The sequence below is a fragment of the Puma concolor genome, chromosome A2 (assembly GCF_028749965.1).
Source record: "Puma concolor isolate L17-30 chromosome A2, mPumCon1.1.hap2, whole genome shotgun sequence".
NCBI classification, from domain to species: Eukaryota; Metazoa; Chordata; class Mammalia; order Carnivora; family Felidae; genus Puma; species Puma concolor.
The window spans coordinates 164,443,615-164,674,410 of NC_141668.1; the positions used below are offsets into that span (position 1 = coordinate 164,443,615).

General features: G+C 51.4%; 7 protein-coding genes and 3 long non-coding RNA genes across 19 annotated transcripts; 5 read left to right on the plus strand and 5 right to left on the minus strand.

Moving 5' to 3' along the window:
• Positions 1-15,016: 15,016 nt before the first annotated feature.
• On the minus strand, positions 15,017-28,710 carry LOC147583781 (complement C3-like). The gene is made up of 22 exons (XM_086682859.1): positions 28,640-28,710; positions 28,382-28,496; positions 28,071-28,137; positions 27,414-27,484; positions 27,223-27,317; positions 27,057-27,143; positions 26,174-26,276; positions 25,950-26,073; positions 25,568-25,683; positions 24,466-24,600; positions 24,028-24,237; positions 23,568-23,729; positions 23,280-23,318; positions 22,194-22,254; positions 19,716-19,751; positions 19,324-19,425; positions 18,928-18,978; positions 18,684-18,823; positions 18,344-18,442; positions 16,561-16,768; positions 15,519-15,594; positions 15,017-15,092 (listed from the first exon to the last, which is right to left on the minus strand). The coding sequence occupies exons 1-22, from the start codon at positions 28,708-28,710 to the stop codon at positions 15,017-15,019; spliced, it is 2,244 nt and encodes a 747-aa protein (XP_086538985.1).
• A 3,180-nt stretch (positions 28,711-31,890) lies between these two features.
• On the plus strand, positions 31,891-44,484 carry LOC147583782 (uncharacterized). The gene is made up of 3 exons (XR_015248538.1): positions 31,891-32,176; positions 39,306-39,863; positions 43,937-44,484. It is a non-coding gene; the product is annotated as an uncharacterized LOC147583782 (long non-coding RNA).
• Positions 41,837-47,464, minus strand: RDH8 (retinol dehydrogenase 8). Of its 3 annotated transcripts, none has more exons than XM_086699153.1 (6): positions 47,338-47,464; positions 44,684-44,845; positions 43,874-44,053; positions 42,785-42,878; positions 42,309-42,492; positions 41,837-42,132 (listed from the first exon to the last, which is right to left on the minus strand). In XM_086699153.1, exons 1-6 carry the CDS (start codon positions 47,438-47,440, stop codon positions 41,965-41,967), a joined length of 891 nt encoding a protein of 296 aa, XP_086555279.1. In that variant the 5' UTR covers positions 47,441-47,464; the 3' UTR covers positions 41,837-41,964. The 3 variants fall into 3 exon arrangements, with proteins under 3 accessions (XP_086555279.1, XP_025772387.2, XP_086555280.1); XM_025916602.2 differs by having other exon boundaries at positions 41,837-42,180; XM_086699154.1 differs by lacking the exon at positions 43,874-44,053 and having other exon boundaries at positions 41,837-42,180.
• A 1,704-nt stretch (positions 47,465-49,168) lies between these two features.
• On the plus strand, positions 49,169-84,807 carry COL5A3 (collagen type V alpha 3 chain). 3 transcript variants are annotated; one of them, XM_086699156.1, is made up of 67 exons: positions 49,169-49,397; positions 53,243-53,401; positions 53,496-53,685; positions 53,761-53,917; positions 54,510-54,614; positions 54,934-55,089; positions 56,894-57,007; positions 57,124-57,270; positions 58,319-58,366; positions 58,440-58,481; positions 58,797-58,859; positions 59,231-59,305; positions 59,402-59,485; positions 59,658-59,714; positions 59,806-59,859; positions 60,052-60,105; positions 60,674-60,727; positions 60,809-60,862; positions 61,048-61,101; positions 61,446-61,490; positions 61,598-61,651; positions 61,834-61,878; positions 62,039-62,092; positions 62,244-62,288; positions 63,223-63,276; positions 63,371-63,415; positions 63,560-63,613; positions 65,094-65,138; positions 65,255-65,308; positions 65,451-65,558; positions 65,998-66,051; positions 68,982-69,035; positions 69,493-69,537; positions 69,791-69,844; positions 69,956-70,000; positions 70,359-70,412; positions 70,514-70,567; positions 70,658-70,711; positions 70,851-70,958; positions 71,123-71,212; positions 71,473-71,526; positions 72,338-72,445; positions 72,562-72,669; positions 72,766-72,819; positions 73,266-73,319; positions 73,962-74,069; positions 74,144-74,197; positions 74,401-74,454; positions 74,568-74,621; positions 74,782-74,835; positions 75,387-75,494; positions 76,096-76,149; positions 76,312-76,365; positions 76,662-76,715; positions 76,852-76,905; positions 77,080-77,187; positions 77,334-77,387; positions 77,855-77,908; positions 78,105-78,212; positions 78,522-78,575; positions 78,656-78,691; positions 79,128-79,181; positions 79,765-79,981; positions 80,070-80,182; positions 81,723-81,791; positions 83,523-83,762; positions 83,844-84,807. In XM_086699156.1, the coding sequence occupies exons 1-67, from the start codon at positions 49,310-49,312 to the stop codon at positions 83,988-83,990; spliced, it is 5,250 nt and encodes a 1,749-aa protein (XP_086555282.1). In that variant the 5' UTR covers positions 49,169-49,309; the 3' UTR covers positions 83,991-84,807. The 3 variants fall into 3 exon arrangements, with proteins under 3 accessions (XP_086555282.1, XP_086555281.1, XP_086555284.1); XM_086699155.1 differs by having other exon boundaries at positions 49,170-49,397; positions 53,240-53,401; XM_086699158.1 differs by lacking the exons at positions 49,169-49,397; positions 53,496-53,685 and having other exon boundaries at positions 53,267-53,401.
• A 14,239-nt stretch (positions 84,808-99,046) lies between these two features.
• OLFM2 (olfactomedin 2) lies at positions 99,047-159,085 on the plus strand. 2 transcript variants are annotated; one of them, XM_086699160.1, is made up of 6 exons: positions 99,047-99,200; positions 154,219-154,368; positions 155,691-155,837; positions 156,299-156,518; positions 156,851-156,957; positions 157,935-159,085. In XM_086699160.1, the coding sequence occupies exons 1-6, from the start codon at positions 99,123-99,125 to the stop codon at positions 158,610-158,612; spliced, it is 1,380 nt and encodes a 459-aa protein (XP_086555286.1). In that variant the 5' UTR covers positions 99,047-99,122; the 3' UTR covers positions 158,613-159,085. The 2 variants fall into 2 exon arrangements, with proteins under 2 accessions (XP_086555286.1, XP_086555285.1); XM_086699159.1 differs by lacking the exon at positions 99,047-99,200 and adding an exon at positions 115,279-115,428.
• A 3,591-nt stretch (positions 159,086-162,676) lies between these two features.
• On the minus strand, positions 162,677-175,870 carry PIN1 (peptidylprolyl cis/trans isomerase, NIMA-interacting 1). The gene is made up of 4 exons (XM_025916119.2): positions 175,727-175,870; positions 173,474-173,686; positions 164,191-164,301; positions 162,677-163,299 (listed from the first exon to the last, which is right to left on the minus strand). Exons 1-4 carry the CDS (start codon positions 175,782-175,784, stop codon positions 163,190-163,192), a joined length of 492 nt encoding a protein of 163 aa, XP_025771904.1. The 5' UTR covers positions 175,785-175,870; the 3' UTR covers positions 162,677-163,189.
• Positions 175,871-182,714: 6,844 nt separating this feature from the next.
• On the minus strand, positions 182,715-184,282 carry UBL5 (ubiquitin like 5). Of its 3 annotated transcripts, none has more exons than XM_025916102.2 (5): positions 184,223-184,282; positions 183,880-183,946; positions 183,622-183,705; positions 183,425-183,462; positions 182,715-182,882 (listed from the first exon to the last, which is right to left on the minus strand). In XM_025916102.2, exons 2-5 carry the CDS (start codon positions 183,933-183,935, stop codon positions 182,839-182,841), a joined length of 222 nt encoding a protein of 73 aa, XP_025771887.1. In that variant the 5' UTR covers positions 183,936-183,946; positions 184,223-184,282; the 3' UTR covers positions 182,715-182,838. The 3 variants fall into 3 exon arrangements, with proteins under 3 accessions (XP_025771887.1, XP_025771889.1, XP_025771890.1); XM_025916104.2 differs by having other exon boundaries at positions 184,211-184,282; XM_025916105.2 differs by having other exon boundaries at positions 184,203-184,273.
• Positions 184,283-187,215: 2,933 nt separating this feature from the next.
• Positions 187,216-194,952, plus strand: FBXL12 (F-box and leucine rich repeat protein 12). Of its 2 annotated transcripts, XM_025916482.2 has the most exons (3): positions 187,231-190,705; positions 190,824-190,896; positions 193,530-194,952. In XM_025916482.2, exons 1-3 carry the CDS (start codon positions 190,620-190,622, stop codon positions 194,349-194,351), a joined length of 981 nt encoding a protein of 326 aa, XP_025772267.1. In that variant the 5' UTR covers positions 187,231-190,619; the 3' UTR covers positions 194,352-194,952. The 2 variants fall into 2 exon arrangements, with proteins under 2 accessions (XP_086555287.1, XP_025772267.1); XM_086699161.1 differs by lacking the exon at positions 190,824-190,896 and having other exon boundaries at positions 187,216-190,705.
• Positions 194,953-204,604: 9,652 nt separating this feature from the next.
• Positions 204,605-227,660, plus strand: LOC147583783 (uncharacterized). The gene is made up of 3 exons (XR_015248541.1): positions 204,605-204,797; positions 224,538-224,688; positions 225,739-227,660. It is a non-coding gene; the product is annotated as an uncharacterized LOC147583783 (long non-coding RNA).
• Positions 214,141-217,825, minus strand: LOC147583784 (uncharacterized). 2 transcript variants are annotated; one of them, XR_015248539.1, is made up of 3 exons: positions 216,345-217,825; positions 215,598-216,211; positions 214,141-215,454 (listed from the first exon to the last, which is right to left on the minus strand). It is a non-coding gene; the product is annotated as an uncharacterized LOC147583784 (long non-coding RNA). The 2 variants fall into 2 exon arrangements; XR_015248540.1 differs by having other exon boundaries at positions 215,598-215,661; positions 216,064-217,825.
• Positions 227,661-230,796: the final 3,136 nt, after the last annotated feature.

Here is a 230,796-nt window from a genome sequence, read left to right on the forward strand (position 1 = left end):
GACCCCTGAGAGTCATGCCCTTTGTAGTCCTTGTCCTCGCTGAATTGTGTTGGCTCGTGTGATGAATAGAATGTTGTGGAAATGATGCTGTACAGTTTCCGAGGCTGGATCTTTAAAGGCACTGTGGCTTCCTCCTTGCCTTGGCTTTCTCTCTGATCACTCACTCTGGGGAAAGCCAGCTGCCATATCATGAGGACGCTCAAGCAACCTTGTGAAGAGGTCCACACGGCCGGGGATTGAGTCCTTCCATCAAGAGCCACCAGCAGCTTGCCAGCTACGTGAGGGAGCTACCTTGGAGGTGGCTCCTCCAGCTTCAGCCGAACTTGCAGATGACAACAGCCCCACCTGACATTTTAATTGGAATCTTGTGAGAGACCCCTAAGCCCAAATCGTGCAGCTCACTGGCTCCCTGTGGATTCCCAACCCACCAAAACTGTGAATGATAATACTTACCATTTAAGCCTCTAAGCTTTGGGGTAATCTGTTTCATAGCAATAGATAACTAAGGGACTCATTCAGGGGTAGGCACTTTTTTCCCCCCTAGAGGACAAGATAATAAATATTTTAGGCTGTTCAGGTCACATACAATCTCTGTTATACATTCTTCGTCTTCTTTAGCTCTTTGAAAATGTAAAAAAAAAAAAATTCTTAGCTTGAGGGCTGTACAGAAACAAGCCATGAACTGAACTTCCTCCTTGCTGGCTTCCTTCCTTCTTCCTTCCTTTACCTTCTCCCTCCCCCCTCCTCCCTTTCTTCTCTCTCACTCTTTCGTGTATTCAGTCATTAATTCAGCAAAATGAGCACCTACTATGTGCCGGGCCTTGTGCGAGCTGCTGCAGTTATATTTGTGATTAGGACAGACATCCTTTCTGCTCTCCTGGGACTCCCAGACCAGTAGGGGAGACAGACGACAAAGCTGTAAGTTAAGAACCCAGTGCTAGAGGGACTGCAAGGCATCCAGAATGGCTTGATCTTGGTGTGTCAATGCCCCTCCCCTGCCCCTCCCCTGCCCCTCCCCTGCATTATGCCTTGTAGCATCTACCCCGAAGGAACCGAGCAGGTTGGGGGGAGAGATAAAGGTCCAATTTCAGCTAGCCAGGGTGGCTGGGGCAGGCCTCTCTGAGTGGAGATTAGAAGGATGAAGAGAAAGAAGTCATGGGAAAGGTGTTTGGGCAGAAGGAACAGCTTATGCAAAAGCCCAGAGGCAAGGAAGAGCTAGGAGTTTTGGGGAACCATGGGGGGAGCCAGTGTGGCTGGGGTGAGTGGGGTGTAGAGTGGGGGGCCAGGGGGTCAGGGAGGTGATGGGGCCACAATGCAGCGCCTTGAGGGCTTTGGTGTCTGAGTGATAGGAGCTTGGGAGGGCTTTGAGCAGAAGTTGTTTGACCTGCTTTTCTCTCTAACCTGTGGATTCTAGCAACTCCACTCTCTCCCATGGCCTCTGGTCTTCCTCACTGAAAGGCCAGTGAACATTTGTTGAATGTTAACTATACACTGGCACTCACAATTACTCTCTGGGAAGTAATTAAAGATGAGGAAACCCGGGGTGCCTGGGTGGCTCAGTCGGTTGAATGTCCGACTCTTGATTTTGGCTCAGGTCATGCCTCAGTCGTGAGATCGAGCCTCATGCTGAGCATGGAGCCTGCTTGGGATTTTCTCTCTCCCTCTCTCTCCCTCTGCCCCTTCCCTGCACGCATGCTCTCTCTCTCTTAAAATAAATAAACATTAAAAAAAAAAAAAGATGAGGAAACCAAAGCAAAGAGAGGTGAGTAATCATGCTAAGGTCACACAGTCAGGAAGAAGTGGAAGCAGAATTTGAACTCAGGCAGTTGCTACCATGCTCTCTTGTGGCCCCACAGCTCCAGCCTCCTCCCCAGATTTCCTGCCATCAACTCAGTTTTCACCCATCAACCAGCTGGGCTGCTCAGTTCCTCTCCTGCTCAAATATCTTCCGTGACTCCCTACTACCCTTGATAATGACCAAGCCCTCTAGCCTGGTATTTCAAACCTTTTATGAAGTCAGCTCACCCAGCAGCCCCCCAGGCCCGCCTTTCTGGTTCTCCTTCTCATCTCAGTCCCTCATCGACACACCAAGACCAAGGCATTCTGGATGCCTTGCAGTCCCTCTAGCACTCTTGGGGGTTCCTGGAGCCACGTGGGTTGCTGCCTTGGCTTGGCAGAGCTTTCAGTCCCATCCCAGGCCACATTGATAAAACTTATTCGCTTTCCCCTGCCCCTTGTCTTAGCTCCCCAGTTGCCTGGGGCTCCCCATCTAACCTTCAGTCAGGACCAGGTACAGCATGGGCACCGAATTCATCCATCAACTCATGCATTCATTAGATAATCATTTCGTGAGCACCTACTCTGTTCCAGCACTTGCTGTAGGAACTGAGAATATCGCAGTGAACAAGACAGACATGACCCCTGGTTTTAAGGAGCTGACACTGTAAGGCAGGAGAAATGCCTATTTAACAATCAAACCAATAACTGTTACATGCGATATATTTATAGGTGTTGTTGAGAGAACGAAACAGGGTAAGCGAAGAGAGAGTGACAGAAGGGGGTCTATTTTAGATATGTCATTAAAGCAAGTATCTTTGAGGAAGTGACTTTTTAAAAGAGTTTATTTGTTTATTTTGAGAGAGAGAGAGAGAGAGAGAGGGAGAGAGAACATGTGCGTGAGAGTGGGAGAGAGGCAGAGAAAGAGGGAGAGGGGGAGAGAATCCCAAGCAGGCTCTGCACTGTCAGCGTGGAGCCTGAAGCGGGGCTCGGACTCACGAACCATGAGATCATGACCCGAGCTGAAATCAAGTCAGAAGCTTAACCGCCTGAGCCACTCAGGTGCCCCAGAAGTGACATTTAAACAGAGTCCAAATAAGGGAAGGGTTCAGTCAATGCAGATATCTGGAGGAAGGGTGTAGTTGGTGGAGGAAACAGTGAGTGCAAAGGCCCTGAGGTGGGAATCAATGTGGGTGTTGGAAGGACACAAAGGAGGCCAGTGTGATTGAAATGGAGTAGGAGGGAGAGGGAAGAGGCGGGTCCACGCGATCGTAGGGCAGGTTGTGCGGGGCCTCCGATGAATGTTGAGCAGGGATAAACGTATGGGGTTTGGGTGTGATACTCCATGCTCTTTATTTGGGGTTAAGCCCAGTGGCCTGGGCCTGCTTGGAACAACCACCTGAGGGCAGCAGGCACCTCAGAGTCTTAGGACTCACGGCCATGTGTGCTCATATATTCTGAAAATCCTTCCAGCTGGTCCAGCAATTCCTTCTTGCCCACATCCCCTTCTGCTGGCCAATGCATGAGGAATGTCTCCTTGCCCAGGACACAGATGTAACTGTGGGTGAGAGATGGCAAGGAGGGTGAGGAGAGCCTGGTGCCCTGGGGGCGTGGAGCCCTCCCTGCCTTGCTCCTCTGTCCTGATTGGCAGCCTCCCACAGCCACAGGTTGTATGTCCACTCCAGCGGGCCCTCTTGGGTCCCCCAGCCTCCACATGGCTGGGGATCAGAAAAGGCGCCCCTTCCTCTGAGTCCTTATGGCCCCCTATTGGAAAGCCGAATCTATGTCTACATCTGCAACATCTCCTTGTGAATGGTGTTCCCCGGCATTGTTCAGTGCACAGTCTGCACCTCCCTTCAGGGCAGCCTCGAAACCCAGGACTCCTGCTGTTGGGCGACAGGTGCTAATAGGAGGTGTCGACACCAGGGACTGGGCCAGGATGGGGAAAGGGGACCATGCCTGAGTCCTGGGACAGCAGGAGTCCCCCACGTACTGAGATTGGACTCTCCACAGGTCTGATGTGTGGCTCATGATGTATGTCTCCCGTTCTTGCAGCCCCAGGGAGTCATGGCAGGTGGCGTGAGAGACGAATTTCCTCCTGGCGAGGGCCAGGGCAGAGTCTGTACCTGGAGGAGAGAAAACCCGGGGTGAGAATGTACACAGGCCTGGCTCCTTCCCCCACTGGGACCCTCGGGGTAGAACCTCACCCTCCCTCTTCTGCCCCGTCCGACATACAACACTCTTGATGATGGCTTGGGCTTTCACGTTGTAGTAGATGCAGGGATTGGAGGTGGAGGCCTTCACAGACTCCAGCTTGACCTTGTACACTGGGAAAGCGAGGGCAGGAGGGTGTCCCGTTGGCATCTGGCTCGCAGGTGGACCTCCTCCTGTCCCCCCGCCACTTCCCACACTCACGAAGTCCATGCCTGCCTCACAGGCTGCCGCCTGGAGCTCCTCCTGTCTCAGTAGGGCGCTGTCCTTCCTCAGAGATGGGCACCGTTCTGGAAGGTCAGTGGCTCGGGCTGCGCCGAGGGAGGGGGCTTCCCCCCCCCCGCCCCGGTCTGTAGGGTGCTCTCTGTCTTCCTCCAGCTCTCCTTCTGGTCTCTTTCTCCCATCTGAGTCTCTTTATGTCTCGCTCCATTTTTGGCTGTGCCTGAGCGTATGTGACAGTCTCTGTCTCTGGGTCTCCTTTTCTCTGTCTTCCTATCTCACCATCTCTCTCGGTCTAAACTCAGCCCTAAGAGACAGCCAGGAGGTGATGCAGGGCTCCTGGGTCCCTAGCCTGGCAGCTCTGGCCTCGGCGTCTCCAGGACCTCACCCTCCGCACATCCGCACACATCTTAGTGACGGATCTTGCGCATGGAAGAGTGCTCTGTGGGCAGGTTGAAGCGAGAGCCGCACCTCCGAGCTGAAAGAGGGACGAACTGCTGTGGGGTTGGCTTGGGCTCGCCTTCCTGGGGGCCGGGTCACCGCCTGGCTCCGCCCCCTAGGCCCCGCCCCTCTCCCCACCTGGCCCTGCCCAGTCATTCTCTCCTCAGGCCCCTCCCCCTTGAAGACTCCTCCCTTCTCGCCCTGCGGGCCTTGCCCGGTCACTTCTCCGTCCCATCCCCTTCCAGACTCCCCACAACTCTGACTACCCAGGAAGGCCACGCCCCTTATCACCACATCCCTCTCGGTCCCTTTTAGCAACCTTCTTGCTGCCCCAGTGCCCAGCCCCCTCTGGGCCACGCCTCAAACCCCCGTCCTGGCCCCGCCCCTCATCCTTTCCTCCTGGCCCTGTTCTTCTCAGTCCTCTTGGGGGATACCTGTGCACCCCCAGATCCCTGCTTACAAGGCTGGTAGTAGTCGTATACGGTGACCTGGGCGGCCTGCAGGAACCGGGGAAGGGAATCCTGTCTGAGCCACTGACCACGGGGCACTGACCACAGGGCCTTGGCCATAACCACTGACGACGTGACCTTGCGGCCTGAGGAGCTGACCTCAGACTGCATGGCTCTCTGGCAACACTACCCAAGGTGCTGACCGTGGATACTCTGCCCACCGGGTGGCCCACGGGCCCCTGGAGGAGGACACCCAGGCTTCCTCACCTTCTCCAGGTAGAGGACAACGGTGCTGTCGCTGTAGCTCGTCTTGGTCTCACACTGGAAGGCGTACATCTCCACGTTGCTTGTCAGCTGGGGCACAGGGTGAGGCCTGCAGGTTGGCAGAGACACCCCCCCTCCAACCCTCTTCCCGCTGCCCGGAGGTCCCCAGCTCTAGGAGCTCTAGTCAGTGTGAAGTAACTCTCAGAGCTCCCAGCCCTTGTCCCATCAATGCCAGTGTCAGGGAAACGGAGGCCCCATCAGGGCAAGGCCTTGCCTAAGGTCATGCAGGGAGACAATCAGAAGTGACCATGGCTACTGACCACGGGGCACTAACCTTGGGGCCTTGACCCCCGTGCCCACATGGGGACTGTGGGATGTTGCTAGGGCATTCCCACCCTGCTCAGCAGCGGGCAGGTGGGACCTCCGTTACCTGTTCGAGGTCATTCTGGTTGGGGTAGAAGCCAGTGAACAGGGAGACCTCCATGATGCTCATGGTGGCCTCTTGATTTCCCTGGAACCTGGGGATTTCACAGCCCCAGTCTTTCTTCACTCTCCTCCTTCTTCTCCCCCCATGCTCCCCCTGCCATCATCTCAGGCCTGGATGAATGCAGTCAGTAGCCTCCTCCTGGGTCTCCCCGCTACTCCTCTGTCCCCAGCAGCATACAGTTTAGCGAACAGGAGTCTCGTGTGTTGCCTCCTTGCTTAACAATTTTAGCAGGCGCTTTGTCTCATCCATCCACTTCACCCCCTCTCACCCCAGCCTTCATGTGATTGCTCTTAAGCATCTCTCTCCTGCCCCTGGACCTTGGCATATGCTGTTCTCTCAGCCTGGAGTCCTCATTCCTCTCTCTCTCTCTCTGCCCTGAAACATCCTTCTTCCATCTTTGCAATTTCCACTGATCCCGCCCTCCCTCTGGGAAGCCTTCTCCAACTCATGCACCTTGTCGTTCTCTAATTTGCCCTCCTGTGCCTCTGTAGACCTCTCCTTGGCCATATTTAATCACAGCTGTCATTCTAAATTGATTCTGGATGATTATATGGTGATTGTCTGTCTCCCCTGATAGGCTGTGAGCTCCATCAGGCAGAGAGGGGCTGCCTTGCTCACGGCTGTGCCCTCAGTTCCTAGAACAGAGCTCAACCCATGTTTTTATCTGGGGAAGATCTGGGTGAGGGCATTTGAGGGAAAGGGCAGGACTGGGGTGAGGGCTGGGGTGTCTGGAGAAGATGGGGATGGGGAGGCGGCAGGCTTGGAACCAGTTCTGGGCATTCGGGATGTGGAGCATGTTCACGGTGGCAGAGTCCAGCATCCCGGGACAGGGAAGGCTGGGGGACAGGACTGGGCAGCAGTATGGTAGACAAGCATGGGAGGGGAGGGGAGGGCAGGATGGGAGGCAGGCTGAGGGGGCATGCACGGAAAAGCAAGCCTGGCTGGTTCCCACCCTCCATTCAGTATGCAGGAAGAGCTGGCAAGGGGTGTGGATGCTGGGAAACGAGGCCTTCCTCCTGCCCAGCCCAAGATCCTGGGGCCCTGACCTTGTCTCTGCCCACAGCTGGAAGGTCTCTTCCCCTTTTTTATTATCTGCAGAGAGAAGGTGGGAGTTTAGAGGCTGGGTAACACAGCTTCCTGGGTTCAAATCCTGACTCTGCTGTGTGACTTTGGGCAAGGTGCTTTAGCTCTCTGTGCTTTAGTCACCTAAACTGTAAATGAGGAGCATAATATTCCCAGCCCAGCCAGCCTGTAAGGATTTAATGAGTTAATAGGAGCAAAGGTCTTAACATAGTGCTTTGTCACTTCTTGGTAACTGTCAGTTACTATTATTCTCATCACTACTCCTATTGCTACCACCACTATTATTATTATTGTTATTGTTATTTTATTTTTATTAAAAAGTGTGGCCCAAACCAAATCCTTGGTCACCTTAGTACCTGAAAGTCCTGGGGCTGGGGAGGCTCATTCCCCTCATCCCCACATTGAGTTCCCACTGGCGGAGTCCTGTCTCTTCCTTCTTGGTACCCCACCCAGACTAGGAACTCTAGAATCCCATTTCTGGTCATCTCCACACCCCCTACCCCGGTTTAGCCCCCATCGTCTCCCACAGGACCGGTGCAGTCGCTTCCTCCCCTGTCCCCCAGTTTCTCCCATTGTCTTCTACAGTCTGTGCCAGAGGGAGCCTGTGCAAACCTTCTCTCAGAACACTCCATGGCTCCCACTTCACTCAGCAAAAGCCAGTGATCTCACTATGGCCCGCAAGTCCTGGCATCATCTGCCCCCATAACCTCTCCAGCTCTTTTTACTAAAACCCTACTCTTTGCTCCTCTGTGGGCACAATGGCCTCTTCAAACCAGGTGAGCTCATTCTTGCCTCCAGACCTTTGCACCTGCCATTCCACCTACTTGGAATGCTATTCCCTCAGATCCTTCATGGCTCATTCTCTCCCTTCTTTCGTGTCTGAGCTCAAATGCCACCTCCTCAGAGAGCTTCCCCTGGACCTTCTCCAAGTGTGTATCATCTTTTCCTGCTTTATTTGGTATGGTACTATCATCACCTTCTACATATTTATTTTTATAGTGTAGATTGTTATAAATAAATAGCAGGAATATAATATACTTATTGTTGTATTACTGTTTGTCTCTCCCTACTAGAATGTGGGACCCAGGAGAAGATCACACCTGTGTTCCCAGGGTCCAGAAACATGGCATGGGACAGTAAATTCTCAACAAATATTTGTTGAATAGTTGAATAAGGCAATAAATGTGCTTACTGAATGATAGCTAAAATAAAGTGATGAAAAAGAAGGGCTGGGAGTCCCTGGGTCTAGGCTCACCTTCCAGGGCACTATGGAGAGTCACATTCAGGTGGTACAGGGCGCAGGTGCCCTCCTAGGACTCTGGGGACCTGTAGTACATGGTCAGGATCTGCCGGGGCAGGAAAGGTGTCAGAGACCTTTCCCAACCACTCCCTTCCTCCTCACTCCAGTCCTCGCCTGCCCAGGTTCTGCCCCTGTGGATAATTCGCTTCAAAGTCTGCCCCCTTCCCATAATTCCTGGGTGCAGTGACCAGAACACTCTTTAGATTCTAGACCACCTCAGTGTAATAGGACTTTCTTCAGTAATGGAAATAGTCCCTACCTGCACTGTTCATGTGGTAAACACTAGCCACATGTAGTTATTGAGCACTTGAAATGTGGCTAGTGCAACTGAGGAACTGAATGTTTAATTTTACTTAATTTAAATTTCACTGAGGCTCATGGGGGAGTGTGACATGCCCAAAGTCACACAATGAAGTCAGAGATTCAACCGTGACTCCATTGCCAGAAACATGAAAACGGGCTGCCTCAAATGTAGTGAACAAGACATCTGTCCTTCTGGGCCACAGGGCATGGAGCCAGAAGATATAATGGAGCCCCTAGATGTTGGGGAAAGGGTAGAATTATCCTCCAGGCATTGGAAGGCATGCTGGAGGGAGAATCTTCCTTTGGAGAGCAAAGAGACACCCTTCAGGGACTCAGCATGGGAGGGCAGATAGGTCCAAAGATCTCTGGCTTCTATCTCTCCTGACTCTTGAATTATAACAAGTGAAGACCTTTCGGAGTCTCTCCTTCCCTAACTAGTGAATGGAGTCCATATTTTTACCAACTTTCTATGGGCAGGCTTTGGGGTGTCCTTAACTTGGTTCCTAGCAAATAGTAGTGCCCTAAGTTGTAGTTAAAATTATTGCTAATTTTGATCTTGTCTTGCAGTCTAGATTGCCTCTGTTTCTACCAGTGGCGGGGTGGAGGGGGGTGCGGGGCTGGGATCCAGTTAAGGATCTCAGGGTGGGACCCCAGACCTACTGAGGTTGTGCCTCTCCCACTGCCACTGGCTTTGATCTCTAGGTCATCCTGGGCAGAGAACTGAAAGGAAGTGAGGAGAATTTGAACATGGAGGAAGCATCAAACCATGGCCCAAATGCAGTGGGGTTGGGGAAGAAAGCATGCATGGGCACTGAGGCCTCAGTAACTTCCCTATCTTGGGGCCTAGTGACTCACTGCTCACCTGTCTCCATGTAGATGGTTTTTCTTTTCCTTTTTTTTTAAACATTTATTCATTAAAAAAATTTTTTAAATGTTTATTTATTTTTGAAAGAGACAGAGACAGAGCATGAGAGGCAGAGAGGCAGAGAGAGAAGGAGGCCCAGAGCCCGAAGCAGGCTCCAGGCTCTGAGCTGTCAGCACAGAGCCTGATGCGGGGCTCGAATTCACAGACCGTGAGATCATGACCTGAGCCGAAGTCGGACGCCCAACCGACTGAGCCACCCAGGTGCCCCTTAACATTTATTCATTTTTGAGAGACAGAGAGAGACAGAGCATGAGTGAAGGAGGGGCAGAGGTAAGGAGACACAGAATCTGAAGCAGGCTCCAGGCTCTGAGCTGTCACCACAGAGCCTGATGCGGGGCTCAAACTCATGGACTGAGAGATCATGACCTGAGCAAAAGTCGGACACTTAACTGACTGAGACACCCAGGCGCCCCTACTTTTCCTTTTTGGAAGAGTATTTGTGGCGGCTACACTGTCACTAGATCAACTACAACTGCCAACTCGGGCTGTGTCCTAATGTATGTCTGTTCAATCTGTCCACTTTGCAGTGTCTCCAGAGTTCCTTGTGCATGGAACCACCACAAGACTTTTCTCCCTGGCATCTTTGCATCTACTCTTGTTTCCATCATACATTATTCCTTCAGTATAGACATTGGTTGTGAGATAACCTTGGAGAGGGAGACTGGCAGGGACATGACTCTTGGCCTCATCCCCAATGCAGACTTCATGTCTGCCCCTCAGTGCCCTACCTTTGCTGACCGCTGCTGGTAGGCATTGTTCTGATCCATGATCCACTCCAAGTTCAAGGCTCTCTTGGGGACGCTTATGTGGACGCGGAGATCCTGGACATCCTCGAAAGCGACAGCTTTGCGGAAGCCGGTGAGGTCCTCAAGGGCCACCACAGTGGTTTGGTGTTGGGATGGGGCTGAGGATCAGCACCACTGACAGCGCCCAGGGCAACACCCAGTGTGGCAAATCAGCACCACGGGCAGCTCCTTCCGGTGGGCCAACCTCGGCAGGACCTCGGCTAGCGCCCCTCCTCAGTCCCCTCTTTCCGGGACCCGGGTCACCTGGGTGGACTTGAAGCCTCCGCCTAGCTCCCGCTTCTCCAGTAGCCACTGGACAATGGCGTGCGTCTCACTGTAGCGACCTAACTCCAGTTTCTGCATCAGGCAGTGGCCTCAGTGGTGTACAGGGAGTTCTCATCCAGGTGGTCCACTGGCCAGTGGGTTTTATCTGGGAGGTGGATGGCCACTTTGTCTCCCAGAACCGGGTCCATCTACCTAAACCTGTCCTCTCCTTGTGTCATCTGGCCCAAGTGTTCTCATCTGCTATTTTATTGAGCACTTACTTTATGTGAAACTCTTTGAGGAGGCATATGGACATTTTATTTTCAGAACACTCTAGGAGACAGGGACGCTATTTAGAGATGTGGAAATTAAGGTTAAGAGAAGCTCTTCCAGGTTCCACCAGTCCCACTGCAAGCAAGTTTTTCTAACTCCATTCCTCTTGACTCGAGTAATGGAGAGGATGGGATAAGGGCCCTTGGAGATGAGATAGGTACGGCCATGGAATGCACAGTTAACCACATGTTATGACCTTTCTATCCTTGACCACGTCCAGCATTTTCCCAGTTCAGCGTATTTGCACATGCCATTCTCTTAGCTTGGAACGTCCTTGGCCTTTCACACAGGCCCTTTTCACAGAGCCAGTTCCCAGTTCTCCAATCCATACCCCTCTCCTCTCATCATCTCTCCCGCCCATCCTGCATGTTATCATCTCAGTGCTTGTATCAATTTGTAGTTCTTTATTGATCTGTTTGTCTTTGTTTTCTTTTCCTCAGGGAAGGTGGGATCTTTGAGAGCAAGGACCATATTAATCTTGTTCACCTTGGTTTCTTGGCGTCTGAGCTCAAGGGGTGGCACACCATAGATGCTCAGTAAACGCTAAGGGATTCATCACACATTGCTGGATTTTAAATCACACAATCTCCCTCCCCCTGCCCCCCATGACTGTGGGTAACACACAGTTGATTAAGAAGTGGCTCACACTCACTACGGCTGGCAAAGCTGTCCAGGCGATCATTGGCTCGGGGGCTCTCAGTGAGGGCCAGAGCATAGGAGACTATGGCTACTGCAAAGTTGTCTGAATTTGGGGAAGCCGTTTCTCCAGGAAGCTACGGGCTTGCTCCATGCTGGCGGTCAAATTCTGGAAGGTCAGAGAGAAGAAACTAGATGGGAGAGATTGGAGGAGAGGGGTCTAGGAGTTAGAAGAGAGGGATGCACTGAGAGGGACATCAGGATGGGGAGCTTCTTGTGGGCAGAGGGTATAGAGGATTCTGCAGAGCCTGACCTCCTCTTTGGGTCTCACCTGTATCTTTCGGCTGCACAGTTCCTTTCCCTCATCTAGGGCAATCGGGACAAGAGCTGTGAGAGATATGTCTGCTTCAGAGCTTCGGTAGCCACCCTGTGGACGCAGGATCACACCCATGATCCCCAGTGTCTTGGAGAGACTTTCCCCAACCTCTCCCGCATGACCTTGACAAACTCCCAGGTGCTCGGCTCTGGGCTGGAGGATGCCGGAAGCAGGATGGGGAGAGAGGAGGAGGAGGAACCACCCAGAAATCTGCCTGTGTGGGGGTCTGCATCATGAACCAAAGCCAACAGCCACGGAAGGTGATGCGCTAAACTCTGCACTATCTCAGAGCACTCTTTCAGCAGCTCCGTTTTCCTGATAAGGAAAGCGACAGTCAGAGAGGTGGTCTCCCCATTGGTGGTAAATGACTGACTTAAGGTGTGAGTTCCTCTTTAGTCTGCTGGCTCTACCTTCAGCGTCTGTGCTGGGTTGGATAGTGTCCCTCCCTCCCCTGAAAAAAACTCATGTCCACTCAGAGCCTCAGAATATGATCTTACTTGGAAATGGGGTCTTTGCAGATGTAATTGGTTAAGCTAAGAAGACGTCATACTTATCAGAGTGGGCCCTATCCAGGGATTAGTGTACTTACAAGAAGGCCACATGAAGACACACAAAAAGAAGGATGGACAGAGGTGGGAGGGTTGCAGCTACCGGTCAAGGAATGCTAAGGACTGCCAGAAGCCATCAAGCCAGAAGAGACAAGGAAGCGTTCTCCCCTAGAGCCGTCAGAAAGAGCATGGCCCTGCTGATGCCTTGATCTGGGACTTCTGGTCTTCAGAACTGTGACAAAATAAATACATTTCTGTTGTTTGGAGCCATCCAGTTTGTGGTACTTTTTACAGGAGTCCCAGGGAATTAATTCCCACCCCACAGTGGCCAAAGAAGCCTGTGAACTCTTGAATCAGATTGTGTCCCTCCTCAGTTTGGAACCTTCCATGGCTCCCATCTCACTTGGAGGAAAAGCTCAAGTCCTCCCTGCAGCCCAAAAGGCCCTGTGCAATCTGTCCCGTCCCCTCCCTCACCTTCTCCTCCTTCTCTCCTGTTGCTCATTCTGTCCCAGCCACAGGGGACTCCTCACTATTCCTCAAACATATTGGGCACTTCCAGTCTCAGGGCCTTTGCACCTGCTGTTCCCTCTGCTTGGAACACTGTTTTCCTAATTGTCCACATGACTTGCTCCCTCACCTCCTCACCTCCTCAGGTCCATACAAATATCATTTTTTCATGAAGCCTTCCAAAATTACCGCCCCACCACCTTGGTTCCCCTTCCCCCGCATCTTTCCCCATATCACTTTTTTTTTTAATTTTTTTCAACGTTTATTTATTTTTGGGACAGAGAGAGACAGAGCATGAACGGGGGAGGGGCAGAGAGAGAGGGAGACACAGAATCGGAAACAGGCTCCAGGTTCTGAGCCATCAGCCCAGAGCCCGACGCGGGGCTCGAACTCACGGACCGCGAGATCGTGAACTGGCTGAAGTCGGACGCTTAACCGACTGCGCCACCCAGGCGCCCCCTTCCCCATATCACTTTTAACAGTCATGTCGTTTAGGTGTCTATCATGCTTATCGCCACACCATGAGAGCAGAGGTTTTTGTCTATTTTGTTTGCCCCAGGTCCTTGGTGTTTAAAGCAGTGCCCAGCACACTGCAGGTGCCTGAGAAATGTTTGCTGGTGGAAAGAAACTCTGATCTGTGAGCCTGTGAAACCTGTGTAACCCATCTCTGTACCACCTTCCTGTACAGCATCTGGCTCCTGCTCACACAGGCCTCCACACTCCCTAACTCCCCGTTTCATCTGGGGACGCAATCTGTCTTTGCTGAGTTCCTGCATTCACCCAGAGTTTTGTTCAGCAAACATTTGCCAACTGTGATAAACCAGATCTGCTCACCTCCCTGGAAGGGCTCACAGAGCAGGGAAAGCAAACCCTGAACAGACTATTTCAAATCCTAAGGCCCCCCAAGACCCTGTGGGTTTCAGGGCCTGGCATCTCTCCTCCTTCTCAGGCCTCAGGACAAGCTATCCCCTTCCCCAACTTTGGGTTCTGTTCCCTTCCTTTTCCTCAAACGTGCCAGAGCCTCAGGGCCTTTGCACATGCTGCTCCTTTTGCCTGGCGTTCTCTTTGCCATTCTTCTCCCACCAACTGTGTTCCTTCATCAGCTTGCTGCTTGGTTGTCACTTCCTTTTGTAGGTTTCCCTGACCAGAAATGGCCCCTTTCCTGGTATTTCTTTCCCATGGAACTTAGCACAATTGTGATTTAAACAATCACCGGTTATAATTATTTGGTGAATTTCTGTCTTCCTCCCACACCCCAGCTTGTGAGTACTACAAGGAAGAGGCTGTAAATGTCTTGTTTACTGCCACATCTCCCTGTGTCTAGTACAAAGCATGGTTGGAACACAGCAGCTGCTGGGTAAATATCTGTTGAGTGAGAGAATGATAACCCTACTGTCATAGGTACAATAATAGAGACAGGCACAGGGCTGGTATTCAAGGAAGACTCCTGGAGGAGGTGGGTCTGAGCTAAGTCTAAAGAGAAAACAGAATTTGGCCAGGCAAAGAAAAGAAAGGGGATGGAGTGTGGCTATTCCATGCAGAGAGGGTCTCATAAGCAAAGGGATCTGTGATCAGGGAGTAGTGAGGGGCAAGGCTTGGGAGGAGATACAGAAGAGAGGATATAATAGAGAGATGTTGGCATAGACACTTGGGAGCCATGGAAGGTGTTTGAGCAGGGACGAGACATCCCAGGCTGTTTGAAAGCTACTTCTGGAGGCTGACGTGGAGGTACACCTGGTAGGGATGGGTGTGTTGGCTGGGGAGCTGCGAAGGCCCAAGCCCAGAGCGATGACAGCCAAGAAGTGGAGCCTACTGCAAGTGGGGGTGAGAGAGAGATGGCGTCCCAGACATGCCCAGCCTCTTGGACATTGTAACAGAGCGCAGGGTGGTCCAGAGCAGAGGGACGTGATGCTGGGTGCCGGGCCCTGGCTTTTTCCTGTTCTCGTTTTACCCATAAACAGGTCGGGGACCTGAGATTTGCCTATCAGTGCACAGAGCCCTGGGTTTTATTGGAGCAGCCCAGGCAGGGGGGCAGTGGGCACCACGATTACAGGGCCCTTCCCCAAGAAGTGCCTATCTTCCGCCTGCCTCTGGGTGATGATCCAGTTGTCAGTGGCACAGAGAGACACGGGTTGTCATGGTGGAGTAGACCAGGGCAAAGACCCGGAACATGTAGCTCGTGAGCCTGTCGGGGGGGGGGGGGGCGGGTGATGACTGGGAATCACAGCCAAGGGGATTCTAGGACAGGGGCCTCTACACCAGGGGGAGTCTGCACAATGGACCCCACTGCTCCAGCCTGACCCTTCCTTCGCTGCTCCCCAGGTCTGCAGCACGGGCACTAACAACCTTTCTCTCTGACATTCAGACACCAGCTCTCTGTTCAACAATAACCTTCAAGTAACACTCAGGCACTGTCGCCCCCAAAGTGACCCCTACACCGTAGACTCCCAGATAACCTTCAGGGAATACCCAAGTAGCAATAGCTCTGGCCCGAAGGCTGCCTGCCCCAAGACCTGTGGTAGGGGTGCTCCTGGGGTCATCAAGCCGCAGGCTGGTCCCCAACCTTCATTCAGGACGGTGCCGGCAGGACTCCCCACCTCCTCGTCCTTACCAGGTGCCTCCCGGGTTTCCCTTGCTGGTGTGGTAGATGCCGTCTGCACTCCGGTGGGTCAGCATCCGGGTGTAACCTGGAGAAACAGGTGGTGGAGAACTTTCGGGGAGATTTGGCATTTGGGTGTGGCTATGAAGGGGGGCAGTTGTCAGGCATAATCTGGGGGGGGCAAGGTATGGGTGTGACTTGGGGGTGCATCACGTCTAGATGTAACCATACAAGGGGACTTGTCTAGGTGTATCAGGAGGTGGCCGCAGGGCCCAGGTGCGACCGTGGGAGCCAGTGTGCTGTGTTATCTGGGAGGAGCCTGGGAAATCGCCCCATCGGGGTACTCTGGGGAAGGGTGTGACTGGGAATTGTCAGAGGGATTGTGGAAGGTGAAACCCAGGAAAAGGGGTACCCTGGGGGCCACTACCTGGGGGTTTCCTCGGGGGCTGTTTCTTGGCTATAAACTGGGGGTATCACCGTGTCTTTGTAGCTTAGGGGAGTCTACCCCTGGGTGTCATCTTGGAAGGGCACCTCTCGGATGCATTGTGAACACTGCTACTTGAGTATTACCTGAAGGTTGCTTGGGGGCTTATGGTTTGGGTGTGACTTTGGGGGTGACAGCGTCTGCGTGTTACCTGAGGGTTATTGTTGAGAGCACCTGGATGGAGAGTTGGTGTCTGAGCGTAACTGGGAAGAGGGGTCAGTGCCCAAACTAACGTGAGGGTCTCTGTCTGGGTATAAGCAGGCACATGAATCTCTGGCTGTTGCCTGGGAAGTTTGGCTATAACCTGGGAAGGTGTAACGGGGAGACCACCGCCTGGGATTATTCTGGAGTTTTCTGCTTGGCGTTCCCTAGGGGTGCAACCCAAGGCATGGCATTGATTGGGTGTAACCTAGGACAGCGACTGGGTATAATCTGGGAGCTGAGTCAGAGCGTGAATGTTCTTGTCTGGGAGAGTCCCATGGGGGCCGCCCCTAGCCCTGGGGGTGCCCCCAGTCACCCTTCCAGAGAGTCCCACTCTCAGTGCGGTCCCAGGAGGGAACCCAGTCTCACCGCTGATGATGTTCTCTATCACCTTGTCCCTGAGTTCCACTCCAACCTTGCCCCACTGGCCGGCGGCATCCAAAAAGCGGGTCAGGATGATCACAGGTGCCAAGGAGCTCAGCGTCTGCTCAGGGCAACCAGTCGGGACCCTCAGCAGCCTCCGCGTTCTTTTAGGTGTCAGGGTGCCCAGGATTGTCTCACCAAGGATGTCACCTGTCTGGCGGGCAGAGTCATCTCAGGAATGACCTAAGCCGACATGGCTCCCTGATGACCCCACACGGACATCCCATCCTTTCCCTGTGCCTGGGCAGGCTGGGGCGGACCCAGCTCCCTGGTCTCCCACCCCCTCACCTAGGAGTCACCTCTGTCCTAAGCACCTTGGACACTGACAAACATTTCTGCCTCTGTATTGGGCACCTTGTTCAAAAAGTCCTGTCTTTCAGCCCCTCCCTCCATCCTGGTGTGGCCCCAGGATCCCACATGCCCCCACCCACAAACCAGAAGGATGCTATGGGATATTTGCTGTATCTGCCCTCCTGCCTGTGAGACACAATGACGAAGCAAGTTAAAAACAACAGCAATGATAGTAATAATGACAATCACAATGACAGTAGGAAGAGGCATTGGTTAGCTATAAAGAGCACAGACTCTGTATCCCAAATACCTGGGTTCAAATCCCAACCCTTCTGTGTCCTAGCCGTGTGGCGTTGGGCAAATTACTTAACTTCTCTGTGCCTCGGTTTTCTCATACATAAAAGGTGCCTACCTCATATGGTTGTTCTAACAGCTCAATGAGTTGCTAATTTTTTTTGTTTATTTTTGAGAGACAGAGCGTGAGCGGAGAAGGGGCATAGAGAGGGAGACACAGAATCTGAAGGAGGCTCCAGGCTCTGAGCTGTCAGCACAAACTCCGACGCGGGGCTTGAGCCCATGAACGGTGAGATCATGACCTGAGCTGAAGCCGGACGCTTAACTGACTGAGCCACCCAGTTGTGAAATCTAAATATAAATAATTTTTTTATGTGAAATATAAATAATTTTCCCAGCTCTCTGATTCTTCCTGGGAGTGATGATTATTCCCATCGTGCAAATGAGGACACGAAGGCTCAGAAAAGTTGAGTAAGTTGTCCAAGGTCACACGGCAGAGACAAAGCTTGAGCCCAAGTCTGACAACAAAGTCCCAAAGTGGGGGCTGGGTGACTGAACTTTCAAATTCATTCCCTTGCACCTCACTCGCATTGAAGAGGCCTGGTTGCTTTTTAAAATAACATTTGTTGGGGCGCCTGGGTGGCTTGGTCGGTTAAGCGTCCAACTTCGGCTCAGGTCATGATCTCATGGTCCGTGAGTTTGAGCCCCGCGTCGGGCTCTGTGCTGACAGCTCAGAGCCTGGATCCTGTTTCAAATTCTGTGTCTCCCTCCCTCTCTGCTCCTCCCCTGTTCATGCTCTGTCTCTCTCTGTCTCAAAAATAAACGTTAAAAAAATTTTTTTTAAAATAACATTTGTTTTAATGTTTATTTGTTTTTGAGAGAGAGAGAGAGACACAGAGCGTGAGCGGGGGAGGGTCAGAGAGAGAGGGAGACACAGAATCCGGAGAAGGCTCCAGGCTCTGAGCTGTCAGCACAGAGCCCGACGCGGGGCTCGAACCCACAAGCTGTGAGATCGTGACCTGAACCAAAGTCGGGCGCTCAACCGACTGAGCCACCCAGGCGTCTGTCTGTCCTGTGATCATAGCCTGGGCCCAGGGGAAGCCTCACTGTCTGCACTAATAACAGGAGTGGGGGCACCCATTACCTTGACCAGGAGTGTCTTCTTCACGTGGTCCTCGACCCCATAGCCCACAACCCTGGCCTCCACGTCCACTTTGCCAGTCTCAAGCCTGACACTGATGTGCTGTGTGGCCTCAGGAAAGCCCCTTAACCTCTTTGTGCCTCAATTTGCTCCCATCGAAACGAAAAGCAATGCTAGCAGCCGTTTGCTGGGGTGATTGTGCATTTTCTATGAGAGAAATACCTCAGAAGCTTTTCAAAAGGACAACCACCTCGCTGGCCCCTTTGAATGATGGACACACTCCAGCCCCTTTATAAAATACACTGACAGACGGTCTGTGGGCAGGGGAGGGCTCAGGCTTCACCTTGACCTGGCGGCTGCTGAAACTGTACAGCACGGCTTGGATCTGGACCTGCTCATCCCTGACCACGGAGGAGGGCAACTTGAGATCCACAAAGAGTGATTTCATAACTGTCAGCTCAGAGGGATCTGAGACGCAGAGACCTACAGCCAAGGGAGTACGTTGGCATTAAGCAGAGGCCAGCTGTCCCAGGGCTGAGCAGGGCCACCGTTCTCCCAACTCCTCGGCGCTGGGCTTGTGGGGTCACCTTGTCCAGCCTTGAGGCTGACAGCCACAAACTGCCACGTGGTGATGGAATCTGGCACAGTCACAAGGGTGCTGTTGTAGGAGAGGCTTCTGAAAGTGGCAGGGGTGGGGGGTGGACATCAGTGAGTTCGTGCTGCCTAGACAGAGCCTCTGCATTGGGAGGGTCACTGTCCAGGGGCCAGTGGGTCACCCCATTGGAGGCCACCATCACTAGAAGGCCATCTTTTGGGAGGAACCGTCGGATTTGTATCGTCATACAGGGAGGTGCCTGTCATGGGACTATACTGAGAGCTCAGTGTCACCACTGGGGACACTGGCTCTGACTGACACCCACTGATGCATGGAAGGACCAGGAACCAGATGCTGGCGTGGAGGCTGTGGTCCTACCCTGACTTACTTTTTGGCAGTGTAAACTTCTTCCAGAGCCAACTCTCAGGGAACAAGGTCCGGACAGGCTGGTCCTCCATGAAGATGTCACCAAAGTCCTCGTCTTCATCAGCTGTGGGGGGTAGATGTGGGGCAGCATCTCTCCCACGTGTCTGTCCCATGGCCCGCCAGACTCCTCAGTGGGGTCCTCCCACCCCATTCCCACATGGCCCATATCATCCCTTGACCTATCCCATGGCACTTCGTGCCCCTCAAGCAAACCCCAGCCCCCTGCCTCCGGCCATGACCTCCTCACATGTCCCCCAAAGCAGCTGTTCCTCCGGGGCCTCCCAAGTCAGGGTCTCAGGCAGGTCCTCTCCTCATATGCCAGCCCCGCCGGGGTCTCCAGGAGCCCCGCCTCACGGCACTTTCGTGCCAGCTCCATCTTGAACCTGTTCCCTGTGGGCCAGAGTTAGGGGGACAGAGGAAGGGTTGAGCGGGACCGGAGGAAGCTGGAACCCATCTGCCTCGATGCCATGCACAGCCTGCCTTGATTTAGCCATAACTCTGGCAGGTGCTGGTTCTAGCACTTTGCCTGTATTGTCCCTCTGAAGCCTCACATTGAACCCATGCGGTGGGTTCTGATGAGGGAGCTAAGCAACAGAGAGGTTAACTCACTGGCCCAAGGTCACACAGCTCCCAGGTGGCAGAGCTGGGACTAAAATCCATGTTTCTGTTGCTTCTGCTTCTCCTTCTTCCCCGCCCCCTCTCTTCCTTCTTCTTGACAGGGGTTGGTAATGCCGTGTTTATGTATTAGAGACACCAGTTAAAATTTCTGATTTTCATCTTGTATTTTTTAAACATGATGGGGCACCTGGGTGGCTCAGTGGGTTGAGTGCCTGACTTCGGCTCAGGTCATGATCCCATGGTTGGTGGATTCGAGCCCCGTGTCGGACTCTGTGCTGACAGCTCGGAGCCTGGAGCCTGCTTCGGATTCTGGGTCGCCCTCTCTCTCTGCCCCTCCCCGCTCATGCTCTGTCTCTCTCAAAAATAAATAAACATTAAAAAATAAAACAAATAAAATAAAAATGAAAGCCTAAAACTTGTTGTAAAGCATGATGTCAAGTTGAATGCTTCTAAGTTAGCAAAATGAAGAAATGCGCTTAAAGATGAAAATATAGCGGGGCGCCTGGATGGCGCAGTCGGTTAAGCGTCCGACTTCAACCAGGTCACGATCTCGCGATCCGCGAGTTCGAGCCCCACATCAGGCTCTGGGCTGATGGCTGATGGCTCAGAGCCTGGAGCCTGTTTCTGATTCTGTGTCTCCCTCTCTCTCTCTGCCCCTCCCCCGTTCATGCTCTGTCTCTGTCCCAAAAATAAATAAACGTTGAAAAAAAAAATAAAAAAAAAAAGATGAAAATATAGCAATTCGAAAATCTTGTTGTCTACCGTATGCAATGATTATACTCACACAATATAACTTATCATTGCCGTGAATAACACAACACTTTATATCATAAACTTTTCGAAGGAGGTGAGCATGATTTTTTTAAAAAGTAGGTTCCACAACTAATGTGGAGCTTGAACTCACGACCCCGGGATCAAGAGTAGCGTGTTCTACCGACTGAGCCAGTGAGGCGCCCCTAGCATGATTTTTTTTTAAATATCAAATTAGAGTTAAGGTTTTACTTCAATTTTTATTAGGCTTCTATTACCTTCTCTTTATTTTGAACCACAAAGTCATAGGCGCCTGGGTGGTTCAGTTGGTTGAACGTCTGGCTTCGGCTCAGGGCATGAACTCGTGATTTGTGAGTTCAAGCCCCGTATCAGGCTTGTTGCCATCAGCCAGTTGGTGCAGAACCTGCTTCAGATCCTCTGTCCCCCTCTCTCTCTGCCCCTCTCCTGCTTGTGCTTGCTCTCTCTCTCTCAAAAAATAAATAAAACACTTAAAAAAATAATAAAAGAACCACAAAGTCATCAGCATTGCTCGAAGAGACTGAAAAATCTAATATTCATATAATCCATGCTTCCAACACCACTCGGTGCTGACTCCCATCTTCCTTGAACTGCAGGCTCAGAACTCTTTGTCTGGTCAACACCTTGGCCTTGGGGATGGCAAGGCTTGCTAGCTATTATCCACTGGCACTCAGCACCCATCTCTTCTTTTGCCCTCTTTTAATAAATTTTTAAATGTTTATTTCTTATTGACAGAGACAGTGCACGAGTAGGGGAGGGGCAGAGAGAGACACACAGAATCTGAAGCAGGCTCCAGGCTCTGAGCCGTCAGCACAGAGCCCGATGCGGGGCCTGAACCCATGAACCGTGAGATCGTGACCTGAGCTGCAGTTGGATGCTCAACCGATGGAGCCACTCAGGCGCCCCTGCCTATGTTCCCTCTTGTATCATAGGGATATTCTAGACATCTAGAAGCTACATTTCCCAGACTCTCTTGCTGCTAGGATTCTGGATGGGATTAGATTCTGCCACTGAGATGCTCTTGTGTAAGATTTGGAAGGTGGGAGAAGTGGAGACTGTCTTCCCTACAACAATGGTAGTTGATGGGTGAGCCCCGGTCTATGTGTGTTTCTGTTATTGGCACAATTCTGTACTTCATTATCTACCCACCAGCATCGTCAGAGATATCACCAGTCGTTTCCTGAGATTTCATGCATTGCAAGAACTGCAGTGAGGTGATGTTGAGTCCCAGCAATCAGCTTTTCACCTCCACTTCTGTAGTCCGTCTAATTGTTTTGAGAGCACCAAACTCCCATCATTAAATCCTTCCCTCTCTACTTGAAGTACCTAGAGTGGTTTTTGTTTCCTGGTACCTAGAGTGGTTTTTGTTTTCTGAATACAGTAGGTTAGGGAGCCAGGAGGGGCATGTCCAGCTTTAGCTCTGACCTGCATTCCTCTTGGTCCCCAGCCTCTTCAGGGAGCAGCGATGGAATGTGGCAGTGGGGCTCTGAGGGCAGTGCCAGTCCAGGGGTCAGAGAGAAGAATGAGGGAGCCATTGTCAAGATCATTATAAACGCCCTTGATATTTATTGGATGCTTACTGAATTCTCAGTGCTTTCTATGCATGATTTCACTGAATCCCATAGTTGCCTCATGTTCAAGATTCACCACATAAAAGCTGTGCAGTCTTCAGCAAGTCACTTAACCTCTCTAAGCATGAATTTCTCCAGCTATGTAAAATGGTATAATCATAGTTCTATCCATGAGATTATGCATATAAAAGTACTTAACACAGTGTCCAGCTTGTAGTAGACAGAAACTATTATTGAGATCACCATTTATAGCTGAAAGGACACTCCTAGTTGTCCCTGGTATCCACTCCCCCCCCCCAACTGTGGCAACGAAACCTCCCTCTGTTGCATATCACTCAGAATGAAGACTACGTTTCCCAGCCTCCCTTGCAACTAGGTGGGGCTACATGACTGAGTTCTGGCAAATGAGATATGAGAAAATATCTCCCCCTCCCACGTCCCTTCATACTCTTGCCTGGCATGAGGTCCTAATGAGGTACCACCTTGGAATGTAGCAAGGCAACAAACTAGAAGGAGCTTGAGTCCCAGAATGACCTCAGAACTGTTACTGAGTGAGAAATAAACTTCTACCTTGTTTAAGCTACTGTTGGTTTGTTATTTCTATTATTATCCCCATTTTATGGATGGAGAAATTAAGCCTCCAAGAGGAAATATAACTGGCTCACAGTAAGTGGGAGAGTCCTAGATTTTAGCCTGTCTGACAGCAAATCCCATGTTCTCAACACTAGACAGCACTGCCCACCCCTTCCCCACCACTGCCCTTCCCAAACCTGAGCTTGACAGCAAATCCCATGTTCTCAACACTAGACAGCACTGCCCACCCCTTCCCCACCACTGCCCTTCCCAAACCTGAGCTTGCCAAGGTGTCTATCCCCCTGCTCATCCTCAGGTCCAATCCAGCATCGTTGAACACAGCAAGTCTGTCTTTCCCACTTCTTACTGTACAGCCAATGTCATGTTCCTCCACCACATCCCAGACCTGGGGGTTAAGAGAGGAACAGGAATTTCAGGGAAGGAACAATGGTGCACTGTAATTGCTAGCTCAAATAATAATTCTCACACCATCTCACATTTGTCGAGCTCTTATTACCTTCCAATCTCTATGCTGTGCACTAGCTCCTTGAATACTTGCAACCATCAATGCATCCCATTTTGCAGATGTAGAAGCTGAGGCCCCAGTTAGAGCCTCCAGGCAACCTCTTTGCCCAAAGCCCACACATTCTCTCACCTTCTTCTGTGTGGGCTTGTGTTTGCTGTTCAAGACATAGACAGCCTTGTCCACGGCCACCAGCCTCACTGTGGCCTCAGCACCACCTATCACCTTCACTTCCACCTGGCGGTTGGGCTCCAAAGGCTGGAAGGGTCCTTCATTCTTCAAACCAACCTTCAGCTGAGCCAGGAAAAAGACAGATGTCAGGAAAAGGGGCTCATATGCTACCAAGGGGCTTTCCCAAGTCAATTTTCAAGTTTATGCTCCTTATGGCTCTGATGGAACATCCAGGAACTTCACCAGGCCAATCCCAACTCCACACATTTACTTGCATAGGCTACATGCCCAAGGTTGAGCTTTTAAGGGCACATGCCCTCTTCCTCTCCCCTGCCCCCCCGACTGGGAGCCCTTCAGCTTGGACAGACTCTCTGTCTATGCTTTATGATGGTGATGTACAGCTTTAAGGAATTTGGCTCACCGTCCCCATGCATCTGTCATTCATGTCGATCCATATGGAGTCAGCCACCAGTTCAGGGTCCTGACCTTTTGCCCTGGGCAGTAAATAGAAGGCCAGGATGCAGAAGGAGGTCAGCGTCTCTGAAGTCACATCAATAATGGCTGATGTGTAGACACTCCCATGCCTTTTTAACTGATGTTTGGCATACACAATCTGACCCTTACTCAGGACCTTGGAGACAAGGGAGGCCAAGAATGAGAAAGGTAAGGTCAACCTTTTCTTGAGGCTGTCCCAGCTCACAAGGGAGACCCGCATTCCCTTTGCTTCAGCCCCTTAGTCTGAGGCCACCCCAGATGGTTCCCACCTTCATACCACTGTTCACAGTTCCTCCAAACCAGCTGGCCAGGGATGTTCCAAGGAAGGAATTTCTTGGCCTAGGTTTTAGTCCAAGACACTCACCAGGATGGTGACGTGAGTGATCTGGTTCTTGGTTGCAGGATTCTGATGTCTCGTGTTAAGGCTCAACTGGATGCTGCTGCCAACTTCTGTGCCCAACATCTTTACCTCAATGTACAGGAAGTTCCTGGACCCATCCTGAGTCAAGTAAGGCCATGCCATCACCCTGGCTGAAGTCTGCTCTTCTGGCTGGAGAGGCTCATGGGTTTCTAGCTGGGAAGTGTGATGGGCAAGTAAATTCCCAGCCCTTCTAGCTCACACAGCCCCACCATCCCTGCCCCATTAGGTCGCTACCAAGATAGGGAGCTGCTCCAGATCTACATCTGTGTTGATGGTCAAAGTGGCCACTCCACTGGCTGAGGTGTATACACTTTATGGTTTTGGCATTGGACAAGGACTCTAGAGGCTGGGGACCCATCAGGATTTGAGACAAAGACCTGAGGTGGAATCTGGGGCGAGATGAAGGACAGACCTGGGGGTGGCCTGGCACAAGAGGTGGAGTACTGGGAATCTGATCTGGACAGGACTGCCTTGTATAGCTGTACAGGTTGTGCACTGAACAACACCAGGGGCACCATTCATATTAGAGTCTTTGAGAAAGGCACCCCCTCAAGTCTTGCAGTGTGCAACCATATGTGGTGGCCCTGGGTGTTGGTGTGCTGGTAGGGTGGAGGTGGAGGGAATTAGAATGGAGAGATGTGGAGGGCTTGGGGAAAATTTTAGTAGGATTGACATCAAAGGATGTCTTTAGTTTTCCTAATGTCCATCAGACATCTTAAATTTACCCAAAAGGAATGCATGTAAAAACAGCATGCTTGCTGTGCAAATGTAGCCTTGGAATACTCCCTTGAGCATTACCTTCTAGGCTGACTGTGGCCACTAAACCCCTCACAGAGAAACTATGGAGCCATCACAGTGCTTTGGGGGGACCTAGGCTGAGACTTGAGAGAGCCTTGGGGTTGGTCTGAGAGCATGATGGATTCAGTTCTCAAACAGATAGATTGTGGATAGCAGGTGAGTCCAATGTGGGTTTGTGTCTCCTGAGAGGGGTCTGTTAGGGAAAAGGGGCCCTGAGTCCCTGGATGGAGTGAAGTCAGACTCTGACCCTAAAGCGGAAGGGCATCCCCGGCTTGAAATACTGGGGGGTCCTGGTGAACTTGATGTTGTATGGGCTCCGGATAATCTTCACCCCGGAGGTCTCAGCCTGGACCATCTCACCCCCTGGAGAGACAGGGTGACTGTGAGGTCTATGGATGAGGGTCAGTTTCTTGGGAGTGGCAGGGCTGCTGGTACGGGAGGCCCATCTTTGTGAGGACAGGGAAAGACGATAGCACAATCTCAGCTCCTCCCAGTCTTTCTAGCATTTTTGCATTTCTCTGATGAGGAAACTGAGGCTGGGAGGTAGCCCATTGTCACATGGGTGGAATGTCTAGGTTGGGTAAGGACAGGGTCCAGACCTCAGCCAGTGGCTTGGGGGAGGGTGGCACCGGTGGAGAACACGGTGACATTGACAAAGATTGAGTCCCCAATGAAGTCCTCTTCTGGGCCTTGGAATGTGGACATCAGCGTGTCCTTCTGAAGGGAGACGTGGCCCAGGCCTTCTGAGATTTGCTCTCAGAACCAGGGAGAGAAGAGGAAATGGTTTCTTGGGGGGAATAGAGGAGAGTTGATGGAGGGGGAAGCTGGTGGGGAGAGGTCAAGACTCAGTTACCTCCACTCTCTGCAGGGAACTCTGGATGGGCATCCGGCGGGAATCCAGCTTCACCCCGAAGATGGCCAGAGCATGTCCATCCACTGGCTTGTTGAATATGTACCTGGGGGGTGGAGGGTCATCCCACTGGCTCTGAAGCACCCACACAACCTCATGTGGTTGCAGAGACGGCGGTAAATCTTTGGGAGGGGCAGAGGTGGCCCCTGCACACTTGGATGGTTTCATTGCCAATCTGCAAACCCCGTGAGGTGACAAATGTGCCTGTGCCATCTCGTGGACCTTCAGAGAGGGTGCGGACCACGAGAAATGGTGCAACTCCATTAGGTAGGCAAGGTGGCCTGTACAACCCCAGAGACCTGAAGGGATGGTCTCTACTACCTACAGGTGGCAGATGTGGTCTGGACAACCTGATGGAACAACGTAGTTGGCCAAGAATATCTCACGGGTAGCAAAGAGTACCTTTACCATCCTTAAGTGCTACAGAAGTGGCCTGCTTCTCTACCCATTCAGTTTCTCGACATTCCTGGTCCTCTGGCCAGGGTGGGGATAAGGGGACTCACCGGGCCTGGATGTCCACACCCAGAGCCTCATTGTTGAGTTAGAAGAAAATCTTATTTGGCATCAGCTGGACCTCAAATGATGGGAGCACTGGGTGGAGTACAAGCAGTGGATGCCCTCAGTATTTTGCTGTCTCCCCTGTCCCCGCCCTGTCCACTCTCTCCTCAGTGGCTCTGGCAATCCCCAAGGACTGGAACACATGTCCTGTTCACCAGCATACAGCTTAGGCCCTGGTGCACAGCAGGTGCACCACGAGCCTTCCTTTCTATTTCCAATCCTGCTCCCTGCATGTCCCTCCCTGCCCTGCCCATCACATCGTACTCACCCTACGTCATCCCTGACGTCAACGGCCGCCTTGAACTTCTGCTTGGCTGCACTTTGGTAACTGGCTTCGATGCTCCAGGTCCCAAGACTGAGGCACAGAGAATGAGGAGAGATGGAGACTGAGAAGGAGAGCCTCCATCCACAGGGCTTCCAGCAGGGCACCTGACAATCTCTGGGAGGTGAGATTGCGAAGAAAAGAGCTCGCGAAGAAACCTTCCTTGGCCAGCAGATTCTGGCTGATCACGGTGATCCCCTCTGGGTTCTGTGGGGAGAGGGGGTGGGTGGTTCATGCCCCAGGCCTTTAGCACATGATAGGACCTCAGTGTCTGGGATCCACCTTCCTATCAGGAGAGGCCACCTTGATGTCCAGAGTGAATGTCCCGGTCACAGGATTCTTCTTGTGGTTCACAGCAAACACCCAGTATTGAACTGGAGGAAGAGGGAAAACTCTGAGTGTTGGATAGAATCTGGAAAGGGAGGTAGCCATCAGATCTTTTGCAGTAGGGGGACTTTGGATAGAGGGAGACCTCGAGAGGTGGGACATCTCAGGCATTGCTGGGGAGACTGGGAATGAGAGTCAGCATCTGCCCTAGGCCGAGTGCCCGGGGGCTGTACCCAAGTGCTCAGGGGTGTAGATAGTCTTGTCCGTCTGGGCGAATGTAGCCAGCGTGGGGAGCCCCCAGCACTATCTCCTCCATGAATGAAGAGTTCGAGATGGGTGCCCAGCTTGCCCGGATGATGATGGACTGCTGCCCTGCTTGTGGGGGGTACACCAGGCTCTCGGATATCTGGGGAGAGATGCCCACGCTCCTCAGGCTCTGCTGACGTCTCTATCCCTGGGAGCAAAGCCCTGGGCCAGATCTTGGAAAAACAATCGAATGGGGGCCCTCTGGCTCTGCCGTTGCCCCTGTACAAGGACATCTGGCAAAGGACTTCCAGCCAAGAGAAGGATGCAATCCAGTCCATGTTCAGCTCCTCAAGCCACCAGCAGAGGGCGCCTCCCATTAATTCCCACAGAGGCACCACCAGAGCTCATCGCTGCCCTTCTTGGAGCCCAGACTCAGGGGACTTTGGATTTCTACCTGGACAGGACATAAGAGGCGCAGTAAGTCTATCTAAACCCCGCATCTATTCTCCAGTGTCCCTCGTGTGGAGTCCCTCTAGAGCCTGCCCCTCTCCATCCTTGCTTCTGATCCAGAGCTCCCTTTGTGGCCACCCATGCTGGCTTATCACCTACCATCACGGATGCCTGTTTCATAGAGTGGTTTTCCGGTGAGAGAATGAGCTGGCTCTTAGCCACCACTGTCTCCTTCATGGGGCCCATACGGTGAGGTTCACCTCGAGGGTCCCGGTGAGGGGCTGCGTGGAGTCCGAGTGAGCCTGTACGTGGATGTTCTCAGGGCTGCCCACCCGCAGGACTCGGGGGGTCACCAAGATGTACCTGTCAGTAGACACACGCAGGGACATGGGGGGGGGGACCCGAGTGGGGGCGGCAGCAGCAGAGAGGCAGGGTCTCATGCAGGGAATCATGCAGACAACAGATATGCAGGCAACAGCTGAGTGCCCTCAGTTTCCCAGACTCACAGTGGCTCAGCGTGGGCAAGAGGGGTCCCCAAGAGGAGTAGAAGCAACCCCATGGGCCAGGACAAGTCCATGGCGGCGGGGGCGGGGAGGGGGAGGCTGATGTGTGCAGTGACAGGCCACAGACACCTGTCCTCTTGTCCATCCAGCTCTGGTCTGTTTGCCTTGGCCTGGCCTGGCTGAGTTAACATCTAAACAGACGTGGGGAGGGGACCCTCATAAATCCAATGGGGGAAGAAGAGGTTGCTCCCCCCTCCTCAGCCACCCTCCACGGAGGCCGGGGACAGCTGCACTAAGACGTATTCCAGGGTCGCCTGGGTGGCTGAGTCGGTTAAGCATCCGACTTCAGCTCAGATCATGATCTCGAGGTTCTTGGGTTCGAGCCCCGCAGCGGGCTCTGTGCTGACAGCTCAGAGCCTGGAGCCTGCTTCGGATTCTGTGTCTCCCTCCCTCTCTGCCCCTCCCCCACTTGCACTTTGTCTCTCTCTCTCTCTCTGTCTCTCTCTCTCAAAAATAAATAAACATTAAGAAAAAAAAAGTATTCCAGCTCCCCACTTGGGGGCCTGAGTGGTGGTGGTGGGGGGAGGGGTTGTCCTTTCCATGACCCATGAGATCTTATCCTGAAGCCTTCCCCTCTACCAGCAAGGAGCCCAGGCCATGTGCATTGGGAGGCTGGACTCAGAGCTTGGTTAGGATTGACTGGTAGGGGCAGGAAGAAACAAGATAGTCCTTGCCTCTGCCCTTATGTAATTGGTGAGTTGCTGGGGTAGCTGCTCTAACCGGGGCTGTACAGGCTTTATGTATTCATTTCTTGGGTCACAGGCGTGAGCAGCCACGGCAGTGAGCCATCTGGCCCCAGGACCCACTATAAGGGAACCGTCTCAAAAATGCACGGGTCAAATCCTCTCGCTGGGCTTCAGATCTTTCTGCACAATTACACTTGGTAAATTGTGACCATTGTCCATTGTTCTTAAATCATGCCAAGCTCTCTGGGCTCCTTTTTCCAGAAGGCAAATTATACATCTTGAACCAGGGACACAAACACATCATGCTTGAGGCATCCCTGGAAGAAGGCTTTCTCTATCCCGAAATAATTTTCACTGCCTGTTTAATATGCCCTTTAAAGATGTTGGAGCCACTTTGTGGTCCTGCCTCTGAGAAGCAGAGGGGGCTGCAGACAAGTTTGTCTGGTTCTTCGTTTCTCAGTGAAGCCATTGCTGCCAGCTTGCAGAGCCTGGGAAAGCCCAGAGCTTCCAAAAAAATGACAATATGCACTTATGGAACAAAGATTGGATAGGTAGTTACTACGAGCCCAGCCCCCCCCTTAGCATGCTGAGGACACAGAAGTGACCACAAGACAAAGTCCCTGCCCCTGTGGAGTGGACATTTCCTGAGGACTTGCTAAGGGCCCATGATGCATTTCTTCCTTAAACTTCACAGCCTCTTGTTAATTAGGTTCAACCCTCGCCTGCTTTCCAGACTCTACCTTTGCAGAGAGCTGGAAAACCAGACGTGTCAGAAACAAAGGGGGAAGGTAGAATCGAATCATTTATTCCTTGGGCATTTATTGAGCACCTGCTGTGTGCCAGGTGCTGTTCTACATGCTTTGTGTACACCGACAGAAGTCTCACATTTATGCTGAAGTGAGAATTACCACCCATTGTACGGATGAGGAAGCTGAGGCCCGGTGAAGGTAAGCAACTTGCCTCGTGGCAGGCGGGTGAGCCGTGAGGCTCTGGGGAATACTCTTGAGACCATGGTAAACAATCTGTTATGAACCCAAGAATCAACAGAATCAAATAAAGGCCTGGGTCAGGGGAGCAGGTGAGACCCAATTTGGAAGGTTCTAGAACACTGGTGTCCATTCGGGGTGGCGTATTCCACTGCTGTTCCCTGCTCTCCGGGAATCTCCGCTGGTTCTGTTCAGCCGTCCCTCAGCTGGGTGTGAGCTCTCCCCCTCACATCTTTGTGACCACCCCAGGTGTCCACATCCCCCCTCTGTCCCAGGGGCTCCTAGGTGTCCAGAGCAAGGGGTCGTCCAAAGGTGAAGGATGGCAGGGGCACTGTTCTCAGTCCCTCCCACCTTTCTGTCCAGTCTGGGCTCCCTGTTACTCTGCCAGTATCTCTGTCTCCCGAGGGAACTCTTTTTTTTTTTTTTAATTTATTTTGAGAGAGAGCATGAGCAGGGGAGCAGGGGAGGGGCAGAGAGAGAGGCGGGGAGAGAGAATCCCAAGTAGGCTCCGCACCGCCAGCACAGAACCTGATGCAGGGGCTCGAACCCATGAACCAGGAGATCATGACCTGAGCTGAAACCAAGAGTCAGATGTTCAACTGACTGAGTCACCCAGGAGTGGGAATCCTTGTTAGGTAAACACATCTGAGGCTTTTGAAGCCTGCTCAGGCCCGCACCTCCCTTGAGTTTCGGTTTTGACTTGGGGAAGGGCCCAGCACCGCCCTCGGGTATGAGGGAGCAACAGAGGAGGCGGGGAAACACTTTGAAAACAAACGGTACGGCGGGGGGCGGGGCGGGGGGGGGTGTCTGTGACACAGCTCAGTCATCCAGTGAATGACGGATGATCAGATTGATGGAGGAGTTGAACAAATGGATGGAGGCAAAAGTGGGTGCTGGGTGAATGAGCGACAGGAGCTCGCGTCTCATGAAGAATGAGCATTTGCTCAACAACTAATAAAATAAATGAAATAAATCTGAGCACCACTTGCATGGCTGGCTTTGTTGTCGGAGCGTGGGGGGGGGGGGACACAGCAGGGAACAGGACGGAAACCCCTTCCCCTGGGGTGTGGGTGTTTACTGTGGCTGCCATCACCTGGACTGTCCCTTTGGGTCCTCTCGGCAATCTCAGGACCCACTGACCCATTTTGCAGATGCAAAAACCTAGGCACCAGAAGGTGAAGCGTCCTGCCCGAAACTGTGCAGCTAGGAAGCTGGGGCACAGGGAGGTTAAGTGAGTCGCCTTAGGTCACACAGCAAGTTCAGCGAACCTGTGTGAGAGGGAGCCGGAGAAGGGTAGGGGGTCTGCAGGCGACCCGCCGTGGGCTCCACCCGCGTCCGCTACGGCAGTTAAAGGTCGAGTCCAACTTTCGGCCACGAGAGGGCGCCAGCGAGCCTCCGGCCAGCCCAGGAGCGCTCGGCCCCCTCCCGCAGGAATGCGGGTGGTGGAGGGAGGGGACGTTGGCCGCGCGCCCAGAGCAGCTGCTGCTGCCGCTCGGATTCCGCCCGCCTTCCCCTCCCTGGGACCCGGGGTTTGCAGCAAGGAGGCCGGGGCGGGAGGGACGGCGTTGCAGGGATGTGTGGCCTCTGTTTTCGCTCCCTCCTCCTCCAGGCTTCCAGCCCACAGCTTCCCGGGAAAGGCCGGGCCGGATCCAGGAGGCAAGAAATAATACAAATACCAGCATTTCAGCGAACGGCTTCATTTGTGAAACACTTCAGTCCTGGCACTTAGCAGGGGCTCTCTCGCCAGCAGCCCTTCCATTTCACAGATGAGGAAACCGATGCTCAGAAAGGTGGCGTTTCCTGCTCAGGTAGGAGGTGTCAGGAGCGTCTCGGTCCAGATGAGGCCGCCAGGACGCGTTCTGCTTGGTCACCTTGTGTGTCAACCCAGGCTCCTCGGTCACTTCTTGGTCCCTGAGGCTTCGGGAACTGGCTTTGCCTCCTGATCCCTAAGGACACGCCCCAGATGCCTCTGGTTCCCGGTCCAAGGAGGCCTGCTAGCAGTGACAAATTTCAGGGGAAGCTTGTTCCTTGCTGTGGGGGAGGAAGAAGAATTCAGCAGTCGCATTTGGGGTTGATTACTGGGTCTGAAAGCACCGGGATAGGCGCCCTAACAGAAGTGAAAGCCTGATCAGGGAAAACTGCCCCCAAATAAGCAGCTAGGAGGGCCCAGAGAAACCTCCTAACCCACCCAGGCTGGGGAATCAAAGAAGGCATCCTGGAGGAAGCGGTATTTAGGCTGAGACCCGAAAGTCTGAAAGTCTCAGGACAGTAAGAGGAATCTGGTGAAGGGTTAGGGGTGGGAGACAGAAGTAGGTTTTGTTTCAGGGGGAGGGAACAGCCCATGTGAAGACGTGGAAGAGACGTGGGGCATTTGGGGAGTTGTAAGAAAAGGGTCTTGAAATACTTAATAGGCCACAGGGAGTCTCATTTTTAAAATTTGTTTGATTTAAAAAAATTTTTAGTTTATTTATTTATTTTGAGCAAGAGAGCGCGAGGGCAAACGGGGGAGGGGCGGAGAGAGAGGATCCCAAGCCGGTTCTGCACTGTCAGCACAGAACCTGTCGCTGGACTTGAACTCACGAACAGCGAGATCATGACTTGAACCGAAATCAAGAGTCGGATGCTTAACCCCGACTGAGCCACCCAGGTGTCCCAGACACGGATTCATTTTGATGCCTTAATTTACCCACCCATTCTTTCAGGTGTCAGATATTTGGGTATCTATCATGTGCCACATACTCTAGTAGGGGTTGGGGGTGTGGTCGAGGAGAGGACAGTCTCCTCCCCAGGGAGGTGACATTCTAGTGGGGGGAGACAGGCAGGAAACATAACTTTCGTGTATGTCAGGTATTGACAAATAAAGCAGGTTCAGGGGATAGGGCGATAGGGTACGATCTTATGGCCTCTCTGAGAAGGTGACATCTGAGCACCTTCATGAACCGAAGGAGGGAGCCATGTGGCTATCTGGGAAAAGCGTTCTAGGCGGATGGAACAGCAAATACAAAGGCCCTGAGGTAGGAATGTGCATGGAGCATTTAAGGAATAGTAAGGAAGGGCACCTGGGTGGCTCAGTCGGTCAAGCGGCCGGCTTCAGCTCAGGTCATGATCTTAAGGTTCATTAGTTCGAGCCCCACATCGGGTTCTGTGCTGACAGCTCGGAGCCTGGAGCCTGCTTTGGATTCTGTGTCTGCCTCTCTCTCTCTGCCCCTTCCCTGCTCCTTCTCTGTCTCTGAAAGAAAATAAATAAATGTTAAAAAAAATTAAAAAAAAAAAAAAAGAAATAGTAAGGAGGTGTTTCCAGAATGAAGCGGGTGAAAGGGAGAGAGTAGAAGATAATTTGGGATTAATATTTAAGGGTCAGAACATGTAGGAGGCCTCATAGCTGTGGATTTTGAATCTAAGTAAGAGGGGGAACCATTGGAGAATTTTGAAAAGAAAAGCAATATTATCTTTCTGTTTTAACAGAATTAGTCTGGGCAGGTCCTTTCTTCCTCTGACCTGAAACCCAAAGGTGATTTTCACTTGGTTCAAAGCAATAAGAAGGGCAAATTATTCCATGACATAAAAATAAGGCCACATTATGTCACAGAAAAGTTGAAAAAATGGGGGAAGAGTGCACTTCATATTACAGGCACCCTAATCTCCATAATATGTAAAGAATTTCTAAGAATTAATAATAAAAATATAAACAATCCAGGGGCGCCTGGGTGGCTCAGTCAGTTAAGCGTCCGATTCTTGGTTTTGGCTCAGGTCAGGATCTCACAGTTGGTGGGTTCAAACCCCACATAGGACTCTGTGCTGGCAGTGCGGGACCTGCTGCAGATTCCCTCTCTCTCCCTCTCTTTCTGCCCCCCCCAAAAAAATATAGATAAGCAGTCCAATAGAAAAACTTGAGCAAGGGGCACCTGGGTGGCTCAGTCGGTTGAGCGTCTGACTCCGGCTCAGGTCATGCTTAGGTCATGATCTCGCGGTTTGTGAGTTCGAGCCCCACGTCAGGCTAGTGCTGCCATCTCAGAGCCTGGAGACTGCTTTGGACTCTGTGTCTCCCTCTCTCTCTCTCTCTCTGTCCTTTCCCCCACTCGCACTCTCTCTCTGTCTCTCAAAAATAAATAAAAGCGTTAAAAAGTCAGAAAACCTTGAGCAAAACGTGTGATCGGGATGTTCACAAAAAATGAAGTACAAACGGTTCTTTGACATGTGAAAGGACAGCCTTACTCACAATAAGGGAAATGCAAGTTAATATCAGAGAAATGTGCACTGGGTGTTGTATGGTAACCAATTTGACAATAGATTTCATATTTAAAAAATAATAATAAGGGGCGCCTGGGTGGCTCAGTCGGTTGGGCAGCCGACTTCGGCTCAGGTCATGATCTCACCGTCTGTGAGTTTGAGCCCCGTGTCGGGCTCTGTGCTGACAGCTCAGAGCCTGGAGCCTCTTTCAGATTCTGTGTCTCCCTCTCTCTGACCCTCCCCCATTCATGCTGTGTCTCTCTCTGTCTCAAAAATAAATAAACATTAAAAAAAATTTTTTTTAAATAATAATAAAAAAATAAAACAGTATGGTTAAAAAAAAAAAGAGAAATGTGAAGTACTGATTTTTACCCATCAGGTTGGCCAAAGTTTAGAAGACTAATCACGCACAGTGCAGTGAGGCTATGAGGAAGTGACCATGTTAACATATGGACATCAGTCCTTCCCAATAGAGATGAATTTGATAATGTTCTTAGAAATGACAAATGCATAGTTTCTTTGGCCAAGTAATCCCAAGACAGAGACGCTTGCACACATGTGAAATGATGTATGCACACAAGGTCATCCGTTGCAGCCGTTTACATAATAGGAGAGGATTGGAGGGAGCCCAAAGATTCATCAGTACAGGACCAGTTGCATAAATTATTGTCCATCTACACAATGCAATATTTTGCAGCTGTGCAAAGGAATGAGAATGTCTGCTAGGGCTGATCGGGAAACACTTCCAGGATGTAGTATTCAAGGAAAGATCTCATAGTATGCTGCTTTTTGTGAAAAAGATCACATATATATATATATATATATATATATATATATATTCAGTTTTTCCAGTATATTTATTTTTTTTAATGTGGTAACATCTGCACAACGTAAAACTCATCATCTTAGCCATTTTTGACGTACAGTGGAATGCTATCAAGCACATTCACATGGCCGTGCGACCATCCCCACCATCCGTCTCTAGAACGTTCCGCCTTCTCAAACTGAAACTCTGTCCCCACGAAACACTGACTTCCCATTCCCCCTCCCCCAGCCTCTGTTAACCTCTGTTTTACTTTTTTGTCTATGGATTTGCATCAGTGGAATCGTACAATGTGTTTATCCTTTTGTGTCTGGCTTATATCTCTCCACTTAATGTCTTCAAGGTTCACCCATGGTGTAGCAGGTGCCAGAATTTTCCTCCTTTTTAAGGTGGAATAACATTCCTTTGCGTGTATATACCACAGTTTGCTTATCAGTTTTTTTCTTGTATAATCAGAAAGAAAATCTGGATATCACGTTCTGTCGGTCTCTCTCTCGAAAACAAATAAACATTAAAAAAATTTTTTTTAAATGGGGCACCTGGGTGGCTCAGTTGGTTGGGCGTCCGACTTCAGCTCAGGTCATGATCTCACAGTCCATGAGTCAGAGCCCCATGTCTGGCTCTGTGCTGACACCTGGGAACCTGGAGCCTGCTTCGGATTCTGTGTCTCCTTCTCTCTCTCCACCCTCCCCCATTCGTGCTCTGTCTGTCTGTCTCTCTCTCAAAAATAAATAAACATTAAAAAATTAAAAAAAGAAAGAAAGAAAATCTGGATAGATAACTCGAGGTGGGAGGTGTCAGGACTTGGGCAGTTGAGGAAAGGAGGGCAGGAGAATTTTTTAAAATATTTATTTATTTGTGAGAGAGAGAACATGAGCAGGGGAGGGGCAGAGGTGGGGGGGAAGAGGATCTGAAGCAGGCTCTGTGCTGACAGCAGAGAGCCCGATGCAGGGCTCAAATCCATAAGCTGTGAGATCATGACCTGTGCCGAAATTGGACGCCCAACTGACTGAGCCACCCAGGCGCCCCTAGGAGAATTGTTTTTTAAAGTATTCTTTCAGGTGTGCCTGGCTGACTCAGTCAGTAGAGCATGTGACTCTCAATCTCAGGCTTGTGAGTTCAAGCCCCACGTTGGGCATTGAGCCTACTTAAAAAAAATTAAATATATATATATATATATATATGCACATATATATTGATTTTTTAAAGCACTGAGCATTTTAGCTAGTCAAAAGCTGATTTTAAACATCCTCTGGGGGGGGGGTGCTTGGGTGGCTCAGTTGGTTGAGCATCCGACTTCAGCTCAGGTCATGATCTCGCGGTTCGTGAGTTCAAGCCCCGCCCCGGGCTCTGTGCTGACAGCTCGGAGCCTGGAACCTGCTTCGGATTCTGTGTCTCCCTCTCTCTGCCCCTCACCCGCTCATACTCTGTCTCTCTCTCTCTCAACGGTGAATAAACGTTAAAAAAAATAATTTAAAGATCCGCGGGGCGCCTGGGTGGCGCAGTCGGTTAAGCGTCCGACTTCAGCCAGGTCACGATCTCGCGGTCCGGGAGTTCGAGCCCCGCGTCAGGCCCTGGGCTGATGGCTCAGAGCCTGGAGCCTGTTTCCGATTCTGTGTCTCCCTCTCTCTCTGCCCCTCCCCCGTTCATGCTCTGTCTCTCTCTGTCTCAAAAATAAATAAACGTTAAAAAAAAAAAATCCTCTGGGCTGTTGCGTGGAGAATGGATTGTAGGGGGAGTGAGTGCAGAAGCGGGGAGGGGGCTGGTGCAATGCTCCAGGTGAGAAATGATGGTGGTTGGACTAGGGTGGGGGCCCAGAAGGTGTTGCAAAACGGTTGGTTGGATATATTTGAATATATTTTACAGGTCAAGTGAGCAAGATCTGATTAGCTGTGAGGTATGATGACTCCGAGAGTTTTGGCGTGAGCAATCAGAACAGACTTCCCTCTGCTAAGATGGGGAGAGAGGACAGAGGGGCAGGTGTGAGTGCAGAAATCGAGAACCAAGGGTTAGTGCGTCAACACCTTCTGAACGTCGGCCTATTTCTGTTGTAAGCAATAGCATCCAGCTAAAATGTAGTAACAGTCCCTGCCCCAAAACACACACTCTGCTTTTGCTTTTGTGTTGCCATCTGGATTGGTGGTGATTCTTCTTTATACGCAACAGAAACTGGCTCAGGGTGATTTAAGCTGCAAAGGAATTTACCCGGTTGGATGCTGGGGGCTAATGAAATCACCAGCCTTCGAAGATGGACGGGGACAAAGTGGGGGTGCAGGGCAGGAGCTTAAATCCTCCTCCTGAATCCAACCTGAAACTCTGGCTTTCCATGACACTTCCGTCAATGCCCCTGTCTCTTCTGCCACCTCCCTTTCCTGATCCCTCCTTCTTTGGGGGGGGGGGTGGGTTCTCAACTCTAAATCCTGTACATCTGTTGAGTGGAATCGGGGTCACATGCTCACTTCCGTAGCCACTGGGGAATCTGAGAAGAAGGTCTGGTATGTTCTCACACCAGGAGTCTATGAATCTGGGGTTCGGAATACTGTATACCCCACCTGTAAATAACTATCGAGTTTGGCTTCACGCACGGTGACTTTGATGGCTTTTCCTTGTTGGCAAGAAGATAAATTTGTCTTTTATTTTTTTTTTAATTTTTTTTCAACATTTATTTATTTTTTGGGACAGAGAGAGACAGAGCATGAACGGGGGAGGGGCAGAGAGAGAGGGAGACACAGAATCGGAAACAGGCTCCAGGCTCTGAGCCATCAGCCCAGAGCCCTATGCGGGGCTCGAACTCACGGACCGCGAGATCGTGACCTGGCTGAAGTCGGACGCTTAACCGACTGCACCACCCAGGCGCCCCTAAATTTGTCTTTTAAAATAATTTATTTGGGGCGCCTGGGTGGCTCAGTCGGTTAAGCGGCTGACTTCGGCTCAGGTCATGATCTCGCGGTCTGTGAGTTCGAGCCCCGCGTCGGGCTCTGTGCTGACGGCTCAGAGCCTGGAGCCTGTTTCGGATTCTGTGTCTCCCTCTCTCTGACCCTCCCCCGTTCATGCTCTGTCTCATAAATAAACGTTAAAGAAAAACTTAAAAATAAATAAATAAAAAAAATAATTTATTTACGGGAGTTTTTGGTTTTTTTTTTTTTAAACAAGAGAATATTGGACATAGAATTCGGGACAGTGGAGACTCGTGGGGTAAGGCAGGCAGCAAATATCAATAATGTTCTAATGGTGGAGTCTGATGGTGGGCTCGTGCGTATGTGTTTTGCTCCCCTGGTCTTTTGCACACATGCATGATGTCAGTCAGAGTCCCGGATGGAAAGAGATAGTACACTCAAAGCGGGTAATTTGGGGCTCCATGGAGACAGGGACAATTGCAAAAGTAGAGACAGAAGGCGGGTAGTGCAGTGCCATTCTGCCGGCCTCTGGGGGGTCCTATCACCATCTTTAGCTGAAAGGGGCAAAGGGGGAAGTGGCTCTTAGACACTGGAGCTGGGGCCATCTGGCACCATCTGCCATAAGGCAGTGGCCCCCATGGAGGGAGCTCTTGGGGGGGGGGGGAGACAAATACTCTGGCCTTTCTCCTCCCAGCCTCTCATCCCCCGCTGATGCCTCCTATCGGCAGAGCCCCACGCAACCGAAAACTAGATGTGGAGGAAACCGGCTGATGTAAGCCTTGGGTGAACCTCTTGAGGCAGCCCAAAGACCTTTTTACACACGTGTGCCCCTTATATTCTTTTTAAAAATGTGTTTAAATTTTAAATTGAGATGTAATTCATATACCGTGAAATCTGCCATTTTAAAGCGTGAGATTCAGTGGTTTGGGTCAAGTCACAAGGCTGTGCCACGGGCGTCATGATCTGATGTCATACATTCTTTTGAAGGTATTTCCAACACGCTTGAGAAATCCAATGTCGGGGAGGGGAGAGGAGGGGCCCATTTGAGAAAAAAATAGTAAGCAGCTCCATTATCTCTGACTCAAAGACATGTGTGGAGGGCCCTGGACTCAGTTTCCCTTTTCCTAGAAGATGTTACTAGAGGCCCCTGGAGGTCAGCGTAGACTGAGTTGGAGAGACCCAGGCTTGATTCCTGCCCCTCCCTCCGCTCTGGACAACCTCGGTTTCCTCACTTATGAACTGGGCAGCTTCTGAGTGCCTCTGTCTACTAAGGCTGCAAAGAGCAAACATTGATGAAAACCCCTTCGCCCGGGGCCTGGCCCTCCACGGTGGTAGCCAGACGTGAAGCATCACAAAGACTCCACCTCCAGCGCGCGGGACTCTTCCTGTCATTTCGGTGCTGTTACCGTTAGCTCTGCTCTCCAGGAGATGCCACCAGCACGTCACCTGCCCAGGGTCACCCAGTGAACAAGAAACAGAATCAGCACTGGACACGGAGTCAGTCCATTTGCTTCCGAATTCTCCACATGAGGACCAAGAAACTTGGTAATACTCTCTTGGGGGCTCCAGTAGGACCCTTATTGCTTAAAAAAATTTTTAAGGTTTATTTATTTATTTTAAGAGAGCGAAAGAGCAGGGGAGGGGCAGAGAGAGAGGGAGAGAGAGAGAGAGAGAGAGAGAGTCCCAAGCATGCTCCACACTGTGAGCGTGAAGCCCGATGTGGGACTCAAACTCATAAACTACAAGATCATGACCTGAGGGGCAACTGGGCGGCTCAGTTGGTTAAGCATCCGACTTTGGCTCACGTCATGATCTCATGGTCCGTGAGTTCGAGCCCCGCGTCGGGCTCTGTGCTGACAGCTCAGAGCCTGGAGACTGCTTCAGATTCTGTGTCTCCCTCTCTCTCTGACCCTCCCCCGTTCATGCTCTGTCTCTCTCTGTCTCAAAAATAAATAAAACATTAAAAAAAAAAAAAAAAGATCACGACCTGAGCCAAAATCATGGGTTGGATGCTTAACCAACTGAGCCACCCAGGCTCCTGCTTTTTAAAAATTTTTAATTGTGGGGCTGCCTGGGTGACTCAGTCGGTTAAGTATCTGACATCAGCTCAGGTCATGATCTCTCATGGCTCATGAGTTTGACCCCGCGTGGGGCTCTCCTCTGTCAGCCCAGACCCCGCTTCAGATCTTCTGTCTCCTTCTCTCTCTGCCCCTCACCCACTCACGCTCTCTCTCTCTGTCAAAAGTAAATAAACATAAAAAATAATGAAAAATAAAAATTTTAATTGTGATAAAATATACATAACACGAAATTTACCATGCTCACCATTTTTAAGTGTTCAATTCTGTGGCGTTAAGTACATTCTCGTGGTTGTGCAGCCCTCCCTACCACCCATCTCCAGAACGCGTTATGTCTTGCAAACTGAGACTCTGTCCCCCCAAAACACTGACTCCCCACCCCCTCCTGGAGCCCACCATCTACTTCCTATCTCTGTGAATGGGACTCCTCTAGGGACCTCATCCAAGTGGAATCCTACAGTATCTGTCCTTTCGTGTCTAGCTTATTTCACGGAGTATAATGCTCTCGAGGTTTATTCGTGTTGTAGCAGGTGTTGGAACTGACTTCCTTTTTAAGGCTGAATAACATTCCGTCGTGTGGATGTACCTCATTGTGCTCATCCAGTCTTCTGTTGATGGACCCGTTGATGGGGTTGCTTCCACATTTGGCCGTTGTGAATCATGCTGCCATGAATGTGGGTGTGCCAATATCTCCTTGAGACCCTGCTTTCAGTTCTTTGGGGTCACACCCAGAAATGGAACTGCTGAGTCACGTGATAATTCCGTGTCGTTTTTTGAGGAACTATCGCGCTATTTTCCATAGTGACGGTACCATTTTACATTCTCACCGACAGTGCACAAGGGTTCCAATTTCTTCATATTGTCACCGACACTTGTTATTTTCTCGAGTGTTGTTTGTTTGTGCGGTTTATTTATAGCAGTCGTTCTAATGTGTGTGAAGTGAACCTTATTGCTTTTTAAATTTTTTATTTAGACATAGGGAGTTGAGCTTTATTAAATATTTAATATAGGGATTGCTAGTGGTAACAAATATATATCTGATGAAAAAAATATACATGTGCCGCTGGTGAGTGCATGAAACATTTTGCTGATGGGCTGTGTGACCAGAAAAGTCTTGAAGACCCCTTAGTCAACTCGGTTCTATGTAGAGGGCATTTTAGATCATCCTTGTATTTCCAGGCCCAAGATAATAAAGTCCAGAGGTTGAATGAGGCAGTCTATTTCATCTTTCAAGGTCCAGCAACAGTGTCCCCTCCTCCAGGAAGCCTCCCTTGCCTTCCCAGACACAGCTCCAGCCTCCCCACTCTGGGCTCCTCAGCCCAGGGTCCAAGGCTCCCTCTTTCTGTCCCAGCCCTGACCATGGTCGGGGGGCGGGGGGGGGGGGGGGCGCGGTGTGTGTGCCTGGAGGCTGACGGATTTCTGGGGCCCCACCAAGGCCCAGGCACAGAGTGGGTCAGGCAGGTTGCTGAGTGCATGAATGAATGAAGAGTCCGTAGAGGCCTCTGAGATCGGTATGAACTGAAGACGCCTGGCTGTGCAGAGGTGGGGAGGGTCGGGTGAAGCTCTGCTCACCGGGGCCATATTCGGATGCGGAGGCAGCCGCAGGCCAGACATCGGAGGCCAAGGTTGAGGAAGCGCGTCCAGCGGAAGAGCAGGCGGTGGGAGGTGCGCACGTAAAGGCTGCCGGAGGGGTCCACAGCCTTGAGCGCAGCCAGCGGGGTGTAGCGGGCGTTGGTCTGTCGGCGCAGGGGGGGTCTGGGTGAACTGATGACCTTGACGATGACCTATGGGGTGGAGCCCTGAGTTCTTGGATTCAGGGAGGCGGGGTTTGCAGGGTGGGGCACACTCCCCCCCCCCCCCCGCCCCCCCAGCCGCGTCTTTGGGCCTCTGCGCTCCCCCTCCCCCCACTCACCTGGGCCACATCCTGTGGGCTCTGCCCTACGGAGCGAAAGAGCTCCCTGGAGGCTGGGAGGTAGAAATCTCGGAAGTAGTGCAAGGTGTCAGGGTCGGTGTCTGGGAAGTCGGCCGTGGAAACCTGCTCCAGGAGCTTCCCCTCAAAGTCAGTGACCACTGGACCAGGTTCCACCAGGGTGATGCTGGGGATATAGGGAGGGGCACCAGGGCCTGGTACCCCGACCCCCTCGCGGCCCCATTAATGTCCCTCTCCTCCTCGCTCTCCCCATCCTTCCTGGTTCCCCAGCCCGTCCACTGCCCTTCCCCTGGTACCGCCCATCCTCTTCCCATACCTCCATTTTCCTCGTTCCTGATTCCATTTCCCCACCATCACTGCCTTCCCACCCCACTCCTCCTCGCTGCTGCCTCCGTTTCCCTTGTCTTTCCCCACCACTGTCTCCCGTTCCCCCGTCACTACCCAAACACCAGCCTCACAAGATGTTGAACTGCAGCAGCTGGACAGCCAGGCTCTCAAAGAATCCCTCCAGGGCGAACTTGGAGGCTGCATAGACTTCATTGAACACGACACCTGAGAGGATTGGAGGAGGTTGAACCCTTTCCACCCGAGAGGATTGGAGGAGGTTGAGCCCTTTCGGGTCTGGGTGATGGGCTTGTGGGTCCGGAGGGACATGGGGTCTTCAGGAGACAGAGCAAAGAGGGTTTGAAGATCAGGATGAGGGGCTATCGAGGGCCAACATGGTGAGTGTATGTATGTATGTGTGATGGGAGCATATGGGCTCAGGATTAGATTGTCCTGGGTTGCCCTGTGCTCCACCTATCCTTAGCCCTGGAAAACCTTTCTTCCCTCCATCCTCTAAACCTCTGGGCCACTTGAGCATAGGATTTCCAGGGCCCCTGAAGTCAAGTCCGATTCACTGGGGCTCTTATCTGTTTTTATTAAGAGGGAATGTAGCCCCTGAGGTTAGGAGGTGCAGCTGGAAGAGGGACCAAAGAGATGGGGCTGAGTAGTAGAATCAGATTCTTAACAAGTAAGGGGGATTCTTTAAGGGGCCTGCTGAGGAGGGGGGCGGATCCCAGGGAGTTTCCTTGGGGAGGAAGGGAGTCTAGAGGGACTCAAGGAGGAAAGACCCAGGAGCCTGGATGGCAAACAGGTGTTCTCCATAGTAGGCCAATAGCAGACATCACTGCTCTCCGTTTCTGCAGAACCTCAGAGCCCCAGAGCTAGACGTCGCCAGGGATTGGTTGGAGGTGTTTGGCAAGAAAACGTCACAGAGGAGTTCTGACGGTTCTTTCGGGTTTGGGGAGATGGGAGAGACTTGTAGAGGTGTTGGGAAGTAGGTCTGATACTGGATGTGGATGGCCATTGGCAGTATTTGTAAGACCACTGCCTCCTCTTACAGTATGGTGGACATAGACTCTTCCCGAAATTCTTCCTTCAGAGCTTTGGAATCCTTCCCTACACGGGCTCATTTGGAGTATGAGCTAAAACCTATTTGCCATCCTTCCGGCCTGGGGAGGGTCAGACACTGGGGGGATTCGCAGGGCTGGGTCCCCAGGGCTTACCCTGCAGCCCCATCACACTGCTGACCACCACAATGTGGCCCTTTCTCCTTTTCTTCATGCCAGGAAGCACAGCTCTGACGAGACGCACAGCCCCGAAAAAGTTGGTATCGAAGACGTTCTGCATGGCAGCTAGGCTGAGCCCCTCCAAGGGCCCCACCAGGCCCACTCCAGCATTATTCACTAAGGGGGGGTGAGGTTACATTGAGGTCCCCCAAACCTTTCTAGTGCCACTCCTGTAGGGACATTCCCTGGATCATCCCATCCCCCGCTCCAAATTCAGGGCCAGGCCAGAGTATCTCGAGTGGAAGAGTGTGGAGCCCTGGTGATTTTTACATATAGTTTAACATTTGTTATAGGGACCCTGAACCCTGAGTGGGGGGGAAGGGCTGCTGGGAACAGCCTCCCCTTAATACATGAGCCGTTCAGCTCTGACCCCACATTGCATCAAAACAGCCACACCTGCCCTCCTTCAAAAGCCTCTGAGGGAACTTGTGTCGCTTCTTCAACAGAAGCTCTTTCCCCAAAATGACTCATCAGAGTAATTTTTCCAACTGCATATGGTTTTCTCCAAATGTGGGAAGTTCTATTCAATAAAATCCATCCTACACCCAGGACTCAAGTTTATTCTTGTATCCTTAATAAACAGGTACCCTGGGCTTTTAGCCGGCTTGTCTACCCCTTCTGTCCAGGGCTACAGGTTTCTGGTGAAGCAGGAAAGCTGGTGCTCAGACAGTGGAGAGGATTCGCTGGGACGAGGACCTGTGGTTAGGGCAGGGAGGGGAGTGACCCCCGGGGGCTGTTTGGTCTCACCCAGCACGTCCACTTCCCCTCCCTGGATGCAGCTGAGACACTGGGCCACTGACTCGTCACTGCACACGTCCAGCTGGGCCACGGTGAGGGTCTGCCCCAGAGCCTCTCCAGCAGCTGCTTCCAGTGCCCCCTTCTTTCCCAGGTCCCTCATGGTGGCCACCACTGGGAACAGAGACCGGTGTTGGGTCAGGCACTGGGCTCCTTTTCCCTCTGCATTCATTTGCATGTATTTCCATAATCTTGCATGCACAGTCACAGAGGGATGGGGACCCATAGGTTTACCTACTTACATTACTACATGGCCACAAATGCATATTTGTGTACATTCACTTACATGTACTTTCATCCATTCATTCATCCATCCTTTACTGAGCACCTACTTAGTATCCACTGTGCCCTATTCTAGGTGCTGAGACTATTGCATGAAATGAGATAGGCAAAGTCCCTGGCTTCACAGAATGTATAGCCCAGGAAGGAAGCCAATAAAATAAACACAGAACATATTGCCTTGAGGAAAGAAAGACATACTTAGGGTCAGTGTGTGTGTGTGTGTGTGTGTGTGTGTGTGTGTACATGCAAATAGCCAAGTTTCCATCATCTACAGAAATTTCAGCTTGTTGAATACCTGCCATGTGCCAAACACTGTGCTGAACACTTTAATAAACCCTACCTCTAATCCTTCCAATGATTAGGACTCTAATCCTCCCTACGATTAGGCCACCGACTAATTTTCCAAAGATGGCCACAATATCTTTCATCGCATACGCTCTTTGAGAACTTTGCTGCTCCCCCTCAAGTCATGAAATCTCATGTCCCTCTCCTTGAATCTTGTGACTAGCCGGGAGTCAATAGAATTGGGTGAAGGTAACATTGCATGGCTTCTGGGATTCAGCCAGAAAAGATGCTGCAGTTTCTGCCTTGTTTGCTGTAACGTTCACTCTCAACATCTTCAGCCACCTTGTAGCGGCCCAGCTATTCCCGAGACTACCTTGCTGGGAGGAAGCCCAAGCTAGCCAGATAGAGGGACCACATGGAGAAGCCCTGAGGTTCATGCCTGCCCAGGCCCATGACTACCCCGCACTGTTCCAGTTGTAGCCTTTGACCCTGAGCCAGAACTGCCTGGCCGAGCCCTTCCAAATTTATGGCCTTTGTAAAGCATGAGACACAGATGATTAGAGTTGTTCTATTACACCATAAGTTTTGGGATGATTTGCTGCTTAGCAATAGAAGCCAGGACAAGTAGGTGAAGTGGCTGACACACTGAGGCTCAGCAAAGTGAAGTTCCTTGTCTGTCCCGCCCCTAGTAAGTGTTAGAACTGAGACTTGTACCTGGGTTTGTTGGCGTGCTGAGCTCAAATACCTGCGTACCTGATTGTACCCCTCGTGCATGTACCCACAATCACACATGCACAGCCCTGGTGGGCACTTTCACATGATCCGTGGGCCCGTGTGATTCATGGGTGTCGCACAGATGAATGGGATCACATGCATCTACATACAGTGACAAGTGTGGCCACAGGGACTGGGTTGCCTGGGTTCAAATCCGGGCTCTGCCACTTTCCAGCTGGGCGACCTTGGGCAAGGATCTTTGGCCCAATGTGCCTCAGTTTCCTCATTTCTAAGATGGAGCTAATGGTAATGGCCACCTCATAGAGGTGATACGGGGATTAACTGATACACGTGATGCGCGACACTTTGATGAGAACCTGGCACATTGTAAGCACTCGGTAAACATCCTTCACACCTGATCTTCGCCAAAAGGCCGGGAAGTGATTGAATAAACATCCTTCAGCAGTTTTACACACTCACTGCGTGTGCACAGAGACACGTGCAGTGCTATGGCTTCCTTGCACCCTGGCCCTCAGACTGTCACACCCAAAGCTGTGTGTGTGTCTAAGACAGAGGGCAGAGGGCTGGGAGAATCAGCCCCGCCAACTGGGGCAATGCCCTTGCCCCCTGCAACCTCCTCTTACGTAGTGGCCCTGTGCCCACTTCAGCTCCAGCGTGCTCTGGGTCAGAGGTTCCTGGGGGGGGGGGGGGTGCAGACTGGCGCACTTTATTCCAGAGTTGCAGGAGGCCAGGTCCCTAGATTTAGAGCCCCCCCACCCCATTAAGCCCCCAAGGTCAGGGTCACTTAAGAGGCTTATTTCGGAGCAGTAATCAGGGGAGGGGTGGGGGAGGGGAGTCCTAGGGAATGCCAAGTGGAGCCTCCGGGAAGCCCTCCCCACCAGCCCTTTAAAAAATATCACCAACCTCCCACTTCCTACCACACTCTACCCTTGTTTTAGTTTGCTTCTTAGCACTTATTGGCACTAGACATATTATACAATTTTAAAATCTGTTTATTGTCTGTTCTCCCTCTCCTCCCTCACACCACTGCTCGGGGCAGAGATTTTTGTCTATTTTGTTCAGAGCTGTGTTTCCAGCACCTTGAATAGTGCCTGATGCCCAGTAGGTGCACAAGAAATATTGGTTGGATGAAGGGGTGATTCCTGAGCAGAGGTGGGAAGGGGGCCTCCATGTGTCCTGGGTCCTCCTCAAGCCCACAAATACAGCTGAAGGGATGGGCTAGTGGAAATAGTGCCAGGACGGCTGAAGGTTCTCAGAAGCCGTGCCCACCCCTGCCCTTCCCGGCCCCACCCTGGGCCTCTAACCTTGGTAGCGCTGCCTGTGGTCATGAGCCAGCTGTACTGCGAGCTCCAGGCCAATTCCCGACGAGCAGCCTGAGATCAGTACAGTCCGGGGTGCGTCGGCCATGTTGATCCCTCCCTGGATGGGTGACCTCTGCTGGCCAGCACCTGACTCCTGCCACCCATCCCTTGGCTCCTCTGCCCCCTCCTAGACACCCTCCAACGGATTCCCCGCAAGGGGAAGGGGTCCCAGATGATGCCAATTCCGAACGGACCCTGGACAGGCAGCTGGGAGGAAACCTTTAACCTCAAAATAGCCTCTTTCCTTTATCTGTGAAAAATTTCTTCTCCTCACTGCTACACTCATAACTAGGGTCTTTTTATTATGATTTCAAATTATTTAGGGCTGGGGGAACTAGCAGGGGTATTCCCTTCCTGTCTTTATTCTGGGCAAAGAATCTCTGATTGGAGGGAGAGAATGAGAGAAAATGACAGCGAGTGTGGTCCCAGAAGGGTCCTTTCAAAAAGGGGAATGGGCGTAGATATGTCCGAAGATGGGGTTAGACTAGGAAGAACTTCCCAGCAAGGCAGGGCAGGGCAGGGCAGGGCAGGGCAGTATCTTTATGAGAATCTTTTAGCAGGAGAAGTCTTAGCCTCAAGGTCCCTGAGGAGGGAGGAGGAGCAGCTTGGGGAGATTCCCTCTCTCTCCCCACCCCACAGCCCCCATTTCGCCCTCAGGCCAGATGGGGCCCCACCCCTCCTCTCCTGGGACACAGAGACTCTTTGTCCGTGGAGCCAGAGCCTGGGAGGGAGACACTGCCGGCTTCTCCCTCTTCTCCATGGTGGGGCAGTTTAGGGCCCAGGATACGCCCCTTCGGTTCCTCCTTGCAGAAGCACCCTGAGATCCTGCAAGTCTGTGCTTGTTCAATTGCACAGACAGCTCCATGTGACCCCCTGGGGGGGGGGAGGGAACTTCACAGTGTGGGGTCCCAGTAGGATGAGAGACAGCTCTGCCTCACCCCAGACGTGGCAGGGATCCACCTCCCCGCCACCTCCCCCTGCGGCAGTGCCCTGTTTTCAGATAGGGCAAGACGCCCCCATTTAATAGGGGCATATGTGAAGATTTGGAATTGGGGCTAGGGCATCCATTTGGGGACCTGAGTCAGGGAGAGGGGAGAGGATGGCTAGAGATGGAGATGGGACCCTTTGTTTGAAGGTTAAGAGTTTGGGGGGAAGTAGAGAGCTATGTTTTGGAACGCATGTCGAGGGTTTGGGGGTGAGGCCAGGACATCCAATTCTGGAATTTAGGTGGGGAAAGGAGAGTTTGGGGTAAAGCTGGGAACCACACTTCGTAATCTGGGGTGAGGTTGGAGGTGGGATCAGGATTGTCTACTTAGACACCTGAAGGGAAGGCCTTGGGATGAAGCTGGTACCTTTCATAGTGTGACTGAGCACTGGGGTAAAGGAAATGAGTGAGAATTGGGCATCAGGCTGGAACCCCATTTGGGGGCCTGGGTGAGACAGAATAGATTTGGTACAAAGCTATACCCCTTAATTCCAGGGCTTGGATGGAGGCTGAAGGTTTGAATGAGGCTCAGACTTCCCTTGAGGGAGCCTGTTAGGAGGAAGGAGTTTGGGGTAAGTCTGGGACCCCGAATTCTAAGGCTGGGTGGGAGTGACACTTTTCCCCCACTGTGGGGTGGGGCATAGAGGACCCAGCTCCTTGCCCAGGGCTCCGGCCTTGGCCGGCCAATCAGCACTCAGCACAAACTTTCCCAACTCCCCCACCAGCTGTCAGCCACCCCCCCCCTCCCTCCAGCGAGCCCCGCCCGGCCGGGCTCTGGAGCGCAGGGCGAGGCCAGGGCGGGGTCTCCCGCAGTCTCCTGCCGATCCCGAGTGGAGCCGGCCGCGGCAAGTGAGCGCACGGAGCCCGAGGAGACGCCGCGCCCCGTAGACGCCCCGGCCGGTCCCCGCCTTGCGTGTGGGGCCCGCCGGGATGGGGAGTCGCCGAGGCCTGAGCCAGCCGCGGGCCGGCCTCTGCCTGCTCCTGGCCTCGCTGCAGCTTCTGCTCCGGACGCAGGCCGGTGAGTCCGGAGGGAGGAGATAGGAAAAGGACCCCGGTGCAGGATCTAACGAGGTCCTAAAGATGGGGTGGAGTCAGGAATGGGGGGGGGGCGTGCAGGGGGGGCGTGCGCGTTGCGCGCGGATAGGGTGTTGTGTTCGGGCTCGCGTGTCAGACTCTGGGCGATTTGTGGGTGTGACAGCTGGCAGGAGGGGGGAAACGTGTGGCCGTGTTTTACTGGTGGATGCGTTGGAATGAATGCGACGTAGAGTTGTGTGTGCGGCAATGTGTGTGTGAGGCCATTCGAAGTGAAATCGTGTGTGGGAAAGTGGGTGTGGGAGTTGACGACTATTGTATGAATGTGGGTGATGGGTGATTCCTGGCCAAGGGGATGGTGATCGTGAGTTGTGGGTGTGTCTGTGTGGGGCTGACCTAAGAGAATAATCGTGTGAGTGTTACGCGTATGATTGTTTGTCTTTGGGTGACCCGATGAGGGTCGGTTGTGATTCTGGGGCGTAAACAATCGCCCAAGAGGACGTGAATGGGCGATTCTGGGGGTGAGGGCGAGTGGACGAGTAAGGGAGGGGGCTAATCGGGGACTCAGAGTTTCCTTTCCATCTCCCCTAATGGCTGCATCCTATTCTTCCTCTCCCTCCTCTGCCTCCAATTGGCGCGCGCCCACCTCCTCAGTCCCCACTTCTCCCCCCTCCCCCCACCCCGCGCTCCCCAGAGCCGCGATCAGCACCATGGACAGGGCCTCGGGAGGGCCGCGGTGAGGGGCGAGGCGGGGCGGGGCGCGGGGCGGGGCGGGGCGGAGCGCGGGCGGGGGCGGAAGTGGAAGTTGCTCCCCCCAGCCGAGCGAGCGGCGGGTGTTTTTCCCGAGGAATTTCTCAGGGGCCCCAAGGGTCCCGGGGGCCGGCGGACGGGTGAGTCAGCGCTGACGCACGCCCAGCTGCGCGCTTTTGGCTGGACGCCGAGCTCCGCCCCACAGGGTTCGCGGTTGGGGGCGCCCAGGGGTTTGGGAAGATTGTGGTCCCTCAAGTGGCATCCCTGGTCTGAGAGAGGCTGGGCTAGAGCCTCCTGGAAATCGCTCCCTAGGGTGAGCTCAGTCCCCCAACACACACACACACACACACACACACACACACACACACACACACCCCATCCTGCACTTTCTCACTTTCTCTGGAGTTCAGGGAGGTGCCTGTTCATGTGGATTATCCTAAATTGGCCTATGTCCCATTCCCATGCTGACACATCCATACATTCGTGCCATCATAGGCATCCATTCAAAATATAAGCCCTCTGGGACACCCCAAAGTGAAACACCGGGGCCCACGCCCCAGGCAACCCCAGCAGCCACCCGCCACAGGGTCACAGCCTTTGTCACCCTCCTACACGTTCCAACTCTTGCACATGTGTGCACTGGTATCCACACAATACAGTCAGCATTCACAACCAGTCACCTGCTCGCCGACTTGTCCGTACTCTCCCATGTGACCACAGTTCCCCATCTCAAGTGTCGCCTATTATAATCACGGACTCACCTGCGTGACCAGCCGGACTGTGAACTCAGTGCCAGGAGATACCCACCCACACATCAAATAGCTGCACCTCGGCTCTCCATTGTAGGCCAGATCCTTGGCCTATGCTGACAACGTGCTCAGCCATTCCCTGGTCCATACAGAGTCATGCACGTGCTTACACAATCTCATGTACACAGTAGCACCCACACCCACACCTGTGCTCTCCTGAACATCTGAGGAGATCCCAACCATGCCCCAGCCTAGTTAGGCCCTGCCTGCCTCCCTTCATATCCTAGACCCCATCCAACATCTTCCTGGGGCCCTGACCAGCACAGGAGAGAGAGTGGGGGAAGGTCAGGCTGGGTCCCTGACAGACCCCCACCCTCTGACCCTGCAGGCAGGACTCAATGCCTCTTGTGTGTCCCCTTGTCACAAAGCCAGCCATGAAAAGAAAGGGCAGTCAGTTTCTGAAAGGTCACTACAGAAGATATGCAAGATTGTAGCAAGAGACATTTGGGTTAGGTGCTGAGAAGGACTTTTTAAATGTGAGTGAGCAGCTGGTTGAGGGGACACCCATTCCTGCTGCATCGAGACAGGGGTCTGGGTGAGGGGAAAGCCTGGGAGAGCCACACTGTACGGGGTCGTGACTCTCAGCCCTCCCTGGGGCTCCAGCCTGGAGAGGGGGCAGCTGGGATGATCATTCCATGGGGGAGTGACCCTTGTGGTTGACAGAGCCTGGGAGCCCAGATCTTAGTCTCAGGGGACTGTAACCCAAATACCTCTTAATGACAGCCTAGCCAGAGAACAGGCAATTAGAGACGGGGCTGGTGGTGGCAGCAGCAGAACAGGGGTGTGTGTGTGTGTGTGTGTGTGTGTGTGGATGGAGAGAGAGGGGGATGAGGAGAGTAACCCCCGCCAGATATGCGTATATATGTATATATATGTATATGTCTATGTCTATCTATCTATGTATCTATCGAGAGAGAGGGAGAGGGAGAGAGAGGAGGGACAGAGGGACAGAGAGACAGAGAGGAAGGAGAACCATTGAAGTACCGGGAGACACGCAGAAAGAGCTAGGAAACAAGAGAGTGAGAGAGACAGACTGATTCAGAGTTGGATGCAGAGAAAGACCTGGAAAGACCAACACAGAAAGTGGGACAGAGAGAGGGCAGGGAGGGGGAGAGGAGAAAGACAGAACAGGAGGTTGGAGGCAAGAGTGAGCGGAGGCTGGAATAAGGGTCTGTAAATCTGGAGAATGAAGGGTCTGACCCAGGAGGAGCTGGGATGGGGGTCCCTCATCCAAGCCCCTATCTCCCCCAAGTCTGGCCCCCCACCCTCACTGCCAATGGTGAGGTCAGTAGAACCGCCCCCAGGGTGAGGTCATGGACAGATTTGACAGAATCTGACTCCTGCCAAGAGGCTGGGTCAGGGGGTCAGTGGGACAGTCTGCTGGGGGGAGGGGAGAGCAGGCAGGGGCTTTGGGCCCAGACGAAGCCCCCGCCCTCCCCTGCCCAAGCCATGTGGTTCCACTTAGCACTGGCCTGCTGTGTGGGGTGGGGCTGGTAGGATGGCCTGGATTAGGATCTGGTTGGGCCAGACCAGTTCCCTCCTTTGCTAGGATAAGAGGGATAGGGTCAGAGGGAGGAGGTCAGGAGGGATAGGGTCAGAGGGAGGAGGTCAGGAGGTTATTAGAGAGAGGCAGTCATCAGGAGGAGGTCAGAGAAGGTGATAAAATGGGGAGGTCACAGGTCAGATGGAGGAGACTGGGTTAGGCAGAAAGAGGAGGTCATGGGTGATGGTGATCAAGGAAGGAGGGGGTCAGAAGGAAGAAGTCAGGAGAGGTAGTGGTGAAAGGGAGTAGATCATGGGTGATGATCAGGGAGGAGGAATTCAGAGGAAGTGGCAGTCAAAGGAGGAGGTCAGAGGGAGGAGGTGGGGGAAACACACACTAGGAGCCCCCCCTCTCCAAGCGGGTTTCCCCTGGCAGGGGGCTTCAGGCTGGGAAGCAGCCCCAGGGAGTTGGTGCGGGGGAGAGCAGAGAGGGGGACAGTCTGGCTCTGGGGCTCAGGCCAGGAAGCCTTGATTCATCCCAGAAGTAGGTCAGCTTTTTTTTTTTTTTTCCCCTACCAAAAACCAAGCGGGGGGGTGGTGGGGAACAGGAGTCAACAGGCTGACGAGGCTGGAACAGCTGTGGGGTGGTGAGATGGGTCAGGTCCCGCGCCTGCTCCTTCTCTCTGACCCACAAACACCGTGGGGGGCTGAAGCCCCCAAACCTGAGCTACTCACATGGAGTCCTAGATTTGTTTTAACTGCCCTGCACCCCGGCTTCTCTCTACAGCAGACCCTGTGGATGTGCTGAAGGCCCTGGGTGTGCGAGGGGGCCAGGCTGGGGTCTCTGAAGGGCCTGGCTTCTGCCCCCAGAGGGCCCCGGAGGGTGACCGGGCATTCAGGGTTGGCAAGGCCACCACACTTGGGATCCCTACGTGGGAGCTTTTTCCAGGTGAGTCAGTGCAGGAGGGGTTGGGGGGAGTCATCCTGGGAGCATGGGTCTCTGCCAGGCCCTCTAAGCTGCCCCTTTCCCTCTGCCCCTTCAGATGGGCACTTTCCCGAGAACTTTTCCGTGCTGATCACTCTGCGGGGCCAGCCAGCCAACCAATCTGTCCTTCTGTCCATTTATGATGAGGGTGGTGCTCGGCAGCTGGGCCTGGCTCTGGGGCCAGCTCTGGGTCTCCTAGGTGACTCCTTCAGCCCCCTCCCCCAGCAGGTCAATCTCATGGATGGCAGGTGAGTATAGGGAAGGTTGGGGTCCAGAGAGAAGTGGGGTGAGAAGCACCCCCCACTGAGACTGTCCTCTTGCAGGTGGCACCGTGTGGCAATCAGTGTGGATGGCAGGATGGTGACTCTGGTGGCTGACTGTGAACCTCAGCCCCCCACGTTGGGCCAGGGGCCTCGATTCATTAGCACGGCTGGACTCACTGTGTTGGGAACCCAGGATCTCGGGGAGGAGACTTTTGAGGTAGGGGTTCAGTGGTCGGGGAAACTGAGGCAGGGGGCGGGAAGGCGTTTTGGCCAGCTTCACCCCAGGTCCAGGAAGCTGAGGAGAGGGAGTGGAATGCATCGTTGTGCATCTTGTGGTGCGTGAGATTGTAGAGCCACAAAACAACAGTACGCAATAGTGCATACTTGACTCGTGGTAGAATACGGTGGAGACGTGGGACTGTACTGGTTGCTACGATGGTGTGTGACTGTGTGTGGTTGTGATGTGTGTCCCCTCCAGGGGGCCAGGGACCACATTCATCTTGTTCCCCTCCTTATCCCCAATACCTTAAAGGGCACCTGGGACATATTAGGTGTCAGGTGCCTGGGGGCAAAGGAATAAATGTGCCTCTGATGGGACAGGTGTTGTAGGGTATGATTTATGGCTGTGATTTGGTGTGACCGTGACAGAATCTTCCTCCCTCTCAGAGGGATTGTGGGGGCTGTGGTGGGGCCACCCCCTCTTTATACTTATGGGGCCCTGGGTAGAGAAATACCAAGCCTTGGTGCTTGGAATAGGGTGTCAGAGTCAGCCTGTGGCTTTCTTTCCCTGGTCCCCATCCTCTCTCCAGGGAGATATTCAGGAGTTGCTGATAAGTCCAGATCCTCAGGCTGCCTTCCAGGCCTGTGAGCGGTACCTTCCTGGCTGTGACAACCTGGACCCTATAGCCACAGGGGTAAGTGAGGGGTTTGTCCTAAGGTCAGGCTGAATCATCCCTGGATCCAGATCTCAGGAATGAGTGAATTCTAACCCCTACCTGGGACTGAGTGACTCCTGCCCTCAAGAAGGTCCTAGGCATGAGTGACCTTGATCTAAGTCACATAACTGAGTGATTCTTGGATCCAGATCGTATGGTTGACCCTAGGTCACAGGACTGAGTGAGCCCTGGGTTCAAAACATGGGACCAATGAGCCATGTGCCAGCATGGTCCCAGATGACTGAGCCATGGGGGCTCCACTGAGGGGCTCTAGACCTGATGGAGGTCCTCTTCCCAGGCCGCCCAGGGTGAGCCAGAAACTCCAGCCCCTCGACGTAAGGGGAAGGGAAAAGGGAAGAAAAAAGGGCGAGGTCGTAAGGGGAAGGGCAGGAAGAAGAAGAAGAACAAGGAGACTTTGACCCCAAGCCTACCTCCTGGCTCCCTGGAGAACCAGGTAAGGGATCTGCAGCCACTCACCTCTGCTCTTTGACTGCCTGACCTCTGGTCTCTGATTCCTACTGACTGCTGGTACCTCATCCAAGTTCTATGCCTTTGGTCTCCAATCCCTGACCTTTGACTTGTCTCAGCTGACTGATATCTATGTCTGTGTGGCAGGGGGGCTGGAACTGTCTTATGAGCTTTCTCATCTCTGCTCCTCAATGTCCAGTTTTTGGGGCTGGAGGAAAGGGGCAAACCCAGATGATTACCTTATATTAGGAGGTTCTTGATGGAGGCTACTGCTTAAGGGCAGCAATTAGCTGGAGTGAATAATGGGTTCATTAGTTAGAGTGTCATTGTTTGGGATTGATTGGTCTAGGTAACTGGTGAGGGTTATTCATTGGAGAAGTCTAATTGGGGGGCACTATTTGGCTTTCCTGATAGAGATTGCGGGTTGGGAGGTCACTAAAGGGAGATATTGATTGAGGTTGATGTTTGAGAGGTTCCTAAGTGGGGGTCATTGTTGGAAGTCATTGATAGAGACCACTGTTGGTGTTATTGTTGTCACTGGTTTAGGGTTAATGGGAAGGGGCCATTGATGGGGATTATTAGTTGGGAAGGAAGGTAGGTCATCAGTAGGGGACCACTGATTAGAAGGCACTAGTGGGGTCACCAGTTATAGTCACCAGTTGCAGAAATGACTTTCAGGGGTCATGGATGAGATAATTGGTTTGGGAGTCCCTGATGGATTATTAGTTGGGAAGGCATTGATGGGTCACTGATTAGTGAAATTACTGTTTGGGGTCATTGGTGGGGTAGCAATAGATGGGCTCGTTCATGGTTGCTTGTTGTTGGAGGATCAGTGGTTAGGGGAATAATTGATTAGGGGGTCACTGGTAAGGCTTAGTAGTTGAGGGTCTACTAGCTAGTACTTGTTGTGGAGGGGGTCATTGTTTGGGGAGGTCACTGGATGGGAGAGTAAATGGTTGTAGTCATTGACTGCAGGGGCCGCTGATGGATCACTAGTTACAGGAATAACTAGTTATAGGAATAAAGGCCAGTGATGTGAGTTATTAGTTGGAGGGGTCATTGGTTAAGTCCCTTAGTGGGATCATTAGTCAGTGGATATTGATGGGGGTCATTAATTAGGGAGTCACTAATGGGCCCCTGGTTGTAGGAATCATTAGAGGTCATTAATGGGAGATCATTAGCTGGTGAGTCACTGGGTAGGCATCCTTGGTGCAGGCCATTGGTTGGGGGAGAGTCACTGGTCACATTCCATCTGTTCTCACTGATGTACTAACTCAGTGGAGAGAAAGAAATGATCACTTCAGGCCCAGAAAAAGAACCCCTCCCCAACCCCTTCCTCAGGAAGGGCCTGGGCCTCTACTACCCTCTTTGTGCCCTTGACCAAATTTCTCTACAGCTGTCCAGGCCTCTCTAATTGTGGCCTGGCTGGCTGACCACTGAGCTCTGCCTTGGGAGAAGACATGTGGGGTGGGCTTCTTGGAGTCTGGTCCTGAGTACTGGACCTTGACTGTGGTTATCGAGCCAGCCCCACTCTGCCTTCTAGGTCTCCCAGACCTGACCCAGCCTTGCTCTTCTTCCACACAAGAGGCCTCCCCCTGCTGGCGGCTGTCCTGATCCAGTCAGAACACATTTGCCTCCATTGACCAGTCCCAGTCCCCTACCTTATACCTCGCTGATGGTTTTTTGGGGGAGTCCTCCTTTGTTTCCTTCCTCGGACTGGGCATTGCTGGGGGCGGGGGCAGGGTCTAGCTTCCCCTGGGGAACTGATACTTCTTTTGTCCCTGCTGCAGACCTCCACTGACATCCCCCAAACAGAGACACCAGCTTCAACTTTACCTCCGATTCCCACGCCTTTGGTCATGACCACCACTGTGACTATTGGCCACAATGTCACCATGCTAGAGGTCAGTGGGAAGTGGACAGGGCTGGAAGGGAAGGGGGAAGGGAAAGTCCTGGGAACTGGTGGTGGCAGACAATGAGGACATCAGGGACAAACTTGGGTCTGTCACAATGTTCTCAGGGGCCCCTGGACCCTGACAGTGGAACAGAACTGAGGACCCTGGAGACTAAGTTAGCCAAAGAAGACAAAGAAGGAGGTGACCCTACCATTGTCCCTGTCTTCCGGGCAGCAGAGCAGCCGTCACAGACTCAGTTCCAGATTTTTTCTGTGAGTCTGAGTATTTGGGTGGGGGGGGGGCGGGGAGGAAGTCCTGCCTGGAACCACATAGGACCACATTTTCTCTTTTGCCTTCTTTTAATCTTGCCTAGAATGCCTTCCCACCACCCCACTGTAGATGCTAAATATTATCACTATGCTGATGTGACAGGAACTTCACGAATGGATGGCTCCGTGTATAGAATTATGCGTTTGGCCTTTAGTCCAAGCGTGATGAGAAACCTCTTGATCAAGCTCATGGAGCCTGATCGGACTTGGAGCTTTAAAAGCTCTTTCTGGCTGCTGAACAGCATATGGACTGTAGGGGGAGCCAGAGGGGCAGCAGGGAAACCAGTGGTCTGTGCAGCAAGAGCCTGGTGACCTGGAGCAAGGTGGTGACAGTGGGGACAGAAAGAAGTGGACAGATCTGGGCCTGTCTTACTACTGGAGATGGAGAAAGATGCGAGGATGACTTAGCCGATGCATGGTGGCACCTTTGAACAAGATGGGGACGCCTAAAGGAAGAGCGGGTGGAAAGCATCAAGGGTCCCATTTTGGATGTGCTAAACTGGCAACCCCTGCTTGGCATCCAAATGGAGATGCCAAGTGGGTGATTGTTTAGAAGATTCTGGAGTTCAAGGGACATGGTCTAAGGTTGGAGATAAAGACTTGGGAACCATCAACCGGAGGGATGCTACCTTTAGCCAAGGGATTGGACAAGATTGCTTCGGAAAATAGTGCAGACTGGGAAGGGTCCCAGGTTCTAGCCTTGGTATTGGGCAAGGGAGGAGGGGAATGCTCATAGCCAACCTACCCTGAGGGCTTGTTATGTGTCGACCATTGTTTTAATTTATTCTTCTTCCTGGGGGACATACACTGTTACCATTTGCCTACTGACTCTGCAGGTGAGGCCATAGGAGTCGAATAAGTTGTTCCCCGTCACCAGATAGTGAGAGGCAGCTCCAGGATTAGGACCCCACAGCACACCCTGAAGTTCATGCTCTTCTCCTTGACCATGGGCAGGGCTCACATGTCTTTTCTGTTCATTCCCCTGCCCCAGGGTGCTGGAGAAAAGGGAGCAAAAGGGGAACCAGCAGTGATTGAACAGGTGAGGGGCCTGGGGCTAGGAGGAGGTGGAGAGGTCTGGGCTAGAACGGGGGTCACACTCATTTCTCCCTCAGGGACAGAAGTTTGAGGGACCTCCAGGAGCCCCAGGACCCCGAGTGAGTGATGGCTGCACCCCCCTCTTCCTTTCTATTCTAGTTGGGGTATTTGAGACCCGGGGGTGGAGGGTTGAGGTGTAACATTGCCATATCATTAAAAGATTATTGCATATTTGAGGCTCAAAGGGTGAATCAAAATAGGGGTTGGGATGTAAAGTTGGGGGGTGGTATGGGTTCAATATAGTACTGAGGGGCCAGGAATGGCTCAGTGATGGGTAAGGAGGTCTGCATGGGGTCAGAGTCAGTGGTGGGTCAGAAGTTGGCCTGGCTCGAGCTTTGCACTCCTTATGAACCTCTGTTCTCTGTCCCCAACAGGGGGTGGTCGGCCCCTCAGGCCCTCCCGGCCCCCCAGGATTCCCTGGAGACCCTGGTCTACCGGTAAGAGACTCCCTCTGGGTTGTATCCTTTTGGGGGGGGTGAGGTTTTGGGCCATGTGGCTGAAGGTGGGCACGTGTATGTCTGAACATGGATCTGGGAGGCAGGGACTGAGGACACCACACTGAAGCTGGCACTGGCCCCACTTGCTCATCTCTCTTTCCATCTGTGAATTGTCACTCTGGCCCATGTCCTGTCTCTGGCGGTGTATCCCCTGCTTTTCTCCTTCCATCTGTCTCTATCCCTGAGTGTCCTTCATCTCTGTCTTTCTCCCTATGTCTCTGTCTCTCCCCTCTCCCCCTCTATCTCTATCTCTCATCTCTGTCTGTCTATCTCTCTGCCTCCATCCCCCTCTGTGTCTCTCCCTCTCTCAGGGTCCTGCTGGCCTCCCCGGAATCCCTGGCATCGATGGGATCCGGGGTCTACCAGGCACTGTGATCATGATGCCGGTAAGAGGGGGATAGGGTAGCACATCCTTGGGGGGTGTAGTCCTGACCCAGGAGGGGCCTCTCCTTGGGCCCCCCTCATGACTAGCTGCCCCCTAGTTCCAGTTTGCAAGCAGCTCCCTCAAAGGACCCCCAGTCTCCTTCCAGCAAGCCCAGGCGCAGGCAGTCCTGCAACAGGCTCAGGTGAGTGGAAGATAATCAGGGGACCAATGGGAGGACATTGAGGGAATGATAGAGATGGGCATAATGGAGGCTAGTTGGGGGGCAGGTGGATGTTTGTCTCCTGAAGATGCTCTTTTGGAGGGTGTTGGGGTTTTGTGGGAGACCTGAGGATCTGTTTCCCCCATCTTTCCAGCTGTCTATGAAAGGTCCTCCTGGCCCGGTGGGGCTCACTGGGCGCCCAGGCCCTGTGGTGAGTAAGGAGACTGTACAGAGGAGGGGGACACATCAGTGGAGAAGGGCAACCTCCCTCTAATTCCATTTCCCCATCTCTTTCCTCCAAGGGTCTCCCTGGGTATCCCGGTCAGAAAGGAGAGATGGGAGAAATGGGGCCACAGGTGAGACTGGGGGATGGGGCCAGGATTGGAGGGGAAGGGTCTTCTCCCGGAGCCACAGGATAAAGTGCTGTTTGAGGACAATGACAAAGGGGCTGAGGATACCTTTGCAATTGCTGCCCTTCCTAGAGAATGATTAAAAGTAAGTCCTTTCTCCTTCTTGTTCTCCTTTTTCTTCCTCCTTTTCTCTCCTAGGGTCCCCGAGGCCTTCAGGGACCTCTTGGGCCCCCTGGCCGGGAGGGAAAGATGGTGAGTAACTCGTAAGTCTTTAGGCCATCCCTCATCTATCCCTCAACACCCAACAGGAGTCTTGGCTCCGTGCCCGCAGGGTCTGCTGGTGTCATTGGTGGGATAAGGGCACCGAGGACGGAGAATGGCAGCTCCACTGAGTTTGTCACAAAGGGATCTGGTCAGGTCACAGAGCCAAGGAGGACTTTCTAGAGAGAATGATGCTTGAACTGAGGTCTGAGGTATAACCAAGTAAACAGGAGAGGAAGGGCATTCCAGTAGAAGGAACAGCATGCGCAAAAGAAAAGACTGGTATACTGAGGGAGATGATGAGCAAGATAATTCCAGACAATTGTTAAATGCAGCGGGAAATGAAGAACTGGGACAATTAATGGAGACTGGAGATTTTAATTTTTGTGATCCTGGTGATGTGCACTCGGGGGAAGGGCCTGGAGATAAAGAACAGTGGACGGGTTTGAGATGTGTTTGGGAAGTTAAACTGATACACAGAGAATCCCCCAGGATTCTTCATGAGGGAGGAGCTCAACAGACAGCGATGGGTGTCTTGATGTTGTCACCTCCCTGACAGGGCCGCTCTGGAGCAGATGGGGCCCGGGGCCTCCCAGGGGACACAGGACCTAAGGTAGGTGATAAGGTCAGGTTCGGGACTTAGAGGGACGGTTGGGTCGAGGATTCGGGGTTCAGGCGGTGTCTCTTTGTGCAGGGTGATCGGGGCTTTGACGGCCTGCCAGGGCTGCCTGGTGAGAAGGGCCAAAGGGTGAGTGTGTGAGGCCCCTCCTGCATGTCAAGCCTCCCAGTATTCAGGATGCCCTCCCCACCCCCAGGGTCAGAATCCCCATCCCCATGTCCGAGCTCTCATTCCTGTGCCGCATGTCCTTCCCTGGGAGGCTGGTCTCTACCCTCACATCTCCACTCTGAACGCCCCCCCCCTCCTAACTCCAGGGTGACTTTGGCCATGTGGGGCAACCTGGCCCCCCAGGAGAGGATGGTGAGAAGGTAAGTTTGGGGAAGAGAGGAAATGGTTTAGAGTGAGAGTCAGAGAGGAATGGAGTCTTCAGGGGCCGGGATGAGAGGTGAGGGTCTGTGCTGGAGGGCCAGGATCCTCAGTGGGGCTCAAAAAGGTAGACTGAGGGCTGGGAGCTAGTACCAGAGTTGGTAGGTGGGACTCAGGTTTGGGGTCAGGGGCCCGAACTGAATCACGTGTGCTCAGTCTGTTGGTTACTGCCTTACACTCTGGCTCTGGGATCCCCTGGAAGAGGTGCCCAGATGAGGGAAGGTGGTTTTCTGAGGGTTATACTCCCCACCCCCCCCCTCACCGAGTGATGAATGCTTTCCCACAGGGAGCAGAGGGACCTCCGGGGCCCACAGGCCAGGCTGGGGAACCGGTGAGTACCAGGGCCCTCAGGCCCCTTTGCCTGGCCCAGGGGAGGGAGCCAGGACTCACGGGGCCTCCGAGCAGGGGTGCTGGAATAATGCTCCTACCTCCTTGCAGGGCCCCCGAGGACTGATCGGCCCTAGAGGCTCCCCTGGTCCCCTGGGACGCCCGGTGAGACTGTCGCTATCTGTCCACCTCTCTGCTTGTCTTCCTCTCACCTCTGTCTCCTCTGCGTGCCCATTTCTGTAACCTGATTTCGCTGCCTGCTCATCTTCCTACCTGTACCTCTCGGTGTCTCAGACTCAGGCTCCTGTGTGGTATCTGCCCGGGTCTCACACCCTCTCCTCCCCCAGGGTGTACTTGGGATTGATGGTGCTCCGGGAGCCAAGGGAAATGTGGTACGTGTCCCGCCTTCTGACCCCTAGCGCTTTCTGATGCGCTGACCCCGTGGCCATCTGTCCATATCCCTGTGCACTCCCCTGGCCCCCTTGTCAATTTCACTGGCACCTCCACGCTGGGGTCCCTTCCAGAGTCACAGCACCCCCACTTTCTCCCCAGGGTCCTCCCGGAGAACCAGGCCCTCCAGGACAGCAGGGAAATCCTGGATCCCAGGTTTGAGCTATCGATTTCAATAACCGGGGTTTGACAGTAGTCGGCCATGGTCATAGACCCCTCCCAGCCTCCCCACTCCCCAGCTCATTGCTCATTTCTCATGTCTTCCTTCACCTTCCTTTTTTTTTTTTTTCTTTCTTTATGTCCCCAGGGACTCCCTGGCCCCCAGGGGCCCATTGGCACTCCTGGGGAGAAGGTGAGTGACAACCCCATCTACCACCGCCTTCTCCTGTCTTCTTCCTTCAATTCTGCTGCAGGAAAAGCTTCCCCCCAGGGCCCTGTGGTTAGCCCTGGATAACGGTGAATCGCAACAATCCTTCAGCAAGCTGAGAGTTTAAAAAAAAAAAAAAATCACTGAAGGGAAAGGGTTGATTGGGGGAAATGGAAATAAGGGCACATTGTCAGGATTTAGGGGAACCCACAGAAGCCACCGTCATCAAAAATATTAGCGAGATCCATGGGCCAGGAAGGCCTTTCTCTGGGGTCTTGTGGTGTCATCTTTATTCCCCGGCACATGTGTTCCCTCTCCCTCAGCAGACAGGCTTTTTCCTGCACGTGTCTTTGTCCACCCCCCCCCCCCCCCCGCCAGTCCCGTTTCTGCACGATTTATCACCATTTCAGCCCCCAGCTCCGCATGGCCTTATAGTTTCTTTACCTAAACCCACCTGATCATAGTTTCTATGAAGTGAGACGTCGCTTACCTCAAATTCTCAGAAGAAAATGATTGGTTTAGTTGGACCCAGTGCCCGCCTCTGGACCTATCAACTATTCGCAGAACACAGGGGTCACCTCATGCCTGCCTGCCTAGGCCCACCTCTCTCAGATGAAGGTGGAGGCACTTCTAAAGAAAGGGATATTGCTGAAGAATGCCCCAGCTCAACGTGTTCCTCACCCTGTTTTTACCTCCTTTGTCTCCACTCTCCCAGGAGTGAAGGATTTCTGAGGCTCAGAGAGGGAAAGGGGCTGGCCCAGGGTCACTCAGTAAGACTGGGCAGAGCTAGGGAGAGGTTTCGTAGCCTGTGGGGTGTGCTTGTTCTGTGACCTTGATGTCGCTGCATGTCTGAGTAGGGCTGTTCTTGGTGGGATGCCAGACTGAGACTCTGTGTCTCTCCCTACTGTTCTTCTTTCAGGGCCCCCCTGGAAACCCAGGTATTCCAGGCATTCAAGGATCTGATGGCCCTCCGGTGAGAAGTGGGTGCTGGCAGAAGGAGGAGGGAGAAGGGGGAGGCTTGGGAATTTGGATGGCAAATCCAGGTCCCTGACAACTTCTTTCCCCAGGGTCACCCAGGCCATGAGGGTCCCACAGGAGAGAAAGGGGCCCAGGTGAGTGGCCTGGAGAGAGGCCGGGTTGGGGATGAGGGTTGGTAGGGCAGGGCCAGGAGTCAGGGGCTCATGAGGAGAGGAACGAGGGCACTGGTAACATGGAGGGGGAAGGACAGGACGGCACTGATCTTATCTCCATCCCAGGGTCCACCAGGGTCAGCAGGACCCCCGGGCTATCCTGGACCTCGGGGTGTGAAGGTAGGTGATGCTTGGGGCGCATAAGTAGGGGTGATTCATTGGCATGAGCTCCAGGGAACCAGCTTCATGGTAAACCTGTGCACATGTGCTGAGAGGTATCGATCTGCAGGAAAGGCATGGTGGGAGTGGGGTTTCAATCTGAGTGACAGTAGGTAGAAATGTGTGTGTTACCTGGAGCTGAACAGCCAAAGGGAGGTACCGTCATGTAGTTGTCACCTTGTAACTGAGAATAGTTAGGCCCATGAAGGGCCTAAGCTCAGTCCAGGTCAGCACTCTGTAGTGAAGCAGACAGTTTGTCTTACCTCAAGCCCAGGGCCATATGATCTTCAAGCACAGAAATGCTGGGATAAGCCAAGAGCCGTACTGTTGACCGAGGGCAGGGACGTTGGACTTCACATTTGTATGAGTCCGGTCACGTTGTAGCCAAGTACCTGTGGTCTGAGAACAGAGTTTGGTGGTAGCCAAGAGGCAACTTGTCACATTTTTGCACTGGAGGTAAGCTCAGTTATCTCCGAGCCAAGGAGGTGGTTCTATTGCAGCTGGCCACAGAGTCCTATGGGTGGCCAAAGTCAGAGTTATGTTGTAACCAGCCATAATTATAGAGAGAGAGTTGAAGGCCATGTTGTAGCTGAGTCTAGTTTCGTTGTAGCCAGGGTCAGAGAATCACGGTAGCCAAGCTTGGTTACACTGCAGTCAAAGGAATTGCCCGGAGGCAGGCGAGGGTCAAAATACTTCTACTGTATTTAAGTACAACTTCATTGTCGTCTTTGAGCTCAGTTAAACCTTGTGTCTCTGCGGCTGGAAACGGTCATGCTATCGTCAAAACACAGTTATGTTGTATCCAAGTGCAATTTCATTACAGTCTCTGAGCTCAGTTACATGTGTCTTTCTGTGGCTGGAGACAGTCATGCTATTGTCAAAACACAGTTAGGCTGTATCCAAGTGCAATTTCTTTATAGTCTCTGAGCTCAGTCACATTGTAGCCAAGTGCAGTTTTCACTGCAACCCAAGCCCGGGTTTGGGCACCTGGGCTTGAACTGAGCAGCCTTGGTGTAGCTAAGCACAGACTGGCTTTGTTGCCAGGCACAGAGTCGCATTGTAGCCAGCACAATGGGGAACATTCCTTTGCCTTTAGAATGAGACTGGGGCCTGGAATGTTCATCTTCATTCTCCTGCCAGAAGGAACTGTGGACACTGTGTCCCCGGGAGATTGGAATCAATTACTCGGAAATTTGGCCTTCCCTGCACACCCCCACACAGATGACCTTGGGAGGCTGCCAGTGGGAAGAGGGGCGGAGAGGCAGCCTCTTGCACACCACACTAGCAAGGCTTTGGAGAAGGGTCATTTCCTCTGAGGCTGCCCCCTTCCACTCGTGTCCAATATCCTTTTGGGTCTGTCCTGACTGTTTTGGGACAGGGAACTGAGTTGGAAGGCCCTTCTGAAGCAGGAGAGGGGCTGGAGGTCTCTTTTGTTTTTCAGGGTACCTCTGGCAACCGTGGCCTCCAGGGGGAGAAAGGAGAGAAGGTGAGAAGGAAGGGGATTCCTGGTTGAGGGGAGCCCTAATAACGGGCTTCTGGTTGTGTCCCTTCCCTGAAACCCTGACCTCTGACCTCTGACCTCTAACACTCTCTCTCCCCCAGGGAGAGGATGGCTTCCCAGGCTTCAAGGGCGATGGGGGGCTTAAAGGAGATCGGGTAAGATGATTTCCAGATGAGGGATCTAGTGGTTCTGGGGAGCTTGGGGAAGACATTGGTGGGGGTGGGGGTGCTGGGGCTAAGACAGGGAGCTGGAGGCGGCCGGAGTGACACAGGGCCTGATACCGCCTTTCTATTGCAGGGACCCTCCGGGCCCCCCGGTCCTCGGGGAGAAGATGGTCCCGAAGGGCTGAAGGGGCAGGAGGGGCTGGCCGGCGAGGAGGGGCCCCCAGGCTCAGCTGGGGAGAAGGTGAATGGACCGTGGTCACCCTCTCTCCAGTCTACCCTCCAGCTTCCCATCCTGCAGCGAAGGTGTTCCCTGGCGCTTTGCCTTCTGCCCTTGGCTGTTTTGTCTCCAGCCTCAGGAGACTGCTACCTCGCTGTCTCTGATTCCTTCACTCAGCATGATAGAGAAATTGCACATAATACATTATCTGATTTTTATCCCCACCGCAGGCGACGGGCATTTTTACCCCCATTTTGCAGACAAAGAAACTGAGGTTCGCAACAGAATTGAATGGAATGAGTTGCCCAAAGACATGCCTGTAGCAGCCAGGAGCCAAGACTTGAACTCACGTTTCCCTGAATTCTACGCTGTTGTCCCCGCCCCCCTGTCCCAGCCATCCTGCCCTTTCTTTCCTGATCCTCAGGGTTCAACTCCTGACCTTTGTCCCATAATTTTTCTGCAGGGCAAGCTGGGGTTGCCAGGTCTCCCAGGTTACCCAGGACGTCCAGGCCCTAAGGTAAGAAGCTAAGGGGTTAGGGGTGGGCAAGGGCAGGACTCAGAGACTAATCAGCATCTGGAGGGCCAGGCTGTGGTCTGGGGGACTGAGCCATCCACCCCACGGGTCACTGAGAGACGGCGAAGACGTGAGCTTTCGCATCAGACTTGGGTTCAGATACCGACCCCTTACCTGCTAAGTGACCTTGGTCAAGTCTCTCGAACCCACTTGCTTGTTGCAAAATGGAGATCCTGTATTTGTCTCATCAACTTGATTATAGTAACATTGATAATTTTGGTAATCAAACTATAGGATCCTTCTTATTTGGTGTGATTGAGGTTGGTTCAAAGTCAGTAAGGAGGAGAATCACAAAAAATACACATCTGACCTCTCTCTCCTCCCTCTCTGCCCCTCCCCCACTCATGTTCACGCACACACTCTCTCTCTCTCTCAAGATAAATAAACTAAAAAAACAACACACACACACAAAACAGAAATGGCCTCCTAAATGGCTCAGTCAGTGAAGCGTCTGACTCTTGATATTGGCTCAGGTCATGACCTCATAGTTTGTGAGATCGAGCCCCACATCGGGCTCTGTGCTGACAGTGTGGAGCCTGCTTGGGATTCTTTCTTTCCCTCTCTCTCTCTCTCTTTCCTCCTTCCCCTTCCCTGCTCCTGCTCTCTCTCTCTCTTTCAAAATAAATAAACTTTAAAAAATACATATTTGACATATCTTGAATTATAACATATTAAAATGCACTTATATAAAATGTACATTTGTTTTGCCAATGTTTTGATGGATGAGGCTGCTGATTAGACATGTATTTCTGCCTAAACCACACCCTCATTACATCACTGATGATTTATATTGTGGGTTTATATAAAATGAAGCAGAAACTTGGACACTTGGGAAGAGAGCTGAGTGCAGAATCCTTCCAGAGTGCCACAGTTTGTCATTTCCATCTGGCAGTCATCTTATGCGTGCCTAATTTGACAGTGACTTTTTTTTTCAGTGACTTCCCTCTCTATAGCGAGTCTTTTCCATTTGACTTAGGTTCAATAGATGTCTTTTTTTTTTCCATTCTTCATTCCATCCGTTGTTGTAAAAACGTTCACTGAGTCACATGACTCCGAGAGCAAGGGCAACTGACATAAAACGATTTGGAAGGAAACTCAAGGCACCGTAACTTAGAATAGAACTCAATCTGCTGGAGCAGAAGTTCATGGGAGTTAGAGCAAAGCCTCCTAGCCACGACCAGTCTGTGTGTTTTGGGCATCGCGTGCTACACGGCAGAAGGCATGGTGTGTTGGTTGAGTTGAGATGCCTTAGCCAGTGTCAGGGTCTTAGCGCTGTAACAAAAATACTTTAGATGGTGGGGGGGGTGGGGGGCTGAAACAACAGAAATTTATTTCTCACAGTTTTGGACGCTAGAAGTCTGAGACCAAAGGTTTAGCATGGCAGTGGGAGAGAGAGAGAGACAAGGAGAGGGAAGAAGGGAGGGAGAGAGAGACAGAGAGACCTAGACTCCTTTTCTTTTTAAAGTTTTTTTTTTCTCATTTTATTTATTTTAAAGAGAGAAGGTGGGGCAGAGGGGCAGAGGGAGAGAGAGAGAGAATCCCAAGCGGGCTCCACACTGTCAGCGCAGAGCCCGAGATGGGGCTCGGACTCAGGAACCGTGAGATCATGACCTGAGCCAGTCAGATGCTTAACCGACTGAACCACCCAGGCCCCCCTCCAAATGACCATTCTTCAACATAGGGCTTCAACGTATGAATTTTGAGGGGACACAAACATTCAGTCCATAGCAGTCAGTGATAATCAGCATGAATGATGACAGCTGACATTTCATAAGCACTTACTATGTGCCACACACAGTGTACAATGCTTCCTATTCATTATTCTGTTTAATCCTCACCAGGGACACCTGGGTGGCTTAGTCAGTTAAGCGCCCGACTTCGGCTCAGGTCATGATCTCATGGTCCGTGAGTTCACGTCCCACATCGGGCTCTGTGCTGTCAGATCGGAGCCTGGAGCCTGCTTCGGATTCTGTGTCTCCCTCTCTCTTTGCCCCTCCCCCGCTCATGCTCTGTCTCTCTCTGTGTCTCCAAAAATGAATAAACATTAAAAAAAATTTTTTTTTTAATCTTCACCAAAAACTTGTGAGGGAGGTATCATTGGTGGACCCAGGCTACAAATGAGGAAACTGATGCTCAGAGAGGGTAGGCCATTTGTCCAGGGCCACACAGCTAATCCAGTGGGGGGTCTGGGATTCAAAACATGGTGAGGAGCGGGAGGGGATAGCAGAACCTGTGATGTGTTCCTCTGTGGGGACGGGGGAGGATGCCTCCAAACGGGCAGGACAGCATGGACTGGGGTCAGTTAACCAATATCCAGTAAGCCCTGTCTGTGTACCAGGTTGAGGGGATTAAGATCAGGAGATCAGAGCACCATGTCATAGCAGAGAAAACAGACAACGGATGAGTAAGCAAGTGAACAAGGTCATTTCAATATAAATATTATGGGAAAACAAACTAGGACAAGGTGACAGAGGGTGACTTGGAGGACGTGGTGGTCAGGATGGTGGCAGAAGGCTTCTCTAAGGAACTGACATGTAAATGAGATCCAGACCATAGGGATACCTGCCTGTGTGGGGACCTGAGAGACGAGCATTTTAGACGAAGGAAGCAGCCAGTGCAAAGGCCCTGAGGCAGGAGTGTACTGGTGTGCCTGAGTAGCATGGAGGAGGCCAGTGTGGCTGAAGTGGAGGGAGCAAGGGGTGAGCGAGGGGAAAGAGGAGGGCAGAGGGCTGCCTGGGAGGAGGATGGGCCTGGAAGGACCAAAGAAACTTCTGGAAAGGACGGAGTGGCTGAAGGGTGAGGGGTCAACTTTGCTGACCACCCACTCCACAACCACCACCCCCCATCTTTTCTCTCTGTTTCTCTCAACTCAGGGATCTACTGGCTTTCCTGGGCCGCTGGGACCCTTAGGAGAAAAAGGGAAGCGGGTGAGTCCGGGGGCCGGGGGAAGGGTAGGGCTTATCTGGGGGAACACGTGCAGCTCTGCACGGCAGCGGGTAGGCCCCCGTAGCTAAGCCTGGAAGCACTTGTCTGCACGCATATTCCCATCTGCGGTGCGGGGCACAGGTAGGTGACCCCACCTCGCGTTACTGTGCGTGAGTCTGCGCGTACGGGTGCCTCTCGGTGTAGATCAGATGGGGTCTGGGTGTTACAACCCGCGGGCCTGCGGTAAACAAGGACATAAGCCTGCATGCACGTGCGTGGCCGTGGACATAAACGTGCGTAGGGGTGTGTGTGTGTGTGTGTGTGTGTGTGTGTGTGTGAGAAAGGCTTGTGAAGAAATGTACAGCAGGTGCCTTTCTGGGTCTGTGCCCGGTTGTGTGTGTTTCCTGTCTTTGTGCCATAACTGTCTTCTGCTTCCCTGTCACCTGATTTGTTCTCCAGGGCAAAGCGGGGCAGCCCGGCCTGGAAGGAGAGCGGGGGCCACCAGTAAGAAGAGTGAATGCTCCCCCATCCTGCTGGGCCTTGGGGGGCAGGGCTGCGAGGAGGGGCTGCAAGAGGAGAGGCGGGGGGTGGGGGGGGGATCGTGAGCGGGCAGGGCAGAGCGTCTGGGGTCTGGGTTATGTCCGTGTCCCTGGTGGGGCAAGGAGGGGTCACGACGGGAGGCGGCCCAGGCGAGTCGGGCTTGTCTCCTAGATTCCCGCACCCTCTCACTTCTCATCTTTGCTTCTTTGCTACTCAGGGCTCCCGTGGAGAGAGGGGCCAACCGGGTCCCACCGGGCAACCGGGCCCCAAGGTATGGGCTGGGTGGGTGATCGGGCCCTCATGCGGGCCCCCCCGGCCCGGGCTCCCCTGGCCCTCCCTGTGAGTTTGTCCTGCAGCCTGAATCCCATCCACTCTGTCCTAGGGTGATGTGGGCCAGGACGGGGCCTCTGGGATCCCTGGGGAAAAGGTGAGTGTGTGTGTGTGCGTGTGTGTGTGTGTGTGTTTCGGGATGGCAGACGAACCCAGGAGGTGGTTAGGGTGCAGTGGAAGGAACGCAGCCTCTGAAGTCCGGAGCTGTGAGTTCAAGCCCTAGCTCTGCCACTCAGCTGCTGCGTGACCTTGGGCGAGTCACTCCACCTCTCTGGGCCTCAGTTTCCCCCTCTATAAAATGGGAATAACCACAAAGGGCTGTGGTGACAATTGGAATAATGACTGCGGGTGCGTGTTTGGCCCCCTGCCCGGCGTGCAGAAAGCACTCCACGTGCTCGGTATGTGGGGCTCGGGGGGCAGGAGGGATGAGACCATGGCTTCTGGTTCCATTTCAGGGCCTCCCAGGTCTGCAGGGCCCTCCTGGATTCCCCGGACCAAAAGGTCCCCCTGTAAGTGCGTGCACCCTGGGTGGGGGGGGGGCCCGGAGGGAAGCCAGGGAGTGGGGAGACTCCTTAGTGCCGTCTCATCTCCCTCCCACCCTGCTCCCCAGGGTCCCCAGGGGAAGGACGGGCGTCCCGGGCACCCTGGACAGAGAGGAGAACTGGTGAGTGGCCCCTTGACTTCTGACCCCTCACCCCCTGAGGCTCTCTGGTTCTCTCTCCCATGTGACACCCCTTTAAATTTTTCTCCCCAGGGCTTCCAAGGTCAGACAGGCCCACCTGGACCAGCTGGTGTCGTGGGTCCTCAGGTCAGAAGGGAGCCCACAGGTCTTTCCAGTTTTGCAGATATTTCGGGGAGAGGTGCATCTCAGACAGACCTCCCCGCCCCCCCCCACTGCCCCCGACCCCGGGCGGCCTCCATTCAAGAGAAGCTTCCTTCCTCTCCAGGGAAAGACAGGAGAAGCGGGACCTCTGGGCGAGAGGGGCCCCCCAGGCCCGCCTGGACCTCCAGGTGAACAAGGTCTTCCGGGCCTGGAAGGCAGAGAGGGTGTCAAGGTGAGACCCTACCCCCTAAGAAATCTGGCTGAGTGGCCCCAGAGATTGGCCCCATGCCACCCCAAGGCTCAGAATCAGCTCCGTGGGGGAGGGGCCCAGATTCACAGAGGGGAAAGCACCTCTGCACCTCTCTGGAGGCTGACCTTCCCCCTGCACTCCCGTAGGGAGACCTGGGGCCACCCGGGCCCCTTGGGAAGGAAGGGCCGCCTGGACCCAGGGGCTTCCCCGGCCCCCAAGGAGCCCCTGGTGACCCTGTGAGTATTCTTTGGAACCCCTCCTAAATGTGCCTGGCTGGCCTGTGAAGCAGAGAAGGAAAGGGGGGCTCGGGGGGAGGGACATGGTGATGGCATCCCGGGTGCAGTAAAGGAATCATAGCCGGAGGGACCTAAAGGAGAGAGACCCCTGACCTTCAGTGCCCAGGAGGAAGGTGGGAACTGTGAGCCCCCAGAGTGAAGACAGGACCTGGGCCACACCCTTGGGGGGGGTCTCTTGACTGAATCATCTCCTCCCTCAGGGACCTATTGGTTTAAAGGGTGACAAAGGCCCCCTGGGCCCTGTTGGAGCCAATGTAAGTGTAACCCCATCTGCTGGGTAGGGGGCAGTGTGTGTGTGTGGGGGGGCTTGGGGCATCTGGGAAGCTGGGCATCGCTATGATTAAGTCCACTATTTTGGGTGTCACACAGGCCTGGGTCAGCCTCGTGACCTCAGTTTTCTCATCTGTAACACAGCCCCGCCCCACAGACTGTAAATCACAGTGAGATGATCCGTCTGACACATACTTACCTGCATGCCAGACATCAACATATAAAAACCTCCCTTCTCCTGGAGTTTCTGTTCTAGTTGGTGATGAATGACACGGAGAAGGGGGAGTAGGGAGAGAGCAGTTGAAACGGGTTGGTCAAGGAAGGCCCCCTGAGAAGGTGACATTTGAGCTGAGACCTGAAGGAGGTGAAGGAGGAACCATGCGGATATACAGGGGAAGGGTGTTCCAGGCAGAGGGAATAGCATGTGCAAAGGCCCTGTGGTTGGGGTGTGCTAGCATGTTGGAGGAAATGCTCAAGAGGCCTGTGTGACTGGAAAGAAGTGAGGAGGGGTGAGTGGGAGGCGGAGAGGGCAGGAGGTGATGAGGCAACTCGTGCAGAGCCTTGTGGGCTACCAGGAGGACTTCGCATTTTCCCTGAGTAAGGTGGGAGCCGTGGAGGGCTGTGGGCAGAGGGACATGTGTACCCTGACTCAGGTGTCCCTCTGGCCACTGTGCGGAAGGGAACAGATGGATATGACGCTGGTTAACTACCTGCCTCAGTGCCTGGTGGCTTGAAACCCCCTCTATCCATGAGAACTTTTGCTATTTTCCCCACACTTCTCACCCCTGTTTCCAGGGCCCTCCTGGGGAGCGGGGTCCTGTGGGCCCGGCAGGAGGCATGGGGCTTCCTGGCCAAAGTGGAGGCCAAGGCCCTGTTGGCCCTGCAGGCGAGAAGGGGTCCCCGGTAAGTGCCTGCCTGCTACAGTCCTCAAGCATCCTCAGGACCCAGCACCCCCCACATCCCCGGACCTTCACCTCTGCCCTGGCCCCTGACCATCCCCTCTTCCACTCCCCCATCAGGGCGAACGTGGCTCCCCTGGCCCCACCGGCAAAGATGGGATCCCAGGGCCCCCGGGGCTTCCTGGACCGCCGGGAGCTGTTGGGCCTTCTGGCGAGGATGGGGACAAGGTGAGTTCACGGACACAAGAGCTCGTGGAGGAGGGGCTGGGGGGCTCAGGGTAGGGAGAGGCCATGTTGGTCCTCCCTCACCTGTTTCCTCTGCAGGGGGAGGTGGGTGCCCCTGGCAACAAAGGGAGCAAAGGCGATAAAGGGGATGCGGTGAGTGTGGGGCCCAGTGAGGGAGGTGGGCCTGGGGGAAGGCAGAGGGATGTGAAGGATGAGGGGGATAGCTGGGACCCCAGGGGAATGGGAGGGGTGCTGAGATGGCTACCCTCTCCTCTCCCTTTCCTTGGTGGCCATCTCTCTGTCTGTGACTCTGCATGGCCCTGGGGCATCACCTCCCCAGCTTCCCTCTAGGACCTTCAGCCAAAGCGTTGCATCTGCGAGCCAGCTCAGTCCCTGGAGGGACTTCTGGGGAAAAGTCCTAGTGACCCAAGCATTGGACGATGTCTGTATCTGATCCCACTTGTTGGTGGCTAGGACGACAGGACTGTGGGGGAAGCAGCTCTTGCTTCCTGGTGGGGGCAGTGGGAGCAGTGAATGTCATCTTGAGCATGCTCCCAATCTTGAATTTGAGGTGTTTTTGGCTGTGTTCCCTCCCCCAGGGCCCGCCTGGACCAACAGGGGTACGGGGTCCCGTGGGACACCCAGGCTCCCCGGTGAGTGCTCTTGGCTTTGTGGCCATTGCCTGGATCCCAGATGGGAAGGGACAGTGTCCTCCACCATGACCCAGACCCAAACTCAACCCCACCCCTACCCCTCTGTGATGACACCCAACAGGAACTCATCCCAGAGTCTGGCTCAATCCCAACCTCAACCTGAACCCTGAAGGGTATCTCAGTTCCAGTCTCAACCCCACTTATGACCTGAACCTCAATCCCAGCTTAAACTTTATCTTCAAATCTGAGCCTTGACCCAGTCCTACCCTGAAGCCCAACTTTGACCCACCCTCCAGTGCTGACCCCAAACCTGGACCCAAACTTTGAATCTGACTTTGGCCCCAGTGTCAAGCCCGACCCTAAATTTCACCTCCACCTCGTCTGAACACTGCTCATGACCTTGACCTCAACCCACCACCCAATGCCCATCTCACCACTCGCTGCCCATCTGAAAACTTTGACTCAACTCTTGACTTAATTCCCAAACTCTGTACCCTTAACCTGTACCCCCACCTCCAAGCCCAACCCTGACCCTTTCCAAACTTAATCCCAAACCTGACTGCGACCGTTAACCTGACTTTGACCCTGTCTCCAACCCTTGACCCACACCCTCACTGTGCCCTGTTTCTGTCCTTCTCCCAGGGAGCAGATGGGGCTCAGGGACGCAGGGGACCACCAGGCCTCTTTGGGCAGAAGGGAGATGATGGAGTGAGAGGCTTCGTTGGGGTGATTGGCCCCCCTGGCCTGCAGGTGTGTGTCTGAGTTTGGGGGCGTGGCCTCTTTCCCCACACTCTGTGCTCCAATCTTGCTTCTTTGTTCCACAGGGACTGCCGGGCCCTCCTGGAGAGAAAGGGGAGGTCGGAGATGTAGGGTCCATGGTATGGACGACCTGGGGAAGGTGGGAGGGCACGAGGATAGCAGGGTGGTGGTGACCGTTAGACTGATTTGGAGGTGGTGGTGTCACAGGGCACATTGTCATTTTAAGATGATGCTGGGAACCAGCATTAAGGATGGTGTTTGTGGTTAGTGGTGCCTTTGAGGGGTCATGAGGTCACTGGATGCTATTCTGACTGTCTCACAGGGTCCCCATGGAGCTCCAGGCCCTAGGGGTCCCCATGGCCCCAGTGGATCGGAGGTGAGGACCCTCTGTGGGGGGTGGGCAGGATGCCTGAGAGGTGGGGACATCCATTTCCCACGAAGGGGCTGTTGGGATACTGCAGTCCCACTTCCCCCTTGCTGTCTCTCCAGGGCCCTCCAGGGCTGCCTGGGGGAGTTGGTCAGCCGGGCGCTGTGGGCGAGAAGGTGAGAGAAAGGGGGCAGGGGACTGCCTAGGGTTGGGAAGACACAGCCAGTCTTGGTTGGGAAGACACAGCCAGTCTTGCTTGGGGGTGGCTGTTCTGGGGAGCTCCTTCCTGTCTGTCATAATCAGACCTCTCCTTACGCTCAACTTCGCCTCCTACAGGGTGAGCCAGGGGAGGCTGGAGACCCAGGACCCCCAGGAACCCCAGGCATCCCTGTGAGTGACTGTGTCCTGTGCCCCTGCACCCATCTCAGGGAACCTCTGACCCCTGGGCATCTTGGGGCACCTTGACCCCTGGGCAGACCAGAGTCACCCATTGACCCAGGACCTATGGGTAGCCCCAGTTGTCTTGATGACAGAGCCCTGGAAGGTCTCAGATAGGGCTGCTACACAGAGCTCTTCAGGTTGTACACTGCACAAGGGTGTGGGGCTGAGAGAGGGGGTGGGGGCTCGGATCCAAGCCATACACCCTGAGTTGGGGATGAACTTCCCAGAGGGATCCCCTTTTCTAATTCACTCCAATGTGGCATGTGGGCTAGACCAAACTTGGTCATGATCTCTGAGCACCTGGGCCATCCTTGCCCCTGACTCCTATAAGTCCTAGATCCTGTGACCTCTGACTCTTGGACAGTCTAGGCTACTCTGACCCCTGGCCCCAGGAAGTCCCAGACTACCCAGATTCTTGAGTCCAGGGATGCTGACCCTTGACCCCTGACCCTGGACTCTTGTCTAGGCTATTCTGACCTCCGACCTCTATTTCTACAAAGGGGCCCAAGGGAGAAATTGGTGAAAAGGGGGACTCAGGTCCATCTGGGGCTGCTGGACCCCCAGGCAAGAAAGGCCCCCCTGGAGAGGATGGAGTCAAAGGGAACGTGGTGAGTCCTCGGAGAAGAGGAGGCAGAGATGGGGAGGGGCCTTGACCCTGCTCCCCGACTTCTAGAGCAGGGCTTCCCTCCTCCAACCTGCTGGCCCCTGAGCCACCCAGAACGTGGCTGACAATGACCAAAGGCACGCTTGTATGTCACGGGATGGGGTGGAAGTTGCTCCCACACAGAACCGATCTGGAAATGTTGGCAACAGAGCTGGGGCTGATGTGGGATTTAGCCCCAGGGTGGAGGCTGAGACCGCCCCCCCTCCCCCGGCCACGGCAGTGGGGCTTGGGGTGGCTGGCAGGGCAGTGAGGAGCTCCGGAGTCTGTGGGACCTCAGTTTGCATCTCACCCCTTTTCTGAGGGTCAGTTCTGTTGAGTCGTGGGCTGGGAGACACCTGATGGATGAAGTGAGGTGATGCATGTGATGCCCTTAGGTCACCGCCTACACGCGTCAGACTGTAGAAAGCTCTCTCTCCCAGGGCAGGGATTTTGTGTTTTGTTCACTATGTGTCCTCAGCAGCCCAAGCTGTGCCTGGGCGCTGTTCACCTGTCAGACAAATGCTCGGTAATTCAGAAATGTGATTATTCGTCATTCTGTCTTCCAGGGCCCCACTGGGCTCCCAGGAGATCTAGGCCCCCCCGGAGACCCAGGAGTTTCGGTGTGTGTGAGCCCCCCACTCCCACAATATATTCCTAATTCTGCCCCCATCTCGCCTCCCTCCACAGACTTGGGCAAGGTCAGGGGAGCACATAAGCTTTATGTGTCCCCAAGCTTCACCCCAAACTCGTATTGCCTCCATGACCCCTCCCATCCCCCACAGGGTATAGACGGCTCCCCAGGAGAGAAGGGAGACCCTGGTGATGTTGGGGGACCGGTGAGTGGGGGAGCAAAGCATGTCATGCTGGCAGAGGGGGGTTGGGGCTGGTGAGTGGGTAGACTGGGGGGGCCGGAGGAGTAGGCTGATGAGGTACCCAGGGCCCCCATACAGCACCTGCTTTGCCGCTCTGGGCCGTCACCACGGACGGTGAGCAGCTTAATGGAGGAGGTGGGAGACGGCTGGTGCTGTGGGGATGTCTGGGGAAGGCCGTCCTGGGATCACAGGCATATGACACATAGCCCTGCTCAACCGACGTGAGCTAATACTACCCTGGTACTGTTACATATCCATAGGGTCCGCCTGGAGCTTCTGGGGAGCCTGGCCCCCCTGGGCCCCCCGGCAAGAGGGTAAGTGAGACCTGCCTCCTGGCTGACCTGGCTCCAGCTTTGATCCACTCACCCCCACAGGCCCCCACAGGCCCCGCCCACCTCCACAGGCCCCCTCACCCCCAAAGCATCCCTCCTACACTCTTTCCCTCCTCAGGGTCCTTCAGGCCGCATGGGTCCAGAAGGCAAAGAAGGGGAGAAAGGGGCCAAGGTGAGTACCCCCCCCTGCCCAGGGAGGGTCCCCGTGTTGATCCTCGGCCAACAGATGGGCCATCAGAATGGGTGCCCCAATTCCTTCCCCCTCCCTGATGGTTCTTGGCTGGGAGGCCAGGAGGAAGGAACTGTGTGACACTTCCCGCCCTTCCCTTGCCCTGGTCTGTTTCAGGGGGAGCCAGGTCCCGACGGGCCCCCAGGGATGACGGGCCCAGTGGGGGCTCGAGGGCCCCCTGGACGTGTGGGGCCTGAGGGTCTTCGGGGGATCCCCGGCCCTGTGGTGAGTAGGGTGGGATCAGACCCTCTGTGTGTGACCCACCTTATGCTTTCTAATCACAGCCTGAGGTGGCTGACCCTGGAGGGCGGTGGGGGCATCTACACGGGGTCCGGCCGAGTGCAGCACCCCCACGTTCTGCTTCATCCTAGGGTGAACCAGGCCTCCTGGGACCTCCTGGACTGATGGGCCCTCCTGGACCCCTGGTAAGAGACCTCTTTGTCCCTGGTGTCTCGGCATGGAGAACCACACTGGGCATCCAGTGGCCACCTGGTGCCGTGGGCTCACCCCTCACTGACAGTCCATCTGACCACCTGTACTAACCATCTATCTTGATGGTCTTATCCTGATGGTCTATACCGACCCTCCATCTTGGTGGTTTATACCGACCACAGTGACCATCATGACAAGCCAAACTGACCATCTATGTTGATAGTCAACACTGACCACCCACGGCGATCCTGACCACGGACCATTCATACTGGACCTCTCCAGCCAGCCCTTCATTATCCCTTGTCATCACCCCTCTCTCCTGACCATCCCCATGACCACATCCCTGGTAATTCCCATTTGAAACATGAGTAATTTCCCATTTGACTACCCTCCAATCACCCACATGAACCTTGAGATTTTGTGTTTGAGCCTGACTAACTGAGCCTCACTCTCCTTCCAGGGGCCCTCTGGCCTTCCAGGATTGAAGGGAGATGCTGGCCCCAAGGGGGAAAAAGTAAGGATACCTCCTTCCATTATTCTCCCCCAGTTACCTCTGTCTCCTCCACATTTACCTCCCTCCCTGGCCAGAGGGCTGAGAATTTGGGGTCTCCTCTGCTCCCAACCTCATTACCCCGAGGCTCTAGAAGAAAAATCCTCCAGCAATCCCCCACCATATTTCTTTCCCCGTATGTGCCTCTCTCGTCCTCCAGGGCCACATTGGATTAATTGGCCTCATCGGCCCCCCTGGGGAAGCTGGTGAGAAAGGGGATCAGGGGTTGCCAGGCGTGCAGGGCCCCCCCGGCCCCAAGGGAGAACCCGTGAGTGTGTGTTCTACCCCAAGTGGAAAGAATGTGTTCAGAGGAAGGGGTGGGTGGGGGGGCAGAATTGGGGCTTATTTGGAGACTGTGGGGGTTGGAGACTGTGGGGGGCTTGGGAAGCCTGGTCTAGAATGATAAGAGTTGTGTCTGGGGAAAATGGCGGGGGGGGGGTGTCTCCATCTAGGGATTTGCGGGTTGGAGGCTGTGTCTGTGGCCTGTTTTTTGAGGGGACTGGAGGCTTGTCTGGGGGATGTGCCTGGATCACAGGGGCGAACCCCATCAGTGATGACCTTGGTGTCCTTTCTTCAGGGTCCCCCCGGTCCTATCGGCTCTCTGGGCCCCCCTGGGCCCCCAGGTGTGGCGGTGAGTAAGAGGGGTTTGTGGGGTGGGGTCACCGTGGTGGGGCAGCTGGGACTCCAGCCCTCCCTGTCTCTACCTCACAGGGTCCTCTGGGACAGAAGGGCTCAAAAGGTTCCCCGGTGAGTATGCACTGCTCCCTCAGGCTCCCACATCCCGGCTTCCCACCCCTTTCAACGTCACCACACCCTCAATCCCTTTGCATTCATTCATTTACTCATTCAATCATGCATTCGACTATTTACTCAACACCTACCGTTGTATTTTTATCAAATCTAAAATGCCACCGATTGTGAGATGCACCATTATTTTAGAAACTACTGTGAAGAAGAAACAGTTCTGACAAGGAAACTATGACTTGCCAAAGATTTGTTAGATTTTGATTTCGGAGATGTTCAAATGTGGAAAGCAAATGAGTGTTTTATAGTTGGGGCTAAAAAATTGCAGTTCCCTCCCCCAGTGCTGTGTGAGTGAGTGAGTGTGTGTGTGTGAGTGTGTGTGTTGGCAGGCAGGGGTCTCCATAGACAGAGTTCACTCCCAAGTGACTTCTCTCTACAGGGATCCTTTGGTCCCCGTGGCGACACTGGCCCCCCTGGGCCCCCTGGCCCTCCGGTAGGTTCCCCAGGGAGTATGTTGGGAGTGTCTGTCCCACTGGGACCCCAAGTGCCCAGAACTGGGTGGGGCACACAGCAGGTGCTCAGGGCACCCAGGTGGGGAGGGAGGTGTCTTGAAAGCTGAGGGAGGATGCCGGCTCTGTTGGAGGGTTTAGGGGAACACCCATGGGGGCTCTGACTGGGTCTTGTCTTGCTTGACTCTGTCTCCCCCACCATCTCTCCCTCCGTCCCTTCCATCTCTTCTGGCCTCTGTCTCTATTTCAAATACTTGTTGACAATTTTGTCTCTGTTTCTTTCTCTCCCTCTGCTTTCTTTACCTCACCTTGCGGATCCCTCCACGGTGTTACTGCTTCGGCCTTTCCCCATCACTGGGTCTTTCTTTCTCTCCCTCCTATGTGTCCCTGTCCGTCTCTGCCTCTCGATGGCCCCCGTCCCTTTTTGATCTCTCTCTCCCTTTTCCTATCTATCCCCACCCCTGTGTCTCTCTGCCTCCCTTGTCTCTCTCATCTTTGCTTGTCTCTCTTTCTGTCTCTTCCTCCCGCATCTCTGCTCTCCCCTCTGCCGTCCCCGCCCCCGCTCAGGGTCCCCCGGCCGAGCTGCACGGGCTGCGCCGCCGGCGGCGGCGGCGGCGGCGCTCTGTGCCCCTGGAGGGCCCGGAGGGCGGCCTGGAGGAGGTGCTGGCCTCGCTCACGTCGCTGAGCTTCGAACTGGAGCAGATGCGGCGCCCTCCCGGCACAGCTGAGCGCCCGGGCCTCGTATGCAGTGAGCTGCACCGCAACCACCCGCACCTGCCGGATGGTGAGGTCCCGCCCCTGCCTGGGCCCCGGGGGCAGGAAGCCGTCGGGTCCCGCCCCCGACTCACTGACCCCACCTGGCTCTGCGGCAGGGGAATACTGGATTGACCCCAACCAGGGCTGTGCGCGGGACGCGCTCAGGGTTTTCTGCAACTTCACGGCTGGAGGAGAGACCTGCCTCTACCCCGACAAGAAGTTTGAGACCGTGAGTGCCTGGGCGGGGTGGGGGCAGGGGGCGCAGGGAGAAAGAGGGCACCGGAAGCCGTCTCACCGGGCCCGCCCTCCCGCCTCCACCAAAGGCTGTCCCCTGCTTCCCCTCCCTGCCCAACACACACGCAGGCTTTGTCTGGGACCTTATCCTAACTTCATCCGACATTTGTTGAGCACCTGCTGTATGCCAAGGCCTGTGAAGGTCTGAAGGTCTGGGACCACAGCCGAGAATCAAACAAAACAAAACTCTGCTTTTATGGAGCTCACCTTCTACGAGAAAATCTAGTGAAGGAAACAATAATGGTGGCAAATCTTTAAATAGTGCTTTGTGTGTGCCAGGCTGTTCTGAGCACTTAGCTGCATCAACACTGAGGCCCAGTTCTGCCATCATCCCCCAGAGAGGGAAACTAAGGCACAGAGAAGTTACCCGAGGATTACCCAAGGCAGGCTCCAGAGTCCCAGCCCTTAACCTCCTATAGGCACTGCCTCCTGATCCGCTGTCTGAGGGGCCTGTGGACTCATTGCCCTCCAGGCTGTGGGCTGGGAGGTGAGACCACCCGGGCCCCCAGGACTACTGGGCTTCTCCATCAGGCTCAGCAGCAGAGGGCAGTGGGCAGGCAGCAGCAACTCTAGAACCCCGGGTTGGGATATAAACTGGGGGGAACAGGGTTTTTTCGTCTGCAAAACGGAGCTCAGGAAGGTATGGACTGGCTGTACAGTTGAGTGCTGATGCAATGTATCAGGAACACTGATTAGACACTGACGATGGGCGGTGCTGTGCTAATGCCTCTGCTGCTGGTAAAGTATGTAGCCAGCACAGAACCTGCAAGAATGCATGGTGATGTCCCTCTTATTTATGATTATTTTTGACTGGCCAGAGCCCTGGTTTAGTGGGAGCTCAACCCTCCGCCTCCCCCGCACCCTTACACACTAGTGGATGGGAATACAGACAAGCTCAGACCCCGAGGTCACGTAGGATTTGATCTCTAAACAGTTGCTGGTATCTGAGCCTCTCCCTCCAGCTCAGCTTCCTCCGGCCCAGAGGTGTTGGGGAGGGGTGTGAAGACTGATCCAGGTTTGGGTTCCTCAGACACAGACCGTGAGACAAAGACTTGAGAGCGAGTCATTTATTTGGGAGGAGACCGCAGGAGGCACCAGGAGAGGAGGGGGGAAGTGAGAGGGGACTGGGGGAGGCAGCCGATGAGGGTTAAAATGTCACCATTGGGCACTGAAAGCTCAGTTCCACTGGGAGACTTCTGGGAGATGGTGTGGAACAGGCACGTGGGGGAGGGAGAGGGAGCTGAGCATTTATCCATCCATTCTTGTCATTGGTGGAGAGCTGCCTCAGAGGGCAGGGACTCCCAACCCCATGGTCTGCCCTGTGCACCGGCCAAGCCAACTCCCATGGCCAGAGAACAACAACAGCTCAAGGGTCCGGGGTATACAGTCTGCAACTTTCAGTGCTGGGAGGTAAATACAGGAAGACATGGCCGGCACCCAGGCCATCTACACTGACTACCCCCTCCCATCCCCAGGTGAAAATGGCCTCCTGGTCCAAGGAAAAGCCGGGAAACTGGTACAGCACATTCCGTCGAGGGAAGAAGGTGAGCGGCTGGAGACCGAGGTGGGGGATGTTATGAAAACTGGTGGGAACTGGCATGGGGAGTTGGAGGAGGGGCTCTGAGGGATGAGAGGAACAGGGCAGACTCACCTCTGCCTTCATGGTGATTGCAGGCTTGGTAGGGGTAGCAGACTGGGGGCGGGGGAGGGTGTGTGGAGCGTCAGATGTGAATGGAGGAAGCCCAGGGTATGGTGGAAATCCAGAGGCAGTGCTGCAAGTCCCAGAGGCGTCCTGGTAGCAGTCACAGATCAACTGAGGCCTAAAGAATGAGCTGGGTTAGCAAGTTAGGGAGGACAAGGAAAAGTGTTCCAGGCAGAGGGAACAGCATACACAAAGGTCCAGAGTTAAAAGAGGGTCTGGGGAATTGAAAGAAAAAGCCACTCGCCCTGCTCTAGAAAGTGTGAAGGGGAATGTGGTAAGAAAGGAGGCTGGGGAGGTAGGTGAGGGCTAGGCCCACCTCCCCAGAAAGACCTGTGAGCAGCAGGGAGCCATGGAATGTGTTTCAGTGAGGGAAGGACCCAAATCTAACCTCTCAGTTAGAAAAATGCTTCCGGGGCAGGTGGGGAGGGGGCGGTGACTGGCATGTTGGCCCAAGGGAGTGAAGAGGTGGCCCAGGCTGGAGCTGGTGCTGTGAGGGTGGGGAGGAGGGCATGGCTTGGAAAATCTAAGAGAGAGGCCAATAGGACCTAGTCACTGATGAAATGGAAGGGAGGGAGGAGAAGGTTGGTGGGCTGGTGTCTGGTGACATTCTGAGATATGTAGATGAGAAGAACAGGTTTAATGGGTGGGGGGATTTGGGGTTCAGCTTGGGAACTGTTTACATGACATACGTGTATCTGCCAAGCACTGGGAATGTAGCAGCAAATAATAAACACAGTTCCTGACTTCATGAAGTTGATACTCTACCGGGAGCATAACCAAGGAAGCGGGCAGACAGAAACCCAAGAAACAAAGCTATAATATAACGTGGGGGTATCTTGGTTTGGGTTCCCCCCAAAACAGACCCTTCCACACAGACTCAGTTGCAAGTACTTTATCTGGGAGGTGATTCCAGAAAACATCGGTAGGGGCACATGGAAATGATACAGAGATGAGAAGGAGGCCAGAAGGGACGTATTACCCAGCAGGCTATCTCAGGCCCGTGATATGTTAATAATATATTTTATTTGACCCAGTGCATCTAAAATAGTGTCATATCAATATAAAGGTTACTGAGGCATTTAAAATTTCTCCCCTACGAGTTCTGCAGAGTCTGACCCATATTTTACGTTTATAGCACATCGTAATTTGGGCACTAAATTTCATTGGAGGTTCTTGATCCATACTTAGATTTCATAAAATCTGCCTTTGAAAAAGGAGATTCGCATACTCGAGTTGTTCCACACCTAAGTTCTCTGATACCTGGATGGAGGCTCAGTTATTATTATGAATTAAAGTAAAAGCATAAATACAAATTTTTAATTAAACAGTTAAGTAACATGGTTGAAAGTTTCCATCTGATTGGCCACATTTCAAGTGCTCAGTACCCATGTGCGCCCGGGGGGCTCACAGGGGAACCGTGGGGGGCTGGATGGCGGGTAAGGCCACCCCCAAAAAAGGGGATCTGGCAGAGGTCGTGGGTCTGCCAGGGGATGGAGAGCCTGGGAGGGAGGTTCCGCAGAAGGAGTAGGGGTGACTGGGGGCACCCTCACCTCCTGCTTTGTCCCACCCCCAGTTCTCCTACGTGGACGCTGACGGGTCTCCGGTGAACGTGGTGCAGATGACTTTCCTGAAGTTGCTGAGTGCCACAGCCCGCCAGAGCTTCACCTACTCCTGCCAGAACTCTGCCGCCTGGCTGGACGAAGCTGCAGGCGACTACGGCCGCTCCCTCCGCTTCCTCGGGGCCAACGGGGAAGAGGTGTCCTTCAACCAGACGACAGCAGCCACCATCGCTGTCCCCTACGATGGCTGCCGGGTAAGGGGAAGGGCAGGGGCCGGCCAGAGTGGGGAGAGGCTTTGGCTGCCCTCCTGCTAACTCACCGTTCTGTCTTCCCAGCTCCGCAAGGGACAGACGAAGACCCTCTTGGAGTTCAGCTCTTCCCAAGTGGGGTTTCTGCCTCTGTGGGACGTGGCAGCTACTGACTTTGGCCAGACGAACCAGAAGTTTGGGTTTGAACTGGGCCCTGTCTGCTTTAGCAGCTGAGAGTCTTGGGGTGGGAGGGATAATGAGGGAGCCCCAGACGGGGCACTTTTGGTGCTGAGGCTTTGAAGCCACCCTATTTATCGTGTCCTGTGACTGTGGAGCCAGGGGAGGGTCTGCTCATCACGGTCAAGCAGTCTTCCTTCTCCGTTCCAGGGGGCCGGGGGCTGCACTCCCCTGGCTCAAGTCTAGCCTCCCTTCACTGCACCACAGCTGACATACTGTAGTCTGGCTCTGCCTGCCTGCCCAGCCCTCAGCTCCCCACCCCCGAGGCCCCCTGCAATGAACTTCTAACTCAGAGCTGATGAATGCCCCCCCATGCCTGCCTCCCCACTCCTCGGTCAGTGCCCCCAACACCTGGTGGTGCTCCCCTTCCCAGTAGTTAAGCACTGGATGCCTCCTGATCCCAGGCTGGGACCCCTTCGCTCACTCCTATTTTCAGGTGGGTTCACAGTGAAGGGGCTGAAGTCAGGCTACAGAGGGGAGAGTGGGGCTTCCCCGGACTGAGCTGGGTGCTCCTTCCACTGCCTCAGCCCAGCTCTGAGCACTGCCCGCACCCATATCTCCCTGAACGCACCTTGCCATGCCAGGTGGTGGGGGAGCCAAGATGGTGGGGGTGAGTCAGGATCCTAATGGTGCTGCCCTATTTATACCTGGGTCTGTATTAAAAGGGAAAATCCCCTCTGTTGTATATTTAATCTGCTTCCTCCTTTAGGGAAGGCTGGGATATGATGAGAGAGATTCTAGCATGATCCCCACCCCTCCGGGGCCATAGGGCATATTTGGCATCTCAAGTCTGAGAATAAACCAGTGAACTGTGTCCCTGTGTCTTTCATCTAGTGCTGCCTATATCTTTCTTAAGGTCAGGCTCTTGTCTCACCTGAGGTTATCTGCCACCACCTGTCTTAATAGTGTCTTTTGGTAGAGGTGGCTTTGGGAGGTGGGGGAAACCAATTATAACGGTACTCACCGGAGACGATGGGTCTGTTTACCATTTCAGAACCCTAGAAGAAGAGTAAAAAATCACCAGATCTCTAAGAGAGATCTTAAATGTTTTCAGCACACAAAAAAGAAATTTTAATTATGTGTTGTGGTGCCATTGTTAGCTAATGCTACGGTTGTGATCAGCATACAAGTGTATCAAATCAACAGGTTGTATGCTTAGACTTAGACAATGTCATATGTCAATTCTATGTCAATAAAGCTGGAAAAAAAATGTGAACCTATTAGGAATACACCAAACTTTGAGAGAGAGAGAGAGAGAGAGAGAGAGAGAGAGAGAGAATAGCTAGATCTTTCTGTTGATCTTGGTTAGTCCTGGAGTCATTGGCTGAGCTGAGGGTGAGGGAATGGATCAAGAGGTGACATGGGATGTGTTTTGGGTTTGAGATGAAATGACTAGAAGTCAAAGATCTGGGTGGCGAGTCAGGAGATGAGTTGGGGGGAGAGAGAATTGAGTTACAAGTTGAGCCTCGGGGTGAGTTGGGTGTTAGAGGGTAGAAGTTGGTCGAGTTATGTTGAAAATGGCTTGAAGATGAGTCATTGGAGGCTGCTTTGGAGTCAGTTGAGTGCGTTTGCGGTGGAGTAATGATGGGATCTGCTGAACTGGAGGTTGGGAAATCAGTGGATTGAGGTAAAGGTCTGGAGTTGGAGGTTGGACTGACGTGAATTAGGGTTGATGTGGGAGGTAGGATGAACGGAGTAGAACTAAGTAGGGGTTGCTATGAATGGGGAGTGAGGATTGACAGTTTGGCAAGTCAAGATGGCATCAGTTAAGATCTGAGTTGGGTTTGAGGCAGCTTGAATTGGACGTTAGATGTTGGGCTGAGGTTTTTTAAAGTAGATTTATTGAGATGTAATTCATTTACCATATAATTCACCCATTTAAGGTATACAATTAAATGGTTTTTAGTACATTCACAGACTTGTGCAACCATCACCACAATCAATTTTAGAAGCTTTCATCACCTCAAAAAGAAATCCCATATCCATTAGCAGTCACTTTCCATTTCCCCCAAACCTTTCAGTGGTAGGCAACCACTAATCTTTCTGTCCCTATGGATTTGCCCATTCTGGGCATTTCATAAATGGAATCATGTAATATGTGGCCCTTTGGGTCTGAGTACTTCATTCCTGTTTATTGCTGAATAATATTCCATTGTCTGGAATTTTTCCATTGTCTGAAACAATTCCATTGTTTATCCATTCATCGGTTGCTGGACATTGCCCAATTGAGTGCCAAATTGGAGTGATGGAGGGCTGGTGTAGTTGAGTTGGGTCAGGTGGGATTGGGTAGGTATAGGTTTCAGGTTGGGGTGAATGGTCTCCCTCAAAGTCAGGGCTTACCCTACCACCTCTGCCACCAGGCCCCACAAGGCCCCCTGAATGCTTGCCCTGGATTCCCTCATGCATTCAATAAATATTACTGGATTGTAACTCTATGAAGAATGTTGGGGCTCAGAGGTTGATTGATGAGTTCACTCATTCATTCATTTACTTAGTTGCTTGTTTTATTGTCTTGACTATTTACTCGGTGCCAGGCACTGTTCCAAATGCTGGGGTAGAAGAGAGATGTGGGGATCTTACTCCTGAGGGAGACGGGCTAGACAGACATACAGCAATGTAATGTGATTTCAGGAAAATCAAACAAGTTACAGCGTGATGGAGTTGTGTAAATTTGAGATGAGGTGGTCACAGGAGAGACCTCACTGAAGAGGTAATATTTGAGCACAGAGACCTGAAGGATGAGGGGGAAAGCCATGTGAAATTTGGGGAAGTATCCCCACACACAGAGAAGAACCCAGAAACCCTCAAAAACGAATGAAGACTCTTGAGGAGATGGCGTTTCCCTTGGTCCCCTCTTCTCCCAATTTGTTGCTTTTGCTGATTTTTCCACACTGTTCTATCAACCCCACTGTGCACCCAGGCCTGCTTCCCATTTATTTCCTCTTCCAAACCTCCTTAACTCAAGAATGCATATGGTAACACCAATGCTATGTGTTTTCCTCTTCCTGAGAATCCCTAATTGAGAACACATTTCCCAGCTTGCCTTGCAGTTAGGTTGGGGCACGTGCCTGGGTCTTGGCCAGTAGGATGTGGGTAACCATACCACCTCCTGCTTGATCCCCTGAGCTCTTTCAGTCCGTGATGGCCTCGGAGATCACATCTGTAAGTAAGAGGAGGGTCTCCTATGGAACCAGAAAGAAAGGAGCCACCCTCCCTGAGATACTGCTTGCAGGAATACTACGAGGAGAGGTCCATCAATAACTTGATTGCGTTAGGCCCTGGAGATGTTGAAGGGTTGCTTATTACAGCAGCTATTATTAATTATCCTGATGAACCCAGCAAAGGAATCCAACTTTTACTAAAGGTCAGCATGGAAGCGTGCGTGCACACTGGGAGGTCCCATTGCAACAAGGTCAACAACTTAGAATTTAATATGCAATATCTTTGTTCTTGAAAGTCCCCCCACTGTAAATTTGTCACAGCTGGTATGTCCCCCCCCCCCCGCCTGGATTTCCCACAATTCTGCTGCCTTCTGCCATCTTTCCCTCCCTGACACCTCGCTTGTCTACCCTCTTCACTCTGTTCCTCTAAGGCTGCTACACTTAGATCAAATTTATCTCACCTTCTGGGGCACCTGGGTGGCTCAGTCGGTTAAGCATCCAACTCTTGATTTTGGCTCAGGTCGTGATCCCAGGGTCGTGGGATCGAGCCCCACGTCCGGCTCCATGCTGGGCATGGAACCTGCTTGAGATTCTCTCTCTCCCTCTGCCCCTCTCCCTCTGCACTCTTTCTCTCTCTCAAAAAAAAAATTTTTTTTTAAATCTCACTTTCTTACAAAGAACCATTCACAACATTTCTTGCAGACCACATCTTCACACCCACGCAATCCATGCTTAGCTCAACCAACACTGTTAATAATAAATGACCACTGATCGAGTATCTACATGCCAGGCAGCATTCATCAAATGTTTCCCCTGGATGAATTTATATATTTTCTTTTTTTTTTTTTTAATTTTTTTTTTCCAACGTTTATTTATTTTTAGGACAGAGAGAGACAGAGCATGAACGGGGGAGGGGCAGAGAGAGAGGGAGACACAGAATCGGAAACAGGCTCCAGGCTCTGAGCCATCAGCCCAAGGCCTGACGCGGGGCTCGAACTCACGGACCGCGAGATCGTGACCTGGCTGAAGTCGGACGCTTAACCGACTGCGCCACCCAGGCGCCCCTTTTTTTTTTTTTTTTTAATTTTTTTTTTTTGAATTTATATATTTTCATCACAACCTTTGAGGAAGGTTCTGTTATCATCCTCATTTTTTTTAGGTAATGGAACTGGGGAACAGAGAGAGTAACTTGACCGGAGTCTGGAGCTAGAGATTTTGCTAAACAAAAAGCCGTCTTCTCCTTCAGGGGAACTTTCTCCCATTGTTTTAAAAAATTGCTTCTAATACACAGCCCAGGGTTTACAAACACAAGTCGGCCCGCTTCTGGTTTTGCGACTCCAGTCCCACCCCTGGTGCAGGTGTTTTGGAAGGGAGGAACAATTAATAATGTAATGAATACTCTTTGATTAGCTAAAAGCTGGTTGAAGAATTAGAATCTCGGCCCTGCTAAATGAAGGTAATTGACAAAGGTGTAAGGAGGGAATTCTGGACGGCATGTGTATTTACCCAGCATCGTGGCCAGCACCCAGGCGGCTGCTGGGAAAACCCCCAGCTGATTTGCATATTCAGTGGCCATAATTAATCACAGCACTTGTGCTTCCTGAGCGCAAGTGTTCTGAACTGGGGGCGGGGCAGGGCGGCCAGTGTGAGAGCCGCCTGTGGCTTCACACATGGTTGTAGGGGGTGGGTGGAGTAGCGGATTTAACCCAGACGCACACGGCGTTGGAAATAGTCATGCTCGGTGACATACACCGACCAAGGGCCCACAGAATCAGACCCTCGTCTTGTCCCGCCCCAGAGCCCCAGGCCGACTCAGAGAGGCAGTCCCACGTTATATCCAGCCCTACACCTCCAGCCGGTTCCAGACGTGCTGACACGCATAGCAGGCCACACACACAGTTGCACACACCCAGTTGTGCCTGGACACACAGCCAAAGCCCACATCTCACACACACACACACACACACGCACACACACACACACGCAGTCATGTTCATAAACCCACACTTAGATGTGCAGCCACACCTGAGACCCCCGTTGTCAGAATGCCAGCTGCTGCATCCCGGGGTCTGCCAGGCAGGCAGAGGGACACACAGGCCCACACAGGGAGACCTGCCACCAGCACGAACTGCAGGCACGGGCCCAGCTAAACTGACGTCATTCACGTTTCGAGGTCCCCTCCCCCACACCACACATTCATCCATTCGTTGAAGCACCTGCTCTGTGCCAGGTACTACTGTAGGGTCTGGTGATCCAGCAGGGAATAAAACAAGGGTCCGTTTGCCCTCGTGGAGTTTACACTCGAGTGGGGCCAACAGGCAGTAAGCAAATACACAGGTGACACGTCAAGTGGTGCTATGAAGAAAAAGAAGGCAGGGGCGCCTGGGTGGCTCAGGCGGTGAAGCATCAGACTTTGGCTCGGGTCACGATCTCGCGGTTTGTGGGTTCGAGCCCCGTGTCAGGCTCTGTGTTGACAGCTCAGAGCCTAGAACCTGCTTTGGATTCTGTGTCTCCCTCTCTCTCTGCCCCTCCCTTGCTTGCTCTCTCTCTCTCTCTCTCTCTCAAAAATAAACATTAAAAAAAAAAAAAGAAGGCAGAGAGGAGGACAAGAAAAAGGTGTTCTTTGAGACAGGGTGGTCAGGGAAGGCTGCCTGGAGGAGGCATCCTTGAAGCAGAGGCTCACACAGAGAGAGGGAGGGTGCTTTGTGACTTCTCACCGACACTGACAACAAGGTACAGATTTACAAACGGGCATGTGCCATGCAAACTTACAAGGGCCTGTCCCCACAAGAGCGGATGTGTGCCCTTGTGTCCAGGGTGCCCCAGACACCAGAGTTTTCTTTGGAGAGTGTGGGCCTGTACCTTAAAGGGACAGGGGAGATCCTAGGGAGACAGCAGAAGCTGAGCAAACAGAGGACCAGATTGATCTTGAGAGGCTGTCCTGTCCGTTCCAAGCTGGTCTCACTTTATACATGCTTCTCCTCCACCCTTGGTATATTTCTTACTTGATTTCATTACTTCTGTGTTAAAAAACGTAAAATTCACCATCTTAATCATTTTTAAGTGTACACTTCATTACTGTTAAGTACATTCACATCGCTGTGCGATAGACAGACCTCTAGAAGTTTTTAATCTTGTAAAACTGTATCTCAGTCCCTCAAGGGTCCTTGTAGTATGTCAGAATTTCCCTCTCCTTTAAGGCTGAATACTATTCCTTTGGATGGACATACCGCATCTTTTTATCCATCAATAGACACTTGGGTTGCTTCCAACTCTTGGCTGCTGTGAATAATGCTGCTATTGTGAACATGGGTTTGCAAATATCTCTTCAAGACCCTGCTTTCACTTCTTTTAGACCTATACTCGAAATGTGTTTGCTTGGGGGTGCGTGGCTGGCTCCGTCAGAAGAGTGTGTGACTCTAGATCGCGGGGCCATGAGTTTGAGCCCCATGTTGGATGTAGAGATTATTAAAAAAAAAAAAATTTAATGAGCTTAAAAAAAATTGTTTGCACAGAGGCATGCACCATATGATAAGACGCATAGGTCTTAAGTGTTCTGTGTGATGAATTTTGACGACGGTCTACATGCCCTAAAGAAGATATAGACTGTTTCCAATGCCCCCAGGAAGTTCCTCGTATCCCTTCCCATGACCCCTCCAAGACACCACCTCTTCTTGGGTACGTTTCTAGTGTTACAAAGCCAATGAATGAAACATGGAAGGTGTATGGAGGCAGTGTGGTATCTTGGCTAGAGCCAAGCCCTCTGGTCCGGGTTCAACTTCTTCACTGGGGCAAGCGTGACCTTCACTGTGCCCCAGTCTCCACATCTGTGACGACGGGGTGCCTGAGAGCATCTAAACGTCAGGCTGAGGGTTAAATTACTTAAAATAGGTCACTTAGAGCAATGCTCTAAGTCATGCGGCAAGTGCTGCCGTTATAAAAGTGTTGCCGTTATAAAAAATACATATGGGGGGAACTTTATGATAAACACGTGCCCACCGCCCACCCTAAAAAATAAAACGCTGCACGCACATTTGAAGCTGTTGTACCCATTTCTGCCATCATCTGCCTTTCTTTCCCCCGATTATGGGTAAATGAGTGTGGAGAATTAAGGTGTTTAAAAAATGTGACCAAATATACCTCACATACCCTTTACCCTTTAGCCATTTTTAAGTGTCTCGTCTGGTGGCATTAAGCATGTTCACGCTGTTGGGCACACATCACTGCCATCCGTCTCCAGAACTTTGTCCTTTTCCCACACTGAAGCTCCATCCCCATTAAACGCGATGCCCTGTTTCTGTCTTCCCTTGAGTGCGGGGATTTCTGTCCTCAAGAGTATTTCCCGGTGTTTACTGCACGCGGGGGGGGGGGGGGGGGGGGGGGGGGGGGGGCTGTATCCATGGGTGATGCATAGTTTGGCAGGTTTTGAAACTATCTCTGACTGTTACAATGTTGAAGACGCTTTGGCAACTTGCTTTGTTAGCTCAGCCACAGGCTTTGTATCTTCTCCATCTAGACACAAGTATTTCTACAAGTATTTCTAGTCGTGTCTTTGTAAGTGCTTCCCTCAGCACGGTTATCGGTTATCCGTGGGACTCACAAACTTTTAGGTGCTTTCCATTTTGTTCCTGTTCAAACATCCCAGCACATGTCTTTGGGCACAAGGATAAACGGGTCCGGGGTGTATGAATATACATGAATGGAAATTCTGGGTTATGGGGAAGGTACGTCTTCAGCTGTCCTGGGTACGATCTTCCCACTGGCTGCCCCAACCACACTCTACCCCTTTCCACCCACCAGTCTTCCAAGCTTCCAAGGCTCCCTGTTGGCCCCGAGTTAAAGTCCAGGTCTTTGTACCTCGCAGCTCTGGCCTCACTTGTCACCGTCCCTCACCAGGAGAGCTAGCCTCCTGTGCTTTGCTGCCTCAGGGCCTTTGCATCTGCTCTTTTCTCTGCCCACTGAGCCCTGCCAGTTCTTGCTCAGCTTTTGGCTCTGAACCACCCTGCCCCCAGGCCAGATCAGGGCTCTCCAAACATGCTCAGAGAACTCTGCCCATCTGTTCGTGCACCAAACTCTCAATTATTTTAGGGCAGGAACTTTCTTGTTTGTAGCCACAAATCCAGTGCAGGTGAGGCCCGGGGCCAGTGGCGTGTCTCTACTGGTGGGTGAATGGAGAAGCCAGGGCTGCGCAGAGACCTGAATTCCAATCCCAGCTCGACCACTTCCTGGCTGTGTGACCTCGGGCAAGAAGCTTAACCTCTCTGAGCCCCTCACTTGCCTCTCCTCTGAAACCCTTCCCAGGGCTGGTGCAGGGGTTGAAGTGAGCCCCAGCCAGGTCTGGCTCAGGGTAGACCCCTCTTGCTAGGAGCTGCTGTGATTCTGAGCCAAGTTCCGGGGCCTGTAACCTCAGATTAGGGCCTTGCTTCTTCCTGGCTTGGCAGGGCTGGGAAGCGATGCTGGGTCTCCTTGTCCCGCCAACTCATGCCTCAATTCCCAGGCCGGTAATGGGAACCACATGCGCTGGACACAGGCCCACCCGTCCTCCGTCCCCCCCCCCCCTCCCCTAGAGAGGCCTCCTTAGTCATTCTGTCCACCTCCCTCTTCCCACAACCTCATTCCCACGCTGCCCTGGCCTGGGGTTTGCGTGTCAGAGGGTGTCTGTGCAGTGTTGTAGGTCCCCGCGGGTCCCTGTGTGTGTGTGACGGGGTCTGAGGCGTAGGTCTGTGGGTGTGTCTTGTACAAGCTGTCTGCCTCTGTCGTGCGTGTGTGCTTGTGTATGAACTACCTGCCTACTTTGTGAGTCATCTGGTAGGTTTGCACATGTGTTCCCGTATGAACTGTTGTGCCCGTTTTACGAACCTCCACACGGGGCTGTGTGGTTGTGGTGCGTCTGTCTTCATGTGGCTAAATTGTGGATTTGTGGGCGATGAGTTGTGGATTTGTGGGTGAACTGCATGTCCATACTGAGGAACTATGTGTGTGAGCTGTGTGCCTGAATGGTGGGGTTTGTGTATTTCTTGTGTTGGGGGTCTGTGTGTGTGTTGGGTCAGGTGTGTTCGTGAGGTAATTGTGGCTTCTTGGGTAATTGTGGCTGGTTCCTCTCCGATGTTCTTCCTCCTTCTGACAGCAGATGTGTGTTTCTGTGGGCCCTTGAGCTTGGGATGTGTGTATCTGGCTGTGTGTTGCATGTGGTTGTGTGTGCTCGTTCTGGGTGACACCATTGTGTCTCGGTGTGATGTGCCTGGACCTTGTATCCCAGTACAGTATCCCTGGGTGACTGTGTGCCCATGTTGTGTGTTTGTGTGCCAGTTTGGGCAACTGGGGACAAGTTCCTGTTCCCACAGCTAGGTCGTTCAGTGTGTGTGTATGTGTGTGCATGTGTGGATGCTTATGTGTGTGTGTGTGTGCTTATGTGTGGGTATGTTTGCATGCGTGTGCATGTGTGTGTGTTTGTGTGTATGTGTGTGCATGTGTGGGGTGTGTGCATGTGTGGGTGTGTTTGCATGTGTGTGCATGGGTGTGTGTGTATATGTGTGTGTGCTTATGTGGGTATGTTTGCATGTATGTGCATGTGTGGGTATGTGTGCATGTATGGGTGCTTATGTGTGTGTGTGTGCTTATGTGTGGGTATGTTTGTATGTGTGTGCTTGTGTGTATGTGTGGAGTGTGTGCATGTGTGGGTGTGTTTGCATGTGTGTGCATGGGTGTGTGTGTATGTGTGTGCTTATGTGTATGTTTATATGCATGTGTGTGCATGTGTGGGTGTGTGTGCATGTGTGGGGTGTGTGCATGTGTGGGTGTGTTTGCATGTGTGTGCATGGGTGTGTGTGTATATGTGTGTGTGCTTATGTGTGGGTATGTTTATATGCATGTGTGTGTATGTGTGGGTGTGTGTGCATGTGTGTGCATGGGTGTGTGTGTATGTGTGTGTGCTTATGTGGGTATGTTTGCATGTGTGTGCATGTGTGGGTGTGTGTGCATGTATGGGTGCTTATGTGTGTGTGTGTGTGCTTATGTGTGGGTATGTTTGTATGTGTGTGCTTGTGTGTATGTGTGGGGTGTGTGCATGTGTGGGTGTGTTTGCATGTGTGTGCATGGGTGTGCGTGTGTATGTGTGTGTGCTTATGTGTGGGTATGTTTGCATGCATGTGCGGGTGCTTATGTGTGTGTGTGTGCTTATTTGTGGGTATGTGTTCATGCGTGTGCATGTGTGGGTGTGTTTTATGAATGTGTGTGCGTGTGGGTGTGTGCATGAGTGTGCATGTGTGGGTGTGCGTGTGTGGGTGTGCCTGCCCGTGTGTGTGTCTGCGTGAAGCCTGGAAGGGAGGGAGTCCCAGTGCTGGCAGAAGCTCCCTAGTGAGAAATGCCCAACAAAAGGAAAGAACGGGGCTGAACCATGGAGGCAGCCTGCGGGGAGCCCCCGTGGATGAGGGCTGACCTCAGGAGCCTCTCCTGGGACATGGAAGGAGGGCTGTGCTCCATTCTGCGCGAGCACTTGGAGGTGTGGGATTGGGAGCCCTGGACCTGGAGGGCATTGGAACGACCCCCGTGAAGATGGATGGGCTTGGAAGGCCAAGATGCAATGCTCGACTCCCCTGGGAGGGGCCAGGCCTTCTCGACGCCATGTGAAGACCACAGGGTCTGGCCCAGGTATCCCCTTGCAACCGCAGCATAAAGAACCTCATGTCAGCAGGCGCCTGGAAGGTCAGTTGGTTGAGGATCCGACTTCGGCTCAGGTCATGATCTCATGGTTCCTGAGTTCAAGCCCTACACCAGGCTCTGCGCTGACAGCTCGGAGCCTGGAGCCTGCTTCGGATTCTGTGTCTCCCTCTCTCTCTCTGCCCCTCCCCTGCTCTCTCTCTCTCTCTCTCCAAAACAAAATAAACATTAAAAAATAAGTTAAAAAAGAACTTCATGTCTGGAGTCAGACATGAACCAAATTGTGGTCTTCGCTCTGCTGTACGTCCTCTCTGTGGCCTTCATACAGTGTCTTAAGCTCTCTGAACCTCAATCTCTCCATCTGAAAAGTGGGACAGAGGCAGATGATGTCAGTGCCTTGCCCAGATCCCCTTGGCCGTGACACGTTCCTCTGCACACTTCCTCCAGCCTCAGGGCTCAGTCCACATACTGGCCAGGCCAGAAATGCCGAAGAGTGGGCACCCCTGGGGACAGCCCTCCCCCAGTGACATGCAGGACCTGGAGAACAAACGGCCACCTCCCTTGCCCTCAAGCAGGACAACTGCAAGGAACAGATTCCACACTCTCTCCCAAGGGTCCCCAGCAGGACTGACCCTCGGTTGCCTGTGTGGATTTGACAAGAAAGGAAAGACGCACAACAAATAACCCAGTTTTGGAGATGAGAAATGGAGAAAGACAGAATCTTGATGATGTCTCAGGACCCCTGGATCCAGCCATGCCTGAATCCAACTACCCCTGGATTTTTTTTTCAGCCGTGTGAGCTGATATTCTTTTTTTTGTTGTTAAGACAGTTCTAGCTGTCTTTCTGCCACTTGCTACCAAAGGACCTCTGAGTAATACATATACAGAGGGATCCGCAAGAGCAAAGGCATGTGTAGACACGCGTGGCATAGATTCTTTCACTCATTAACTTCTTGATCATCTCCGTGTCAGGCCCTGTGCAGAGGGAAAACAAAGCTCTGGATGTTTCTTCCTCTGGCTAGACTCAGGAAGGGGTCGCAGTAAAGACAATGGCTGCCCAGGCACCAATTAGGAAAAGCCAATGGTGAGCTGGTGAGAGCTGGCAGGCACCCAATGCTCCTTCGTCCTGCCTCCATACGTCGTGGAGGGCAGACTTTGCCCAGAGCCAGACCCTGAGTCACCTGGTCCAGCGGTTTTGCCGCATGAGGTCTCTCAAGAAGCTGATCTGTCTTCACTGATGGTCCACAGTCCTGATCACTACCGTGACCACACAGGAAGGTAGACACCATGCTCATCATAGCATTGACCGTGGTGCTGACCTTGAAGTTGACAACAGTGCAACCAGGACGCTGAGTCCGAGCCTGATCAGGACGTAACCTGATCATAATTTTGACCTCGGCACGGCCAGGTCACTGTCCAAAGCAAGGTCACAACAATGACTACAGCATGGCCAGGACAGTGATTGTGACCCTGAGGACATTCAGCCAGGAAACTGACCATCACGCTGACAACAACACAACCAGGAATGACCTGTAGAGACCACAGAACTGACCACGATACTGACCCCAGTAGAACCAGGCTGCTGATGGCAGCACAGATCCCAGTTCAATAGGACATTGACCACAGTGTGATCAGGACAGATTGCTAGTGACCACAGCTGTGGCCGTGACCACAGCATTGAATGTATTGGGCAGGGTCCAGTCAGAAAAACAAAGCTCACACCAGGTGGTTCAGCAACAAACTTTCACATGGGGATTTAGCCACAGAGATGTTAGTTAAGCTTTTTTTAAAGAGTAAATGGGAGAAGTGAATTGATTCTAGAGTGAGTAGCAAGCCACCATCTTCCCAAGAGCTGAAGTAACTGAAGGGACGAAGTAGTTAGCAGAGTCCAGAACCTGCCACCACCTGATAGGAGCTGAACCACCAAGGGGACTCCGGTCCCAGTGGGGCTGAGACCACAGAGGAGACACAACAACCACTGCCAGAAACACTGAAAGGAGAGAGAGGGGGAGAAATACTCTGGCTACTTCCCACCCCCACTCCCCACCCCATTGGCTGAGCCTCGCCGGATGCAAGGGAGCCTGGGAAATGTAGTTTGCAGAGGCCACACCCCTGAAACAGCAGAGCTGGGGAAGGAGGGGGAATGGACCTAAGGACATACTGACCAATGTCAACTGCATAGCACAGGCCATGCTTGACCATGACAATGACATGAGCCCAGAGGATGTTGTTCATGGTCCGAAAACAGCTCTAACAAAGGCACCACTCTGTAGTAAGGGGACTGTGCAGGGCCTCCCCTCCCCCCACTGTTAACCACAGCCCGCACTTGGTCAAAAGCTTATAGGTTCCACTAACCAACAACATCCCTTTTCTTCTCTACACCTACTGCGGGCTTGGCCTGAGTTGTCAGCAAAGGGCAATTTCCCATTGTTATTTTTTTTTTAAGTCTATTTATTTATTTTGAGAGAGAGAGAGAGAGAGAGAGAGGAGCACGCAAGCAGGGGAGGGGCAGAGAGAGAGGGAGAGAGAGAATCCCAAGCAGTCTCCACACTATCAGCTTGAAGCAGGACACAAGGTTGGAACTCGTGAACTGTGAAATCCTGACCTGAGCCTAAATCAAGAGCCGGGTACTCAAACGACTGAGCCACCTAGGCACCCCAGCAATCTCCCATTTGGGAAAGGAGGTGGAGGGATGGATGGGATATGGGATGCCTTCCCTGACTCAGATTCTGTTCTGTGTCCCACACCCCACGGCCAATTTCCTCAACTCCATGCTTCACTGTGGTAACGTTCTCAGGGGATTGAGGGCCGGTTGGGGGCTCTATCTTAAGGGTCACAGATGTCTCCCTACAGCTCCATGAGGAAACGGGTCTCCTGAGAGAAGGAAAGCTCTTTGCCTAAGGTCACATGGCCAAGACGTGACAGGACCAGGGTCAAACCCCTGTCCATTGGGCACCATCCTCTTTCTTGCTTTGACAAAAGCACCCATAGCGTGTTATCTGCCTGGCATACAGTAGGGTCAGAGAAGTGCTAGGCCTCCCCACCCCTCTGTTATAGCTGATTCCTCTGTAACCTGACGGGCTTGCTCCCCAACCCCCCCCACCCCCACCAAAAAAGCCTCTGACAAGGAAGGGAAGGAAGACGACTGCGACTGCGACTGCGGAGAAGAGGGGGGAGAGGCAGAGAAAGGCTGGAGCCTGGACCAGGACGCCCTTCATATGCAAATGGCTTCTCGTTGGAGGCGCATGAATATTTTGATCCTCTGGGGATCTGGGGATCTGGTCTCCCATCTTGGGCCATGGAAAGGGGGGTGAGAAACTCTCAGGTGTGGCGGGGGAGGGGGACTTTGAGGAAGAGGGGCCTGGAAAGTGGGTGGGAGGGGGAGAGTGAAAACAAGGCACCCCGCTTTGGGGGCCAGCCCCCCCCCCTTGGCCGTCCCCAGCGGCCGCCGGTCTAACGGTCCCCCTGTTTTTGTCTCTCACTCCTCCTTCCCTCTCCGTTCCACCTCCCTTGTCCCGGCAGTGACCCCCTTCCCTCGACGTCCCTCGACGTCCCATTTCACAGGCTCTGCCTCAGTTTCTCTGTTGATTCTTGAGTTCTTTATTTATTTTTTTTGGGACAGAGAGAGACAGAGCATGAACGGGGGAGGGGCAGAGAGAGAGGGAGACACAGAATCGGAAACAGGCTCCAGGCTCTGAGCCATCAGCCCAGAGCCTGACGCGGGGCTCGAACTCACGGACCGCGAGATCGTGACCTGGCTGAAGTCAGACGCTTAACCGACTGCACCACCCAGGCGCCCCAGATTCTTGAGTTCTTTAAGGAGGGGGCCTCTCACGTTGTCTTCTTGGTTGCCAGGCCTTCCTCTTACTCCCCCCGCCCCTTGACCCCCATCCCACCCCTATTTTCAACGTGGGAAATGTCCTGGGAGGGTGAAATTTACAAACACGTGACGGAGCCCCCTCCCCCATCCCCGTGACCCTCCCCCATCGGGCCTAGGGGACTGCGGGGCCTGGTCCCCAGCTCTCCTCCCCAGTGCCAGCTCCTCCCCCTTCCCCGCCCCCAGACCCACGCTGGGTCCGCGCCCGCAGACGAGCTGGGGGCGGGGCGGGGGGCGGAGCCCGCAACAAAGACTCGGAGCGCGCGAGGGGGGGGGCGGGGGTGGGGCGGAATCCCGGCCGCCGGCGAGGCGGGGGAGGCGGCGGCGAGGGTCGCCCCGGCCGGGCGGGCGGGGTCGCGCGAGGTGGCGGTCCCCGCGCCCAGGCGCCGCTAGGGCGGGCGGGGGGACGGGACGCCGGGCCGGGGGCGCGTCATGTGGCCGCTCACGGTCCCGCCGCCGCCGCCGCCGCTGCTGCTGCTGCTGCTGCTGTGCTCAGGCCTCGCCGGACAGGTAGGGGCCTGGCGGGCAGGTGCAGGCGCGAGGGGCTCCAGGAGGGGAGAGGGTCCGAGCGGGTCCCGGCAGAAACGCGATTTGGGGGCTCCATAAGCCCCCCCCCCCGGGGCTGAGAGGGGCGGGGGTCGCAGCGGGGGAGGGGCTGGACGTGCGCCCCGGCTTGGGGGGGGAAGAGGGGCTTCCCATCCAGCCTCAGGCTGACATGCCTTGGGGGACAGTGTGACCCCAGCTTCAGGGCTCTCAACCTCTCATTGCCCCGGAGCCCACACCCGCCATCTCACTGGGGCTGAGTGGGGTTGCAAGGGCAACTTCAGGGGGCCTTGGGGTGGTGCTTACCCCACGCTTCCCCCGTTACGGCAGGAGGTGCCCGAATTCTGCAGCCGCCCCCTCCCCCCACTCCTCACCTGAACCCCCAGTGTGGGGAAGGGGGCGGGACTCACGTGCGAGTGACTGACGGGAACGTGTGTGAGGTGTTGGGGGGGGGCTGCTGGGTAAACGTGTGTGTCTGTGTCACGGCTGGGTGTGACTGAGAGTTTGTGGGTTGGGCTGTGCGCGAGTTGGGGGTGTGATGGGAGAGGGTGTTTGTACGTGACGGGGGGTCTGTGTGTGACAGCGGGAGGCTGTGTGGCCGGAGGGTTGATGTGACCGTGGGAGGCTTGGGAGCCTGTCACCTGGAGTTGTGTGTCCGTGTGACTGGTGTATGGGAGCGAGCGAGGACTGTGTTCATCCCGGCGGTATTTGGGCAACTGAGCTGTGTGTGAAGGTCTGTGTGTGTCCCCACGATTCCGTCCATCTGCCTGGGGGTCGTACAAAATGTGCGTGAGCAGGTGTGTGGCCGTGGAAGAGTCGGGGGTGACCGTGTGCTATTCTGCGCCTTTGAGTGAATCACTGTAAAAGGGAAGCGAAGGGGCGCCTGGGGGGTTCGGTCGGTTGAGCGTCCGGCTTCGGCTCAGGTGATGATCTCGCGTTTGGTGAGTTCGAGCCCCGCGTCGGGCTCTGTGCTGACCGCTCAGAGCCTGGAGCCTGCTTCGGATTCTGCGTCTCCCTCTCTCTCTGCTCCTCCCCCGCTCGTGCTCTGTCTCTCAAAAATAAAAAAAAAAAAAACATTAAATTTTTTAAAGGGGAGTGAAGAGCAGGGGCTGCGTGTGCAAACGTGTGCATCCATGCGTGTGTGCGTGTGCGCGCGCTCTGGTGCCTTGTGCACTCCATTCATGCTTTCACAGAAAGAAGCAAGCCTTCCTCTCCATAGTACCCCCATCTCTCCGGCAGGCTTGAGGGGCCTTGCAAAATGTGGGGGGGGGGGGTCCCGGTTTTCTTCGGCTATCGGGAAACCTCGTTCCTCCTCCATCTTGGAGGTGGGAGCCAGCCCCTCAGGTTCTCAGATCTGTAGGAGCTCAGAGGGAAGCCAGAGTCTGAAATAACAATGATAATACAGCTAACGTTTATTAAGTGTTTATTATGTGCCGGGCGCTGTTTCAAGCACACAACCGGAGAGCGAAGGCGTTGAACCCTCCTGGCACCTCCTAGAGCACGTTAGTACTGCCTTCGTTTTACAGATGGGGAAACTGAGGCACAGAAGAGTGAAGTCATTATGTCGAGCTCAGATAGCTAGGAGTGGCAGAGCCAGGATTGAGCCAAGGCAGTCCGGTTCCTGAGCCCATACATTTACCTTCTTGTTAAATAATTCACTCCATGGGTGTAGACAGCGGCTATGTCGAAACTAGAAGAGTTTTTTTTTAGGTAGAAGCTCCGAGGAAAAATAGTGCTGTACCTTCTCTTTCCTGGTCAAGAGAAGAAAGGACTCAGACCCTTATCCCCACCCCAGGGGGCGTTGTGAGCGGTGGAGGCCGGACTCTAAATAGGATCTTCAGACAACTAGGAGAGGTTGTGGGGTCCCAGGGACCCACATCCTGGCTGGGTACGGAAGCGTGCTCAGTGCCTGGCTTCAGTCGCACACGGTAGATAATTGATATGTCAGCCAGAGAGAAGTAGAGAGAGACCAAAAGAGGCATAAGGGTGAGAGAATGCTGGTTAAAAATACACCAGGAGTGAAGGTGAATTTGGCTTCCAAGAAGGATCCTGGGGAACCACCACCTCGGGATTCTCCCGCACCCCTGCTAGCCCCTGGGGAACTTTAGATTTCTTGACCTGTCGCCAAGGTCGGCTAGGGACGCAGGAGAGTGCAGTGAAAGGTGCTGGGGGGGGGGGGGTGTTAAGTTTACAGACCCCAGAATGGGGAGGGACTAACATGGGGATTCTTGCAGGCGGGGCCAAAGGGGGCTGCGTGGGGGCGGGACCAGACTGGGTTAGGAAGGCGGGGCTAAACGGTGGGTGGAGCGGAGCTAGACTGAGGTTTTCGGTTGGGGCCGGTGAGGGGTCCTGCAGCTGGTTGCAGTGCCTCCAGGCGGCCACCATGGGCACTACAGCGTCATATACTGGTCTCTGCCCCTCGCTGCCCACCCAGACTGGCGCCCCAGAGAAGGAAGGGCCCTGAAGAATGAATGCTCTGTCCCCTCTCCACCTTCCCCACCATTTCTCCCCATAGCCCCCTTCTCAGTCCCTGATGGGCCCTGGGCTCCATGAATCCAGGCTAGAAATCCTTCATGTGTCCATGAACAAATATATAATACAGCGTCAACAATGAAATGAATATGGAAAATGCAACTGGCATGAAGAATAATGCATCGGATGAAGGGGATGAAAGAGTGATGGTGTGAGTGGCTATCTGAGCAGGTGTGGTCCAAGATAGTGTCTCTAAGGAGGCGGTACTTGAGGTGACCCCTGAGGGAGGTGAGAGAGGATGCCTTCTGAGTGCCCAGGGGAACAGCATTCAAGGCAGACGGAACAGCAAGTATGAAGGCCCTGATGGGAGAACACCCTGGGATGTTTGAGGAGCAGCAAGGAGGCTGGTGTGTCTGGAGAGGAGTGAGTGGAGGGGAAGGGGCAGGCGGAGGTGGTGGTGGTGGTGATGAGGCCAGGGAAGCCAGGAGGGGCCAGACCAAGTGGGAACTTGTGGGCGGTAGACAGGAGTTAAGATTTGACTGTGAGAACAGGAGAATGGCCCCTGTCAGAGGAGCCATCCATCCATCCATCCATCCATCCATCCATCCATCCAGGGTCTGTTCACGTGTTCTGGGTCCGGCCTGTGAATGCTCTGGAGACTACCAGATAGGTTTCTCTGTGAGAAAGAGGCCCACTTCCTAACACCTGGGAAGTCCTCCCTAAGATCTAGCTATATTCTTGGCCACTGTCTGGGTTTGAAGTCATTTCTTCCCGGGGGTCCCCATAGGATGGGAGGTGGGGAGTAGTTCAGTTTGTACTGCAGACCTCAGGGCCTTTGCACTTGCCATTTCCTCTGCCTGGGACACCGTTCCCTCCCTCTCCTTCTGTTTAAATGACACCTCCTCCGAGAGGCCCACCCTGACCAACCATCTAAAATGACCTTCCCGTGGCCCCTCTCTGAGCTGTTACTCCTCTTTTTCTTCATAGCCTGTCTGTCTCCCCCTCGAGCGGCAGCTCATCAGGGGCCAGTGGGCTTTGTTGCATCTCCAGTGCCTACAACAGAGCCTGGCACACAGTAGGTGCTCAACAAATATCTGTTAAAATAGAAACTTGAGTGACTGGATGGATGAATGTCCCTCCTCCTCCCACAGGATCTCTTTCTTTCGGAAACAGTGGGACTCTTGTACCAAAGGAGGGGGTGAGGGAACAACTATCCCCTCGGGCCATCCTGTACCCGTTTCAAGTCAACCACTGCTCTTGGATCGGAGGCATCAGGAAAACCCATCTTCTTTATCTGTGCCTCAAATTCCACCATTATAGGGCACCACTGTTTGGGGTTAACACGCTCTTCTCCTGGGCTCCTTTAGCAAATGGAAATGTCCGGTGCTCGCTTAGGCAGCACATATACTAGAAAATGTAAATGTCCCACGTAGAAGGCAGCAAAAGGAGGTCTTGAGGACTCTCAGAAAGTAAGTGAATTGGACATTTTCTTCCTAGGGAAGAGTGGGGTCAAGCCTGGGCCCAAGATGAAAGAGCTGGGCTGCCACCTAGTGGTGAAATGAGGTTTGTGCAGAGATTCTGTGTCCCCGTGGCCATGGTGAAGGTGTGCAGGCAGATGTCCCGGTGTGTGTAACTGCCCTGGCCAACTGAGGTGTCAGTGCAACTGAGGCACTAGTCTTAGGTGCAGAACTGTAGGGGGTGCCCCCCAAGAAGTCAGAAACCAAGATAAATAATATCTTAAGGAAATCAAAATTGATGTAAAAAAAAATCTGTGATACAAAAATGTCAAAGTTGTAAATAAACGTGGGAACTAACCCTGCACTTGAAGGACTCACATCTCACTTGCCTCACTCTGCCCCTGGCTCTGTAGGAGTTCATCTGGTGTGTGTGTGTGTGTGTCTGTTTCAGAACCACGTCCTTGGCATTGACCAAGCTGGGCATAGGGACATGCGTGTGCCATAATCACATCCGTGGATATGTGTTCACAGTGACTCTTTTCATATGGGCTGACCATGTGCACGTGTATGGATTTCTCACGAGCCTGGCATCAGGTGTGGGCCGTGGCTTTGTGTCCCTGCAATTCAGTGTCAGGGCCTTGGAGGCAGTCACTTGCTGTTTTCACGTATTCGTGCACTCACGTGTTCGTTTAGAAAGCGTTCATTTGGAGTCTTCTGTATTTTGAGCCTCCCACTGGACACCAAGGTCTGGATGATGGTTTGAGCTCTCACGGGGTGGGATGTGGAAGATTTAGCTTCTCTGAAGCTGAGTCTAGCTGTGCTGGGGAGAAGGGAGTTGTGACAGGAGCAGGAGAACTCGTTCCCGTGTTTCGGGAACTCTTGTCCGAGAACACGGATATGTCTTTGTGCTGAGTGGGAGGCTGGCGTATCGCACAACTTCATGCATCCACAGCTCAGCCGCAAACCAACGAGAAGCCAGGAAGAACAGAGACGAGTGAGAACAGATTCCATGGAGTCTGTGTGCAGAAGCTTATTTGTGTTGCTTCTGGGAGCCCCCGGAGGCTCTCGGTGCCTGTTGACTCCTACTTTACACATAGTTCTAGCAACCCCGGCCAGCTCGCATCGAAGCCCTGCTTAGCAGACGAGAAGACAGGGAGTCACAGCGTGAGAAGAAAGAAACCAAAAGGCAAAGACAGTTGAAGCCATTGAAAGAAATGGCAAATAGCCCCTCGCCTTTTGGGCCCTGAAAAAGTTCTGGTTGTTCCCAAGAAAAATACATGATAAACCTGATTCTTTCTCTTCCTAATTTCTATATTAATTGCCGTGTGAAAGACACCAGGCGAGCCACTGGGCATGTGGAAGGGTGTGACACAGCCCATTGTGGGGTAGTTTTCGGATTAAGGAAGTGTGTGTGTGTGTGTGTGTGTGTGTGTGTGTGTGTGTGTGTCTTTCGTTTTTTTTTTTAATTATGGCAAAATACACAGAACATAAAATTTACTGTCTGAGCCATTTTTATGTTACTTAAAAAAATTTTTTTTAGCTTATTTATTTATTTTGAGAGAGAGAGAGAGCATGAGTGGGGAAGGGGCAGAGAGAGAGGGAGAGAACGAATCCCAAGCAGGCTCCACGCTGTCAGTGCAAGGCCTGCTGTGGGCCTCGATTTCATGAACCCACGATCCATGACTCAAGCCAAAAATCAAGAGCCGGATGGATGCCTGAGCGACTGAGCCACCCAGGTGCCCCTCCGCCACTTTTAAATGTGCAGTCCCCTAGTGTTAGGTCAGTTCACATGGTTGTGCGACCGTCCCCACCATCTGTCTCCAGAACTCTTTTCATCTCGCAACACTGAAATTCTCCATCTTAAACAACTCCTCATTCCCCTCTCCCCCAGCCCCTGTGAACCCCCTTCTGCTTCCCGTCTCTATGAATTTGATGACTCTAGGTACTTCATGTAAGTGGAACCAGGAGATATTTGTCTTTATGTGAATGGCTTCTTTCCTCGTGTCAGACCTCCCTCCTTTTCTAAGGCTGAATGCTGTTCCACTGCATGCATCTATCACATTTGGTCTTTCCGATTGTGCTTCGATAGACATTTGGATTGCTGTTGTGCATAGTGCTGCTGTGACGTCGGGTGCAAATATTTCTTCGAGACCTTGTTTCTAACTCTCGGGTGTGTACCCAGAGGTGGGATTGCTGGGTCATATGATAATAACATGTTTACTTTTCTGAGGAGCGAAAAGTGTCCCACAGCGGCTGCGCCATTTTAAATACCCACCAACAGTGCACGAGGGTTCCGGTCTGTCCACTTCCTCGCCAGCGTTGTTGTCCCCACTTGACTTTTTGACTTCAGCCCATCCTGATGGGCTGTGATGTGATCTCTCATTTTGGCTTTGATTTCCATTTCGTGAAGAGATAGTGGGGCGCCTGGGTGGCTCAGTCGGTTGACGGTCCATCTTCGGCTCAGGTCATGATCCCACGGTTCGTGGGTTCGAGCCCCGCGTCGGGCTCTGTGCTGACAGCTCAGAGCCTGGAGCCTGCTTCGGATTCTGTGTCTCCCTTTCTCTCTCTCCATCCCTCCCCTGCTCACGATCTGTCTCTACCTCTCAAATATAAAATGAACATTAAAAAAATTTTTTTTTAAAGAGTTAGTGATGTTGGGCTTTTTCTTATGTGTTTATTTTTGTTTGTATAGCTTCCATTTGTCCATTTTTTATTAAAAACTTTTTTTTATACTTGGGAGAGAGAGCAGGGGTGGGGCAGAGAAAGAGAGGGAGACAGAGGGTCTGAAGCAGGCTCTGGGCTGAGAGCAGAGAGCCCGAGGCCGGGCTCGAACTCAGGAACTTTGAGATCATGACCCGAGCCGAAGCCAGATGCTCAACTGCTCCACCGACTGAGTCACCCAGGGACCCCTCCTTTGCCCATTTTTGAAACCAGGTTGTTTGTTTTTCTTTTGGTTCAGTAAGAGGTTTTAAAGCCAGGAATGAGACGGGGCTGGATTTGTGTGAGGGCCAGAGCCTGTGGCTATAACGCGGAAGACACTGGAGCGGGAGAGTAAAGGCATGAAGACAGGATCACCTCAGGAGCCGACAGGGCCTGAAGCCCACTGGTGGCAGCCGGAGGCCGAGCGGAACCAACACTTGGGGAATGTTGTGCCTCTCGCTGTCTGGGGTCTGAGGTCCTTGACAGGGACAGACGTCTCCTTCCCAGCCACCTCCTGGAGAATTCTGAGCCAGGCGGGAAAGCAGAGATGACGGGAAGGGTGTGGGGCTCTGAGTTTTCCAAGGAGAAGGGGAGACATGTTTCAACACCATTTCCAAGCACTTGTCACCGGACCCAACGCTGAAGGCGGGCACAGGCTAGAAGATGAACACCGTTTGTGTTCTGAGGCACGCAAAGCCGTGTATGTGTGGACGTGAATCCGTGCCTTTCTCAAGGGTGCCCGAGTACCGTGGGGGCCAGGATGGCCTCGACAGAGGGCATGTGGCTGACTGCAAAGGACGCTTAGTTTTGCTTGGTTTGCGTTATTTGCTCTTTTGCCGGAACATTCTATTACGTTTACCTGCTGCACCTCAAACAGGGATGGAACTTATGTTTTCATACTTGATACCTGAATTCATATATTTGAGTACGTTTTCTTTTCTTTTCTTTTTTTTTTAAGTTTATTTATTTTGAGAGAGACAGAGGCAGCGTGAGTGGGGGAGGGGGAGAGGGCGGGGGAGAGAGAGAATCCCAAGCAGGCTCCACGCTGCCAGCACTGAGCCTGACGTGGGGCTCGAATTCAGGAAACCGCAAGATCGTGACCTCAGCCAAAACCAAGAGTCAGACGCTGAACCGACTGAGCCACCCAGGCGCCCCTGAGTAAATTTTCTTCTTGACGGAAATCCTATCTATAGAGCAATACACAAATCACAAAGGTGCAGCTTGATAAACTGTCTTCAAGCGACGTGGTGCTAACCGGCACCAGGTAAAGAAATAGAACTTTTCAAGTATCCAGAAGTCCCTTCGTGCTCCTTCTGGCTGCCACCTGTCCCCCAAGAGTTACTGCTAAGCTAACGTCTCTCACAATTGCACGGGTTTGGCTAGCTTTATAACCTTTTTTTTTTTTAATGTTATTTTATTTTTGAGAGAGAGAGAACGAGAGAGAGCGAGAGAGAGAGAGCGCGCACATGAGTGTGAGAGGGGACAGAGAATCCCAAGCAGGTTCCGTGCTAACAGCACAGAGTCCAGATGCGGGGCTCGAACTCACGAACCATGAGACCATGATGTGAGCCGAAGCCGGTCGCTTCACCTACTGAGCCACCCAGGCGCCCCGGCCAGCTTTATAACTTGAAGGCATGAAATATGTAGTTTTGGGGGCCCGGCTTCTTTTGCTTAACATTATGTTTGTAAGATTCCACATATTACTGTTTTGTTTTCGATGCCTGTTTTCATCACTTGATGACATTCTATTATGTGACCCTCCCATGATAGATTCATTGTACTGTTTCTGGGCATTTGGGCTGGCGAAGTTTCTGGCTGACACGAAAGGTGTGGCTATAAATATTCTGACGCTGTCTTTGGTGAATGCTCATTCGCATTTCCATTGGGTAGTAGTAAATACTGATTGACGCATTGAGTGGTCGTCGCAGGGCTGGGTGTCTCCGAGCCTGTGGTCACACTTTTGTTGACCGAACAAGATGCCGCCTAGTTTTATGTATGTTTCTGTTTAAAAAACACCTTGTTTCTTTTTTTTTTTAATTTTTTTTTAACGTTTTTTATTTATTTTTAAGACAGAGAGAGACAGAGCATGAAGGGGGAGGGGCAGAGAGAGAGGGAGACACAGAATCGGAAGCAGGCTCCAGGCTCTGAGCCGTCAGCCCAGAGCCCAACGCGGGGCTCGAACTCACGGACTGCGAGATCGTGACCTGAGCTGAAGTCGGACGCCCAACTGACTGAGCCACCCAGGCGCCCCACACCTTGTTTCTTATATATTGTTGATTCATTACGTCTGACTTAGGCTCCCGCCACGGGAGCCTCCGGTCACGGTTCGTGAGTTCAGGCCCCGCATCAGGCTCTGCGCTGAGAGTGCAGAGCCTGCTTGGGATTTTCTCTCCCTCTCTCTCTCTCTGCCCCTCCCTGCTTGTGTGCATTCTCTCTCTCAAAAATAAATATATACACTTTTTTTTTTTTTTAAAACAGAGCTAAAACAAGAAGGCAGAGTATGGTCGTATTGGACTTCATTTGGGAACCTGTGTGTTGCTGACTCCATTTTTGCCGCTGTGGGCATGTCCATGAATGACCACCAAAGCCCCAGGAGTATCAATGTGGGGGTTACAAATAAGTTGTCATGAGTTGGTGAGTTTGCCAATATGGAATCTGCAAACGATGAGTCTCAACTGTATACACTGAGGAGAAGAATTGCTGAGTTGTAGGAATGTGTGTGTGTGTGTCCAGATTTTGTATCCGTGTCTGTATCTATCTATCCATATTTTATATAAATTAAAATTAAGATATGAGTGGGGTGCCTGGCTGGCTCAGTCAATAGAGCATGTGACTCTTGATCTTGGGGTTGTGGGTTTGAGCCCATGTTGGGTGTCCAGATTACTTTAAAAACTCTTTAGAAGAATGGGGCACCTGGGTGGCTCAGTGGGTTAAGCATCCGACTCTTGGTTTCAGCTCAGGTCCTGATCTCATGGTGCATGGGTTTGAGCCCCACGTCGGGCTCTGTGCTGACAGCTCGGAGCCTGGAGCCTGCTTTGGATTCTGATCTCCCTCTCTCTCTGCCCCTCTCTGCCCCTCCCCCACTCACGCTCTTGTCACTCTTTCAAAAATGAATAAAGATTCAAAAAATCTTTAAAAAAATTGAGTTTTCTGTTGTACATAAGGATTGCAAATATCTTCTACTCTGTGGCTTGTTTTTTCATTCTCTTAATGGAGTTTTGATCAATGGGCTTTCTCAATTTTTAATGTTATTTTATTTTAGAGAGAGAGAGAGAGGGAGAGAACGTGCGAGTGGGGGAGGGACAGAGGGAGAGAATCCCAAGCAGGCTCCACGTTCAATGCAAACCGGATATGGGGCAATCCCATGACCCTGGGATCATGACTCAAGCCAAAATCAAGAATTGGATGCCACCCAGGTGCCCCAGAATTTCTTAATTCTAATGTAGTTCAAATAATATTTCCCCCCTTTAAAGTTAGTGCTTGCTAGTGTCCTGTTTTAGAAATCTTTGCCTACCTTCAGAGTAATGAAGATATTCTTCTACATTTTCTTCTAAAAGATTTTGTGTTTACCTTTCACATTTAGATGTACAATCTATACGGAATTGAGTTTTGCACAGGATGTGAGGTAGGGATCAGCATGTATTCTTTCCCCTGTGAATAGACCCAGTTGACCGTGCACCATGTAAACTCTGGAGCTTGACTGTCTGGTATAGTATCCTGGGGGCCTTTGGGAAATATCTTAGCATCTCAGTGCCTCTGTTTCCTCATTTTAAAAATGGGAATTATAATCCTATCTAGTCTTGTAATCCTGTCTACTTCTACTCAGTGATAGTCTGAGGGCTAAGTGAGTTATTACATGTAAATTCCTGCAAATGATACCTAGTACACGATAAGTACTCAACAAGCCTTAGCAACTACTGTTAGTGTTTCTGACTGTTGTGAACTCTTACCCTCCTGAGAATCTTCAGGTGAAGGGAAAAAACATTTCTTTCTGTAGCTCCTGGTCCTGGTGCACTCAACTTGCTCTAATGGAATACCATGGACTGAGAGTCCTATAAACCACAGACATTTATTTCTCACAGTTCTGAAGGCTGGAAGTTCAAGATCAAAGTGCTGGCAGATTTGATGTCTTCTCGTTCTGTCCTTACACGGTGGGAGGGAGAGAGAGCTCTCCGAGTCTCTTCTATAAGGACACCAATCCATTCATGGGGGCCCCACCTCATGACCTAATCAGCTCCCAAAGGCCCCTCTCCAAATACCGTCACATTGGGGGTTAGGTTTCAACATAGGACTTTGGGGCAGGGGACATAACTATTCAACCTGTAGCACTCTCCAACACAGTGCTTAGAGTGAGAATGATGATGGAGAAGAAGGGATACTTTCTGGAGATATTTCTGCATCAAGATCAGGGGGCATTGGTGCTGGTTTGGATGGAGTAGGGAAGGAGAAGGAAGGGTAATGGGGGCACAGACTATACTTTTGGGTTGTTTTAATATTTATTTAATTTTTTTAATGTTTATTTGTTTTTGAAGGAAAAAGAGACAGAGTGTGAGTGGGGGAGGGGCAGAGAGAGACAGAGACAGAGAATCCGAAGCAGGCTCCAGGCTCCGAGCTGTCAGCACGGGGTCCGGTGCAGGGCTTGAACCCACAAACTGTGAGATCATGACCTGAGCTGAAGTCGGACGCTTAACCAACTGAGCCACTCAGGCGCCTCAATAGTTTCTAACTGTGGATGTATTTGGGCCAGGACCAGGGTGAGGCAAGCAAGGAAACTGGGGCACAAAATTTAAGGACTCATTCTGCCATCAGCACAACTGTAGGGCACCTCAGGGAGAGGGCTTGCAGGGGAAATTTAAGAATGCCCTCTTAACAGTTTACATGCCATGAAATCTACCTGTTTCAGTGTGCAATTCAGCGACTTTTTAGTAAATGTGTGGAGTTGTGCAAACGTCACCCCAAGCCAGTTTTAGGACATTTCCGTCACCCCAAAAAGATCCCTCATGCCCATTTGCAGTCCATCCCCCCTCCCACCCCCAGTACCAGACAGTCACTAATCTAATTTCTGCCTCTGTTGATTCGCCTTTTCTGGACGGTGTGTGTAGATGGAACCATAGAAAACATGGCTTTTTGTATCCGGTTTCTTTCACTTAGCAGTATTTTCTTTTTAATTTATTTTAATTAATTTTTTTAGAGAGAGAGAGAGAGAGAGAGTGCTTGCACTCATGAGCAGGGAGGGACAGAGGGAGAGAGAGAATCTCAAGCAGGCTTCACGCTCAGCACAGTGCCTCATGGAGGGAGGGAGCTCGTTCTCACAACCGTGAGATCATGACCTGAACTGAAATCAAGATTGGATGCTTAGCTGGCTGAGCCACCCAGGTGCCCCAGCAAAATATTTTTGAGGCTCATCCACGCTGTAGTGTATATCTGTAGTTTGTTCCTTTTTATTGCTGAATAACATTCCCTTGTATGGGCGTACCACAATTTTTTAATCCATTCGCTAGTTGATGGGCATTTGGATAGCTTCGTTCACGATGGAAAATACTCGCACGAATATTCACATACAAGTCTTTCCATGGACGTATGCCCTTATTTCTCTCGGGCAGATGGAATTGTTGGGTCTTATGGTAAGCTTCTGTTTAATGTGTTAAGAAACTGCTAAATCGTTTCTCAAAGTGGTCGTAACATTTTATATTCCCACTAGCAATAGGTTCCCATTTCTCCACACCGTCACCAGCACTGCCTGTCTTTCTGATTGAGTTTTTGCTGGTGGGTGTCATGTGCTGTTAGTTCTGTGAGAGACAAATGGAAATGCCCACGAAGCTGATGGGCAGAGGGGTCTGAACTCCAGTTAGAGGGCTGGGCTGTAGATATACCTTTGGGAGCCTCAGCCACGGGTTCATTTAGTCAGTCAGTCAACAACATTTTTTTGAGCACCTGCTATACACGTGCCAAGCACTATTCTAAGCCCTGGGGTTTTGTTGTGAAAAATACAGGCACGTAGGTGCCCTTGTGAAGTTGAAAGTCTTATGGACAAGACAGATCATAACAAATAAAAGTAACGTCCCACGGTGATCAATGCTGTTCAAGAAAATAGAGCAGAGTAAGGGACAGAGAGTGGTGTGGACTCATATCATCAATGAGGTGGCCAGGGACGGTCTTTTCAGAGTGGCCGTGTCACTCAGAGTTCAGTGAAGGTAACGAAGCACTCTAGGTGTTTTCAAAAGAGGAAATTCAATACAGGGAATTGGTTAAGTGTAAGATGGGATGATCAGGGAATCCAGCAATAAGCCACAGCACAAGGCTGCGTAAGGGACCCGATAAATGGGTGTTGTGGTGAGGAAGGAGCTCTTGTGTGGCTGTGGGACCATGGAGGGGGTGTGGCCACTGTAAGAACACACCACGACCCCAAGCAGAAAGAGAGGGGAGAAATACCTTGGCCTCTCCCCTCCTCCCTCCCCTCCAGTCTCCTTTCAGTGCCTCCCTTTGGATGAACCTAACAGGAAACCAGTGTGCAAGGGAACCTGGGAAATGTAGTTTTCTGGAGAAAGGTAGGGCATGGCTCTGACCCACAGAATAATAAAGCAGAGATATAAATGAAGTGAAGAGGCAGCTATATGCGTATCTGTGGTAATAACGTTCTGGGTAAAGTAGATAGCAAGCAGGGCACAGCAGGTACAAAGGTCCTGAGGTGGGAGTATGCCAGATGGAACCAAGACTTTGCGAGTGGGGGTGATGATCCAGGCCCAGTATACAGAATGAGAGGAGTGGGGACCCAGGACAAGACCCCGTGAGTTGCAGACATTTAGGGAGAAGGCAGGAGACAGAGAGGTGGGGGCAGAACTAGGAAATAATAAAGTGTCTCCGAAATCAAAAGAGAAATTACTTTTAAGAAAGAGGGAATGATCCGTGAAGACTAACCTGTGAGACTAAATGAGGCTGTGGGACTGGCAAATCGGAAGGCCGCCGCTGCCTTCAGTGAAAGGAGTTTGGAAACATTCAGGAGGTAGGAGGTGAGGGAGTGGAGGCAGCAGATGCAGATGGGAGTGTAGACCACTCCCTGGAAAAGCTTGACAGGAAGGAGCTAGGGTAATTTCCCACAGTACCCATGGTGAGAGAGTGAGAGGGAATCAGTGGGTTCCAAATCCTCTAAGCTGGGAGACCTTGGAGCCCAGTGGTTTTGGAGTCTGAAATCAGACAGACCTGGGCTCAAACTCTGGGCCCCCTATTTACCTGCTGGGCCACCTTGAGCTGGTCCCCTCTCCTCTCTGAGCCCAGTTTCCTCACCTGCAAATAGGGAGGTTGCAGCCGGTGCTCAGCCAGCACATTTGCAAAGCGTTCAGCACTTGTAAATGTGAGCTGTGTTACAAGGAGGCAAGGACACATCTCATTTTTTAGAGCTTATCATCAGTCGCAAATAATAACAATGGCAGCGACTGCTTATGAAACACCATGTCCCAGACACCCTGCAAAGTACTTTACAAGCCCGTCTTCCCCCTCCGGACCCCACTTTCCTGCAGCTGGCTCTCCTCCAACCACACTGGCCTGTTCCTTGAGTACTTGTGTTCCTGCCCCAGGGCCTTTGCCCTTGCTGTTCTTGTCTGGCACTCTTCCCTCGGATATCCCAATGGCTCCCTCCCTCACCTTCTTCAAGTCTCTGCCCAAGTGTCACTCCCCAACCCTCCTGGCTAAAGTTTACTCTCCTATTTGGTCTGGATGCCCCTTCCTCCCCATAGCCTGTATATTTTACTTTCCCCTCTCCTATCTCTTGTCAGTCTCACCCCATGTAAAGTTCAGCAGCTCCACAAAGACGGGCATTTTTTATCTGTTGTTCACAGTGCCTTGCACATAGTAGATGTTCAATAAATCTTTCACTTGACTCTCAGGACACCCTAGCCCTTTACCACCACCCACATTGCAGGTGAGGAAACTGAGGCGGAGAGGTCTTTGCTGGAGGTCATAGAGGGTCAGCACGGGCCTCTCCGTGTTAAGCTCAGAAAGAAGGGCAGTTCAAGCCCCCTACCCCCTTGCTCAGCGCTTGTCCCTCGGCTAGCCCTCGGCGAGCGGCCACGGCCGGGAAAGGCCTGAGTCATCGCCGCCTCCAGACGGCGGCGGCCGCGGGCTGCGGGCGACGGCGGCGGTGGCGGTGGCGGCGGCCGGGGCGGCGGCGCGAGGTGATGCGGGGACGCCGGGAGGGGGCGTGAGCGCAGGGAAAACAGAGGAAATTAAAACCCGCCGGGCGCTCCTCGCGGCCGCCTCGCCACCCCCGCGGCGGGCTGGTGCGGGGGCGGGTGGGGGCGGCTCTGCACTCCCCCACCGCGGAGGGGGCGCACCCCCGAGCCCCGGGGCCGCGAGGCAGGTGCGAAGTCTCAGTTCCCCGCCCCCACCCGAGTTCAAGTTGCGAGCGGAGACCCGCCGGGGACTTGCCTGCACCGGGCCGGCTCCTCGCTCTCAACGGTGCCCCGGGTTACGATGCCGCCCCTCGGTGCGGGGGGAAATCCTCCCGCTGCCGGGGTGACCCCCACCCCCGCCACCACTGCCGCACCTCCATCCCGGCATTCGCGTCTACCGGCTCCGGACCCGCCACTCTGGGCTTCCCTGGTCCCGAAAGCCCCGAGGGGTCCCCAGAGTGGTACCGGGGGAGCCCCTTCCCCTGGAGCGAGGAGACCCTGGGCTGCCCGTTTACGGGCGCGCCCTAGTCTCGCCCCCAGGGGCCCCCGACGCCTGCACTCCCGGGTCCCAGCGAGCCGGGGTCGGCGTCCTCACCGTAGGAGGGTGGGGACTTGGGACTCCGGCCCCCTGCCAGCCTCTGGGGGGGGGGGGGCGCTGGTGGGGGCCGCGCGCTGAGCCCCGGAGGGGTGCGTGGGGGCCGAGGGCTCGGAAAGGGGCGGTGCGCCGAGGGTGGCCCCGGAGTGCCTCGGGGGGCGGCTGGGGGGGGGGGGGCGGGGGGCGGGAACACCGCTGGGGGGCGGGGCTGGGAATGCCGCGGCGGTGGGGGTGGGGCAGGTGGGGAACGCCGCCGCTGGGGGCCCCCTCCCGCCGCCGGGCGGGAAGGGGGGGCGGGGGCGGTCCCGGCGGGGCGGCGGCGCGGCCTGGGGAGGGCGGGGGGTGGGGGGGGGAAGTCTGGGCGCCCCCCGCCCCCGCCGGGCTCCGGGCAGGAGCCGTGTGACGTCACGGCGGCTGGAAGTGCCCGGCGCGGAGGCGCGGGAGGGGGTGGGGGGGGGGGGTGGCCGAGCCGGCGCTTTATAAGCGGAGCCCGCCAGGCGCGCGGAGCCGCAGCCCGCGTCCCCGAGCCCCCCGGCCGGCCCCGGCCCCGGCCCCCCAGCTCGCGCTCGCGCCTCCGGGGCGGCTGGGCGGCGAGGGACGGAGCGCCAGGCGGCGGGCCGGAGAAGGGACGCGCGGCGGGCGGCCGCGGGGCATGAGGCGGGGGCGCGATGTCGGTGCCGCTGCTCAAGATCGGGGCTGTGCTGAGCACCATGGCCATGGTCACCAACTGGATGTCGCAGACGCTGCCCTCGCTCGTGGGGCTCAACGGCACCGTGTCCCGCGCGGGCGCCTCCGAGAAAATCGTGAGTGGCCGCCGCGCGGGGGGCGCTCCCGGGGGGGGCGTGGTGCCCGCGCCGCCGCCGCCGCCGCCGCAGCCCCCGGGGGCCCCCGCCCCCCCCACCCCCAGCTTCCCTGCGCGCCCGGCCGGGGGCGCCCTCCCGGGGGGTCTGGGGGCGGGACGCGGAGAAGCCCCGGGACCCCCAGCCGCCTCCGCGCCGCTTAGTCTTGTTATTATTATGACCGCTTCCCATTAGCAGTGAGCAGTGTCCGAGCGCCAACGGTGTACCGGGCTCGCTCGGCCCGGGGCGGAGGCGGCGAGGGCTGCGGAACCGAGCCCGGTCCGGCTGAGTGGGGCGGAGCGGGAGCGGAGGTTCCGGGGGCCCGGGAGGGACCTTGCCTCCGAATGCGGGAGCCGCGGGCTCTCCGGGTGTCTCCACCTTCCGGATCTCTGCCTGTCTGTGCATCTCTGAGTCGTCCCGTCTCCCTCTCTGTCTTTTTCTGTCTCTCTCCGTCCATTCTTTTGCCTCTGGTTTGCCTCCTCTGTCTCTCCCTGTCTGTGTCTATCTCTGTTGCGCTGTCTCTGACTTTGTACCTATCTCTTTTTTTTTTCTTTTTCTCTCCCCCGCACCCCCCCCCCCCCACCCCGCATCTCCTTTCTGGTTACCTGCTTCACCATGTGCTAAATATTTATCCCCAGAACTCGCACTCTCCAGGAGGCAGACGGGTCTCAGACTTGGGGGGGGGGGGGGGCGGAGCGAAGGCTGACAGTGCCCCCAGAAGCACGGGACTGCCCCTTCCCTCATCCCATTCTATCCTCCTCTATCCCCTTCATCCTCCAGCTTCCCTGGCCACAGAGCTTTTGGGAGGGGTGGGTGGCAGGGGGACTCCATCGTGATCACTCCCGGTGTTCCTGGTGACCTGGGGAGAGGGATCAGCCTCCACTACAAACTTCCCTCAGTCTCGTCCAGACTTGGTCCTCCCCTCCCATCTTTTCCCCTCTTCAGTCTGTTTGCGGGACCCCTCCCAGTAGGTGGGACTGGGATGCATGGAGCTCCCTCTCCTGCTCAGTTTCCTTAACTTCGCCAGCTCCCCCGTTCAGCCCCCAGTGGCCTCCACACCACGTCCTTCTTTCCCCTTGCGGAAAAGAAAAGTCTTTGCTCCCAAGGGTTGAAGGCAAGTGGAGACGGGGGTGCCGTGCCCTATGCCCAGGCTGTGCCCAGCTCCTGGGGGGGGGGGAGGGTGCAGTGGCACCGGGCTTGGCACCGGTGAGGGCTTTCAGTCCGAATCCTCGGAACTGAAGCCAGCGTGTGAAAGTGTCTTTCTGCGTGTGTCTCACATCGAGGGATATTATGTGAGTATGTCCTGGAGCGTCTTATCCAGGCCTGAGTTTTGGTGTGTGAACAGTGCTGTGTGCGAATTGAGGGAGGAAGTTTATGCGCTTTGCCAGCGTGAAGGTCCACGTGGATCTTCCTGTGTGTGTGGAGGTGTGTCCCATAATGCGTGTGAGTGTGTCCCTGAGTGAGTGCGTCTGGGTGTGGATGTGCCTAAGTGTGTGTCTGCAGTCTGTGTCCCAGACTCTGGGTTGCATGTGCCCATGCGAGTTTGGACACGTGAGTCTGTGACAGCTTTCTTGCTCTTGCCTTCTGAGGGGGAAGAGAGATGGTGTCTCATTGAAATCAGAAGCCAGATTCCCCTCCTCCACCCTCAGAGAACATGAGTCTGTGTGAACGTGTGCGTGTAACATGGGCAGCATCAAGTGTGTGGGGAATGTGTGCGTAAGTGTGGAAGACTATGTCTCTAAGTTACGATTTTGTGTATTGCATGTGTCTGTGCACCTGTAAGTGTAGACACATGTGTCTTTAGAAGTGTGTGCACATCTGTGGAAGCGTGTACCTATGAACGGTGTTCGTGCCTGCCTTGTATGCCTGTGGGTGGATTCCCGTGTGAACCGTGTGTTTTCTGTAAGTGTGTGTGTGCACATGTGTACCCAAACAGACCTGGTCTCCATTCTGGCCCGTCTATAGCTAATGGGACCACAACCCACTGCTTCCATGAAATCACCCGCTGAAAGGTAGTGTTTCCTCCCTCCACGATCCCCTCGCATCATCCCTCAGTCTCACTAAGCCTCGCCGCAAGCACTCTGTGGAGTGAGATGCCAGGGGACTTAGGGGAGGACCGGGGAGGGCACGGTCACCCGAGAGCACTCTGGAAAGCATCCTGGGAGTCTGGTAGACTAAGGTTGGAATCCACTCTCAGCCTTCTTGCTCTATGACTTGCTCGTGACTCTGGGCGCCCGTGACTTCACCACTCAGAGCTGCGGTATCCCAGATATAAAATGGGAATGATGATTCCTACCTGACAGGACTGTTGACAGATCTACAGTCCGGCTCTCCACCCATCCATCTCTCCATCTGTTTCTTCTTCATCCATCCATCCATCCATCCATCCCTCCATCTCTCTATCCGTGTTCCACTCGTCCCTCTATCCGTCCATTATCTGTCATCCAACCATCTCTTCATCTGTCCTCTATCCATCCTGCCATCCATTTTGTTTATTCAGCAAAACTATTGATGGCCTCCTCTATGTCAAGCATGTTTATGCCTGAAAGCCCCAGGTCAGTGGCTGACATAGTAGATAATCAGTTAGTGATAGGACTCTAAGGCAAACACATCTGGGTTCGAATTCTGGCCCTGGGCTTTACTACCGGTATGCCCTTGGGGGAAATTACTTAATCTCTCTAATCTTCAATATCCTCATTAGTCAAGGAGAATCTTAGAGTCCCCATTAGACCCTAGGATCCATGAGGACCCACAGGCGACATCATTAGTGAACCCTAAGGCCCGATGCGTAGTAGGCCTGCAATAAGTATTTGTCAAGTGACTGAACCAACAATCGCATCTTCGTTAGGATTCATGGATCCCACCTTCAAATGGACACAAATGGCTGGGTGCATAGTAGGTGTTCAGTAAGGAGGAGCTGCTTGCCGTTGTAGCCAAGCACGTAGGAGGCACAGAATAAGTATTTGTCAGGTGTCTAGATCAAGAATCCACCCTCCTAAGGATTGAGGGGAACATTTGAGACGCTCCATAAGAAGGAGTTGTAGAAAAGTGTAGACCACCAACATGGTTTAACTGAACCCAGGTAGCGAAATCCCCAGTCGTAAGGCAGAAGACTGGATGCTGATTTTGACTTAATAAAGGGCCTCAGTGGTGAGGTGGGGGTGAGCCCAGACCCTCTGGCCGTTCTCATTTCGGGCTCTCCCTCCCCGATTCGTTCTGGAGAGGCAGCTTAGCATTCTTTTTAAGAATTCTAAGGGTGCTGTTCCAGGCCATTTCTGGAAGGATGCAGGGAGGGAGCTGCCGCCACCACTACTCCCTTTGGCCATCTCTCAGCCATAAACCATCCCCGTGGGATGGGAGCCTTCGGCGGAATGACTTCTCACCTGGGGGTTGTAAATCCAGGACCAGACTAAGAACTGTCAGCCCCTTGCCAGTGGCTGCTGTCATTACAACACCCAAAGACAGTTACCTGGATCTTCTATGTTATGTCCTTGCCCATCCACTCACCCCTCTTTAAGGGCTGGAAAAAGGACGGGGCGAGAAGAGTTGTTCTGTGTGGGGAAGACCCTTTTCCCCATGGGAGGAATGGGGAGGGTCTAAGCAGCCATCCACAAGAGGCTCTTTGAGGACTTCCTGCCAAGAACCAAAGCTCGGAATCCATGTCTTTCCTTGACAGTTTCCCGTGGGGGTGGGGAGTGGGGGGAAGGCCCCAGATACTTTGTATCAGTCAGGACAGGTCAAGTTACACTGTGGTAACAAGCAGCTGCAGTTCTCAGTGGTTTGATACAACATAGATGTATTTCTCCCTGGCACTATGTATCCATGGTTGGCTGGAGAACTTTGTCCATAGTAGTCATTCAGGGACCTGGGATGTTGGAGGCTCTGTGGCGACATGATCATTGAAACAGGAAAAGGTAGGCGCAGCAAGCCCCCATCAGGTCTTCAAGCTCTACCCTGGAATGTTACTTTTGCTCACATTTCATTGGTCAACACAGGTGACATGCCTAACTTCAAAGAGGGTGGGAAGTGTGGTCCTACCATGACCAGAACAGAGAGGAGTAGGCAGATATTTGTGAACAGCCATAAATAGTACCCCAGCCTGCTCATCCTTCCCCCCTCTTAAGTAACAAGAATTCTTAGAGGGTATCTCCATTGGTTCCTTCGCCCATTTATTTAACAAATACTTACTGAGCATGTACAATGTGCTAGGCACTATTCTAGGTGCCTGGGATATAACCGTGAACAAAACAGACAGATATCCTTGTCCTCAGGGCACTGGCATTCTAGAGCAGGGGCAGGGAGAAATAAATAAGTATATAGATAAATCTTTATTTTAGATGGTGATACATGTACTATGAAGAAGCATAGAGCAGTATAGGGGGAGTGGAGTGTGATTGGGGATTATTGTAGATGGAGTGACCTTTCTGAGCGGGTGGCAGTTGAGCAAAGATCTGAAGAAATTGCGAGAGGGCTCGTATCTAAAGAAAGAGAGTTACAAGTAGAGGGAAGAGCAAGTGCAAAGGCCCTGGGGTGGGCATATGCCTGAAATGTTGGAGAAACTGAGGAAACCAGTGGCCGAAGCAGAGTGAGCGAAAGGGGAGATGAGGGCAGGGAGGTGGGGAGATGGAGGCGGTGTAGGGTGGGGAGGGCAGGGAAGTGGGGGAGCCTTGTAGGGATTTTACATTTCACTTGTAACTCCTCGTGCTTTCGTCTCCTCTGTTGTGCTTTTTTTTTTTTTTTTTTTTTTTTTTTTAAATTTTTTTTTTTTTTCAACGTTTATTTATTTTTTGGGACAGAGAGAGACAGAGCATGAATGGGGGAGGGGCAGAGAGAGAGGGAGACACAGAATCGGAAACAGGCTCCAGGCTCCGAGCCATCAGCCCAGAGCCCGACGCGGGGCTCGAACTCACGGACCGTGAGATCGTGACCTGAGCTGAAGTCGGACGCTTAACCGACTGCGCCACCCAGGCGCCCCTCCTCTGTTGTGCTTTTAACTTTCTAATAGACTCCACATACTTGACTTTTTTATCTTGTTGTCTGGCTCACTGCCCCCCCCCCCCATAATGTCAGCTCCCCAAGGGCAGGGGTTTTTTAAATTAATTTTTAAAAAATTTTTATTAACTGTTGAGGCGACTGGGAGGCTCAGTTGGCTAAGCATCTGACTTCGACTCAGGTCATGATCTCACAGTTCGTGAGTTCGAGCTCCACCTCCAGTGCTGGCAGCTTAGATCCTGGAGGCTGCTTCAGATTCTCTCTCTCTCTCTCTCTCTCTCTCTCTCTCTCTCTCTCTTAAAAATAAATAAACATTAAAACAATTTTTAATTTTTGTTAACTGTCGTAGCCCTGGTGCCTTGCATAGAGTCTAACAGCAGTAGATATTCAATAAATGAGATCCCAGGGAGAGTTCTGAGCAGAAGAGGGACAGGCCTTGGCTCAGGTGTTCAGTTTCCCTCTGGCCCCTGGGAAGAGGGCAGACTACGGGCGATGAAGGCAGGAGCCAGAAGACTGGGGAGCAGGCCACTGTACTGGTCCAGGTGAGTGATGATGGGGACTGGACCAGGATAGGGGCCAGTGGGGTGGAGAAAAGTAGGCATATTGTGGATTTGGCCCCCACCTACCATATTTACCTGCTCCTAAACTGTGGACTTCCAGTTTCTGCTCAAACACTTCAGAGTGTGAGGGAACATTTATTGAGCTCCTACTTTGCGCTGGGAAGGGTCCCAGACTATGGGATGTAGAGATGAATAACATCTTTGGCTTCAATCAGTTTGCAGCCTCCTCAGTACTTGTGACACAACATGGTCTGTGTGGTGAGAAGACTATTTCTGGAATGTTATGGGGGTTGCAGAGGAGGGCACTGAAACCAGCCAGGGTGTGCAATGGAGCTATTCTGGAGGTGGTGATACTCAAATCGAGTCTTACAGTTGAGAAGGAATTGGCCAGGTGAAGACAGAGCGAGAAGGAACAGCATGAACAAAGTCTTAGAGGTCATGGGCGTCCTGGTGAGCAGGGAGAGACCAAGGAGTTCAGAGTTCCTGGAGACGAATGTGCCAGGTTGGGAGGAATGTGGCCAGAAGGGTCCATGTCACAAAGGGATTTGGCCTGAGGCGCCTTTACTTCCTTCTGAGTGTCAAAGGAAGGGATATCTGGAGGGGGTTAGAGCAGAAAAGGTGTATGGAGTTGCCTGTTTCACTTCTAAAAAGACCCGTAATCACTAGAAAATCCTTCTAGATTGTGTGTGTGAAATTTGCCTCCTCTGAACTTTTGCCCACCTCACTGGAACCAAATCTAAACCGCTTCCCCTGGTTGAACTTATTAAGCCTCAGTTTCTTCATCCATAAAATGGGGATAATGGTGGAATGTTCCATATAACGCTGTGCTCAGCAGGGTACCTGACATATGGAAGGTGCCTATAAAGCTTGGTTATTGTAATGATTATCGCTAGTATTACAAGACCACACCTTCCTGAGTCAGGTCTTGGACCACTCCTCCATCCCTCTTGTGTTCCTGCCTCTGGAACTTTGCATTTGCTGTGCAGCCCTCCGGGAACCTCCTCTAGCCTGCTCAGGTCCGGGCTCAAATGTCACCTCCTCAGAGAGACCTCCTTTGACCACCCCAGCTAAAATGTCCCCACACTGCTATTTGGACCTGTTCTATTTTCTGCCCAGCACTCATAATTATCTGAAATCATCTTGGTAATTGTTTGCCACCAACAGAATAGAAGTGCCATGCAAGCACTTTGTTCCTTTTGTTTATCACTGGGATCTTCTCATTTAGGGCTGTAGGTACTTCCTGAATGGTCTCTGTTCTTTCTGCCCCCGTGGGACAGCCCCCCTTTCTGCCCCCTTCTTCCCCCTGATGACACCTCGGAACTTTGATGACTATTTCTGTGATTCCTGAGTCTTTTCCAGTGGATCGGAAGCATCTGTTTCTTAAAGCTTCTTTTCATGTGTCCTTGTTTCTCAATCCTTCTCTGTTTGGATGGATGTCCAATGAATGTGCACTTTGCCAACTTCCCACATAAAGATATGGGGTAGTCTTGCCACCAGAGAGCACAGTCATTCCCAACCAGCAATCACTGAGTCCCTCTCTATGCCAAGTCCTGTGCGGGGGGGGGGGGGGGGGGGGCTGGGAATAGAGCAGTGAACAAGGGACACTGTCGCTTCCCTCTTAAAACTTCATAGGGAGACATCGTGAATGTGGAATTGGTGCAAATGGCTGTGTAATCACAGTTTGTTATGGGTCATGAAGGAGAAGATATGGAGCCATGAAGGCATGTAATTGGGAAGGGGTGGTCAGGGAAGGCTTCTCTGAAGAGGTGACATTTGCCCTGAGACATGAAGGATGAGTAAGAGTTGGGCAGAGACAAAGCTGGTAAGGTGGAGAGAGAGAGGCCAAGAGAACAGGGTGTGTGAAGGTGTCGGGGTGGGGACGGTAAGTGGTGTGTCTGAGGATCTGGTGACATAGGTAGAAGCCTTAGCCCACTGGGTGTTCCTGACCACCGCCCTAGACCCGGTCTACCTGGGTCTGAGGCCAACGTAAGAAATGGTTTGAGGGGCGCCTGGGTGGCTCAGTCGGTTAAGCGTCCGACTTGGGCTCAGGTCATGATCTCACGGTGTGTGGGTTCGAGCCCCGCGTCGGGCTCTGTGCTGACAGCTCGGAGCCTGGAGCCTACTTCGGAGGCTGTGTCTCCCTCTCTCTCTCTCTCTGCCCTCCCCCACTCGTGCTCAGTCTCTCTCTCCAAAATAAATGAACGTTAAATTAAAAAAAAGAAAAAAAAAAAGAAAAGAAAAAAGAAATGGTTTGAGGTGCAGCCTTTGCCTATCCCGTCAGCACCATGGACAGCCACTAAGGGAGGGTGGTCTAGGCCTTGGGGCCACTTGAGTGTGGCTAAAATAGTCTTCTTCTTCCAGAGGGATGCTCTGGTTTCTGCCTCTTGGTGTCTTTCGTGCCCCCAGCATCATTCTCCCCTCTGACTCTGGGCAGCTGACGCCTTTGTGAAGCAACAGTGGGGAGCAGTCCCAAGGCTGGGCAAGAAAGTAAAGCAGCCATCTGGGGAGGCCCGGGCGCTTTAAGAGAGTTTGATGTGGGGTTGGGTCTGTCTGTGTGTGGGAGTAAAGATGCTACCACCTATGGGGGCAGGCTGGTTCCCGATCTTGTTTTTTTTTTTTTTTAATTTTTTAAACTCATTTTTAGTTTATTTATTTATTCTGAGAGAGAGAACAAGAGCCAGGGAGAGGCAGAGAGAGAGCGCGAGAGAGGATCCCGAGCTGTCAGCATGGAGCCTGACGCAGGGCTTGATCTCACGAAGCATGAGATCGTGACCTGAGCCGAAACCAAGAGTCGGACGCTTGACCAACTGAGCCACCCAGGCACCTCTGATGCTTCATTGCTGTTAAATTCTGTCTTTTGAGTCTCTGCTTCTGCATTCTCTTTCTTGTATCTTTGTCTTATTAACTGTATTCCCCTCTCTCTGTCTTAACTGTGTATTTACAACACATGGTTGCCATTCAGGAAATGTTTGTTGAGTGGATGTTGGCGATTACCTCTGTCTGCCTGTGTCTCTTTGTCATACTCTGTCTTCTCTCTATGTTTCTGTCGGTCTCTAAGTTCTCTCTGTGTGTCTCTGTCTTTGTCTCTGTGTGTTTCTTTGGTCTCTGATTCTGCCGTCTCTGCCTCTTGGCGTCTCTGTCTCTATATCTCTTTCACCCCATGTCTAGGTCTGTATCTCTCTGTCTGCCTCTGTTTCTCTCTCTCTGGAATCCCATTTCTATATCACCATAGTTGCTGTATCACAATCCAGGACTCTGACCGGGGGTGGGGAAGAGACCAGGATTCTCAGACCTGAGAGGGTTATTGAGACAGGACAGAACCACAACGAGTGTTGGGTGCGTTCAGGATTCAGTGAGTGGGACAGGATGAGCCAGACCGGCACGAGCCCTTGAAGGCCCCAGAGGGGGCCCGGGGTGTCTGGACCCCTGGGGGTGGTGGTGGGGATTGGAGCCAAGCTTCAATGGGAGTCCAGGGTGGGCTGTGGGTGGGTGCCCAAGCTCCAGGTGAACCCCTTTCCTCCACCTCCTATTCGTAGTCCCCCGCTGCCACCCAGGAGGGCCTCCCTCTAGGACCCAGCCATCAGGCCCCAGCGCTGGCTCCAAGATGGAACAGCTGTCTGGGCTGCAGCTGCGGAAGCTCGTTTTGAACAAGGGAGATGATTGCAGGGGTGATTGGGGGAGGGAGAGAGAAGGGGAGGGTAGCAAGGGCCAAAGAGGAATCAGGCTTGATTGTTGCTGCTGCTGCAGCGGGTACTTTGCCCAAGAGATGGGCAGACCAGGCGCGGCCGGCAAAGGCAGAGGGAGGTCTGTCTGCCCAGCCACGGTCCATCTGTCCCCACTTCTGGTCTCCCTGTCGTGAAGTTTCTCCGTCTTCCTGCATTTCGGAGCCTGCCACCCGGCCCTGAGGGTGTTGTTCAATCTCCCTTTTGCCTGTTGCCCTACCTCCTGCCCCGTGTTTCAGTTTTCTCATCTCTCTCTGCCCGTATCTCCCTGTCTCTCCGCCCGCCACTCCGCCTGGATCTCTGTGTCTCTCTCCGAGCCTCCCCGCCCATCCCTTGGTGCAGCTGTCATTGTCAGAAGCACGACTAGGGTTCAAACAGCCCTGTGGATTGCTCTTTCTTTTCTTGTCGTTTCTTCAATACTCAGGGGCTGGAGACAAATAGAGACGGAAAATTCCCAGGAAATGATGGGATCGTGTCCTTCAATAAAGGGATATTTACAAAGATATCTCAATTAGGACTAATTAATTAAATGAGCCACTTTCCCTGCCCTCTCCCCCACCCTGTGGTCCCGAAGCCTCCTGGGAGAGAACCAGCCAATGACTAGATGGCAGCTTCTGGTGCTCAGGCGGTGTCTCAATGTTTAATTTATAACAGTCTTCTCCCCGCCGCCCCATCAATCCATCCGGAAGGGCAAGGTGGCCACGAATGTGTAGACTCAGGGGCAAAGGCTGGAGACCTGCCAGCTTCCCTGGAGCCTGCTGGGGCGTGTGCCTGTCAGTTGGAGACCCACATGTCGTGTGTGGCACAGTATGTTCGAACGTGACAGGGCATGTCTTCATGGCAGGTATGCCCCTTTGTGTAAGGAGAATCAGATGGCCGCTGGTTTTGTCTGAGCCCATGGGGCATGCTGGAGCAGGTCAGAATGTGTCTCTCACATGGGACTGTCCGAGCATAGCGCGTCTGAGCGTGTCGGGGTGCAACAGGGGCGTGTGGAGCACAACAGAGGATGTGGCCCATGACAGGACCTGCCATAACATGGCTCATGTCCTGTGCTATGAAGGTCTGCACTTACAGGTTAGACATCTATCCCCAAGGGCATGGCAAGATACATCTTGTAGGCCTCCCTGGCAGGAATAGCGGAGCAATGACAATATCTATAGCTTCCAGGAGGAGCTAGTCAGGGACCCCTTCAGCTACACACTCTGAATCTCCCCAGCCCCTTCAGCACTGGTGGATCAGAAGGGTTGAGTTCCAACTCTTATTATTATTATTTTAATGTTTATTTATTTTTGAGAGAGAGAGAAAGAGAAAGAGGGGGAGGGGCACACACACACACACACACACACACGAAATTCTAAGCAGGCTGCAGGCTCTGAGCTGTCAGCACAGAGCCCGACACGGGGCTCAAACCCACGAACCGCGAGACCATGACCTGAGCCGAAGTCAGATGCTTAACCGACCGAGCCACCCACGTGCCCCAATTTTCCCCAACTCTTGATGTACTATTTGCTCCTCTGTGGCTACCCTTCCCCAGTGCATAGCTTCAGAGTCCCCAGTTCCCCCCATTGCTGTAGTCCTATAGTTCCCTTCGGATTACTTCTCAGCCTCGCCTCCGCCTGCCCCTTCTCACCCCACACAGAGGAGTTATCAATGCGGAAGGAAAATGTCGCTTCTCAAGTTTTACTTTCTAGTTACAAAGCCCTCAGTATAATGCTCAGCCTGGGATTGGGGCCCTCAGTGTTATGACTAAAAGGATGATTCCATCTTCACATAAAGACAGGTTGGATGATGCAACCCTCAGTGTGATGCCCAACAGGGTAATGCAGCCTTCAGTGTAATGACAAGTCTGTTGATGCAGCCCTCAGTGTAGTACCCTGATGAGTGATGCGGCCTTCAGTACAATGACAGATCTGGAGATGCGGTCTTCCGTGTGAGTGATGCCAGGGTAGTGTAGGGACCATAAACATAGCTCGACAGGTGCTGGCTGGGACACTCGGTGCAGTGAGAAGGAAGAGGAGTTTGCTCATTATAGTGAGTGCATTCTCTGGCTATTCCAGGAGGCCAGGATTCCCCAAAGCTGCTGGCTGTGGCTGGCTCCGTTAGCCCTTGTAAGTGGCATGTGACCTCAGCAGGACACCAGGTTTATTAGTAAAGCATAAATTCTGCAGGAATATTTCAGGACTGACTGCAATGCTAATGAGTTAGTCAGGGAGACCTAAGAGTGCGGCTGACAGAATATACACAGATGTCAGTTCCTACTGAGAGAATGTTGATGGATACAGGTAGACACAAACGGACATAGGGAATTAGGAAGAGCGTGAGTATTCTTTTAAAAAAATTTTTTCATGGGGCTCCTGGGTGGCGCAGTCGGTTAAGCGTCCGACTTCAGCCAGGTCACGATCTCGCGGTCCGTGAGTTCGAGCCCCGAGTCAGGCTCTGGGCTGATGGCTCGGAGCCTGGAGCCTGTTTCCGATTCTGTGTCTCCCTCTCTCTCTGCCCCTCCCCCGTTCATGCTCTGTCTCTCTCTGTCCCAAAAATAAATAAAAAACGTTGAAAAAAAAAATTAAATAAAAAAAAAATTTTTTTCAGGGACGCCTGGGTGGCTCAGTCGGTTAAGTGTCCGACTTCGGCTGAGGTCATGATCTCGTGGTTTGTGAGTTCGAGCCCCGCATCGGGCTCTGTGCTGACAGCTCAGAACCTGGAACCTGTTTCAGATTCTGTGTCTCCCCTCTCTCTCTGCCCCTCCCCCACTCCTGCTTTGTCTTTCTCTCTCAAAAATAAATAAACATTAAAAAAAATTTTTTTTTATTTAAAGTTAATTTATTTTGAGACAGAGTGGGAGAGGGGCAGAGAGAGAATCCTTTAAAATCTTTTTAAAGTTTATTTAATTTAAAGAGAGAGAGAGACAGAGCATGAGTCGGGGAGGGGCAGAGAGAGAGGGAGACACAGAAGCTCCAAACTTTGAGCTGTCAGCATAGAGCCCAACACGAGGCTCGAACCCACAGGCTGAGAAATCATGACCTGAACCAAAGTTGGACACTGAGCCACCCAGGCACCCCTAGAATCCTTTTTTTTAAGTTTATTTATTTATTTTGAGAGAGAGAGAGTGAGAGAGAAAATCCCAAGCAGGCTCTGCGCTCTCAACACAGAGCCCGACATGGGGCTCGAACTCACCACAAACCATGAGGTCATGATCTCATGACCAAGAAATGAGAGTCCAGTGCTTAACCAACTGAGCCACCCAGGCACCCCGGGAAAGAGAGAATCCTAAGCAGGCTCTGTGATGTCAGTGCGGAGCCCTACGCGGGGCTCGATCTCACGAACCATGAGATCATGACCTGAGCCGAAACCCACGATCAGGCGCTTAGCTGACTGAGCCACCCAGGTACCCCTGGTATCCTTGAATAGACACAGATGTGTAAGGTGTGTGGCTTCTGGGTCGACCTGCACATGGGGTCACACAGAAGGTCATGGGTATTTATAGGGAGGTGTTCACCTGGGTGATTTCACACGGTGGCAGAGCTGTTTGTGGGTATAAGCGATGTACATTTACATATACGTCTGTAGAGCCACACGTGGCCATGAATGCTCGAGGAAAAAGCAAATAGACACAAGTATACCCGGGGTACACGTAAAAAGAGCAGCTATGCAGATTGACTTGTGGGCTCATGACTTGTTCACAGAACATATGGGAGTAGAACACTTAGGAACGTGTCAGAGTGAAGGGACTGTTCATGGCCATGGGCGACAGTTGCTGATGCACATACACTTGCACTTGTTCACTGCCGCGCACCAGCATTTGCCTGGATTTACGCTGCCGTGCACTCTGTTATGACTAGTCACAGGTGTGTCCAGATGTCCCATGTATGCCCAGAACATAGATGCTCCCAGGTGCCTGTAGACACACACAGATGCCCACACAGTCAGAGAACTCCTGTGTATCCTAATACCCACATGCTACCATTTAGGGAAGTGAAGGACCAATTCTCTCCTCCCCCTGCCAGTTCTCTGGACTCCTGGCAAAGTGAGATCTCAAAGCCAAGAGGACTGGCCTTGGAACTGCCCCCAGGCCCTTTTCGGAAGAACAAAGAGGGGAAGTCCAGACAGTCACATGGGCACCAGGGTGACCCGGCAATGCCGTCCAGGACTAGAGTGCCCTGAGCCCAGCCTCACTCACCAGACGTCTCAACTGAGATTCTCCCCTGCCATCAGAGATAATTATGGTGGCCAGTGCCGACAAAGGGCTTAGAATGCCTGGGACGAGGAAGAGCTCAGTGAATGTTAGGGACCATCATTATCATTGGATAGAATCGTTATTACCATTACGGATATTCGCCTTAAAATGCAAAGAGATCCTGGTTCTTTGTGTCCAGTTCTGCAGCCTTTTCTGTCGTCCCCCCTGCCTGTCCTGTCCTGTCCTGTCCTGTCCCGGCACCCACAGCAGTGTCCCTCCGGCCTCCCAGCTTCACCTGTTTCTCTCCTGCTCTCGCTTGAGAGAGTCAGTCCTTGAAATCCATGGTTTCCTTTCTCATTGGTTGGCTCTTCCCTGACATCCTGTTTATTCTCATTTGCCTCTAAGCATCATGGTTTGATCTGTCTGCCTGGGGGTGGGTGGGTGTCAGAGAGTGTGTTTGGAATAGAAAGCCCCTGAAAATGGCCTCGTTTAAGAGGACCTTTAGGTAGGGAATGCAGAGAATCTCACACAACCCACTATCTGGGGCTCCAGGGCCTTGGAAAGCCCTCACTCCCTCACTCACTCATCACTTCAGTCAGCCAATATTTACTGTGCACCTACTATGTGCCGGGTAGATAAGACGGGACACTTGCTCTCATGGAGCTGGCATTTTAGTGACGAGACCAGAAGCAAGAAATTGTTATCCTGTAATCGCACTGTGCAGAGAGTTAAAACAGGACAAAGGGTAGTGGCAGAAGTAGGGTTACTTTGGACTCAGGAGAGAGTCCCCACTCTCCTGTCCCCCTCCACTCTGGGACCCCCTCGCTCCAGCTCTGGGTTTCTGTAGCCCCTGATCCCCCGGGCACCTTCAGCTCCGGGCTCCACAGCATGCATTTATTTATTTATTTATTTATTTATTTATTTATTTATTTACCTATTTATTATTTTCATGTTTATTTTTGACAAACACAGAGCACTAGTGGGGGAGGGGCAGAGAGAGGGGGCCAGAGAGAATCCCAAGCAAGTTCCACGCTCAGTGTGGAGCCCATCCTAGAGCTCGATCCCACAACCATGAGATCATGACCTAAGCCAAAATCGAGAGTTGAACACTCACCTGACTGAGCCATCCAGGCGCCCCAGCTCCACACCTTTTAATTGCCTTGACCTCCGTGTTCCAATTCCATCTCCCTCAACTGGAGAACTTGCCTCTTTCAATGTGTATCAGGAACCCAATTGTCCAGTTGGCTGAGACTGGACGCCTCGGGCACCTGGGAACATGTGGTTATGGAGGTGTCTTTCTCAGTAGGGATTTACAGGTAGGAGCCTTCTTTTGGAAAGAGTACTGGGAGGGGAAGCCACGATAGACACCGTCACCTACGCATTCATTCATTCACTGGACAAACTGAGTGAGTGCCTGGAGTCCCGGGCACTGTTGTAGGTGCCAAGACGCAGCTGTGAACAGGATAGATCTGTTTCAGTCTTGTCATGTGTGTTTTCTACTGGACACACAACAAACACGTAAGCAAACAAATAAACAAGTTCGCATTGGATAGGCAAGCGCTGTAAAGAAAACGATGAGGAGACGTGAAAGGAAGTAACCAGGGAGCCTCATTTTGTCAGGACGTCTCGGTAGGCTCTCTGGGGAGGTGACATTTTTTTCCATCTTTAATGAGATATAATTGGCACATAACATTGTGTAAGTTTAAGGTATACAACAATGTGATTTTATACACGTGTATATTGTGAAACGATCACCACAGTAGGGTTATAATTACCTTTGTGCGCGCTTGCGCACGTGTGTGTGTGTGTGTCCCTCTAACTTCCTTGTTAGGGAATGGGTTTCAGGGAGTGAGGGTGGGAGTGGGGAGATCAGGCAGGAGGTAACTGCAATAGTCCAAGCAAAAGCCAGTGGTGGCTGGGCCAGAATAGAAGCATCCAGAATGGTGAGCAGTGGGCAGATCTGGCATATGTCTTAAGTAGAGCCACCAGGATTGCTGATGGATGATATGTGAGGGATGAGAAAAAGGAACATAGGAAGGGGATGGTAGCTGGAGGGAAACCTGAATCCCAAGGAGAATTTCTAAAAGAAGAAGGGACCAGATGTCCTCTGGGTCACCTGCCCCTTAATAGCCAGGAAAAGATAATGGTCTGCACCCCGTTTTGTGCTCTATGGAAAGCCCGTGTCTTCCCAAGATTCCCTCCATCCAGGGGGGACCTGTATTCTCTTGGTCATCCCTTATCTTTGACTTCCTGCTTCTGCTGAATTATTATTCTCCATTGGGCATCTTGTGCCCTTTGGTGTCTGCTCTGACCTTTACATAGACTGAGAGTTCAGTCTTCAAGGTGATGGAGAGCCTCAAATGCCAGGGCAAGACAAGCTTGATCCTGAAAGCAGTTGGGGCCATTTTTCTATCCATGTATTTATTCAACAAGTACTTCTGAGGACCTAATATATACATCACAGGAGAGAAGATGGTGAGCCAAGCAGACAGAGTACATGGGGCTTCCTTGAAAATAAGGAGACAGGTAATGATCCAATATTCACGAATAAATATAAATGGCGGCTGTGATAGCAGCTATGAGGAAAAGATCCCTGGTGTTATAGGAGCTTCTAATAAGGGGATCTGATCTAATTTGAAAGGTTGGAGGAAGCAAGAGCTGGGATCCGAATCTGAGAGCAAGGGTGCTCTGGGAACTGCTTATGCAAAGGCCCTGGGGTGAGAGAAAGTATGACAGACTAAAGAAGACCTTGGAGGGGAGAGACTGTGTGGGATGAAAGAAGAGGTAAGTAAAGAGTAGACCCACAAGGCTTCATTAGTATGTTAAGGAGTTTTGTCTGTATCCTAAGAATGAAGGGACTATACCGATGAGGTTTGGGTTGGGAGGATGTTATGATCAGATGTGCATTGTGAGAGTTCCCTGAGGTTCTCGTGTGTAGAGTGGACTTTCAAGGGAAAGGGTCCATCAAGGTAGACCAGATAGACTTTCTGAAGTGTGAGGGTGGACCATTTGGACTCAGTTGGACTATTGAGTGATAGACAATCATTCAGTCCATAAAGATGAACAACCATGCATGAACACAAAGTATTGAGGAGTTAAAGTCAACTAGACTTGGTGAGGGAATAAAAATGGGGGTGAGGCTAATGCCTGGGCATCTGACTTGGAAGCAGTGGGAGGGGGGATGCTGTGAGGATGATGAGAGTTAAGCTCAGGAGAGGAGATCTTGCATTTCATTTGAGTGTGTTGGGATTGAGATGCTTTCGAGACCTCTGAGGGGGTGGGGCAGGTCAAAGAGTCAGAGGTATAAATGGGTTTGGAGTTCTGAGGACATTTATGCATGCAGGTGGTGATGGAAGCTTGGCAACGGGAAGTGGCTCTCAACTAGGAGGCAATTTCACACTCAGGAGACATTTGGCAATGTCTGGAGATGTTTCATTGTCACAACTAGGAGGAGGTACTAATGGTGTCTAGTGGGTGGAAGCTGTTAAACATCCTACAGGGCACAGAATTGTTATCCAGCCAGAATATCAACAGTGCTGAGGTTGAGAATCCCTGGTCTAGAGTAACACTCAACGGCTAGGTGGAGGAAGATAAAAAGGAGGTGCATTGAGGTAGGAAGGAACCATGTAAGCATGTGTCATGGCATCCAAGGGAAGGAAATGTATCAAGAAAGAGAGAGAAGGCAAAGAGTGAAATCCTGTGGAGAGGTCAAGAAAGATGGCGGGCTGAAAAGCATCCATTGTATTTAGAAACATGGAGGCCATTGGTGGACTTTGCAAGAGTTGTGTTGGCGGTATGATGGGGTCAGAAACGAGATAGGAATGGTGGAGGAGGGAGTTCAGAGAGGGAGGAAATAGAGGCAGTTAGTGTAGGCAACTGGGAAGAGGAGAGAAGTGGGAGACAGATGGAAGGAGGAATCAAGTGAGGCATTTTAGTTTTTTAATAAGGGAGGCTTGAGTTTATTTAAAAACTAATGAGAAAGTTCTGCCTGGGAGGGAGAAGTTGAATATGCAAGGCAAAGACAGGATATTGATTGTATAAGACTCCCAAGACAGAAGAAAAGGGCCAAAACAAGATTAGCTGCATGAACCTTACGATGAAGGACAGCTCCTCCTCTGTTACAGGAGGTAAGGACCAGGAGGGGGAAGAAGTTTGCAAATGATGGCAGGAGAAGAGGGATTCCATGTCATGGCTCTTACTTTCCCTGGGAAACCAGGGAAGGTTGGAGGAGAATAGAGAATGTGTAGTCTTTCTGCTTCACTCAGGTTGCCCTGTGATGGTGTGCCGGCCTTCCCCATGGTACACAACCATGAGGAAAGCCTTCTTCAAAGTCCCCTCTTGAACTCCTGGCCTGAGGTGTGACCTCTGAGCCTAGCGAGAGCTCATCTGGGGGAATGTCCAAGTCCAGGATTTATGAGGTAAGACTTGTGATGGGTTGTCATAAAGTCCCCCATTCTTGAAGATTAATGCTGTTTATAATAGCCCATCAAGAAAGCCTTGTAATAATCCTTGAAGAATACCCATAAAATCCACTTTGATGAATTTTAGATAATGGTTTCAGAAAAATCAAGTCCCCCTACCCTCATTGATCCTGGAGCATGACAATCAGTTGCAGTGGACATCCATCCCAGAGGCCTGAGCTCCAGGGGGGGCAGCGCTCCGTGAGTGGGGAGATGCTGAGAAGAGGAACCTTCAGCTAGTAGATTTCTCACCCAGTTGTGAAGGTCGAGCTCAGGCAAGGTGGACCCATATACTGAGATAGATGCGGGGGAAACTGAGTTCTGAGATAGACCAGGCTCAACTTGGGTTCCAAGACTGGGGATTAATTCAAGTCCTGGGACAGAACAGGGAGACACCCCTGAGGTCTTAAGATACTCCATGGTTGACTCTGAGACAGATGAGGGTCAGGCCCAAACCCTGGGTAGACAAAGGCTGAACTTGGGTCCAGGGATAGACCAAAGATAAACCTGGTCCCAGGAAACCAGGAACAAATGCAAGTCCTGGGTGAACCAGGGCTACAGTGGAAGCTTGAGCTAGACAAAGCCAAACCCAGGTCCTGGGATAGAGCAGAGCAGAGCTAATGACAACAGAAACGGAAAATAGGCTTATCTTGGGGGAGTTGAATTACACACTCACATCAGGTTTGCCCTGTGGGGATCTCTCTAGTTGTTGAGACACTTCCCTGAAACTGTTGGGTCCCTCTGTGATTAATGCCCATTGCAAATGACACGGTGTGTCCCAGGACTAATAAGTGGAAGTGAATTATTTTCCAGTGTAAGGTCATCCTAGGACCCGAGTTTGAGCCAGTGCAGGTGCCTGAGCCCGGAAACACACTCAGTAGAGCCGACAGCTTGGGAATGCCCAGGGTGGCCGTCCCTGCCTCCATGTTGATGGTGGCCACTCTGATGCAGACTAGAACAATACCTGCATTCCACACAGGCACGTAACACACAGGGGCTCACACATTCACACTGCGGTAGACACATACACACACAGCACCAAACCCACGCCTGTGCCTCAAACACACAGCCACATGCCTTGCACGGACATGGACAGTGACAAAGCAGCCACACACAGATCCTCGGGCACACATACACGCTCTCGGCCAACCTAGGCAGCACGCTCAGACGCAGCCTCCCACACGATGACATTTTCACATCCGGGAAGCGGCAGGATTCTAGAGGGAGTGTTGTGCTCTGAGAACAGCGCCCCCTGGAGGGTGTGTCGTTCAGTGCCTCTCCTTCCACGTTCACATCCCCCCCCCCCCAGGTGCAGTCGAGCACACTCTGACTCATCCCTGCTTTATACACGCATTTGTGTAAGTGCATACACTTGCTCGTGCTCACACACTCAGGCTTATAAAGGGCTATGCACAGCTGTGTGTTCTTGGCCACATAGACACAGACGTGCCCCACGTCCATCACACTCATCAAATGAGCTCGTGCTGCAGGCAGTTGACGGGGGCGGGGGGGGGGGGGCGCGTCTCTGCCTCGTGTGGTCATCTGGGGACCCCAGCTGACAGAGGCTTTTCATCAACACGCACTTCCAGGTCACGCACTGGCTCTTAACGCTGTCACCGGGAAGTCACTAACACTCACACGGCGTTGGCTAAAGGGAGTCACGGGGCCACACCGGGGAAGCACACTTCTATCTGGGCCCGAGAGAGAAGAGGCGGGAAAGTTGTGAACAGTTGTATTGACTGCCCCAGTTTCTAACACGTCTAGAGAGTTACACACTCACACACGCACGCTTGATCTCCTCCTGTATGGACCAGTCTTTATGACCCGCCCCTCTCCTTGGGACCAGGCAGGGGGCCACACATGCCCTCCCTGTGGTTTGCCTGCAGAGCTCCCTTACCTCCTGGCACATCTGAGGGGCCTGCTCCTCCCTCCTGAGCTGGGGGTCCCAGGGTAACGAGTTTCCAAGCCAGAGCTGAGAAAACAGCACAGACACCTTCTCTGCCCCCGGAGTGGGCGGTATTTTTCCACAGACACTGGGAAAGAATAATAATAGGCATTGGGAGATCTCTGTATTGGCTGAGAACCTTCCCCGTCTTGCCAGCTGCAGCTTGGAAGGGGAGCCCGGAGGGGAGAAGGCAAATCCAGAGAGACCCCCGTTCTCCCCACCCGCGTGTCCTCCCAATGCCACGGGAGACCCTCTCCTTCCCCTCACGGTCCACCCACTCCTCCTTTCGACTACTTAAATATTCCGAGGCAGGAAGCTCATGAATATTTATAGGGGCCTGGCAGTGAGAGAGATAAAAAAAAAAAAAAACATTTGGAATTTATGAACCAAGATCCGTCTATAAATAACAGGCCTGTGGCTGATGGGGTTCTTCCCTCACCCACCAATTTCCTTTAAGTTCAGTTCCAACCCCAGCCAAGCCTCCCAGAGCTACCCCTCCACACACGCACGCACACCGCCTGGCTATGGGTGCACAAATCTCCATCCTCCAGGACATCCTCCAGGACACTGTCACATACACATACTCACACAGCAAGGACGCAGACGTGCGTTTGCACCTGCCTGCGGTCTGGCCCACTGCCCCCCTTCCACACACAGACACTCGCATGCAAAATCTGCTCGAACATGTCCGGGGCAGCCTCCTGTGTTCACATTCAGGCAGATACAGCCCCTCGGGCTCAGACCAGCACACACAGTCGCACACACCATAGAAACGCCCACGCTCCCAGCTCCTGGGCCTTCCCATGGCTTCCCTCTGGGCCTTGGTTTCCTCGTCTGGTCTGCGTAAGGGGAACACTGAGAGTCACTGCCTCCTAGGGTGGCTGTGTGGAATTTTAAAAACTCACAAGCCAAATACCAAGTACCTGTTGTGTGTAAGGTGCTATTGTAGGTGCGGGCGACACAGCAGTGAACAAAAACAGATCAAAATCATCCCTGCCTGGCATTCTGGAGGGAAGAACGATGGCACACGAAATCAGCGCACAGATGAGGTAGTGTGTCAGAAGTTGGTAAGGTAGAGAGGGGGTGGGTAATGCTGAGACACTTATAGTTTTGACTGGTGGGGGAGCCGTCCGGGAAGGGCTCTGGAAACAATGACATTTGAGTAAAGATTTGGAGGAGGCGGAAGGACATTCCAAAGGAATAGCCAGTCTTGGGACTTGAGATAGAAGAAGCGGGCTTGAGGTGTCGCAGGAACAGGAAGGAGACTCCTGTGACTGGAGCAGAGGGAGGGAGGGGGAGAGAGGGGTATGGGGACAGGGCAGGGAGGGGACGGGCCCCGTGGGCAGTGGTGAGGATTTGGGCTTTTACTCAGGGGAGGTGGGAGCCATGGAGGGTTCTGAACAGAGGAAGCATATGGCCTGACTCAGCTGCTCACAGACACCCTCTGGCTGCTGTGGAGCCAGGGTGGCCGCAGGGGGACCAAGGCAGAGGCGACTGCCCTGGGGAGATGAGATGGGGAGAAGGGAGAAGGGAGTAGATTCTGACTGTAAAGCTGTAAGAGAAAGAGGTAATTAAAGCTGTCTCTAAGTGAATGCATTCAACAATTTGTTCTTTAATTCCAGAAATGTTTATTGGGCACGTACTATGTCCCAGGCACTGTTCTGGTTGGAGAACACAGCGATAAACATCCCTGCCCTTGGGGAACTGACGGTATCATGGGGGAGACACGCAAGAAACAAGATACATTTTAATGTAGGATCAAGGGGTAGTACATTTTATGTGCAGATTGTAGCAGAGCGAGCCTTGCAGAGCGATGGGGGCTGCCCGTGGAGATTGGCTGCACTGGGCAGGGTTCGGGATGCATTTCGAAGCGAGAGCCGCTCTCAGGATTGGCAGGCGGATTGCATGTGTAGGTGGCAATGACAGAACTTAGTGCCTGGGTGTGAATATGAGCTTGCAAGGGACACCCACGTAAATGCCCTCTTACGTTGAATGTTCATTGTTTGCCCCGTCTTAGGTTGGGTTCCTGAGAAGCAGAACCTGAGACGGGAGTTTGGAGCATATGATTAATTGTGAGTGGAGGGTGAGGAAAGCAGGAGAGGGCAGGGGATGGGGGTCTCAGGTACCTTCCAGGCTCGGCCTGCTCCATGGGGGTGGAGGTCCCTCTGGAATATAAATTGGACCACTGTAGCAATGGTATCCATTCCGTTTTGGCTGCTCCTGGGGGTAGGGAACCCCTCCCATGCCTCTCCAGGGTGTGGTGACTCCCAAAAGCCAAGGGCAGGTCTCCAGAAAAGGTCACAGGTGCCAGCTGGGAGCTCCCACTCAGCATATGCAGGGTGGGTGTGCCCAGTGAGGAGATCGGGGCAGAGGCCCAAGAACATCTCCTGTACCCCCAAGGCTCCAACGAACAGGGTCACAGGAGCACCAGCCATTTATGCCAATCATAGTGCGGATGTCTGTTCTCAGCTCTCTCAGGATGAAAATCAGGCCAACTTGGCACTGGGGCTCCCCTGATACAGCTGAGATCCTTTCTGGATTCATGAACTGCTGGAGACTCAGCCTTCTGCTTCCTGGACTTGCCTGGGAATTGCAGAAGGGAACTGAGAAGAAGAGACGCTGCCCCGAAACAGGTCGGAATAGCTCGTTTAATTCCTCCACAGTCCTCTCGAAAGACGCTGCTATTGTACCCACTTTGCAGATGTGGAAGCGGATGCACAGAGAAGTTAAGTCACTTGCCCAAGGCCACACAGCTAGCAAGCGGAGGAGCCAGGATTTGAACTCGGGCTTTTAGGCTCTGAGGTTTGCGTGCTTCTAAGCTACACTCAACTGCCTTAGGCCCCGTGACTCCTTCAAAACCCAGAGCCCTCGTATCCATCCTGGGAAGGAAGGAGGGGAAGGGAGGTGAGCCTGAGAGAATGGAATAGAAGGTGTGAGCAGAGTGGAGGAGAAAGAGGTCCCATGGGAGACTTGGAGTATGCAGGAGGCATTTGTTCGTCCGTTTGTCCATTCATTCATTCATTCATTCACGTCCTGATGAGGCCTGCCTACTCTGTCCAGCTTGTGCTGGTATTGGGGCCACAGCAGGAAAGTAGACCAGCCCTGCCCTTACGGACCGCACCGCCTAATAGGACACAGACACACCCACCCGGGCAAGGAAAGGTATAAAGTATAAGAACCTTGTGAGAGGGAAGGGGTAGGGAACCATGGAGGCACACACAGGAGGGGTCCCTGATCTGTCTTCAGGGACAGAGAAGCTTCCCAGAGGTGGCGATGTTTGCTCTCAGCCTTGAAAGATGCACAGAGTTGGGAGAGTCGTAGGGTCACCTGTTGGAGAGTAACAGAGTAGAAACACCAGCATCTGTATAACCCCACAGACCTGGGTTTGCGGTTCTAGCTCCACCACCTAATACATAAAGAAGCAGCATTGTCAAAAACAAAAGAAATTGTAGAAATATTTATTGAGCACTTACTCTGTGCCAAGTGCTGTTCTAGGCACCGGGGACATGGTAGTGACCAAGATACGAGGTGTTTGTACTTGTATGTTTGCTTCCTCGTGGAAAGGAGCCATACCAGCCAACAAATTATGTATAGCATGGTGTCTGCCATGAGGAGTGCCAGACAGGGAGATGAGGACCGAAAAGGGCTTCTTTAAGGAGGTAATCAGGGAGTGCTTCCCTGAGGTGGTGACTTTTAAACTTAGCTCTTAACTATGGACAAGGAGGATTCAGCATTATCACTGTTCCTTCAGACTTACTGTGGGGCATGAAATGGGACAGTTGACTTAGGCAAGTGCTCTGTAAGTTTGTAGCTTGGTAGTTAAGACAACTTTAGGGAGAGGCAGCATGGGGCCATAGTCCTGTGGGCTTGTTACTTACCTGGTGTCCCTTGGATCTGCTCCTTGCCCTTCCTTTGTTCTCTGTATTGCGGGACAGTTGACCCCTGAAAACTACATCTCCCAAGTTCCCTTGCTGACTGGCTTCCTGTTGGGTTCAGCCAATGGGAGGCTGTGGTGGCAGTTGGAGGCGGGAGGAAGAGAGAAGCCAGAGGATTTCTCCCCGTTTCTTTGCTTCAGGCGGTGGCTTTGTCTCGTCCCTGGGTCCAGCTCCCGGCTGCCATCCACTCAGGCAACCACAATTCCTGCTTGGTGGTCCCTGCTCCTGGGCTCTGGTAACACCCCCCCTCCTTTTGCCCCTGCTAACCCTGAAGTTTCTTGCATTTACTCTTTTTTATATCATTTCGCTTTCCCCACTTCCTCTTTCAGCCTTTCTGGCTCCTCTGTATCACACTTGCCCTATCGTATTCCCTCCGTGGAACCATCTAGCGTGGCCTCTGTTCCCCTTCTGTTCCACAGCAGTCTCTGCCACTTGACTCTTCCTCCCCAACCTTCAGTTTATAACAGCCTGACACCACACAGCTGTTTTGAGATGAATGGGGACAATACTCTCAGTAGCTGAGCCTACACGGTCCCCACTGTGTAGGGTTTGAAGCTGTGCACACGGGCACTCATTGACGTCAAAAATCCGACGAGGTGGGTGCTACTGTTAGCCCTGTTTTACAGATGGGGAAACTGAGGCACAGTGAGGTTCAAGTCACTTGCTCAGGGTCACATGGCTAGGAAGTGGCATGAGGGACCCCCCCTCGTAGAGTGCTTGGCACACAGGCAGTGCCTGGCAAGGCTGATGACAATAATAATCATTACATGTGGAGCTGGTCTCTGGTTAGTACCGAGGCTGGAGGTGATGCTGGAATGCCACCTGGGATGGACACCACAATGCATGCTGATTGAAGGCTCTTCTGGGACTGGCCACCTGGCAGAACGATCTTCAGGATCCTGCTGGCTCTCGTCCCAGACCTGGAAGAGAAGGGGCAAAGGGCCTCTCTCCGGCAGCTTTGGCTGGGAGCAGCTGCTCGACGCTTAGCTGGGATCGATTTCCCTTCAAGTGGCCCATTCTCGCTAACAAAGGGCTCCGGTGACCCCGGTGGCTGTCACTGCCCCCTCCCCTCTGAGAGGGGGACGTGTCTCCCGGCTAGAGCTGTTTTCTGTCTTTGAGATTCATTTCTTTGAAAGCCCTGGAAAACTCACAACGATGGGCCAAATCAGCCTTCCGATGCGCTCATCTGGTGGATTTCTCTGCCTCTCTGTCTTGCTCTGGCCAGTCCATCCTCCATGATGTTCCTGACCAGATCCTTTCCCTACTCACACATGGTTATGGGCTGAACCGTGTTCCTCCCCCCAGACTCTCTCTCCTCTGCCCCCCTGTCTCCTGTGGCTGCCGTCATTGGCCAGGCTCCATTGAATGCTGGAGGGCAGGGGATTCTGGGAGGTGAGGGCTGGAGAGGTTAGCCTCCCAGAGCACAGAGAGGAAGGAGGAGTGGGGCGAGAGGATCCGGAGAGACCAGCAGAACACCCAGCTCACCTCCCGCCTCCCAACTTGAGCTTCGGCACCTCATTGAACAAGTTTCTTTTTTTTTGAAAAAATTTTTTTTCAACGTTTATTTATTTTTGGGACAGAGACAGAGCATGAACGGGGGAGGGGCAGAGAGAGAGAGGGAGACACAGAATCAGAAACAGGCTCCAGGCTCTGAGCCATCAGCCATCAGCCCAGAGCCTGACGCGGGGCTCGAACTCCCGGACCGCGAGATCGTGACCTGGTTGAAGTCGGACGCTTAACCGACTGCGCCACCCAGGCGCCCCACATTGAACAAGTTTCAAGTGTGCCACGCGTCTTCCTACCAGAGTGGAACTGACACGAGGGTGGGGATCTTTGTCCCATTTGCTGCTGTGTCTCCAGTGCCTACAGCGTGCCCAGCACATAGCAGGTGCTCAGTAAATACTGGTGGGATGCACAGTTGCTCTCTCCTCTCCGGGTCTTTGCCCACACTGTTCCCTCTGCCTGGAACCCCCTCACTCACCCTGCGGAATCCTGCCCATTCATACTATTTAGCTTTGGCTTCTTCCAGAAGGCTGTCCCTGAACTCTCAAAACCGGGCTCCATAGCCAACCAGCCTCTGCTTACAGCACCCGGTACTGCCCCCAGCATGGCACTCGCCAAACTGTTTTATAATCGCCCCTTCACTTGTCTCTCAAATATTTTAGCTCACTTACCCCTCAAAACACCAACATTGTCATCACCTCCCTCCCCTTTGAGAGATAGACAGACTGAGGCTCAGAGAGGGTAAGTAACTTGCCCAAGGTAACACAGGGCCAGGATTTAAATGCAGACTGTCTGGTCCCCAGATACTGAGCTGCCTTTTTGTGTTCCCTGTCAGCACCTATTCGCTTATTTTTATTCTCTGGTCAATTTTATTGCACTCGTGTATTACATCGCCTGTGTCAAGCCATTCGAATATATTAACAACAATCTCAATAACATCACTACCATTCTTTTCTTTTAAGTTTATTTTGAGAGAGAGAGAGAGAGAAAGAGCAGGCAGGGGTGGGGCAGAGAGAGAGGGAGAGAATCCCAAGCAGGCTCCACACTGCCAGCACAGAGCCTGATGAGGGGCTGGAACTCACGAGCCGTGAGATCATGACCTGAGCCCAAACCAAGAGTCAGATGCTTAACCGACTGAGACGCCCAGGCGCCCACATCACTGCTATTCTTAACCCCATATTACAGATGGGGAAAGGTCACGCAACAAAGCTGGAACTTCTACTCCAGTGACCGGCTCCAGAGTCAGAGCCTTCAACGACTATGTTCTGTGGCCTCACTTTGGCTGGAGGAATCGAATGCCTTTGCGACTCACTTCTTTGAAACCCCGGAATGTGTGTCAGAGATGCAACCAAATGACAAAGGGTCTGAACCCCGCATTAACTTGCCGCCCGCAGGGACATACACGGAGCCCGTGGAACTGGGTTTTCAGGCAGTCCCGGCACCTGGCTGCCCCTGTGAGTTATTAGCTGGCAGGTTGGTCCCTTGTCACCTCCCGGCCACGCTCTCCAGCCTTCAAGGTTTCCTCCCTCCAGCCCCCACCTGGGAGCCTCACAGCAAACACCTCCATTTTGTGCAGGGGCGTCCCTGGCGGTGGCATGAAATGTCTCAGCCAGCCACGGAAGATAAATTTCCCCCACGACGACCTTTTCCACGCGCCGACGGATTGATTTCAGAAATCCATCCCCGGCCAATATGCCGAGCCCCAGCCCCCGCCGCGGGCGCTGATGGCTGCAAATTTATGCCCAGTCCAGAAATTGAATTCCTGTAAGTCGAGGGAAGTGTCGGAAAAGCTCACCCAGGCTCATTTTTACTTCTGACAAACTTCAGGCGAGAGATTAAACCCCAGCCAGTGTCTTCCAGCAGCAGGGGCTGTGGTGGCGGGGAAATGACCTCAGTGGGGGCATTCTTCTCCCATCCCTGCTTCCAGCTTGGCCTGCCAGGGCTGAGGAATAAAAAGCAGTCAGACCCCCAGGCCTGGGCGGTTAAAGGGAATTCCCATCTCTGCCCTGCTAATGTTAGAAGAGGGGCATGCTCTGCGTACCCGAAGGCAGGCCCCTGGGTCCCCATGGCAAATATTGAACCGTTCAGAGGGATGGGAAAGAAATCTTCTAATTCGTCTCCATCACCAGCCAGCCTCCCGCACCAGCTCCTGAGGCTGGCTCAGTCTCGGCAACTTTGTGAGCTGTTTTTTGTTGTTTTTTTTTTAATGTTTCTCCATTTACTTTTGAGAGAGAGAGACAGAGCGTGAGAGGGGGAGGGATACAGAGAGAAAGGAAGACACAGAATCTGAAGCAGGCTCCAGGCTCCGAACTGTCAGCACAGAGCCCGACGTAAAGCTCGAACTCACGGAACCGTGAGATCATGATCTGAGCCGAAGTCAGCCGCTTAACTGACTGAGCCACCTAGCCACCTGTGAGATTCTAATTAAGCTTCCTGGGCCTGGGACCGAGAGGACATCAAAGTGTGGATGATTCGCCCCAACCCCCCACCCTGCCCCTGCCAGAGGCCCAAAAGCCGGGGAGGGAGAAGCAGAGAAATCGAGTGACAGATCTGGGAAGGAAGAAACCCATCCTGCTATAAAGATCTCTCTCACTTGCCTTGAAAAACGAGACATCTGATGCAAATGTAGCTGCTTCTATTTGGTACAAAACCCCCTAAATATTAAAGAAATAGATCCTTGATGTCTACAAAGAAAGGATCAAAAAGGAACCCTTCTGAAGAGAGAAGAGCTTTTATTTCGCTCTGAACTTTTCTACATCTAGCCTCTGGCAGGGATGCCTACAGAACACGGGGTGTGGGAGAATAAAGAAATGATTGCCATTCATGTATTCATTCATTTAGGAAGTGTCTGTGAAGCAGCTACTGTGTGCCAGGCATCGGGCTGTGTGCCAGGAAACCACAGGGAGAAATCAGGACCCGGTTTCTGCCCTTCAAAGCACAGGGGCATGTGCAAAGTCCTTGACCACTAGTCCTCAAAACTGGCAAGGTCCTGAGAAACAGGGAAAGACCGAGAAACTATCACAGAACGGAGGAGATGAAGGAGCTGTGATAACTAAATACAACGTGAGACTCTGGGCCAGAAAAAGGACATGAGTGGAAAAACTAGGGAAATCCGATAAAGCCTGGAGTTTAGTTGTAGTGACGCACCAGGGTTGTTTCCTTCGTTGTGACAGGTGTACCGTGGGTATGTAAAAGGTTAGCATCGGGGGGAACTGGGTGGGTGGCGGGCATATGGAAGCTGTCTGTCCTATCTTCACAACTTTGCTGTCAATCTAACATTATTCCAAAATAAAAAAAAAATTTAAGTCAGCAGGGGACATGGAACTATTCTAGAACGTTGCTGGTTCTGTGGGTTGATATAAAAGGTCCTACCGAGTGGGCACACACTATACGCCAGGCACTGTGGTTGACTCTTGACATGACCTAACTCCTTGTCCTGATGACAACTGTGTGAGGCCTGGCTTTTATGATCACAGTGTTTAGATGAGAAAGCAGAGAGATTAAGGAAGGCACAGAAGGATTGGGCTACTTGCCCCAAGCCACACAAAAAGGAACAGATCAGAATTTGGACTGAAGCAGCCTGTGTTGTAAAACTCTATGGCTGCCTGTATTAACATGTACTAACTATATTACATGTATTAACTGAGCAGCTATTATTCTCTTCAGGGTCTGACTAAAGAAACAAATCTTTGAGGGATTTTATGGATTTTAATATGGGGAATTGTTTACAAACATGGTGCAAGAGATACGAAACTAAACAAGGGATGGAGATGAAACCCAGAGATTAACAACAGCAGACAGCCTCTATCCCCCAGGACTTGACGTCAAGTAGAAAAGGTGATACAAACAGAGCTTGGGAGTGGAACTGTTGGTGGAAGCTTAAGCCACAGAGGAGATGTAGCTATGGCTATAACACAGGAGGCAGCAAGGGGGAAAATACCCCTGCTTATCCCTTTGTCCCGCCCTCAGATCATCCATGACTTCCTTCCATTGGCTGCATCTTCCTGGAAGCCAGAGGGCAAGGCAGTGTGGGAAATGTAGTTCCCAACCATACAGAGCAGGGGCAGTCATCAAGCAGCTTACGCTTAAGTGTGTTTGTGTGTGTGTGTGTGTGTGTGTGTGTGCGCGCGCACGTGCGTGCACTCAAGGGTCAGAGGACATTTTTAATCTCCATTTTACAAATGACAGAGGCCAAGTGATCTGCTTAAGAACTCACAAAAACTCAGGGGAGGCTGAGAATTCATCCAGGCTTGACGGGGCAGGACTAGTGACTAGCTTTATATGGAGGGCACCTGGAGCTATGCAGGGTTCAATGTGGAGGTGACCTGTTGAAAGCCAGCTCTGGCTTCTCTGGGGAGAATGGATCAGAGGTATAAGTCTTGAGGCCAAGCTTCTATGGAAGGAGAGACTTTTCTTCCCTGAGCATAGTGACTAAGCAAGTATTTGAGAGTCTGAGAGGCCAGCATCCAGATGTGAGCTTGGACACTTACCAGCCCTGTGAGTTTGGACATCTGACTTTCCTCTCTGTGCCTCAGTTGTTCCATCTGTAAAATGGATCTGGTGTTGGTACCTACCTCATTGCATGAGGGGAGGCTATAAGGACTTCATTTTTGTAAAGCAGCTTAGACAAATGTCTTAGTCTGTCCGGGCTGTATAACACAGGTAGTATAGATGCGGGGCTTAAGCAACCAACAGTTACTTGTCCCAGTTCTGGAGGCTGGGAAGTCCATCAAGGTGCCGGTGGATTCGGTGTCTGCTGAGAGCCAGATTCCTGGCTCATAGACAGCATCTTCACGTGGTGGGAGGGATAAGGGAACTCTCTGGAGTCTCTTATCAGGGCACCGATCTCCCTCCCATAGGGCTCACCTTCCAATACCTTCACACTGGGGGTTAGGTTTCAACATATGAATTTTAGGGAGACAGAGAGACGTTCAGCCCATAGCAAAGGGCACGCTCTACAAGAGTTAAATAAACTATGAAACCTCAGTGGCTGCTCCTCTCCTTCATCCATTCCACGATTTAAATCCCATCTCTCTACAGCCAGCATCCAAATGCACATCTCAGACCAGACTCTTGATTGCCACCCCCCATCTGCCCCTCCCCCTGCCACAGACCCCCTTCTCCAGCCTTCTCCATCTCAGTAAATGACACCCCCACCACCCACCCTGTTGTTCGGCTCCCCCATTTTCCTTCCACCCTCAGCAAATCCTGTGAGCTGTGACTTGTCTGTCCCCATGACATCTACCCTGGGGAAAGCTCTCATCATGGCTCACCTGGACAACTGTGCAGTGGGCAGCAAGTTCAAAGGCCCTGGGGTGATAAAGACTCAGGAGTCATTGAGGATCTGAAAGGAGGCCTGTGAAACTCAGCAGGCTTAGGAGGGAGTTGGTTCCCTCCCAGAAAGCTCTCTTCAACTACGGTGTTCTTGAGTGTTGGGGGCGGGGTGGAAGGGACTTACAGTTTCTCAAAGCAAGCTTCTCTGATGACTGGCATGACCCTTGTATGAGAACTTGTAGCCTTGATGCAAACCTCTGTCCATAAGCCCTACTTTTAGGACTGTCTGAAGGGATTCATGGTGGTTCCAGCACAGTCTGGGCCACACTCGGAGGGAAGGGGCTGAGTTTGTAAATACTTGCACAATGCAAGCCTTCCTTGGACTTGAGTGGGGGAGGTCAGTCGAACGGAGAGACCTGTGTCTCTTCCTGTATTTCCCAAGAAAGTCTATGTCATTGATTATTGGTCCACACTGGCACTATGATGGCAGAGCCCAAGACGTCCTGGAACATAAGTCCTGGCTTGACAGGGGCTCCAGGGGTGCTGAGGGCCTCCTGCCAAGGCTTGGGGGCCGTCTGAGGGTAAGAGGTTGTGCTGTGCTGCCGGCTTGGATAGCCTCTCAGGACAAGGCGGGTTAACTGCATTGAGAGTGAGTGAATGAATGAATGAGCTCATAGTCACCACCAGCCACAGGCTGTCACCGGCAACGCCCCAGCTGCTTAGGCTGTGGAGACCCAATTGGCATAGGTGAGCTGATAATGTCCTTAACACCTGTCACGCTTATCACTCGGGGGGGCATTTGCCCAATACCTCGGGGTCTGACAGGAGCAGTCTGCTATTATCTCAAGCCCTCCAAAGGGACGTGGCCCCTGTCATGGCTCAGACGTGGCAGACAGGCATGTCCCTGATTATTCATCACGGCCCTTCTGCCATCGCGGCCGTCAGGGAGAAGCCATGCCTGCTTCTGAGCCTGCCCGGTGTCTCTCTCCAGCCTGACATCACAAGATCCCTGATCCCTCCCTAGGACAGACGGAAGCTAGTTTGGTGGCAGAAGGGGGAATGGATGGTGGACCTATCAAGAAGTTTGCTCTCTGTCCCGCTGGCCAACCACTGTCCGATTATCCAACGAACATTCAGTGTGGCAGGCCCGGGGGATGCAGTTGATGACAAAGCAGACAGAATTCCCCACCCCCATGCCGGTTCCCGTGCAGGGGCAGAGGCAGGCTTTGGGCTAGTGGTCACGCCCGTGAGGTCCTAATGGCCATCGGGCTCAGGCCCTGAAGGAGGACTGAGAAGGTGCGACGTGGAGGTGTAGACCGTGGAGTCAGATGGCCTGCGTTTGAAGCCCAGGACGGTACAAGAGACTGTGACGCTCTGGGGAAGAGATTTGAACCCTCTGCCCCAGTTTCTTCCCCTTACCAAAGGCAGAGAACGGCAGTGCCTGCTGGTCACCTACTTACAAAGTCCCTAGAACGATCTGGACATAGAGTAAGAAGCAGAAATGTTAGGGAAAGCCAGCCCAGGATGCCTTGAGAGGTGGGTGACATGGGGCAGGGACAGCGAGACTGCTTTTGGAAGAGACATTTATGCAACAGCCCCAGGAACGGGAAGAGTTAGCCCGGCTGTGAGATGGGGCAAGAGTGTTGATGGCAGAGGGTCCCGCCAGGGCGAAGGCCTGGAGGCGGGAAAAGCAGGGTGTTCGGGCAAGACCAGAGGACGGGCCAGAGACAACGGCCATGTCACCTTGTTGCTTGCTGGCATAGGAGATGCTCCAGGACAGGGGGCCGACTGAGCCACATGGGGACGAGGACGGGACAAGTGTCTCTGCCCATCTTCCATGAGGCTCACTCCTCTCCAACATCGGCCTTTCAACTCTTCATCATCCTGCAGCCTCCGCCCCAGCTCCACGGGACTCTCCCGGGTTCTTCCGGATCATCTCGGTTCAGTGCCTGCATCAAGGTCAGACCATTTTGACCTCAGGAAGTTAGCAAATTGGCTTTAGAGTCATGAGGGTAATAATAATAAGGGCAAACACATAGCACTTACTACGTGCCAATGACTGTTACCAGTTGCTCGCACAAAAAGCATTAATTCATTCACGCTTCCCACGAGCCCTATGAGGTAGGTACAATTACCGTGTCCATTTTCCAGATGAGGAAGCAGAGGCTGTGCATTTAACAGAGGTTAAATGACTTGCCCAGGCCAGACAACAAGCGAGTGGCCAAGTCAGGACATAGACCCAGGCAGCCTGACCCCCGGACTCTGCGGTCAACCACCGGGCTCTTCTCTACCACCCGAGTGGGAGTAAGAAACAGCCAAAGGAAATGAGCTGTTTCTGGATAAGTTTTGTTTTCTTTTGTTCTTTTTTAAGATTTTATATTTTTTTAAGTAATCTCTACACCCAACACGGGGCTCGAACTCACAACCCCGAGATCAAAAGTTGCATGCTCCATGGACTGAGCCAGCCGGGCGCCCCTGTCGTGAGGTTTTTTAACTGGAAAAATATGCAATGTGATATTAGTTTCAGGTGTGCAACAAAGCGATCTGATGATTCTATACATTATGCAATGCTCACCCCGAGAAGTGTAGTCCCCATCTGTCCCCGTCCAATGTTGTTACAATATATTGACTACATTCCCTGTGCTGTACTTTTCATCCCTGTGACTTATTTATTTTAAAACTGCAAGTTTGTGCCTCTTAATCCCTTCACCTATTTTGCCCCCCCCACCCCCGGCTCCTCCCCAGTGTAAGAATGTTGTCTGGAAAGATCCTGGTGCCATCACAGGGACTCCTTTTTGGGAGGATCGTGGGAGAGATCCTTGCCTGTTCTTGGGACCGAAAATAGTTAAGCTTGCTGCTAAGCAGCTGGTGTGCTTTTGTTTCAGGACACTGGGAACCGCATAAATGACCAGCTTTCCCTTTTTGAGCTGGCTGCTAAGGAACCTAGAGCCAAATTTATGGCTTGACCATATGCTGGCTGTTCGGGTTTTAAAGGGATGAGTTTTTCTTAGCCTAATTTTTGGCTCTGTCTACCTCCCCACTTTTCTCTTTCTTCCTCGTCTCCGTTGCAAAAAAAAAAAGAAAAGGGGGGGGTGGGGGGGAGGAGGTTGAAAAATCTTTCCAAGACCAATATGTGCTCACTGTAGGAAACTTAGAAGATAAAATCAATCTGAAGATGACGATAAAAATCCCCGCTGATCTCCTATTTTCACGGCTGCATAATATTCCCTCCTGCGCATACACCTTACGTTTTGAAATCAAGCCCCCTGCCGTCAAAGAACTGCAGGGAGAAAATTCTAGGTGTCCAATTTTAAACAGCGCTTTAATGAGCATCGTTGCAGCAGTCATGTGCTTGTCCACACGGTTTCCCTGGGCCAAATTCTTAGACTCGGATTGGCTGGGTTAAATACACAAGGAGAAACCTGGAGGCTGTCGCTCTGGATTGGCAGACGGCCCTCCAGAAACATCTAATTCCTACTCTCCTATCTAATTGGAGCTATCGTGTGGTGGTTTACATACCCTCGTAAACCACTTGCAGCCCTCTCTGGAACAAGGCAGGGTACAAATAAATATATATGCCCCAAGCCACTTCTGCCTCCTGATTAAATTACCCAGCCTCAAATGCAATAATATCCTTGTCTTATTAAGAGGCAGCCGCTAGCTCTGTTCCTGTTGGGTAAACCCCGGTAGCCAGTGCTCCACGGATGGCTGGCCCGGGATCCTGTAAGCGATCCTTCCGCCCCCAGAAGAGCCAGGAATTGTTTTTGAACCAGGATGTAAGTGGCAGAGTGGTAGGCCGCGATGATGAGCCAGGGTGTGACAGAGAGAGGAATTTTTCCTGCGTGTCAATCCTGGACCTGTCACGGGGCACTGCTGCTTTAATTGGGGCGCAGCATCCTTGGTGAAAGTATTTGAAAAAATCGCAGCCAGAAAAGACGATTTGAGAAGCGGCTACTTGAGCGCATAGCTTACCCGCTTAGAGCCCATTAGCAGGAATATTAAACTCAGTACCAGCAGCTCGGCTGAGAGCAGCTGGCTTCTCCAGTACATTTGCCCCCGCAGTGGTGAGACAGGCCGCCTGACTGGAGGTTTCTGTACCTGGACGGTTCCTGGGCTCGCACACCTGCTGTTATAAGCATTTTTCTTAGGGCAGGCCCTTCTCTACCCCTACGACGGTGCCCTCCACAAGTTCATGACCGAGGTTCTGAGCTAAACCCAGTCTGAGAGAGCTGGCATGCGGACTCTCAAACAAGGAGCCTTCCAGGACTCCAGTGGGTCCCGGGGACATGAACTTGACTGCGTATTTGAACTTGAACCCGCCAGGCAAAAGTCCGGGTCTCTGCTGTGCGGAGATTTGGCAGCCGAGCCTCAGGCATTTAATTACATTGCTGCAGAGAACATTTCAGCGAGGTGCGTCCAGCGCAGACAATTATTTTAGGAAAGCCGTGGAGGCCTTCCCTCCTTGCCACTTAAATCTTGCTTCTCTTTTAGAATTCAGTATTTCATATGTTGAGAGAAAATGGCTTGTTTGCTTCAAAGGACACACTAGGAATTGCAGAAAGGAGATGTTAATTATGTTGAACCGGCTGCTTTGTCTCTGCACAAATGAGAATCTTAGGAGGGGGGTGTTGTCCAAATGGCTTGGGGATCAGAGCCAGGGGAACATGGATGGGGGTGCTTAGTCTCAAGTTCTTCCTTCCTTCCTTCCTTCCTTCCTTCCTTCCTTCCTTCCTTTCTTTTCTTGTTTCATTGTAAAGAACTAGACTTGTCATGAAAGGAGACAAGGCTAGTTTCACATTCTCCTGGAACCAAGGGACAAGGTGTTCTTGGACCGCCCTTCCGGTCCTAGGTCAGGCTCCCTGCAGAAGCAGAGCTGGTGGGGAGGAGTTGAGCGTTAAGTATCCACCTGGGGGGTGATACCGGGGGGGGGGGGGGGGGGGGGGGGGGGGGGACCAGTAGGAGAAGTGAGCCGGGAAGTGAAGGACTCCCATGCAGGGTGAGCTAAGGAACAGGGTGTCCCTGTGGGCACCTGGGACACAGCCCTGGAAAGTTGTCTGCGGCATGCATCTCAGAGCTCTCCTACGGGACAGGCCAGAGGGCTACCTCTGGCTTCTATGTGTGGCCTCGTTGGGGACTGCTGGGTGGGAGGGGCTTGCCCAGTGCAAAGGCAGAGCAGGCTGGGACTTACATACAGAGGAAGCCTTTGCAGTGGGGGATTCTGGTGTTTCTGTAGTTAAGGCCTGGGAGGCTTGAGTGTTGGCTTCCCGCCCCCCCCCCCCCGCAATCATACCTGCATGCAAGGAAGGCTGGGTGACTTCACTGCTCCATGGGGGAGGCGTGGACTGTTAAAAAGGGGGATTCCCCCCAGGGGCGCCTGCGTGGCTCAGTCGCTTAAGCATCTGACTTTGCTCAGGTCATGATCTCGTGGTTCGTGGGTTCGAGCCCCGCATCGGGCTCTGTGCTGACAGCTCGGAGCCTGGAGCCCGCTTCGGATTCTGTGTCTCCCTCTCTCTCTGCCCCTCCCCTGCCTGCTCTCTGTCTCTCTCTTAAAAAATAAATTAACATTTAAAAATTTAAAACTAAGTAAACATTAAAAAAGGGGGACCCCCCCAACTTCAAAAAGCGTGTACATAAATAAGGCACAAAGAATCTCTAATTACAATCATTTCAGATGGCGTTTATGAATGGCTTACTTTTCTTATAAATTAGTGGGGGAGTCAGGCTCATCTGTACAATTACATCAGTCGCTCACTTTACAATAAGCTTTAAAAAAAAAAAAAAGACTTCACTGAGTGGGAGAGAAAAAGGTGGGCTATTAGCTGGTGTCTCCAAGATTGCTCGTAACTCACGGTCTGGCTTATCTCTGCTACGACTCGTGGGAACAGCTTCTGTGGGGCGATCAGTTAACCGCTGTCCAAATGAACAATTATTGTGAGGCTTTGTTTCTCTGTAAAACACTGGGGTTTTATGAGGACTTTTTCCGGGTATGGAGGAACGCATCCTGGATAGGACCACAGTCTTTCATTTCCCACCTCTACGGCTACCACCCATCCTTGTTCGCTGGGACCAATGCAGTGTCATTTGCCCTGGTCTTCTGCCCTGGCCCCCCTGTCTGTCCCCAGCAACCAGCCTCCCCCCCCCCCCAACCACCTGTGTCTGTGAACACCTGAGTCAGGTGACATCCCTCCTCGTTCAGAACCCTCTGTGGCTCCCACCTCACTCAGAGGAAAAACCAAAGTCTTCCCCACCAACCCACAGGTCCTGAAGATGCGGTCCTGCCCCCTCCCTGCTCTCACCCCCCTACTCACCACCTTTCGCACTCTGCTTCAGCCACGCCAGCCTTTTCCGTGTGCCCCGAACCTACCAGGCATGGCCGTGCCTCAGGGCCTTTGCACTTGTTCTGATCTCTGCCTGGAACCTCCTTCCTGAGATATCTGCATGGCTCATCCCTCACCGGCTTCAGGTCTTGACTCAAATGACACGTTGTTGGAGCCACCCTGACGTTGCAGATTCCCTGTATGGCACTCGTCACCCTTTAAATATTTGGCATTTACTTGCCTATTTCTGCCTTTGTCTAATGTAAGCTCCTAGAAGAGCTTTTGTGTTTGGGCATTTTGTTTACTGCTGTGTTTTCAGTATCCAGAATGGAGCCTGACACACAGTAAGAGCTTAACAAGTGTTTGGTCGAACAAAGGAGACCGTACTTCCCTGATGAAAACAAAAAGATTGGGGCTTGTGACTAAGTCTGGTATGTTCTGGTGAAACTCCAGGGGGCCTGATCTGGGAGCCACCATGTTCCATCCTGTGATCACTCACTTCTTTTCGAACGCTGTTGCTCAAACACGTCCAGATATTGATTTGAATTTGTGGTGTCAAAAGTGTCCCCTGTCCTTTCGTTTTCCCCTGGCTCACTCTGAATGTCCCTTCTCTGAGGTACCTCCTCTGAAATCCCAGCCTGACAAAGACCCCCGTTACTCCCTGCACTTTCTTTGGAGCATTGACTGCAGTGAATGGTTCCAGAAGTATCCGTGGATTTTCATGTTTGATGTCTGTTTCCTCCATCCATGGACAACGGGCCAGATATGTTTTCTTTACCCCTCTTTTCCTAGCCCTATCCCAGACCCTATGCCAGGCATAAAATAGGCACTCACTAGGTATTTTCTAATAAGTGTAGAAAATTTTGTAGTTTCCTGAAGCACATTAGCATTTCAAAGGCTCTGATAAGTCCTGCACCAAAGGAACACCTTTCACGGAGCAACGCACAAATTTATTTGATCACTGAGCACGCCTGGAAAGATTGCTAGTGTTCTGAAGGAGCATGGCTCAGGAAACACAGCCGTGCCTGATCCCTGAATTATATGAGCATCATAAATTGACCTGAAATTTATTTTTTATTTTTTTTCCGTTTTTTAAAAGAATTTTTTTGAACGTTTTTTTATTTTGTTTTTGAGACACACAGAGAGAGAGAGAGACAGAGCAGGAGCGGGGGAGGGGCAAGAGAGAGAGGGAACACCAAATCCGAAGCAGGCTCCAGGCTCTGAGCAGTCAGCACAGAGCCCGACGCGGGGCTCAAACTCACGGGCCGCGAGATCATGCCCTGAGTGAAGTCGGACGCTTAGCCGACTGAGCCACCCAGGTGCCCCGACCTGAAGTTTAATTTAGGAGTCTGAAGTGATGCCTTCTATTCAAGGGCTTGGAAGTCTTGGTGAGGATTCTGTCACCCTCTCGCCATTACGTTATCTGGGCTTCTCAGGAGCAGGGGTGGAGGGTGGGGATGACAACAGTATATCCAGAGTCCGTGTGTCACAGTGGGCTGGGAAAGCAGAGAGGGAGCTCCAGGTTTGGGGATCAGTACAAGTGGGTCTGCGTCCCACTGACGGTTATGGGGGCAGTGCTGTGTGTATGCGAACACGTGTGCGAGGATGAATTCCTGTCTTGTGGAAGGGCTCGAATCCCACAACTCCTTGCCGCGTTCCTGAACCGCCCCCCCCCCCCCCGATACCTGTCTCATCATCTGGCAAATGGGTTTCCTTGAGGAGGGATTGAGATCACATGCACCAGGCGCTCAGCACGTGGTCCAGCACATTCCAGGGCATCTGTCATTTCCCTGGGTCCCCTTTCTCCCCCAGCATGGGCCGGGGGAATCCCCTATCGGGCTCCTGCTCTCTGACCCCCCGACTTCCCTGCAGACCCTCTTCCAGAGCCCCGAGGAGGGCTGGCAGCTCTACACCTCGGCCCAGGCGCCCGACGGGAAATGCATCTGCACGGCTGTGATCCCCGCGCAGAGCACCTGCTCCCGCGATGGCCGGAGCCGGGAGCTGCGGCAGCTGATGGGGAAGGTAAGAGCAGACCGTGAAAAGCGCTCGGGTCCCACCCTGCCCTCGGCCCCCGTCCAGGTCAGCCGGGGCCAGATCCAGCCATCCAGATTGTTCAGAGCTGGTGGATAACCCGGCTGCCCTCCAGGTGGATATTTTCTTCTTTGGAGGTGAAGCTGAGCGTTGTGTGGGGAGGCAGCATCCGAGTCACCAGACTCGCCTGCTAAAAAGTGTCTTGTGTGTCCCTTGGGGAGGGGTCTCGCCCTCCAACCCCAAGAGGTTTATGTAAGATTCCATCCCCTTGTGATTGGGGCTGATACAGAACAGTCCCCATTCAACCTCCCCCGCCCCCAGGATGCTCTGATGCCCTTTAGGGACTGACTGCTGTCCCTTGATAGTATCCGGCTGAACTGCTCACTAGTCAGCTCCGATGTCAGTGTTGAAAGGGACCAGCTACCTCTCGTCATCACCCTATAGACGAGGAAGCTGAGGGTTTCGTAGAGAACGGAAGAGACCCTGGTCAGCACTGGAGTCTCCCGGCCACTAACCCTGCAGGATCCTGGCCCTGCCCGCGACACCGGAACTGCCCTCCCCGCCAGTTTGGGACATCCGTGTGGCATCCCCTGATTGTTGACGATGGCTCTAAAAACGTTCTGTGGCGTCGGGGTGGGCGTCAGGCCGTTAGGTTTCTGAGACCTTCCAAGTGTCATGTGAACAAGGGGTTCAGGAGAGTGTGTGTTGTGACAAGCAGCCAGGATCATCTCTGAGTTCACCTTAGGCAGGGAGAAGTGGGAGCTGGGGGTCCTCACTCTGGGTTAGGAGAGGCTGGGGCAAGGGAAGCTGGAAAGTACTTGCTGAGCGTCTAGTTTAGGCCAGCGCCGGGCCCCGCTGATTTAGCTGTGGACAAGCTAGACGCGGGGCCTGCCTGTGAGGACCCCACCTGAAGGAGGCGGAGGACTGGAGCTGGAGTCTGTGAGAGGAAAGGGGGCTGGTGGCCGCAGTGGGAGGACATGAAGAGGAGGCAGGTGAGGAGGGGGGACCAGCCCGCAGGGCCTGCAGGGGAGGGTGATCCCGTGTTCCTTTCGCAAAGCTCCCTCTGGCTGCCGCGTGAAGAACTGACTGCTGGGGGCCACAGTGCAAGCAGGGAGACGGGGAGGCAGGGAGGCAGGGGACAGAGGTGGGAGCTGACAGATCGCCTGGGTGTGTCATTGGGAGGTTGCCGGTAAGAGCAGGGGAGGCGGTTGGCTGGGTGTTTGGCCTCTGGCTCCATCAGGCCCGGTCTGTGGCATCTCAGGGGGGCGGGGAGGGCAGGAGTCTGGCTCTCCCTAACCCTCCCAAGCTCCTAGGTCCAGAACGTCTCCCAGTCCATGGAGGTCCTTGAGCTGCGGACGTACCGTGACCTCCAGTACGTGCGCAGCATGGAGACCCTCATGCGAAGCCTGGACGCACGACTCCGGGCGGCCGATGGGTCCCTCTCGGCCAAGAGCTTCCAGGTGGGTCCTTCTGGGTCAGCTCAGGAGCCGAGGAAAGAATTGGGATGAGTGCCCATTACTTCTGAGAGTAGGCATGTCTGAGGAGGACCAAGGGTAGGCTGGGATCTAGGGTCTAGTAGGGACCAAATGTCAAGAGCCAGGGGTGCATCAAAGATAAGGGGTGAGGGGGCGCCTGGGTGGCTCATTTGGTTAAGTGTCCGACTCTCGGCTCAGGACATGATCTCGTTTTGTGAGTTCGAGCCCCGCATCGGGCTCTGTGCTGATGGCGTGGAGCCTTCTTGGGATTCTCTCTCTTTTCCTCTCTGTTGCTCCCCTGCTCATGCATGTGAGCTCTCTCTCTCTCTCTCTCTCTCTCAAAAAAAAAAATAAATAAGGCGTGAAGCTATGGGTCAAAGGTTGGGGTCAGGCCTGGGTCAAAGGTCAGGGGCTAGGATCAGTGAGGGTTCCGTGTTGGCGGGCAGGAACTGAAGGACAGGATGTCGGAGCTGCTGCCCTTGAGCTCAGTCCTGGAGCAGTACAAGGCGGACACGCGGACCATCGTGCGCCTGCGGGAGGAAGTGCGGAATCTCTCCAGCAGCCTTGCTGCCATCCAGGAGGAGATGGGCGCCTACGGCTACGAGGACTTGCAGCGGCGGGTGATGGCCCTGGAGGCCAGGCTCCATGCCTGCGCCCAGAAGCTGGGTATGCCTTGACCCTTGACTTTGACCCCTGACTTGCACGCCCAACCCTAATGCCACCCGTGTGCCCAGAAGCTGGACACGGTTTTGACCTCCAACTTCTGAACTTTGATCTTTGACTTCCCTACCCAAGGCCCAAAATAGACCCAGAAACTGGAAATGGCCCTGACTCTTGACTTGCAGTCTCTTACCCTCAACCTGACTCCATCTTGGGACCAGATTTCTGGATCCTCCCTCAGCCCTGGTCCCAGCTCTTCCCGGTTTGATCGAACCGCACAGTCCTTGCCCTGCCTCTTCTCATTCTCCACCCTCATCGGCCCTGTTCCTGCCTCCCAGGCTGTGGGAAGCTGACTGGGGTCAGTAACCCTATCACCGTTCGGGCCATGGGATCCCGCTTCGGCTCCTGGATGACCGACACGATGGCCCCCAGTGCGGACAGCCGGGTGAGTGACTGTGCCCACCCCAGGGGTCAGAGCCTGGGGAGACAGCCTGTGACCATCCACAGGTGCCCAGCAATTCCACACCAATTCTTCTCTTGTAGCCTCAAGTGTCATAAGATCTCTGGGGCCCTTGACCCTCCCCTTGACGGTCTCGTAACCACCAGGTGACCAAGGGCCTTCCAGCCCTGAAAATCGCCAAGTCTGTTGACCTTTGGACTTCTGGTGGCCCCCGTGGTCACGACTGCCCATCACCTCTGACCCATTAACCGGAACCATCCATTAACTGCCCTAGTGACTGATACTGGTCACGAGGTGGCCACTGAGTGTCCCGGATGAGAGGTGGTGAACAGCCAGTGCCTCACGATGATCACTGGCCTCCCAGGGATTATGAGGTCCAACCAAGGGGTTAGGAGGTTGGGATGGGGAATCACACTTGGATGTGCATCCCGCTGCCACTAATTCTTAGAGAGCCTTGGGCAGGTTCCTTAAGGTCTCTGAGCCTCGATTTCCTTATCTTCAAAATGGTCGTGATGCCGTTGGCATTAAGGGTTTTAAAGTGCTTATTAGCCCAGCAGTCTGCCCCAGGGAGGGCCATCTCGTGGCTACAGGGGTTGCCCACCGGCAGTGAGCGCAACTGACCTCATCACCCGAGGGCTGTCTGGTAACCGCTCACCGTCCCGTCTCCGATGACCGGTGAATTCCTGGGCCCCGAGAGTCACCAGGGGCTGCAACTTCCCCTGATCCTTAGGTAGCAAACACCATCCACTCGGCGTCTGTCTTAAGACCGGTGGCGGGTCCCGACCGAACGATCCCGCTCCTGGGGCTCTGAGGGGTCATGAAGGGTCACCGGACATCCCACGGCTGACTGATGGCCACTCAGCGACTGCTGATCCCTAATGACCGTGGGTGGTTCCCGTGTGGTTGCTGGGGCCTTCGGGTCCCTGGCGGTGGTCCCGCAGCGACCAGCGGCTCTCTCGTAGGTCTGGTACATGGATGGCTACTACAAGGGCCGGCGGGTCCTGGAGTTCCGCACTCTGGGAGACTTCATCAAAGGCCAGAACTTTATCCAGCACCTGCTGCCCCAGCCGTGGGCGGGCACGGGCCACGTGGTATACAACGGCTCCCTGTTCTACAACAAGTACCAGAGCAACGTGGTGGTCAAGTACCACTTCCGCTCGCGCTCCGTGCTGGTGCAGAGGAGCCTCCCGGGGGCCGGCTACAACAACACCTTCCCCTACTCCTGGGGCGGCTTCTCGGACATGGACTTCATGGTGGACGAGAGCGGGCTCTGGGCCGTCTACACCACCAACCAGAACGCGGGCAACATCGTGGTCAGCCGGCTGGACCCGCACACCCTCGAGGTCGTGCGGTCCTGGGACACCGGCTACCCCAAGCGCAGCGCTGGCGAGGCCTTCATGATCTGTGGCGTGCTCTACGTGACCAACTCCCACCTGGCCGGGGCCAAGGTCTACTTCGCCTACTTCACCAACACGTCCAGTTACGAGTACACGGACGTGCCCTTCCACAACCAGTACTCCCACATCTCCATGCTGGATTACAACCCCCGGGAGCGGGCCCTCTACACCTGGAACAACGGCCACCAGGTGCTCTACAACGTCACCCTCTTCCACGTCATCAGCACCGCCGGGGACCCCTAGGGGCCACGGCGGCTCAGGCTGCCACACGAGGGCCGGGGCCCTTCTACCCCACCCGTGTCCCCCTTACTCTTTGTCTCCGTCCTGCCCTCGCTCTCCCCTGTCCCGTACGTTTTTTTCCTCTCCCTCCCGTTTGGCCGGGCTTTCGTTCTCTGCCTCCCCGTTTCTCTTAGTGCATTCTGTCTGTGTCTTTTCTCCTTTGTTGGTCTCGAATTTTGATCCTTCACTCTTTCTGCCTTTTTATTAGTGTCCGTCTCTTTTCATTGATCTGACTCTCCAGTTCTTTCCCTGTCTGCCTCTCTGTCTCTCTCTTCCTTCTTCCCCTCCCTCCTTGTTTCCCACTCCTTCCCCACTCCCTCGCTCCATGCCCCGCCCCCCTGCCCCCCACTAAGAGTTGAGTGCATGGATCGGTTTCTTTTTTTATTTACACTCGTTCTTTCCGGGTTGCTGGAATAAACGGGACCTTTGACATTTGATGCTTTCGTTGCTCTGTGTGTCCGGACGGGGCAGAGGAGGCCCGGTGGAGGCAGGCTCAGCCCGAGCCTGGAGACCCATCCCAGCTGGGCCCCCCTGTGTCCCATGCCACAAGCTGTCCCAAGCCCAGCCTCGGGGTGCGGCAGGAGGGGGGCACGGCTGGGCGAGCCCTTTGGGAAGACGAGCGAAGAGACCCCCATCCAAAGTTGCTTTGTTCAAAAACAATTTGTTTCAAAGCAATTTGATTCAAACAACCGAGAATTCTATCGCAAAGATGAAAACAGGCCTCAGATGAATATTCTCCATCACTGGTTTTGCATCACTGAGCCATCTGGCAACTTTTTAAATGTGTGTGTGTGTGTGAGAGAGAGAGAGAGAGAGAGAGAGAGAGAGAGATTTTTTTTAACAATTTGGCTGCTTTTAAGAATTTGGGTATGAGAGAGTGGGACACAATAGTATTTTTCCTTTTCTCTTTTTGCTTTGTGATTTCAAAATCATATTACATGAGTTGCACCTGTTCCTAGTTCACTGAAAAAAAGAAACGGCCTGAAGGCGCACTGGGTACCTTCAGCCGACACACCCACACCCTACACCTGGAGCCCATTTACCTGGAGGGGGCTGGGGTAGCGATGGGCCTAGAGCTCCTGGAGGGAAGGATGGGAAAAGCTAGGAAGTATGGGAGGCAGGAAGGGGCAGGAGAGGGAGTTGAAGAGGTCGGAGAAGCAGAGGCCCATTCCTTAGGAGCCTTGGTAATGTGACTAAGGGGGGGGGGGGTGCTGGGGGGGGTGTTGGGGGGTGGCGTGCACAGAAGGGAAAGAACAGATGAGGGCTTTATTTTAGCCAGATCCCTGGTGGCCGAGGTGAGACAGACTGCAGGAGAGGGTAGAGTCACCTCTGGGGCGGGTGATCGGGGAACAAAGGTCGTGCTGACCACCACCCCACGTTCGCCCCACCACACGGCCCCCACTGAAGCCAGGGAGGAATATTACGCAAAGAGCCCCCACAGGCCTAGATCCCAGCCCACCGGGACCACGGAGGAGGCGAAACCGCTCTTCTGGGAGCTACCCCCCACCCCCATCTCTAATTAATGACCTCTGATTAAATCATCTCCGCTCCATGCTGCCATCTCCGGGAACTCGGGACACAGGGCCATGCTGCGAATGAAACCAATGAATAATAAATGGGACTGCCTAATGCACTCATTTAAAACCAATTTTTAAAGAAATCTTCAAGAAAAGCAATTAATTTCCATTTAAATTGACAAGTTTGACATTGAAAAAGAACTGATTCCCAGATAAGCCCACGGAGAGGCGCTTTGTACCTGCTTAAAAAAAAAAACAAAAAAAAAACAAAAAAAAACCACAGGGCTGGGACACTTAGGTCCCCTGAGCCCCCGCCCCCATACATTGATTTGGAGGCAAATCCCCCAGATAGCTCACAGTGGGGGCGGGCAGAAGTTCATTGGTCCCTCCAACTCCCAAAGTAAGGTTGGGATTGAGGGCTGCTGAGTCTCTGTCCCAAACACACACAAACCTGGAACCGGGCACAGAGTACCGGGCGGGCCGTGGGTGTCCGTCCCGTCGGTACGCCTGTCCTCCGAGTGATGCCCAGAGCGCCTGGCGCCCTAAGCGCCCTCTCCCCCCGTCACACACAGAGGCAGGCCCCAGCACTCCTGACGCTTGTCTGTAGCTTTTGTGCCGACCAAGGTAGGGCAGGATCTGCGTGCCTTAGGCTGCTGCCGCCAACTCTGGCTTTCCCCCTCCGGACGTGTGCCTGGCCACCCTGGAGAAGCTTCGCAGCCCATCTCGTGGCAGAGCCCGCGTCACCCCGAGTTGAGGTGACCTACTCCGGCCCTGCCGCGTGGCCACAGAAGCCCGAGCTGGTGCCTGTGGCAGGAGAGTGGAAACCACCCCCGTCCCCAGGGCATTTGGGGCGGGGAAATGCCCGACTAAAGGGCCAGGAGGGACGAATGCACCTTCGTCGTCCCCAGAAGGCCTGGGATTTACAGCCCCACCTCCAGGCAGGAGGCAGCGGGTGGGAATGTGCAGCAGGTGAGGGGAGCCACAGCCTGACACTGAGCCGACTCCGGGCACGTTTACTTAACAGCCATATTCTTTTGTTTGGACAAAGGGAGGAGGAGGTCCACGGAGGGGAGTGGTCACATCCAGTCAGGGGGACTCCCAGTGTCACCCAGGACACACACCTAGGGATAACTAGAGTCACATAGCCACACACACACACACACACACACACACACACACACACACACGCCCAAAGTGACAGGGAATGCCACAAAGACCATTTCCCTGCCAACCCCACCCAGGAAAACATATCACACTCCCCAGCGGCGTCTCAACCCCCTCTCCACACCCTCCCCCCTGCCCCGCCCTCTTTCCTGCCCCTTCCCAGAGGCTCTGCTGTCTCGGTGGGGTGGGGGTGGGGGGGTGAGCCCTCCGGGACCCCACAGAATTGTTGGTGCAAACGAGGGACGGGCTGCTGCCTGCCTCGTGGCCCCCGCAGGCGATGTTAAGATTCTGCTTGGAGGTGCAGCCAGCCCGCCGGCTCCCCCCACAGCCTGCCAGAGCTGAGAGGAAACCCATTAAACCTTCCTAATGACACTCTGGCAGGCAGTGAGCAGAGAGCAATCGCTCCAGAAACCAGCCAGATGGGAGTTGGCCCAGGTGACTGTTTATGAGACAGTCTTGGGGGCCTCCCTTGGGGTCAGTAGGACTGGGCAGGCCTTTATTTTGCTCAGGTCCCCGAGCCCTGCTAGCCTGCCATCCCCCACCCCCCCCCCCGATCCGGACTGGTTCCCATTAACTGAGGGGGCAGAGTGGGTGAAACCCACAAACCCCCTGAATGAACTGGGCCCCCAGCCTAGGCCCTGGCACAGGGGCAGCTGTGAGGTGACGGAAACCAGGGGGGCCACACCCGCAGGCCACCGGGCAGGTGCGTCCAGCTGATGTGCCACAGGGATCCCCTCTGCTCCCAAGACAGCCTTTTACCCAGGGTCCAGTCCAGGGACGCCCTCCTCCAGAGGGCCGGGCGGGATGCCCGCTCTCAGAGGTGCCTGGCAGTGGCCCTTCTCCCTTCCCGCCGGTTCCGTGTTGCTAAGGTAACAACATCTGAGGAGGAGGCAGGACCCAGGAACAACCTGCCAGAAGCATTTGTGGTAACAGGGAAGCAGGCATCAGGGTGCTGGATGTAATCTGTTCTATTTAGGAGCGGCCTGTGGAGGGTATGGGGGTGTGTGTGTGTGTGGAGGGCACCCGGCGCAGTGGGGGCGGGAGGCTTCAGTCTGGCTCTCCAAGGATCCCCTGCAGATCCCCAGCTCCACCTGGGTCTGCCGCATGCAGAGATGCGGGGCCAGTGCACTGCTCTTGCCTTCTAGAACATTCTTGAACACCCGAGTTCGAGGACCACTGGCGCTGACTGGTGTCTTCCCTGCTAGGAGCCCCCGGGGCCCGGGATGAAGAGGAGCTTCTCAGGGAGGAAATGCAGCTTGGACACTAGGGACGGCGGAACAGGACTGCCACTCCGACAGCTGCCCCCTCGCCTCAGCGGGGACGGAACGAGACACAGGACAGCAGAGCAGTGGTTCCAAGTTTAATGGAGGGCAAGGGGGGTGCTGCACTGATGCTCAGCGAGGCCCCAAGGCGGCTGGGCGGCCCGGGCCCCAAGTGGAGCATGTGCTTTTTGCAATTGAATAGAGGAACATAGCATAACCAGAAACAACCGGGGGCCTCCTGCCCCCATCCTGGACTTGGGTCGGGGGACGCAGGGGGCAGCTCAGCTGACTAGGCCTTCTCTTTGGGACGGGTCACCCCCACCCCTTCTGTCTGGGAGCCTCCCCACGCAGCCGCCCTTCTGAAGTCAATTCCTAAAGGGGAGAGGAGTCTGGCAGGGACAGCCCCAACTGGGGGCAGAGAGGGAGCCCCCAGTGGTGAAGAGCTCCCCCACCCCTGGCCATTTTGGGAACAATAAATACTGTGACATTAGCAGGGAGGGGCACCTGGTGGCCAGCAGGGAGCAGCAGGGTCCGTGGGCCCAGCCACCCGTCTAGCCCCGCCCTACCCTGCAGGCCGGGCCTGGGCCACCCACACCCCTCACTCTGTGCGCAGGATGATGTGGATGCCGGAATCCGTGAACACGGGCCCGCTCATCTCCCCCGTCCGCAGTGCAAAGGAGGCGTCTTCAAATGGCTTCTGCATCTGACCTGGGGAAGCGTGAGGGATGGGGCGTGGGGGTCAAGACATGGCCGCGGGCCACGACCGGGCAGGGCGGGCAGATGGGGCTCCCACCTGCGCCGAGCCTCCTGCTCATCCATCACGCGGTTTACGGCCCTGTCACTGTGGGGCGGCAGGGCCATTAAGAAGCCCCAGGAAGCCTGAGGACAGCATGAAGGATGGCAGGCAGAGGTGCTGCTGTGCACTTAGAGACCCATTTCAGTGATGAACTCACCTCCCTGGGCCCCCCGATCCCAGCCCCCGCCACATCATCTGTCCTGCCTGCCTCGGCTCACAGCCCCTTGCCGACACCGCCCCCCCTCCCGCCTCACCCCATCTCTGGCCGGGCCCTGATGCTCTGCAGACCCCAGTATGGAGGGGGAGAGGAGGAACAGGAGGGGGTGGTGGCTGATCTCTCCTCTGTTCCTCCCATTGCACTGCCTGAGCCAGACAGGCCTAAAGCCAGGGCTGCTACCCTCCCCTCACCCTCCTCCCTTCTCTCCTGCTGTCCCCACTCCTGAAGGTGGTGTTGGGAGGGGCATTCTAGGGGACAGGCCCTGGGGCGCTCAGGGGACTCAGCCTTATACCCCCAACAGGAGGAGAGTACCTACCTTACTGGGTCCCTGATGGGGACAACTGCACAGAGACACGCAGACCGACCCCCCCACCCCAGGACTGAAGGACACCAGGCAGGAGGCTCTGTGGCCCAGCCACCCCCAAGCAGGGCAACCACTGAAGCTTGAGGGATTGTGCTGCCACCTGGTGGAGCCTCAAGGCTTCTGCAGCAGGGACCGCCCCACCCAACCTCTACCTGGCTAGGGGACCCCCACTGATGGGACAGAAGCCCCCCCAGAGCTCGGCAGTGCCCATTCCTTGCGCACCTCTGCTGAAGGCACCCAGGTCTCCCCTGGCCTTGGCCGAGCTGCAGTCGCTGAACTGTGAGGCCAGAGATTCAAAGTCTTCCTCTCCTGACTTGATCTTCTGGATGTAGCCTGTAGACGTACACGAAACGGGGACACACAGGGAGACGGCGCGTCAAAGGCAGGCTGGGACGAGGTGGAGGGCTCCAGAGGGAGGGCGGCATGCAACCCCTGCCCTACCTTGCACACACGCACATGTGAACACTGGCCTCACACACATCCACGAACGCCTGCCCACCCCCGACGTGTGTGCAGTCACACTGTCCAAGAAACGGTGCCTTCCACATGTGTGCACACCCTGGCCCCGCAGTGGCCTCGACAGCCATGCTGGGCTCACCCCCATTCTTCCACCCCCGCTGTCACTTCCACCGCCTCCCCCCACAAACGGGACATGAACACAGCATGACCTCTTCCTACCCTGCACACATACATCGGGGAGGACAGCAGAAGGCTGGGCTGACATTGAAGAGAGATGCTGGGACCCAGGCTCCCCCTCCCACCCAGCCCAAGGTCCCCCGGGGGCAGTGATGGGGAAACTTTCTAGAGACTTTTAGGAGAAAGGGAGGAGCCCGGGGGACCAGGCCAGCTCTGCCACAGGAGCCGGCTAACTCCTCAGCCCCTGGGCCTCAGTTGTCCAATGTATAGAAAGCGGGATGAAGGTCCAGGCTGCTCACTGGCGCATTGTGAAGAGACCACAAGGCAGCTTAGGTGAGACACGTGTTGTTCACGTCGACTATGGCCCCAGAGGTGGCTGACACAGTTCCCCCAGCTGCCCCTAAAGGGTGTGTTGGTACCAGGCATTGGATTCACCCTCTATGGGGTGCGAACTGTCCCCACTGGGCGCCGATTCTCCCTGCGGGGAGAGGGAGGCCGAGGGCAGCACAGCGCACCTGGGTAACTCACGTGTGGGGCGCAGAGCGCGCGGAAGGACTGTGTGTGCACCGTGGGGAGGAGCCCCCAGTCGCTCTGGAGTCCAGGCAGGAGCTCCTGCAGCCAGAAGCCATCCCTTCCTCCCCTAAATGCCTCCCTCCTGCTCCAACCAGCTGGCCTGGCACATGAGTGAGTGTTCCTGCTAGTCTGGTCCCTGTATCACCATCACCCCCCACCCCACCGAGGGTGCAGCCACTGGGCGGGGCCCCCAGGACATCCAGCCCCAGACCACCAGAATGGCTCTTCACCTTGAGCTGCTCCCACGTGGCTTCCCTGACAGCTACTCTCCTGGGGACATTCCACACACCCACCCAGCCCACACCGCAGGTGAGGATCACCCTGTCCTACCTGCCAGTGCGTTTCTGAACACCACCGTGACACTCCCTCCACTGATCCTGTCTGAGCGCCAGACACACTGCTGATTAATCTCTCTCTCGTGCACTGAAGCCCAGAGACCCAGGCAGGGCCATCTGCCTGACGCTGAGCTAGCGCAGACTTTGCGAGGACCACGACCAAAACACACAGCCATGACCACACACGTATCATTCCATCTTGCTGCACGTCAAGGCAGCAACCGATGTCCTGGAACCTGATCTGCCTGGCTGCTTCCACGGCTGTCCCCACCACCCTGCCTGTCCCGTGTTCCTGTCACTCTTGTCATGTCCTGACCATCCCTTTGCCTCTGAACCATTAGCCACTTTCCAGCAGGCCACAGCAACACACAGCACGGTGCCCGGCACGGAGACCTTGACAAATGTCACTTGCTGTCACAATTCTCCCTTCTGTGAGGGCTGTGCATCCCAGTGAGAACGCTACCCCTATTTCTGTCCAATCTGCCCATCCCTGGTCTCCCTTGCCCGCACGTCTCAGTCTGGTCCGGCCGTCAGTGTGGTACGCTGCCTGGTCAGAAAGGCTCGCCGATGTCACACAAGCCCCACCCCCTGTAGGCTGTGGTGGCCTCTGCCTGTACCGCCCTGGTGTGGTCGAACACGTCCCCGGGGCGGCTAGGGGGCCCCCCTGTGCCAGCTGCGTCCATCCGTGATCCAAGCTGAACCGGACATCACGAACACAGGCCTCCTTCTCCATTCCCTGGACTTCTGCTTATCGTTCCTTGCCTCACCTGGGCAGCCTCAAGATTCTGCCTCCTTTCCTTTCTGTGTGGACCCCAATACGCTGGCCGGAGAATCCTGAGCGCAGTGCTCCCCGCTGTACCTGCCTGCCTCCGGGAAGCATAACTGTCCGCACAGGCCCCGCACCTGCAGGGCCAGGCCCAGCCCCCCAGCCCAGGGCAAGCCCCTCCTTGCCACATCCTCCAGCAGCTGGGGCCGTGAGTCAGCAGGGATCCCTGAGACTAGACGGCCTGGCCAAGGTACACATACACTGAAAGCAGCCTAAAAATCTAATAAAAGCCAAACTTTTACCTGCCACCATTCACAGCACCCAAATCTTTCCCTGGCCAGCCAACTCTCAGAAAACATTCTGCTTGGACAGGAGCCTTAAGTGACTTAAAAACAAAACAAAACAGGGGCGCCTGGGTGGCGCAGTCGGTTAAGCGTCTGACTTCAGCCAGGTCACGATCTCACGGTCCGTGAGTTCGAGCCCCGCGTCAGGCTCTGGGCTGATGGCTCAGAGCCTGGAGCCTGTTTCCCATTCTGTGTCTCCCTCTCTCTCTGCCCCTCCCCCGTTCATGCTCTGTCTCTCTCTGTCCCAAAAATAAATAAACGTTGAAAAAAAAAAAAAAAAAAAAAAAAAAACAAAACAGGGGCGCCTGGGTGGCGCAGTCGGTTAAGCGTCCGACTTCAGCCAGGTCACGATCTCGCGCTCCGTGAGTTTGAGCCCCGCGTCAGGCTCTGGGCTGATGGCTCAGAGCCTGGAGCCTGTTTCCGATTCTGTGTCTCCCTCTCTCTGCCCCTCCCCCGTTCATGCTCTGTCTCTCTCTGTCCCAAAAATAATAAACGTTGAAAAAAAAATTTAAAAAAAACAAAACAAAACAAAACAAAACAAAACAAAACAGGGGCGCCTGGGAGGCTCTGTCAGTTAAGTGTCCGACTTCAGCTCAGGTCATGATCTCACGGTCCGTGAGTTCGAGCCCCGCGTCGGGCTCTGTGCTGACAGCTCGGAGCCTGGTGCCTGCTTCGGATTCTGTGTCTCCCTCTCTGTCTCTGCTCCTCCCCTGCTCGTGCTCTGTCTTTCACAATAAGTAAATGTTAAACAAAAAAATCAAAACCAAAACACTCCTTTCCAATCTCCCCTTTCTTTTTTTTTTTTTTTTTTTTTTTAATTTTTTTTTTCAACGTTTATTTATTTTTGGGACAGAGAGAGACAGAGCATGAACGGGGGAGGGGCAGAGAGAGAGGGAGACACAGAATCGGAAACAGGCTCCAGGCTCTGAGCCGTCAGCCCAGAGCCCGACGCGGGGCTCGAACTCACGGAGCGCGAGATCGTGACCTGGCTGAAGTCGGACGCTTAACCGACTGCGCCACCCAGGCGCCCCTCCAATCTCCCCTTTCTAGAAGTTGACCTTCAGGAGTCTGGCCCACAAGCCAAGATGCGAGGGAACCCTCAGAACCCTGTGCATCCCCTCAGCTCAGTATTACCCCATCCCCCATGACGCCCCTCCCAGTCCTGCCCTGCCCCAGCACCTCAAGGCCTTTGCTTAATGGTCTCCTCCTGTCTGCTGTCCTCTGACCTCACTGAGGAGCCTTTCCTAAGACCCCCACTGCATGAGGAAGCCTCCGTGCATTTACCAATGTCCTGTCTGTGGTCTGTCAGTCACCTCATACTGAGAGGGCAGGGCTGGGTTGGCCTTGCTCACTGCTGGGTTCCCAGTTCCCAGCTCTGTGCACAGAACAGGTGCTAATGCTGAAGAAATTCATGAATAAATGAGACAGAAACAGGCCACGGGGAAGGAGGGAGAGGGATCCCCCTCAGCTCTTCAGGCAGAAATGCTGGAACCTCATGTCTTTTTTTTGTGCATCTCAGATCCAAATGCTCAAGAGAGGGTGAAAAGGAAACCCTCCCCTGCCCACCTGGCAATGCCCTGGCCTAACCTGCCCACATCAACACCCCTCACCAAGACAGCACCCATCCAAAGGGGCTCCAGTTGAGAGCGAGGCAGACCCAGGGGCAGCCTCTCAAGGACCTTCCAGTCTGGAGTGGGGAACTTCCACCTGCTTCAGGATGGGCAGATCAGGAGCCCCGGAAACTGTGTGCACGACAGCAGGGCACCTGTCGCTGCTGACAGATCACGGGCTGGCCGGCTCAGTGCGTCTCCGAGGCTAAGGAGGGTAAACAACTGTTGCATTCAGACCTCAGCTCTTCCCATCCTGAGCTCTATGACCCTCTGTGGGGGTGACTGCCTCTCGAAGCCTTACTTGCCTGGCCTGTAAAATGGGCTGATTATAGCAGCTCCCACCAGAAGGGCTACCAGGAGGGGTAGTTACTGCTGGAACAGTGGCTGGGGTGAAACAAGCCTGACAGTTACTACTTGTCAGTCCATATGTCAGGGACTGAATTGTGTCCCCCCAAATTCATATGTTGAAGCTTCAACCCCCAATGTGACTGTATCTGGAGATGGGCCTTCATGCAAGTAATTAAGGTTACATGAACTCACAGGGGAGGCCCCTGATCCCATAGGATTAGTATCCTTATAAGAAGAGACACCAGAGAGCTCCATCTCTCTCTCCACACGTGCACACACCAAGGAAAGGCCACATGAGCGTGCGGCGAGAAGGCAGTTGTCTCCAAGCCAGGAAGAGTCTTTGCCAGAAACTGGATTGGTCAGAACCTTCATCTCAGGGGTGCCTGGGCGGCTCAGTCAGTTGAGTGTCTGATTTCAGCTCAGGTCATGATCTCACAGTTTGTGGGTTCAAGCCCCGCATTGGGCTCTGTGCTGACAGCTTAGAGCCCGGAGCCTGCTTCAAATTCTGTGTCTCCCTCTCTCTCTGCTAATGCTCTTTCTCAAAAATAAACAAACATTGGGGCACCTGGGTGGCTCAGTCAGTTGGGTGTCCGACTTCGGCTCAGGTCATGATCTCGCAGTCCGTGAGTTTGAGCCCCGCGTTGGGCTCTGTGCTGACAGCTCAGAGCCTGGAGCCTGTTTTGGATTCTGTGTCTCCCTCTCTCTCTGACCTTCCCCCGTTCATGCTCTGTCTCTGTCTCAAAAATGAATAAATGTTAAAAAAAAATTTAATTAAAAAAAATAAACAAACATTAAAAAAAAAAAGAAAAAGAAAGAACCTTCGTCCCAGACTTCCAGCCCCAGAACTATGGCAAATAAATACCTAGTCTGTGGTATTCTGTTACAACACCCCGAGCTAATACACTATAATCATTTAGGTGAAAGTGAGTGAATAATGGGGTGGCCTCTGACTCTAAAAAGGTTCAGGGACAAACTAGGGAAGGGGCCTGGACAGAGAAAAAGGTGACAGGATTAGGTCTGCTGTCCCAAAAGACCCAAGATCCAGAAGGAGGAGCCCAGAGAGGCCAGAGACCCAGCCTGAAGCCAGCACCCACCCCACACCTAACTAATCCATTACCCAGTCCTCCTGATTCTGCCTTCTCAACTCTCCAGAATCTGCTCCCCTTACCCCTCCCTGGCCCGTGAGGTCACACTGCTCGGAGCTGCAGGGCCCCCAGGCCATCCATGCAGGTACATGCAGCCAGCCCCTGCTAATACTCCTGAGTCACTGACCTTGTGTGGGGACACTAGGTCAAAGGTGCTCACTGACCCTCAGACCCCGGGTGTGAGTATGTTTGAGGGGACTGCTGCTCACACCGGGGCCTCCCTGGGACCCTCAGGGACGGGGAGCAGGTGGAGAGGGCTTCTCCACAGCCCGGCCTCCTTACACAAGGACACTGGCAATGACAGGCAGCTGGTCCTCAGATCCCTGACAGGGCCTGGCCGTAGCCCAGCAGCTGCAGTGGAGCCGACACTGGGAAAAGGTGCCTCAGCAGAAAATGCGGACACTGGTTTTACTGCGGGCAGCCCGTCCCCTCGGGGCAGTGGGGGAGCGCCGGATCTAAATGGGTACTGATGAGAGTCAACCCCAAATCCTGATCTCCTGATCACCTGGACCGAGCCCAGGACGCAGGGAACATCCACCTTCACGAAGAGAAAACCGGGCCCCGACACCCCAAGCTTGCTGGCACGGCACACCCGAGCGTCTGGTTACGAAGCGCACCGCGGCCTGGGCCAATCTCACTGCGCTCTCCTAACGACCCCCCGGGAGCCTGTCCCAGCCCCGCTCCAAGACGCCGAGTCAGCAGGCCAGGGTCACCGGAGGGTCTGCACGCTGAGCGCACCAGGCTCCCAAGCCCCTGCCCAGACCTCTGCGCCCAGCCACGCGTGCCCGAGTGATGGGGGTCGTGTGGGGACAGCAAGTGCCAGGCACTGAGCCCAGTGCTCTGCTGGGTAGTCAGCTGCCGGCCCCTGGATCTCAGGCCATCCTGTTTCCATTCTACAGATGATGCAGCTGAGGCTCAGAGAATAAAGACACTTGCTCAAGGCCTCACAACTGGCACCAGGCTCCATCTCCGTGTGACTCTGGGACGGGCCACACTGCTTCTGACCTTACCCTACTCCCACCCAACTAATCCGTTACCCAGTCCTCCTGATTCTGCCTTCTCAACTCTCCAGAATCTGCTCCCCTCACCGCTCCCTGGCCCAGCAGGTCACACTGCTTGGAGCTGCAGGGCCCCCAGGCCATCCGCGCAGGTATGTGCAGCCAGCCCCTGCTAACACCCCCAAGTCTGCGCCAACTTAAGGTTAGGCCCCAGAGCCCGGCTACTTCCTGGGAGCACCTCCCAGTTACCCCTTCGCCAAGGCCTAAGCTGACCTCAGCACCCCCCCCCGCCCCCGCTCCCACCACAGTATCAGCCCACCAGGCACACACTCGTCCCTCCTGGAGATGGGGAGGCACCCTCACCTGCCCCTCCCAGGCAGTCCCCAGGGTGTGACAGCCTTCCTTCCAAGCTGCGCTCAGATCTCCCCGTGCCCACCTGCCTCAGCCTCCTGCCATCTCTCACCAGGATCATCCCAAGGGTCTCCTTCTCTGGCCTGGGTGCTCTGCTGAACCTGGACCCTCTCGCAGTTGCCCCCAACAGCTCTTCCTCGGGCTCCTCAGATTTCAGGAGTCCCTTTCCGGAGTGCGCCCCTACCCGAGTCCCCTCCGCCAGTGGTGGCACCTCCTGTCACTCGATCTCCAAATGCCTATTACCTCTTGCCCACTCTCGTGGCTCCAAAAGCCTCAGGACAGGGACCATTTGAGCTGGGAGGACTCGAGAAGTCCCCTCGTGATTCTCTGGGCTTTCCCCACCTACTTCCTCTGCTTCCCCTGAGGTGGGCAGACCCCCGCTCGTCGCTCACTGCTAGACCCAACCAGCTGGGCTCTGGGCACCCCCGGCCTCCCCGGCCCTTCACCCTCCAGCCACACAGCTCTCTCCTGAAAGCAAAGCGTCACAGGCCCAGCCCCCAGGCACATGGAGCCGTGTGTTTCCTGCCGTCTCCAGAAAGGACCCAAACTCTTCAACTCATTCAGAGCCCTCCTCAACCTGGCTGGGACATGCCCTTGAAGGGTCTTTCCCCAGAGTCCTGGCTACAGCCTTGCCCTAGGCCTTTACTTCTGCCATTTCCTCTGCTAGGAATCCTTCTCGCTTCCCGCTGCTTCCTGAAACAATGCTGTGAGCAGGGACTCTAGGCCAGGCTGTGTGTTGAACGCTGGGAATATGGTGGGAAGAAAGCCAGTCCCTGCCTTCACGGAGCTCAGTCCTGATTCTGTGCATGAACTCTGCTCCTCTCTATAATGCTGAGGTAGGAGGCTCACAGGGGCCATGCATGGATCGTGCTAGACACCGTGGGGGGGGGGGGGGGTGCGTGGGTTTGGGTAAGTAATATCCTATAGGCCAAATACTGGGATGGGATAGTAAAACAGCCAATACTGACCAAGTGTGCACTTGGCCAGGCCTGGGCTAATAACAACCACCCTAATGACCGCCAGCAACTAGAGAACATTTCCTGGACACCAGGAACTGTTATTCAGGCTTTACTGCATTAGGTCAGAGTGCTCACAACTACCCTAGGAGATAGGTTCAATGGTCAAAATACTCACTTTACAAGTCAAAAGACAGGTTCAGAGATGTTAAGTAACTTTCTCAAAGTCACAGAGCCAGGGCTGGGGCAGAGCCAGATGGGAACCCGGGCTGTCTGGGTCTGGGTAAGGCACTGGTTATATGGGGTAAGAGCAGCCCAGGAGGGGTCTGGGGTCTGCGGTGGCAGAGCCTGGATGGATGATAAAACCACACGCGAGATCCAGACCGGCACCACCCAAAAGAACTTGCCATAAGGATAGAAATGTTTTCTATCTGCGCTAAGATGGCAGCCGCTGGCCACATGTGGCTACTGAACACCTGAAGTACAGCCAGTATGAGGAATAGTCTCTAATATTAGTTTTAATTAATTTAAGTGAAAACAGCCTTGTGTGGGGAGTGGCGGCCATACCCAGCAGCTCTACCTACACCAGGGTTTACAACTTATGGCCCCTAATGAGCTAAGTTCTGCTTTTGTAAATAAAGTTTTATTGGCACATACACAGCCGTTTGTTTACATATTATCTCAAGCTGCTATCAGTTACAAAGCAGAGCCGTATGCCTATAAAACCTAATTTATTACCTGACCTTTTAAGAGAAAGTCTGTCTGCTCACTACTGCTTAGACCATGGAGGAACCATGGAACAGAGACAGGAACAGCCTCTTCTCTCAGGGCAGAATTAATTAACCGAAGTCTGCTAGCAAGTTCTAAGCTGCTACCTTTCCAACCTCTCTCCTGACCCACCCACATATGTGCCCCAGAACCCTGATCGATGACATTACCAGCAACAATAACTCCCACTGTCCAAGGGCCCACCGTGCACCGAACACTCTCACCTCACTGAATCCTCACCATGGGCCTCAGAGGCAGGTGTGTGACGGTGCCCATTTTACAGAGGTGAAAACTGAGTCTCAAAGGAGGTTGCACAAGTCCCCCAAGGTCACAGAGCTTATGGGGCATGGCTACCATCTGAACCCGGGTCTGCCAGCCCCCAAGGCTGGGCCCTCCCTTCCTAACCTGGCTCACCCTCCCAATGCCAGAGAGAAAGAAAAAGGAGAGACAGATGGGTGGGCGAGGCTCAGGTCGGGTACAGGCACTTCTGTGTCAGCCAACGCTGACGGCTGAATTAGCTGGGGTGATTTCCACAAGGTCAGCTCTGGCCCCCAAGGAGCGGAGACCCCTCCACACACCCCCCCCCCCACACAACCCGTTTCCAGCCCTGCTCACCATTAATCAGCTCCAGGGCCTCCTCCTTGGTCCTGGTAATCTTCTCCTGCCGCCAGGACGAGGGCCGCCGTGACTGGCTGTGCTTGACGAGCAGGTGTGAGCATCGGACCCTGGTGGGCTCGCCCTGTCCATTTTTGCCGCCGCTGCTGCTGTTGCCACTCGGCCGCTCCCACTGGCTGGCATTAGTGATGTGATTAAAGTAGTACACCCTGCCTGGAGTGGGGGGGGGGGGGGGGAGGAATTCAGCTGGGACCTGCTCACAGGACGCCACCCTGAGGCCAAGATAAGGGACTGGCCGATGGGATGCCTTCATGCAGCAAATCCACTGTGTCCTACACCACGTGCCACTGGCCCCTCAGGGAGCTAACATTCTAGGTGGGGGCAGAGAGGCACCAGACAAGCAAATAAGACAACATCACAACTTTAGTTATTGGTAACTTCAAGGAGGAAAATAACCCAGGGTGACAGAAGAGAGGAAGCCAGGGGGACACGGAGCGGATCGGAGCACGTACTCGGCAGCCAGACTGCCTGTCCAAATCTGGCTCTGTCACTCGCTGGATGAACTCCCCTCCCCGGGCCTCCACGTTCTCAACGCATAAAATGGAGACACCGGTACCCGCCTGTCGGGCTGTTCGAAGGGAATGAGTTCGCATCTGTAACATGCTCAGGATAGTGGCCGGTACACCTGAAGAGTGTGATAGCTATAACCTCCATTTTAGAGACGACAAAAACGAGGCCTCCCTTTCCCCATCTTTGGTAACGCTTCCTGAGTATAAACTCTGCTCCAGGAACACCGGGTTGGAGGCAGGAATTACACCCAGGGTGTCAAACACAAAAGCTCTCTTCTTAATCCGTACTCGGTGCACAGTGCTGCACAACTAGGGACCAGCACGGCTGGGGGCCAGACATTACCCAGGGCCTGAGGAGCATGAAGGAGTGAAGGCTGCAAAGAAGAAGACTGAAGTAGGACCCAGTAGAGCCCAGGCACCATTCCGGGGGCTGACATTTTGCCTGGGCTGCGTGGACAACTTGCACCCTGCACCAGGAAGAGCTGAATGTCACCCCTGAGGAAGACCATCAGGGAGGGAGGGGGCAGGCAGAAAAGGCAAGAGAGGGGGCCCAGAACTGGGCCGAGCATCAGATTCATCACGAGGTTGCAGCCACAGAGCGGGGCTGGAGCAGGCTGGGTGAGAGCTGAGCCACTGACCGACTCTAAAACCTTGGCAACGGCCTCTATCCCCCCGAACCTTGGTTTTCTCATCTGAAAAGAGGGAGTGAAGTGAAAGAATAAGGACCTAACTTCATGGGGTTAATGTGGAGAATAGTGATGATACACGTGAAGCGGTCACCAGAGTGCCTGGCATTCAATTAACAGAAATAACTGTGACTGCAATTTTTATGGGTTATGGAGGCGGTGCAGTGAAATGCTGGGCCTGATCCTCAGGAGTTTGCGGTGACAAGGGCAGGGGGCTCTGCAGTCAGACTGACTGGGTTCTAATCTAGCCCCTGCCCCCCTGGAATGAATGACCTTGGGTGAGTTCCTTAAGTTTCCCGACCTCAGTTTCCTCACCTGCAAAATGGGGATAGTAACTACCTACCTCCTACAGTTGTGGTCATTCAGAGAGCGAGAGAGAGAACACACTTAAAACACCTGGCACAATGCTGGACGGTGAGATGAACGCGCCCTGTTATTGATATTATTATTGTGGATAAGCCTGAAATCGGGCTCCCAGCACAGGGACCATCCTGAGGCAGAACACCACCGAGAGGATATCGCAGACTCAGCATTAGGTGGGGATGGCAGGAATAGGCTGTGCACCCGAGGCCGAGCACCACCCTGGAGCCACGCCCTGAGCATGGGGTTGGGGTGTCCTTCCCCAGGAGTGTCCCCTGGGCCCAGCGGGGTGCACAGGCGTTCCCCGGGGACGTCAGGTGCATTAGGCCAAAAGGTGTCAGCCGGATGGGCAGGGCTAGGGCCATCACCCGGGGGACTGCTGCGGAATCACGGGCCCTTTACCCCCCCGGCAGCGCGCAGGGTCTCTCCGGGCCCGCCCCTTGCCTCAGTTTCCTCCGGCATCCCCGCTCCAGAGGTTCGCAGCCCCCACGGGGCGAGCCCGGGCCGTTACCCTAGGAAGACGCGGAGAAGCCAAGACCCCACGGGAATCGGGCGGCGGCGCTGCGCCCGAGGGGCGAGCTCGAGCCCTGCTTCCGCGGGCCCGCGCGGCCCCGCCCCAGCCCCGACCCCCGCGGCACCTGAGCTGCGGCTCATGCGCTTCTCCCAGCCGGGCGGCAGCTTCTCTTCGTCCGCCATCTTCCCTCCTGCCGCAGCGCCCGCTCCGCCTCCGCCGCACCGCCTATGCCGCCCGCGCCCACCCACCGCCGCCGCCGATTGGCTCGGAGCTCCTCGCATCGGGGCCTGGCGACGATGCTCATTGGGCACCCCAACAGTCCGGAGAGGTGTTCTGGCCTCCTATTGGGTAGCACCAAGACTGGGCGGATCCTCCCCTCATTTTACCTGGTCCCGCCCCCGTACGGCCTCACCCCGGTCCCGCCCCCTTCTTCACTCGGCCCCTAACTGGTAGAGAAGGGAAAGGAGCCCGTCCTTCTCAACGCCCTTTGGCGAGCTACAAAGAAGTCCCGACCCCATCTTTTGCATCCTTCGCCACAGGCCCCATCCGATTGGTCCCTGCGTCAGTATCCCGCCTTCCGAAACCGTTCCCGCAACCCCCATGCGGAAGTGCCTGGGTGGTTTGGGGGTGACGGCAGCCCACGAGGTATTTGAAAGAGTTGGTGCTGCCTTAGTTGTTGCCATAGCGACGTAGTCGCCTTGGTGATGAGCCGCGAAGAACCCAGAAGCCTAAATTTGGCTCCTCCATCCTCCCTCTACCCACCTGCTTTCTCCAGATGTCCAAAGCTATCTTCCCACCTCTCTCTCTCTCTTTTTTCTTTTGGGCAAGGCTAACCCTGTCCGATGCCACTGACCCAAACATCTTCTACTTCCTTTGGAACCTACTTTACTTAGGTCCTTGCCTCTCAGTCTGGCTCTTGCCTCTGTCCTGGGTGACTGGTGGGTGTTGGCATTACCACTTAGCTAGGGACACAGGAGGACCCGCCGATAGGAGGATGGTGAGCTCGGTTTGAATCCATTTAAAGTTGAGTGTGCACCTGTGGGACACTGAGGAGGTGCCTGAGGACGGGCTGGAGACAGATATGAGAGGCACAGACACCAACAGGGAAGAGTACGATGATAGTTCATCTGGAACTAGACCCATGTGACCATTAAAAAGAATGGGGCGCAGTGATATGAAATACAAGGAAATATGTCTACAAGGAATCTGAGACAGGATGTAGTAGGTTAAGAGCATTAAGGAGCTAGATTACTTTGGTTCAAAGCCCAGCCCTCCATTTGCTATGACCTTGAACAAATTACTTAACCTCTGTGCTTCAGCTTCTCCATATGCAAATGAGGATAAGAAATAATATTTATCAGGGGTGCCTGGGCGGTTCAGTCGGTTAAGCATCCAACTTGATTTTGGCTCAGGTCATGATCTCATGGCTCATGGAATTGAACCCCACGTCTGGCTCTACAATGAGCATGGAGTCTACCTAAAAATCTATCTCTCTCAAAAAAAGAGATGATTTTCAACTTAGTGCAGAGTTGCAAAAATAGTGTAGATTTTTCATATACTCTTTACCCAGCCATCTCTTATATTAACATCTTACATAATAATACAACAGAGGTAGGGCACCTGACTGGCTTAGTCGATGGAGCATGTGACTCTTGCTCTTGGGGTCATGAATTCAAACCCCACATTGTGTGTAGAGTTTGCTTAAAAATAAAATCTTTAAAAAAGTAAATAATGAAACAGAGATCACCAGGGGTGATTTTGTTCCCCAGGGGACATTTGACAAGGTCTTAAGACATTTGGGGTTGTCACAAATGGTAGGGAGGGAGATGCTACTGGCATTTCGTAGGTAGAAGCCAAGGATGTTGTTTAACATTCTACAAGGCACAGCATCCTCAACAAAGAATTATCCAGCCCCAATGTCAACTGTGCCAAAGCTGAGAAACCCTGCCTTAGAATAATGATCAAACATTTGTAAATACAATTGGAAATCAACATTAGTACAATACCATTAATTAAACTAAACTCTAGAAAAGAATTTCCCCAGCTTTCTCAGGATCCACATTGTCATGTCTCCTTAGTTTCCTCCAGTACATAACATGTAGGTCTTTTCTTGTCTTTCATGACCTTTGAAACTTTCAAAAAGCAGAATGTCCCTCATTCTGATATTTTGTGGTAATAGGGTTTGTCTGATATTTTTCTCATGATCTGATTGAGGCTATGTGTTCTTGGGAAGGATATCCAGGGACAATGTGCCCTTCTCAGTGCATCATACCAGGTGATCAATGATGTTGCAATGTATTACTAGTTGCATTAAGACATCTTTTGCTGCAAAACAAATTATCCCACAATTTAGTGGATTCACACTAATATTATTTCAGTTTCTATGGGTCAGGAATCCAGGCACAGTTTAGCTGATGTCAGCAGAAAAGGCTGTGGTCGCATCTGAAGGCTTGACTGGAGCAGGATCTACTCCCAAGCTCCTTCATGTGGTTGCCTGAAGGATTTAGTTACTGAGGGGATGACAGACTGAAGAAGAGTTCCTCACTAGCTATTGGCTGAGGGCCTCTCCGTAAGGCAGCTGGCTTTCATCAATGAGCAAGTGAGAAAGCAAGAGAGCAAGCAAAACAGAAACCACAGTCTCTTTGCAACTTAATCTCAGAAGTGATATCCCATCACTTTTGCCATGTTCTATTTGTCAGAAGATAGGGCTGGTCTATGCTCAAGAGGAAAGGGTTACACAAAGATGTGAATACTGGGACAAGAGGATCATTAGGGACCATCTTAAAGTCTGCCTACCATTCGTGATGTTATTAACTTTGATTGATTGGTTAAGGCAACTATTTTCCTTTTTGTAATGAATTACTTTTTGGGAGATACTTTGAGACTGTGCAAATATCCTACTTCTGCTTAAACTTTTGCCCACCAATCTTAGCATCTATTGGTATTTCTGGTCTACAGTAGTTCTTACTATGGTGATTTATTTCCCTTTTTCCTTCTACATTTAACTGGAATCTTTTTGTAATAAAGAGTTGTTCCAGGGCACCTGGGTGGCTCAGTCAGTTGAGCATCAGACTTCGGCTCAGGTCATGATCTCATGGTGAGTTCGAGCCCCGCGTCAGGCCCTGGGCTGACAGCTCAGAGCCTGGAGCCTGCTTCAGATTCTGTGTCTCCCTCTCTCTCTGCCCCGCCCCTGCTCATGCTCTGTGTCTCTCTCTGTCAAAAATAAACATTTAAAAAAAATTTTTTTAGGGGCGCCTGGGTGGCGCAGTCGGTTGAGCGTCCGACTTCAGCCAGGTCACGATCTCGCGGTCCATGAGTTCGAGCCCCGCGTCGGGCTCTGGGCTGACGGCTCAGAGCCTGGAGCCTGTTTCCGATTCTGTGTCTCCCTCTCTCTCTGTCCCTCCCCCGTTCATGCTCTGTCTCTCTCTGTCCCAAAAAGAAATAAACGTTGAAAAAAAAATTTAAAAAAAAATTTTTTTAAATAAAAGAGTTGTCCCTTCTCCCCATTTACATATTAAATTATTAAAAAAAATTTTTTTTAATGTTTATTTAGTTTTGAGAGAGACAGAATGTGAGTGGGGGAGGGGCAGAGAGAGAGGGAGACACAGAGTCTGAAGCAAGGTCCAGGCTCTACGCTGTCAACACAGAGCCCGATGTGGGGCTCGAATCCACAAACCGTGATATCATGACCTGAGCCAAAGTCGGATGCTTAACCGACTGAGCCACCCAGGCGCCCCTATATATTCAATTATTTATTGATACCAGCATGGGCTCAAAGATATTTGTTTTCTTCTGTTTATAGTCCGATACTATCATTATTTTGTTGTGCACGTTGTTCCAAATTTGGCCACTGGGAGCTCTTTCACAGGTTGGCTTCTGTGCCCTTTCTACATGCTCTCATCCTTTTTATTTGAGCACTTCCTACTTCCTGGCACCACAAGATATTCCAGGCTCAGCTTGTATATTCTCTGTCCCAGCTCTGGAACCAATCACTTCTGCAAGCCTTGGTTCCTTTCATTGGAGAATGGTATTTAGAAACCAAGATCTATGTGCTGGGTATGTCCATTGCTACTGGGGTGTCACTCATTTGGGCCCAAGTGGATAAAGCAAGGAAATATATGTGTATACATAGGTATCTGCACACTAAACTACAAACATGAGTCCATACTGCCGCTTCCCACTCTAATCCAGCCTCGCAGGGCTGGATTATTCTATCTCCTTCCGTCCCACCTTGTTTGTAACTTCTTTCTCCAGCCGTGAGAAATCTGGCTTTCACTATCTACAATATATTTCTTTACCCCTCTGTTCCACCCTGTGTTTACTTATGTTCAAAAGTCGTTCCAGAATTGCTCAGTCACAATGCTGTGAGGAATTTATTTAACTAGAGTACAGTGTTTGTGTGTAATTGTTTTTGTCTTTAGCCTTCCAGTATCCAGTCAAAATGCTTTTTCCGAAGTTGTTTGGGTCAGCTCCTTTCTCCTCACCCCTTTAGGTGTAGTCATGTGATTCATTTATAATACGGGCTGCATTCCATCTTTCCTCCTACATCTTGAGTGACAAATGCAAAGTCCTGCATCCACAGTTCCAGACAGGGGAGTTCCATCATCACAAATCCCTCCTACTGCCTTTTTGTGTAAAAAAAGCAAAACAAGCAAATATCAGTAAAAAAAAAAAAAAAAAAAAAAACTAATGAAGAATGAGATAATTTATATAGAAAGGTGAAAATTAAAGCATAAAAAACAAAGCTACTGGGGTGTCTAGCTGGCTCGGTCAGTGGAGCATGTGACTTGATCTCAGGGTCATGAGTTTGAATACCACGTTGGGTGTAAAGCCTACTTAACATAAAAATAAAGCACTGAAGAGTGTATATCACAGAACACATAATTATCCCAATTGTATAAAAACTACAGGTTGTATTTCAGATTCCTGGATTCACTCAAATATGTTAACAATTGTTACTGGCGGGAGGGGTGCTGTTGAGAAATAAGAAACTTAGGGGTGCCTGGGTGGCTCAGTGGGTTAAGTGTCTGACTTCGGCTCAGGTCATGATCTTGTGGTTTGTGAGTTTGAGCCCTGCGTTGGGCTCTGTGCAGACAGCCCAGAGGCTGGAGCCTGCTTCAGATTCTGTGTCTCCCCCTCTCTTTGTCCCTCCCATGCTCATGCTCTCAATAATAATATGCTAAAAAAAACAAACAAACAAACAAACAAAAAAAAACTTAATTTTTAACAAAACATTTGGATTGCTTTTACAAGCAAATATCAGCAGTCATCTTTTAGCTATCAATTTTTTAGAAATGTTTCTTAATGTTTATTTTTTAAGAGAGAGAGACAGAGATAGCACAAGTGGGAGAGGGCAGAGAGAAAGGGAGACATAGAATCTGAAGCAGGCTGCAGGCTCTGAGCTGTCAGCACAGAGCCCGATGCAGGGCTCAAACCCACGGGCCATGAGATCATGACCTGAGATGAAGTTGGACACTTAACCAACTGAGCCACCCAGGCGCCCCTCAGCAGTCATCTTTTAAAAATAAAATTGGAATTTTCTGACCTGACCTCAGGAGAGAGAATGGGGCTAGAAGGGTTTTATTTTCAGCCTGTACTTTTCTATGCTGATTTGAAATGAACAAACAACCACCTTGTCAAAGGCTGATATATTTAAAAACCTTATTGGGTTTCTTTTTTTTTTTTAATGTTTATTTATTTCTGAGAGTGTGTGTGTGTGTGTGAGTGGGGGAGGAGCAGAGAGAGGGAGTGAGACACAGAATCTGAAACAGGTTCTAGGCTCTGAGCTGTCAGCATGGAGCTGGAGGCTGGGCTCGAACTCAGGACTGGCAAGATAATGACTTAGGCTGAAGTCAGATGCTTAACCGACAGAGCCACCCAGGCAACTCAGGTTTGTTTCTAAATAAACAAATATGGGGAGAGACAACTCTAAAAGTAGGAAGAACAAGGTATCAGGAACCAGAAATGTGTTGTTGTTTGTTTATTTTTGAGAGTGCGTGTGGCTGGGCCGGGGCGGGGGAGGGAAAGAATCCCAACACAGGGCCAAAATCAAGGGTCAGATGCTTAATCGACTGAGCTACCCAGATGCCCCAGGAAATAGTTATTTCTGATGTCAGGAGGGAGGTGAGTCCTAAGAAGGGAAGTGTCTAATGGAGACCAAGGCGAGATCATCCTCCATGAACTACAGGCCAGCAAAACCAGGCGGCTGGCAGGTCCACCTCCCAAGAAGCTTGGTAATGAAATGAAGGGAGGAGGCAGAAGACTGGGTGGAATTTAGGGGGAGGGGAGGAGCAGTAGGCTAGACTCGGACATGTTAACGTACTGCAGAAAATCACCCAGGTCAATTAAGAGTGGGGAAAAGGGACAGGGCAAGTTTCTGGGTGAAGCTCCTGAAAAAGGATCCAGAATGCAGCTCTGGGAAAGGGCCAACATCGACCTGGGATCTGTGGCCCAGGGAACACAGATGGGGTGTTTGGTGTCCTGTCTACTCATACCTGGGGGAAGGCTGGAGACAGGTGAAAACACTTTGTGCCAGACATCCCGCTATTTTAACTGCACTGTCTCTGAGATGTGGGTGCCATCATGGTGCTCCTTTTTAGAGCAGGAAACCTCGAATCGAAGAGGCGGACTTCCCCAAATCCCACCACTAATGACCAAAGTTCAGCCCCTGCCACACTCTGTCCTCTGGGATTTCAAAAGTTCAGGACCTGTGGATGCTTAACCCTGCTTTAGCTCATCTACATTTCACAATGAAGTAAACACTCTCAGTTCCAGTTTGGATAAGGAAATGAAGGCTTTCAGAAGTTAACTACTCTGCTCAGGATCACTCTTGGTGGCAGAGCCAGGATTCCAACCATAGTTGGTCTCAATCCGGAACCCGTATTCCTTAGTACTACATCCAGTGTCCTTACCCAGACACTCGCTAATCTATTAGGATGACAATAATCCCACGACCTCTTTCACAGACCCATGGCAAAACGCAGAGCTGCGGGTTGGGTCACATCCAGTTGATCCTGAACTCTCACTGAGCAGCTGCGTAGAAAGTAGAGTGACAACCAGATGTCAACCCTCCCCATGTTACATAAGGCCTCGCTCAAAGAGGACAACAATGATGCAACTTCTAATATTTTATTAACAGGAGTTTTTAAAAACAAGCATCCATACCAGTGTGGGGAATGAGGGTGGGACCAGAGAGGAAACAGGAGGGGAGGATGGTCAGCAGGAAGGAATTCTGTTCTATTGGTAATAAAGCTCCAGGTTCATCCCATCGTGGATTTCATCTGAAGTGAAGGTGTTAAGGAATTCTCACTGTGGGTTCCAGCTCCACCCCCCTCATCTTGCACACGTGGGTCAGAGTGGCCTGAGGGCCCAAGAAAGGCATTTTGAACCGGGTCATTTTGATTTGGAAAGAATCCAAACCATAGGAAGGAAGGAAGGGAAGGAGGGAGGGAGGGAGGGAGGGAGGAAGGAAGGAAGGAAGGAAGGAAGGAAGGAAGGAAGGAAGAAAAAAAGTTGATGCTCCTTTTGCACAACAGACATGCCTGAGACTCACTCCATCCTGGCCTCCTGTCCACACTCAGGTAGAGTTCAGTAAGAAACATGTTGACCTTCAAGTGTCTTCTAAGCCAAGTCAAAATATTTCACCACCCACCCTCCTCCCCCAACAAAATAATTACATGGCTCCCATTTTCGAAATGCTTGCCATGTGCTGCGCACTAAGTTAAACGTTTTATGCGCACAATCGCACATAGATTCCAGCACGGAACAAAGAGAACCAAGTCGGGTATGCAGACCCTTCCTCAAGAAGTCACACAAAGGATACAGTCCCCCAGAGACACATGGTCCTTAAAAATCGTGTACCTGTGGGATAGAAACCTTTTAGACAGAAGCCTGAGGTGGCTTTTCATACTAGAGGCAAGCCGAGGAAACCCTGCCTAAGCAAAGGGCTGCCTGCAGGGCTCTGGAACCCAAACCTCTGGACTGATCCTGTCCAGCGCCCAGCTCTACCACTGTACTTACCACTTCTTCAGGACGATCTTGTTCCAACGGGTGCCAGTTTGGGCTGCGATTAGCTTCTTAAGGTCCCCGATGGTGTCATCAGTGCTGGGCGCAGAGGAGTTAAGGAAAATGGAAGGGGGAGGTAGAACGTGGAAGAGGACATTCCAGGGCTGAATGCACTCTACCAGGACCCCATCCGCCCCCTCCCCCAGGAAAGTCCCCCTACAACACAGACTGAGGTGCCCCAGGAACCACTGCCTCTTGGCCGCCGGTGGATACTTGCACTTAACGCGGACCTTCTTCCCTAGACGGTCGTTGCAAACAACCTCGATCATCCTGTCTGGAGCTACACAGGGCGCGGGGTGGAAGGCAGCAGAGTCAGGGCTTCAGGGGTCTCCCAGGACCCAAGACCCCGGGTTTGGGCTCTATGTTCACCCCTCAACCTCCCAGATCCGTGTCCTCCCCGGCCTCCCAGTCTCAGGACCGCGGACCCCAGGGAGCCGCGCCTCCCCTCTTCAGGTCGCCCGAAGGCCCGGCCTCGCCTCTCGCAGGGGCACAGACCCTTGATGGCCGGGTCCCACCAGCTTTCCCCAACTGCGGACCTCTCTACCTGGCCCCTGACCTCGAAACGCTTGGAATCCGCCGACGCCACAATCTCCTCTCTCGAAGGCGGAACCCCGGTCAGAGGCGGAAGCGGAAGTGAGCAACCGGAAGCGTAGGTCCGTGCTCCCTGCTCAACATCCCTACGACTTCTTTCCGGTCCCAGGCCCAGGGTGGGTTTGCGGTTCCCAGAAGCGGTGCAGGGTCCCAAGGCTGGGTAGGGGGCGCCTGCCGTGGGTGCGTGGGGCCCCGTCGGCGTCCCGGCCCGTGCCTGGTCGGGGAAGGGGCGTGGAAAGAAAGCCAGAGGTCAGGGGCCGGCGCCCAGCTCGCTGGAAGCCGTCGGTTGGGGCCCCTTAGATGTGGGGAGACGCCGTCTTGTGTGGCTTCTGGTAGGAACATGGGGCGGGCGAGGGGGCTCGGGGGACATCCCGTGGGGGTAGTGACCTCCCGTTTTTGAGCCCGAGGAAGCCTCTTAATTGCAGCTTCGGGGCTATGGGGAGCCTGGGTCGAGTCATGCAGTCACCTCGTCTGGCCTCTTCGCTCACCCCTCCGTTTGGCTATCGCGCCTGACCGCCCCCCTCCCACCCCACCCCCCCAAGACACCTGGGCGCAGACCGCAGTCAGTAAGCAGAAACTCCGCCTGATCTCGTCCTGGACGCCAGCACTTAGAATGGAGTCCAGGTTGCACGCCAGCCTGTCAACACCGGCAAGTAAACTGAAAACGGCACAAGGGCAAAACCACCCACGTTTGTGTCTTCAAGAAAGGACGCTCCCGCCCTGCAGAGAGCACTTTGTACCAGATCTCAGCCTTGCCTTTCAGTCTCGAAGAAGCCCCTGGACTGGTCTGATTCCCCAGAGCTGGTGGGACAGGGGGTACCCTTCTCTGAGTTCGAGCAAACAGCTGCCAATGGAACTGGTCAACCGTTCTTTCTTGGCAGACAGGGTTTTCCCAGTTTGGTGACCCTGGAGGCATTCGCCCTGAAAATGAGCCACCACTTCTGATTTGCCCAATCCACCTTCTCAGACTGGGCTATGAGATTAGGTGGGAGACATGAGAGGTCATCCTGTGGAAAGGGCAGATGCTCTATGACCCTGTGTGGGGCTGACCTGGTGTAGGGAGCTGGCCCAGGAGGTCCTACCACAAACACTAGGTTCAGGGGCCTTTCTGCTCAGAACTTTGACCTGTCATTCCTCTGAGAGCCCTTCTGAGTGCGCTTGAGAGGGGAGGGACTCTGAATGGAAAACTTACTCAGATTGGAGACACAGGCTTTGGATTTAGATGAGTCAAAACCTCACCATTACCACTTTATATTACACTGTATGATCTCAAGAAATACAGTTACCCACACTTATTCTTATTTTCCTCATCTATGGAAAGGGGATAGCAATTCCCAGCCTGGGATTGTAGTAAGAATGGGTCTTGGACCAGCCTCTGACAGTCCTTTACGAATTTACACAAGGGGCACCTGGGTGGCTCAGTCGGTTAAGCTTTTGACTTAGGCTCAGGTCATGATCGTGAGGTTCCTGCATGGGGACAAACTTCAAAAATAAACTTCAAAACTTCAAAAGTAAACATTTTATTTTTTTTTAATTTTTTTAACATTTATTTATTTTTGAGACAGAGAGAGAGACCGCATGAACAGGGGAGGGTCAGAGAAAGAGGGAGACACAGAATCTGAAACAGGCTCCAGGCTCTGAGCTGTCAGCACAGAGCCCGACGCGGGGCTCAAACCCACAGACCGTGAGATCATGACCTGAGCCGAAGTCGGATGCTTAACCGACTGAGCCACCCAGGCGCCCCAAAAATAAACATTTAAAAAAAAAAGAGTGAGACACATAATAAATCATGTGTGCATTTTTTTAATTTTAATTTTTTGCTACTATGAACAATGCTGTCTAAGCATTTGTGTCCTTTTTTTAAAAAAATGTTCATTTTTGAGAGATAGAGCATGAGCAGGGCAGGGGTAGAGAGAGAAGGAGACAGAATCTGAAGCAGGCTCCAGCTCTGAGCTGTCAGCACAGAGCCCGACATGGGGCTTGAACTCATAGACTGCAAGATCATGACCTGAGCTGAAGTCGGGCACTTAACCGACTGAGCCACCCAGGCGCCCCCCCCCCTTTTTTTTAATTAAATAAACGTTTATTTACTTAGAGACAAAGGGCAAGCAGAGGAGGGGCAGAGAGAGAATACCCCAAGTAGGTTCTGCACTGTCAGCATAGAGCCCGGTGCAGTACTCGATCTCATGAACACGAGATCATGACCTGAGCCGAAGTCAAGAGTCAGATGCTCAACTGACCGAGCTGCCCAGGTACCCCAACACCCTTTGCTTTTTAAAGCAAACAATATCGGGGCGCCTGTGTGGCTCAGTCGGTTGAGCATCTGACTTCGGCTCAGGTCATGATCTCACAGTTTGTGAGTTCGAGCCCCGCGTCAGGCTCTGCTGACAGCTCAGAGCCTGGAGCCTGCTTCAGATTCTGTGTCTCCCTCTCCCTCTGCCCCTCCCCTGTTCATGCTCTGTCTCTCTCTGTCTCAAAAATAAATAAAACATTAAAAAAAAAGATTTAAAAAAAAATAAAGCAAACAATATCCTGGAGATTGTTCCAAATAGCATTGAAAGACCTGCCTCTTTTTTTTTTTTTTTTTTTTTTTTTTTTTTTTTTTTTTAGCAATTTGAGATCCTAGACATGGGCTCGTTGGGTCCAATAGAGGCTGCAATCTGATATTGCTAAATTGTCTTTGAGAGTTTGAATCAATTCTGCCCTTTCTGCAGGGTTGAAAGAGTCTGTTTCCTCACACCAAGGCCAGTGTGGGTATTTTCTGTCTTCTTCATCTTTTTTGAGCTGATAGATGGAAACCATAGTGTTTTACTTTTATTATTATTATATATATTTTTTAGTGTTTGTTTATTTTTGAGAGAGAGAGAGACAGAGCATGAGTAGGGGAGGGTCAGAGAGAGAGGGAGACACAGAATCTGAAGCAGGCTCTGGGCTCCGAGCTGTCAGCACAGACCCGACATGGGGCTTGAACTCACAGACCACGAGATCATGACCTGAGCCGAAGTCAGATGCTCAATCGACTGAGCCACCCAGGTGCCCCATACTTTGTATTTATTTATGGATAAGTGTGAGCATACAGATGTATTATTTTTTAGCTTTACTGAAGTACAGTTGATAGGCAAAATTGCACACATTTAATATTTACATCTTAATAAGTTTTGCATGTTTTAAAAATTTTTAATGTTTATTTATTTTTTAAAGTTATTTATATTTAGGGGCACCTGGGTGGCTCAGTCAGTTAAGCGTCCAACTTTGGCTCGAGTCTTGATCTCATGGTTCATGAGTTCGAGCCCCACATAGGGCTCTCTGCTGTCAGTACAGACCCACTTAAGATTCTCTATCTCCCTCTTTCTCTGAGCCTCCCCCGCTTGTGGATGCACACGCTGCTTGTGCCCTCTCTCCCCCTTCCCCAAAATAAACATTAAAAAAGTTTATTTTTAGTAATCTCTACACCCATTTTAGGGCTCAAACTCAAGACCCTGAGATTGAGAGTCACATGCTCTTCCAACTGAACCAGCCAGGAGCCCCTATTTTGCATTAAAAAAAAATTTTTTTTTAAGTTTATTTTGAAAGCGAGAAAGCGTGAGTAGGGGAAGGGAGAAAGAGAGGAAAGATCGAGAATCCAAGCAAGCTTGGTGCCATCAGAGTGGAGCCTGACAAGGGGCTCGAACTCATGAACCGAAATATGACCTGAGCCAAAGTCAGTGCTTAACAGACTCACCACCTAAGTGCCCCATGCATTCCTTTTTAAAACAGTTTTCAATGGGGCGCCTGGGTGGCTCAGTCGGTTGAGTGACCGAGTGACCAACTGTGGCTCATATCATGATCTCATAGCTCAGGTCATCATCTCTCAGCTCAGGGGTTCAAGCCCCGCGTTGGGCTCTGTGCTGACAGCTCAGAGCCTGCAGCCTGCTTAGGATTCTGTGTCTCCCTCTCTCTCTGCCCCTAACCCACTCCCATTCTGTCTCTGTTTCTCTCAAAAATAAACAAACATTAAAAAAAATTTTTTTAAACAGTTTTCAACATCTCCAATTTCTGCCCCTGTGTGTATGTATTGAAAACATCTATTGCCATTATAGGCTCTTGGGGATGTGATTTAGCAAAACCTCAAAATTAAATTTCACATGCCCCTTTGGCCCATCAAACCAGCTCCTGGTTATTTATCCAATAAAAATAAAAACATGGGATATATGTGTACATGTACATACGTATATAAAATAACACCTAGCTCCAATATTATTTGTGGTAACAAATCTGGAACAACTTGAATACTCCTCAATACAGGAATGTTTGAATAAAATTCACTGCCCTTATGAATTGCTAATTTAAAAATGAGTGAGGGGCGCCTGGGTCGCTCAGTCAGTTAAACATCTGACTTCGGCTCAGGTCATAATCTCGCGGTCTGGTCCGTGAGTTCGAGCCCCACGGTGGACTCTGCCGACAGCTCGGAGCCTGGAACCTGCTTCAGATTCTGTGTCCCCCTCTTTCTCTGCTCCTCCTCCACTCGCACTGTGTCTCTCTCTGTCTCTCAAAAATGAATAAACGTTACAAAAAAAAAAAAAGTTTAAAAATGAGTGATGGGGTACCTGACTGGCTCAATCAGTGGAGCATGTGACCCTTGATCTCGGGGTTATGGTTTCAAGTCCCACGTTTGGTGTAGCGATTACCTGAAAATAAAATCTTAAAAAAAAAAAAAAAACGAGTGATATGGGTCACCTGGCTGGCTCAGTCGGTAGAGCATGTGACTCTTGATCTCAGAGTCGTGAGTTCAAGCCCCATGTTAGGCATGGAACCTACTTAAAATTACAAAATTTAAAATGTATCTCCAGGTTGTAAATTTAGGACCCACGTTGGGTGTAGCGATTGCTTAAAGTATTAAAGGGGGCACTTGGGTGGTTCAGTTGGTTAAACATCAGACTCTTGATTTCGGCTCAGCTCATGATCTCAAGGTTTGTGAGATTGAGCCCCGTGTTGGACTCTCTTCTGACAGCACAGAGCCTGCTTGGGATTCTCTCTCTCCCTTGCTCTCTGCTTCTCCCCTGCTCTTTCTTACGTGCATGCACTCTCTCTCTCAAAATAAATAAATTAAAAAAAATAATAAAACATAATCCTAGGGGCGCCTGGGGGGCTCAGTTGGTTAAACATCTGACTCTTGATTTCCACTCAGGTCATGAACTCACGTTGTGGGATGAAGCCAGGCATCCGGGCAACATGCTGGGCTTGGAGCCTGCTTGAGATCCTCTCTCTCTGCCCCGCCCCCACACAAGCACTCTCAAAAACAAATTAAAAAAAAAATTATGTTTTTATTTTTGAGAGAGAGACAGAGTGAGAGTGGGGGAAGGGCAGAGAGAGAAGGAGAGGAGACAATCTGAAGCAGGTTCCAGGCTCTGAGGTGTCAGCGCAGAGCCCCACCCGGAGCTTGAACTCACGCACTGCGAGATCATGACCTGAGCCGAAGTCAGACGCCCATTTACTGAGTCACCCAGGTGCTCCCAAAATGAATGTTTTAGAAGTGAATGATATACAGTTGGCGGGAGTGTCAACTCCCCCTCTGTGGAGAACAACTTAGCACTATCAGTCAGAACGAAAAATTGAACGCACCCTTTAACAAGCTGTTTCAGTTCTACAAATCTATTCATGTTCATAGGCATCAAAAAGCATTACTAGGTTTAAAAACAAGTTAGGGCCTCGCTCTCCTTTAGGCCAGCCGCTGGTCGTCCCGCCCCAACCCCGCGGTCAAGGCGCCCCAATGCTTGAGCGCGCCTTCCGGGCTTGGTCTTGGGGTCTGTAAGCCCGGCGCTCGCCAGACTCGCCGCGCTCCGGGCCCGTCACCGCACTTAACGCCCACCCGGGGCCGCCAGTCAACAACCGAGCCACTTTTTCCAGGCTGGATCCCAGTCCCCAGCCCCGCCTCCAGCCTTGTTCCCGCCCTTAATCCCGCTCCGTGGTTTAGTTCCAGCCCCTAGCTCATCCCTGGGTCTCCCGTCACCGCCCCAGGCTTGCATTCGGGTCCCTAGTCACTGCCGGGTCAAGCCTCCGGGCTCTGCCCTAACCTCAGCCCCGCCCACAGCCTTGTCCCCGCCCCTGACCCCGCCTCCGGGTGCGTCACGGCCTCAGCCACGCCTTCCGGGCTCAGGCCTGGTTCCCAGCGTGTCCCCTGCGCTCCATCCAGATAGTGGGCGGGTCTGTCGCCGGGGCCCAACCCTGTCCCCGCGAGAGAAAAGCTGAAACTCTCCGCCGGCTGCTGGAGGCGGCGGCCTCCGCCTTGCGGGCACCCCAGCCACCCGCCGCCTGCTGGCCCCCGGAGGGTGAGATCGTGAATCCCCTTACAGCCACAAGCGGAAGTGCGTGTCGGCGGGATCATGGCGACTTTGGCGGACCTGCCGGACTCAGTCCTGTTAGAGATCTTCTCTTACCTCCCGGTCCGGGATCGAATTCGCATCTCCAGGTGCAGCCCCGCCCCGCGGGTGGGGGGGAAGAGCCGGGCGGGGGGAGCACCCGGAGATGCGAATCCGGTCCCCGGGGGGCCGCGGTTAGTTTTTTAACGGCGGGTCCCCTCCCCCCAGGGTTTGTCACCGCTGGAAGAGGCTGGTGGACGACCGGTGGCTCTGGCGACACGTCGACCTGACTCTGTACACGGTACACGGGGTCGACCGGGCGGGCATGGGCCGCGGTGGGTTCTCTGGGCCGCAAGGACCACTCCTTGCACCCTAGAGTTCGAGCTTGGCAGTCCAGGGTGCATCCCGGCAGCGTCCCTTAGCTGCCCTTCGGTGACCTCCTGGCCTGTTTCCCCATTTCCAAAATGAGGATAGCCAAGATCGTTCAGGGAGCTTAGAGCAGTGTCTGGCGTACGGTGAGCCTACGACAAATGCCTCTTGATTACATTAGCTATTAATGAGGTTTTCTGGAGAAATCATTCTCCAGATTCAACTTAATTTCCAGAATTTATTTACTGAGTATTGCAACTGAACCTTTTCCACGTTTTCCCATTTGCATTGTATTTTTCTTGTTTTCTTATGAACTATTTCAAATATACAGAGAAATGTATAGAGGATAATCTGAAACAACTATGTACTTACCACCTAGATTTAACCCATTTTAACCTTTAGTCTTTTTTTTTTTTTTTTAAGTTTATTTAGTTTGAGAGACAGAACAGAGCGAGCAGGGGAGGAGCAGAGGGAGAGAGAGGGAGAGAGAATTCCAAGCAGGCTCTGCACTCTGAGCGTGGAGCCCAACCTGGGGCTCAAACCCACCAATGTGGGATCATGACCTAAGCTGAAATCAAGAGTCCAATGCTTAAAGGACTGCGCCACACAGGCGCCCCAAACTTTTGGTCATTTTTGCTGCAGATCGTGTGAGACATACATGCAAAGACTTATGTATATGCATATGCATACATCGTTTATAGATGTATTCATTGCATTTTTTGAAACCCTTCTCAGAGGTAACCACTATTATAAAATGGATTTGTAGTATTCCTTTCATGTTTTTATTTACTTCCTGTGTGACTACCCATAAGCAATATACAATTTTGTTAATGTGTTTCTAAAGTTGAAATAATGCTGTTCTGTCTAGGTAATTAAATGCTATTTATTTATTTATTTTTTTTTTTTTTTAATTTTTTTTTTTTCAACGTTTATTTATTTTTGGGACAGAGAGAGACAGAGCATGAACGGGGGAGGGGCAGAAAGAGAGGGAGACACAGAATCGGAAACAGGCTCCAGGCTCTGAGCCATCAGCCCAGAGCCTGACGCGGGGCTCGAACTCACGGACCGCGAGATCATGACCTGGCTGAAGTCGGACGCCCAACCGACTGCGCCACCCAGGCGCCCCTTAAATGCTATTTATTATATATCCACCGATGGCTTTATTTACACAACATTGCTTTTGACACATGTAAATCTAGCTCATTCCTTTCAACTTGTTAAGTGAATATACCACAATTTGTTTACCTGTTTTCCTGTTGACAGACCTTTAGGTTATTTCCAACTTTTTACTCTCACAAACAGTGTTATAAAATAGTGTCAAACTTCACTGTGTATATGAATCACCTAAAGATCTTGTTAAAATGCTGATTCTGGGGCACCTGGCTGGCTGATTCAGTAGAGTATGTGACTCTTGATCTCGGGATTGTGAGTTCAAGCCCCATGTTGGGTGTAGAGATTACTTAAAAATAAAAATCTTAAAAAATAATTTAAGAAAATAATAAAATGCTGATTCTGATTCAATGAGCTGGGTGGGGCCCCAGATTCTGATTTTCTAATAGCCCCTTAGGTTTTATGCTATGCACAAATTTTACACTATGCAGTTTCTTTTTTCTCTCTTCTTTCTTGTTTTGTTTTATGTTTATTTTTTGAGAGAGAGCGCGCAAGCAGGGGAGGGGCAGAGAGAGAATCCAAAGCAGGCTCCATCCTTGCTATCAGCACAGAGGCTGATGTGGGGCTCAAACCGATGAACTGTGAGACCATGACCTGAGCTGAAGTGGACACTCAATGGAGCCACCCAGGCACCCCTACCGTCTTTTTAAAAAAAGGTTAAATGCACATACAATGAAATGCAAGGTGCTTCCACTTACATTTTGTTTGTTTTGCAGTAATTAACTTCCTGGGGTTAAGTTTTGCAGTTTTCACCGTTACTAGGTTGTGATTTTTGTTATTATTTTTTTATGCTTATTTATTTTTGAGAGAGAGAGAGAGAGCAGGGGAGGGGCAGAGAGAGGGAGACACAGAATCTGAATCAGGCTCTAGGCTTCAAGCTGTCAGCACAGAGCCCAATGTGGGGCTTGAACTCACGAACTGTGAGATCATGACCTGAGCTGAAGTGGGACGCTTAACCAACTGAGCCACCTAGATGCCCCTATTATTATTATTTTTAAGATGACTTTAATTTACTCTGGACAGTTGTAGCCTTTTTCAGTTGGGCTTTGTGTTGCTTATTCCTAGTGGCAGTGGCCACGAAGAAAGGGATAAATGCTGGTGACTTGTTCTGCTTTCTTACTTACAAGGACCCCACTCTGTTGCTGAAGACAGATCTGTTATGATCTTCCCTTTTCTCTCAGTGCTTTTGTTCAAACCTAGAAGTCAAAACGATGGGGTTCACTTGGCCTGTTACTCCTGGGGAGGTGCACGGTGAGGTAAGGCTGGCAGGGGTTGGGCAGAAGCCCAGGGGAGCACTAGTGCCCCAGCTGGGGCTGGTCCATCTCCAGGCAGGCAGGGGCCTTGGGATATTCTCCGTATCTCTCACCCTGTCACTCCCGCCTCTGGCTTTTACAGATGCGGCCTAAAGTCATGTGGCACCTCCTTCGCCGCTATATGGCATCCCGGCTCTGTTCCCTGCGGGTGGGCGGCTACCTGTTCTCAGGCTCCCAGGCCCCCCGGCTGTCCCCTGCCTTGATGAGGGCCCTGGGCCAGAAGTGCCCTAACCTGAAGCGTCTCTGCCTGCACGTGGCCGACCTGAGCATGGTGCCCATCACCAGCCTGCCCTGCACCCTGAGGACCCTGGAGCTGCACAGCTGCGAGATCTCCATGGCCTGGCTCCTCAAGGAGCAGGACCCCACCGTGCTGCCCTTGCTCGAGTGCATCGTGCTGGACCGGGTCCCTGCCTTCCGTGATGAGCACCTGCAGGGCCTGACGCGCTTCCGCGCCCTGCGGTCGCTGGTGCTGGGCGGTACCTACCGAGTGACCGAGACAGGGCTGGATGCGGGCCTCCAGGAGCTGGGCTACCTGCAGAGGCTGGAGGTGCTGGGCTGCACCCTCTCAGCTGACAGCACCCTCCTGGCCGTCAGTCGCCACCTCCGAGATGTGCGGAAGATCCGGCTGACCGTGAGGGGCCTCTCTGCCCCCGGCCTGTCCGTCTTGGAGGGCATGCCAGCCCTGGAGAGTCTGTGCTTGCTGGGCCCTCTCATCACCCCAGAAATGCCTTCCCCGGCTGAAATCCTCTCTTCCTGCCTCGCCATGCCCAAGCTCAGGGTCCTTGAGCTGCAGGGGCTGGGGTGGGAGGATCAGGAGGCCGAGAGGATCCTGTGTAAGGGGCTGCCCCACTGTATGGTCATCGTCAGGGCCTGCCCCAAAGAGTCCATGGACTGGTGGATGTGACTGCACCACCCATCCATGTTGGCTTTCATGGGTGAGCCCCAGACCCTCTGGACAGCACCTTGCAGAGGGCCCATAACCAGGTTGAGAGAGCCCAAAGCCACAAGGTAGAACGAAGGCCTTGGGGCCTCCGGACAGTTTGAATCCCTGTTTGCCAGTTGTTTGGCCTCTGTGACATCAGCCAGCTTCTCGGAGGGCCTATCCCCACATCTGGAAGTGGGGAAGATCATAGCTACCTCATGGTTATGTCGCGAAGCCTTACTCTTTACCAGCCCCTGGGCCAAAAAGGTCCTCGACGATGGGTCATTCTCAGGAACAGAATGGATACAGCAGGGTGGGGTTAAGAGTTAGGGGGAGCTGAGGGCCAGGGCCCCTTTAGGAGGCCTGGCAAGACTATCTATGCATGTGCACCCCCACGCTGACACACCATTGATACACGAGGGATGCGATGAGAAAGCCCAGGAAGACTTCTGCTTTGACGATTGAAAGTGTCAGTGAAGGTTTTCAGTTGTACTTTCGGTATTTTGGTATTCTATATTTTCAAAATTTTCCACAATATATATTATTTTGCTATTAAAGAAAAATAATTTTTTTTTTCCCAAAAGCATTTGGTTTATTCATTCAACAAACAATTCTTGCCTGCCCACTATTTTGCAAGCACTGGTCGAAGCCCTGGGGCCGCAGCAGTGAACAAAACAAGACCTGAGCAGACGGCAGGGTCGACCTCCAGGTGAACACATTGATGGGATGGTTTTAGAGACTGGGACAATTAAAAACATTTTTTTAATGTTTATTTATTTTTGAGAGAGAGAGAGAGACAGTGTGTGAGCAGATGAGGGGCAGAGAAAGAGAGAGGGAGACAGAATTTGAAGCAGGCTCCTGGAGCCTGGAGCTGAGCTGTCAGCACAGCGTCCGACGCGGGGCCCGAAATCCCAGACCGCAAGATCACAACCTGAGCCGAAGTCGGACGCTTCGCTGACTGAGCCACCCGGGTGCCCTGAGACTGAGACGATTTTGAAGTAGGCTCACATGATGGAGGTGCCTGTGCCTGGTGGAGTGGGTGGGGCAAGCCTCTCAAGTTTGGAGACCTGAGGGGTGAGGAGGACACCCCTCTGGGAAGTGCGGGGGGGGGGGGGGGGAAAGAAGGCCAAGACACTGGCTGAGATAGGGATGAGTTTGACCTCTTTCAAGATCAGGAAGAAGATCTGCGTGGCTGAGGGAGGAAGAGGTGAGCAATAGGAAGCGAAGTCAGCGGATGGGGTGAGGTTGGAGGGTCCCCACAGGTGGCACAGGCTTTAGGGGGTCAGAAAGCAGCAACTCCTGTTCCTGCCCGTTGAGTCTGAGCCACTTGAAAGATGCAGGTGGCAGGCCGATAGTGATCAGGAGATGAGTGTCGCTTCTGACCCGAGCTGGGGAGGAGGGCGTGTATGAACGCGACAGGATCACCACCTGCCCACTGGCCCAGCTTACCTGCTCTGTGGTGGGCCAGAGCCAGAAGAGAAGATGCGGTTGAACTGATACCCTTGGTTCCTTGTTCCAAGCTCACTTCTCAGAGGACCTGGCTGTCTCTCTCATGCTTTCCCGCTAGGGGGTGGAGGAGAAATTCTCCATCTGGCCACCTGAGGACTATGGTTTGAGTGCTCCTCCAGTGTGGCCACGGTGAGTGTCTACCTATCCCATGCTGATCAAATCTGGCAGCTCCAGGCCAGGGCACCTGGGGGACTAGATTGTTCCAGGCTGGGGCACTGGTACTGAAGAGATGTCTTTCTCCCGGTCTCACCCGATTTCAGTGACCCCTTTCTGGGCTTAGCTCGGAGGGCTGGTAGGGTTATGGCAGAGCCTGACCACCGCCTTCGGGACCAGGGGCCAGGGGCTTGAGGATGCCCTCTGTTATGAAATGTACCTGAGGTCTGTTTTAATCACACATGGGGGCTCCCGGGTGGCTCAGTGAGTTGAGTGGCCAACTTCAACTCAGGTCATGATCTCACGGTTCGCGGGTTCAAACCCGGCGTCGGGCTCCATGCTCACAGCTCAGAGCCAGGATCCTGCTTCAGATTCTGTGCCTCCCTCTCTCTCTGCACCTCCCCCACTCATGCTCTGCCTCCTCTCAAAAATAAATAAACATAAAAAAATCTTTTTTCAAAAATCACGTACGGCGATGGACACGGAGACAAGTGTCTTTAGAAGAAAACTTTATTACAGTAAAGCCTTGGTTTGCGAGCACAGTTTGTTCTGGAAACATGCTTGTAATCCGAAGCACTTGTATATCAAAGCGAATTTCCCCAGAAGAATGGAAACTCAGATGATTCATTCCACAACCCAAAAATATTTATATAAAAATGATTACAATACTGTAATATAATACAAAATAGTAAAGAAAATGCAAAATATAAATAAAAAAATAAATTAACCTGCACTTACCTTTGAAAACCTTCATGGCTGGTGTGAGGGAGACAAGAGAGAGGAGGGTGATTGTGTAGGAGACCGACTTTCACTATCACTAACGGAATCACTGCTCTTGGCTCCATGGAATCTTTTTCTTGTGCAACTTTAACAAGGAACTTAGCCAATAACACTTGCTTTTGCCTCCTTCTGAGGATTTCGCCGAGATGTGGCATCGCATTGTCATTAAGCAGATTCCTCGCTCGCACTGCTACAGCCTTATTCGGGTGGTGCTTTTCTACAAAATCTTGCACTGTTTCCCACATTTTACACGTCTTCCCAATCTCATTTGGGGTAAGGGATTCCTCCGCCTTTTCCTCCTCCTCCTCCTCTGCAGACGAGATCTCATCCATAACCTCTTCCTATTGCTTGCAATGCGGATCCATCAGCCATCAGTGGTCAGCTCCTGGCCATGTTCCTCCACCAGCTCTTGAATGACATCCTCATTCACCTCCAGTCCCCCCCTTGGTCTTCCCCAAGGATACAATTTCATCGACCACCGGTGGCTCCTGTTCATGAGCAAGCCCCTCTAAGTCATATCTAAGAACACAAACAGGCCACTGTTTTCTCCAAGCAGAATTGAGGGTTCTCTTGGTGATCCCATCCCAGGCTCTGTCGATGATCTTGAGGCAGTTCACGATGTGGAAATGATTTTTCCAAAACTCTTGGAGGGTAAGGCTTGTTCCTTGGGCCACCTCAAAGCATCACTGAAATAGTGCTTTAGTGTAAAGCTTTTTTAAAGTTCGCAACGACCTGCTGATCCATGGGCTGGAGGACTGGAGTGGTGTTGGGAGGAAGGAACTTGACCTTAATGAACTTGAATTCCTCTAGTAAGTCATCCTCGAAGCCTGGAGGATGAGGAGGGGCGTTATCCGTAACCAGCAAGGCTTTGAGTGGCAGATTCTTTCCTAAAAGGTACAGTACTTGTGATTCCCAAGAGGAGGGGAATGTCTCACAGAGCCATTTTGGGGAAAAACCATAATGGGGTCTGTAGGAGGCAGGAGAAGTAGGAGGAAAGCACAGGCATGAACCTTTATTATGGTTTTTGCAGGAAGAAATAGGCGAGGCAGGGTAGGCAAGCTGAACAAGCTTAGAATTGGCTACTTTGAATAATTTTGGTGGGCTCTAGGCTCTAGAGGCCATTCCTAGTTGTCTGTTACTTGGCCCTGGCGTGATTTAGGGCAGAGGAAATATTGGCTTGCTGTGTTAGGGGTGAGATAACAGAGGTAGTTGGATTGGCTGGTTTGCATATGAAAGTGTGCTCAAAAGCAAGTTGTTTCCTATCTCTAGGAATTACCCAACCCTCAGAGGGGTGGTCCTGAGCCAGGTTTCCAAGGCCCTAAGGTGTCAAAGCATCACAAAATATAGAAAATTAAAAACAGGATTAAAAACCCTCCATTGGAAGTAAAGGGCAATCGCAAGAACTAACATTTCTCGAGTGTCTATTTTGTGTCAGGTACTATGCTCAGTCCTTCATGCATGGAATTTTACCAGCAGCCCAGTGAGGAAGGTACAGAGAAGGAAACTGAGGCACAGAGAAGTTAAGTTGCCCAAAGTCACACAACTAGAGAAGTAGCAGAACTGAGTAATCTTATCCTACCGTCCTAACCATTAGGCAAAACTGCCTAGCTGATAGGTAGCAGTTCTAAAAGCCTGGCCCAACAGTTGTGCCCCATCAGGGGACAAAGACTAGACATATAAATTTTTGCATAGCTCTACTGAGGTATAATTCATAGCAATAAACAGCACATATTTAGGTGCATAATTTGATGAATTTTGACACATGTGTATCTTGTCTTTTACTCATTATGATGATTTTAGGATTTATCCAAGCTCTTGTAGGAATCAAAACTTTGTTCCTGAGTAGTATTCCATCATGTGACTATAATAGCATAATTTGTTACCCATTCACCTTTGATGGATATTTGTGTTAAAGCACATATATCTTGTTAAAATAATTTTTCTGATATAACAAATAATATATGCCTGTGAAGAATTTTAACAGTACAGAAAGGGTACCTCTTTCTAATCCCAGGCCCCAGAGGAAATCACTGTGAGAAGTTTGAGGTAGCCTTCTAGAATTTTGTCTACTATTGGGAGTTTGGAGAAAAATCAAAGACATTAAAAAAAAATTTTTTAATGTTTATTTTGAGAGAGAGAGAGACAGAACGCAAGGGAGGAGTACGAACTCCTGAACTGTGAGATCATGACCTGAGCCGAAGTCGGATGCTTAACCAACTGAGCCACCCAGGCGCCCCGACCTGCCTTTTCTCCCTCTTTCAATAACCCTTTTGAATGAAGTCTCTTTACCAATGTCCAGAATTATTTTTCACAATGATAAAGAAACAAAAATCCCTTGGGTCATTTTTGACTCTTTGCCCTAAAACTACACAAATCCATCAGCAGATAGCCATTGGCTCTGCCTTAATTTTAGCACCAGAGTGGAGCCCACTCCCTCCACTCTCCCCAGCCACCTTTGTCCAGACATCTCCATCTGTCACTGGGATTATTGCCTTAACTTTCTAATGGTCCTCGCTGATTCTATCTTTTCTTCCCTAGAGTCACGCAAAAGACAAAGAGAATTTTATTTTATGTATTTAAAGTTTTTTAAATGTTTATTTATTTTTGAAGGAGAGAGAGACAGAGCATGAATGGGGGAGGGGCAGAGAGAGAGGGAGACACAGAATCCGAAGCGGGTTCCAGGCTCTGAGCTGTCAGCACGGAGCCCGATGCGGGGCTCGAACTCACGAACCGTGAGATCATGACCTGAGCCGAAGTCGGACACTCAACCAGCTGAGCCACCCAGGCGCCCCAAAGAGAATTTTAAAAATAGACATCAGGTCATGTTGCTCCTGGAACTCAAAACTCTTCAGGGGCTCCTCCATTGCTCTCAAGGTAACACCCACAATTCTTAGAGTTTCTCAGATGGCCTTGTATGATCTGACTTCATTGCTTCTCTGACTTCACTTCCAATTAGTCTCCAACCTGCCCGACTCACTTCAAACATTTTAGACACTGGACTTCTGATGTTGCCTACTTTTTAAAAGTTTATTTATTTATTTTGAGGGAGAGAGAGAGAGAGAGAGAGAGAGAGAGAGACTCCCAAGCAGGGTCTGCACTGTCAGTACAGAGCCTGATGCAGGACTCGAACTCAGAAACTCTGAGATCATGACCTAAGCCATAATCAAGAGTCAGATGCTTAACTGACTGAAATACCCAGGTGCCCCTCTGCTGTCGTTTTAAAGGCCAAACCTCTCCTACCTCAGGACCTTTGCCCTTGTTCATTCTCCAGAAACTCACACTCATTCCCTGAATTCCTCCAACCAGATGGCTGGGGGGTGTACATGGTTCTGGGCCTTAGTTTTCTCATCTGTCAAACTATTCTTTCTCTTTACCTCAAACACCAGGCAGATATTATAACCAAAGGTATAGTGGGAAGGGAAAATGCTTTTCAAAGTGAGAACTGTTGGGGTGTCTGGGTGCTCCCTTGGTTAAGCGACCGACTCTTGATTTCTGCTCAGGTCACCATCTCTCTGTTGGTGGGATGGAGTCCCACGAGGGGCTCTGCACCGACAGCACGGATCCTGCTTGGGATTCTCTCTTTCTCTCTGCCCTTCCCCTGCTCTGTCTCTCTCTCAGAAATAAATCAATCAACATTTAATGTGAGAACTGTGACCTTAAAAAAAAACTGGCGGTTATTTTATCAGCAAAAGATGGGCTTATTTAGGAACAGCAAAAATTTGCAACCCCAGGCCCAGGTAAACCATGGCAAAACCATAGGTAAGTCCTCACAATAAAGGAAGGTAGCTTTTTTTATAGAGGAAAAAGGGGGAGTGGGGAGGGGCTTTTATAAATTAAAAGTGCATTGGAATAAATTGGGAGTTTGAAGTAGTGGCTTCTCATTGGCTGAGCTGTTGTTGGGGGAGGAAAAAGCTTCCTTCCTCTTGCTGGGATACTAAAGGAGTACTTACTTACAAGGTCCCTCTCTTCCTGTTGGACCTACAATTGACTAGTGCTGGGCATGAAAGCTCTCCCTGCTGGTCTCCCAACTCCATTCTAAATGAGGTTTCCTTTCATTCGTTTTCACAAACCTTTCCAATAGGGAAGTAAAGTTTTATAGTTGGTTTCAAGAGCTACTTGAGATAGAGTGTAATACCCTCAATCACCAGAAGATGGCAGCACGTCACCGGATTTGCCACGTAGATAATTGTACCCTCACAATATAGGAATTAGGAGACGTTGCTAGTATTTATACACCTCGTCACCCTTCATAAATAGGGAAAATGGAAGGAATGTATACTTGTCGGGCATCTACTGTATGGGCTGGATACTCTTATTTACATTTTTGACTTAAGTCAGAGCACGTCCCCCATCTCTCAGAACTCCCCCAAAACAATCAAATGGGAAATGAAACAAAAAATTAAATGTGTATATATATATATATATATATATATATATATATATAGTGTCTAGGAGTGAACCTAACTGAAAGATACAACCCACTGAAGAAGAAAATTTAAAAACTTTAAGGCCTTAAGGAAGGAACGGGATGAATGGAGGTGTGATCCACTTTGTGGACTGACAGATACTTTTGTAAACCTGGTGTTCTGTCACAGAGTCTTGGAAGGAATGGCAAAAGAAGCAAGAAAAGCTTTTATTGGGTATCCTGAGGAAGGGCCCACTGAGAGTGAGGCCCGCCCAAGCCCTGCCCTCACACCTGGTTCTCATCCGGTTTCCGCCCCCTGAGCCTGGAAGCCCCCTTAGCCCTGCCCACAACGCACTACGCTTACCCTCAAGCCCCGCCTTCTAGGATTGGTCTTCACCGCCCCCCTGCCACGCCCCCAAGGCCTTGTCTCAGGCCAAGCCACGCCCCCAGGCACTGTTCCCGCCCCTTCCCCGCCCACTAATCCTCGTACTTCCTGGCTGGGCGGATTCAAGACCCTTGCCTGGCCGCTGGCTTCTTCAAGCTCTGCCTCCTCCGACTCCGCTGGGCGGGAGCCTCGGGGACCCGCGCCATCTCGGCTCACAAAACCGGAAGCAGAAGTGTCTGTCAGCCGGGGCGCCGCCGCAGTCTGCATCGCCTCTGGGGCATATGGGGGCGCCCAGCTCTGGTGTCGCCTGGTGGGTCTGGCTCGAAAGATCCGGGGCCAAAGGGTAGGTCCGGTCAGTCCCTTGCGGCGCGTTTTCCGAGAGACTTCCGGATCCACCGCTCTTCCCGGCAGGCGGGGGCCGGGTTGCTCTGGTGTGGTGGAAGTAATGGGTCCAGATGACTCTGGACCTCAGTTTTCTCATCTGCTGCTCCTTCCGTCTCCCCGCTGCTCCTTCTCCCCCTTCGCCCCAAGCACTAGGCTGATGTTATAACCCAAAAGTATAGTGGGACAGGAAAAGGGCTTTTCTTTTCTTTTTAAAAGAGAACTTTTATTTTAATTTTTTAATTGAAAAAACTGTGAATTAATTTTTTAAAATTTACATCCAAGTTGGTTAACATGTAGTATAATAATGATTTCCGAAGTAGAATTGAGTGATTCATCACTTACATATAACACCCAGAGCTCATGCCAACAAATGTCCTCCTTAGTGCCCCTTGCCCTTTAATGAGAACTTTTAAAAGGACATGAGCATGGATGATCTTAAAAACATGTTGTATGAAAAGAAGCCTTGCTCCAGTGTATATATGATTCTATTTAATGTTTATTTAACTTTTTGAGAGAGAGAGAGAGACAGAGCGCGGCGGGGGGGGGGGGGGGGGGGCAGAGAGACAGGAAGACACAGAATTGGAAGCAGGCTCCAGGCTCTGAGCTGTCAGCACAGAGCCCAGTGTGGGGGTTTTAACCCATGAGCAGTGAGATTATGACCTAAGCTGAAGTTGGACGCTTAACCAACAGAGCCACCCTGGCACCCCAAAAGTTCTTAAAAATTTAAACTATAGGGGGCACTTGGCTGGCTCAGTTTGTGTAACATGCAACTCTTGATCTTGGGGTTGTGAGTTTGAGCCCCATGTTGGGTATAGAGATTACTTAAAAATAAAATCTTTAATGATAAATAAAATCTTAAAAAATAAAATAAAATAAAGTTTAAACTATAAATTTGTTTCCTGCTGTGAAAATAAAGGGCAACCTCACTAAAATGGAGTCAGGAGGCCAGAAGGGATAGGTCTAACTCTACTACTCCATGTTAACTACAGGAAGAACTGTCATAAGCCCCATCAGGGAATGATGTACATTGTGTCTCATGCAAGAAATTGACTACCCAGGCAACTCAGCAGATGGGAAACTCATCACTCTCAACTCTTGCTTTTGTCTGTCAGTTAGACTGATTCAAAACAACCCCTCCCAACTTACTCTTTTCCATGAAATAACATTACTTTGTTAGGCTATACTATGGTTTTTGCCATTGTTTGCTTGTCCCAAATTGTAATTGTTGGCCATTCTTGAATAAACCTATATTTTGCTAGTAAAATAATTTTTAAGGTCAACTTTTTTTTTTTTGTATTTCTTATTTTAAAAAATTTAATGTTTATTATTTTGGGGAGAGAGGGCAGGGCAAAGAGAGAGGGAGAGACAAAATCTGAAGGAGGATCCAGGCTCTGAGCTCTCAGCACAGAGCCCTACATGGGGCTTGAGCTCATGGATGGTAAGATCATGACCTGAGCCAAAGTCAGACTCTTAACAGAGCCACCCAGGAGCCCCTTTTTAAGAGGTTTAAAAAGAAATGATTGAATGAATCTCCACAGGATTCAGTTTGTAAACATACTATAAATAGTACATTCCAATGTGGCACCCACATAGGAAATGTTTTCTTGTATGTTTGTTTTACCATCTGTCTTCCTCCCCAGTTGAAAAAAGAGTTCTGTGAAGGCAGGACTTGAATAAATGAAAGGAAAAGCATTATTAAGGGAAGTGATGGTTGGGGCATTTGGCTGGCTCAGTCACAAAAGCATGCGACTCCTGATCTTGGGCTCCTGAGTTCAATACCCCACGTTGTGTGTAGAGATTACTTAAACACATAAAAACTTAAGTAAAAACAAAAAGTGATGGTGACCACACAAAAACCAGCAAGTGAAATATATAAAAGATCTAAACATGTTCATACTTAATGAAAGTCTAAAAATGCTTCACTATTTGCCATATAAAAACGGAAAGATTTAAAACATAAGGCCAACGGTCCCAAGACTACTACAGAAATGTACGACAAGTTCAAAGGTAATACCAAAAACTTCTGAGAAGGGGCAAAGAAGTTTTTAAAGAATAGTGAAAAGGATGTATCAGGTATCAACTGCTTCATAACAAAGCACCTCCAAGCTTAGTACATCCTTGAACCCCGCTGCAGGAACTCAGAGAACAGCATTTTTTGATTGGGAGCTGCCTGACTGGTCCGAGGTGCGCGCGAGGCTTGGTCCAACCGACTCTGTACCGTTCTGGTCCCGCGCCGAAGTCCGTGCCCTCGGCCTCGGCGCCGCTAAGTCCTGCCGGAGCCTTCCTTCCACCTTTAAGCCCCGAGACCAGAAGTGGAGTGCTTGGGACCTGAGCAGCGGCCAACTTCCCTTTACGGTTTTTCTCTGTATTTGCCTGCGGCACGGAAGAGCGGCTGCAGGTGCGAGGTCGGAGCTAGAGCTGGGAGAAGGGCCTCTGCGGAGTGGGTCTTGACTACAGCGAGGATGCGAGGCTCGCGGAAAGCGGGGTCTTGGTCAGGGTGGGCAAACGGGGCCTCTCGGAGGCGGGCCTCTGTGGGGTGCGTGGCCGGCGAGGGCGTGGTCTCGGTGGGGGCGGGGCCCTGGCGGGGGGCGGGGACTGAGTGGGCGGCCGCGCGCCCCGGCAGGGGCTGGGTCTCGCGAGCGTGGAGATCAACGGACGTTGGTCGCTTCTCGGGGTCCTTCCGACCTTCTGAACTGGGGGTGTCGGTTGGGGCGGGAGTGAGAGGTGTTGGTGAAATCTACTTCCAGGGTGTCCCCTTCTGCCTTCGTTATACAGGAGAATTTCACTTGTGGCTTTTGTGAGAATTGCTGAGGTGAGAATATCTTAAACTTAATTTTGGTGAATTACGTTTGATAAATTCATTTGGGAAAATGCTTTCTCAGGATTCTAGCGTGAGGGTCAATAAAAAGTGTAATGAAGAAAATGAAATGAAGTAAGTGAAAATGTAAGTAACAAGCCTTACAATTAAAGTTATTCACCTCTGTACTTCGCAAATCAGCTACACCTCTCCTCCAAGGGCCTGCCCTCGCGGTAGAGTTTTATTTTTTTTATTTTTTTAAAGGTTTTGTATTTTTTTTTAAGTTTGTTTAGTTGAGATAGAGAGAGAGCGAGAGCGCGCGCTTCTGTGCGGACGTGGGGGGAAGCGGGCAGAGAGCCTGATGCGGGGCTTGAACTCAGGAGCCGTGAGATCGTGACCTGAGCCTAAGGCCGGAGTACAGCGCTTAAGGGACTGAGCCATCCAGGCTCCCCTGGGAAGAGGGTAGACTCTTGATTTAAAAAGCTCTTCCCTTGGTTGGAAAGAAGGCAAAAGTGACTCTGATCCGTGAGATTAGCTGTGTGCAGAGGTGACCCCTCAGCTACGTGCATTATGTTTGTTTGCTCTTGACTGTTTTTCTTGATTACACAAGTGATGCATGGGTATGTTGTTTAACATTCAAATAATTCAGAAACTATAGTAAGAATGTTAACGGTTCCCTTCACACTCTCCCTGCCAAGTGCACATAAAATACAATGTCCTGCTTTGTAGGCCTCCAGTGTTACTGATGGCAGTGTGGCCTTGCCCTAATTTTTTTTTTTTTTTATTGTGGTCAAATGTACATATCATAAAAATTTCCCTTTAACCTTTTTTGAGGGTACTGTTCATTGGCGTGAAGTACAATCACATTATTGTGCGACCGTTACCACCACGCATCTTCAAAATTTTTCATTTTCCCCAAATGAAACTGTTCTCATTAAAAAGAAATAACGCCCCATGGGGCGCCTGGGTGGCTCAGTCGGTTAAGCGTCCGACTTCAGCTCAGGTCATGATCTCACAGTCTGTGAGTTCAAGCCCCGCGTCGGGCTCTGTGCTGACAGCTCAGAGCCTGGAGCCTGCTTCAGATTCTGTGTCTCCCTCTCTCTCTGCCCCTTCCCCACTCACGCTCGGTCTCTCTCTGTCTCAGAAATAATAAAAACATTTTTAAAAAATTAAAAAAAGAAACAAAAAACTTCCCGTAACCCTAACTCCCAGCCCCTGGTAATCTCTATTCTATTTTCTTTCTCTCTAAACTGGACTATTGTTGGTACCTCATATAAGTGGAATCGTGCAATATCGTTCTTTTGTGTCTAGATTATTTCACTTAGGATAATGTTCTAAAATACACGCGTGTTGTAGCATGTATCAGGATTTTATTCCTTTGTAAGGTTGAATAATATTATATTTATATATTTATTATAGACATAGTTTATATATGTTTATATTTTGCATATTTTATATCTTGTTATATTTTTATATATTTCATATTATATAGTTACATATTTTGCATATTTTACATTTTTGTATATTTACATTTTGTATATATTTTATAATTTATATTGTAAAATGAACTTATATTTAATATAAATGTAATATATTAATATATATTCTATGCCCTTACATTTATTTACACTAGAATTTTATATAATATAATATATAAATATAACTCTAACATTATTCAACCTTAAGTGTATACATTTTGTTTTTCTGTTCATTTGGGTTGTCCACCTTATGGCTTTTGTGAATCATGCCACTACGAACATTGGTTTACAAATATCTCTTCAAGTTTCTGCTTTCAGTCCTTTTGGATATATACTCAGAAGTGGAATTACTGGATCATATGGTAATTCGATGTTAAGCTTTTTGAGGAACCACAACACTATTCTTTACAGTGGCTGTACCATTTCACATTACCATCAGCAGTGAGTAAGGGTTATAATTTCTCCATATCCTCACCAACACATTTTTATTTATTTATTTTTTATTGAAATTTTTTTTAGTGTGTGTTTATTTTTGAGAGAGAGAGAGAGCAAGCAGGGGAGGGGCAGAGAGAGAGGGAGACATAGACTCTGAAGCAGGCTCCAGGCTTCAAGCTGTCAACACAGAGCCTGACACAAGGCTCAAACCCACAGACCGTGAGATCATGACTTGAGCTGAAGTTGGACGCTTAACTGACTGAGCCACCCAGGTGCCCCTATTTTTATTTTTTTGGTAATAGCTATCCTAATAGATATGAAGTAGCATTTCCTTATGGGTTTGATTTGCATTTCCCTGATGATTAATGATGTTGAACATCTTGTTATGTGCTTATTGACCATATGTATGTCTTTATTTTAATGTTTATTTATTTATTTTGAGAGAGAGAGCCCAAGTGGGGTAGGGGCAGAGAGAGAGGGGAGAGAGAGAATCCCCTCTGCACTCTCAGTGCAGAGCCTGACATGGGGCTCAAATTCACAAACCATGAGATCATGACCTGAGCTGAAACCAAGAGTCCGACACTTAACTGACTGAGCCACCCAGGCGCCCCTATATGCCTTCTTTGGAGAAATATCTGTTCAAGTCCTTTGCCTGACAGTCATTTTCTTTTTTTTTATTAAAAAAATTTTTTTTCAATGTTTATTTTTGAGAGACAGAGACAGAGTGTGAGTAGGGAAGGGGCAGAGAGAGAGGGAGATACAGAATTCAAAGCAGGCTCCAGACTTTGAGCTCTGAGCTGTCAGCACAGAGCCTGACGCGGAGCTCGAACCCACGAACCGTCAGATCATGACCTGGGCTGAAGTTGGATGCCCAACCGACTGAGCCACCCAGGTGCCCCTGCCTAACAGTCATTTTTAATGCATGTATATACTTTTCTGCATATACATATTTTATAAATTATGTAAATATATTTATACTTTACCTTCAGATCTATATCAGTTTTTGTTTTAAACACCATAATCATTTCCCACAGTATGAATATATGATAATTATTTGGGCCCTTGCTATAATGTAATGTATATTTCAGTTGGTTCCAGTTTTTACCTATTAGAAACAGTTTTTAATGAACAAGCTTGAACACACACACATGTATCTATCTATCTATCTGCACAGATGCCAGAGTTTCTCTTGGCTATGGTCCCACAAGTTGCTAGTTGAAGGCATAGGACTATTTAAAATTTTAGTAGACATAAATTCCAATATCCCAGCACACTCCCAACTATCAGTGGCCTCTAGTCATCCTTTGTCATCTGTGGCTAAGACAGTTTTTCTACCCAGTGCCAAGGGATTGGTGGTCTGAACTTGGAATCCAGATAAGTTATCCCCTAGAAGCCCTCCCTTGGCCTGCTGGTCTACCTAGTTTTGAAATTATTCCTGCCAACCCACATTATTACCACAAACTAAACAATAGATCTTGATATACTTCTTACAAAAAGATTGCCCCAAAGTCTCAATTCCCCCAAAAGCCTCTCTAAGGGGGAGCATACCGTGTGGGAGTTGCCCGCCCTAGGAGGAAATTTCCCTTCCTTTCCTGAGCCCTCCAGCTGTCCATCCCTTCCTCTATTGCCATGATGTGGGAGACAGTGGTCAGATGGATAGACGTACTCCCTCTCTGTGCTCCCTAGTTCCTTAGTGCCTGGGCTCTCTGTTGCTATATTACCCCTCCCCCTTCTTTTTAATAGTTTATTTATTTATTTTGAGAGAGAGAAAGAACACACAAGCAGGGGAGGAGCAGAGAGAGAGGGAAAGAGAGAATCTCAAGCAGGCTGTGCACTGTCAGTGCAGAGCCCAGTGTTGGGCTTGAACCCACGAACTGTGGGATCATGACTTGAGCTGAAGTCAAGAGTCAGCTGCTTAACCATCTGAGCCACCCCTTCTGATTTGATGGGAAAATATGCCATACGTAAAATATGTTAAATGTTCTGTGTATCTGTAAGGTATATTGTATATGATATATACATATTAATTTTCACATATTATACAAAATATATGTTTTCCTGTAAAACTTCACCTTGAACAATTTGCCACATTTTTTTTTGTTTCAACTTTTTACTTAAATTCTAGTTAGTTAACATATAGTGTAATATTGGTTTCAGGAGTAGAATTTAGTAATTTATCACTTACAGGGGTGCCTGGGTGGCTCAGTTGGTTAAGCATCCGACTTTGGCTCAGGCCAATGATCTCGCGGTTTGTGAGTTCGAGCCCCACATTGGGCTCTGTGCTGACAGCTCAGAGCCTGGAGCCTGCTTCGGATTCCGTGTCTCCCCCTCTCTCTGCCCCTCCCATGCTCATGCTCTGTCTCTGTCTCTTAATAATTAATGTTAAAAAAAGTAATTTATCACTTACAGCTAACACCCAGTGCTCATCACTAGTGCCCTCCTTAATATCCATCACCCATTTAGCCCATCCCTTGCCCAACTCCCTCACCAACCCTCAGTTTGTTCTCTATAGTTGAGTCTCTTATGGTTTGCTTCCCTCTTTTTCCCCTTCCCTTATGTTCATCTCTTGTGTTTCTTAAATTCCACATATGAGTGAAATCACATGGTATTTGTCATTCTCTGACTTCTTTCACTTAGCATAATACATTGTAGCTCCATCCATGTCACTGCAAATAGCAAGATTTCATTTAATTTGATGACTGAGTAATATTCCATTGTACATGTGTACCACATCTTCTTTATCCATTCATCAGTTGATAGACAATTGGGCTCTTTCCATAATTTGACTATTGTTGATAATGCTGGTATAAACATTGGGGTGCATGTGTCCCTTTGAATCAGTGTTTTTGTATCCTTTGGGTAAATACCAAGTAATGCAATTGCTGGGTCATAGGGTAGTTCTATTTTTATTAAAAAAATTTTTTTTGAAGCTTATTTATTTATTTTGAGAGAGAAAGCATGTGAGTGGGGGGGAGGGGCAAAGGGAAACTGAGAGAATCTTAAGCAGGCTCCACACTCATTGCCAAGCCCCATGGGGGGGCTTGATCCTGCAACCCTAGGATCATGAACTGAGCCAAAATCAAGAGTCTGATGCTCAACTGCTCAACTCAGCCAACTGAGCTACCCAGACGGCCTGAGTTTGATGTTTTTTTTTAATAGATTTTGGATACTAATCCTTTTTCAGATATGTCATTTGTGGGGCACCTGGGTGGCTCAGTTGGTTAAGCGACTGACTCTTGATTTCAGCTCAGGTCATGATCTCACAATTTGTGAGATTGAGGCGCCCTGCCCAACCCCCGTTGGGCTCTGTGCTAACAGCAAGGAGTCTGTTTGGGATGTTTTCCCTGCCTCTCTCTCTCTCTCTCTCTCTCTCTGCCTTTCTCTCTCTCTCTTTTTGAGAGAGAGAGGCTACAAGTGAGCGAGGGGCAGAGAGAGGGAGGGAGAGAGGGCGGGAGGGAGGGAGAGAGAGAGAGAGAAAGAAAAGTGTGGCTCACCCAAAGCAGGGCTCGTGCTCATTTGATGCAGGGCTCGGAATCATTAACTGTGGAATCATGACCTGAGCTGAAGTTCGATGCTTAACTGGCTGAGCCACCCAGGTGCCCCTCTCTCTCTCTCAAAATTAATAAACTGAAAAAAAGATATGTCATTTGCAGATATCTTCTCCCATTTTGTAGGTTGGCTTTTAGTTTTGTTGACCATTTCCTTCACTGTGCAGAGGCTTTTTCTCTTGTTGAAGTCCCAATAGTTCCTGTTTGCTTTTGTTCCCCTTGCCTCCAGTGACCTATCTAGTAAGAAGTTGCTCCAGCCCAGGTCAAAGAGGTTGCTGCCGGTTTTCTCCTCTAGGAGTTTGATGGCTTCCAGTCTCACATTTAGGTCTTTCACCCATTTTGAATTTATTTTTGTGTATGGTGGAAGAAAGTGGTCCAGTTTCATTCTTCCTGCATGTCACTGTCCAGCTTTCCCAAAATCATCTGTTGAAGAGACTGTCGAATTTGCCTTTTCTTAATCTTTCCCTCTTAGGGTGATAGCACCACCACCTATCCAGTTTAGTGGTTTTGTAAGGAGAGACCATTGCTGTAGGCAGAATACTCCCATCCTAAACACTGGCACTAAAGAGCTTTTCTTTTATAGGAAAGAATTTACAAGACTGGGAAGTGGGGTGAGTGGGTGGGGTGATAGGATAGTTGATCAGGGAGATCAGCTGATTGTCGGGGAGGGGCTGTAGAGGGTTGATCTGAGTCCCTGTGCTCAGGGGTGAGTTCAGGAGGAGAGAAGCTTGGCTGAAGTTTAGTGAACTCAAATTAAATTCAGAGGCATTTTATCTAAGTAGTTTAGTGGGGAACAAACAGTGGAGCTACTCATTCATGAGACAAAGGTGGGAATTTGGACGGTCTGTGCCTGGCATTGTCAAGGGTAAACAAGGGGTCATCATCCTGCCCTAAGTCATGCAGGGAAGGGTGTTTCGTTGTATTCGGGCATTTCCCAGAACACAAAAAGGGCTGGGGAATTTCTTGCCCATCACAGTTTTCCAGGAGCACAGGGTTTGGGTGTGAAGCTTGACATTGTGAGTATAAAAACCTTCTGTGGTTTCTCTAAGTTCTCAAAACTGGCTACACATCTCCCCCTCTTCTCACTTTTCATCCCAATCTAACTCTAGCAGATCCTTTGACATTTCCTTCAATATGTGTACAATCATCTCTTCTGCTCCCAAGGAGTCCCCATTCTCACCTTGATCCTGCTGTTGCCCCTTACCATCCACCCCCACTTTTACTGTTGCTTTCCCTGTTCTGTCCTATGAACAGCTGCCAGTATGATCTTTTTTTATTTTTCACTTTAAAAAATTTAAATCCAACTTAGTTAACATATAATGTAATAATAATTTCAGGAATCGAATTTAGTAATTCATCACTTACATATAATACCCAGTGCTCATCCCAACAAGTGTCCTCCTTAATGCCCCTCACCGCTGTAGCCCAGCCCCCCTCCCAACATCCCCCCCAGAAACCCTTAGTTTGTTCTCTGTATTTAAGAGTCTCTTGGGGCGCGTGGGTGGCTCAGTTGGTTGAGCGTCCCACTTCGGCTGAGGTCATGATCTCAGTCTGTGAGTTCGAGCCCCTCGTCAGGCTCTGTGCTGACCACTCAGAGCCTGGAGCCTGCTTCGGATTCTGTGTCTCCCTCTCTCTCTGTCCCTCCCACACTCGCACTCAAAAGTAAAATAAAAACATAAAAAAGCAATGCTAATATCATCCTCAATGGGGAAAAACTGAGAGCTTTCCCCCTAAGGTCAGGAACCAGACAGGGATGTCCACTCTTGCCACTGTTATCAACATAGTATTGCAAGTCTTAGCCTTAGCAATCAGACAACACAAAGAAATAAAAGGCATCCAGATCGGCCAGGAGGAGGTCAAACTTTCACTCTTTGAAGGTGACATGATACTCCATATGGAAAGCCCAAAAGATTCCACCAAAAACCTGCTGAAACTGATCGATGAATTCAGCAAAGTCGCAGGATATAAAATCAATGCACAGAAATCGGTTGTGTTCCTATACACCCAATAATGAAGCAACAGAAAGAGAAATCAAGGAATCGATCCCATTTACAATTGCAGCAAAAGCCATAAAATACCTAGGAATAAATCTAACCGAAGAGGTGAAAAATGTATACACTGAAAACTATAGAAAGCTTATGACAGAAATTGAAGAAGATACACACAAAATGGAAAAATATTCCATGCTCCTGGATGGGAAGACCAAATATTGTTAAAATGCCGGTGTGACCCAAAGCAATCTACATATTCAATGCAATACCTATTAAAATAACACCAGCATTCTTCACAGAGCTAGAACAAACAATCCTAAACTTTGTAGGGAACCCATACCCATACCCTTTGTGTGGAACTTTGTAAAGACCCCCAAATAGCCAAAGCAATCCTGAAAAGGAAAACCAAAGCTGGAGGCATCACAATCCTGGACTTCAAGCTGTATTACAAAACTGTAATCATGAAGACAGTATGGTACTGGCACAAAAACAGACACTCAGATCAATGGGACAGAATAAAGAACCCAGAAATGGACCCACAAACGTATGGCCAACTAATCTTTGACAGAGCAGGAAAGAATATCCAATGGAATAAAGACAGTCTCTTCAGCAAATGGTGCTGGGAAAACTGGACAGCGACATGCAGAAGAATGAACCTGGACCACTTTCTTACACCATACACAAAAATAAACTCAAAATGGATGAAAGACCTAAATGGAAGACAGGAAGGCATCAAATCCGAGAGGAGAAAGCAGGTAAAAGCCTCTTCAACCTCGGCCGCAGCAACTTCTTACACGACACGTCTCCGGAGGCAAGGGAAACAAAAGCAAAAATGAACTATTGGGACTGCATCAACATAAAAAGCTTCTGCACAGCAAAGGAAACAATCAGCAAAACTAAAAGGCAACCAACAGAATGGGAGAAGACATTTGCTAATGACATATCAGACAAAGGGTGAGCATCCAAAATCCATAAAGAACTTCTCAAACTCAACACCCAAAAAACAAAGAATCCAGTGAAGATATGGGCAAAAGACATGAAGAGACACTTCTCCAAAGAAGACATCTAGATGGCCAACCGACACATGAAAAGATGTTCAGCGTCACTCATCATCAGGGAAGTACACATCAAAACCACAATGAGATACCACCTCATACCTGTCAGAATGGCTAACATTAACAACTCGGGCAACAACAGATGTTGGCGAGGATGTGGAGAAAGAGGATCTCCTTTGCATTGCTGGTGGGAATGCACGCTGGTGCAGCCACTCTGGAAAACAGTCTGGAGGTTCCTCAAAAAATGAAAAATAGAACTACCTTACGACCCAGTAATTACACTACCAGGCATTTATCCATGGGATACAGGTGTGCTGTTTTGAAGGGGCACATGCACCCCAGTGTTTATAGCAGCACTATCAACAATAGCCAAAGTATGGAAAGGGCTCAAATGTCCATCGATGGATGAATGGATGAAGATGTGGTATACATACACACACACACGCACATGAACACAATGGAGTATTACTTGGCAATCAAAAAGAATGAAATCTTGCCATTTGCAACTATGTGGATGGAACTAGAGGGTATTATGCTAAGCAAAATTAGTCAGAGAAAGACAAATATCATAGGACTTCACTCATGAGGACTTAAAGATACAAAACAGATGAACATAAGGGAAGGGAAGCAAGAATAACATAAAAACAGGGAGGGGGCCAAAACATAAGAGACTCTTAAATATAGAGAACAAACACAGGGTTGCTGTAGGGGTTGTGGGAAGAGGGTTGGGCTAAATGGGTAAGGGGCATTAAGGAATCTACTCCTGAAATCATTGTTGCACTATATGCTAACTAATTTGGATGTAAATTTAAAAATAAATAAATTATTTTTTAAAAAGTGGGGGTGGGGGGGGTTCCTGGCTGGCTCAGTTGGTAGAACATGCAACTCTTGACCTCTAGGTTGTGAGTTCAAGCCCCATGCTAGGTGTAGAGATTACTTAAATAAACTCTTAAGGGGCGTCTGGGTGGATCAGTTGGTCAAGCATCCGACTTCGGCTCAGGTCATGATCTCACTGCTTGTTGAGTTCAAGACCCTCATCAGGCCTTGTGCTGACAGCTCGAAGTCTGGAGCCTGCTTCAGATCCTATCTCTGTCTCTCTTTCCTCCCCTGCTCACTCTCTGCCCCTGTCTCTCTCTCAAATAAAAAATAATAAAACATAAAAAAAAAACCTCTTAAAAACAGACAAAAACAAAGAGCCAGGCCCATGTAGCTTTTTTTCATAGACTGTAGACTGACTCCAAACATAAGAAGTCAATGTGATAGGAAAGAATGCCCCAACAGTTAAAGACATACTTTTAAGGATTTCAGCAATATGAACAATTTGATAATGACAGAAACAAGGGATGGAAATGCTAAGAAATAATTTGGCAGGAAAGAGAGGGCTGCTAACAGTCTGGTAGAGGGCACTATGGGGGAAGCCAAGCTTGGGGAAAGCAGACAAATGGACAAATTGGTGGGCCTGTGTTCCAGTAAAACTTTATTTACAAAAGTGGAAATGTTCTGAAGAAAGGAAGCAGGGCAGAGTTTTCTCTAGAAGCCATAGAAAGTGGAGGAGAAAAGGGAGGAGAGGAAGGGAAGCCAAAGAAAGCCTCAAGACGAAACTTATCCCAAATGGCCTGAGATGATTTATGACAAGATAACATTAAAAAAATTTTTTTTAATGTTTAATTATTTTGGGGAGAGAGACAGAGAAAGAGCAGGGGAAGGGCAGGAGAGGGAGACACAGAATCTGAAGCAGACTCCAGCTCTGAGCTGTCAGCACAGAGCCCAACCCGGGGCTCAAACTCACGGACCACGAGATCATGACCTGAGCCAAAGTCGGACGCTTAACCGTCTGAGCCACCCAGGAGTCCCCAAACAAGAGAACATTTTAGATGACATTGTAATAGTGGTGCATGGTGACAGATGGTAGCTACACTTGTGGTGAACACAGTATAACATATAAACTTGCTGTCCAATAACTGTGTTGTACGCCTGAAACTAATGTAACGCTGTGTGTCAACTATACTTCAACAAAAAAAAATCATGACATTTTAGAAATTTCCTAAATGGAGTTCCTTTTGCCTGAGGCTCACCTGAACGGGTTTCTTGGACAATTAGAACTCTCCTCTTCTTGGTCCTCAGCTCCTTATGGGTGAGCAGGTTGGGTTTATGGAAATGATACCCTGTACACAGAGAAAGACACATCAGGCGGAACGTGCAGGGTGAAAAGGCAACCTCCCCTCAGAGTGGGACCACCACTTTCAGAGGACAGGCATGTGTGGCCCCATGGGCAGTGATGATGGTACCCAGGACCCAAACAAACTACCTCACGTCGTGCCCTGGAGGGACTGGGGATCCTCAGACCCGAGCTCAGAGCCACACCAAAGCTTCTAAACATGAAAAAACTAAGGTTGGCGTAAGAGATGAATCTCCATTCTCAAGGGGAAGATGCTAGAGTACGGACTAGTGACTAGACCCCAGGGGTTAGCCACCTGCTTTTGTAAAGATAGTTTCACTGGAACATGGCTCTGCCTATTTGTTTACATTCCGCGCTACACTGGCCACTACATTGGTAGCATTGCATCATTGTGTGTAGCTGCAACAGAAACACTATGGCCCACTAGGCTGAAAATATTTCCTCTCTGGCCTTTTAAGGAAAGGTGTGGCCACTCCTGCTGTACCCTGTCACTCCTCAAGAGTGGGCCACATCTCCCTCTTCACTACTCTTTTACCAAGACCAAGAACAATTCCTGGAATGTAACAGGTGTTGAAGAAATATTTGCAGCAGAAACCTATGAGTGAAGAGATTAAGCTGACTGAGGCCAGGCTCCTATAGTTGTCCAACATCATGTCTCTACGCAAGATTTTCTGAGCAGGGTCCAGTGGTGCCCACTCCTCCTCGGGGAAGTCCACTGCCACTTCCTCAAAGGTCGCTGAATCCTGAAACATCACACACATTTGGGCTCAGCCAAGGCCCATCTCCATCAGTGTCCCAGGAAGGTGGGGTGTGAGGAGGATGGCCCCAGAAGACCAAGGAATGGGACATTCAGATGGGGCAGGGGCGATTCCTCACCTCTCGTCTCTCTCCACTTGCACATCCTCAGCAATCTCATCTGGCCTCATTGATTTATTAGCTCTTCAACAAGGGGTTGAACTTTTCTCTGTGCAACTAGTCTGTGATCACACCCAGCCTGGGTCCCCTAGGCGAGACACCACATAGCCCTGAGCCTATGGAGGCCTGGGACAAATACTCAGTAAATGAATGAATTATGTCTCCATGAATTCCTGAGACAAAGTCAGCACATAGCCTTTTCTTGGTTTTCTACCACAGCTCTGAAGCTCTGAAGTGACTATTGAGCTAATATGAACAGGCGCTGAAAAACATTCACAAATACTGAGCATTCTCTGGAAAGTCCCTTAGCCACCACCATTCATTAGAGGCTAATGGTCCTGAGGAGTATGGAGACAAGTCCTGGTCAGGTTGGAAGTCTCCAGGCCACAAAAGGAGACACAGCCAACCTCAGGGAGGGAGATGTCACATTGGAATGAGGGGAATTTTTTATGTTTATTTACTTATTTTGAGAGAGAGAGAGAGAGAATGTGTGTGTGCATGAGCAGGGGAAGGGCAGGGAGAGGAAGAGGGAGAATCCCAACAGGCTCTGTGCTGTCAGCGCAGAGCCTGAAGTGGGGATCAAACTCACAGACCATGAATCATGAGCCAAAATCAAGACTTGGCCGCTTAACTGACTGAGCCACCCAAGCACCCCAAGGGGGATTTTGATTTAATATGATTACCTATGACCAGGTTGTCAGCCACCCTGGAGCCATCACTTCAGCCTCCACATTTCCTTCCTGGAGACAGGTGGACTTGCATTGCTAGAGGACAAGAGGTGGATGTGAGAAGCTGGCCATGCCCTAGACTCCAGCTAGCACCTGCCTGGAGGCTGTATCACATGACCCATGACCTCACACACAAACAAAGCAAATGCCAGCAGGCACACGGGTTTCCTAAAAGGCCATGGCAATCCTGTCTCTCACAACCAGGAAAGAGGCCTGGGGGCCTTGCTGTCCATGAGGAAGGCTTGCAACCTCCTGTGATGTTGAGGGTACTCAAGTTCAGAGAAGTTTCCCAAGTCAATTGCCCAAGTTAATAAAAAGAAGACAAGGTATAATGTAGTTCTATACCTCAAACATCTCAAACCCTAAAGGCCCCAACCCTAATGCAGGCAGACTGGGGGCTCCTGGGGCTCCACTCCCACCTTGTCCTGGCCTTTGGAAGCCCTGGAGGAACAGGGTCTCTGGAAAATGAAAGTGGCGGGGGCGGGGGGCGGCGGTGGTGATCTAGCTCCACGCAGATGCTCAACAGGGAGGAAAGCCCGTGCAGGTGTGGCTGGAGCTTGTGACCTGGGTGTCTGGAGAGGAGAGTGATGGGAGAGGGTGGCAGAGGGGCCAGGAGCCTGGTCAAGATCAGGGCAAAAAGCCTAGATCCAATCTGGATTTACACCTTGTGACTGGCAGGCTAGCAGGAGTTTTGTAAGAATTTTCTATTCTTATTTATATATATTTTTTTAATTTTTTTTTCAACGTTTATTTATTTGTGGGACAGAGAGAGACAGAGCATGAACGGGGGAGGGGCAGAGAGAGAGGGAGACACAGAATCGGAAACAGGCTCCAGGCTCTGAGCCATCAGCCCAGAGCCTGACGCGGGGCTTGAACTCACGGACCGCGAGATCGTGACCTGGCTGAAGTCGGACGCTTAACCGACTGCGCTACCCAGGCGCCCCCTTATTTATATTTTTTAAGAACATACTAGCAAGGGGGACAAACTATCTAAGAGACTTTTTTTTTTAATTTGATTTATTGTTATTATTATTATTTTTTTTTTTTTGTAATTTACATTCAAGTTAGTTAGCATATAGCACAACAATTTCAGGAGTAGATTCCTTAATGCCCCTTACCCATTTAGCCCAACCCTCTTCCCACAACCCCTACAGCAACCCTGTGTTTGTTCTCTATATTTAAGAGTCTCTTATGTTTGGCCCCCTCCCTGTTTTTATGTTATTCTTGCTTCCCTTCCCTTATGTTCATCTGTTTTGTATCTTTAAGTCCTCATGAGTGAAGTCCTATGATATTTGTCTTTCTCTGACTAATTTTGCTTAGCATAATACCCTCTAGTTCCATCCACATAGTTGCAAATGGCAAGATTTCATTCTTTTTGATTGCCAAGTAATACTCCATTGTGTTCATGTGCGTGTGTGTGTGTATGTATACCACATCTTCATCCATTCATCCATCGATGGACATTTGAGCCCTTTCCATACTTTGGCTATTGTTGATAGTGCTGCTATAAACACTGGGGTGCATGTGCCCCTTCAAAACAGCACACCTGTATCCCATGGATAAATGCCTGGTAGTGCAATTACTGGGTCGTAAGGTAGTTCTATTTTTCATTTTTTGAGGAACCTCCAGACTGTTTTCCAGAGTGGCTGCACCAGCGTGCATTCCCACCAGCAATGCAAAGGAGATCCTCTTTCTCCACATCCTCGCCAACATCTGTTGTTGCCCGAGTTGTTAATGTTAGCCATTCTGACAGGTATGAGGTGGTATCTCATTGTGGTTTTGATGTGTACTTCCCTGATGATGAGTGACGCTGAACATCTTTTCATGTGTCGGTTGGCCATCTAGATGTCTTCTTTGGAGAAGTGTCTCTTCATGTCTTTTGCCCATATCTTCACTGGATTCTTTGTTTTTTGGGTGTTGAGTTTGAGAAGTTCTTTATGGATTTTGGATGCTCACCCTTTGTCTGATATGTCATTAGCAAATGTCTTCTCCCATTCTGTTGGTTGCCTTTTAGTTTTGCTGATTGTTTCCTTTGCTGTGCAGAAGCTTTTTATGTTGATGCAGTCCCAATAGTTCATTTTTGCTTTTGTTTCCCTTGCCTCCGGAGACGTGTCGTGTAAGAAGTTGCTGCGGCCGAGGTTGAAGAGGCTTTTACCTGCTTTCTCCTCTCGGATTTGATGCCTTCCTGTCTTCCATTTAGGTCTTTCATCCATTTTGAGTTTATTTTTGTGTATGGTGTAAGAAAGTGGTCCAGGTTCATTCTTCTGCATGTCGCTGTCCAGTTTTCCCAGCACCATTTGCTGAAGAGACTGTCTTTATTCCATTGGATATTCTTTCCTGCTCTGTCAAAGATTAGTTGGCCATACGTTTGTGGGTCCATTTCTGGGTTCTTTATTCTGTCCCATTGATCTGAGTGTCTGTTTTTGTGCCAGTACCATACTGTCTTCATGATTACAGTTTTGTAATACAGCTTGAAGTCCAGGATTGTGATGCCTCCAGCTTTGGTTTTCCTTTTCAGGATTGCTTTGGCTATTTGGGGGTCTTTACAAAGTTCCACACAAAGGGTATGGGTATGGGTTCCCTACAAAGTTTAGGATTGTTTGTTCTAGCTCTGTGAAGAATGCTGGTGTTATTTTAATAGGTATTGCATTGAATATGTAGATTGCTTTGGGTCACACCGGCATTTTAACAATATTTGGTCTTCCCATCCAGGAGCATGGAATATTTTTCCATTTTGTGTGTATCTTCTTCAATTTCTGTCATAAGCTTTCTATAGTTTTCAGTGTATACATTTTTCACCTCTTCGGTTAGATTTATTCCTAGGTATTTTATGGCTTTTGCTGCAATTGTAAATGGGATCGATTCCTTGATTTCTCTTTCTGTTGCTTCATTATTGGGTGTATAGGAACACAACCGATTTCTGTGCATTGATTTTATATCCTGCGACTTTGCTGAATTCATCGATCAGTTTCAGCAGGTTTTTGGTGGAATCTTTTGGGCTTTCCATATGGAGTATCATGTCACCTTCAAAGAGTGAAAGTTTGACCTCCCCCTGGCCGATCTGGATGCCTTTTATTTCTTTGTGTTGTCTGATTGCTAAGGCTAAGACTTCCAATACTATGTTGAATAAAAGTTGGAAGAGTGGACATCCTTGTCTGGTTCCTGACCTTAGAGGTAAAGCTCTTAGATTTTCCCCATTGAGGATATTAGCTTTGGGTCTTTCATATATGGTTTATGATCTCAAGGTATGATCCTTCTATCCCTACTTTGAGGGATTTTATCAAGAAAGAATGCTGTATTTGGTCAAATGCTTTGTCTGCATCTATTGAGAGGGTCATGTGGTTCTTGTCCTTACTTTTATTGATGTGATGAATCGCATTGATTGTTGTGTGGATATTGAACCTGAATCCCAGGTATAAATCCCATTTGGTTGTGGTGAATAATTTTTTTAATGTATTGTTAGATCCAGTTGGCTAATACCTTGTTGAGAATTTTGCATCCTGTTTATCAGGGAAATTGGTCTATAGTTCTCCTTTTTAGTGGGGTCTTTGTCTGGTTTTGGAATCAAGGTAATGCTGGCTTCATAGAAAGAGTTTGGAAGTTTTCCTTCCATTTCTATTTTTTGGAACAGCTTCAAGAGAATAGGTGTTAACTCTTCCTTAAATATTTGGTAGAAATCCCCTGAAAGCCATCTGGCCCTGGACTCTTGTTTTTTGGGAGATTTTTGATTACTAATTCGATTTCTTTACTATTTATGGGTCTGTTCAAATTTTCTATTTCTTCCTCTTTCAGTTTTGGTAGTTTATATGTTTCTAGGATTTCTCTATTTCTTCCAGGTTGCCCGTTTTATTGGTGTATAATTGCGCATAATATTCTCTTATTATTGTTTTTATTTCTGCTGTGTTGGTTGTGATCTCTCCTCTTTCATTCTTGATTTTATTTATTTGGGCCCTTTACTTTTTCTTTTGGATCAAATTGGCTAAGGGTTTATCAATTTTGTTAATTCTTTCAAAGAACCAGCTCTGGTTTCATTGATCTATTCTACTGATTTTTGGTTTTGATAGCATTGATTTCAGCTCTAATCTTTATTATTAACTGTCTTCTTCTAGTTTTGGGTTTTATTTGCTGTTGTTTTTCCAGTTCTTTGAGGTATAAGGTTAGGTTGTATATCTGAGGCCTTCCTTCCTTCTTTAGGAAGGCCTGGATTGCTATTTTATACTTCCCTCTTATGACTGCCTTTGTTGCGTCCCAGAGGTTTGGGGCTGTGGTGTTATCATTTTCATTGGCCTCCATGTATTTTTTAATTTCCTCTTTAATTTCCTGGTTAGCCCATTCATTCTTTAGTAGGATGTTCTTTAGTCTCCAAGTATTTATCTTTCCACATTTTTTCTTGTGGTTGATTTCAAGTTTCACAGCCTTGTGGTCTGAAAATATGCATGATATGTCTTGATCTTTTTGTACTTGTTGAGGGCTGATTTGTGTCCCAGTATGTGATCTATTCTGGAGAAAGTTCCATGTGCCCTGGAGAAGAATGTGAATTCTGCTGCTTTAGGATGAAATGTTCTGAATATATCTGTAAGTCCATCCAGTCCAGTGTGTCATTCAAAGCCATTGTTTCCTTGTTGATTTTCTGTTTAGATATCTGTTACTGTAATTGGGGTGTTGAATTTCCCTACTATTATGGTATTATCAATGAGTTTCTTTATGTTTGGGATTAATTGATCTATGTATTTGGGTGCTTCCAAAATGTTTACATTGTCAGATCCTCTTGTTGGATAGACCCCTTAATTATGGTATAACGCCCTTCTTCATCTCTTGTTACATCTCTTTATTTTAAAGTCTGCATCGTCTGATATAAGTATGGCTACTCCAGCTTTCTTTTGGCGACCATTAGCATGATATATGGCTCTCCATCCCTTACTTTTAATCTGAAGGTGTCTTTAGGTCTAAAGTGGGTCTCTTGTAAATAGCATATAGATGGATCTTGTTTTCTTATCCATTCTGTTACCCTGTGTCTTTTGATTGGAGCATTTAGTCCATTGACGTTTAGAGTGAGTACTGAAAAATGTGAATCTATTGCTATTATGTTGTCTGTAGAGTTGGAGTTTCTGATGGTGTTCTCTGGTCCTTTCTAGTCTTTGTTGCTTTGGTCTCTTTCTCTGTCTCTCTCTCTCTCTTTTTTTTTTTTTTTTGGTCTTTTCTCCCCTCAGAGAGTCCCCCTTAAAATTTCTTGCAGGGCTGGTTTAGTGGTCACGAACTCCTTTAATTTTTGTTTGTCTGGGAAACTTTGTCTCCTGCTATTTTGAATGACAGCCTTGCTGGATAAAGAATTCTTGCCTGCATATTTTTCTGATTCAACACATTGAATATATCCTGCCACTCTTTTCTGGCCTGCCAAGTTTCTGTGTGTAGGTCTGCTGCAAACCTGATATGTCTTCCCTTGTAGGTTAAGGACTTTTTTTCCCTTGCTGCTTTCATGAGTCTTTCCTTGCCTGAGTATTTTGTGAGTTTGACTAGATACGCCTTTTTGATGGTCGGTTTTTGTTGAATCTAATGGGAGTCCTCTGTGCTTCCTGGATTTTGATTTCTGTGTCTTTCCCCAGGTTAGGAAAGTTTTCTGCTATGATTTGCTCACATAACCCTTCAACCCCTTTTTCTCTCTCTTCATCTCTGGGACCCCTATGATTCTGATGTTGTTCCTTTTTAATGAGTCACTGATTTCTCTAATTTTTAAATTGTGCTCTTTTGCCTTAGTCTTGCCTTTTTTTCCTGCTTCATTTTTCTCCATAAGGTTGTCCTCTATATCTCTGATTCACTGTTCTACCTCATCCATCCTCACCACCGTGGCATCCCTTTGAGATTGCAGCTCAGTTATAGCATTTTTATTTCATCCTGACTAGCTTTTTACTTCTTTTATCTCCTCAGAAAAGGATTCTCATCTATTTTCAACCCCAGCTAGTATTCTTATTATCACTATTCTAAATTCTGGTTCAGACATCTTGCTTGTATCTGTGTTGGTTAATTCCCTGACTGTCATTTCTTCCTGTTCTTTCTTTTGGGGTGAATTCCTTCATTTTATCATTTTGAAGGAAGAAAAAGAATTAATAAGGTAAAACAAATTAAAATTAAAAAATTAAAAGCAACACAAAAAAATCAAAGGATGCTAGATCCTAGGTGTGTTTTGGTCTGGTTGTTGAAAGGAGCTTGATAGATTAGAGAAAAAAGGGAAGAATAAGAAAAGAAAAGAAAAAAGAGGAAAATGTTTGAAAATTTGAAAAAATGAATACAATGAAATAGAATAAAATGAAATGAAATAAAATAGAATTTGAAAAATTTACAAAAAAGTAAAAAATATATTAGAAAAAAATTAAAAGCATTTTTTTTAATAATTTTTTTTTCAACGTTTATTTATTTTTGGGACAGAGAGAGACAGAGCATGAACGGGGGAGGGGCAGAGAGAGAGGGAGACACAGAATCCGAAACAGGCTCCAGGCTCTGAGCCATCAGCCCAGAGCCTGATGCGGGGCTCGAACTCAGGGACCGCGAGATCGTGACCTGGCTGAAGTCGGACGCTTAACCGACTGCGCCACCCAGGCGCCCCAAAAGCATTTTTAATAAAAATGGAAAATAAAAATACATTTTTTTCTCTTTCTGTATTCAAGAATAAGAAAAGAAAAATTTAAAAAAATGAATAGATGGACCAGCAAACAGACAAATAGGATTGAAATTACATTGGTTTCCCCTAGAAGTCAAACTATGAAGCCCTTTATAGTCCATAAACTAAGCAGGAGAGACTTGTGTTCCTGAAGAGCAAGGTTGGCCCAGATGGGCGGGGCTTAGTGTAATGGCTCCGTTCTCCATTAGATGGCGCTGCTTAGCTTACTGGGGTGGATTGTTGTGGTGCCTGCACCACAGGAGGGGTGAAAATGGTGCATGAACAGGAGGGGGTGAAAGTGGCATTGCCCAGCTACCCAGTCTCCACTATCAGAATTCTGTGCTTTCCCGACCGGCAATCGCTCACCCCTTCTTTGTCTCTGGCTTCTGTCCAATTCCTGCTTTTACACTGTCCTTGACCAATCCATCAGGCTGCCAGGTGGCACCTCCGTCCTGAGTTTTATCTCATGTGGGGCTGTGTTTCCCAGCCCCTCACTTCTGAGGGACTGTGGCTTTGACCTGCTCAGACCTTCTGGGGGAGGGTCTCACTGAGGAATGGCCAGTGCACAGCTGCCCCCAGGAACGTTCACAGGACCATGCTTCTGCCAATGCCCAGAGACTGCAGCTGGGTGCCAGTCTGCCCCAGAAAAAGTTCACACAATCATGTAGCAGCAGCATTTCGGGGATTATGGTAAATTACAACACACATCTGGCACCAGGTTTCCCCCTTAATGTCCTTTTTCCAACACCAGCAAATGTGGTTGTTCTCCAGGGCCTGCTAGGACCATTGCCTGTGGGGTGGCCACACAGCCTCTACTAAATGTCCTCCCACCAGGGGAACTGCCCCTCCTCATGTGGCCCAAGAATCTCCTGGACTCCACTCCACTCCTGGAGATTTGCCCTTCCTACCAGAGCACTGCCAGGTAATGAGCTGCAGAGTTTCAGACTCTTTGCTCCCCCTATTTATAGAGTGTTAATGGAATTTAAACCCTCTGCTTTCTCCTATCTCCCTTTTTTGTTCAGTCCCTTGCGTACTCTTTCTTTTCTCATCTGCTCTTTTCGGGCATGGGGTGGGTTCCCATACTCTCTGCCCATGTCTGTCCTCTCTCCGCAAGCAAAAACAGCTCCTTGCCCTCTGTGGCTTCTCTCTCCCCCCAGTTCACCTCTCTGCTCTGTGTACCTGTCGAGTTCTGTGGTTCAGGTTGCGTTAATCCTCAAATCAGTTTTCTAGGTGTGCGGGATGGTTTTAGTGTTGACCTGGCTGCATTTCAGGGAGGAGAGATGCAAAAAAACCTTGCATGCTGTTCTGCCATCTTGGCCCCTCTTTTTTTTTTTTTTTTAATGTATTGGTTTATTTTGTTCTTTTTTTAAAATCTATTTTGTTTTTTTTTGTTTGTTTTTTGTTTGTTTTTTCTTTTAGTTTAGTTATTTTGAGAGAAAGAGCTCAGGATAGGGACAGAGAGAGAGAGAGGGAGAGAGCGAGAATCCCAAGCAGATTCTGTACTGCCAGAGCAGAGCCTGGTGTGGGGCTTGAATTCATGAAGTGTGAGATCATGACCTGAGACAATGTCAGGAGTTGGATGCTTAACCGACTGAACCAACCAGGCACCCCTCTTTGTTTTTGTTTCTAAATTTTTTTTAATGTTTATTTATTGTGTGTGTGTGTGTGTGTGTGTGTGTGTGTGTGTGTGTGTGTGTGTGAAAGAGAGACGGGGGAGGGGGGCATGAACAGGGGAGGAACAGAGAGAAAGGGAAACACAGAATCTGAAGCAGACTCCAGGCTCTGAGCTGTCAGCACAGAGCCCAATACAGGGCTGGAACTCGTGAACCATAATATCATGACCTGAGCTAAATTCAGATGCTTAATCGACTGAACCACCCAGGTGCCCCACGTTTTTGTTTTTAATCACCTTTACCTCACAATTTATTTCTCTAAAAAAAATATTTGTCCTCCTCTCCCCCATTAATTTCAGATCAAAAGTTTCAACTTAAAGCCAAAGAGACCACTGCAAAGCAGAATAAACTTTGGGAAAAACTTCTGTCAGGAAAAGGGTAAGGCTCCCGAACGCCTCTCTCCTGAGGGTGCATTGCTGGTTCTCTGCTGGGGTTGCTGTGACACAGAATAGCATAACCACAAGGGGAGACACTTGGGACCAATGACCTTCACCCAGAAGACTATGTTTCTGAGTCAGAGAGTCTCTGAGTATCATGAATTTGCAGAACATTCTAAACCAATTTCAGTATTTATTTGTGGAGAGTTCCCACAGGTAAACATATCCATTAATATTACTTAGTGAATGTTGACACATAATTCAGTTTTTGTTTAAAATTTAAAAAAAAATGTTTATTTATGTTTGAGAGACAGAGTGTGAGAGGGGGAGAGGCAGAAAGAGAGGGAGACACAGAATCCGAAGCAGGCTCCAGGCTCCAAGCTGTCAGCACAGAGCCCGATGTGGGGCTCTAACTCACGAACTATGAGATCATGACCTGAGTGAAGTCAGATGCCCAACCAACTGAGCCACCCAGGTGCCCCAGTTTTTGTTTAAATAATTATCAGGAAAAATATACATGAGAAGCTTCCATTCTGGACCTTGTGGCAGAGCACTCACCTTACTTAAAATTCAAAAGAACTTGAACAGAGCAGAAGCCGTACATAAGCCCTGGAAATGGCAGCACTTTCTAATGTAGGAATTTGCTTTTTTTACAGTGCAGACTTTCATGGGGTGGGGGGAGTCTCCATGAGTGCATTGAGAGTGAGAAAGCCTTTAGTTACAACTTATCCCTTAACCAATAGGCACCAACTCAACCTGGAGAGATTCCCCATGAATGTAGTCTATGTGGAAAAACCATCAGAAGGAATTCTAACCTTGTTTCACCCAAGAGAAATTACATAGGAGAGAAATGAAACGAACGTAAAGAATGTGGGAGAGTGTTTAGTTATCCTTCATCCCTTAGGACACATGTGTGATCTCAGCCTGGCAAGAAACCCTATGAATGTTTTCAGTGTGGGAAAGCTTTGGGTCCTCATTCGTCCTTTATAACACATTTGTGAACTCCCACTGGAGAGAAACTGTATGACTGCAACCAACGTGGGAATTTCTTCAGATCCAGCTTGAGTCCTTGCTGCTCTTAAGAGGATACGCAATTGGAAGAAACTGTATAAATGCAATGACTGTAGAAAGGCCTTCATCAGGAGCAATGACCTGACCGTGCATAAGTGAGTGCACGCCAAGAGGGACTGTGTGATGACTATGGCAAAGCCTTTGGCAGGAAATTCCATCTGGGGGCGCACAGGAGAGTCCATAGTGGGGAGAAGCTTTACTGTTGCAGCAACTGTGGGAAAGCCTTCAATGGGAGCTCTAGCCTGACTACCCACAAGAGGGCAATACTTGGCAATACAAAGAAATGAAGTTTTGGTACATCCTACAACATGGATGGACTTTGAAAACATTATGCTCAGTGAAAGAAACCAGTCACAAAGGACTGCATATTGTATGATTCCATTTATTTGGAATATCCAGAATAGGCAAAGCCATAGAGGCAGATAGCAGGATTGTGTTTGCTTGGGCTGGGGGTGGGAACCTGATTTCATAGATATGAAGGATCTTGTTGGTTTTGACAGCAATGTTCTAAAACTGGTCTGTGCTGATAGTTGCACAACTCAGTGAGTTCACTAAAAATCATTTGAATTTTAAAATGATGAGTCTTCTGATATGAAACTATATCTCACTAAACTGTATCTGTTATAAAAGGAGATGCCATTGGACGTGCATTTTGATAACTCTAGTACAGTCTCCATTGTGGTAGAATATATCCATAATACGTAGCTTTTGAGTTATCCTTGCAATTTTGACATTGTTTGTAGGGGACAGTAATAATATCTTTTCTCAAATGATGTGGGAGTTCAATTGATGAATCCTTTTTGGAATGGATGAATGATTGAAGAGTGTGACCCTTTTTAACTCATTTACTGGGATTCAGATGGGCTTTTTATTTAGTTTGACATTGTCATCTTTTTCAGAGTCTGCCTCCTTTTACTCAGTAGTTTCAATGCTGCACTGTCTAATTTGGTTCTTTCCCTTGTGTTCTTTAGAAGTCTTTTTGGACTTTTTATGAGAACTTGAATTGTTTTCTTTCATAGGCATTGGATACTTCAAACTAAATCAGGCTGTAAGGTTTCTGGAGAAGGGCTGGCGGTGTATCTTGCTGGTCCTCATAGATAATTGTCTTTGTTATGTTGAGTTCGGCTTGTAGCAAACTTGCTCTACTCTTATTCTGATAACTGATGCGTAGCTCTTTTGAGGTTTTCTGTAGATAATCTTATCTACAAATACAGGCAGAATTCTTTTGCTCCTTTTCAATCCTTATTCTTTTCTTATGATTTTGTTGCCTGACTCTCTCTGGCTGTGGCTTGAACCCTATTGACTAGAAGAAGTCCTAGGAACTCTTTTCTTCTTCTTGATCTTAAAGGGCATTTTTTTTCATATTTCATCTTTTAAGTGTGGTGTTCTCTATAACATTTTTGTAGATAACTTTACTAGGATGAGAGAGTTTCTTTTGTTATCTAAGGTGTTGGCCTTCTTTCTCATGAACAGATGTTGGATTTTATGTTTGTTCGGCTTCCCCTGAGATGGTAATATTTGTTCACTGATGTATTTCAAAACCTCTAGAACAATGGTAGGCAATGGACACATAATAGGCACTCAATAAGTATTTGTTGAATGAATGAATGAATACATGTAACATTTCTAACATGTTTGTGGAGTAAATTACTTCAGTTTATTTTTCACTGTGAAATTAACTGCATTCCTGGATAACATATCTGTCACACATCATTGTGTGACATTGTTCCTAGTTTCCTTTTTTTTTTTTTTTTGTTCCTAGTTTTCTAATATGATAGGATTTCTGCATCTTTGAGTGAGATTGCCTGCAGGTTTTCTTTCTCCTGTCATCCTTTTGTTATTGTTGTTACAAGGTTACAGTGATGTGGTAGCCTCATAATATTAGTTGGGAAAATTCCCCAAGTCCATTCCTTCACTTAGATTCACCAGTTGTCAACATTTTTTGACAGTTACAGCTTTTTGTGTGTGTGTGTGTGTGTGTGTGTGTGTGTGTGTGTGTGTTTGCGTGTGTATAATTTTATTTTATGGTTGAGCTTTTACAGACATAAGACTCCTTTAACATTTATCCTAAGAACAAAGACATTGTCAGGAACTCAAATTCCTACTTATAGGCTAACAAATTAGCCTGCCACAGTTTCATGGATGTTGGCCAAAGACACCAGACTTCTGGATCAGAGATCAAGGACTTTGTTACAGCACAGCAGCCAGTATAAGCTTCATGTTGCCATCAATTCCTCTTGACTCTCAAGACCCACAGGGGAGACATGAAGTGGATTTGTTTTATACCTGAGGAACCCCAAGCTTTTCTAAGGAGCTGCAAACAAACCTTCTTGTTCTTTGCCCCAGAAGGAGACATTATCTTTATTACACTGAACAACAAAAAATCTGCCCCCGTCTATGGATGTTATATAAACATCCTTGAAGACATAGTACAGAACAGAGTAAGATGTGCAAACATGAGCTGCCCGTGGAGAATTGCCTTCCCACAGACATTTTTCTCTATAATCAAAATATTAATATAGTCATGAAATTTAACATTAACAAAATAATGTTACTAGCACACAAACTATAATTGAATTTCTCCCATCCCACAAATACCCTTTATTGAGGATTTGGAACATAATTTTGTTATAAAAATGGTTTTAAGAAATCTTAATTGTGAAGTTCTGGGATAAAAGACACTTAATGGAGCCATCTGGCAAAAGTCACTTTGCTCAACTCAAAAGAATCAGGGCAGGAACTGTATACCTGCACAGAAAGTCATATTTTTTTCACAGAAGAAGGTGTGAAAGCCTTCATAAGCACTCATTCTTGTATGAAACATGTGAGGGCCCAATGGAGGGAGGTCCTGTTAGGATAATGAATATGGAGGGTCTTCAAGTGTGGATCTTCACTTACTGTTCACAAGAGAACTCATTCTGAGAGAGACCGAGGCCATATCCATTTGTGAACAGGAGATTGCCATTGTGCTGCATTCTTTTTTTTTTTTTCAACGTTTATTTATTTTTGGGACAGAGAGGGACAGAGCATGAACGGGGGAGGGGCAGAGAGAGAGGGAGACACAGAATCCGAAACAGGCTCCAGGCTCTGAGCCATCAGCCCAGAGCCCGACACGGGGCTCGAACTCACCGACCGCGAGATGTGACCTGGCTGAAGTCGGACGCTTAACCGACTGCGCCACCCAAGCGCCCCTGTGCTGCATTCTTAAGGTGGACCCCTAGCTCATTAATTTGTTTTTTCTTTCATAATATATATACCCAAGAATACTCATATCCCTCTAAATGCCCTCTACATTATTGAACAAGTTGTGATAGTTAATATTTTTATTTATTATGGCTCAGTTGTAAATACCGTCTCATTTCCGTTTTGACGACTTCTTGGACTCATGGGCTGCTCAGGAATATGTTTCCAAGATGCAGTGCCAGTTCTTAGTTGCCTTTTCATTTCCCATCTGATGGCTTTGTGGTCAGAGTCCGTGATCTGTAGGATACGGATTCTTTGGCATTTGTTGGGACTTTCTCTCTGGTCTGGGGCGGCAGACACTGCTGGCTGCCTCTACATCCATTCTCCCCATTCTTCTTACTCTCACAACTTGGATTTTGCTCAACTTGTTATTGTTCACTGTAAAAACAAAACCAACCAAACAAAAACAAAACCCAACACGCACTCTCTCTTAGTCTTTCTTTTTTTAGTTTATTTTTATTTTTTTAAATGTTTGTTTATTTATTTATTCATTTTTAAATGTTTATTTTTGAGACAGACAGAGCGTGAGCAGGGGAGGGGTAGAGAGAGAGGGAGACATAGAATCTGAAGCAGGCTCCAGGCTCTGAGCTGTCAGCATAGAGCCTGATGCGGGGCTCGAACCCAGGAACCATTGAGATCATGACGTAGCCAAAGTTGGATGCTTAA

Excerpts from the sequence above, each read along its gene's own strand:
- RDH8 (XM_025916602.2), bottom strand. The coding sequence starts at position 47,440 with ATGGCCGACGCACCCCGGACTGTACTGATCTCAGGCTGCTCGTCGGGA. Across the intron at positions 42,879-43,873 it reads CAGTGTGATGGGGCTGCAGG|GTGTCGTGTTCAATGAAGTC; the intron begins GTAAGCCCTGGG and ends CAATCCTCTCAG. Across the intron at positions 42,493-42,784 it reads CTGCTGCAGTTCAACATCTT|CATCACCCTGGTGGAACCTG; the intron begins GTGAGGCTGGTG and ends CTATATCCCCAG.
- PIN1 (XM_025916119.2), bottom strand. The coding sequence starts at position 175,784 with ATGGCGGACGAAGAGAAGCTGCCGCCCGGCTGGGAGAAGCGCATGAGC. Across the intron at positions 164,302-173,473 it reads GGCCCTGGAGCTGATTAATG|GCTACATCCAGAAGATCAAG; the intron begins GTGAGCAGGGCT and ends GTACGTCTACAG. Across the intron at positions 163,300-164,190 it reads CCTGGGTGCCTTCAGCAGAG|GTCAGATGCAGAAGCCATTT; the intron begins GTGCGCAAGGAA and ends ACGCTTCCCCAG.
- LOC147583781 (XM_086682859.1), bottom strand. The coding sequence starts at position 28,710 with ATGGACTTGTCCTGGCCCATGGGGTTGCTTCTACTCCTCTTGGGGACC. Across the intron at positions 25,684-25,949 it reads TGTCACCGTGTTCTCCACCG|GGGGTGAGATGGTCCAGGCT; the intron begins GTGCCACCCTCC and ends CTGTCTCTCCAG. Across the intron at positions 19,752-22,193 it reads GGGGACCAAGAGGAATGCAG|GGAACAGGTTCAAGATGGAG; the intron begins GTCAGAGCTAAA and ends TCTGGCCCACAG.
- COL5A3 (XM_086699155.1), top strand. The coding sequence starts at position 49,310 with ATGGGGAGTCGCCGAGGCCTGAGCCAGCCGCGGGCCGGCCTCTGCCTG. Across the intron at positions 58,367-58,439 it reads AACCAGCAGTGATTGAACAG|GGACAGAAGTTTGAGGGACC; the intron begins GTGAGGGGCCTG and ends TTTCTCCCTCAG. Across the intron at positions 63,277-63,370 it reads AAGGATCTGATGGCCCTCCG|GGTCACCCAGGCCATGAGGG; the intron begins GTGAGAAGTGGG and ends TTCTTTCCCCAG.
- FBXL12 (XM_025916482.2), top strand. The coding sequence starts at position 190,620 with ATGGCGACTTTGGCGGACCTGCCGGACTCAGTCCTGTTAGAGATCTTC. Across the intron at positions 190,706-190,823 it reads GATCGAATTCGCATCTCCAG|GGTTTGTCACCGCTGGAAGA; the intron begins GTGCAGCCCCGC and ends CCCTCCCCCCAG. Across the intron at positions 190,897-193,529 it reads TCGACCTGACTCTGTACACG|ATGCGGCCTAAAGTCATGTG; the intron begins GTACACGGGGTC and ends TGGCTTTTACAG.
- OLFM2 (XM_086699159.1), top strand. The coding sequence starts at position 115,294 with ATGTCGGTGCCGCTGCTCAAGATCGGGGCTGTGCTGAGCACCATGGCC. Across the intron at positions 156,519-156,850 it reads TGCCTGCGCCCAGAAGCTGG|GCTGTGGGAAGCTGACTGGG; the intron begins GTATGCCTTGAC and ends CCTGCCTCCCAG. Across the intron at positions 156,958-157,934 it reads CCCCCAGTGCGGACAGCCGG|GTCTGGTACATGGATGGCTA; the intron begins GTGAGTGACTGT and ends GCTCTCTCGTAG.
- UBL5 (XM_025916102.2), bottom strand. The coding sequence starts at position 183,935 with ATGATCGAGGTTGTTTGCAACGACCGTCTAGGGAAGAAGGTCCGCGTT. Across the intron at positions 183,706-183,879 it reads AAGGTCCGCGTTAAGTGCAA|CACTGATGACACCATCGGGG; the intron begins GTATCCACCGGC and ends CTCTGCGCCCAG. Across the intron at positions 182,883-183,424 it reads CCATGTGTCTCTGGGGGACT|ATGAAATCCACGATGGGATG; the intron begins GTATCCTTTGTG and ends CCTTCACTTCAG.